This window comes from Prionailurus bengalensis, chromosome A3 (genome assembly GCF_016509475.1).
Source record: "Prionailurus bengalensis isolate Pbe53 chromosome A3, Fcat_Pben_1.1_paternal_pri, whole genome shotgun sequence".
Lineage (NCBI taxonomy): Eukaryota > Metazoa > Chordata > Mammalia > Carnivora > Felidae > Prionailurus > Prionailurus bengalensis.
The window spans coordinates 102,273,210-102,558,403 of NC_057354.1; the positions used below are offsets into that span (position 1 = coordinate 102,273,210).

The 285,194-nt window shown below is 50.3% G+C and overlaps 3 protein-coding genes, 2 pseudogenes and 3 gene segments (V, D, J or C); 2 read left to right on the forward strand and 6 right to left on the reverse strand.

Annotated features, from left to right (window-relative positions):
• Positions 1-840: 840 nt before the first annotated feature.
• On the reverse strand, positions 841-1,484 carry LOC122467091. The segment is given in 2 exon segments: positions 841-1,163; positions 1,386-1,484. Coding segments are annotated over 2 exon segments (372 nt in total).
• Positions 1,485-8,271: 6,787 nt separating this feature from the next.
• Positions 8,272-8,806, reverse strand: LOC122467092. The segment is given in 2 exon segments: positions 8,272-8,594; positions 8,719-8,806. Coding segments are annotated over 2 exon segments (378 nt in total).
• Positions 8,807-16,905: 8,099 nt separating this feature from the next.
• On the reverse strand, positions 16,906-18,829 carry LOC122467093. The segment is given in 4 exon segments: positions 16,906-17,300; positions 17,846-17,973; positions 18,097-18,185; positions 18,824-18,829. Coding segments are annotated over 4 exon segments (618 nt in total).
• Positions 18,830-115,316: 96,487 nt separating this feature from the next.
• On the forward strand, positions 115,317-115,422 carry LOC122467408 (annotated as a pseudogene).
• A 14,533-nt stretch (positions 115,423-129,955) lies between these two features.
• PAX8 (paired box 8) lies at positions 129,956-188,881 on the forward strand. Of its 4 annotated transcripts, none has more exons than XM_043603950.1 (12): positions 129,957-130,052; positions 130,395-130,502; positions 162,728-162,893; positions 165,311-165,511; positions 166,853-166,941; positions 167,247-167,372; positions 167,633-167,808; positions 171,914-172,034; positions 172,501-172,707; positions 179,831-179,932; positions 186,174-186,260; positions 187,688-188,881. In XM_043603950.1, exons 2-12 carry the CDS (start codon positions 130,478-130,480, stop codon positions 187,762-187,764), a joined length of 1,377 nt encoding a protein of 458 aa, XP_043459885.1. In that variant the 5' UTR covers positions 129,957-130,052; positions 130,395-130,477; the 3' UTR covers positions 187,765-188,881. The 4 variants fall into 4 exon arrangements, with proteins under 4 accessions (XP_043459887.1, XP_043459885.1, XP_043459886.1 ...); XM_043603951.1 differs by having other exon boundaries at positions 165,314-165,511; XM_043603952.1 differs by lacking the exon at positions 172,501-172,707 and having other exon boundaries at positions 129,956-130,052.
• Positions 188,882-199,452: 10,571 nt separating this feature from the next.
• On the reverse strand, positions 199,453-234,684 carry PSD4 (pleckstrin and Sec7 domain containing 4). 3 transcript variants are annotated; one of them, XM_043603957.1, is made up of 18 exons: positions 234,548-234,684; positions 233,420-233,564; positions 214,122-215,199; positions 212,902-213,006; positions 212,537-212,615; positions 211,645-212,029; positions 208,302-208,478; positions 207,800-207,880; positions 207,540-207,652; positions 207,245-207,303; positions 206,971-207,060; positions 205,889-205,932; positions 205,384-205,544; positions 204,383-204,453; positions 204,099-204,262; positions 203,419-203,563; positions 203,078-203,221; positions 199,453-201,716 (listed from the first exon to the last, which is right to left on the reverse strand). In XM_043603957.1, exons 3-18 carry the CDS (start codon positions 215,088-215,090, stop codon positions 201,459-201,461), a joined length of 3,045 nt encoding a protein of 1,014 aa, XP_043459892.1. In that variant the 5' UTR covers positions 215,091-215,199; positions 233,420-233,564; positions 234,548-234,684; the 3' UTR covers positions 199,453-201,458. The 3 variants fall into 3 exon arrangements, with proteins under 3 accessions (XP_043459892.1, XP_043459891.1, XP_043459890.1); XM_043603956.1 differs by lacking the exon at positions 233,420-233,564 and having other exon boundaries at positions 234,548-234,683; XM_043603955.1 differs by lacking the exons at positions 233,420-233,564; positions 234,548-234,684 and adding an exon at positions 222,424-222,555.
• Positions 234,685-247,130: 12,446 nt separating this feature from the next.
• On the reverse strand, positions 247,131-262,354 carry LOC122497162 (interleukin-1 receptor antagonist protein). 3 transcript variants are annotated; one of them, XM_043603959.1, is made up of 5 exons: positions 262,209-262,354; positions 252,777-252,828; positions 250,755-250,843; positions 249,515-249,627; positions 247,131-248,449 (listed from the first exon to the last, which is right to left on the reverse strand). In XM_043603959.1, the coding sequence occupies exons 1-5, from the start codon at positions 262,216-262,218 to the stop codon at positions 248,234-248,236; spliced, it is 480 nt and encodes a 159-aa protein (XP_043459894.1). In that variant the 5' UTR covers positions 262,219-262,354; the 3' UTR covers positions 247,131-248,233. The 3 variants fall into 3 exon arrangements, with proteins under 3 accessions (XP_043459894.1, XP_043459895.1, XP_043459893.1); XM_043603960.1 differs by lacking the exon at positions 262,209-262,354 and adding an exon at positions 252,971-253,053; XM_043603958.1 differs by lacking the exon at positions 262,209-262,354 and having other exon boundaries at positions 252,777-252,960.
• On the reverse strand, positions 257,607-260,230 carry LOC122466890 (annotated as a pseudogene).
• Positions 262,355-285,194: the final 22,840 nt, after the last annotated feature.

The window sequence follows — 285,194 nt, forward strand, 5'->3', positions numbered from 1 at the left end:
GAGTGAGACAGAGCAAGCAGGGGAGGGGCAGACAGAGAGGGAGACATAGATCCCAAGCAGGCTCTGTGCTGCCAGCACAGAGCCCGACTCGAGGCTTAAATCCATGAACTGTGAGATCGTGACCTGAGCTGAAGTCAGACGCTTAACTGACGGAGGCAGCCAGATGCCCATAATATTATCTACGTTTTAAATGAATGAATGAATTACTGAGGACTTACGGAGTCTGAAAATTAGAATTTTTTCCCTTTCTTCTTCCCCACAAGCACTGGTATTTTGAGCAACCTGAGCTCCGAGAACCTCTGATTTCTCATCTCTAGAGGATTATTGTGCAACTGATTACTCGAGAAGGGTAAGGCCTTAGTGCATCGTTGAACGCATAGCAGATCTTCAAGCATTCAGCAAATTAGTTACTGTCGCTGTTTACTGTCAGTCGTATTCCTGCTTTATTACTGTTGTTATTGTTAAACGTATTAGGAGTATTGTCCTGGTTATGGGCTCCTTTTTCAGCCTAGTTCTCTGTCTCAAAGTAAAACAAAACAAAACCTCCCGGAGAGTTTCTCAGAGAAGAGATTCAAAGACCATGCTGTAGATAAATTCTTTTGCAAACCTGACCCAGAAGCCTCCTTGATAAAATTCAATGAATTCATTGTTTTATGTTGGTCCAAAGGAAAACTCTGGAAGGACAAAGTCCCTTGCAGGCCATCACCCATGAGCCCCGCAAGCCCTTCCCCAGAGCACGCCCTGCCCCGACCAACAGACCGCAGGGCACAGTGCAGCTGCTGGAACCCCGGCCACCTGACAACCGTCGCCGCAGGAGCAGCCCCAGCCCGGGAGGAGGGTTTATGCTCGGGGCTGCAGCACCGTGGGAGGAAGCGCATAATCCTGCTGGCAGTAATAAACGGCGGCGTCATCAGCCTCGACTGTGCTGATTTTGAGGATGAATTCTGTGTCAGACTGAATCCCAGAGAAGCGGTCTGAGACTCCAGACTCTAGGTTATCGGCATCATAGATGATAAGCTTGGGAGGCTGGCCTGGTTTCTGCTGATACCAGCTTAAGTAATCACTAACGCTCTCATTGGCCCTGCAGATGAGGGACACGCTGTCTCTCAGGGACACAGAGAGATGGGTGGGAGACTGAGTCAACTCAGCGGTCCCGCCGGCAGCTGGCAAGGAAACAAAACACAAAGTCACGGTTGTTTACGAGATCCCACTCCATTCCCTCCCAGAAGGTTCTGGCGTCCTGGTCTCCTAAGCTGAGAGCACCCGGGTCTCTGAGGGGAGGGGAGATCCCGGGTCAGAGATCCACGGAGCCCTGGGGAGACCCCCCAGTCAGGAGGAGAGAACGGCCACCGTCTCGGGGATGTCCCCTGCGCCGTCCTCCTCACCTGGGAGGCAGGCCAGCAGAAGGCAGAGGAGCTGGGTCAGGACCCCCATGTTCGATCCAGGGCCTGCCTCAGGTTCTTTTTTTGCCCCGAATCACTGAGCAGCCTATTTATGGGGATCCTGAAGAGCAGAAATGTGGATTCTCTGGGGGAAACATGCAAATCAGTGAGGGGTTGGGCGGGTCTGGCTGCAGCCGTGAAACCAGGGCCCCTGTAGGGCCCAGTGCCAACTGGGGGTTCTCATCGGACGCAGGATTCACATCCAGTCCCAGAGGGGCTCCTCCAGCATGTTTTGTTTTTTTTTTTTAATTTTTTTTTTCAACGTTTATTTATTTTTGGGACAGAGAGAGACAGAGCATGAACGGGGGAGGGTCAGAGAGAGAGGGAGACACAGAATCGGAAACTGGCTCCAGGCTCTGAGCCATCAGCCCAGAGCCTGACGCAGGGCTCGAACTCCTGGACCGCGAGATCGTGACCTGGCTGAAGTCGGCCGCTTAACCGACTGCGCCACCCAGGCGCCCCACCTCCAGCGTGTTTGTAAGAAGAAAGCATCTCTAATTTTTCTGGCCCCTATTTGTCCTCATGGCTCTAAATTTTGTAGTTAGAATAGAGGCTACACCTTCTAAAATCAAGAAAATAAAAGAATTGGATGACCCTCCAAGTCTTAAATTTTTGTATGAAAATGTACTTTTTTTCCTATAGAATTCATGAGTTCTCATTTTTTAGGGGTGGGTGTGAAATATCAGCTCTATCTTGGTATGCTACTTATAGAACAAATATTGGTGAGATACGGACAACAAGAGAGCATATGTTCGTAGATCAAATCCATGCGATGGCTCTTAAGGTACTATGCAGTAGAGAAGGCTCATACATTATTGGATTCTATTTCCGTGGTTTTATTCTTTATTTTAGAGGTTAATGTCTTTTGGTTACAATTTTTTTCTATTGTCACTGTTTCTCATTCTCATCAGTTTTTGCTCATCAAATTATCATGCCTTAGAGCACCTATGACTTCTCTTTTGCTCTGACGCAGTCCTAATGTGATCTTTAATATTTAATAGCACCCACTTTTTGCCCTTACAAATAAACCAGTTTGTATGAGAAGTTATATGATAGCCTTCTATTCTGATTCTTTTTATTCCTAGTTTACTAAGACATTTCTTAGTTAAAAATTGGTAATGAGGGGCGCCTGGGTGGCTCAGTTGGTTAAGTGTCCGACTTTGGCTCAGGTCATGATCTCGCAGTTTGTGGGTTCGAGCCCCGCGTCGGGCTCTGTGCTGACAGCTCAGAGCCTGGAGCCTGCTTCCGATTCTGTCTCCCTCTCTTTCCTCCCTTCCCCTGCTTGCGCTCTTTCTTTGTCTTTCAAAAATAAATAAAACGTTAAAAAGTTTTTTTTAATAAAAAAACTAAAAATTAGTAATGAATTGTTAAATTTTATCAAACATTTTATAACTATTAGCAGTGTGATTAGACATGCATATTTGTATATTCTTTAAACATATATTTAATTTTCCATTTCATTGATCTCATTATTATTTCCTTTCTTCTTTGTATCTATTATTCATATGGTAGATTTTTTTTCCCTAATGTCAGTCAGCTTTTCTGCCCATAGGCATGTATTGTAAATATGTTTTCTGTGTGGTTTGATACTGAAGCTTGATGATCAATTCTTTGGAGTGTATTTGCTCTGTTTACTAAAAGCTTTTTTTGATGTCTTGAGTGTCCATTATTATATTAGAGAACTCTCTTCTGGGATCATGTCATTTATTTCCTTCCTTCTTTTTTGTGTGTTTTGCTTTGGTTTGATTTTTGGTAATATTTTCCCAATGCCAGACACATAGTGATCCATTGATAAATACTTGAGAATGAACAAATGAATTAATCAATTTTTTAATCTTATTCTGTATGAAAGCAGTGAATGTGTGTGTGTGTGTGTGTGTGTGGTGATGGGAAATTTGCTTTTGTGAGAATTTAGTCAAATTTAGTACATTTTTCATTTGGAAGGCGTTCAATAACCATTAAACACATAATTATATCTGGAAAAAAATAAACATGTATTTATAGTTATATCACCATATATATACATGTATAATAGTCACATAACATAAATACATGTATATTTAATTATGCACTCCCTAGAATATAACTAATATGTATATATACATTTATACGTATATAGATACACATATATGCATATTTGCCATAAATAAGGTTTTTAACTTTCATTAAAAACTTAAGTTTTTAACTTTTATTCAAATATTATTTTGTTTTAATTTCTTCCTAATATCATTATGAATGGATTGCTAAACACTCACATGGAAGGCGCCAATTTTAAAAAATGCATCTACGCATGGGGCACTTGTACCCCAATGTTTATAGCAACACTCTCAACAATAGCCAAATTGTGGAAAAAGCCTAAATGTCCATCAACTGATGAATGGATAAAGAAGTTGTGGTTTATATACACAATGGAGTACTATGTGGCAATGAGAAAGAACGAAATATGGCCCTTTGTAGCAACGTGGATGGAACTGGAGAGTGTGATGCTAAGTGAAATAAGCCATACAGAGAAAGACAGATACCATATGTGTTCACTCTTATGTGGATCCTGAGAAACTTAACAGAAACCCATGGGGGAGGGGAAGGGGGGAAAAAAAAAAGAGGTTAGAGTGGGAGAGAGCCAAAGCATAAGAGACTCTTAAAAACTGAGAACAAACCGAGGGTTGATGGGGGGTGGGAGGGCGGGGAGGGTGGGTGATGGGCATTGAGGAGGGCACCTTTTGGGATGAGCACTGGGTGTTGTATGGAAACCAATTTGACAATAAATTTCATATATTGAAAAAAAATAAAAAATAAAAAATGCATCTACATAAATGTGCAGGTGTATAAACACTGTATTTGTCAGCTTTTGCGCAATAACGATTGTTAACAAACCCCTCACAACCCAATGGCAGACAATACTAAGCATTAATTTTCATATTCACAAATATTCGTATTAACAATGGTGTGGATGATCCAGGCAGGGCTCAGCTGGGTGGTTCTAGTATATGCCACTGAGATGCTTTCCATCCTATGGAGAGCACTTCATCTGGGACCAGGACAGGAAGGTAGTGACTACTCTGGGTAAAACATTCTAATGGCAAGCTTCAGGAGTGAACAAAATCTCCAAATCAAGCTGCACAAAGGAATTTAAGTCGATTTATCTCCAATACTGGTGCATAAAGTTTATATTCTCTTGCCTTTGTAATTCCTCAAGTTTCTAACAACTTTAATCCATTAAGTTTTCAGAGCATTCCTCAAAAAAAGTCAAAAGTAGAACCCTACTATCTAATAATTGCACTACTGGGTATTTACCCCCCAAACCCAAAAAACAGTAATTCAAAAGGATGCATGTACCTGTATGTTTACAGCAGCATTATTTACAATAGCCAACTTATGGAAGCAGCCCAAGTGTCTTTTGGCTGATAAATGGTTAAGGAAGATGTGATATATCTACGCACGAAGGAATATTATTAAGCCATAAAGAAGAACGAAGTGTTGCCATTTGCAATGACATGAATGGAGATAAGAGAGTATAATGCTAAGTGAAAGAAGTCAGTCGGAGGAAGACACATACCATATGATCTCACTCATATGTGGAATTTAACATACAAAATAAATGAGCAAAGAAGAAAAAGAAAGAGAGAGCCAAACCAAGAAACAGACTCTTAACTATAGACAACAGACTGGTGGCCACCAGAGGGAAGGCAGGTAGGGGGATGGGTGAAATAGGTGATGGGGAGTAAGGAGTGCACTTGTGAGGAGCACTGGGTGATGGGTGCAACTGGTGAATCACCTTATGCTAACTATACTGGAAATAAAATTAAGTAAAAGCAAAGTGTTTGATCATGCCATTGATGTGTTTTAGGCTCTACCATCTAAAAAATGTTTTCAAGTCTAGTTTTCTGTTAATTGGAAAACAGAGCTGAGTGTGGCTTCAACATACAGCTGTAAGTAGAAATTGTCTTCAATGACTTCAGTGGAAAAAAAAATTCTTTAAGCTGAACTAAACAGTCTCTAAAACAGCTTCTTACACCTTCTATAGATCACCTAGTAACTTGTTAAAATGCAGGTTTCCATCTCGAGGTCTCAGGGGACCTGCAATTTTGTATTGATAAGAAGCTCTCAGTGATACAGATGATGATGATGATGATGATGATGAAGGCTTCTGGGGAAATGTTGAGGAGCAAGTTATTTTCATAATAAGGACAAAGAATTCTTCATTAATGTTTAGTATTTTGTGTGTGTGTCAAAAACGTTTTCCATTTATTTGCCAAACGTTTGCTATATGTGTAATTTATATACATATATGTATATATATAATGAATGTAATGTCTTCATTTTCTGTTTACCATAGAACTCAATAAAGTTTCACGCTATGATCCCAGATGTACTGCTAATACCTGGGAGAACATTCAAGTGTATTCTGGATCTATCCTCCAGCCGGAAGAGCTCTGACAGCTGGGAATTAGCGACCATCCTGGGCTGCCTGCTGTCAGCCACCCATCACTTCTGGAAACACATCTCCCCCTTTTTTTTTCTCCATAGCTCCATGTAGAGGTAGGTGCTCAACGAGGCACCCTCACTGAGATTTGGAGTTCAGAAGAGGAGGATTTGATGCTATCCGTCAGCACCTGCAGGCAGAGTTGACAAGGTCAGGGCTGGAGAACCACCTGGGGATGTGCTGCAGAGGCTAGAGCATCAGCACATCTACCCCAGGGCTTCCCAGACAGGCTTGAGGACCACACATTGGTTAAGCAGCCTGTACCTTCAGCCTTCAGTGGTGATGTGTTCTGGTTTCTCGGGGGGAGCACCAGGCACTCTCTCGAATCTCGTATTTGCTCTTCTGCCTACCCTACTCCCAGTCCATTAAAAACAACAACAACTGTAGTTAAACTCTAATTCCCTGTATTACAACAATTCCTAACAAGAAACCGCAAGAGAAAATTTTGCAAGGGACCTCTCTGATAAAGAACTATTACCAAAATATACAAAGAGCTCTTTAAATTCAACAATAAGAGGGGTGCCTGGGTGGCTCAGTCGGTTAAACGTCCGACTTCAGCTCAGGTCATGATCTTGTGGTCCGTGAGTTCGAGCCCCGTGTCGGGCTCTGTGCTGAAGCTCAGAGCCTGGAGACTGCTTCAGAGTCTGTGTCTCCTTCTCTCTCTGACCCTCCCCCATCCATGCTCTGTCTTTCTCTGTCTCAAAAATAAATAAACATTAAATAAATAAATAAATAAATTCAACAATAAGAAAACAAACAATGTGATTAAAACATGGGGCAAAGACCTTCATGGGTACCTCCCCAAACAAGGTATACAGATGACAAATAAGCATATGAGAAGATACTTCATATTTATTATGTCTGCAGAGAAATGCAAATTCAGGCAACAATGAGATGCACACCTCTTGGGACGGCCAAAATCAGGGACATCGACAACATCCAATGCTGACACCGATGTGAGCAGCAGGAAGCCTCATTCATGGTGACGGGAATGCACAATGGCACAGCCCCTTTGTTTGTTTGTTTGTTTTTTCAACGTTTATTTATTTTTTTTGGGACAGAGAGAGACAGAGCATGAACGGGGGAGGGGCAGAGAGAGAGGGAGACACAGAATCGGAAACAGGCTCCAGGCTCTGAGCCATCAGCCCAGAGCCTGACGCGGGGCTCGAACTCACGGACCGCGAGATCGTGACCTGGCTGAAGTCGGACGCTTAACCGACTGCGCCACCCAGGCGCCCCAAGCACAGCCCCTTTGGAAGACAGTCTGGCAGTTTCTCACAAAACGAAACCTCCTCTTACCATATCGTCCAGCAGCTGCGCTTCTTAGTATTTACTCAAAAGCATTGAAAATGATGTCCACACAAGACCTGCACAAAGATGTTTATATTCACCTTATTCATAATTGCCAAAAACTGTTGGGGGGGGGGCGGGTGGTGGGAACAAAACAGATGTCTTTCAGTAAGTGAATGAATAAGCAAACCGTGGCACATCCAGACAATAGACTAATATTCAAAACTAAAAAGAAATGAACTCACAAGCCATGAAAAGAGATGGAGGAATCTTAAATGCATATTACAAAGTGAAAGAAGCCCATCTGAAAAGATTACGTGCTATATGATTCCATCTATATGACATTCTGAAAAAGGTGAAGCTGTGAAGACGGTAGAAAGATCTGTGGTTGCCAGGGGCTAGGGTGGGGATGGCGGGATAATGGGTGGAGCATAGAGGAATCTGGGGGGCAAGGATACTATTTCATACGATGCGAAAATGGCGGCTAATGTTATTATGAATTTGTCCAAACTCACAGAGTGCACAACCCCAAGAGTAAATGCCAATGTAAACTATGGACTTTGGGTGATAATGATGTGCCCACGTAGGCTCATCGACGATAACAAATGCACTACTCTGGTGGGGGATGTTGACAGTAGGGGAGGCTGTGCATGTGCATGTGCGTGAGCAGGGAACATTCGGGAGATCTCTTTACTTTCTGCTAAATTTTGCTGTGAACACAGAATTTCTTTGCAACTTAGAGTCAATCAAAAAAAAAATTCCTGCTTGGAAATCTGGAGTGGCTTCTCTTTTGCTGTGTGAACCCTGATGGATGCCATTGCCCACATCTCCGTCTGGATTACATCGGAAGAGACATTGTCGCGTCTGTGCCGCTGGACTGAGGAGGGGGAAGGGCAGTCAGGGGCCCGAGGCGCCTCCCTGCCCTTCTCCCAAGCCTCCCAGTGACCCCCCCCCCCCCCCAGAGCGGGGCTGCGTCTGACAAACTCTCTGAGCAGATGCAGGCACAGGAGGAGCGGCGGGGGCAGCCCGGCCTCTCGCATCTGCGTCCCTGGTGGTTTATGGTCTGGTCTGTGACACTGTGGGAGGGAGATTGCTACTTTGCTGGCAGTAGTAAGTGGCAGCGTCTTCAGGCTCCAGGCTGCTGATGGTGAGGGTGAAATCTGTCCCAGACCCACTGCCGCTGAACCGCGAGGGGACCCCAGTTTGCAACGTGGATGCACGATAGATCAGAAGCTTAGGAACTTTCCCCGGTTTCTGCTGAAACCAGTCTAACCACGTGTTAACGTTCTGACTCGCCCGGCAGGTGATGGTGACTCTGTCTCCTGGAGATGCAGACAGCGAGGATGGAGACTGGGTCATCTGGATTTCGCAGCTGGCTCCTGAGATGGGGCACAGAGAAACAAAGACCCACGCTACGAATCATGTCATAAGAGGACGCGGCTGGAGGGCCAGGCAGTACTGGGTGCACTGGCTGAGTAATTTCCCAGTGTTCTCCTTCCTTACCTGGGAGCCAGAGCAGCAGGAGACCCAGGAGCTGAGCGGGGGCCTTCATGTCCATGCTGTGTCCTGACCGGGACTGGGTCCTGCACAGGGTGTGACCGGCCCATTAATCAGCGTTCAGGGAAGTGGGCTGTGCCCTAGGAACATGCAAATGAGCGGGGGATAGAGCATAACTGGGCACAGCCACAGGGCTGGGTTATCTCAAAAATGGTACAGGTGCAATAAAACCCCCAGTGCCCAGGTTCCACCAGAGCAGCATAAATTTGTCTCCAGAGCAGGTGTTTCTCCCTGGAGGGCCAAAGGGCGGAATCCTGCACAGGAATGCTGTCCTGTGACTATAGAGTCCTCTGTGTCTCTTTAAGACTCGTAACACATGTTTCTTACTGTCTCTCTAAGACTGCATCTGTCAGATATTACACAATCCCAGACACTCTAAGAACTTGTACAGGCCCCTTTTATTTGGTGCCTGCGGATGTTATTTAGGCCACGGAGATTCTTCTTTGCTCTAACGTCCTGATATTCTTGGCACAAGAAACTACCGTCCAGCCACGCGATGTGGGAGAAGACAAATAAAGAAGTGTGGGTGTCATGGTGTGTAAGTGCCCAGCTATTGAGCGTCTGCCGTTGCTAATGTGTCATCTCCAGCTAAGCCGTGGGTCCTCATCCATTCTGAGTGCTCTGTCCCACCAGGCAGCACAAGTGAAAACCTGCCTAAGTGTGAAAAAAAACTTCTATTACCAGGTGGGGCAGCCAGAAGTTGTTGCCTACGTAAGTGTATTTATTCTAGAAATTAAGAATTAATAGGATTCTGAGAAATTATCACGAGATAAATATTGTTGTAATCCTCTTTGCTCTGTCAGGGCTGGGTTTAGCTTCAGGACTGGCTTTTTACAATTGCAGCACCCCGGTGCGGTGTCCCCCAGGAGTCCCAGGCCGGACCAGGGCAGCACAAGTTTGTCTGCAGACGACATGTCTATCCCCGAGGGCCAGGGGACAGAATCAGTCTACTAACCTGTGACGAGAGTATTTGCTTTGCTGTCTTCGGGTTCTGTGACCCGCTTTTCCTGTTACCTCTCCATCTAAGACTTGGTCTGTTGAGTGGGACAAAAGCCCAGAAATCCAAAGAAATTCTACAAGGTCTTTACGTTTGGTGCTTACATATTTTTTAGGACACAGAGTCCTCCTCTTTGCTCTGATTCCCTGATTTCCTTGGAGTGATAAATTATCAGCATAGAGAGAGAACCTAGGATGTCTACAGATTGTTCCGCTCAATATTCAAGAGTGTATTGATCAACACGTGCATGTCAAGAACCTGCTGAGGCTGGAGGAAAAACTGCCTGAAAGTGTTACGGGGCGGTGGGTGGAGCCTGGGTGGCTCGGTAGGTTAAGTGTCTGACTCTTGATTTCAGCTCAGGTCATGGTGTCACAGTTCGTGGCTTGGAGCCCCGCGTCAGGCTCTGTGCTGACAGTGTGGAGACTGCTTGGGATTCTCTCTCCCGTCTCTCTCAACCCTCCACCAATTGTATTTTCTCTCTCACTCTCTCTCTCTCTGTCGACAACAAATAAACATAAAAAGATATTACAGGGAAAATTTGTCAGAACTCACACAGGGCCAGAAAGAGTTATTGTGCGTACCAGTGAGAGGAGGAAACCTCACGATCACAGGGCATCCGGCTGAGTGCTCAGGAAGTACTGTCTTGGTAGTGGGGCAAATTACCCCTGGACAAAATGCTATTCCGGTCCCGCCGAACAAAGCTTAAAAGCGAGACCCAAGTCTGTCAGACAGATGCAAGCCACAAGATTTGATATTCCAGCAAAAAAGATTAGCAACCTTAGCATTAGAAATTGTCTAAGATGTACTATTATGAAAAAAAAATACTTGAAAAAAACATGAACAGAGAGCATCGGCGAACTGTGCGACACCTTCAAGCAGTCTGTTACATGAATAATTCGAGTCTTGAGAAGAGAAGGTGAGGAAGGAAGTGTAAGAACCATTTTGAAAAAGTATTGGCAAATCTTTTTTTTTTCAATTTTAAGAAATCATTATCAGGGCTGGTACAATTAAAAATCCAGAATTAGCTTGAAACCATGTATTTGGTGGTTGAATACAGAAGTGCAAGGCAAATCCACCGAACTTCCTCCACGGTCCTGGTTGCGGAGAAGTTTCTAGAAGTTGAGTGGTCTGGGGAATGTCAAAAAAATTGCCTCCAAGATGAAAGCACATTTTCAGAGGTGCCTGACTGGCTCAGTTGGAAGAGCATGTGACTTGATCTCGGGGTCGTGGGTTTGAGCCCCGTGTTGGGTGTAGAGATTACTTAAAAAAAAATAGACTTAAAAAATAAAACATATTTTCAGTAACTAAGAAACAGATTCCACGGCACGAAGTCCTCTTTAGATTTGAAGCCAACATATACTCATTTATTTAGGAAACTGTAAGGTTGTCTGTTTTGAGTGAACCCCAGAAGATAAGGGCACTCTGCAGGTGAGGGCTTCGGGCAGAGGACTTTATGACCCAGCAGCGCAGTGACGCTTAAAGTGCCTGTGGCAGACCGGGAGAGAGTATTTGGAGGCTTCAGAGAGCCCCAACAGGAGAAGCACAGTATGGACCTCGAGGGTATTAGAATAGTGCTCTGATCTCTTCACAGATAACAATTCCCTTTTTTTTTTTCAACGTTTATTTATTTTTGGGACAGAGAGAGACAGAGCATGAATGGGGGAGGGGCAGAGAGAGAGAGAGAGGGAGACACAGAATCAGAAACAGGCTCCAGGCTCTGAGCCATCAGCCCAGAGCCCGACGCGGGGCTTGAACTCACGGACCGCGAGATCGTGACCTGGCTGAAGTCGGACGCTTAACCGACTGCGCCACCCAGGCGCCCCAACAATTCCCTTTTTGAGATAGGCTCCTGGCTTGCTGTTAAGCCCTGGTAGAGACGACACGTTGTATATAGATCCTGCAGTAGCCATGTGACCTGAGCTGTTCTTATGAATTGAGTGGTAACCTACCAACAAGCCGTAATGTATGCACGCAGTATCCTGTCATCAGGTAGAAGTGGAATATGCAGGCTAGGTAGGCCTTGAGGCTGTCCCCAGGGCTGGTGAGTTATTCAAGCTCCCATGGGACCTACACTTGCAGAATTGCTCCCCTTCTTTCATTCTAATCCTTACGTGGATTCTCTTTAGACAGGTGACCCTAGAAAATAATAATAATTCAGGCCCACTATACACTGAATTTTTATGCAGTCCGGTTTTACGCAAGATGTGCCTAAATTCAGATCAAACGTAGAGTTTTGTAGCCTTGCAGACTACTTTAAGAACAGTTGGGGGAGAGCATGCAGGAAGAGCTTCATCTAATGGGCAGAACTCAAGAGTTGGCTTCTCCAGTCCGCTTTACCTCTCGTAGAGGTGAACTGAAGCAGAGTCTTCGCTCACTCAGAGGCAGTGATTAAAAGTGTGGCCACATGGTCAGAAGATTGGATAAAACAAGCCTGGGAGGTTGGTGACGAGAAGCTCCAAAGTAGAGTTTTACGAATGGATCTCTGGACCAGGCACTTGCTGTAAGAGTATTTGTGTCCTATGCAAGGGCTCGTGACAACACATGCCCTGCACGGGGAGCTCTCAGTTGTCAGGCGGACGAGGTGACCAACTCGGCGGGGGTCGGTTAGCCTGTTATGCAGACACCCCAGCGTTTATTCGTTGAGCTCGGGCATTAAGTGGCCATGGGGGCAAGGATGGAGGTGATGCACGGGCTCAGCTACGTGGAATTCCCCTTACCAAGAATTAAATGGGTTTTTGGCTCCAGGTAATTGCCCAGCAAGACAAAGGAAGAGATCAGTACTGATTCCTGAACTCCCACAATGGCTTCAGGGCCGTGGGGGGGTGGGGGTGGGGGGGTTACTAGCTAGGCACTTGATGGCTCTATCGCCTTCTCTTTCCTTACTTTTTAAAGAAGGTGTATTTGTGGTAAATTCATTCTTCAAATGACTTAGGGTAAAAGTGATTGTGGCTAAACTGGAAAACAAATAAGCATCCCCTTCTGGGGAAGAAGGAGAACATGTCTGGAGTTTGCCTGGGATCGCTGCATCATATTAGGTAGATGCACAATGCCATTGGACTTGAATTGGAAACAGAAACATGGGCAGACAAGTGTTTTGGATGTTGGAGTACAAAGAAGTGGACCAGATGGCTTATATGTCTGCTTAGCATCACTGCTTTGCCCTTTTACATTCTCATGGACACCACTTTCCAGAATCCCTTTCTCCTTGGCCCCAGATTTTGTTTGGTTGATAAAAGGTGCTTGTGTGAGATCTAAAAATTGGAATAGCGCAGGAAACCCTTACCCTCCTACCGGTGTTGTGGGCCAAAGTGTGTGCAGCCCACAGATGAGCTTCCTGTAACTCTTGAGGTTGATCATGGCTTCTGAGATCTCTCGGGACTCGTCTTCTTTGAGCTGCTGCTGAAATTATTCGTAGCAGATTTCCCGTGATTCCGGAATCGCTTGATTCGAGGAACTCTGGAAGCGGCTTCCTTGACCTTTGCTCCTCAGACTCCCCAGTGAGTAACCCTACAACACCCGGGACTAAAACCAACCTACTTGGAAATCCTATGTGTGCATTTGTTTTCCCGGGAAAATCCCAACTCCATCTCTCTTTTGCTGTTCATATCATTAGTACAGATTTTGTATCTTTGAAATAAGTTCTCTTATTTAAAGTCTTATGATGCCCTTTAATTGCATCCTTCATCCTGTCACTTTCCTCCTAATGATGGCAGGCATTCAAGGCACAAAGTGGTTTTTTCTTATTCTTTTTAAAAAATTTTTTTAAATGTTTTTATTTATTTTTGAGACAGAGAGAGGCAGGGCATGAGCAGGGGAGGGGCAGAGAGAGAGGGAGACACAGAATCCGAAGCAGGCTCCAGGCTCTGCGCTGTCAGCACAGAGCCCGACGCGGGGCTTGAACTCGCCGACTGTGAGATCATGACCTGAGCCGAAGCTGGACGCTTAACCGACTGAGCCACCCGGGCGCCCCTTTCTTATTCTAGTCCTACAGGAAAAAAAGGAGTCCTTGACTCCCATGCTTGTCTGCTATCACTTGGAAATCCTTGTGCAAATTTATAACGTATAACATTCCTAATTTAAAAATATAGTCTGTATGTTTAGTAAACGTAACTCGTGCTTTTGGTTTAATAGGAAGGAACTGGTTCAAAATTCACATAAAAATTAATTGATGCATCTAAGGTACAATTTCTAATTACAAACTTAGCAAAATTGTGCGTAAAATTGGATACGTAAATTATAAAATATCACAATTCACGTTGTTCTGAGAGGCTCTAAACATCCAAAATAACGTCATCAGAATAGATGTACAAAGGGGAAAAAAAACACACACAAAAGAAGGAAAGAAATAAGGAAGGAAGGAGACTACACGTCCACTATCTTACACAGTAATTACTCTTAAGGGTGTATATTATTATTTTATCAAGGAGAGAGTGAATCACCTCTACTATGAGCTCAGCCAACTTTTCTGCTCAGCAGCTCTTGACAAACAAAGCAGTCCCCTTGCCTAAGAGGAAATAGCTAGAACCACAAGGCCTCCCTGGGTGACAAGCTTGAGTGCATTAGGTTTATGTTCACAGATGCAAACTTGTGAAAGCAAGTTATACGTTTGACAAAATCTTCTCCAGTATCACAAAGGCTTCTGAGTTGCTGTTTACGCACAGAATCCACAGATTTTACAGAAGTAGCCGAGGGTTCCAGAACATTGATCAATCACTTTGTAAACGAAAAACTTAGGAGCCTCTCCTCGTTTTTGTGGTTTGTTAAGCCAAACTCACTGGTCTGCAGCTGATGGCGAGTTTGTCTCCTGGAGTCATGCACGCAGAGGCTGGAAACTTGGTCAGCGTGGTGTTCCCTCCGGCCCCGGAGAGTCAACATGACCCAAGTGTCTCCAGTGTTCCCCAGATTGAAACCACCACGTTCCCAGCGGAGTGAATCCGGCCCCTCCCGCTGTAGTGTGGGTGCTGTGCTGTCTGCTGTGGCCCCTCCAGGATTCTTCCACCCAGTGATTTCCCTTCCTGTGGCCACGGCCCTGTGCAGCTCTATCCGTCAGGAGACAGAGGCTAGATGCTCAGCCCTTGATTCTGGGCTAGCCCGTGACTTGCTCAGGCCTCAAGGGGTCTTGCATAAATTCCTCCTCCATTTCTTGGCTCCTGCAACTTCCCTGTGAACAGATCCTCTAGAAGATTAGAGACCATGTAGAAAAGAGTCCAGCTGCCAAAGATGAAGCTATCCTCGAGCAGCCTACAGCCAGCCAACCTCCAACGGTCCACGAGCTGAAGGGCACCTGGGTGGCTCAGTCGGTTGGGTATCCGACTTCAGCTCAGGTCATTGACTTGCAGTTCATGGGTTCCAGCCCTGCATCGGCTCTGTGCTGACAGCTCGGAGCCCGGAGCCTGCTTTGTATTCTGTGTCTCCCTCTCTCTCTGCTCTTCTCCCACTCCTGCTCTCTCTCTCTCTCTCTCTCTCAAAACTAAACATGTAAAAAAAAAACTTTTAAAAAATGAATTATGAGCTGAATGATGACTTAACATTTTCCAAAGCAGAGGAAAAATGTCACCCCACAGATCCAAGAAGCTCAACAACCCGCAAACAGGATGAACACAAAGAAAATCGCACTTAGGCACATCCTCGTCGAATTGCTGAAAACTGGTCATAAGGAGAAAACCTTGAAAGAATCCAGGCAGGAAAAACAAAAAAAGTATTGGAGAGCAAGAAAAAGGACCGCACACTTCTTATCAGGAAAAGACGCGTAGCTGACCGTGGGACAGCATCTTCAAGCACTGAAGGAAAAATACGTTAATTTAGAATGCTACTTCTAGTAAATATATCCTTAAAAATAAAAGTAAAATAAAGCCATTTAAAGATGAAAACGAAACAGACAACGTGTCACCATCGGACCTGCGTCACAGAAATGCGAAGGAAAGTTCTGGCAAAAGATAAATTTCACCAGATAGAAACACAAAAGACATGATGGGTAAATATCAAAGACCTGTCTTTTGCTTTGCAGTTTCCTTAAAGACAATTGCCTATTGAAAGCAACACGAAGAGGAATATACTGTGAGTTTCAAAACCTACGTAAAAGTAAAATGCATGACAAAATTAGCACGAAGATTGGCCTGGGGGTAATGACAGTACAGGCTTGTAAGGCTCGCGTATGTCAAATGGGAGAATATTAACTAAAAGTATGTTAGGAAAACTGTCAATGCAAATAGTAACCTGTGAAACAAGGTTTCTCAACGTGGGCACCGTTAACCTTGCAGACCCTGAACTTCTTTACTGTGGGGGGCTGTCCTGTGCATCCAGTGGCATAACAGGGATGCAGGATGTCCGAGGTGTCACAGTTGCTAGTGGATGGTGATAATAAAAAAAATAGCATTATTATTACTTTATAAATTTCTGTAGTCTGTTCAACCCTTTAGAGCCTGCACAGGGGAGCTGGAGGTCCTCTAACCACACCTCCCCTTGTGTGTGACTAAAAGGAGACCTGAGGCTCCCCACCTGACAACAGCACCAGCTGGCAGATATGAGGGGAGAGCAGTTTGGGTCTTTCCGCCCAGCTGACCTGCCAGCTGCCTGCCGCTGCCTGAGTGAGCCCCGGCAAGCCAGCAGAGAAACCACCCAGCCAACCCACAGAATCACAAGAGATACTGAATTGCCATTCTTTTAAGCCGTTAAGCTTTGGGGTGCTCTGTTCTGAAATCGACAACAGAACAGTAATAAGCAAATCCATCGAAAGCTTTGCGCCGAATCACTGCTTGGCTCTGTCCCCTTCCACGTTTCCCTCTAAGAAGATCTGGCTTCAGGGGCACCTGGGTGGCTCAGTCGGTTAAGCGTCCGACTTCAACTCAGGTCACGATCTCGCGGTCTGTGAGTTCAAGCCCCGCGTCAGGCTCTGGGCTGACGGCTCAGAGCCTGGAGCTGCTTCGGATTCTGTGTCTCCCTCTCTCTCTGACCCTCCCCCGTTCATGCTCTGTCTTTCTCTGTCTCAAAAATAAATAAACGTTAAAAAAAAATTAAAAAAAAGAAGATCTGGCTTCAGTGGGAGGCGGTAACTCTTCAACCCGCCCCCGCGTCACCAGGTCAGGAGACAGAGACTCTCAGGGTGTGGAATCTCAAATACAGGCACGTCACACCTCTCACGCCGTGGCCTCCTGCAGGAAGCAGGTGTCTTGGTTCGAGAACCGGCATCCACGACCCAGACAGGGGATTTGGGTGTGGGGACGTGTCGCTGTGGGAGGCCAGCTGAAGTGCTGCTGACAGTAATATATCCCGATGTCCTCAGCCTCCACTCCGTGGATGGTGAGGGAGAAGTCCGAGCCAGAGCCACTTCCCCGGAACCTGGACGGGGTTCCGGCGGCCCGGGCAGACGCCCCAAAGATGAGCAGCCTGGGAGCCTCATTGGCTTTCTGTTGGTACCACGCCATGGAGGTACCTACCTCCGTGCTGCTTCTGCAGGTGATGGAGACGAAGCTGTCCCGAGATGCTGCCAGGGTCTCTGGGGCCTGAGTCAGGATGTGCCACCCTCCGCTGCCTGCAACGACACCCCACCCGGGCACCGCAGTGTATTATTTCGCTCAAAGCCTTCGAGGAAACGTGGATGCTCAGAAGAGCCACGTCATGCTTAAATGTGGCACAAACCGGAAATCAAGTGCCCCTGGGCCTTCCCACCTTTGCCTGTGTCCAAGAATTCATGTTGTTGTCCATGCGTCCTGGGACCCAGGACAAGTTATGAAAGGTGACCAACAGGGCAGAGCCTCACCCTGAGACACTGATGGATGAGTCTCTCCTTTGTAGCCTAAATGGATCCCTGGTGAGCCTCCAATGGCTGGTGGACCTGGGGTGGGAACATGGACAGGGTGCTCCCTGGTTTTCTGGGGTCCAAGGACAGCTTCAAAGCTGTTTGTGCCTCTGCCTCATTGTCAGCCTGGGGCTCTGTGCCTGGATTTCCTACTAAGAGTTAAATAAAAACAATGCTACATATCCCACTATAATTGCCCCAACCCCCTTTTGAGCACATGGTCTCTGTGTCAAAGGCTAAAGGTCCAGCTCATGATCAGCAGTGGGAAACATGCTTACCCTGAAAGCCCATCACCAGGAGACAGAAGAGCTGGGTCTGGAAGCTCATCTTGGAGTATCCCCTGAATCTGCTGTTTCTGGACCAAAAGGCAAGAGGGCTGGACAGGTAGATAATGGTCAGGGCTGCTCTGGAACAGGGGCCCATGTCCCAGGGTTAAATAAGCACAGGTCTCCTTAGAGTTGATTTGCATGTCTGATGGCCTAACAGAGCTCTTATCTAGTGCCTCTCAAGGCGGGCAGAATCACCCCACCTGCTGCTGGAGGAGGTGATGGAGGTGTCACTGATCCCACAGAAGCTAAGGCTATCTTCTAGTGGGTAGAAGACAGCTAAGGCTATCTTCTAGTGGGACCAGTGAGAATGGCCCATTCACAGAGCTCCTCTCCAGAGGCTGAGATGGCGGTCACCCTGGAGATGGCCAAATGCCTGCAGAGTGATCGCTCGAAGATCTCTTGTTACAGAGATGGGGTCTTGCTCTGTTTTCTGCTCTAACTAGATGCCAAGTTAACCATTGACTGAGGCCAAGACCAGGCAGATAACACAAAATAGTGATGCCAAAGTGCTTTATCACAGAGAATATATACAACCACTACCAACAAAGGCTGGTAATTAAAATCGAAGTTAAGCTGGGGTGGAAGAAAATAGTGAATATAAGAAGCCAGCTGCCCACAGAGAGAGTTTGGACACACATTGCTGACCTGACAACGTAGCACTGTGTCCGGCCCATGTCTCAGGAGAAGGGATGGTGTCTCCTGCCCCCTGGAGACCACAGCTGTGGCCTTGGCCTTCTGTCTTGTGTGTTGGAAGCTGGAGAAGCCCCAGGGTCTCAGGACAGATCTTCTGCACTCTTCTGTAGCCTTCCAAGGCAAGGTAGTAACTCCAAGTTCCCATGGATAGGACCCAGAGAGGACAATGGGGATGAAGTTTTGGGAGTACCTTCTGGGATGTCGGGAAGCTCTTTTCAGTGTCCTTCTAGCTACCTCCATGGAGCACGCCTGTGTGGTTCAATCTGGTTCCCTTCTTTTTCTCTGTCTATCTGGTTGTCCGTTTGTCATCAGTGTCTCTAAGGGAGACCCTGTCAACTACTGTAATGGGTCAACAGAACACAGGGAAATGAGGTAGTAGCAGGTCCCCAGGGGCAGGACACAGACCTGTGGTCACCCTGAGTGTTTTGCTTTTAGAACCTACCAGTGTGCAGAGAAACTGAGTTCTGGGAAACCAAGAGGGCTGAACAACCCCACTACTGGCATTTCGATTCCCCCAGGAATTTAAGGAGGCATTTAGGCATCGATTATTGTCTCTTCACTGGAAGTAAAGTTTTTTATTGGCTCTACAAGAGAATCTTTCATGACCAAGGAAGAATCCACATGTCAAGAAGGGTTGAGATGCAAACAAGGAGGCTGATGTGGTCAGAGATGAAAGTGAGGCTATGTATGGTCACCGGATGCCTCCCTGATTTCTAGATGGCAGTCCCGTGTAGGTGCCACAGCCACAGAGTGGAGAGAGCTGCAGACAGAGAGATTGTGCGGCTTCCTCTACTACAGATCTGCTAGTGGGTAGCAGGCAAGCAGCTCCAGACCCAGCGTTGCTGATCTGGGCTGGTGGGACCAGGGTGTGGGTGTTGTATTGTGTGTGATAGAAGCGAGCTCACTGCTCTAAGAGATTCAGTCCTGCCAGCAAGTGGGACAGCCTCTGGGGGAAAAGGGGTGGAGGGTGAGGGCTGGATTTGCACCAAGTGTCCCTGGCCTGATGAAAGCTCTGCAATAATCATCCTCTTCTCCATGGGAGATGTCCTGTCCGCTGGAAACTGATTCGTAGCCATCTAAACTTAGAAGCTCCTCAACATCCCATAGTTGGGCAAAGTCTAAAATACTAGGCATATAGAAAGGAGCTCAGAGTGACCTTTGCAGAGCACCACAGTTCTTGGGGGAGAAAGGTAGGGCTTCCCTCACCCCTGGCCCTGGGGGCAAGGAGAGAAGTGTCCTGTGCTGCCGTAGGGAATGAAGAAGGAACCATCAGCAGTGAGCGCTGCCTCACCCTCTACCTGGAGAAGGTAATACTCTCCCCCACCTCGTGCCCCTAAAAATCCCTTTTCCTCTTTGAAATCGCTCCTCTCTGTGCAGTTTTCCTAGCTCCCCTAGCCAGTGCCCCTCTTCCCTCCATACCCTTATTTTATCTTTGCTATAACCACAGCACATCTCAGTTAAGCTGTAATACGTATGTATTCATGAGTATGTAATTATTTATGTATCTAGGGGTCCACTTTCCCTAATAGGCAATGACTTCCTTGAAGGTAGGAACTAAAGATTTCAATATTTGTATGTCTAGCCCTGTTCTGTGAAAGGAAGTCCCCACATGCAGGCACAGCCCAGAAGCTCCTGTCTTTCTCCAATGTTACTCTTCCCCAGTCATGGGGCAGGAGTAAGGGTGAGGGAGATAGTTGGGTAGAAGGGATTCTTCCAACCCCCAGGGACTTGCCCACAGGCTACACTCTCATGGTGATGTGGTCCCAGGGTGTCAGCTGACTTAGAGATGATGTCTTACCAGGTGCCCTGGGTTCTTGGCTGGGCACTTGAGAGGTTGGGTCACACAGAGCCTCCCTGGGCCAGTGTTGGCCTGATTCATCACTGCAATATGACAGCAAGACATTTTCATGAATCCCTATTACCTGTCCCAGAGGGGAGACATGTATGAATTTGGTAGGAATGTGGATCATCCTAACTAATAAATAGTCTTCAGCAGTAGCTGAGGTCAGGTGAGGGGCAGGTAGGCAAGAACATGATTTTTGTGTCATAAATCAGAGCAACAATAGGGTATTATGTTCCTAATTGAGGGATTTCTCCCATCTCCTGAACCAAGACATGTCCAGAAAAATGATTCTTAACCCAGACTTTGTAAAACATTTCAAAGTGCCTCATGAACTTAAGAAAAATATCACCAAATTATAGTCATTTCCACACTTTGGGAAAGTTAGGTATGCCACTCAGCCAATAAATGAAAAGGATGAAAAAAGGCAGCGAAAGTAGATCATATCTGAGAGTGGCCACCCACATCCTCCATGAGAGCGGAGGACCATCGCCCCTACATAGCATCAGAGATCCAAAGAATAAAAGCCCAGAGATCCAAAGAATAATAGCCCAGGACTTTATACATAGAGACAGCTTCTTCCCAGATGGTTAAGGGCTATCTCTGGCCATGTCTTTTTTCTGCAAGATAATAGATGACAAAACCGGTCATTAAACAAATTCTGAGAAAGACCTTCCTTTGTGTACCCCTCCGAGCCTGGACACAGTTGGCATTGGATACACCTAGAGAAATGCATTATGAACCTGAGAGAGAGAAAGAGAGACAGAAGGAAGGAGAGAGAAAGAGAGAGAGAGGTGTGCATATTCATAGAGAGTTGGTACCACAATAGTCCAGCAGGCTGTCATGGTCCGTAAAGGTATCAGATCCTAATCCTGCCATCCATAAATGTTCCTGACATGAAAAAGGGTCTTTGTGGTTAAATTAAGGATCTTGAGATGGGGAGATTATCTTGAATTAAACTAGATGCAATCACAAGTGTCCTTATGAGAAAGGCAGAGGGGGTTGAACACAGACAGCAGAGAAGGCCAAGTGAAGGAGGTGGGGATTGGAGTACCAGCAGCCAGAAGAACCTGGAAGAGGTAAAGCATGGATTCTCCCCTGTAGCCTCTGTCTTCAGCATGACCTTGCTACACCCTGATCTTGGCCCATATATCTGGCCTCCAGAACTGTGAAAGAATAAATTTCTGGGGGGTGCCTGGGTGGCTCAGTAGATTAAGCGTCCAACTTCAGCGTAGGTCATGATCTCATGGTCCGTAAGTTTCAGCCCTTCGCCGGGCTCTGTGCTGACAACTCAGAGCCTGGAGCCTTCTTCAGATTCTGTCTCTCTCTCTCTCTCTTTCTCTCTCTCTCTGCTCCTCCCCTGTTCATGTTCTGTCTCCTTCAAAAATAAATAGGCATTAAAAAAAATTTTTTTTTAAGAATAAATTTCTGTTATTTTAATCCACCACATTTAGATAACTTGCTACCATAGCCATAAGAAATGAATACAAATGGGGGTCAGCGAAGTTCCACACCATTCTTTGTAGCCTACGTGGCTGACTCGCTAATGCTGTACCTAAATGGATCGGTGAACATTTTTTTGGTGGAGTGTGATGTTAGCAAGATGGTGGACTAGGCGGTCCCACCCTTTGTCCTCCTACCTTGACAATGGTTTAGTGGCTACTCCTGTACAAAAGTAGCTCTGAGAGGGTTCCATGCTGCAATTAAGAAACTGCAGCAAACTAATGGAGCACAAACAGGGAGGATGGCTGCATACAAAGTGTGGGAGGCATCTCACCTATGTCACCCCATCCCCCAGACCGCCACAGTGCAGCACCAAGAAGAATCCCTCTGAATTCCACTTCCCCCCCTGGAGGAAAAGGAGAACAGGATGCTAGCAGCTTTCCCCAGGGGTGGGAGCCACCAGCCTTCAGAGCTGAGGACCCCGCAACCTTCCTCAACATGGATCCCATCTGACGAAGCTGCCCAGAGCCTGCACCACTGTGCGCCCCGCCCCCAACCCAGCCCCGCCCTCAGCCCCAGCCCGCCGGGAGTGAAATGAAACGGAACAAGCAGAAATATGACTCACATGAAAACATAAATCTCACCGGTAAAGGTAAATATACAGGCAAAAACATAACACAACACTGCGATGGTGGTATGTGAAACACTTTTAACCCGCATATAAAAGTTAACCTTGGGGGGCTTGCGTGGCTCCGTCAGTTAAGCGTCCGACTCTGGGTCTCGGCTCAGGTCACGATCTCATAGTTCAGCACCGAGCCTGCTTGGGATACTCTCTTCCCTTCTCTCTCTACCCCTCCCCCACTCAAGCACACACTTGCACACACACTCTCTCTCTCTAAATAAATAAATAAACTTTAAAAAGGCTAACCTTAAAAAGAGTTATGTTAAAAAATAAAAAGTTCTATTAGTTTAACCTTAATATTACAAAAAAAAAAGTAAACTCTGAGTAAAAGAACAAAATATGGGGGTAGTAGAAGTGAACATTTTTATATGTGATTGTAGTTATCATCAATGTAAAGGAGATGGTTATAACTGAAAGTGTGTTATACAAGCCTTGATATTATCACAAAGAGAAAAACATATAATACATACACAAAAGATAAAGAGAAAAGAATCAAAGAGAATCACCATAAAAATTTAAATAACAAAGGAAGACATACAAGGCACAAAGCAGGGGCGCCTGGGTGGCTCAGTCAGTTAAGCGTCCAACTTCAGCTCAGGTCGTGATCTCACAGTTCGTGGGTTCGAGCCCCGCCTCAGGCTCCGTGCTGACAGCTCAGAGCCTAGAACCTACTTCAGATTCTGTGTCTCCCTCTCTCTGCCTCTCCCCTGCTCCCTCTCTCTCAAAAATAAACATTACAATTTTTTTTTTAAAAGGAACAAATCAACTCCAGAACTGACAGAACAATGAACAGCATGGCAATAATAAGTCCTCACCTATCCGTAATTACTATAAATGTAAATAGATTAAATTCTCTGAATCAAAAAGTATAGAGTAGCTGAATAGAATTAAAAAAGTGGATTCAGAGACATGCTGTCTACAAAGACTCACTTCACCTTTAAAGACACACACAGGGGCGCCTGGGTGGCGCAGTCGGTTAAGCGTCCGACTTCAGCCAGGTCACGATCTCGCGGCCCGGGAGTTCGAGCCCCGCGTCGGGCTCTGGGCTGATGGCTCGGAGCCTGGAGCCTGTTTCCGATTCTGTGTCTCCCTCTCTCTCTGCCCCTCCCCCGTTCATGCTCTGTCTCTCTCTGTCCCAAAAATAAAAAGAAAAACGTTGAAAAAAAAATTTTAAAAAGACACACACAGACTGAGAGTGAAGTGATGGGAAAAGATACTCTATACAATGAGTAACTAAAAGAAGATAGGGATGGCTATCCTTACACCAGACAAAATAGATCTTAAGTAAAAAAAAAAAAAAAACAAACAAACCAAAACTGTCTCTAGAGGAAAAAGAAGGTAATTGTAATGATGAAAGGTCAACTCAACAGTAAGATAACAATTGCGCATTTATACGCACCCAACACCAGAGACATAAACATGAAAAGCAAATATTGACAGATCCGAAGGGGAAAACAGGCAGTGATACAATAACAGTAGAAGCATCAACACCCCACTTTCGACAATAGATCAAAACAGCCACAGAGAAAAATCAACAAGCAGTTGATTTGAACACCAGTGTAGACCAAACGGACCTAACAGACACAGACAGAACTTTCTCTGAGATGCTCGGGATTCCTGTGCGGGCAGCACATTACAGAGGTGCAGGCCATGCCGGCAGGGGAGCAGGGGAGTGAGACAGGGAGAAGAAGAGGGATGGCCCATCAGCAGGCCAGCTATGGGTGAGGACGCCTGGATCTCAGCCCCACGTGGAGACAAGGGGATAAGGTCTCCAGGTGATTCCAGCTGAGAGGAGCTAGGGTACTGTATAGACCTCCTCCTGTCAGTCACAACCGAGGGCTGTCCTAGAGGGTGCTCCTTACAGGCGGGTGATGGGCCATGCGTGCGGGCAGAGCTGGTTCCCCAGCTGCAGAGAGAGCCGAGAGGCACAGAGAAGGCCCTTGGAAGTCAGCAGAGGTGCACTGAAGTGCAAGGCTGATGGTATCCACCGAGCGGGGGGGAAACGTCTTTCCAATCAGGAGTTTCACGTGTCGTACATCTCTCTGGCACATGGTCCTGGCCGCTGGCTGCAGGCAGCTTCCCTAGAAACCCAGGCCCAGCAGGCAGTAGGAGGTTTGTGCACAGGCTGCTCCACCCTGGTTGGGCAGAGTCAGTCGTGCAGGCAGGAATACTCCCCGAAGCCCCCAGGCTCCAGGGTGCTGAGGCTGAAGGCTTAGTCACCTCCCTTTCTTGCTGCTGCGCCAGGCGGGGACGGTGGGGGCCAACGTAGGGACGTGAGATATAAGGGGTTCAAGTCTTTGTCCAAGTTTTATCCGGATCCAAAATACTTCTCCGTGCAGATTGGCACTGGCTTGACAGGAAGTGGTGAGCTCTCTCCTGGAGACACAGACAGGGAGGCTGGCTTCTGGGTCAAGACGGTGTCCACACTCACTGCTAAAGAGTAAAAGAGAGAAGTGGCATTTATGGTGCACAGCAGGGGCCACGCACGAAGTAGCAGCCACACTCACTTAGGAGAGAGGATTTCCTAACTGGCCTCCCCCCGGAACCGCCCTCCGGGAAACCAGGCTCCAGAGGAACTGCACCTGAGTCCCTAGAAACGTGCCGGCAGGGAGCATTCAGAGCCCAGGGAGTGGGTGAGGCCTCAGCCTTTACAAGGCCCAGGAGAGGGGTGGAGATGGGGTGGGGATGGGGAGCATGCAAAAACGAAGCTCCAGGGAAATAATTCAGGTAGTCCTATGGGTCTGTAGGTTTTCTGACTAGAGGTGGAGGCAAGAAAGCGTACTAAGACATCAGAAATATTAAGAAGGGAATTTTCTATCCCTTGACAATGAACAAAAGAAAAGAGGACCCTGCCTTAAGGGTCCAGCAGGAAGCAGCTCTCCATGATGTGTTTCTAGCGGGCCTGCATAGACCCACTCCGGATGCTGGACTCCTACAGCGGCAGAGGAGAACGTCTGTGGGTAGGTGGGAGGCCCTCAAGTTTACAGGCAGTCAGTAAATTTAGGAGAAACTTCTTTCTCCTAAACTTCAGGTGCTCATGTGCCCTCTGAGTGGGGACTATGGTGTCTCACCTGCGGGCTGCCTCCTACATGAGCCAGGACGAAGCCTGCTTCATCCGGTCAGGTCCATCCCGCCTCCCCTGGGGAACATGACAGCCCTTGCATTTGGGGACCTTGTGGAGGCATTGCTGAAGATGGGTGCCCACCTACGTGACAGGCTGTGATGGCCATGATAAGATACGTCCTCCTAATGAGAACCCAACTCAGGTGCCTGTGGCTCTTTGATAAGAGGTCCCCACCTGCGGACTCCGAAGGCTGTGGGCCTACATCTGCTTCCCACATGCACAGCCTCTCAGGGCACACTCTGGTCTCTTCCATGGGGGGATTTCAGCACCACTGTCCTCCTTCCCACCCCAGGAATCCCGCATTAACTGCCTGGAAGGTTGTCTTAATCAATGCTCAAAATGCATCTTCTTTTTTTTTTTTTTTTTTCAACGTTTATTTATTTTTGGGACAGAGAGAGACAGAGCATGAACGGGGGAGGGGCAGAGAGAGAGGGAGACACAGAATCAGAAACAGGCTCCAGGCTCTGAGCCATCAGCCCAGAGCCCGACGCGGGGCTCGAACTCACGGACCGCGAGATCGTGACCTGGCTGAAGTCGGACACTTAACCGACTGCGCCACCCGGGCGCCCCTCAAAATGCATCTTCTGATGGCAACCGGCTGGATGCCTCAGCGTCTCCCCTTCGCACAGACCCAAGAAAGAAGGGAAATTGGCAAGCTTGGGCTGGGGTTGAGGAGACCCACATCATCCCCTGACTTGGTCATTTCCAAATTTTCTTGACTGTTTCTTGACCACAATTCTATGTTGATGGCCCCTGGAGGAAGGAGGAATTAGGTAGAATGAAGGCTGTTTCATGCTTAGCATATGAACAGAGACATGGAGACAGAGAGAGGAGACCTGATGACCTCTTCCAAGTGTTTGGGTCTCTCTAGCCATGGGCACGGCGTGACTAAGATGCCATGGAGGGTATCGCTATTTATGGCTTCCTGTCTTTACGCCTCTGACTCCTTCAAACACATACACACAAATGTATGATGATGTCTGTCTTCTGCTAAATGGCAGGTTGAAGGCCTAGCCGGGCCCTTCCCCTTCCCCATCTTTTCAAGTTAGAATAATTTGGGGAGCAAATGAAAGGAACTTTTGAGGTAAGTGAAGCAATAACAACAAGTCTGAGGTTGGGAATTATTAGAATTGACGTGTGCTGAACCTAAGCCAAGAGCCCAGAGGCCGGGGTGACAGTGGAGTGACCAGGACCTCAGAACTGGGCATCTGTGGGGTCTGCTGTTCTCAGAGCTGCTCTTGCTGGTCCTCAGTGGCACTGGCCCCTCTGGAGCCCAAAGAGGGAGGTCAGCAAATGTCCCCACCCTTGAGTCTTTACTCAGCCCGACTCTGTTCTGGTTAGAAAGAAAGGGAACAGGGGCGCCTGGGTGGCTCAGTCAGTTAAGCATCCGACTTCAGCTCAGGTCATGATCTCGCGGTCCGTGAGTTCGAACCCCGTGTCGGGCTCTGTGCTGACCGCTCAGAGCCTGGAGCCTGTTTCGGATTCTGTGTCTCCCTCTCTCGCTGACCCTCCCCCATTCACGCTCTGTCTTTCTCTGTCTCAAAAATAAATAAACGTGAAAAAAAAAAAAAGAAAGAAAGGGAACATCTGTTAAATAAACAATTATATCACTTAAATGTTATGCGCAAACACTATGTATAAACTTTACATGTTAAATTAAATATATGTTCTATGTACATTATATGTAATATTTATCTGTAATGTAAATAAAAATGTGTGTATTTATATACAAACAGAAATGACTTTGACTGCTGGTATAATGCACGATTTTAAACTTTGATAAATAAATGATCATAAACGTTTAAAACCAACTATGAGTTCTCAGCCCTATGGGTCCCATAGGACAGAGCAGGAGCGTCCTGAGCGCAGGACCCCATCTTCCTGACCTGCTGGGCTCAGCAGCGCCTTGCCCATTGCTGAGGACTCTGAATGACCTGAGGGGTGTCTGGGGACCTCGGAAGCCGCAGGTGCTGGGTCAGACTCATGCAGCGTCTCAAGGTCTGGGCCTTGAGAAGAGAGACATTTTCTCTCCAGAGTCCAGCCAGTGGCAGTGGCTCCCCCCGGGGCTCCTGTCAGTAGCAACAGCACAGGTGGCCTCGGGGACATGTGTGCTCACAGACAAAACCTCTCCATGGCCTGGTCACAGCCTCGTGTCTGACTCCCTGCCACGCGTGATCTCCCTGCCCAGCTCTCACTGCCACCCACGGCCTCCAGGACGCGGGTCTCAGTGGGCGGGTCTGTCCCCATGTGCAAGATTCTGAGTGTTTATAGTTTACTTTCTGGTCTCCAAGAACCAGCACTTACCAACAGAGAGTTCTGAGGTGGAGTCAGAACCGCAGGTTAACAAGGGCCCGGATATGTGAGGGAACAAGGCTGTCGTCTGTAGGTGTGAATGGCCTGTGCGGGGAAGTAAGGGGACCTGGGGTGGGTGAATCCAGAACAGGAGCTGCACACACACGCTGCACTTCCACTCGGTGACCAAGAGGAGACACACTGGAGGTGCCCGGATGAGGAGCCTGGGAGTCAGTGGCAGGAAGAGGGGGGGGATGCCATGTCAGAGCTGTCGGCCCTACCCCTGTCATCGACAAGGTCCCAGACCTTCAGCAGCCCCAGGGCAGGAGTGACAGCCGGGTGAGGTTTGTGCCCCCAAGAGGGGACAGGAGGACAGGACCTGTGTTCCTGCAAGCATCTCGGTCATTGATGATGCAAGTGACTTCTGTCCACACCCGCTGCCCCTGACCAGGCAGGCATCGCGTCCAGGGGGCAGCGTGAGTGAGCAGGAGCCCCGGAGCCCTTCCTGGTTTCTGCTGATTTCAGGCTACGGCAGTGTTCCTCCACCGGCTGGCCCTGCGGGGAATGGTGACCCTCTCTCCTGGGACACAGGATAGAGTATCCCCACTGGCATCGAGGGGGAAGCCAGCACGGACATCGCCAAACATTAATAGCAAGCAGGTAGCTCATTCAGTTGGATATATTTCTGATCAGAAAACAAAACAGGCTAACAGCTTCCTCTTCAGGGAAATGTCTGGCTTTAATGCAAACAACTGAGGATGAAACCTGAGTCCTCCTTCCTCACCAGTCAGAACAGCAGGAGGAAAAGGGGCGAAGTTCCCCATGTCCCTGAAGTGTCCCCTGAGGCCTCTCCAGCCCAGACAGGGTAAGAAGGGGATATTAGTCGCTTCAGGCCGTCATGCTAAAATCCCAGAGGCTGGGAGGCTTCTACAACAGAAATTTATTTCCTCCGAATCCAAGAGGTTAGAAAGCCCAAAATCAAGATCCAGTAAGATTCACTTTCTGGTGACGGCCCTCTCCCTGGTTATCAAAATGCCACCTTCTCAACGTGGTCTCACATGGCCTGCCTTGGAGCTTGCGTGTAGGAGGGTCAACTCTACAGTATCCCTTCTTATAAGGACACTGATCCCATCAGCACAGGGACCCACCGTATGACCTCATTTAACCTTAATTATAGGCCTTATCTCTGAAAACAGCCACACTGGGAGCTAACGCTTCAACATATAAATTTGGGGGGCTCACGATTCAGTCCGCAGGAGATGGGCGGGACCCGGCTTCCAGTCACCCGGCAGAACACTGAGTGAGATTTTCCCCACAAGTCAGCACACAGGTGTCTCTTTCCGGGTGTTCCCTGTCATACCCAGAGACTCCGTTCAAGCCCTAGGTGCTTCCCTGTTGATAATGGGCCACTGTCACCTTATCACTGTCCCAGTATTTTTAAGATCCGGGTGCTCTCTCTGGTTTACTGTGGGGCTTGTCTGCCACCTTCTGGCGATTTTGTGATACAGCAACTTACAGGAGTTTGGAGGTCGAGTCCCAGCGAATCTGGACTGTGAGACTTTTCACCCATTTTCATGAAGCTCACATTAGGACATCCATCACTAGGCCTGAGTCTGTAGGGGGCACAAAATGATTCCTCTCCTCTCAATAAACCAGGTACCCAGTAACCAGGTCACCAGCTAACAGGTAACCAGGAACTGAGAAAAGATATTGGTTATAAGACAGTTAAGGGCTGGGTTCTGTGATCCGTACAAGATGCCAAAGATGTGGTTTTGGAGGGCCGCCTGGGTGACCCAGTCGGTTGAGCGTCCGACTTCGGCTCAGGTCATGATCTCACAGTTCGTGAGTTCGAGCCCCACGTCAGGCTCTGTGCTGACAGCTCGGAGCCTGGAGCCTGCTTCCGATTCTGTGTCTCCCTCTCTCTCTGCTCCTCCCCTGCTCACACGCTGTCTCTCTCTCAAAAATAAATAAAGATTAAAAAAAATTAAAAAAAAAAAGAAACACATAGTTTTGGAAAAGAGAGGTGGGCGAAGGGGGACCCTGCAGCCATAATGGCAAGGCGGGGGGGGATGCAGAGGGCTCCTGGTCTGGCTCTGTCACCCCAACCTTGTTCCTCCCATCAGATACTCTGCCTGAGCAGCTCTGAGAACCACAAGACGTGCACCAGCGAGGGAACATCTGGACCAACAGCTGGTGAGGCTTGCGCTCTAGCTGTAACACCATGAGAGACCACATGTCATCTTATTTAGACCATGACTGACCAATAGCACTGTCTGTGATGGTGAAACTGTGTATTTGTGCTGTCCAGTAGGGTAGCCATTGCCACACGTGGCTACTGAGCACTTGAAACGCACCTTGTACCAGTAACTGGGTTTTAATTTTAATTAATTCCAATGTAAGTCTATATAGCCGTATTTAGCTAATGTTTTCCCTACGAACCGTGTCGTTTTCGACCGTAATAACCAGCACTATCATCAGGACAACAGCTGATCATTGTCGATCACGGAGCCTGTCCCGCGGCCACCGCACCAAGATGCGGGGCGGGGTACGGTTGTGATCAAGGTGGACAAAACACGTGGCGGGTCTTTGGAAACTTCCTGCTTCCAGGCAGATGACAGAGCCCCTCTTCTTCGTGGAGACACTAAGAGGGAAGTTGCCCTCAGTGTCACCACTAGAATACGGGATGGACACAATACACAAGTGTATCCTGGTATTGATGATGTCCCACCTCATGGTCTTCCCAGCAGAGTCATGCTCGTGATCAAAGGGGGCTGGGAGGGCCTCACTCACTGAGCAGTGAGCTCAATCTCCAGCCCGTAGAATGTGTGCACCTTCACACCCCCCCCCCCCACCCCATTCCCTTTCTCAGCTTGGGCCAGATCACGGGACCAGAGGGCCAGGGCCTTGTGTCCACAACCTGGGCTGCACCTGCCCGACATGGACCCCGCCCATGGGCTGTGACCAAGCCTGGCTAAGGGCTTGAGTAGCAGAGGATGCACTTTGGGGAACATGCCAGGCAACGAGGGGTGTAGCTCTGGGCATCCACCTTCTGAACAGAGGACACATCCCATCTTGGGGGTGTCACCCGGGCCAAGGGGCTTGGTGAAAAATGTAATAAATTTTACCTTTCCAGTGGGAAAAACCTCAGAAGTCTTCTCATTCTTAGAGGACTGGATGGGTTTATACTAGGGAAGAAAAAAAAAAATGTTCTTTTTAAATAAACGCTTAATGGTTTGTGAGGACTCTCCTGAGGACATAATGATTTTAAACACGATCACCCCCCTCTGATAGCTTCAAGATGCTGAGCAGGCAGAGAGGAAGAGAAAGTCATTGTTGATCCTTGGATATGATTCCGGTGCTCCCTAGGGACTGAGAGGACTTACAAGAGAAAGTTCTTGAAATTTTCCCCATTCCATGACCCCTTTCTTGCTTCCACTCCCCAAATATCTTCTTTCCCTGATGTGTGTCTAAACTTCACATCAGATTTAAAAGGTTTTGAATACAAAGGCTCATTGACCCCTGTCAAGAAAACATTTTCAAAATAAAACTGGTGGCTTGGACCCCAAAACCTCCTGTGCCTCTCTAGTTCGGGTAACAGGACCAGCTAAAAGCCCCCAAACTCTGCACACTGCGACCCCTGGAATGAGAAGGCTTCTGTCTCTGACCCGGCTTCCAGAAGTTTCCACGGCAGTCATGGAGATGCATTTTGTGAGTCTTCCTGTGTGACATTGCTGTCGAATGTCATAAGTGGGCTGAGACTGTCAAATAAGACATTCTCTTAACATTCTCATAAGAAGTCACTGGGGTTCTCCCTATCTACCTCTGCTTCCTCCTCCTGTATCTTTTACAGGTATTACCTTCTAATGAACCTCTTCTGCTCTCAACTCCATCCTACCACCTGTCTCCTAGGGGATCCAAATGGATATGGTTGACACCAGGAAGGATCTGAGAAGGCAGGCAGTAAAGACAGGGTTTGGGGACAGGATCACTCAGTACCCAGAAGGATCAGGATCCCCACCCATGGCCCTGGAATCTCAATTGCCAAAATTGCTGAAGGTCACTTGACAGAATGTAAATGTGGAGGAAATATGCTTGTGGATGCAATAGTTCAGGGACCTGGGAAGGAAGAGTAAGGCACTCGAGGGCAGTGACGCCAGCAGCTGTCTGTTCGGTGGCATTGGCCCCAACAGGGCCTGAGGACAGTTAAACAGTTGAAAGAGCAGGTGTGAAGGCCAGAGGACATCCTTAGCAGTGGAGAAGCGGGCCTTTTTTCCCATTGTGGGGAAGCAGAAAAGGCTGAAGACCAAACTGAGGACTTAAAAACCTGAAAAAGAGGGGCGCCTGGGTGGCGCAGTCGGTTAAGCGTCCGACTTCAGCCAGGTCACTATCTCGCGGTCCGGGAGTTCGAGCCCCGCGTCGGGCTCTGGGCTGATGGCTCGGAGCCTGGAGCCTGTTTCCGATTCTGTGTCTCCCTCTCTCTCTGCCCCTCCCCCGTTCATGCTCTGTCTCTCTCTGTCCCAAAAATAAATAAACGTTGAAAAAAAAATTTTTTTAAAAAACAAAACAAAACAAAACAAAAACCTGAAAAAGATCGAATGCTCAGCTGAGACAAGGCTGTCATGTCATGGTCAGAGCCCCGCTGGGAAAACTGGGGACCTTGGCACATGGATGGGGAAGACTGGTAGAGGACACACAATGTTGTACAGTGGAAACTAATAAAATATTGTACGTCAATTACACTTCAATTAAAAACAAGAGAGAAAGTGGTCTACGCAACTCACTATTCCTTGGAAACACACCATGTTTTTTCAGTTTCCACTTCATGTGCGACCCCTGGATAATGGAATGAGAGCCCAGATATGTGCTGTCCTTGCACTGAATTCTCTACAGGTCAAACAATATTAGTTTTAAAAGTTTGTCTGTTTGTTTAGAGAACGAGGCGGGGAGGGGCCGAGAGGGGGGTAAAGATAGAGAATCCCAAGCAGGCTCAACGCTATCAGCGCAGAGCCCCATGAGGGGCTCAAACTCACGAACCATGAGATCGTGACCCTAGCTGAGGTCGGACACTTCACCGACTGAGCCACCCAGGCACCCCGAAACAATATTAATTTTATACTGTCTCTTCTAACGACTTTTATTACAGTATTAAAAATCCTCGTATCAGCATATTACCTCTTAAAGATTTTGAGAAAATGGCACTTTTAGAAATATATCATGGAGAGTTACTGTGCCAGTTGGCATCACAACAGTCTCCTGACTGTGCATCTGCCTGAAATCCCAATTGTTTATATTTTCTCTTAAATTCTACACATTTTTAATGATATCCTAAAAACCGTCTAAGACCCAGCTCAATTGCTACCTCCTTCATTAGTCCTCCTTTGATTCCTCTGGTCATGTCTTCCTCCGAGGCCCCAAGGAACTGTGGTCTGACTACTGCCTTTGAGCCATATTTGCACAGTTGTTGTTTGCATACATGTTTTACCTTCTCTTCAGCACTGTGAACTTCTAGAAAGCAGGGATCAGAGATTCCACAGCTACAGTCCCCACTGTGCACAGGGACTTCGGTTTTTACTGCTGTTCTTATATCTGATCAAAGAAGAAAATGGAGTCATCCCACCCCCCCTGGGGGAAATGAATCACTATCCATGAAAGGATCCGTAAACAAAGGGTCAGTGAACAAATCACTGGTGTCTTCAGACTCTGAGACGATAAACTTTGCATGGAAGGGTCAGTGGAATCAAGGGGCCGATGGGTGAGCCCCCCTTCAAGTCTAAGGAGCCACCCTTTGGGGACAGCATGGAAACTTCAGGGCTGTGGTTGGGAGTGGCATACCTGAGGCGAATAGGAACAAGAAAATGGCCGGAGGTTCCCGAACGGTTAGAATAAGAAGACCGTTTCCTTACAGCATTTGGGCAGGTGGAGGCACTGAGGGTGGACGTCGGGGAGGACTGTGCATGAGGAGCTGAGGCCTTAGGAACCCAGAGAGGAGCACAGATGGAAAATAGCAATGTGGGAATGAAGTCACCTCTGACCTACCCTCCTTCAGGGATGTCCCCTGGCCACTACTACTAGGACATAAGAGGACATAGCCCAGCAGCCCTCGGACATGAGGAATCGTGATCCACAGCGCCCTCTGCGGCGGGCGAGGGGATGGCAGCGATGTTGATGGTGATTCCCCGCCCCGTCACACACACACACACACACACACCCACCCCGTCACACCCCCCGCCCACCCCGCCACTCCCCACTGGCCCCGGTCACACCTGCTCTTGGGGCATCTGAGTTGGGACCTCGTATGACCCGACGGCTGGACTTGCTGACAGTTTAAATTATCAGGCAGAGTAATTCCATTTGCATAGTAGTTCCCAGCAGTTAACAGTTATGTGAACTGATATATAACAGTGGAGAAAAACACGATTTTTCTAGGATGATAATTGCCTTTTTAAATGATGATAATTGCCTTTTTAAAACAAGTTAATATTCGCATAATATCCCTTCTCTTTCCTGTTGGTTGGTCAAGCCAGACTATTCTAGTCATACTTTTAAATAAAGAATCAAATCCTGGGTTCCATTCTTGGGTTAATAGAACTTCCGGCTTCAATTTCTTTTTTTCCGATTCTATTTTCACTGTTACAATTAGATTTTTTTTGCAAGGGCTGACTGATTTGTTGATTTCCTAACTCTTTTAATTACTTTGTTAGGTGTTCCAAGGAGGACTTTTTTTTTAAAGATCTGGATTAATGCTACATATTTTACACTCGTCACTGCTTCCCCTGCATCCTGTATGGTCACTGGTTTTATCTCTGGTATATTCATCATCTCCAGATGGTTATTTAATGTCCCATTCTTTTTATTTGTGACTATGGAGTTACTGAGTATGCCTTTTCCTTGTTTGTCTGCAAGTTTCTTGTCCTGGAACTTGATGTTGCACCATATTCACATCCCAAACAAGCAAACCAGCATAACAAGCTGTCCCCGCCCCGCACCCCCCCCCCCCACCACCTTAGGGAAATTTCAGCGGGGACTCTCAGCAGGAGGCAAGGGACTGTTCCTTGGCCCACCAGGATGAGATCTTTGAACTTAATACAAGAAAGTGCTTTGTTATCCATCTTCTGCAGACAAAGCCCTCAGAAAACTCCATCAAAGTTCCTGAATTGTCTGCAGTTGTGAATTAAAAAGACTAGATCTCCTCTGGGGGCCTGTAAAGCACTCAGCCCTCAATACATATTAGAATCATGTTGCAGCCTTCTTCAAAAAGATCAGTGTCTTGGGGCGCCTGGGTGGCGCAGTCGGTTAAGCGTCCGACTTCAGCCAGGTCACGATCTCGCTGTCCGGGAGTTCGAGCCCCGCGTCGGGCTCTGGGCTGACAGCTCAGAGCCTGGAGCCTGTTTTGGATTCTGTGTCTCCCTCTCTCTCTGCCCCTCCCCCATTCATGCTCTGTCTCTCTCTGTCCCAAAAATAAATAAACGTTGAAAAAAAAAAAAAAAAGAAAAAGATCAGTGTCTTGATCCCACCAGAGACCCCAAGAATCAGATCTCTGGAGCACCCCCCCCTCCCCGCTCTCAGGATTGCTGTCACTTGCAACCAACGTGGCTTGGGAGCCACTGAGCCAGGCTATCCGAAGTTAGCTCAGGAGCTCTAACTGCTGGAGAACTGCCCCCCCCCACCAACCCCCCTCCCCCCCCCCACACCTGGAACTGAGGGGGCAGGCGGAGCTGGCACCAGTGGCAGATTAGACTGGGAAAAGACAACCCCAGGGGACCCACTGGATGATGAGGAAGAGCGGTGCAAGGAGATTTTAGCCAAGCGTCAGCATCCATCCGTCCTGCTGCTGGGTCTCTGCTTTATCGGACTACATGCTACATGTGACAAATTGACCAGGACAAATGGTTTTACCCATCTGATTCTTTTGAAAAAGTTTCTCCGCCAAAGACAAAATAATTTTGTTGTCCTTTTCCTGTTTCTTTTCTCCAGGAGTTCTCACAACCTGAGGGTTATTTCTCCTTGACAAACTTTCGAGGCTGTCAATACGGTCGTTAAATTGCACTGCCGTCTGAATTATGGAAATGAAGTTATCTGCTTTCTGCCTGGTGTCTTTCCCTAATTCTGTAAGTCTGTTCCCTGTTCCCTTTATTCAGCTGTTAATGACTTCTAGTTTGTGTCTGAGGTTCTAATTGGATCACGTATGCGAGTACTGAGAAACTATTCTTTAGAGCTTTTAGGTAGGAGAGGTGAGAGTGTAAATGCCCCTAGCTAGTTCTAGTTCGGGGGACAAAATGCCCCTCTCCCTGTGATCTCTTCCTTCCCCAGGCAAGTGGGTAGGTGGGAGCCGACTGGGGCAGTGAGGATATAGGAAGGAGGGTCCTGTAAGCCTCCGGTTGTGCGCCCCCACCTTTTCCCCCTATAAATCACACTACTTCTGCATCTGAAGAGCTGTTGTGACAACTCTCTTCCTTTCTTGCTTGCTTGATTTCCCCCACCAACCTTTCATCCTTTCTTTTCCTCCCTCCCTGGTTTTTGTTGTTATTGTTGTTTGTTTTTTTTTTTCTTGCTCTATTCTACTTAGCTGGAAAACCCAAGCTATGCAATCCAGCTGCTGGTTTGGACCAAGTTGAAATCTCTCAGGTTAATATTTCTTTCTTTTCTTTTCTTTTCTTTTCTTTTCTTCTTTCTTTCTTTCTTTCTTTTTTTTTTTTATCTCTGATCACAGCTCTGGATTCACAGATAACAGCAGGAGAAATTTAGGCATTTGCTTCCCAATTTGGCCAGTCCGAGAGCATTTCAGAGGGATTTCCAGGAATAAGGAATTTATCAGGAACGAAGGCTTGAGCACTTACTGCGTGATTGCCCCTACGTTGATGTTCTTGCCTTATCTCAGACCCTGCCCAGCCAGGCCCCGGTGCTCCCACCTCCATCAATCTGATGATTCTAGTTGCTGCAATTGAATGGACCTTGCTTCCTCTTCTCACAAACTCTGTATAATATGCCAGTATTACCCAGTCCAACCCCTGGGCTCTCAGTCCGGTTTTAGCATCCACATCGGCAGCATATCCCAATTACTACTTACAATGAGACATTAATTCTACTTACATAACAAGTGCCTATAGATGACCTGATCACATTGGGGGAGGGCAGTCCTTCCTCTTCTCCTTGTCACTGTGGATGGGTGTATCTTTCCGCAAGGAGTTACTCTATTTGGGCGTGGGGTTCAGATGGGGAAAAACAAAAAAGACAGCCAGTCATTCTCCTCCAGTATACATCCGGTCCGTTACCGGAGAGTAATCAAATCATCTATTATGTTCAATAACAAGTATCATTTACCATCCCTCAACCACATGAGGTTATATCCTCGGGTCTTCTCAAAATCTTCAAGCTCAGCCCATAGTTACCCAAACCTACCAACAGGACAAGGCAGATTCTAAAACTCCACATTTTTCTGCCATCGTATGGGGCCACTGTAGGGAACATGAGCTGGTTTGGGTCACACAAGCACCTTTTGCCCCCACTTTTGCCATAGCCGCACCTGATGGTTTTCTTCTAGTCAACTGTTCTCTCCCGACTCCCGGCCCTTTTCTTCGCATGATGGTACTGAGTTCGTCCTCTGCTCCCAGGGTGGGACTGTGACCCACACCGGATCCAGGAGAGCCTTTCACTCCCCTGGCCTTTGATTGGTTCTGGCATCCAGCCGCATTTGAAGTCATACCCTTGAACTCTCTGCCACCTGAACCTATAGATTCCCTCTTTGCTTTAGCAGCTCTGGGTGGGTCTGCTGTCACTTGCCACTGAAAGAGCACTGACGATTCATCAGAGCCTGGTGCCTGAGAGAACGTGTCCTACGAGGCCAGCTGCCAGGAGTGCCGGCCTCAGCTCTGGGAGCAGCTGCTCTGACTGGAAGCCTCCAGGGAGAGAAGAGGGATCCAGGAGACTGGGCGGGGTGGGATGTGTGAAGGCAAGTTGGGTCTACAAGTGGCCACCGGAGCGTGCCTCCAGACCCACCAAGGGCCCCCAATCCCCAGGCCTCTGCTCTGACTGCCTTCCAATCCGGCCCTGCTCGTGTTTCTTCTTCCTCCCTTGTAACAAATTCAGTCGTGAAGCCCTGTGTGCCATGTTCCAAGTCTAGTCCAGACTCACCCGAGCTCGTCCTCATCAATCCCCAAGGCTCTGCCATCTGTTGTCTTCCCCCCTTTCCTTCTCTTTTCATAGCCCATGAGAGTGATGGTCAGCCAATGGCCAAGTCAAAGGTCCTAGGACCCCATAGACCTCCCTTAAGCCCTTACCTTAACACCGAGGGCCCAGGTTCCTCAACACATCCCAGTTTTCAACTCCAGTGATGCATAAAATCACTAAAAAGGATTGGATGAAAAACCATCCTGGACCCATCCACAGCTCCTCCAATTGAATTGCTCCTGGGCTGTACCCAGGCATCAGCGGCTTGTAAAAATCCCCAGACGGCTCAAAGGTGCAGCTATACAACGTGGGTCTGTTTCCATGGGGAGGCTCTGAGCGTGGCCCTTTTTGTACCTGTTTGTTCAATTTAATGGCAAGATCAGACACAAACACAAAGAATCTCACAAGGCATTGCAGATTATGTCACCCTTTTTCTAAAAACCTAGTGGTCCCAGAGCACATGGAATAGTCTAGAAGGCTTTGGGACATTTGACCCCTGCCTGCCTCTCAACCATCATTTGGGGACACTACTCTCTCACACACTTGCCAGCCAGCCCCAATGGCTTCATCCTGCTCTGTGTGGGAACCTCCCTTCACATGTCTGACTCAGGCTCATCATTCAGTTCTTGGAATAAACGTCCCTTCTTCAGAGGGTCCGTCCCTGGCCTCCCCAGCTGAAGTAGGTCCCCTCTCCCGTCACTCCATCGCATTGTCTTGTTTCATCCTACGGCACTTAGCGCATCAAAGTTAATTTGTTTTTCTCTGTATTTGTTTATTGCCCATCTCCCCCCTAGACACAACACACAACCCAGAATATAAGCCCCAAGAAGACAATAGTTGTTTCTTTTCTTTTGCCTCGCTATCCCCAGCAGTTAGTGCCTGAGAGCACAAGGCAAGCTCAACGAATACAAACGCAGTGGAAGGAAGCATTTCCCCCAGCGGGAGGCCCAGAGGAAGGAAGAGCAGCAGACATCAATTTCCACCACGCGGTGGCAGCACCCGCCCAGGCACCAGAAGGATCTACCCCCCACCCCCACCCCCCCACTGAGACATCGCAGTCTGGAGAAATTGTCAGCCATCAGGCACTTCTGGCTTTCCATCCTTCCATATCTGTCTAAAGATCCTACAGGCAGTGAAGACCAGCTGTCAAATCATTGGAAAAGGAGTTTAGGGCTTTAAACTGGCCTCACTTAGCCTCAATTGTTCTATCTGTATAATGGACACATTAATATTCTTCCAAAATATGTGACATCATTTAAAACCTGGCTGCGAAATAATTTAAAAGGAGGGATTCCAAATGTTTCCGAAACAAAGTGCTGGGAAGACTTTTAGAGGTGAGGATAGAGACCAGTGTTTGGGGAGGAAGGGAGCTAAGTTTGGAGATTTAGGACTTTCTAGTTTACTCCTATTTACGGAGCAACTCCTATATGCCTAACTGTGTTGCTAAGCATAATGGAGGATATAAAACAATCTTACACTTTCCTTGCCACAAATAGGTTCCTTGCCACAAATAATTATTATCATTCGCTATTTTAAGTTCCTTTGTTTTTTAATAAAATGTTCCCATGTGTTTGAAGAGACAAAAATGAATATGTGAAACATGAAGAGATAAAGTGTAAGTTGGTCATTCACACAATTAGAACTGAAGATAGTAGCATGGAAGGAGAAAAGAGGACATAGCTTGGACAAAGATGACCCGAGTTTGAATCCTGCCTGGGTCTGTGCCAGTCACTTAATCTCAGAGTATCTGATTTCAGTGCCCGGCACGGGGCCCCACACAGGACTGGTGCTCCATACATGCTTGTCGAACCAATGAGGGTACTTGTAAAGGGGGAGCGATAAAATGTTAGTCTCTGGGGTTGCAAGGACTAAACGAGATCATGCATTCAAACAGGCTTTGTAGTTCATAAAATGCCATGATATACTGTGAATTATTATTAAGCGCCAATTGTATGGCCAAGCAATAAGAGAGGCTAAGGTAGGGTTGGAAGGTCACTGAACACCATGGGTCCGGGGGAAGGCTTGTCAGGGGGACGGAGCTCCAAAGCATGGAAGTTCTCTTGTCACTGCCAGCAAATCTGCACCCAGGAGGTGCCCACCGGACAGCAGGGGCATATTTCGCCCTTGCTGTGAGGGATGATGTGGTCTTATTTGGGAACAGAGGCCAGAAACCCTTCCCTCGTGGCTAGGGCTTTCCGTACTGCTGACAGTTGTTGTCTACCAAATTGGATCTAATCATATTTCTGGCAGGACCCCTTCCACCCCCACCTTACACATATTAGCATCCTCAGAAGAAAGGCTCTCCATCCATTCGGAATCTTATTATTGCCTCTATAATTATTATAGTTATGACTATGACAATCATTATAAAGAAAATCATCCAAATGCAGTACAGCAGAGGAAGGAGGGGACCCTATGGCTCTGAGTACAGTCACAAGACCACAAACATAGAGAAGCAGCAAAGGCTGTCCTCCCAGGCTCCCTCCGGGCTCCCCGGGAAGTGGGATGTGAGCAGCAGGGGGGAGGGTAATTATACTATGATCAGAGAAAGCCCTTTCTTCCTCCTCCCTGCCCAAGCTTTGTGCATCCTTATTTCCTCTCCGTCTCCTCTATGACTGCCTCCACTCAGGCCCTCACCGGCTCTTGCCTGGATTATCACAACACCCCCATCCCCTGCCTCCCAGACCCCAGGATCACCCAGTCTCTCTAGAACAACCCCAAAAGGGTCTTCCCAGAGAGGGCCACCGTGTCACTCCCCTGTTCAAAATCAGCAGGAGCTGCTCGCTGCATGAAGAGTTTATGGGGACATCTTCATCACAACTGGAAAACCTCCGGAGATTGGCCACCACCTTACCCTATACAGCCCACAGACAGAAAGACAGACTCACTGGGGCTGCGCGCGTGCCCCTAGGTCGCGCCTCATGCCCCCACTTCTGTCTGCGCTCAGGTTAGTCTCTCAGCCTGACTGTCTGGAATTACTTACCGTCTTTCCATCTGACTCAAAGGCCAGCAAGGCCCTGGCTCTAACTCCCTCCTCCAAATATTCCCCAATGTCGGAACTCTTTGTTCTTCCTCCTTTCCAAAGTATTTCATTTGCATTCATGCTCTCCTGCCTCGGGTTTGAGCTACTAAGTTCACACTGTTAGCTCCCTCAACTCTACAATCCTTGAAGATCAGGGTCTGTACCTGAGTCCCTCCCACGTGAGTATTTAGCACCAGGAAACAGTCGGAGCTGCATAAATGCCTAGTGAATTGAAGGCGTATTCATCACTTCCCTCTGATTTGTCCTCGCCTCTGCCCTGTGAGATGAACGTATCAGTAAGATGACCTTGGTACCGCCTATGGGTACAGGGAGGCCAAACACCTTAGCCTGCACCAGACCCCCAGGTGGCAGATCCACACGGAAGGCCAAGTTCAGTACAAAAGAAGCAAGGGTGGGCCCATCTAGGGTGGCCCACTCTGTGGTGGGGAAATGCCTGCGGTGACTCTGACTCAGAATAACGTTACACGGTGATGAAGAAATCCAGACCCTGTGTTCGAGTCCTGGTTTCATGATTTCTACCTGTACGACCCTGGGGAAGGTTCTTGACCTCTCTGAATCGGTTTCCTCGCTTAATAACCTCACGGAATTGCAGAGGATGAATTCGCACCAAGTATCTCTCGTCGAATCGAGCACATCCTGATACATAGATAGAGCTTTGCTGTTAGGAAATTTGCACTAAGAGCATTGCAAAACAACAGACTCAGATTTCTCTTTTGTGCCTGGGAATAGTAGTGGGGAGTCCAAAGTACCATCCCAGGAATGGGGAGGAGAGGGAGAGGCTGAAAAAACATCCCCTGATCATCTGAGCACATTCCCAAGATACCAGGCCACCCATCTGCACTTGTCCCAAGCAACAGGTCACTGTCACTTCCTCCCCCACGCCCTGGGAAAGTGCACAGGTTGAGTTCATTCCATGAGCCACCGTCTCCTGTTCTCAGGCCCAGTCATGACCCTCACTAGCTATTTGATACGCCAAACATCAGGTATCAGCCATGTTGCACGTGGGTCCAGGGTCGTCTGGAGGTGCCCAGGAGACAAGAACAGTTTGCTAAGAAAGCGTTAGAGTCAGTGCCTGGAGGAGATGCCTCCCCACTCCTCTGCAACCATGAAAGTATTAACTGAAGGTGAATGCAGTCATCCAAACAGAAGGCAGAAGACAGCGAGAATAAAAGAGAACCTTCTGGGGCAACTGGGAGTCCACAGAGACCTGTTTCGAGGCAGAGCTGCAGAGACTTAGGAGTTCAGGGTGGAAAGTTGGCCTGGCATATGTTTGATTTGCCGCCCCCTCACTCCCAGCTGTATGGCTTTGGGAACTCGATCTAAGCCTTCTGCAGTTCCTTTCCATGTACTTGTAACGTGAAAGTAATGCCAGCGAGCTCCTGGGTGAGAATCGTGGCGACGATTAAATGAGATGATGCTCAGAAAGTGCTTCCCGTGCTGCATCGCACGTGGCAGGGGCTCACTTGGTTGGGAGGGTCGGTGAGGATGGCAATTTGATCCCGACACGGACTCCGTGAATGTGTTTATTCCCGTTTCACAGTTGAATAAACTCGGGCTCCAGAAGTTAAGTGTCTTGCTCAAGGTCACCTGGTCGGTACTGGGCAGATCCTTCGATTCAAGTTTCACTTCTTTTGTGACGAGGATCCCAGCGAGTGATCCACACGTCCTGAGGAGGAGAAGCTGGGACCAGAACAGACATTCTTCTTGGGAAATCAGAGGGTAAGGGAGAGCCAAACCAAGAACCGGCTGAGCCTAACAGCTAGGTAAACATTAAAATGCTCCAAACCATTACGCAGAACTAGGTAGGGGCATGTCTGCCAAGATCTCGCTCCTCTGTTTGCCTGAAAGTGCCAACTTATGCAAGATTTAACTACTTTCCCCTGCTGGATTTGTACTCCTGGGGCCATTTAATTGATGGGAAGTCTCATTACATGGGAGCAGATGTGAGGTTTCTTCTAGAAGGAGCCCAAAGTCTGTGGGCTTCGGCAGCAAAGGCAGGGAGTCCCCAGTCTTGCCCCCAGGACTATTTCAGGAGGGCTTGAGTTTCAGAAAAAGACCACCTCTCTGGGACCTCCATCTACAGGCCTTTGTTCTGCCCCCAGTGAAGTCTGCTCATCAAGGCAGTATTTATTGACCCACTTACCCAAGGGCCAAAGGTCAGAAACTGCAGCTATGAGTTAGGACTAAGAGGAGGGGGTGACCCCTAAAGTAACAAATGCCCTTAAGCCCTGAACTGTGGCACTCGCCACAGTTATTGGTTATTGCAATGTCACTGGGAGCTTGCCTCTGGCTTGTCTTTGCTCTGACCCCAGCACCTATATGATGGCATGCCAGGTGCTTCATAGAGAGATACCTGTCAAATGAACAAATAGAGGTCACCATCACTAGAATTGAGCTTGGTCACACCCTCTGGCAGCCACCGTCTCCTTTGGTCCCCGTGGCAGCTTGAGAGTTCCCCTCGGCACACGGCGTTCCCTATAGATACACACAAGGCTCATCTGGGGACATCTAGCTCATAAGCAGCAGCACAGTGGCTTCTGAGCACAAATCCTGGGAGCCTTCCACGGTGCCAGGGGGTGAAGGGGTGCGGGAGGATGGGGAGGAGAGCTGCCCGGTGCATTCTGGGGCCAACGCCAGCCCTTTACTGCCTTCTCCCCCTGCAACGGCTTCGGGGGAACCAGAAGTTTGGTCCCGTGTGGCATCCTAGCCTCGGTTGCTCTGTCGCTCTCACTAGCTTCTCTGAGCGGAAGGACCAGGTGAGACACTGTCAAAGAGCTGTGGCTTTTTAGTGGGAAGACCCACAGTCTAAGAACAGCTCAGTTCCCTGCCAGCTGCGGGTCCCCGGCAACGTCATGAGATACTTCCGTTCCTTGGTCTCCACGTCTGTCTCCTCGGGTATGGTGAGATGGGCAAAAAGCCAATGGGAAAGTGAAAGGACCTCAGAGCAGGGGGGTACCTGGCCCATGACAGGTGGCGGAAAAATTGTTGTGATGGAGAAATGAGAAAACACACGCCAAGGCCTTATCACCAGCCCTGGGTTCAGCGAAACTTGCTTCTTACTCCTGACCAGCTTTAGTGCCGGGGATGACATCTGTCCAGCGTCCTCACCCCGGGAGTTCTCCCTCTCTGGCCACCACGCGTCCTCATCCCCTGCTCACCGACAACCACCCACTGCTTCCCCACCAGCCCCCTGGCTGCTCTGGGCCCCCCCGTCGCCCAGTCCTGTGGGCTCGAGTCATGTCCGGCCTGACCCCACCGCCGTCCTCACTGACCTGTGGGAGCCTCTGCCTCGCAGAGACATGCCAAGTCTGTCTGGCAAAACTCTGGATCATGCCAAAGGCCGCATTACGGCTTTTATGTCTCTCCTCAGCTGGGCAAAGTTTTAACCATCTCATGGCCATTTTGAGCACATTCCCCACCCGAGCTACCTAAAAACTCTTCCACCTTCTGGAGTGCCCTGGCCTTCGTTTTCGGCAGGTGACTTTGCCTCCCTTGTTCTGGCAAGTCAGGTGCCCTGGGATGAGCGCCTCTCTATGTGCCATCAGAGAGCCGTCATGGGCCACACGGCACAGCTTCAGGGCAATGGAAAGAGGGGACAAGAAAAAGGAAGGGTGAGGCGAGGAGGGGTGCAGGGGACTCTGGTCTGGTTCAGTGGCAAAGATTGATCCTGAAAGAAAAAAAAGAGATCAAAGGAGGCACAGGGCAGGTGAGAGTGAGAGGGCATATTCTGACTGTCAGAAATCAGGCATCCTCAGAGGTTGGGACCTCCAGAGTCCCGTGCTGTCCAGGACAGCTGGGTTGCGGGCGGAGAGCCTGGCCGGAAGCACGAATGTCTGCTGTCCCGGGGGCTGCTGACCACTGGCCTGGCTCATCTTCTGTGCACACTGAGGTAGAGTGAGAAGCAGGCTCGCGGAACTGCTCACGGAGGGGGTGACCCGGAGGTCAGCAGAGGGAGTGGGGACCAGGAGAAGGCGTGGAGCACCCTGTCTGGGAAGTGGCTTCTCGTTGGGGCTCCCCAGTCGACTGCCTTTGAGACGAGGAAACAAGACCTTCTGCCCACAGGGCCTCAGTTTGAAATTTAGAAGCTGGCCCGGATCAGCAGGCTTCCAACTTGGAAGTGTCACTTAGAGAGCTTGTCAAAACGGAGACGGCGAGTGCCCCCTATACACACACACACACACACACACACACACACAGGCACACACACGGAGTCTGGGATTCAGCAGGTCAAGACTGGGGCCTGAGTCTGCATTTCTAACAGGTGCCCCCGGGGGGCTGATGCTGCTGAGCTGGGGGCCACCCTTTGGGAACCACTGGCGTGCATCACGTCCACTAGCTCTTCCAGTTCTGAGATTTTAGGATTTGGTTTCCAAGAAGGACATAAATGGTAAAAAAAATAAATAAATAAAAATAAATAAATAAATAAATAAATAAATAACGGAGCCGCTCAGAAGAACAAGGAGGAGAAGCTGCCAAACCCTCGGCCTAGCCTTGACCAGGGGCCAGTGTCACGTTCTCGCCCGGGCCTCACAGGGATGGGGCAGTGGCCCAAGGGAGCTGCGCTCTCCTTCCGTCTGCTCTCAGGGTGTCTTTTCATTTGGTTTTCATTGGATTCTACAGCTGACACCGTATTTCATGACACCAGCTGCTTGAGTCGGTAATGAAATACTTTATGTGAAAGCATTTTGAAAATAGGAAGTGGAAGGCGGGGGGTGGGGGTATTTTTAACGTATGTTCATATTTTCTGCTTTATCTCCTTCAAAACAGCACATGATGATTGCGATAAAAGAGCATAGTCGATGGGAGAGAGTTGAATGGGGCGGAATTGAACGGATCTGAATTAAATAAGAGTTGCATTATCCCTCCTTGTAGTAACCAAACTCTGAGTGAATGCCGGAGGGAAGCCTGGCTGGCTCCAGAGATGAGAGATTTGCTCTCCCCGAGGACGGCGAAGTAGACAGGTGACAGGAGTGCACAGTGCAGGTGCAACGGCCGCGGAGAGAGAATATTTGTCTTCAGGGGAGCTGGAGCCACGCGGACACATGATCTTCCACACTGGGGTTGGGGTGGGCGGGAGGGGGCTGAACTCCAGCTGGCCAAATGGAGCCTGTGGTCAGAACATTCAGAGTGAGAGCCCAGGTTCCCTGACCCCAGGCCAAGGTCTCCCCCATCATCTCTACGTGCCCCCATGTTCTCGGGGTTTCTTCCCTAAGAGTGGAGCAGAGCCCCTTAGGTGTGGACGCCACCTGTCTTCATTTCGGTTTTCTGTCTCTACAGGTTCGGCTGCTCCGTCCAGCCATCCACCCCAGCGCCCCTCCACGCACAGAAGCATAGCGATCACGGGGACTGAAAGGCTGACTGAACACGGTTTGCCCGTGAGCAATACCGTCTCGGACCCTGGGACAACCAAGGAACCTGCCCGAGGCCCTGTGATGGCCAAGGCCTTGCTCTGGGCCCCTGAGCTACGCCTCTTCCCATGAGAGGAGGGGTCCGAGGGGCCGTGCTGGCAGGCTGACCGTGCTCCGATGCACACGCCCAAGCCTGCAGGGTGGCCCGGGTGCCTATTGTGGGAGGACAGTAATGGAGCCAAGAGGCCCTCACACCTGTGCGCCAAGTCCCTCGGGGTTCAGTCAGAGCTGGGGCTGGAAGGCGGGGCTGGCCTCGGACTCGCCTCTAAGACAGTGTCAAGTGCCAGCTTCACAAAGAAATTATAACCTATGTGTGTTGGGAAAGAGCCTGAAAAGAGCAAAGCAACCCAGAGTCCTGGCAAAGTCTCAGGGCCAACCTCCGGCCAGAGGCGCCCAGCCAGGCGGGTCCATGGCCTGCAGAGCCCCGTGGCCGCTGAGGAGGCCCCTGCTCGGCTGGTGGAATTGTCCAGCAGCACTCAAGAGCCCTTCTCAGAGGGGCCAGCCGCGCTCTCCGCCACAGTTGTTTCAAGCCAAGATCCCAGGTACTCCTGAGAACACTCTTAAGTGGACTGCTGGCCAGGAAGGCGCCAGGCAGCCCAAGCCTCAGCAGCCCCACGACCTTCTCCTGACCTCTGCCTAAGGACAAGTCAGACTGAAGCCCCAGGTTGAGCCCACTGGGCAGTGCAGTGTGAAAACACACCCGAGGCACCAAGGACCTATTTTCTGTGGGCGCCACTAGAACTTAAAGAAGCTGGGGCACTGAACTACTATTGATCAGATATAAGTATTAGATTTGAGCTAAAAAAAAAAAAAAAATCAGCCGAGGGGAGTCTGGGTGGCTCAGCTGGTCGAGCATCTGACTTCAGCCCAGGGTCATGATCTCACAGTTCATGAGTTCGAGCCTTGCGTCAGGCTCTGTGCTGACAGCTCGGAGCCTGGAGCCCGCTTTGGATTCTGTGTCTCTTTCTCTCTGCTCCTCCCCCACTCGTGCTCTGTGTCTGTCTCTCAAAACTGAATGAACATTAAAAAAAAAAATTTTTTTTTTAAATCAGCCAAACAAGTGTCAATTGGGAGAGATCCCAACTAACCAAATCATTGAGACCTCAGAGCGGCAGCCTGCCATAAACTTACGTGAGCCGATGGCTAAAACACAAACAAAAACAGAAAACTACTGCAATCTTAGATTGCGTTAACAGGAGCATAGTATCCAAAATAAAAGAAGCAGGAATGGGTCAGGCCATATTTGGTGTATTGTGTTCTGTTTTAGGTAGCGCATTTTTTTTAAATTTTTTTTTCAACGTTTATTTATTTTTGGGACAGAGAGAGACAGAGCATGAACGGGGGAGGGGCAGAGAGAGAGGGAGACACAGAATCGGAAACAGGCTCCAGGCTCTGAGCCATCAGCCCAGAGCCCGACGCGGGGCTCGAACTCCCGGACAGCGAGATCGTGACCTGGCTGAAGTCGGACGCTTAACCGACTGCGCCACCCAGGCGCCCCAGGTAGCACATTTTTAAGACCATAATTACAAATCAGAATATTCTCGAATCGGTACAATGGTAAGGCAAAGGAGCTTGGAAAGTAGCCTTGGAAGAAGTTTTAAGGAAATGCCTGTTTGGCCAGAAGGAGGCAGGAATCCAGATGTAAGAGCTACCTTCCAATACTTGAGGGGTCGTATGTGAGAATTCTCCATCCAACCCGGGGAGTCCACGGGCGTGCTGAGAAACGCTCCATACCTGTAGAGATGGACTGAACCTGTCTGCGAAACTGCGTGTTCCTCCACATCAAGGCCTTTAAAAATCCTCACTCTGTGGACTTGGTCCAAGACTTCTATGGTTGGGAATTTATCCCAAAGAAGGCGTCGGAAGGCGGCAAGGACTTTCCTCCAGTGATTTTTACTGCTGTGTTATTTACAATATCGAAAAGTTAGAGACAACCTAAGCGTTCAATAGGAAGGACATGGGTACACACGTTGTGGTACCTCCATGCTACAGAAAATCCGGCAACCATGAAAAATATGTCTTCGAAGACTATTTAGTGATCTGAGATATGTTCACAATGTCAGCGAAAGGATGCATCCGGGGGCGATACCTATAGTCAACAGGATTGTAACTTTGTAAAATACTTGCATGCCCCCACGTGCACAAATAGGAAGAAATGCAGCCAAAATGCTGAGTGTTTGTCACTGCATGTTATATTTATCAGTGATTCATTTTGTGTTCACTTTTGCATGTTTTTCAGATTTTCTGCAATGCTTAAGCATCATCTTTATGATCAGAAAACAAATACTAAAAATATTCGAAGAGCAGTCGTATGAGGAATAGGGGACAGGCTCCGGGACGAACCTGCTCGGTGACAGCTTCCCAGTGACGCGGGGGTCCTCGGCTGCTGAGTGTCTGGCTTGCCTCGGGTGGGAGGTTGAACAAGCGGGCGGCTCCATGCGAGAGTCGATAGCGCGAAGGGGAAGTAACATTTCCCGAAGACCTGGGCTAGGTCAGTCGGTGTGCTCCAAATCTGAGACTTGGAGTTGAGATGACTCCTGTAATGACCGAAGATTGGTAAGAGTTGGAGCCGGGATCTGACTCCAGGATTCTCTGCCCCTTCACCCCATGTTTGAAAGAGCCTTCTCCCTCTGCAGGAGTCAGGTCCGATTTGGGCACCTGTTCAACTGTCCTGCCTGCATCACTTCTTGGGATGAGAAACAAGTAGGAAACCTTGCAATCTGTTATGGATCCTTGACTCCTGACAGATTTCTGAAGACTTAGGGTGGAGACCTCTCCAGGATGGGAAGTGCTCAGGGAATGGCAAGAACACAGCTGTGTTTCTCAGATTCCAGTGTTCTCCTCATCACCAAACATCTCAGGGGGGCCACTTATCACATGGATCGAAAATCCTACTGATAGACTCCTTTTCTAAGTCTGTGGAACAGAGTCCCTTTCTCTCCCAGAAGCATGATGTTACCCTCAGGGGCGAATCAGCCATCTAAGTATAAAATATCCTATGTTCTCCCCTCACCTCTGCTGCCTTGCTCATCTGCTAGGGTGTCAAAGAATGTCTAACCCAGCTCCCTTTCACAGAGGGCAATTCTGAGTCTGCCAAGAGGCTGACAGGCCCGCAGCAAACTGCAGGACAGGTGCCCAAGAGGTCCAGACACCAAACCCAGAACGGTCATACGCCCGCCTCCCACCAATAAGACTCTGGACTTAGAGAAAGTTATTTAAGTGAATGAGTTGTTATTTTCCAGAGGGTCTTCAGTGGGTCCCAGAAAAAAAAAAGCCACAAATGTAATTGTTCTTTAGAACTTTCTGAGCACTGATGCATTCCTGATTTATCAGACATTACCTTCCCTGCACCGGCTACACACACACACACACACACACACACACACACACATCTTCCCCATAAGGGCTCTGCATGTCAACTAATTTAAGCAGTTCCTGACTCTAGCCAACAGCACATGGAAAACAGTCTTGCCCGAATGTGATAGATGAATGCTCTCAGGGCCCAGGCCCCACTGGGAGCACCCCTAAGAGAGGTAGAAGTACAATCTCCCTTTGCAGACACCAGTCCACCAAGAGCTTCAGCTCTGAGGGTCAATGTCATTGCATAGACTAACAAGAAATAAGATAGTTTTTCTATCTCGGAACTGGGGGTGGGGGGTGGGCACGCAAGGTGGACAGAACAGCACATTTCTTGTTTTCTGATTTCTGGGAATTTAAAAGTAGTCTTTAGTTTTCTTTCTTTCTTTTTTAATTTTTAAAAGTTTATTTATTTATTTTGAGAGAGACAGAGACAGCACGAGTGGGGGAGGGGCAGAGAGAGAGGAGGAGAGAGAATGAAACCCAAGGAGGCTCCGCACTGTCAGCACAGAGCCCGATGCGACAATCAGACCCACGAAACCATGAGATCATGTCCTGAGCCGAAACCAAGAGTCAGACGCTTAACCGACGGAGCCACCCAGGTGCCCCATAGTTTTCTCAAAGTAAGTTGCATTTCCAAATCCTCCTACTGCTGAAACATTTTCTAAGAAAAGGCAGTCTTTGACCATCAATACATATTTAGGAGAGTCAGAAATGCTAAGTTGGACCATTTCCTCTGGCAGGAGAATATGTTATTACCAACCTCCAGCACGTCATCTCCAGAAGATGGTGGCATTCCCCCAGAACAGCCACACAGCCCACTTTGGGGCTCCAACTGGATGGCCTTGGGCAGTTCACCTGACACCTCTGGAGGTCTCCCAAGATACCTCCCAGTTTTAAATTGTGCAATTCAGGGGCGCCTGGGTGGCTCAGTTAGTTAAGCGTCCGACTTTGGCTCAGGTCATGATCTCTCGGTCCGTGAGTTCGAGCCCTGCGTCGGGCTCTGTGCCGACAGCTCAGAGCCTGGAGCCTGTTTCGGATTCTGTGTCTCCCTCTCTCTGACCCTCCCCTGTTCATGCTCTGTCTCTCCCTATCTCAAAAATAAATTAAAAAAAAACATTAAAAAAATTTAAAAAAAAAATAAATTGTGCAATTCAACTCGACTATGAATTGATCTAGACCAGGGGTTGGCAAACTACAGTTTTCCTGGTCAAATTCAGCTTCCTGCCTGTCTTTGCAAATAAAGTTTTATTAGAACACAACCATGCCCATTTGTATGTTTAATCCATGACTACTTTCGAACGACAATGGCAAAGTTGAGTAACTGCAACAGAGTTTCCCGCAAAACCAAAAAATATTTGTTGCCTGCTTTTTTACAGAAAGAGTTTGCCAACTCCTGGACTTGAGCATTAGAAACTGAGATAGGTTGAGCGAGACAATGAGCAACCAGGTATTCTGTAGGGAGCTCACGGCAAACCATCCATAGGCCGGGAATCTATTTATATTTTCAGTCTTTGCCACCTACTGGGATCACCCAGCAGGCGGCAAACTTATGGAACGTGTTAAATAGAACTTTCTTGTCGTTGTCCTCATGCTGCTGCCTCTAAGTTTCGGTGAGTGGCCCTTGGCAGGCAGGCACACCTGGCCCCTCCCTTTCCGTCCCTCCGCCATCCCATAGACTTCCACCACATCTCTCTGCTCACCCTTCCTCTTTCCAGACTTGACTCTTGGGTTTACTTTTTAAAGTCTGTCCTTAAACAGAAGCCTCTCCCTCCCCTTGAGTGTTTTAATTGCTCTTCTCTGGCCCATGTCCAGGTTCATTATGTTTCATGGGAAGCCTATGGCCAGAACTACCCACTTTCAGGAGCAAACTGTGGTTTCAAACAAAGAGGGAAGTTTTGGCTCTAAGGCTTGGGGTTAGAAGGCCAAGCTTTGTGGACCACATGGGCTGGAACCCTGCCTTTTGAATTTTCTCGTTATGAGGCCTTAGTCAGTAACAGCCAGTCCACCTCCAAAACCTCTAAGGTGGTCATGTGAGCTGGTGACACATGGGGCTCGGTGCAGAGGCTCACAAAAGCACACTCAGGATCTGCAGTTGGCTGTTGATGCTCTTTGTGGGGGCTTCTGTCTTTAGAGAAGTCACTTGCATATTTGGGTGTGTGGATAGATAAACAGGTAGGTAGGCAGGTAGATAGATAGATAGATAGACACATAGATACAGTTGACATTGCAACTGACTTCTCTGAAGATAAGTCTCTCTCTCTCTCTCTCTCTCTCTCTCTCTACATATATATGGATACATATATATGTATATAGAAGCATACATATACATATATATATATAAATACACAAAATCTTAAATATATACACATGTATGTAATATTTATGTAGTTGTGTTAGGTGTGTATATACCCACACACAGTGTGTGTGCGTGTGTGTGTGTATACACACACACATATACATAGTGTATAAATATATACTATATACTGCCTTATATATACACATGTATTTATTTATAAATATTTGCACTAGACTTAAGACTAACAAAAGATATCTTGTTTCCCAGCTGAGCACTAGGCTCCTTGTAGGGACTCAGCCTCACCCATCTTTCCGCACACGCAGGAGCTAGTGTGGCATGTGACATACAGACTGCCTGGGTGAAGAAACCCGGAAGGCCACCATGCGGCTCAGAAATATGAATTCCAGGAGAACCTAAATCTCTAGATGAAGAGCTCCAACTGCTCGAGAAACACTTGTGAATTCACGTTCTAGGCTGAACGGCTTTCAGAGCCCTTGTTTGAAAAGTTATTTAGCAAACATTTATTGAACATTTCAAATGAGCCAGCTCCCTTCAAACAGGGCATGTCCTTCGCACCCCTAAGTATTGGTTTACAACTCATTAGCCATTTGACAGGGCAGCTGGGAGGGCAGGGGTCGAAGAGCAATGTAACCCTGGAGTGTCCCACGCCACTGTCCCCTGGAGGTCCCGCATCCCTGCGACATTAAGGAAAGCCCGTGAGAACACGTTTCCATTCACAAGCACCTACGGCAGGCTCCAATGTTTAGCAGATACAGAATATCCAATTCCTTCCGGGCTCCTACCTGGGTGCCCAGCATCCCGTGAGTGTCGCTGAACCGCTCTCCCCCCCGAGAGGTACCTGGGATGGCCTTGCAGGCAGCTCGACCGTCCCTCCGCTGCTAGGGCCACGACGACAGGTATTGGCCAGCAGAGGCTCTTGTCCCACATGTCACAGTCCAGCACGTCAAGTACAGACAGCCCAAAGGCCATCATCTGGAGGCTGAGGGGAGCCCGGGGTGCCCCCCACCCCCCCCACCTGGATTGGCCCCGGGTAACTCCTGAGTGTTTCAAAAAGCAAAAAAGTTTCCAGAGGCCTCCGCTTGCGGCTCCCATTACCCCGAGCAGACCCCTATCTCTAATAGAGATCACGCATTAATGACAGAGACAAGTCCTCAGGAAGATTAAAGGCCTTGTATAATTAAAAAGATAAGAGCAGGCCTGGGAGAAGGAAATTGGGATTCAATTAACACGAGCGCCCTCCCCCCGCCGCTCCCCCGCTATCAAATGTTCCTCTCACAAGTGGCCTCTCGACTCACCGACTCACCGAGAGCCAGAGGCTGAAGGGCTCTTATTTATGGCCTGCTCGAGTTGGGCCCGGGGCCTTCCTCAGCCGGGGAGTCTGTTTACTTAGAGCTCAAGAGGGGAGGGGAAGAGCAACACAAATCCTGCAGGAGGAGGCAACAAGGTGCTTTTGACTCCTTTTCTTTTCTCGTCTCAGCTCCTCTGATCTTCTTGACAGGGGAAGAAAAATACTCAATAGAAGGTCTATTTCCTTCCTCCTTCAGCCTGAGGCTGACACAACAGGCTAAGGGTCACTGCTGAGAAAGCTCTGTTGGGGTTATTTGTGTTGGGAAACCAAAGCCACTTCCCCCTTTCCGTCTTTCTCAGGTTTCCATGGAGGCAGAGGGAAGATAAGGTTGGAGGAGCAGCTGCTCCAAGGGCCTGTGGGACGGGACATGTGGGGTGCGCCCGCCTCAGGGAGCCTCACTCCCGATGATCTTCTGAAGGACCCGGAAGGGGGCGCAGAGTTCACTCGGGTCCGGGGTCCGAGCTGGAGCTGGTAGGGTGGGGACAGTCTGTGGGCGTCAACAAAGGGCAGAGGGGACCCCAGGCCTGTGGGAGTTAGTCCCAAGGGACCTCTACTCATCATTCCTACTTCACGGCTCACTAGCGGCAAAGGCAGATCTGGGCCCCAGCACCTTCTGGAAATGGAACATGGCGGTCTATTTGGATGGATGGACTACGCTTTTGAAAGACTCTGTTTCCGTTGAAGGATGGTGAAGCCCACGCTGTTGCAGCTTCTGTCTCTCTCTTTTCCCAGGGGTACCTGGAACCCTAGTCAGAACTCTCCCCACTAGAAATCAGCTCCCGGTCAACTTTTGGGACTTCGAGGTGTGCAACCAGGCCAATGGAGTCCATGAGGCTAAGGACGATGGTCTTCAGGAAATTAACGCAGGACACCTGGGACCAGGAACCCACAAAACAGCACAACAGCGGGAAGGAGTGGAGAAATTTGCAGATAAAGCATAATGATCAAGGTATTAGATCATGTCCCATGCCCAGTTAATCATCTTGGAAGCTCTTTTCAAAGTTGTACATTAACTTCACTTAATATGCCCCAGACGCCCGAGGCTCAAGATGTTTAAACCCAAACTCCACATTTTAACCTCCCAGTATCTTATCCTCCTGTGTTGCTTATTCTAGCAAATGCTTCTGTTAGGACTTTCTGAGCCTTAGTTTTTCAATCGACAAAACCGAAGGAACCCTGCCAGCTCCGTCTCCCTCAGAGTTGACAGAATCGAATAGAGAGCTCAGAAACAGACACATTTTGCAAAATATAAAATACGAGGCAGTTCGTCAAAGCCGCAGACCTCGGCCCTCCTCTCGCTCACTGCCCGTGTCAGTCACGTCCTCGCCGGCTCTCAAAGCAAGGGCTCCATCTCGCACAAAATGAGGTTGCAGTGACACTAAGTGAACTGCGATGGCCGGCCCCCGTAAGTGACAGACCCCTGCAACCCCTCATGAAGAGCCCCAGAAACGCCCCTCGGATGCAACACACAGCCATTTTCATAGAACCCCAGGGAGACTGAAACTGAACTGTTAGTATGGAACAAGGAGTTGACAACAATGGCAGGGATTTTAAGCCAGACGGGAAAGGAGAGGAGCTGCCTAGTAGGCTTGCCGAAGAGCTATTTGGAGCAAGCAGTGATGTGGTTATAGAGCAAAGACCTTAAAGGTAATCAGCTACATCCCTCATTTCCCAGAGGAACCATTTCAACTGAGAGAGGGTGTGGTCGTCAGCCTTCAAGATGGTCTCCTAGAATTCCTGCCCTTGTGTTGTCTCTCTCCCAGACAGACTAGGGCTGACCTGTGCAACCAACAGAGTGTTGAGGAAATCACAATTGGTGACTGCTGAGCCTAGCTCATAAAGCACATTGTGACTGCTATCTTGGATCACTCGCTCTGCGGAAAGCTAGCTTCCGTGTCACAAGGACACTCAAGTGGTCCTATGGAGAGGCCCTCATGGTGAAAAACTGCAGCCTCCTGCCAACAGCCAACAAGGAACTGAGGTCTCCTGCCCATAGCCATGTGGATGAACCATCTTGGAAGAGGACACTCCAGCCCCGGTAAACCCTTCAGATGATGCAGCCCCAGCCAATGTGTTGAGAGACTGTGACTCAGAACCTCCCAGCTACACCACTCCCACATTCCTGACCTGCAAAAACAGTGAGATAATAAATGTTTGCTATTTGAATTCACCGAGCGTGGGGTTTATTTGCTATACAGCAAGAGACAACTCACGCAGAGGGTGTATATCACCAAGTTATGTTCTGTATTCTCACAATGTGCCCACAATCATTATCTCATTTCATTCTGATACTTACTTGACTTCTCTGGCTCAAAGGTAGAGAAGCTGCAGGTGGGAGAGGTTAAGTAGCCTTTCCAAGTTCACACGATGCATGATGGCAGAAACAGATGAAGAAGCCAAGGATTCTAACTTCTAATATTTTCTCTGTGCACGCAGTCCAGCTGCTGAACTCACATTATGTGGATATCTGCACCATTAGCCATTTTTCTAGGACCTGCTTTGTTTTGCAAGGATTCCCTATTGAATGTTCTAGGACACAGATGGAGGCAGCATCACCGGTGGATGAAGAGGTTACCTCAACTTTAGCACGACCTGCGAAGCTAGACGGAGTATTCCTGGCCACCATTCAACAAGCCTCAACTGAGCGCCTGCCATATGACAAGTGTCAAAAAAGCCACATCTACAGGATGCATTTCCTAGAGGCACAGTTCAATAGAGAGCCAGGGGGTGAAAAAAAAAAGAGAAAAGAAAAATAAGAAAGCTATAACATTTGAGCTTGAAATGTCACAGGGAGCCAAGGAAGTTGTCTGATGGATTGCCCTGTCATCTCCAAGCCAAAAGAAAAAAAAATTTTCAGATCCATCAATTTGTCCCTGCCCTTTTAATCCAAACAATATTTTACAGCATCAGAACGCAAAGAAATTATTTTCTTAGACATTCAACAATGCGCGTGGATTGCTGAGCACTTCACCAGAAAGCAGCAAGTGAGAACTGCAAGATGTTCAAATGTCTACACATCGTATTGATCCACATTACACGTAAAAATACACTACAATATACATGGTAGCCTATTTTGTGCCACATGTTCATTTATTTGTTCATTCACTCATTCGTGGGGACCCCACGTTCTACGTGCCCTAGACAACGAGTATGAAAGGACACCTGTATACATGTGTTCCAGCTGCCCAGGTCTAGGACCACCCCTACCCACGCTGGGCATGCTCCTTCCTCTGGACCACCCCTGCCCACGCTGGGCATGTCCCTTCCTCTGGACCACCCCTACCCACGCTGGGCATGCCCCTTCCTCTGGCTTGCTTCCTGGTCAGTAGACCTATTCTCGAGCATCCTTTCTTTGGTCCATAATCTAGGATTCCACCACCTGCTCCTTGGATCAAATGTTTGGCTCTTGCACTCAGATCCTGTTGGGATATGTCTTTATTTGCAAAGTAGGCTGAAAAATTCCCTCTCCTACCACAAAAAGATGATTGGCAGCATGCAATATATGTGCAGAAGTTTAGAGAAGGACAAACCCCACAGGTTGGCTTCATAGCAAAGGCTTACAAGAGAGGCACAATTTGATGGGGCCATTTGCCAATTCTCAAACAAGGCCTTCCTCCTCTCACCCTCAGGCCTTTACTCACATTTCTGCCTCATCCAAGCAATCTTTCCTGGTCCCCCCAGCCACATTTCTCTTTCTCTGCCCCGTCATACTTGGTTCCTCTACCTCAGCGATCTGCTTCATGTTTGAATTACCCGTGTGTGCATTTACGTCTCCCTCTACATTGTGAGTCATCATTAGGCATGATTGTGTCTATAACCCTATACAATATCTAGCACAGGGAAAAATGAATCTTTATTACAATGACTACCATTATCTACTCTCATTTAACAGATGATGGAATGAAGGCACAGAAAAATGAAGTGGCTTGCTCAGGGTCATACAACTAAAAAGAGGCAGAACTGGGATTTGAACCCATGTCATCTGACTGCAGAGCCTGTGTTCTTAATGCCTTCACAAGACTGGAAGGTATTTCTTTCTAATGTTCCATACCTGCTGATCTATAATTTCTATCTAATTCTGTTTTCTAGAGGGATCTAAGTCAATAGACGGAAGCTCTATTTTTACATCCCTTAAAATACATTAAGACAGAGCTGATTATGTTTCCTCTGACTATTCTCGTCCTGCAGGTTAAATATCTCTATTCTCTCAAGATTTCTGTAAGATTGGCTGTTTCTAACTCCCTCACCATTGTGGTCAACCTCTGCTGAATATCCTTGAGTTTGTGATAATTCTCATAGAAGATGAAACAAACTGAGGGTTGGTTGGGGGGTGGGAGGGAGGGGAGGGTGGGTGATGGGTATTGAGGAAGGCACCTTTTGGGATGAGCACTGGGTGTTGTATGGAAACCAATGTGACAATAAATTTCATTTAAAAAAAAAAAAAGAAGGTGAAACCTGAAAGTAAACACAAGACTTCAGTTCAACCAGTCTGCAGTAAAGGGAAGTGATGGGTCCCTGGTGGAGGTGGGGCAGATGGCAGACTAGGCCTGGAGAAAAGCGTCTCAGAGGGAGACGAGAGTGATACTGCGTCAGAGAAGGAGACAGAAAACAGGGAGTTGGTAAAGGGTTAGGAAGGCACGTTCCGGGACAAGTCCGACGTGCCATGAAAACTAAGGGAAGAGGAAGATGAAAGAAGCAAGAGGGTGGCTCACGATGTGAGACTGTGAGTTAAGGAGAATGGGAACTGAGAAGATCGACAGACCTGGGGATGTGCATGTGAGAGCAGGTGGGAAGAAACACAGGAGCCATGGAGGAGCAGGCAGTGAGCCAGCAGGGTGATCGTTTTGCTGTCCCTTCCGTGTTGCAAAAGGAAAGGGAGGGGGACGGTGGCTATCAGAAGGTGGAGCAGGCAGCAGGGTCAAGTAAAAGGTTGTTGCTACGCCAAGAGCATCGGGACAGGGGAGTGTTTCCATAGAGAGGAAAGGGTGAATGGGAAGAGCAAGATTGAAGTTGCTGGAGACAGTGTAAGGGGGAGAGAACCGCCACGATGGAAGGTACAGAAGCAGCTCGGCGGTAGAGACAGAAGCATCGAAGGTCTGAAGGTCCAGAGGAGGGAGCTGATTATAACCTTCACTTTAGTGCTTTATGGCAGGCCAGTGTCTTCCTCGTTCATTATTTCATTACATTGTCTACCAATCCTGGGAGGGAGGTGTTACTACTATTTCTAGTTTACATGTAGGACGACGGAGGTTCAGGTAAGGTAAATGGCTTTCCCAAGGCTGAAAAAGGCATACGATTTTCTGACTTCTAGACTCTTTTTCCTGACCTTTTGCCTGCAGCCTCTTGTGCTGTGCACCAAGGAATTCAGCAAGGTGTGAACCAAGGCCGTGCCCTAAAAGGGAAGCAAGAGAAGTGGGTTGTTGGGGGGCGTTAGAGGTTAAGGAGGCTGAGAAGGCTGAACATGTAATTGTGGAAAAAGAATCAGTGCAGAATGAAGAGACAGTTTTTTCTGGCAGCATCAGACATCAAGAGAAACAGCCTAAGCTTACACTGGTCTAAAGGAGCCCAGCTCCAACAATCTCTTGTATTCTGAGAAATAATAATCCGTGCATTATTTTCAGTAAGCTTAGTTGAGTGCCACTGTGTTAAAGAACCAGGAGGTGAGTTAGGACTGGAGTTTTGTGTGGCCAGAGAAAGAGTAGAAGGTACAAGATGTACAAGATGAACCAGGACAGTGGCCATGCGTGGCAGAATGAACAACCAAAGAGTGAAATGCCTGCACAGAAACCCATAGCGATAAAAGGGGATCGATCCATGGAAGCAGATAGCCTGAGAAGGTCCCCAGAGTGCTGAACCCAGAATTATACACATGTGCAAGCCTGATGGCGAAAGTAGCTACAGAAACTGAGAGACCCTAGGGTTAAATGAATGTTTTGGGTGAAGTCAAAACATTGACTTTAGGTCTGGGACCGCCCCCTCCCCCCGCAAGAAGGCTGCAAGAGAAAGCATTTTGACTTGGAGAAAGGACGTGGTCAGCCAACGGAGCAATGAAACTGTCCATGAGAAATCAAGTTGGGAGGCGACTGGAACATGATTCTGGAAGCCAAGACCAGAATCCTGGCAATAAAGATGGGAAAAGATGTTATGAAAGGAAACATGGATAAGATGTGATTATTGAGTAAAAGAGAATGAAGAAGAAAGGGGAGGTCAAGGATGACTCTTGATCATCATTAAAATGGCAGCAACATTGTTGGATAAAGAAAAATGTGAAGGGTCACAATTTATGAGGAGAAGGGAGCATAAAAGAGCACAGGGGTATAAAATCCTTTGATAGGTATCTGGAGATGCAGACTAAAACTCCTGACAATGGTCGAGCCTAAGCGATGAAGATTTGGACGTCATCAACAAGGAAGAGGCATGTGACTCCTTGAGAATGGGTTATAAGGGAAAGAAGAAGAGAGGTGTTATGGTCTGAGTTTTACGTCACACCGAGGAGAGGGTGACAAGCCAGAGGACTATTTCCTAGAGTGTCAGGAAGAAGCATTTCAATTAAAAACAGGACAATAATAAGAGATACCAGAGAAAAGGGCTGAAGGCATTAAAACTTAGAGGTGATACAGAGGCCCTAGGTGTCCTTGGGACCAGTGCCTGGGACTGGGGACAGGGAGAGTCATATTTTTGTGTGCAAAGAGTGGTCTAGATGTGGAACAGAGGTCCAGAAAAGGAAAGACTGTGAATTTTCCTAGAGGGAAATACTTTTCCTTAGGAAGGAGAATTATAAAGGTTTAGAAATTCCTTAAATTTGATACTAAAGATTCATTAACAGCAACTAACAAAAGCCTCAGGAACTTGGAATTCTTTAAGGCAATGGCCAAACTCTCTTTGCTCCCAGAATGCTGCTCTCAAGGTGTTGCCAGGGTAAAACCAAATGCCTGGAGGCCCAGGCTACATCTTTGAGGTTGCTAAAAACTGGCCTCCATCTCATGGTGCCACCTTGGCCTCTGAGCAGGTATGTAAATAGCTTCACCATTGTCCCCAAATCAATATACCCCTGGAGGACCTTGGCTGTAGCTAGAACTTTATAGCCAATGCATGACAGGAAACCCATGAGAGCATATTTCCATCTGTGTACAAAGAATCCTTAAAGCTGCTTGCATTTTTGTGAGCTGAGAGAGCTTTGGCAGAAGAATGTCCACCCCTAGTTCTGCTAGACATCTGAGCCCAGTCAGTGACAACGTTCTCTGAACCCCAACTGAACTGTGTGATCTGACCTACAAGTGTATATATGAGGACGATGGGACAAGATATTTGAAACTTTCCCAGCACATACAGGTAGAGTCCCATTTGTGTGTTAATAAGAGAGTTCCAGTTAGCCAACACGGGTTTGAGTCTTAGCAACCTCACTTACTCACTGTGTGAACTTGAGCCTGTTTCAGACGCTCAGAGCCAACTTCCAATCTCAGACCACCTCATGGTGTTACAGCTGTAAGATGAGCCAATCTACTAAAATGGACCATATGATATAGAAACACTTATCAATTATAAGATGCTATATTTTATTATGATGATGATTATTATTATAGTGCCAAGAAATGGCAAGGAAGCCTTTCTTTAAGTTAGACTTGAGAGCCCGGAGTTTAAACAGTTGGCAATGATTTTCCCTGCCTGAAATTTTTCCTCATCTGCCATTCTGAACTCAGTAATACATAGCAAGTCTCCATTTACCAGTTATCCTCAATCATTTTTCACAGAGAAACTTCACAGCCCCGTGCCCTCTAAAATAAATTTGGAACTAAGTCAGTAGGTTTGGAGAAGAGAGTTTGGTGAGCTGAAACTAATAATTCATTCTGGGGCCTGTGTCTCATGTTCTCGTGAAGTAATTCCAAACCTTGACTCCCTTTTGGACTGGAGCTATCAGAAAACATCCATGTGGCCTTAGTCTGGGAGTGCTACAAAACACATCCTCTGGGCTCACTTCAAATGCCAGGCACTTTCCCATCCTTTCAAATACAAAATGTAATCCAACCCTCAACGCAGCGTCTGGGTTGAAACGACTCGTCCCACTTAATAGATGAAGACACTGAGGACAGAAAAAAATTCAGAATGTGCCCAAAGTCATACAAATAAGTGTCAGAGACGACATTTTAACCCCTTTCTTCAACTCCTACATTCTTTTCATTATACAACTACTATAAATTAAAAACAACAACAACAACAACAGTCTCTGTGAACTAAGTGAATTATTTGGGCCTCCTTCTCATGGTATTTTGACTCAAGAGTTTCACTGAATCCTCTGGTCCATCAGCCTGAATATGACAAATTATCCCATGGAATGGACTGTGGAATTCAGAGGCAGATCCACATGTGTATGGACACCACTTAATATAGAACACAGCCAGCATTACAGATCAACCAGGGAATAATAGAGTATTCAACAAATCTTGCTGGGACAACTGGTCAACCATAAAGGAAAACTAAATTGAAATTCTACTTCACCGCATACACAAAATCAATAGAAAATGGCTTAATAATTTAAATGTGAAGAGCAAACTGTAAAACTTTAGAAGAAAGTGTGGGGGGAATATCTTTATGACCTCAGGATAAAAAATACTTTTATTTTAAAGCACAACATAAAAAATAAAGCTCATAAAGACAAGATTGTTAATTTTGACTGTGTTGAAATTGAGAACAAGGGTTCATCGAAATACACTATAAAGAAAATGAAAAAGACAAGTCACAAACTGGGAGGAAATATTTGCAACACATAATCAACAATAGATTTTCAGAACAGAATTTCTGAAAATCAGTACAAAAAAGACAATTTAACAGAAACAGTCCAAAGAAATCATGAGTAGTCACTCACCGGAAAGGAAAGCACAACCTGCCAATAAACATACAAAATTCATTCACCACCACAGGCAATCAGGAATATTAAAATTAAAACCACAATGAGAAACAATTTCACACCCCAATATTTGAAAGTCTGATAATACCAAGTATTGGTGAAGAAGTGGATATTCTCATTGCTGGTGGGAGTGTAAGTAACACAGGACATTGAAGACCGTTCAGCATCATCTAGTACATTTGAAGATATGCATACCCTATGACCCTGAATTTATACTCCTAAGTCTGTAACACACACGCGCGCGTGCGCGCGCACACACACACACACACACAGCACTTTACCTGTGCAGCAAGAGACATCGAAAAGAATGTCCATAGCAGAATAGCTACCATAGAAAAATATACTGTAAACAAATCAACAAAGCAAATGTTCATTAACAGGAAAATGGATAAATAACTTTTGGTATATTCCTACACTAAAATAGCATATAGCCACGGAAAGAAAATATAGATGCAAACGTCAACACACAGGGCAAACATATTCTTGAACACAACGAGAAAAAGGTAAACTGTTCTAGAATATACATATTTTGTGACACCATTTACTATAAAATTCAAACATATGAAATAATGAACAATCTATTGTTTGGAACATATAGCTTTGAGGCCAACTGTAAAGAAAAGTGGAAAATATAATGAATCTAGAACTTGGGATTGTGGCTGCTTGTGGTCTTTATACTACTCTTCATTCTATCAGTCTTTACACCTTACATATGTCATCTAGGCTGTGTTGTGAGTATGAATTTGGTAGAGGACCCAGACAAGGAAAATTAATATTTGTAACTTAGAGTATGCAGTCTTCTAGCACGGTGGGTACACCCCAACCCAGTACTAGCTCTAAGCTCCTCTTCTTGAAGTCCGTGTAGCCAGCGCTTGGCACAACAGCTAGAGCCCTAAGGACGCATAAGAATAATTTAATGAGGGAATTAATATGGGAGGGCTGATTGAAGGGACGGGTGGCTGGACAGATGGATGCGGAATGAGGTGGACAGCTCAAAGCCTAAATAAGATGAAGGTATTTCATAGAGACTCTGGGGCAACTTAGGGAGAGAAGCAGGAGGCTAAGACGAGATCTGCAACCGGAATCTTATTTCTCTTATCCCCTGAGTGCCCTTAATCAGATAAAATCAGGATCCCCTAATTTAACATAAGCCCAATTGAACCTCTGCTTTATTAAAAGAAAAGAGGACTATGAGTCTACTACTGCTCAACCCTCCTGCCACTGGTCAGCTTGGAGAATCACCTCTTCTTTCTCGACCCTCCTATGCCTTGCCCTGACCCTTGCTCCCCAATCCAAGCTGATTCAATCTCCCAATGCATTTTGATTGTGGACACTGTTTTCTGATTTGCAAGCTTGATGCCCTCTGGGCCCTCAGGGTGATAAGTTTGATGAAGGGAAATGTGTTTTATTCATCTGTTAATCCTGCACCTATTACAGCAGTTGGTAGATCACACATGCTGGACAGAACTTCTTTTGAGATCGACACTGGGACGCAGGCTATTAAAAGCAGTGAATCTACAGTCAAGAACTTCAAAACTCAAGTATTAATAGACTGACAGAGTAGGCATCTCAAAATCAGAAAAAAGGGCCAAAATACAAAGTAGACTCTAGGCTGATTGTGGCTAAGATGCAAAAAAGCAATTTAAACCAAGCCCTGAAGTCTTGCTGAGTCCCCTGCTAAGCCAAGCAAGTCTGATGCATATAAGATACCTTGCAGACCACATACAGCCCAGGGGAGAAATTGGCTCCATAAAGTTTAGACTGGGATATCTTTGGAAGATTAAATAAAAGTTAGGTTTGTGGAAAAAGGACGTTCGAGAGGAAATTTTTTTTTTTTTTTTTTGGTCTTTATCCCCGGGAAACACGTCAGTGTTTGGAAGAGATGGGCAGCTGACAAGGCCAGGAAGAGGTGCAGAAATGCAAGCAGGTGAATGAGGAGGGTAGAGAGGTCATCCACAGAGACGTGTGAGCCTTGGATGGAATGAATCGTGCCTCTAATCACTCAGGGCCCTGTCTGAATTGATCCTATATTAATTGTGGTGCAGTTACCAAACTCAGTGGAAATTCTTCTAGCACATACTGCGGGAAACTCCCCTTCTAAAGATCTATTCAAGTTGCTTTACTTTGCTTATACATCAAATACTCCTTTGCAGACAAATGTAAAAGGAGAACTTGAGGAAGAGACCAGGTTAGGACTCACAGCAGGTTCTGATGATGTCTTTCCTTCTTCCTTTTTGGAACAGCCCCAGATCTTGGCTAGGTTAGCCTAATTTGTGAAAGCTCCTGTTTTTCAACTCCTGGATGAAATGCCTCACAAAAGCAGCAACAGTCAAGCACTTATGACCTATTGACCACTCACTGCAGGCTGACACTATCTTCATCCGCGAACCTCTGTTATCCTTGTAATAATCATGATAGTACCCTCATATGAGGATTATCACCCCATTTGCTATATGAGAAAACTGAATTTTGAGAGATAAAGTAGGTTATACTGAGTGATAGAGAAGAGGTTAATCTCCAGGGCCATCTGATTTAATCTCCTACTAGATGCTATTCATAAAGACATTTCTAAGGAACACCGTGTTCTTTACAAGGATCTCTACCTACTTTGAGGGCAAAGAACAACTGCCATTAGACCATGGGAAGCATGTGAGCCAAACTTAGCACAAAGATGGGCATCGTGCCACTCAATATGTCTGCTGATTGAGTTTTACTTGGAGTCCACGTAGAGCATCATGGCTTTGAGAATGTCAACCAGTGAAGACATCCGACTTCTTCTTCACTTTTCCTCTTCTTTCTCTTCCACTTTTCCTTTCATTCCTTCCCACCTGCCTTCCACTAAATGAACATTTACAAGCACTACTAGCTACAAGCTATGTGCTAAGAGCTGAGACACAGAGATAAAGGAGACATAGACCCAAACTCAGGGACCTTGGTGTCTAGACATGGGAACACCATGGCAGCACAGTGCAAGAAAGGCCACTCAAACCCAAGTTAGAGGAGACAGTCGAATCCAGTCCTTTCTCTGTGTTCACCATTAGACCACAGGGCAGTGTTTCCAAATGGGACAGAATTCTCAGGTGCGTCTGTCTGGCCGGTGAGGACAGTTCTGCAGAGGAAGCAAACCACACATTACACAGAGGAAGGACAGTGAGACCACACAAAGGAAGGACCATCTCACCAGGGGTGGAAACAGAGGGGTAGGGAGAGAGGCAGACAAGTTCCAGGAAAAGGGGAGGGGGTTGGAGGCCCCAGGAAGCAACTTAGTGATCAACAAAATGCCTCCCTGACCAGCCACCACCCACTCCCACACTCGGCCCCTTGCCTTTCAAGGAACACTTTGACTTCTCTCTGTCCTTAATCTTGTAAATAAGAATGGAAAATGTAAATTGCATCTGTGCTGGAGAGCAGGACAGAGACAGAGCCTGCCTGTCGAGTGGAGGGGAAGATCCATTCCAATATTTATTTATTATTATTATTTCGAGGAGAGGGGGAAAAAAAAGCCAGAAATATTTCCAAAATGTCAACACTATTAAGGAAATCTGAACACCTTAATCCATTTAAATGTCAGCTAGAACCAAGCGCGGGTTTTCGGGAGGGGAGAATGAGGAAGTAAGGAGGGGCAGAGGGAATGAATGCCAGATTCCACATAATCTATCAAAGTTTCTTTCTTTTCTTAATATATTAAATATTAAATGCTTCTTTGCATCTGAGTGAGAGAGGAGAGAGAGAGGGACCAGGGTGGAACTCATAAATGCCTAGATAATTGGTTTTGAGGGTTTTTTTTTCTTCTTTCTTTCTTTCTTCTTGGCGGATTCTCAATTTCCCTATAAAAGAGAAAATTCATTTCCAGCCGCTAATGTAATGTCAGCGTGCTGTTTACTAAGCATGGATGATGTATAGGGGGACACTACTTTCAGAGGACTACTTAATGATGCATAGAATTAAATCCTGAGCTCCTCAGCTGAGCCTCCTCCCTCCCTCCTGGTTCCCAGGCTCCCAGTGCATCTTGGGAGGAGCCGGGTTGGCATAACCTGTCTCCGTGGTTGCTACAATTCTGGGGTCTCTGCTGAGGCAGCTTGAAAAGAGCCCCTTACCCTCGGCGGACACATTTGCCCCTGGTGGAGCCTGGGGTGAGCTCCTGGGCAGTAAGAAGCTGACGGAGGAGGGGGGAGATGGCTGCCCAGTGCTGAGGGGACAGACGTAGGGTGTTCATGAGGGAGCACGAGGTGGGGGGTGGGGGGGATACAGGGGTGCGAGGGGGCAGGGCCAAGTTGGAGAGCCCTGGTAAGGAAAGGGCCGTCCAGGAAGAGGTGGAGGTGGAGCTTCTCTGAGCTAGCCCTCTGGCCTCTGGAAACCACAGCATTCAGATGTCAAGGAAAATAGATGGGGGCAACTCAGCTGCGTCCCCGGGACTTGTGAGGCTGCCATTGCCAGGGCAGCACCTTAGTCCTTCCCCTGCACCAGCCCGGCATTTGTGTCCGCTCCCGCTGCTCTCCCAGGAGGTCTGAGCCGGCCTGGTGTCCCCTGAGGGACAGCACCCTGCAGTGAGACTGCCTGGCTCCCTGCCCTGGGGAAGCGACCCAGCCAGGCCACCTGAAGAGACCGCTAGCTTTGGCTGGCTGGCTTGGTCACCAGGGATGGGGAGAGAAGGTAGGAAGGTAGACATTGGGGTCAGTAGTGGGCTGAGGGGAAAGGGGGCAATTCAGCATTTCCAGGGTGGGTGTGTGGAGGGGTAACCAGACACACGGTCCCTTCTGAATCTCCTCCGGGGCTGCTTTGGCCTCCGTCATCCTACTGAAGCTGCTCGCCCTTCTCCCCCTGGGTAAACTGGGCGGCCTCGTTTTCTTTGTTCTCCTGAGCATTTGATATCACTGACCACTCCCTCCTTCTGGCAACCCTCTACTCCTTTGGCACCCTCGACACTGCTCTACTTCTGACAGCTCATTGCTCTGTATCCCTCGTGGGTGCCTTTTGTTCCTCCAGTCTGCACACTGTAGACTTTCGGCGGGCATCTTTCCTGATGGCTCATTCCTTCTGTATTTTCACGCCCTATGTAGGTTCCTGCGTCTCAAGGCTCCTGGGCTCTCTCTAATCTAACCACTCTCCTGGGCTCTGAGGGCACCGTTGCAGCCATTTCTGAGGCACCTTGACATAGGCGTCCTGCTCTCGTGGCCCATTCAGTATCGCCTCCTTTTGTCAGCTACCCTTCCCAGTGCCCATTCTGCCCACGCAATTGCCATTTGTCTAGGCTCTTGGATCGGGAAACATGAGTCATCGTTGTCTCTCTTCCCATTTATCAAAGTTTTCGAGTGTCCCCTGGAGTCTCTCTTTTCTACTCATCCCCTGACCCAACATCACCCTGATTCGGCTCTTATGCCTGGACTCCTGCCAAGGACTCAGGTTTAACCTGCCCCTGGTCTAACCATCCCCATCCATCCTGAACTCCGAGGCCTGGCTCATCTTCACAAAACACCGTTTCCACTAAGTCATTTCACAGGGGCTGGTCACCAGCCACTCACTTGTTTTCCAGACTGCACTGCACTGAGCAGACCCCACTTCAAAGGAGAATCAAGGCCCAGGGGAGTACCATTAAGCACGAGTCAGGAGTGGCAGGAATCCCCAGGCAAAGCCCCCTGTTGGAGAAACTGAGAGTTTCCAACCTGGAAGAAGAGAAGCTAAAAATTTACCCTTAAACTGAAAATCTGAAGAGCTATCCTTTGCAGCCGAGGGAGAGACGGAGAGATGTTGATGGACGTAGAGGGATGGTTCTGGAACCAGTGGACGCAAGAAATAATCAGGTGGATTCGGCAAAACTTTCCATAGTCAGAGATATCTGAAGATGAAGTTAGCTGCTCCTGTTCTGTGTGTATTCCTACAAAGATTGACGGTCACGTGCGAAGATATGTTAAGAGAAATCCACACTAGGGGCACTGAGGAAGAGCTTTCTTAGGAGGGCTTTACAGTTCCTCTCCCCCCCACCCCCCCACCCCTGCCCTCAGAGGTCCTGTGCTATTCTACCTGACTTCAAGGCCCTCTTTCAACTGACCCCACCTCTGTATCCGTCTTCTTTCCCAGCAACCCAGCCTCTATCCGGGCAGGCCAGAATCTTCACTGTCCCCACAAGGCTCAGGGCAAATCTCTGCTCTCGTGGCTTCCCTGCAAACGGTCTCTCGCTGATCCTTCAGGCCCACCTCCCGCAGGAAGCCCGCCAGGTTTCTCTGCTCTCTCCCCTCTTTGACTCACAGCCACTCAACCACATGATCTTATACTGTACTCCCTGTCTCCACCCTCAAAGTTTTCTAAGCGTGAATCACGCTGACCTGTAACACATGAATTGCAATGTTTCTTCCGCAGTCTGTCAGCATCTAACACAGATCCTGGCACACACTGGCCATCAACAAGTCCTTGTTCAGTTGATTGATTAAACACAAATTCCACAGAGGCGCCTGGGTGGCTCAGTTGGTTAAGTCTCCAACGCTTGATTTCAGCTCAGGTCATCAACTCACGGTTTGTGGGATTGAGCCCACGTAGGGCTCTGCACGATCGTGCGGAACCTGCTTGGGATTCTCTCTCTCTGTCCTTCCCCCGCCCCCCGCCAAAAATAAATAAATAAACTTAAAAAAAAAAACATTTAAACCCTATTCCATAGACATTTTTTCTGCCTATCTCGAGCCTTGCTTTGTTAGCCTTGCCAGTCAAAAAAAAAAATCATCCAAAGACAGAGTCTGTGCATGGCTCTTCATCACATATGGAATATAATGCCAGCCCCTGAGTTTGACACCCAGATCACCTTGCATCCTGATCATAAGCTACTTTCAAAACCCTCCTGGATCCCTCACGATCAACCCACACTTTCGCTCTGAGCATATCATACTCCCCGTATTCCCTGCCTGGAATATGCCCTTCCCATCTTTGTTCATCTGGAAAATTCCTATTCGCTCTCCAAAAGGCAACTCAGAAATCACCTTCTCGGCGAAGCTTTTACTGATGACCTCTAAGGCGGCTCCTTTGCTCTCTCCTCTGTGCTCCCATGACACTTTGGGCAGATCTCCATTATATTGCTCACCATATTTTATTATAGTTAATTGTGTACACATCTGCCTTCCCCACTGTATGATGTGCTTGCCCTTCAAGGGCAAGGACAATGTCTTACCCATCTCTCATCCCTCTGGAACCCAGCAGAGTGTGAGGCATATAGTAAGTATTTAATTAATAAGGAAAGAGAGAGGGAAGGGACAGAAGGAGAGGGAGGGATGGAGTAAGGGATAGAGGGGAAGAAAGAAAAGAGAGAAAAATCATGGGCATTAGGGACGTGGTGACAAGGATCTGATGAGGCACGTAGGCCTGACCCACAGGTTATATGTGACCAAGGAAGAAAACACTTTGTGAGACTGAAAAAAAGATCTTTGCGGGGCGCCTGGGTGGCGCAGTCGGTTAAGCGTCCGACTTCAGCCAGGTCACGATCTCGCGGTCCGGGAGTTCGAGCCCCGCGTCGGGCTCTGGGCTGACGGTTCGGAGCCTGGAGCCTGTTTCCGATTCTGTGTCTCCCTCTCTCTCTGCCCCTCCCCCGTTCGTGCTCTGTCTCTCTCTGTCCCCAAAATAAATAAAAACATGGAAAAAATTTAAAAAAAAATAGTTTAAAAAAAAAAAGATCTTTGCCTTCTCTCTGAAACACCCACTCTCGTATATGGTTACAGCTTTCTCACGGTATAGTCCATGACAATTAAAGCAAATCTGCCTCCCTTCCAGGACGCGGATATCTCCCTGTGCAAAAGTGGGGAGACAGAGTTTCCATGAAGGCTAGAGATCCTGAGTGACGGGATAGGGTAGTGTGGTGCAGGGACTCAGGAGCATGGGCTGTCCCAGAGCTGTGTAGGTGACGTCAGAGATACCTGCCTCCCAATTCCCTATCTGATCCTCGCTTCTAGCCGAGTGATAGACTTCCCAGAAACATTTTGAACGGAGTCTGTAAGAGTTCGTACCTAAACAAGCATGTCCAGTGAGCTATTCGGTGGTTCCTCATGGAAGCCCATTTGTGAGAAAGAATGACAGGACCGTCATGAGATAATTTACCATTAGGAAGAAAGTCCCTTAAGGGGAGCCAGACTTGGGGCGCCTGGGTGGCTCAGTAGGTTAAGTGGCCAACTTTGGCTCAGGCCATGATCTCACAGTCAGTGAGTTCAAGCCCCACGTCGGGCTGTGTGCTGACAGCTCAGAGCCTGGAGCCTGTCTCAGATTCTGTGTCTCCCTCTCTCTGATCCTCCCCTGTTCATGCTCTGTCTTTTTCTGTCTCAAAAATAAATAAAGGTTAAAAAAAAAATTTAAAAAAAAAAAAAAGGGAGCCAGATTCAGCAGCCGAACCAAGGGTTAATGAGTCACGGTGGTATCGTTTGTGGCATTTGTATTACTTCAGGGACTTGTCCCGACTCAGCTGTCCTGAGGATACAAGGAGAAAAAGTTCTGTGTTTGTAAATTGAGAGAAGCGTTCCAGTAAATTCTGATCCTTTGGAAGTGCAGACAACCTCGCTTTGAGATGTCCCTCAGCTGAGCCCGGAGGGCACAGTGTTCTCACTTCCTAAGAGCATCAGTGGTTGAGCTGGTCTGCAGTCGCTTTGGATAACCAAGCCCCCAGATGTGCATTTCTGGGAAGAGCAAAGACTTCTGCTCCCACTAGTGGAGGTGACAGCCCCAAATCGCAAGCCACCGTCATAGTAGCCCAACCAAAATGCCTGCAAAAGCTACCTCTTGGGTAGTTCAAAACTGTTTAAGAGGAGGGGCGCCTGGGTGGCTCAGTGGGTTAAGCGTCCGATTTCAGCTCAGGTCATGAACTTGCGGTCCGTGAGTTCAAGCCCTGCGTCAGGCTCTGGGCTGATGGCTCAGAGCCTGGAGCCTGCTTCTGATTCTGTGTCTCCCTCTCTCTCTGCCCCTCCCCTGTTCATGCTCTGTCTCTCTCTGTCTCAAAAATAAATAAAACGATAAAAAAAAATTAAAAAAAAAACTGTTTAAGAGGAGGAAGAGATCGCGCGAGCAGGAGGGAGCCCAAAGGCTGCAAGGTCAAAATTATCATTAAGCTGTCATCATCTGGACCCACGCATTAGTGGGACTCAAGCGATTGAGGTTAGTTTAGTTGTTGTCATTGTTGTTTTACCTTTTTTTTTTTTTTAAATACGGAGGGTGATCATTCAAGGCCAGAGAAGAGAAAATAACATAACCCTGGCAGATTCAAGTCAGGACGCCTGCAGCCAGGTTGTTCTTCAAGTTCAGGCTCTGCGTGTGGGACATGCAACCCCCCCCCCCCCGCACCCCGAGGATGAGAGGTCCCACCTGGGAGCCCTGGCGTGAGTCCTGAGAGTCAAGTGTACTGGGGATGAGATGGTAAGAGTGGGAGGCAGAGCCCGAGGCCTGCCTCAAGTGTGTCTGAACAGTTCTTCCCGCCCCTAGGGGCTCCTCGGCCTCAGCAGAGACAGATATCTCAAGGCATCTTTAGGAAACAGACACCTTGTCATCAGCTGGTCCAGCCAAGAGCTCTGGTCCGTGCCTGGTCCTGAGGCTTCAGCACAGCCAGTATTTGTCTTCATGCTATTTTCTGAAACCCTGGGTCTTCTCATCGAATATGAATTCCTTTAGATGATGTCTTGTTGATTTTTCCCTCTAGCATGCTGTCCTTGACAAAATATCCTAATTTCTCTCCCTTCCCATCTCTTCCACAGTCCAACCCACCTCCATTTCTATGCCCTCTGCCTTGAAAACACTACTCTGGCCCAAGGAGAAAGTGAACACCACACACAATCTGCCCTTCCGATGGTTTGGGTGCCCGTCCGTTTGGTGCTTCTTTCTCCCAAGTTGTTGGGTGGTGCCAATGCCTCCAAACCTGGCCTGCCAGGCTCAGGCCCGTCTCTTCCCTCGGCCTCACTACCTCCTGCCCATCCCAGAATCGAACACCACGTATCCAAGGGTCCTATAAACTCCTCTGGGTCTAAATGTTAATGGCTAATGTGAGTAAATGAGTTACATCTCCCTGGAGCCTTTTGAAGTCACATGGCAAGAGATTTTTCACTCATATCCTTACTATTAGGAAGGCTCCAGAGACACCCACATTTTAGTTCTGGGGAAAGTACCACAATCACACTGCTGGGAGAGCTGTGCGTCCTGAGTGACACGGCCACACCTACCCCACACCTCCTCTCACACCCTATCCTGCTCAGTCTCTCCCTCTCTCACATTTACGCTTTTGCGCTTACCTGCGTTCGAAAATAATCCCATGGATTTGTTTTTTTCAAGGGTAAAAGATAAAAAGACTTCGAAAGATCCTATATTGGGGCTGTGACAAAACAAATGAAACTTCATCCCTGTGGATTAACTTTGAGACAGTTATAAGTAATTAAAAGGAGAAATTTGGGATGGGAAGAGTTTCTCAGCTGCTAGAATCACAGCTAAGAGTGGAAGCCAGGCCCTTCACAAAGGGAGGATGGCAGGCAAGGAAAGTGAGGAGTGAATAAGCCTTGTCAGACTGGGAAATGAGACAGGAGACTCTACTCCAAACCTTCCTCTGGCCGTTAAGGCTCACTTTCAGACCCTCCCACCGTGATGCTTCCCACACATCATGTGAAACAACACAAGGGGCCCCAGGGAGCGGGGCAGAGAGGAGCAGGCCACCCGGACTCCAAAGATCTCAGTCCAAAGTCTGCCGAGGCGTTTTTCTCCCAGGTTGGGATTTGGGGGAAAAGTGCTTCAGTTGCCTTATTTGTAAACCATAATAATCAAAGCTGACAGCCACTGGGCCTTCTCTATATGACAGATATTGTAAAGTTCTTTGCACACATTCACTTGCTCCTCATGACAACGCCATGGGCTGGGTCCTAGTAGAGATCCCATTATACAGATGAGCAAACTCAGGCCTGGAGAGAATAAGTAACCAACCAGCCAGAGGTCCTAAACCCAAGTCTGCTTATTTTTCTACACTGCTTTCCTGGAGGCTTGCTTAGCGGGCCCACGCACCTCATCACTCCCTTGGAAGGCAGACAAGGCGCTGGGCCTTCTCCCCCTCTATGGTTTATTCTCCTCAGCAGGCTTGGGGGCAGAAAGAGAGTAAGCGAGCTTCCTTGGGCCCAGGTTGGTCAAGTGAGGCCAGCCAGTGACCACAGTCCGTGCCCCAGGACAACATCTTCTGGTTTGTAAGTTACCTTACATGTATGTGCTTGCTTTGGGGTTCTCAGCAGTCTTAATAGGTAAGTAAACAGAGCAAGATTTCTGCATCTACGAAACGAGATAAAGTTTCCTGCGTCGCAGGGTCAGCGTGAAGATTGAGATTAGGAGAGCCCCTGGAGCAACATCGGGCGCAGAAATGACTCTTTTAACAAAGGTGACTTCCCATCCCCACTCTCTCCCAAGTGACAGCACTAATGAGCAGCTGGGGCTGCAGTCTTACTAGTGGAGTCCTCCCTACCCCCCCCTTCCCACACTCCCCCCAGCCTTCCTCCCTGGAAGCAAGCATGTCTTGGCATCCCGAGCCTCTTCTCTGGGCTACCAGTCCTAAATGAGCTTTCAACAAATACTGTGTTTCCAGACAAGAATCGAAAAGAAGATCCCAGGTTTGGAATGGGTAAGGGATCCTTTGGGTGGACAGGACACAGAGCTTCTAGAGCGGGAAGGGCTCAGGGCGCTGAGGGGGACAAAGGTACACGGCTCTGAGAGACAGGCAGGTGAGTGCACGTACACAGTCACGTCACGTGTACGCACACGCGCACACACACCAGCTAGGGGCCTGGGCAGAGCGTGTGCGTCTGACAATAGCGGTCTCTGCAGATGAGTCCCTGCTCATGCTCAAAGCTGTCCAGGCAGGCTGTGTTCCAGAAAACACTCATTCTTTTTCAGGGGATGTTTAGAACATATATCATCATAGACGTGCGGTATCTATGAACACCAATGCCTCGGTTGAAAACGTCATCCCGTGTGCTGAGGACCAGCCCCCTTGGCCTGCCCTGTAGCCTCCTCAGCTGCCACTGAGGTACCTCCACAGTTCCTTAGGGTCCTTGGAATGTACTTTGGAAAACAGCTTAAACTAGAGAAGAAAGAAATGCAGGGTTTAGGATTGGGAGGCAGGGGACTGTGGTTGACCCTTGGCTCACATGATGCCACCAGTTGCCAATGTGGCTCTGAAGGGGCAGGTTGGCTGGGTCTCTAGCGACTTGGCAGAGTCCCTACACCAGTGCTGGGCTGTCACATCCATGTTCCTTGCTTTGTGTGAGACTAACAGCCCCCTGCTTTATTTGGGCCACTGCCAGTTGGATTTCCTGTTCCGTGCAGGTCGACTCAGGCTCTAACTGATCGATCACGCCATCCATTCCCTTCTTGCCTCCTGCATCCTAGGCTGACGACCCAATCGGAGGTCCACTCTTTCCCCTGGTCCAGTTCCTAACTTGACATTTATTCTCTCCCTCACACATCATTCAGGTTCCCTCCCTGCCAGATTCATCACAGTAAGTATCCTCAGGTCTCAGCTCCTTGCCTGGTACACAGGAGGCCCTCGGTGAATACTTCTGAAGCAGACAAAGGAATGATCTCACTAGCCCTGCTTTGTTCCCACTATCCTGTGGCTGCCCAACCTACAACTCAAACCCTGACCCCTTGCCCCGCTCCGATCTCATATTTCTTATTGTCTATGGAAGATCTCTATTTGGTTGACCTTCCAACCCCTGCCACAAAACTTGTCTAAAGCAGAGCTCGTTAACTTTCCTTCCCAACCAGGGCCCCTTCCCACCTTCCTGATTATTGCTAGCAGCGCAATTAGCCTTAGGACCGCATGGTCATTGCTCATTTTTCTCCTTTCTTGGCATCTCCTCCTTCTTTGGATCCCGCCCGTTTTTTCTCAGCGTGGACTCCCAGACTCCAGTTCTCTGATCTCACAGCCCACTCCTGATCCAGGCACATCACTCTGTGCCGGGAGCAACGGAGACTTTCCTTCATGCTTTGCACTGACCCCTGGCACCTTCCAGGCACAGCCATTGCCTGTTCCTTGACGCAGATGTATGGCAAGCGAGTGTTGGATGCGTGCATGATGAAGGGATGAGGGAATGAATGGATGGCCCTACACTGGCTTCCTCTTGAGGAGAAGGGTCATCTGTGTTCTCTCTTCCCAAGGTTAACACGGTAATTCTGAAGACTGCCTGGAGGCTCTTCTTAATTCTTCGTTTGTTTCATCCTCAAAACCAATATGGAAACTGTTCCCCTCTCCTCACCCTCATCATGCACTCTCCCCTTCTCCTGATTCTAGACCACTGCCCTTCACTGAGTGGCATCCACAGGACAGCTGGGGAAGGGGCCGTGATGGGGATCGTTGGGGACCTCACACCCTGCCTGCGGGGACAGAAGGTCCCGGCCCATCCACTCGGCAAAGGGAGCTTCTGCTTCTGTGTTCCCCAGATTCTTTCTTCACCTCTGTCCAGGGAACACTTCAAAGCTTCTTGCTCTCTTCAATGTTTACCCTGTGATGCTATCTTCCAAACAAATAAATAACAAAAAAAGAAGGAAAGAAGAAATAATTCCTTCATAAAAGCAAGGCCAGCTCAAGTTTCTCACCACCCACCCCCATTGTGGACCCCAAAACCGAAGCCACCTGAAAGCACTTGTCACATGAAGAATGGGGCAGAGGATCTTGCCCCGTTAGCATATTATATGTCTGGGATGAGTCTTTGGGTTCCCGTAACCGCTGATGCTCAAAGCCTAACTATGTTGACTGGTTTATGCAGGGCTATGAAGCTTCCTGAGGAAGTAGTTTGGGATTTGGACATATACAGGCATGTCTGGTGACACTGATGGGGCCTTCACGAAGGCCAAATTGCAGTGAGAATAGAAAGGATATAGATCCGGGAGAGGGGTGGAATGCACCACCATTCTGGGTCAGTCTGGACACAGGACCTGGGCAGCAGATGGAAATGGCTCTGCACAGAACACGGCCAACACCGAGCTCGCTCAGTCCAGCCATCTTAGTGGCCTAGATGCTCTTTTGCAAAGAAAAGGCCAAATGCATGAACACTTAAAAGAGATTTAACACCTTGGGGTTCAAGGAACTCCGTAAAGGAGTCGCAGAAGAAGGGGCGGTTTTCCTCTCCCAATTTTGCAGACACTTGCCATCCAGAGCAAGCAATGATGGCCACCTTTCAAGAGGTAGCCTGAGCAGAGTGACCATGGGGGCACAGCCAAGAGGCAAGCAGCATCAGCAGACGAGAAAAGCAAAGCGATTCATGAGAGCACTGTGACACCCAGGCAGAGCCTGAGATGGATGGGAGGAGCCCCGAGGGGGCGGGTGAGGGGTGGGAGGAGGGGAGATGATGGCCTCAAGTTCCCAGGAGCAAGGTCTCCAGGACCAGGAGCCAGGCACACAGATCCCTGTGACCTTTTCGTACCCGCAGGAAGTGAGGTGAAGGAGCATCCAGCTTATATAAGGAACCCTCCAGGTCAAGGTACATCAAGTAAGTCCAAAGGATGAACCAGGGAGAAAAGAAAAACAAGATGACTGGCTTCCAAAGCACTGAGCACATTCGAGAAGGCTGAGTACAGACAGTGCCCATTCGGAGGCTCAGTTTGGTCAGGGTTGGGTGCGAGAGGGAGCACGTGGCAGGAAGCCAGGCCCTGGTGTCCGTTCAGCCCACCCCGAGCCAGCACTGTCCTCACGGCGGTGGGGAGTTGTGTCCAAAACTGGGGAAGCCTCAGAGATGAGCGACTCCACTTCCTCCTTTTCTTGGATAGGGCAACTGGGCTTTTCACAAAAGCAAATAATTAAAAGTAGCATTTGGATGGCATGTCACACAAGCCCCCCCCCCCCACTACCCTGCATAATTCCTACAACGCTCTCATGTAATACGGCCATCCTCACTTCAAAGGCAAAGAAATAAAGGTTCTGCAGCATGAAATCACACCCAAGCTATCTCAGCTGCCCTGCACTCCTTGCTCTGTTAAAGGGGCAGGGAGCCAGGGGGAGCTTAGTGACATCTTGGCCAAACTCTGCCAACCAGCCGTTCAATACTATAACGCGTACAAAAACACGTAACATTAGATATCATCACGTACAAATTGAGCAGGTTTTTAGGAACTGGGAAATCTCACAAAATAATGGGAGAATGTGAGATTCAGGAAAATTCAGGAAATATATGGGCCAGTGTTTCGCGTGCCTCAGACGTGGTTAAAAATATGTGTGTGTCAACCCAGCCCATAAACTACTACATAGGAATTTCTGGGAACCTCCCTATATTCAATAAACTGTCCTAACGATTCCACTGTATGTGGAAGTCTGAGAACTAACGATGTACGTTATTTTTTACCTTAACTTACAACTATCAAGACAAATAATTAACTAGTTTGTAAAAACCCACATTTATTGAATGCCATATGTTTTTCTCTGATAATAGTGAAACTTCATGAGCACTTACTCTCTGCCATATATGCATATTCTGATTTCATTTCCATAAGAACTCTGCAGGGTTCTTGTACTTTATACAAAGAGGACCTAAGGTTCAGAGAGATGGAATGATCTGGTTGAAGCAGCCTTGTTAATATGTGGCAAAGCTGGGCTCTGACCCAGATGTGGCTGTCGCCAAGCCCAAGTTCCTTCCATCGTACCCACAACATCACTCTTTCTTTGTGGGAGGTTGGCTCCAGGGCTGGGCTGAGAGGGTCTGGAAGAGCCTTGTGTGCCTTGGAAAACAACAAGCACAATTCTGGGCGCAAATGCAGGCATGTTTCATTATAGTGGCAAATACAGGTTTTTTTTTTTTTTAATTTTTTTTTCAACCTTTTTAATTTATTTTTGGGACAGAGAGAGACAGAGCATGAACGGGGGAGGGGCAGAGAGAGAGGGAGACACAGAATCGGAAACAGGCTCCAGGCTCCGAGCCATCAGCCCAGAGCCTGACGCGGGGCTCGAACTCACGGACCGCGAGATCGTGACCTGGCTGAAGTCGGACGCCTAACCGACTGCGCCACCCAGGCACCCCAAATACAGGTTTTTAAAAAATGTTTATTTATTTATTTTGAAAGAGAGAGGAAGGGGCAGAGAAAGAGGGAGACAGAGAATCCCGAGCAGGCTTCACGCCATCAGCACAGAGCTGGACACGGGCCTCTAACCCACAGATCGTGAGATCATGACCTGAGCTGAAATCGACAGTCGGACTCTCAACTTACTGACCCACCCAGGCGCCCCTCCAATAAAGAGTTTTTTAGTAGAAACTCGTGAGCAAAGATGAGGAGCCTGCATGGCCTCTGTAAGTGCTGGAAGAAACAGGGAGCTTGTTCATGAAAGAATTATGGGAGATTAGAGAGGGAGTTTGAGGTGCAGAAGATAAGAGAAGATGGAGAAAGGGAGGCCATCTGGAGGAATGTAAGTGGCTTGAATCCGGAATCTACAGAAGGTGAGGGAGTAAGGTGCAAGGGTTGAAGGTGCTGTGAATGGGAAGTTAGGTAGTAGGGAGAGGAAGGAAGCTTCCAGATGGAGGGCAGGGGTTCAAGGATAAGGTTGCTGTAAATGGGGGCGGGAGCTGCATGAGAGCAAGAGAGACAGAGAGGCAGAGACAGAGACAAAGACAGAGAGAGGCAGAAAGTCAGGGACAGAGTGGGGGTAGAGGCAAAGAGTGAGCCCATTATTTCTGAGCCAAACTCAATGAAACATACAACTAATAAGCTTTTAGAGACACTCTCTGGTCCCCCATTCTCAGGATTTTGGTCTCAGGACCTTTCCACACTCCAAACAATTTCTGAGCAGCCCAAGAGCATTTCTTTATGTGCGTTATAGGTATCAATATTTATTGTGTCATACATCAAAAGTGAGACCTCTTAAAAACGTGTATTTATTAATTCACTTCAACGTAACAATAATAAAATCACTCGTGTTCATATAGACCGGGTATTTTTATGGAAAGCAGCTCTATTTTCTAAAATAGCGAGCTGAGTGTCGCTATTATATATGCTCGCACATCTCCTTAACGTCTGGCTTAATAGGTGACAGCTGCATTCCGAACCTGCTTTTGCATTCAAAGTGTTGTGATGTGTTGCGCTGGTTGAGGTTTAGGGGACAAACTTTGGCCTCAATCGAATATGTAGCTGGAAGAGGGAGGCGTCTATTAATCACCTTTGCAGATCATTGTGGGTATTCTTCTTTCACTCTACTTCACAGTTCAACAAATGGTAGTTTCTTAAAGGTTAGTTGCGCTGTTGAATGGAAATTACAGCAGGGAGGTTTGCGTACCCTCTTGCTTTAAAGGCACTGATCTACCTTGCACCTTGAGCGGATGCTTTGCCCCCGCCTGATTGGTAACACCACGCGTTGGCTATTGGGAAAATGCTGGCTCGCATTTGAGGTACGCGGAGCTTCCAAATGTACCATGGAAAACCCCACTGTATTCTTGTGAGCAAATGAGAGAAACAAAGACAAATGACCTCACAGATCCCCTGCACCGAAAGAGCCTCGGGGGGTCCAGGGGTCCCGGATGACACTTTGAGAATCCCAGCTGTGGTGTCATGAAAAGCGTCCTGAAGTGGGAAATCAGACAAGCCAGGCACTAGCTTGGACTCCACAGTTCAGGAGCTTGGGTATATCACTGAACTTCTGTGGGCCTCTTCAGCCAAACTGGACGACTCAACATTTCTCAAAAAGTTCCCCATGAATCCCTCCCACCAAGCTCTTCTCCTCCCAGGGCTCCAATTGCCACCTGTCAACTGTATCCCTTCTTGGAAGCCACCCCTTCTGTGATAGATTTGGGATTGCCCCTCAGACAAACGCCTCACCCCTCCTTGTGCGCTCACTACTTTTGTTTGAACGTCTCCTCAGGATCTTAAGTCACTCCACCCTGAGTGAGGACGACCAGAGAGCTTGTCTCCCACCCCCGACCGACCGCTTGCACCCTCCCCTCCCCCTCCCAACGCCATGGTGAGTCCCCGGAGGACAGAACCCCCCAGGCTAGTTCATGTTTGTGTCTCCCTCGGCTACCACCCCCATGCCTGACACGGAGTAGACGCCCTGTGGAAGTGAAATTAATTGGTTAGCATATTTCAGGAAGATCTATCTGTAAGGCTGAATGGATATTTATGGGAGAAGAGTCTGGGAAGAGGTGACTGGGAGGTGAAGGAAGAGGAATGATGGAAATAATGAGAATACTGATAGAAGAGATGGGGAGCAGAGGTCAGAGTATGTACCTATAGGTCATGGAGTAAGAGAAAGGGATGGGGTGGGATCAGGGTGTGGTAAGAAGATAAGGAGGGCATTTTAGGATGGATTGGGGGGAGGGGGACTAGATGCTTGGGAAATGGCATTCCATTGGATCAAGGAACACTTGCAATGAAAACCCAGAGACACTGCTGGCAGAGGGGGCTGAGTCCCGGGCAGCACTGGGCTGGCTGTATGTGCGAGTGAGTGAGGGGCATGAGAAGGGGGTGATGGGAAGCCAGTCCACGCCAGGGATGCTACTGGCTCCCAGACACCCAGAAACCGCCGCCAGCTCCCACACGCTGGGGGGAGGTACGAGGCCGAAGTGGCAAGGAGCAAGACGTTCAAAACCTCTATTTTTTTCTCTTCAAATATTTGCAGAGAGGGAGTGTGGCATGGGCATGGGGAATGTGGTGCTTACTGCTCACACTACATTAAAATTCAGATTGGCTTGTGCAATATCCCCGGCATAACCGCTCTGTGCTGATATTTTTATAACTCTTAATATCAAACAAATTGCCTCTTCACTGAGACAGTTTAATGTGACGGGGGCCGTGCCCGCCAGCTTCCTCACGCCGGCCCCATAAAGATCACCGTTCTGTTACTGGGGACAGAGGAGCCATGAATTTCTTATCAAAAATATGGCTGGATTATGCAGAGTAAATCTTGGACCGTGTTAAAGGGATCATGGTGTTTTAATTTCTTTTCTCTCCCCCCCCCCGGCCCCCCACTGAATCTTTTCTTACTAATAAAATGAAATCGGGAAGGGGGGCCTCCAGACTGAGTCAGCTATGAATCATCTTTTTTGGCCAAGGTCCCTGTTTTTGTCATATTCATGCCTCTTCCCCAGTCATCAGTGATGCCTTCCACCCACCCCACCCTCAATATGTTACCTCTCCATGATCTGAGGGAAAAAGAGATTTGGATGGACTTTCCTCGAAAATCCCCACCATAATGTCAACTTCCGGACCAAATGAGCTCTCTTGTTTGGGCAGGGTTTCCCTCAATGGCATCATGAACTACGATACATGATATACTGTTTCCCAAGCTTGTTCCTGATATCAAAGACCCTCTTTCCTACCCATCCAGCCAGGAACTCCTATGTGATTAGAAAAAAACAGACTATTGGGGCACCGGGGTGGCTCAGTCGGTTAAGCGTCTGACTCTTGGTGTTGGCTCAGGTCATGATCTCACAGCTTCATGGGTTTGAGCCCCACATTGGGCTCTGTGCTGGCAATGCGGAGCCTGCTTTGGATTCTCTCTCTCTCCTTTCTCTCTCTCTCTCTCTCTCTCTCTCTCTCTCTCTGCCTCTCCCTCACTCATGCTGTCTCCATCTCTCTCAAAACAAATAAACTTTTTAAAAACTTAAAAAATAATTAGAAAAAACCAGACTATTTGTTATTAAACAATTGGCTCTCCTTTTCAGTTATGAGGACTCAGGAAAATATCCCTCGGACCAATCCATTTGAGGTAAGTATGAGTTGGTACAAATTAACTCAAAGCAAAAAAACACTTGACATCTTATTAGCCTGAGACACTCTATAGTAGGCAATCTGAATATTTTCCAAATATTGGAAATAGTTCACGGGCTCCTCACTCCTTCTGTTGCCGCCTCAGAGAGCAAGCATGAAGTTTATAACAAGTGACGTAAGGTGTCCTCAAAGGCCCCAAGACGTAGATTGATTGGAAGGGTCATATGCATAGAGATCTCGGTACCTCACCCATTTCATTTGTTTACGGTAACAGTGGCGATGGCAACACGAACCCGGAGAGCAAGTAATCAAATTGCTTTGCACCATCTCACAGCCTTCCTGAGACCCACACACTCCAGACCGACAGACAGACACACAGACGGGCCAAGCCCGGTTTTTCAAGGGCGGGAGGTAAACTTCCACCTCGAGAGTGTCCTGTCACTTGGATTACCTGTGTGGGGTCCTTAAATATTGAATTTTTTTTCTTCAACACCCTTATATCTCAAATCCTTTTTTCAAATCCCACCGTTTATTTTCAAGTTTTACGTTTTCATACACCTCGAAATTAGTACAAGCATATAACACACTGAACATCCATCAGAGGTAACTTGGCCTGTTGTTATAGTTATTGTCACTTGGCTCACAATTTATTTGAAAAAGTCTTACAGACATTGAAGCTGAATTATCTTTTTCTTCAAATACCACAACTTTTTGGGTCCTTAGAACAGCTGAAGCCTTATCTACCTCTGTTGCTTCTGGAATATTCTCAAGTCTTCTTGGTTTGTAGAGTCAGATGGTCTTTGAAAATCTCTACAATTTCTAGAAGGGCTGATGCAGGCTGGGCTCTCACACCGGGCCCCTTGGAGTTGTCAACTTCTAAAATTTGTCACATCTTATTTTTAATAAGCCAGGAAGGAGGAGAAATCACTGCTTTTATCACTGACTATGATTTTTTTTAAATGGCATGATTAGGATAATATAAAGTTCACAGATCTTTATAATAGCAAAAATTTAGAAATACTCACAGTAAACAAAAATAGGTGCCTTGCTAAAAAAAAAAACCAATCATACGCAGAATATACAAACATTCAATAAAACACAGTCTCCATTAAAATTTTTTTGTTGTTTTTTTATTCTTGAGAGACAGAGAGAGACAGAGCATGAGCAGAGGAGGGGCAGAGAGAGAGGGAGACACAGAATCCGAAGCAGGCTCCAGGCTCTGAGCTGTCAGCACAGAGCCCGACATGGGGCTCAAACTCACCGAGTGCGAGATCATGACCTGAGCCAAAGTCGGGCGCCCAACCGACTGAGCCACCCAGGTGCCCCAGAGACTCCATTTAAAATTATACTGTGGAAGGGGCGCCTGGGTGGCTCAGTTAAAGGTCAGACTTCAGCTCAAGTCATGATCTCACAGCTCATGGGTTCGAGCCCCACCTTGGGCTCTGTGCTGACAGCTCAGAGCCTGGAACCTGTGGCAGATTCTGTGTCTCCCTCTCTCTCTCGGCCCTCCCCCACTCATGCTCTCTCTCTCTCTCTCAAAATAAATAAACATCAAAAAAAATTTTAATTATATCGTAGAAGAATACTTGATATCATAAAAAAGTATGCGCAATATGATGTTGAATGGATAAAACAGGTCAGAAAAATGTGTACCCTGATTTTTAATATGTATATAAAATTAGGATAAATACCAAACTATAAAGTAACAGATGATTTTAGTTTCTCGTTTGAAAAGGGAGGTAAAAAAAATACACTGAAAACCCGGTTCCAACACACATCCCATTGGAGTTCTAAATGGAGCCTCGAGCTTGCAAGACATTTCTGTGTTCAGGCCATCATCACTTCCTGCACAAACAACACCGAGGGCCCACGGTGAGCCAGCCCTGACACGTGGCAGGAAAAGCAGCAGACCCTCGGGGCACTTATAGCCCGCTACCCAGACTACCTGAGGGGTCAAACCCCTGCCAAGAGCTTCCACTGCCTACTGTCCCCTCCTGAGTGGTGCCCGTGACCGGTCCCAGGACGCGGGGATACGGCCAAGCGGTCTGGGCGTCCGAGGGAGGGGGGGGAGGGGGCTGGGGCTGCTTCCCCACGTGCACGCACCGCAGCCGGTCCCACTGCCCCGGGCCACCCACCTACTCACGCTCTTCCGTCCTCTCCCCTTCCCGGCCACCTCCAGAGGGACCTGCTGCCCCACCCCCAATCTGTTGCGTGTGCCTCGCTAGAAAGGTCCCTGCCCTTCGCCGCGCCGCGTCCTGGGGCCGAAAGAAAGGCGCCCCGGGGCTGGTAGTTCCTCTCCCCGGGGACGGAGTTCCTTGCAGTCGGCGGCAGATGGGGGAGGCCCCAGTGGGGCGCACGTGGATGAATTTCTGGGAGGAAACCATGTACCATCCGCTGTCGCTCGCTGCCATCCAGCGTGTTCTCCCCCCAGTGAGTCTCTTAATTTTGCTCATTTATCTTAAAGAGCTCCGTAAGCGCCGTGGGCTCCGGTGGGGGGGCCGCACGGGGGCTCCGACACCCGACCCCCACGCCCGCCTCCCAGAGGAGCCATCCAGCGCGGACCAAATCTCATTTTCCTACAAATAGTTTGTCAGAAGCAGCAGGGCAAGTAATAAATCACCGAGAGCGAGAGCGGAGCGGGAAGGGGGAGAGGCTGGGAGCGGGCAGGGCGGAGCGCGCGGGGAGGCTGGCGGCGCAGATGGAGGCACCGGCGGGAGGGGGAGGCCGGGGAGGGCGCCGGGGAAGGAAACCAGCCGAAAAGGAGGGAAGGAGATCGCAGAGACAAAGAAGAAAGGAGGGAGGACGAGAAAGGGAGGAGTAAGGAAGGGGAGAGCGGGGAGGGGCGGGGGAAGGGGGAGAGAGGGAGGAACGCGAAAGGGATAGCCAGGGATGAATGGGACGCAGAGACACCTGAAGGGAACGGAGAGAAGAAAAGGAATCCAAAGGTGCTAAGAGAAGAGGAGACAGAGATGTCTGGTCAAGAGGCAGAGCAGCGAGAGGATGGTGGGCAGAGAGCACCATGCCCCCCCCCCCCCCCCCGGGCCAAGTTTCTGAGCCCTGACATGTTGGGGAGCCTGCGTTCTGCCACCTTGTCCTCCTCGTCCTCACCTCTGTCCCTGCTGCCTACTCCAGGTGAGCAGATGCGGGATGGAGGTCAAGTGGGGTCCTCTTGGTCCAGTGGAGAAGGTCTCCAGTCGCTGCCTTTCATGTGTGTGCTGTAGACACAGAGAGGGGGAGCCTGCATCCCAACTTTTGGGATGAAGCTGTGTGGCCTTAAAGAAGCCGGGCCTTGGTTTCCTAATCTAGAAAACGGGAATGATAATCCCTGTTTCCCGGCCTGGAAAGATTGTAAACGGTAATCCAATGGCATCTAGCACGCGGTGCAGGCAGTTGATCAGGAAAAGGAGCCTCCCTGGGGTGTCTGTGGTCATCGAACTTGGCCCTGGGGCCCAGGGCAGGGGCCTTCAGAATCTGTGCACTGCCTGGCCACCCCCACAGCCTGTGATCCCCGGCCAGGCACTCGGATCCTTCAGCTGTCAACACAGGCACACGCCAGTGCTTTCTGCTCTGCCCAGAAGTTCTCCCCCAGGAAGTTTGGAGCCCAAGTGAGATCATCGTTGTCAAGCTCTCTGGGCTTGTGGTGCAAGGCCAGCCTGATAAGGGGGACTAGCGAGGTGCCGCCCTCGACTTCATCCCCAGCCCCAGCTCCACTTTCCAGACTTCTGGCTCCTGCGTGGCTCAGGAGCTATGGGCTCAGAAGGAGCCTGAGTCTCTGCTTTCCTTCCCACTCTCTCTCCCTCCTCCTCCTCCCTGGATGCTGGGATGGAGCCCTCACTGTAAGGAAGAACTCGATCCCTTACAGTTTGGAGGAAGTAGTGCCTGTGGGGCCCCCGGATTGTGCGGGGCACACTGTAAACTGCTCTCGTTTATGTGGGCCGCAGAATTATCCCCAACACCTAGTGCAGCACTGGCACAGAGTAGACTCCTAAAATGAATGAAATTCATTTAATGTCATGAATATGGATTCACTTATTCGTGCTTCACAACTGTAAAGAAGCTGGTGTTATTCTGTTTTAGAAGAAAGAGCAACTGAGACACAAAATCACCAAGCCAGGAAGGGGCAAGACTGGAACAAAACCCAGAGCAATCCCAAACCCAAAGCTCTCGTTCCTCCCACCGCGGCCCGGGGCTGGGCATCCTATCAGCATTACGCTGCAGCAGTCCGTGTTGATCTGGGGCCTCCTGAAGCCCAAGGCATGGAGTGCCTGCCCTGCCTTCTTCTTTCCCTCTGGATTTGGGGTAGCTCATCCATTTCTGGGCTCTATGCCACTGGCATAGTTAAGCGATGCCACTCCCAGGCAGACCTCCAGCCCCCAGGCCTCTGCCCTGCTTTGGGGCTTTGAGGATGTGATCACGTGTCTCAGAACCTGTCTCCTCTCAGCTCTCAGGACCCTCCACCTGCTCTGCCCCTTTGCCCTCTGACCCTCTAGCAAGGTGAGCATCCTGTAGGAACCCCACATGTGACCCTGATGAGGAGCGGAGCCCAGGGAGAGAGAACCAGGTTTTGCCCTCCTGACATTTACCAGCTAGGTGACCTTGGGCAATTATTTTCACCTCTCCAGGCCTCAGGTTCTTCAGCTGGAAAATGGGGATTGAAAAAAATCCATGCCTAACTCCCAGGGCTGTCACGAGCATCAATTAAGGTGAAAGCCAGAAAGCACTTTAAAAGTTCTTCACTTCCTCTTATTCTCCACCTTTTCCTTTAAAAAAAAAAAAAAAAAGTTTATTTTTGAGGTAGAGGAAGTTGAGGGAGGAGCAGAGAGAGAGGGGGACAGAGGAGCCGAAGACGGCTCTGTGCTGACAGCAGACAGCCTGATTTGGGGCTCGAACTCACGAACCATGAGATCATGACTTGGGCCGAAGTCGGACCCTTAACAGACTGAACCACTGCCATAACAAGGGTCACTGATCCAGGGTCTGACCCCCGAGGACTGCAGAGGCCTCCCAGCTTTCCCTTCATGAAGAACCCACAGCATGACACCATTTAAAAACCCAGAAAAGGCTTTGTGGGTGAATCACCTCAAGGGAGGCAAAACAAAGCAGGGCTAAGAGCTCTGGTAAATTTAAAAACCAAATTTTCAAATTCTAGCTTTACCGTATATTAACGCTATTAACCTTGAATGATCACTTGGCCTCTCTAAGCCTCGGCTTCCCCATCTATAAAATGACATAGTATTAATAATAATACCCATCTTACGAGGTAGATAATGTATATGTAGCAGTAGGCACATATTAAGCTCCCAATAAATTGCTACTATCATTATGTCCCCCTTCTTTTTGTCTAGACTCCTTGAGAAGAAATCAGTCGCCAGACTTAGTAGCCTGTTTCTCAATTGTCAGGGCCAGTACCTTATTCACACCCTTACCCTCTCCTCCTTCAGCGATGGCCACAGGCTCTCCTCCCAGCCTCCAAACTGCCCACTCAGCTCTGGTCTGATCTCATGATCAAGGTGAAAAGCCACCTTGGGCTTCCAGGGTGCCAAACAACAAAAGGAGGACGTGAACACAGGAGCCCTTTAAAATCATGGGATGACGGGGCTCCTGGGTGGCTCAGTGGGTTAAGTGTCTGACTCTTGATTTCAGCCCAGGTCATATCTCACGGTCGTGGGATCAAGCCCCACATCAGGCTCTGTGCTGAGTGTGGAGGCTGCTTTGGATTCTCTCTCTCTCTCTCTCTCTCTCTCTCTCTCTTTCTCTTTCCCTCTCTCAACCCACTGGCAGCACCCTCCACCTCAAAGCCCTTGGCAAGGTGCCCACGAGGCTCAGTCCCAGCCCACCTTCTCAACCCCTGTCACTCACCCCAGCTCTTAGCTTGCCCTGCTGTCTCCCACATAATTTGTTCATGGCTCAGTCATGCCTGTGATGGGCTTCATGCTGGTGGCCTAGGACTTAGGAGCATCTGTCACATAGTCTCTGCCTCGAGGAGCCCAGTGCAGTGACTGCCATGACCCCAGTCAACCTCCCACCCCAGCTTTCCTGCCCAAGCTGCAGCCCACCCTCCTCCACGAAGCTCTCTAAGATTGGCGAACTGATGGAAGGCTGCTTCCTAAATCCTCCCAAGTGGCACTGTTCCTCTCTGGAAACTCTATATGCATGAGGGATTTTTATCCCCTTTTTAAAATTGGGCTTTTCTCTCTGTTGATAGAATATATATGGCTAACATTTTTAAATCCGTGTTTTAAAATATACTATCTTGTCTGTTTCCTGAATATAGAGGTCCACACCGCTGAGTGCACTTGAAATCCCTGTACGCAGACAATCCAGTTCTCTGTGACTCTTAGGGCATCAGGGCCCACCCAGAAAGCCACCAGAGGTGGGGGGCAGGGCAGCCAGGCCAGCCTTGTCAATGAGAGGAAAGGCACCCACGAAGCTGTTTCTGGAGCTTCATAGGGACCATAAGAGAGAGGAGATAAAGCACTGTGGACATCAGACAAGGAAAAGATCATTTCCGGACGTGGAGAACCCAGGGAGAAACCCTCTCGGATCCTGCTCACCTTCAACGCACCCACTTTGAGGATCAGCTTAAATGCCATGCCCCGCCACGAAGCTGCTCTGATCCCCAGCTGTGTTTGAACTCCTTCCCCTAGGGAGACGTCCCACTGTGCATGGACCCCCCCCACCCCATCCTTGGGACACTTCGTGGATTCTGTGTGGGAGTTCTGGACCCTTATATCTGTGCATGGCTTTGTTTCCCGTCTGCAATTTGGCTGTGTAAGTTCTTCCCGAAGAGAGGCCAGGGTCTACCAACTTTTGTATTCCTCCCTCCACAACATCCCCCGTGGCTTAATGTCTGGTACTTAGTAGGTGCTCAGTAGAGGCTTGTGGAAGGAAAGAAGGGAGGAGGGAACAAGAGATCAGAAGAAAGAAGAGGGAAGGGAGAGGGGAGGTGGGGGAGAGAGGAAAGGAGGGGGGAAGGGACCGATACAGGGACCAGTACAGAAATGCTCTCTTGTGGAAACAATACTCTATAAACAAGGCACAGAGACTCTTCTGCTCCTCTCCATGTGCCTCCTGTCCTTCCCAAGTGCCAACAAAGGGGCCTGGGGAGTAGATTGAATTTCCTATTGTCACCCTGGGGATAGGGCCCCTGTCTCCTCAGCACCCTGAGTGGAAGCCAACACTTTATGGATAGCACTGAGCATGCGTTTCTGGTGAGAAGTAAGAGCTGCAAACTCGTTTGGATGATTAACATTGCTCAGATCAACAACCTTGAGCTGGATCCAGCGAGATCCAAGAGATCCTCCAGCACCTCCTCTCCCTTTAGGAACAGGAGGCCGCTGAGCAGAGGAGGAGCGCCCGTCCTCTGGCGGAGATGCAAACGGAGCTTCCCGGGTGAGAACACAGCCTCCGGATGGCTGGCGGGCATTCGTTGATGGCTGGAACATCCGGGGCTTTGAGCCTGGAGCAGGGGGGAGTAAAAGTGGCGTCCACTGGAGGACCGTGAACCAAACTGACGTGTGTTCCCATATCTCTCTCCCTTTTTCTGAGAAGTGGGGGGCCTCGGATTCCCATATCGGTTCTCCCTAGCAGAGTAGGAATTTGCCACAAAATGCAGAGGTTAGCCAGACCCGGGAAAGGCCAGCAGGCTGAGCCCGAAGCCTTGGATTCTAGCGCCAGCACTGCCTCCAGCTGCCAACATGGCCTTGGACCATTTGTTCCTCTGACCTTCCCCTCCTCTCTGAAACATTTCCCCTGTCAAGGTGGCCGTGTGTTCCATTTTCAGTCTTCACAGACTCTCTGCTTGAGCCAAGAAGCTTCCGTGGGACTTGAAAAGACTCTACCTTTTTTCAGAAAAATTGTAGGCTACAGCTCTTATTATTTCAATTCAAGAGTGAGTCCCCCTCTCCCCCTCCATATGCTTATGGTCTTTCCTCAAGGGTCGCCAACCACAAGAGAGTCTATTCTGCTCTAAAATTCACTCTGCCCTCTGTGTCAAGAGCTTATTCTTTGTCACACACTTTGAAGACGTTTCCACCCATTCATTCGCTCGGCAGATCTTTTACTGAGCACATACTATACGCAAAGACACAAAGATAAGGATCACAGCCCTGTGTTTCCCATCCAAGTACTAACCAGGCCCCACCCTGCCACAGCCCTGTGTTTAAGAAGCTCCTTTATGGGAGAAAGAATGTAAGCAAACAAGTAAATTATTGCATGTACGGGGCCATACGTTCCATACAAAATAATGACCTGGAATGCCAGAGGCCATCAAAATCTGAGAGGTCCTCTAGCTGTTAAAATATCCAGTTCTTCATATATTGGCCTTACAAATTTGATGCCAGCATCACCATGCACCTAGCATTTGGAAAGCCTAAATTTCATGGTTATAAGAAAGAGATCAGAGCCACCTTGTCAAATCATCTAGAAGAAATGCCTGCCCTTCCTGGTGCTTCCATGGCTCTGTCCTATTGGCCTTTTTAATCCAGAGTTTAACCTCTCCAGGTCTCTCTGTTAATGAGAGGGCTGGACTACACGACTTCCGAGACCCTTCTAGCTCTAACATTTTATGATCTATGATTAAGACTCAGATGACATTGCTCAACCCGCTGTCCAGAGGGTGACCCGCCAACTTGCATAAAAACAATCATCATTAACCTATGTTAATTGGTCAATAAAACCATCACGGTTTTATAGCATGAAACTTGGGACCTGCGGAAGCCAATGCTACTGTGCCACGAGGAAGTTCTGCCTTCGATACGTAAAGAGCTGACTGGTGACCGCCAGAGTCGTATTAGTCAAAGTGACATAGACTCAAAGTTATTTTGGCCGAAGTAAGAACCCCTAATGGAGAAACAGAGTGACATATAAGACAATCTCAGGGCTGGAAGAACACAGGCCAACCAGACGGTGGGGAGGGGGCTTTCTGGGACGGAGATTGGTACCAGAAGAGGAAGCCAGAGGCTTGCTCAATCAGAAGAGCGTGTTTCTGTCTCTCTCTTCCTGCACCCTTAAAAGACCACAGTCATGACCACCAGGGGCCAGACAGCCTGTAGTCAGTGAATAAGGTGTGGGTCTGCCTTCTAGCCTCATCTGACAACTGCCTCCCACTCTTCCTCAAGCAGCTTAATCTGATCAATATCTGCTTATTTCATACAGTTGGGGACTGACTGTCTCCTCACTTGCCCATTAGATTTGACAGGAATCTTCTGATCTCCTAGACTCACCCTCAAGATTTTCCTACTATGTGCCACCATGTTCATAATAAAATGAGAGTTAGTGTTACCACCTCCTATATGACAGATGATTGTGTGGTAAACCCTCACTACAACCCTATGAGATCAGAATTTTCCTTGCCACTCTTTAGTTCAGGTTTTATTGGTCAATAAAACCATCATGGTTTTATAGCATGAAACTTGGGACCTGCGGAAGCCAATGCTACTGTGCCACGAGGAAGTTCTGCCTTTGATACATAAAGAGAGGCTCAGAGAGTTGAAATTAACTTGCCAAGGTCATATACAGGTAATTGGTGGAGCCAGGAATCAAACCTAGGTCTGCTAATTCCCAAAACTCTTTCTCCATCGTGGAGACCTCCACCCCATTTAGCACCCTCGACAGGTCTACCTGACACCCCCTCAAGAAAGAACGAGAGAGTGACATTGTAAATTATTGGTGACTTCACCTTTGTCTGAGACAAAACGGTAATGAGAGGAAAGTGGAGGTTGAAAGTCATAAGAAGCATTTGAGGGAGAAGCCAAAGGGCCCAGACAAAAACCACAGGGAACAGACAAGGGGTCTGGAAGTCATGGAGGTAAGGGTCCAGAAGCAGCGCCCGTGAGAGCAGGCAGCTCAAGAAACCAAATGCAGGACACTGGAGCCCGTGGTAAGAGGTGGCTTTTAGCATAAGGCACATCCTGCCAGGGAGAGGGAAGGAAGTTCATTATAGACGCTCTACGTGGCTGGACAGGAAGACATCTTGAAGGTCAGCCATCCAGCTTCTATCATCCTGTGTCACCTCTGCCAAGAAGCCTCCCAGCCTACTACCCCCTCAAGAAAGCCAAAGTCACTCCATTTACATATAAAGTTAGAGGTAGACCCTATATGGTAACCACCAGGTGAAGGAAAGAAAATGGATACATGTAGATCCACAATGTATACAACGCATGTATAATCCCTACGCCTACCATCGTCTCACAGGAAGGCCGCAAAAGCCTTGTTACAATGTTCAAAAGCCAGCCCTCAAATATGGCAGGTAGGGCCTGCTTTAAGAAAACTTGTGAGACAAATGTGTCAGTGGATCGATCCAGCTGGGTTCTGGAAGAAGGGACTCTTGAAGTTACTTGTCGGTTGGAGTTGCCCAACTTCAACTTAGAGATGCATTTCCTAGAACATGTCTGTCGTGGAGAACAACGAGGACCTGGACATATACGGCCCCGCAAAGCCTTACACCGTCACATAATCTGCCCAAGCTGCTGTAGGTGTACTTCCGGATTAAGGCAGGACTTCTTATTCTTGCCTTGGGGCGTCATTTGCCAGAAAGATTCCAGAAACATAGGTCTGGGAGTTAAGCAAGGTCATGACTGGTCATGACATACCTATGTAATTAGCCCCCATATTAGTGTAAGACATTATATGTCTATTTTACATGCTTGATTAGCAATACATAATATTGTTAATGGCTTCATGAGTGATAATAATATGGTCTTCCCCAGGTACCCACATTGAACAAAGTACCTAATATGTGAAAAACATGAATGGGCCACGGGCTTTCCATGCTGTGGAAAAGCTACTTGTTCTTTTGAGTTGTGTGATACCGTCCAAACCACTTACCCTCTCTGAGCCTCAGTTTACTCGTCTATAAGTCCTGCACGGGGCCCACCTCCCAAGCCTCTCCACCACGCCCCCCCCCCCCTGTTCTCCCTCCGCCTCATTCCAGCAGCACTGACCTTCTGGGGACCCCCATCCCCATCAGGCTTCCTCCTGCCTCTGGGCCTCTGCACCTGCTACCCACCCGGCCTCGGTCACTTTTTCTCAATTCTCAGCCCACGTGGCTCCTGTCGTCCTTCAGATCTTGGTTCAAGCATCATTTCCTTAAGAAGTCTCGCTGTAGAAACCACTGGGTCAGATCCTTCCATTACAGACCATGTTTCACCGCATTTATCACTGATGCAGATTTGCTCGCATTTGTGCCGTAATTTCACTCACGTTTATTTCCTCCACGGGACTAGAAGCTCCGGAGAGGAGAGACTGTTTGTTTATACTCACCCCTGGACCCCAGGAACTAGAACATAGAGCTCAATTAATATGTGTTGGCTCAAGAAATAAAATTATCCCATCAAGTGATATAAAACGAGGCGATACGCACCCACTACTAATATCAGTCATCTTAAAAGAAGAATCGTTTACTCCCTCCATCACTGTGACTTCCCGCAGCACATGACTTTTACCTTTAGGAACATATAATCTCAAATTATAAAAACCGGGCCTTACAAATATTTCCTTCCTTCTGCCCGCTGCCCGCCATCCACTACTGATCTACCCAGCCAGGGTGTCCCTGAATGTCCAGCTCAGATAACTGTGTTATTTATTGAATCAGCTGTTGTTCAGTCTTTAAAGAAATCTGTGTGCTTCTCTTCCTCCGTCTCTCGTCTGCCTTTTTCCCTTCTCATACCTCCCTCTCTTACCCCCTTCTCCCTCTAGCCATTTTATTTGTGAGCCAAAAATTGACCTTAATCATGACTGATAAATGCAAGAGCAGTGCTCAAGCGATTCGTCTGAATCAATGAGAAGGAGAGTGGAATTAGATGTCATAAAGAAACGGTGCCTCCAACCTCAAAAGTCCTTGAACATTCCTACATCCTTCTCCTGAGTCCCCACAAAAGTCTACACCGTCAACTTCCCCCACCTGATTTCTTCAAGAGGTCAACGTTTCAGGGAAAATGCAAACGCGGTCTATTCAACTTTTAGATGCGTTGTTTAATGACGAACACAGCAACAATGTGATATGACGGTTTGTTTCATTGTAGCTGTGCAGGATCTTAGCTGCACTGTGAGCAGCTGATGCGGGAATTCTAAGCATTTATATAGATTATTTCTTTGCAAAAGTTTCGGACTCCAGGGCTCCTTTGCAACTTTCATCCTCCCTTCTGAGAAGTTGGAAGCAAAGTGGCAATCATGGAGATCTGTTGGAGGTAAGACCACTCAAACTATGAAGGGACGCTGGTAATGTCAGGTCTTTGGCCTGGGGTCTACACAGGGCTCCCAAACATCTGACCCGGAACGAGCTCCCAGCAGCAAGGCCCCGGGGTTCCCTGACAAGTGAGGTTCATGCAAAGCCTGCAACAGTAGTAATATGTCCCAGAACTTGTCTCTACCCCTGTGCCTGGGTCCCATGTCTCCCTGTCTCTGGTAGAGATGGCTTCCTCTGTCTCACCATCCCACCCCTCCTTACCACCCAGCCCTTAAGGGAGCCTGCAGTCGTAGCTTAATCAAAATCGTGATGCAATGTGACCACGGCAGCCATCTTTCACTGAGCATCTCCAAAGCGCGTGCGATGCCCTTGGCAAACACTGCCATAACAAGGTACAAATGACTGTCGCCACTTTGCAAATGAGGAGAGTCAAGCTGAATGACAGAGGCTGGGTAAGGGTTCTGAGGTTCAAGCATGGCTGGCAGCCTTCTTCCTTCTAAGCCTCTGGACCTCCCGTCCATTCCAGTCCCGGGGGCTCACGTGTGCATGTCTGGGGATACTTTACACAGAGTCCGGAGGGGACAAACCCCAAATGACAAGTATGGCATGCATGCGGAGGGAAAACCAGGGTGAGCCCTACATATCCAGGGTCCAGTTGGAGGGGCCATAACCAGGGAAGCAGTGCACCCCTGTTCAGCCATGTCACAGATTTCAGAGCAACTGGGGCGCCAAAGGAGACAGACCCCACAGTCCCTACCAGAAAAGGAACAGGCACTTTCTGATCATGCAGGCACATGCACGCCTGCATGTCGTAAATGGGGCTCTGAGATGTTCTATAAATGACCCGAATCCAGTTTTAAAAGCACTGGGAAAATTCCCTTGTTAAAGTTCTCTGAAAGGAATAAAGGAGTTTCCGATGACTATAACCAGCCCCCACCCCCCAGCCCCCACCCCCCAGTCATCCTGGACTGCAAGCTTGTGTTCTGGCAGAGCAGGCCTTCCAGAAGTGGGGCAGCTGGGCTGACCCCGGCCGATATTTTCTTAGCCCACCCTGGTTTCTGATGAGCAGCGAACCACTGATTATTGCCACTGATGGCTGCTGTGGCCTATTTGTAAGGGTCTCCGGGGAAGAAGATCCACAACCTTCTTCACAAACTCATTTCAGCTCCTAAACTTATCTGCGACTGAAGACTGAGTCTGAGGCTTCTCGTCTGCCCCCAATCCCACACCCCCAACTCGAGGAGAGGGCACCATCCCCTAGAGTGCCTCTGTGGGCTGGCAGGCCATTTTTCCTTTTGCAATCCTGCTTTGCCCCTTCCCACAGGATGCCCAGATCCCCCTTCTCCTCCCCTCCCCCCAAGAGAAGAACCTCTGGCTTGAGGAGCAAGGCATTGGAGTAAATGCTAGCCTGAGGCAGATTCTGGGGCGGGGGGGCGGGGGGGGGGGCGGGCTGCGCAGCTCTGCAGCTTAAGAAGCCGGGTCAGCTGAGTCCGTGGCTTGCCCACTCTGAGCCGCGGGTTCCTAATCTGTACCGAGTAGATAGGAACAGCACCCACCAGTAGGGATCTCAGGGTTAAAGAAGATCAAGCATATCAGGACTGGCACAGGGTGGCTGACTATTACGGTGTCAGCCTCAGTCGCCCGCCGCCCGCTCTAATGATCTCTTCCACGTGCCCCATGCTTCACAACTGTCTGAGGGCTTTCTGCAGCCTGTCTATGGGGACCCCAGTCAGCTCCCCAGTTTGCACGGTTCTTACGTATGTGTGGTCCCGCTGAAGCTTATAGTAACTGTGGTTGATTATTATACCATATATATTAATTTCATCATCTTAAACGTCTATGCTCTGTGGTCTGTTTTGAAGTCAATGAATGACGAGGATCGTTGTGATCTGCAACACTAAGCAAGGGAACTAACTGGGAAGTGAGAATGAAATATTAGCCCTGGTTCCTGTCCCGGGGGGCTCACAGGTGATTTGGCAGAGACATCCGGGCACCCACACGCACACCCTCCCACATCCCCGGCAGCAAGTCGGCCAGGCCAGGTTGTTGAGTGGAAGCAGGTTCTCCAGGGAGATCCCTGCGTTCCGGTCCTCAGAGCTCTCTGTGAGGTCTGTGGATTCTGCCCCCTGCACATTCACCTGGAAGGTTCCTTAAACAAGGGCAAGAAGTGGGGAGAGGATGGGGAGGAGGAAGGACCTGATTCAGCTGGGCACTGTCTCTGTTCTAGTCCCTGCACTGTCTGTACGTCCCAATCATTTCATTTAGTCCTAGAACAACACTGCAAAGGACTGGGGTGGGTACCATCCCGTGCTGACCTGGTGCCCCCTTCAAGACTGAAAGACTCAGTCTTGGACCTCTCTGGGACTGTGCTTGGCTGAGAAGATCCGACTCACGCAAGGTCAAGCCCCACATCCAGTGAGTGGTCAATCCGGGGTTTTAAAGGACTGGCCTTCTCATCCCAGCCCAGGACAACTCTGCAGGACAACCCCAATTTCAGAGCTCTGCAGGCAATACTCACAGTTCAGCTTCTCCTCTGCCCAATCCTGCTTCTTTCCCTTCCCCCACAGGCCCTGAGTCCAGAAGCACGCCATGATACACTTCCTTCCCACGAATATCTATATGAAGAAATAGAGGCTTGGGGCATCTGGGATGAGGGTCCAAGTCTTGATTTCAGCTCAGGTCATGATCCCAGGGTTGTGGGATCAAGCTCCGTGCTGAGTGTGGAGCCTGCTTAAGATTCTCTCTCTCTCTTTCTCTCTGTCCCTCAAAAGAAAGAAAGAAAGAAAGAAATAGAGACTTAGAGGCTAAGTAATTTCTCTCAGGTCACACAGCTTTTAGGTGCCAGGACTGGCCTCAAACTCAAATTAGTATAATAAAACTGTTGTCTTCAACACATAATATGAACCCCCCCGCCATCAGTTCTTGAACTCTAAAATTCCCAGCAAGAAGCAGAATGTCCACTTCAGGCCTTGAAAATCCAAATGAGATCATGTCTTAAGGTTTAAAATGGATTCTAGCCCTATTCCCTTCCCCCACTGAGAATTGTCCCTGACTGTCTGTAAGGAGGTCTCATGTAACTGACAAGTGCAAGGGGACCTAGCTGGATGGCCTGAAAGAGAAGAGCAGGACCCCCCCTTCTGGGACCCGCCTGGCCACTTACTATTTGTGTGACTTTGAACAAGTTACCCACCATCTTGGGGCCTCAGTTTTCTCATCTATACATTGGAAATAATAGCTCTGCCCCAAAATTGGTCTTTAGGATGAAATGGCATGATAAATACATTTAAAATTTTCCACTTCCAGGGGAGCAGAGTCTCAAAAAACGAGATGATGAAAAGGCATTTGCCCCAAAACCCAAGGCCAGTTTTTCAGCTTTATAGCTTGTTCAGCTCATCTCAAAACCCCGGGGGTTCAAAAGAGACAGTGATCCTCTTAGGAGACCCCTAACTGGCATATGCTGTCCATTCTAGAGCAGCATGGGACACAGGAACAAGCATGGCAGTGGGTGTCAGGAGACCTGGGCTGCAGTCCTGATTTTCTCCAAAATGAGCTCTGTTAACGTCACATGCCACTTCTCCTCTACGGGTCCATTTTTCTCTTTTTTGAAGTGAGAATGTTGGACCAGATGCTCCGTAGTACCCCTTCCCTCCCAGGCATGTAGGATTCTATGACATCTAGTGCCTTCTAGAGTAAGTGTTCTTCCTGCTCCACCCCACCCTCCAGACTACCAGCCTGCCTCCTCTACCCTTCCACTTGGGGGGGACATGATGTCCCTGCAGCTCAGGTCCGGAGCCAGGAATGGCAGGAGAGGGAGGGAGAAGACTGCCAGCCAACCCAGCGTCACCCAGAGCCCCTGGAAGCCATGAGCAACAAGGAACCAACGCTGGTGGCTGTCTTTGGGTGGACGTATGAATGCTGCTTACCTAATGCCAAACCCTCACCAGGTGGTCTGAGTATGCACCTAGGCAGGTGGCTCCCATGTGCCAACTGGTGATTCATTTTCCTCAAGCCTCACGGCACACCCAATTGTTTTGCCCTGCAGAACATCTCAGGAGCTGCACCCTGATCTTACAATAAGTCAAAGCAAACACAAAGGAAAGAAATGTACCAGAAAAGAGTTGGGTGAATGGATGCCAAAACTAAATAGACCACAGTTGTTCGGAAAGTCAGTTTACAAAGTTAATAACCAACACATTCTGCCCAGGGTACGTGGGACAACCGGAAGGTGGGACAGCTGTACTCTCACCTCGTGGGGGTATGGTGCGCCCTTCTTGCAAAACCTCGCTCTGAGAGACATGTGCTTCCCAGAAAAAGAGGGTGGGTGAGTTGCAGGAATGGAAAATGTTTCTCCGGCAAAAAAAAAAAAATCATCACCAGCATGCTGCAGCTTCTAGAGAGATGGCTTTCCCTTGACAAAGGTTTTCAAAGGGATACTAAAGTTTTCAGGAAAAAAAATACAGGATACTGATGTTAAGAGAAACCAGAAGAGCTTTAATTTCATTCGTTCGTCATCCATTCACGCATTCATTCACCCAGAAGTGCTTGAGGAGTACCTGCTACATGCAATTTACTCGACTGTCAACCGAAATTGTAGGAATGCGTGTATGGTTTCGAATTGCTCTTCTAGGAAATTAAGCAGAAACGTGATAACGAGCAGCGTTTTTGTAATCAGTTTCTAAAGAGCAATTTGTGGAACCATCAGAAGCTGTCTTCCTCCCGTCCACCAGCAGAGGTGATATTTATAGACGATCTTGTGCCGTTGCCAGAGGAAATATGCCCTATACGTAGACCAAAGTCATTTACTAGTGTTGGAATTAAGCTTTCAGTCTAGAGAAGGTCAAGGTTTCATCAAATGTGGCAACCCCAGTGACGGGGGTTCTGTGTTAAGATCTATTCGGAGGCCAGTGTGGGTCAGTGGGAAAGTCCGCCTTGGGATCCGGGAGAGAAAGGGGTATTTGGCATCCTGGCTTTTCCATCCTGGAGACTCCATCCCAGCATCCTTCAGGCCTACTGATCAGCAGGGTTCTCCCGCTGTTCATGATCTCCTAAGATGGCATTCATGCTGAGATCTGGGCTCTTTTTTCCGGAGTGAAGATGTAAGCTGGAGAGCGAAACCGCACAGTGTGAGCAGAGTACGGAAGCCCTGTACTTCCCTTCTGGTTCAATGGAGCCAGCCAAGGGAGCAAGCGCTTCCCTCCCAGCAGAGAGCAGGGGTCAGGCGTGGTGTGGGATGGACAAACACTGTGGAGCCATTCCACAAGGACTCGAGAAACCCGTCCCCTGCGTCTGGCCAGGAGCTGATTGCCGCAGTGATAGCTTCTTATGAGTGCTCTCCAAAGACAGCTGTGCTCCTCACCTCCCATCTGCGTGTCTAACCAGCAGTTGTCCCTGCTTTGTGGAACACGGACCAGGCGACCCCTGTGAGGTCCCGTGGGGATATTCCAAGTCTGACTGGCAGGCAGTTGGCAGGCACGTGAGCGTCTGCAATGCGTGACCGAAGAGTCTGAGGACCTCCAATTTTTTTCTTCCTCATCTCAAGTCACTCTTGTCATCCACCTCTGCGCCTCTCCCTCCAGACCCTCCCAGTGTAATGAATCGTGGCCGGGCCTACTGGACACGGACCCCACCATTCCCTTGAGGCAGTCCAGCTTGGCCCTGATTTCTACCGCTGGATGGGAAGTTGAATGGAATCCTAAAACTACCGAACTCTATTGCATCTAAGCTGGAAGAAAGCTTAAATCGTTTGATGACGATCTCAGCCTCATGCAAAAGGAGAAACTTACCCACAGTATGCCCAAGGACACCCAGCTGGCCGGGGCAGGGCTGAGCGCAGTCCCAGGGCTCGTCACATCCCACTCACATTTGATCCCCCCCCCAGAAGCCCACAAGACATCCAATCCACAGCAATCTGGAGCTTGACGGTATTCCTAGACAAGCCTTGCCTCATTATCTTAATGCTCTTTTCTACATGTGCAGCACTAACCTTTTATTTAAATTTCAAGTCTATTTTTTGCAGATGCCTAAAGATTCCTCTGATGCAACCTGATAGAATCCCACCGCATCCGTCTTTCCTAAACCTATGCTGCCATCCGTGTTCTTGCCTGTAAATATTGAATTCTGGGTGTGGATATATACGAGAAGGCAAATGGCTGCCCCTCTTCTAGAAAGAGGGAAATCTGTCCCAGTCAGGTAGCCACAGGAGAATTGTTATGGGGGGCTCGCCTGAGGCACAAAAATGGACTCGAGGCCCCCAGGACGATTGGCTTCCCCTGGTGGACTCTCGGGGAGGGGACAGGGAAGTTTAGAGGTCTGGCACCTCTGTCCCCGTCCATTCTCAGCTGTCCACACTCAGGGACTGCAAATCCCTTCCTCTTCAGGTGGCTCAGTCTATCCTGGGGGACCGGTGTTAGAACCTAGCTTTTCCCAAGGGTGAACTGAATCCATCCTCTCTCTAAATTCCGCAGTTTTAATATCATCAGTGTAATAGCTTTGCTGATGTTTAAACATGGCCCCCAGGTCTCCCAGACCGAACATCTCCAGGTCCCAGCGGTTACAGCACGTAATCCTCTGACCACCCCAGGCACACACCTTGCTTGTGCTGGGGGAGGTGACACCATACACCCAGTGCCCAGAAGGCTCCTGGGTGGACACTTCCTGTGCCCCAGCAGTGATGACTATCCTGGCAGGCTTGTCTGGGTGACCAGATCCATAGGACCTCTTCCCAAGCCTTTGAGAACTGGGGCCCAGTTTCCATGAGAGAGTCTCCTTCCTGCCATGAGCCAGGATGCCCTGCCTTGACTTCTCACAGCCTCTCCTATGCTATGTCCAGAGGCCTTCTCAAACCCTTCCTCCCCTGCCAAGTCTACTCTACCTACCCCTCTGTCCTGGGTAGAGGGCTTCCCCTAAACACTATCAGTGAAATAGGGGGGGATCACCTAGGTCTCTCCCAGTACATATATTCTGTTATTTAATTGCCTTCTCGGTTAACTTAATCATAGTTTCTGGTTTATCCTCCTCCTCAAGGGCATGATCAGGCCTGGCCCGGTGCGAATGCTTAATAAACACTTGCTCATTAAGTTGGACTGATGCACAGCAAGGAATAGAATGGGCCGGGGAAGGTGGGTGTTGCTAGGGGATGGGTAGGTCATTCAGGAACAGGCAGCAAAGGAGATCTTTCCCAGGAGAGGGACGTAAGGGGGTCCAAGGCAGGTGGGAGTAGGCGGGAAGCTACAGACAACACCCAGAAGGAAGGAGAAGGGAGAAGCCATCACAGCCAGGCCTCTTGTCTGGGACTCAGGGTTTGAGCTGTGCTAAAAAAGAGAACGATTGGAAGGCAAGGGTAGGACTGTCACTAGGCCAGGAGCTTCAAAAGCAGGGTTTCCAGGTCGCTCACATGCGTGTTCTGATGCTCAGCTCCCTCATCTGCAGAGTGAGGGATGTGGAACCCAGGTCTCAAAGTGTGGGCGGAGCGTGTTAGGAATGCAGAGTCCCAGGCCCAGCCCTGGGACGGAATCAGCTTTTCACCAATCCCCGGGTGAGGCCGTGTGTGCCAAAGTGCAAGAAGTGACTAGCACGGCTAGTCAGTAGGTGAGTGTCCAGCCTTCACAATTCTCAGACTCCACTGTGCCACAAAATCACCTGGGAAGTTTTTGACATCTCAGGTCTGCGAGGACCCTTTCAGGGACCACAGATGATTCTGTATCTTGATTAGGGCAGGGGTTACACAGAGGTACATATTTGTCAAAACTCATGAACTGTGGGTACATTTTAGCATATTCAAATTATAGCTCAATAAAGTTGATTTAAAAAGAAAACTATCCCTACCTCTAAACCATTTGCTTCCAGTCAAGCCATGGTAAAGTAGACTGCCTTCCAGAATGTCTTCCAACAAAGACCATTTCTCCCCCTAGAGAAGGGCTGTGCTCAAGCTAAATGTGAGAAGGCACGTTCTCTGAGGACACAAATCAGTGTTTCTGTACCTGGATGTTAAAATACTCCCACCTGTCTCTCTCTCTTTCTCTCTCTCTCTCTCTCTCTCTCTCACACACACACACACACACATACATACACGCACACACTCAATGCCATCGACCACACTAATTAGGTCAAAATTCCTGGGTGTTTTTTAAACCTGTCCAGGTAAGTCTAGTGGTCAGCAGAGCTGAGAATCGCTTGAAAACCTTTTGCAAGTATCAGCAATCAATTCTTGTGGCTTCACTGGGACCCAGAGTGCCCAGCACTGTGCAGAGGGCAGAAGGGGGGAGAGACAGAGGAACGGCATGGGACACATTATGTCCCCGAGTAATTTACAGTCTGGTTTGGGACACAAGACAGGGGCCTGCCTAAAAAGAAGTCAGATGTTAACTGAGGCAGGGCTACTCCCACACAGGAGGAGACAAGGGGAGGGACGCTGCCTAAGTCCCCACAAGAGTGGCAAGGGTGTGGCAACTGCCAGAGGTCACAGATACTCACCTCTGAGGTGACCTTTGAGGCCCCTCCTCTTGGCTCCCCTCCCACCCTTTTATAAATGAATAAGCAGAGACTCAGAGAGGTTAAACAGCTTCCCAAAGGTCACACAGCCAGGAAGGGAGGAGGGAAGCCTTGAACCCACACCTGCCGGCTCCAGAGCCTACACTCTCTTCAGAGTGCCACAGGCTTCCCATCAGGCAGCAGGCCGAGCTCTCCCCTCCCTGATCCATTTGCCAAAGCCAATCAATTGCCAAAGCATGCGGTGCTCTGCCTCTGGGCTTGGGAGTGGGAAAATGAGCCGAGTCGGAGCAGTGGTGGTGTATATTGGTGGGGAGGGGTGTCTCTGGGTGACATCTACCCAGTCTGCAGTCCCAGGAAAATGCGGCGGATTGGGGGGTACAGGTGCCTGGTGTCCCCTCAGAAAGAGGAGCCACCATGCGCGAGGGGAATAATTCAACTCCAGGAGGTGAGGGCATGGCAAACCCCACTGCCCCTCCTCCTTTGCCAGGGCAACGTAGGATGTCAGACAACACTGTGGCCGCCTCATTATTGGGCTGCTCGGCCATTGTCCCCCGGACAATGGTTTCCGGCCCTGGCTTTGTGTGGGGTTGCCAGCCGAAGTTATTAACCACAGGAGCTGCCTTTGAGGGACATCCAAGGGAGGGGTGAAAGGTCACCCGGAGCAGCGAGGGGAGCGGAAGTGGGAGGGAAAGGCAGCACAAAAGAGAGGGATGAGCCCCTGTCCCCCTCCCCCTCCTCCTGAAGGAACCCCAAACAGAGCTGGGCCCAGAGGGAGGCATTGGGGGTGGGGGTTCAAGAGGAAGTTCCTGCTGTTGCTGCAGAACAGAGAGGAGCCTGGGATGGCTGACCATCCTTATGAACCTCAGAGGTATGAGCATAGATGTCAACAGGGACACCGGCTGCATGTGGAAAGGACCAAATCGGGACAGGAAGCCATCAGAAGTAGTACAGGCTGGGCATGGGGCTTCCCCACTCACTCCGAAAACAGGTAGCTGCTACCCAAGACCTCCGATGTCCGTGCCACCTGCCTGCTCCCCAACCCTCAGGGAAGCGATTCAGATGGCCCAGGATGTGCTGGCCCTGGCAGGGAGGGCTGCCCCTTCCCCAGCCCTGTGTGGGTCAGCCCGTGGGGCCGGGCGGTGAAGGCGAGGACACCATGGTGTAGGGCTGCCTGGGCAGGTAGCTGTGGAATTGGACTATCAGTAGAGCTGGAAAGCTTTTCTTGGTCATCTGATGACATCTGTGGACGGGGAAACAGGCACACGGACGGGGTGAGGACTCTGTATAGGGCACAGAGCCAGAGATCGGCAGAACCAGAACTTACTTGATGCCTTACTTACCCCCTGCCCTCAGGGAAATGGTTTTTGGCATTTGGCTGGGTCTTCCATCCTCTCCCCAAGTTCCGTGGCTCCCGTGCTGGTCCCAGCCCCCTGGGCGATGCCCAAAGTCATGAGACCCCATAAGATGCCAGACTTCAGGGAAGACAGCCTTGCCGCCTCTCAAATGAGAAAGAAGCAGAAAATACTCTCCCAGAGCTGCCCCAGGCCATGCCAGACCCTCTTGTTCTGCTGGTCCAGCAGAAGGTGATGCCCAGACTAGAATCGGTCACCCGGAGTAGGACCAGAAGGCCCAGAGCTTCAGGTCATGAGGCTCAAAGGGGCCCGTGGCTCGTCCAAGGTCACAGGGGTCAGGGCCAGAACGCCGGTCTCCTTCATTACAGCCTCTCCTCCAGCCAATGCACAGGGAGGGGACAGGGGGCCATTGGCTGAACTCTAAGAGAAGTGTCTACAGCTATCGGTAAGTTTCCACGTGTAGGGGGTCTGGACAGGAAAGTATAAATTATTCCACGTGACTTTTATATTCAAAGTTATATACAGTTTTTCAAATTAAAAATGATGCTTCAGTTCCATGGTAAGAATCGTTGCTTGGAAGAGAGAAGGAAAACCCTACAAGGGAAAGAGGCACGTTGGACAGCGTGCAGGTTCCATGCGGGGCTGGGGGAGGATGAACAGCAGCCACTGGTCGGGACTGGCGGGGGACGGGGTCCCGGGCAGGCCTGTACCCATCTCCTCTCCCACTTCCTCATCGCAGATCCTGTTTCTGTCCCCCTGGAGCAGACTCCTGTCCCTCCCCCTGCCCCTGTGCACCTGCCCCAGCCCCTCCCAGTCCTGTCCCCTGGGCAGCATGCCTCTGCCTTCCTCCTCCCGGGCTCCAGCTCTCTGCAACCCCACCCTGATTCCAGACTTTTCCATGGTGTCCTCCCTCCTCTTGACTCCCTGTCGACCGGGCCACCCAGGCCTGGCGGCTTGCCACCCCACTCCTTTCTCTCCCTGCCAAGGAAGCCCAGCACAGCACAGCTCTCCCTACCCTCGGCCCTCTGCCAGAATGCATTTGTGAGCGTCCTCCTGAGCTCTGCTGATCTCTGTCACCTCTCCTGCCCTGCTCCTGGCACACTCCCTGGCCCGGTGCAGCCTGTTGGCCTGGCATGCCCCATAACCACCCTGCAGCAGCCAGCACCGTCCCCCTCAGGGCCATCAACAGTCAGGGGAAGGCATTCACCTTAACACATCCATGGTGAGCAGCTCAAACCAAGGTAAAAGCCGAGTCTCTCCCTCTCCCTCTCTCTTACTCACACAGGTTCATGCATATACACACACATTCACACACACTCACACCTTTTACACATACACACACTCACACACATGCTCATACACACACATTCACACACAGCTGCACCGCAGCCCCGCAGGTGTTGCCTCTACTCTTCTGCTCATTCTAGCCATCCTCCTTGTCTCTCTAAAGCTTAGGGCGCTGTCCCCTGCTCTCTGCCCTAAATTCCCCGTCCTGAAGCTTCACGACACTGCCAACTCTGACTCAGAGCCTGCAGCCCCCCAAAGTGCAGCAGGCTTCTGTCTCCCCTCAGCATGCCCCGGCATTCAGCACCCCGACTCCTTGAGCATGGACGTTATGGGGTGAACTGCGTGGGGGGAACGGGGCTCCCTGCAACCACAGACCCACGCCCACTTTGCTCGTCTCCTCGCTGACATCCAAGAAGCCCAAACTTTCCAGAGTTTGGCCACAGCTTAAAATCCGAACCAACAACAACAGGAGGAGGTGGAGGTGGGGGCGGGGGGGGTAGTGAGAGTGGAAAGCAAATGAAATGTTAAAAAAAAAAAATTAAGCAATACTTGCATTCTCATTAGTAGAAACATGTGAGACGAAGCACGCTATGTTATTAGGCATTCTCTCGATTCAGTAAACACAAGCTGAATAAATTTATAAATATCAGCATTAAGTGAGATTTAACGGGGAGCTGTTTATCTTCTGCCTGTCAGGCAGGAGGCGACGCTTGCCATGTATCACTCGCCAGCCGTGCAATCTCCACTCGCCTGCCCAGGTGAGCTGGTCGGGGTGGGGGGCTTGGCACAGAGAGCTTAGCCCGAGGTGGGCTGCGGAGGGCAGGGGCAGGCGTGCAGTGCCTGGGGCGGCCCTCCTTGGGCTCCTCCAGAAGCCAGCAAGTATCTGGGTGCCTTGAGGACACTCTCCGACCCTCTGAGTTAAGGCTCCTTAACTGCAACATTAAGAAACCAGTGCCTCTCGGGGCGCCTGGGTGGCTCAGTCCATTGAGCGTTTGACTTCAGCTCAGGTCATGACCTCAAAGTTCAGGTCATGACCTCGCAGCTGGTGAGTTCGAGCCCCACATCCGGCTCTGTGATGACTGCTCAGAGCGTGGAGCCTGCTTTGGATGGCTCTCTCTCTTTCTCTGTCTCTCTGTCTCTCTCTCAAAAATAAATAAACATTTAAAAAGATTTTAAGAAGAAGAAAAGAAGAAGAAGCCAGTGCTCATCTCCTAGGGTGATTGAGAGGACAGATTAATCAGTGCCCAGCAAGGGCCTGGCATGGAGCAGGCTCACTGCTCACTGCATCTTCAGCCCAGAGCTGGAGGAAATGGAGAGCCCAAGCCACCGCAGGGCACTGCTCTCCAAGGTGCGGAGACAGCCAGCAGGCTAAGGGGGGTGACAAGGCAGCCCTGGGGAGGAGCTGGGCTCGGGGAGCCTGGTGCCCATCCTGGCTCTGCCGCAACCACAATCCTACCGGGACCTTGTGTGGGTGACTCCTCATTGACCTTCTATTTCTTCCAGCTGTATGCTTAAGGTCCCTCTGAGCCTGGAGCCACGTGACAATTGCCCAATGAGCCCATAGGCTCAAAGTGTCAAAGAACAGGACACCGAGGCCAAGAAGACTTCATGTAACAGGGGACACCTGAGTGTTAGGGAGATGGGGGTCCCCAGCCCTCTGTGACACCTGCAGCCTGCCTCCCACTTGCCCGGACCCCACCTGGGGCCTGGAGCCTGGAGCCTCTTCATGGGCGCTGTGAACAAACGGCCCGGATTCCAAAGACCTTCCCTGACTGTGCAACACCTCCTGGAGCAGCCAGCTCCCTGTACCCAGCCTGGACCTCAGGCCGTGTCTGGGCACCCATCACATGCTCACCCCACCCCAACACACTTACGAATACAATAAGTTAAGTTAAATGTAAGATAAAATAAACCTGCATTCCCCAGTCTGTCTGGGGCACAGTCTGGTACAAGGCACAGTATCAGACCCCCCGTGAAGAGGTGTTAAATATGCGACTGATCCCAGTCTTCAGCTGTCCAGCAAGGCCTCCTTTATTAAAAGAGGCTATAAGGTCCCAAGAGTTTTTGAGACCAGAACATGCACTTGGGCTGCATATGAACACAGAGGTACCCTTTATGTTCCCTGGTACATGACAGCCTCTGAACCGTCCTTCTCTTCCCTGCTCCCTCTGCTGAGACTTCGGGACCCCCAAGGATCCACCGCAGGACAATATCTCTAAGTTATCCCAAGATGCTTTGCTGCCAAGCAGACTTCCCACGGTGCTGTGGGTGGATGTCACCCACAGGATGAAAATGTGCAATGGGACCGCACCCCCACCGACGACACCGCAGGCAGGTGAAGGGGTAGAAAGACCCCTCTGCCCGATGCTGTCCATTCTATGGAGAAAGCAAATAATGCAGGTAGCATGGAAGGGGACCACACAGGGCCCTGGGGGAAGTTCCTCGGTGTCTCAGAGTGTCAGTGGAATGAAGGCATTGGGGCAGGTTCATCTCTACAGTCCACTCCAGCCCTGAATCTTAAACGTGGTCATTATTATGCTCTCTGGCTGTGCTGGGAAGGAAGGTTCTGGGGAGTTGGGTTACAGAGAAGCAGTATGCACTGCTTATTTACAGATCCTTGAGTGCAAGTGTATTGGGTTTTATGGCTGAGATAAGCACCCAGGCAAATTCCATCATTCAACCACATTTATGGGAAGCTAGCTACATGTGAGATTCTCCACCAGAGGCTCTGAAAAAAAATGTAAAATTAACGTGGAAGTCATATGTCCCCAAACCAACAGCATGTGAGTGAGAGGGTGCCCCTGGGCCTCATGGGGTTTGAAACCAGGCCCAGGGTTACCTTATTCCCAAATGGGCTGCTACATATCCTTTTGCTAGTATTGCCATGGGAGTCTTAGCCCACAGAATCAGGTGTAGACCAGACTTCCCCAGGCCTCAACAGCCTGTGTCTAAAGCTGGGTTCACAATAATGGCAATAAGGCACATCTCGCTGGTCTGGTCTCAGAACAGTTTCACAAAGACAGACATGGACGCCGGGAAAACAAAGAATGGGAGGGTGTTGTGGTTGTTACCAGCGATAGGAAAGCCAAGAAGGGAAACAAGTTGTTTCTTTGATCAGGGTGTGTGTGTGTGTGTGTGCCTGTGTGTGTGTGTGTATGTGTGTGTAAAGATAATCTGTTGTGCTTGGGATATATTACCTTTGAGGCCCTTCAGTGATTTCCAAGCGGTAATGCTCGCCCTGAGCTTGGGAGACAGTCGGACCAGAGAGATATATTTGTTATCTACTTAGAAGAGACCACTGAAGCGTGAAGGTTGGGAGTAGGCCAGAGGAGAGAGTGTGTTGAAAGAGAAGAATACGACCAAGGCCCCAACGTTAAAACACATCTTGAATTGGAGATGGGGCAAGAAGGAAAAGTCATAAAAGGCAAATGTGGAACAGTACGGAAGACAGAACAGGCCATACATGGGCACAATGACCTGGATATCAGGTGGGCAGAGGGCTTCAGGAAGGAGGGAAAAAGGTAACCGTGACAAATACTGCAGGGCGGTCACAAGGAGAGGGACTGAGAAAAGCCACTGAATTTGGCATTGGTGACCTTTATGGGAACTATGTGAGTAGCAAGGTATGGAAAGAAACCTAGTTACAAGAAGCCAAGGACTGTGTTGGCAGTAACAACCTTTAGGCAGTGTTATGGGCTAAATTGTGTCCCCCTGAAAGAGATATTGAAGTCCTAATCCCTGGCACCTTATTTGGAAATAGGGTATTTGCAGATGTAATTAAGTCGAGGTCATGAGGATGGGCCTTTAATCCAGTATGATTGATGTTCTCATAAGAGAGAGGAGAATGCCCTATGAAGACACAGACATACAGAGGGAAGACAGCCCTGCGAAGATAAAGGTAGACATTGGAGTTACCCTGCTATAAGCCAAGGATCGCCCAGAGCAACCAGAAGCTGAAAGAGGCAAAGGAAGATGTTCCTTCAGAGGAAGCATAGCCCTGCCGACACTTTGCTTTCAGGCTTCTAGCCTCCGGGACCATTGGAAAGTGAATTTCTGTTGCCTTAAGCCATCCAATTTGTGCTACATTGTTATGGCAGCCCTAGAAAACTAATAAAGGCAGTAAGTATAACTTTATAAGAAATCTGTTTGTGAAGAGATGAAATTAAACACTTTGAGTAAAGGGAATGTTTATTTTTCATGGAAATACTTGAATATGTCCATAGATTACGAGCAAGGAATCCCTAGGTGCGCCTGGGGTGCCCATAGGGTGGCTCAGTCAGTTAAGTGTCTGACTCTTCGTTTTGGCTCAGGTCATGATCTCCCCTTTCGTGAGTTTGAGTCCCACATTGGACTATATGCTGACAGCATGTGGAGCCTGCTTGGGATTCTCTCTCTCCCTCTCTCTCTCTCTCTCTCTCTCTCTCTCAATAAAGAAATAAACATTAAAAAATTTTTTTAAAAGAGAGAAAGGAATCCATAAAGAGGGAGGAGTTAAAAACTGAAAACAATGGAAAAATTTATATGTTGATTATATCACAAAAAAGAAACTGAAGAAAGGTTAATGAAGCACAGAGGAGGCAGAAAGAGATTGAAATGAGAACCCAAGTGAGAAAATTGTCCTTAAAAGGAAGGGGACACTGTCTTCTGAGGCCAAGTATCTCAGCCTTTAGCCTATGGAAAGCAGAGCCTGAGGCAAGGATTGAAGTGCTGACACTTTGCCTGGGGGAAAGGTGCAAGCCCTCAGGACAGTGAAGGTTAGGGAAAAGATGGAAGCAAGGCAGGAGAAGGTGTGAAGCACGGTGCTGAAATGCATTACTGTGCTGCTGGAAACTTCACAACAAGCTGGGAAGACACACAGCAGCTCACTCACAAGACATGTTCTCTCTCTTCTCTGCAAGAAGAAAACCATACCTTAGGTGAGGTACCCACTGAAAGGAGATGGGGAATTTATGTGACCATCCTCCTCTAGTGTCTCATTTCCTACCAGTCAAGATTTACCCAACAGTGAGCCCATGCCCCTGAACTTCCAGATTGCCTCATTCAGTCTTTGTCCACCCACGTGCCAAATCTCACAGAGTGATCAAGTCTTGGAGTAGAAGATGCGATGGGCTCCAAACAAGAGAGAGAAAGAAGGTAGTTGCAGGAATCCAAGAAAGTACACGCCGTTTGTGTCTAGCACACCAGAGAAGAAGGGAGAATGGATGAGTGGAGAGAGAGAGACGTCTTTTAAACAGAGAGGAAAGAAGTTGAGGAAGTTGACGGGGAATGGTTATTGATGTCAAAAGAGACAGAGCTCAAGTAAACCATAAGAAAGGAACAGATGGGGAATGCAGTTGAGACCCCAAAGCTGTAAAGAGCTAGGAAAAATGAAGTACAATAAGTCTTGTTGTAAATGTTATGTTATGGACTCCTAGAATTTCAGGGCTGGACTTAGAAATCACTGCAAGAAAAAGCAACAAAGTTCTGGAGAGGATTAGTGATAAATAACTTCCATGAATTTATAATACTAGTGGAGGAGCCCTTTCTCAATAATTGGTATTGTGTGTGTGTGTGTGTGTGTGTGTAGGAACAGTTTTAAGCATGATGATTAAAACCCTGTATCTTCTCAGTTTCCCACACTCATGGGAAATAATGTGAGTCATGAGGCTGTAATCCAGACACTTCTCCACCTGGTGGCACCTACCCGATTTACAGGCAGCCTAGCCAATGGAAAGAAACCACCAAGAACACTGTCTGGGAATCCCAGAAGGGCATTTTAAGTGCTCAGACTTTCTTCACAGACCCAGATCAGCTTCTCGTGGACTTGTTTCTTCCTTTGCCTTAGTCCTCAGGGACTCATCATGTTTGCTGCCCCTTCTCTCCCCCAGCCCCACTCTGCATCCCCACCCCACCCCCTCGTTGCTCCCTTTCCTGCAAAAGGAAATAAGAACTAGGAGAGAAACAAACAAAACTTATGAACTTTGGCCAGTGCTGGTCCTAACCTCTAATTCTTTGAAGACCTCCAAGATGGTGATTGGAAGGAACACCCTTATACATGCACACACAGATATGAAACACAAGGACCAAGACTGCCTGATGGGCCTTCTCTCTCTCTCTTTGACTCTGAAAAGTGAGTCTCACCAACTTCAACCGCTGCCCCCCACCTCCACCACTTTTCCTGACTTGTCTATTGGAGAGGCCATGTGACTTTTCTCGAGGATGACCCCTTGTTCCAGCCGAATGTCCAACCAAAACAGAATAAAGCATCTACTGGAATCAGAGAAGCATCCCAGATGTCTCCAGACTAGCTTCTGGAAGGATCCCCTCTGGAGATCCCACAGTTGCATCTATAATGCCAAGAATGGGGGCACCTGGGTGTCTCAGTCAGTTGCATGTCCGACTATTGATTTCTGCTCAGGTCATGATCCCAGGGTCGTGGGATCGAGCCCCACATCACTCAGTGCAGAGTCTGCACAAGATTCTCTCTCTCTCTCTCCCCCTGTCCCAGCCTCTGCTTGTTCGATTTCTCTCTCTCTCTCTCAACTAAAAGGAAACAAAAGAAAAGAAAATGCCAAGAACGAATTCATGTGTTCATTTACCAAATGCCCATGTTAGGACAAGAGGCAGGTTTAAAACCCAAAGAAGTCAATTTAGAAGGAAGGAGGAGGAGGAGGAGGAGGAGGAGGAGGAGGAGTGGGGGAGGGGGGAAGAGAGGAGGAGAAGGGGGAGGAGGAGGCCAGGGAAAGGAAGGGCAAGAGGGGGAAGAGAAGAAATTCTACTTTTTTGATTTAGCAATGAAAATATTCTCTCTAACTGATCCACATTGGATGCCTTTACTTGCACCTAAAGAGTTTCAATGACTCTACTATCCAGGAAGACCTTTGGCACTACTGATGCTATTATGTCTGTGCCAGGTGGAGACAAGCCTCCCTCCCGCGGGATGAACATTCCTTGAGCCCCTAGACCTACCTAGACCTTTCCTTTCACCTCATCAGTGAGGTGTCTACATACTACTAAGCCAGCCCCCTAACCTCCTCCCAGGACAAGCCTAATTGGCTATTCACCAGTAAACTCAATTAAACTTACTTACCCTTTTAGGAAATGTCTCTCTTTTCATGAGGCCAAGGAGGCACTAGGAGAAAACGAGGGCTTCAGTTCATGTTGACATGTGTGCCCTCCACCCCACTCCCTCTCTCACGAAGGTGCAATCTGAATATAGAATTCATCTGCACAAGACCTGCCTTCCAGGCTCCTCTCCTGCTCCCATATCTTCTCCCTCGAGGACTTCTACTTGGTACAGTCAGTTAATACCGACTACTGTCAATATTTATTGAGAACCTACATCCAAAGGTTGTGCAAGGCAGTGAGGACCCAGAGGGAACAAGGCAGTCTCAGGATCCTGCCTCGGAGCCTGCGTGGATGCCTTTTTTCTAGCCCTCATTACCTCCTCTCTTAACACTTCCGCTCACGTGGCTCACTGCTCACACCCTTGTCTTCCTCCCTCCTCATCTCCAGTCCTCCAGCACCTCTTTCAAGCTGTGCCTGTCCCCAAAGATCCATCCTCTGGGGGTCATACTCTGCCTTCTACGTGACAGCAAGCTAATCGAATGGCCCAGTGTTTACTACTGTCTGTTGGGCCTTAGGACGCATATTGTCACACTCTTCTCAACAAAAATGTTTGTGTTTTAATATATCTTTATAGTCAGTGTCCAAATTAGAGGAGAGACCTGTTGGAGGCCATTTTGAGGAAGGTGTTCTTTCCTAGTCCCAGGAAATGAAAATGGAAAAAGGGACTTGTAGAAAGGAAGATTTAAACTAGTTCCTAAGATTTGGGGGATGGGAGGTCTTCAGAATCAATCTGGGAAAAGGAGTAAAAACATAATAAGCAAAGATAAAGCAACCCTCACTGTATCTCCTCTTCCTTATCTCTAAGAATTTGGGCCTGCCACATAAAAAAAAAAAAAAAAGGTTGACCACTCTTGTCTCCCTGGCCTTGAGACATTGGGGCTGCTGGTGATGGAGGGACTGACTCCAGTAACACTGAACAGATTGGGGGAGGTTACACAGAAAACTTTAGGTCTGCTGAGGAAACTAAAACCATGAGGTTAGAGCCCAATGTGGCGTCAGAAGCAAAGACCTTGACCTAGAGTTTCCCAGGTCTGTGTCTATCTTCTCCACTACAGCATGAGCATCTGGGAAAGAAGGAGTCTGGTCACTCCAGGGTAGATGCTTCCTTTTCTTCTGAGTGGGAAAAGACCGGTCTAGGAGGCCAGCTGAACTGGGCATCTATATGACCCTGGTGAATGTGCCTGATTTTTCTAAGCATCAGAATCTCCTCTTATCTCTCCTTCCTCCTCCTCCTCCTCCTCCTCCTCCTTCTCCTCCTCCTCCTCAGCGAGGCACTGGCCTTGACTGGCAGTTCACTTCCTGCCTTCCTCTGAACTCCAGTGCCCCTTGAGGTGAAACCCTCCTGCAGTTTTTAACCACTTCCTGCCTTGATAGCACAGTGCTTTGCGTAATCTCCAATACCAATTTCTCCTGATCAGCTCTTGGTTCGTTGGGGAGGGAGTCATGACTTGCCCTGCAAAACCCCTGGAACTCAGTCCAGGGACCGGCAAACACAGATGATTGGAAAACACCCGCCTTCCTCCTGGATTCCCAGGCGTCCAGATCAGCTCCGAAGGCTGCAGAGACGCAGAGGACCTCGCCCAGGCTTCAAGGACCGCGGGCCACTCGGGCTGCAAACGCGGGGAGGCGGGAGGCTAGGGCACGCCGGCGCTGGAGCGAAGCCGGGACGCCTCTGCTCCGGCCAGGTTCGAGCCAGGCCAGCCAGGCGGGGCGGCAGAGCGGCTGCAAACCTGGCAGGTCCCCGCCCCGCGGCATGCGGAGTCCCCGGGGGCCCTGGCGGGGACTAGGCGCTGGGCTCAGCCGGCTGTCCCGGGACAAGGCGCGACGACGCTCCGTTAACCTCCTGGCTCTCTCTGATACCGAGGCTGCATAAAGGGAGGGATCCCATGCAAATGAGGGCCCGTGTCGCGGAAGGCTAAAGACTTTTAATTAAAGGAAGGCACCTGGAGACCCAGCCGGTGGGAGGAGGTAACTAGAGCAAGTCGGCCACCGCTGGGCGGGTTGGGAGAGAGCCAGCCCGGCCCACGCGGGGCTCAGTCTCATCGCGCCCCCCGCCCCCTCCGCTTCTCCCCATGCAGAGGAGGGCACCTGGAGGAGGCAAGGGGCCTTTCTGTCCTTTGGAACAGCTCTGACATTGCACCGCTGGCCCAGCGCCCTGGGACCCAACTCTCAGACCCCAGAATGGAAATATTCTGGAGGAAATAAATGACACCGAGTGACCAGGCAAGTGAGAAATAGAGTTGTACTCCCAGAACTGCCAGAGTCAAGACCTCTCTGCTGCACAGCTGGAAATTCCAGGTAGCACTAAGACCAAGGATCACATCTGGGGAAGGTTTTCGGATCCAACTCTATTTTATCATCATCATCATCATCCCTAAAAACTTCAGAGCATTTAGCAAGCCCTGTGCCATGTGCTTTGCGTATCTCATCTCATTTAATCATCAACAACACTCAAAATGTGGGCGTTCTAATTACCCCCATCTCACAGGGGAGGCAACTGAGGTCGAAAGAGGCTAAGTCACATCTTAAGGTCCTCCAGTAAGTGGCAGACCAAAGCCTCCAAGACTTTCCAGCTCCAAAATTCAAGGTCTCAGGGCCCTTTTCTTTAGGAATAAGAGCACCCAGAACGGTGGGAATGGCAGCAGACAGCACCTTGGACAGCATCCACCACGTAGTTGATGCTTACTAAGTAGGTGCTCAATAATTGTAATGGTCCTCCCAGGCTAATCATTCACTATATTAAGACCAGGGACATGTCCCCAGACCTAGTCCTTTGTCTAGGTCTGGTTTGATAAGTGCTGGTGATCAACCAACTCTGACTCATCTTATGAGGGGGCATGTCTGATCCTAGGTTATCTGATCAAGCCTAAGAAATGACAACACAGCGAGTGTAGTAACTTTAGGATAACCGTTGCCAGTTTGCTAATTAGCACTTGCCATTAAATGAATTTGAAAACTAAAAGTAAAAGAATTTATATGGAAAGGCCAGGAAAAGAAAACTTGAATAGTCAAAATAAATTGTGGATAAAGAAAAAAGTTGTAGGATTCACAGCACTCAATTTTAAGAATTACTGTAAAGCTACTGTAATGAAGATAATCTATAGTATTGGCAGATGGAGAGACACATAGATTCATGGATCATAGGAGTCCAGAAATGCAGTCATACAAATATGTCCAGTGGATTTTTGACAAAAGTGCAAAAGCAGTTCAATGGGGGAATAAAGTCCATTCAACAAATGATGTGGGAGAATGGACACACATATGCCAAAAAAAATTAACCTCTAATAATTGTAATGCTCCTCTTCCCTTGCCCAGACCTTCCTTCATATGTCGGGGGGTGGGGGGACAGGGAGGGTGGATGTTGCCCTGGAGGATGACTATGGAGAGATAAAATATAGAACACAAAAATCATCTACTAGCCCCCAAGAGCCAGGTTTATGGACAAGCGCATCTCAGGTACCTAGGTCCCAGCCTCTAGACCAATCTCTTTCCTGCAAGGTAACATGGAGAAGGGCGAGTGCTGTTTACTGCCTCTCCCTCTCTCTTGTGGAAAGGTGTGCTGAGAACTGGGATCTCTGAACCCATGAGTAACTAGGACCCAAGGTGGTCCTGGTTGACTGCAAGCTCCCTGACTCAGATTCCCCTCTTATAACTTCTCAGTTTTCTGGCTCAGATCAAGTGCAGATTCACTTCTGTTTTACTCACTACACACCAGGTGCTCAAGAATCTTGCAGTGTAAGAAGCAAATTCCTTATTCTCCTGTCTGTTAAAATCAAGGTTGCTGTGTCCACCCAGCTGAGGGCTACCGCATCATGCCAGCTTCCTTAGGGTCACCTATGATGAAAAAAGTAAACAACCCACGCAGGGTGGGACTCTCTTAAAGTCACTGAATGGTCCGTGGAGTGAAACCTACCAGTAAGCTTTGCCTGAGCATCTACAGAGTGCAAAGTCTCCTCTGACCCCTCACTCCTCCAGGGACAGTAACAAATGCATTCTTGTTGTGCAGGTCAATATTTTACAGACCTCATTTCATTTAAGATCATCTACAATCATATATGACAAGCATCATCATCCCCCATTTTATAAATGAGGAAACTAAGTCTCAGAGAGGTTAGGTAGTTTGCCCAAGGCCATTCAGCTTAAAAGTGGAAAAGGGGGGATGTACTCTCTGACAGCTTGATCTGGTTCTCCAGAGGCCCACCCCACAATGCTCTTAGTCTGGCAGATTCACCCAGAGTTCAGTAGCCCCAAATCCTTGCCCAGTGGCCTGCTGGTTCTGTGAAGGAAGATCTCCTTTCAAGAGTGGACTTCCTGCGAATCCTTGGACCCAGTCATAACAGAAGGAAAATCTTTGGATTTCTAAAGTATCAAAGTTAGTGATCAGCAGTCTTCACCACCCAAAGCAAATGTTGGAAGACAATGGTTAAAGCCAAAGTGCACCAAGAGTCAAAGAGTAACGATCTTGCCAGCGTCTGCCACTCCTCGTGAGGCACAGAGCCAGGCTGGGCTTAGTGCTTCTTTCTCCCTTACCCACTTCTTCCTGGCTCTCAGAACAGACCAGGGACAATGGGTCTCCCAGAAGAGATCCCTCCTCCCCTTAAGACCTTTGAGGCAACACCCTCCCCAGTTAAGGGTCCCTGTAGATCAGGGCCCCAGAAAATCCTGGCATTGATGGAATGGGGTGCGTCTTGGCAAGGGGACCTGCGCGTTTAACACAATGACCTGATTGTGTGGCTTGTTCCAACTCAGCAGCACTCTGGTCACATGTCCTCTGGGCATCAGGTGCTGTGACCTTTGCCCAGAGATTTGGAGCCCTTGGTGGCAGGGCTGAATGCCAAAGAGGAGGAGGCTGATCTAGCTGTCTCCCACTGCCCTTGGGGTCTGGGGGAGGCTGCTCCCTCTACACCTCTCATTGACCCTGACCAGGGCCTGAGCCCGACTTCCACCCGGATTGTACTCAGAGCATCCTCAGCTGCCTGTAACAAAAAAGCAGCAGGCAGGCGGCATTCCCAGGTAAAAAGTTAAGGGCTACTGAGTTTCTGCTTCTACCGCCAGCTGCCAAGAACCAATGGGGGGCACACATGGCTGAGACTTTGGCCCAGTGTTTGTCTTGTTAGCTGCTGTGTGTCCAGCGCCCAGCACCACTTGGTCACAATAAAGTCATTGTGTTATCCTTGCTGCTGCCATTCATTCCACCGAACACGCACGCAAGCACCAATGTTTACTGAGCCCCTCCTATGTACCAGGCACTATAACAGGCATGGGGGAACAAAAGTGGTGAGCACTCATGCCACTTATCTGTTACAGGGGGCGGGGGAGGGAGAGACCAGGTGACAAACAAATAAATAAGTGATAAATATAGTATGTCAGTGGTGGAGAGAAATAAAGCAGAGGAACAGGGATAAAGAGTCAGGGAGAGGGTTGCAATAAGGGGAACTGGAGAGGGATTCACTGAGAAGGTGATTTGGGCCGAGACTTGGAGGTGAGGGACAAGCATCAGGCTAATGGGATGGGAGCAAGCCTGGCATATGTGAGGAAGGCCAAGAGGCCAGTGTGGCTGGAACGGAATAAAAGAGGGAGCGAGGAGAGGAGATGTATGAGGGAAGTGACAGGTGACATGCCCTGAGGGAGGAGGACTTGGGAGGCCACTGTCAGAGCTTTGTCATTTTCTCTGAGTGAGAGACCCACTGAATGTGCCTTGGAACATATTAGAAATCATGCCAGCATAGATAGAGATAGGAATAGAGAGAGATAGAGATGGAGATAGAGATAGAGATAGAGATAGAGACAGAGGTACATAGTATAATTATATATAGTGACATATTATACATATATTTGATGTATATTATATGTAGCATTACACGTTATTATATAGTAGATACACATAGCAATAGTAATACATGTATGTACTGACAAATGTATTAAACGAAATCATGGGTATGACAGCATTTGTTCACCATAAAGAGAGATATCAGGCTATAGTATTATTACAACTTAAGAGTTTTCAAGGTGCTTTCACACACAGTGGCTCCCAAGAACCAACCCAATGAGATTAAACAAGAAGCTATCCTTAAGCACTTTGTATTGAAAACGAGAAAACTTGGGTTTAGAGATAGTGTGTAGAGTGGTTTTTGCTCGAGGAATCACTCTAGGAAATACTCCTCTATGTTATTACTTGGGAGCCAGTACATGTGCCAGCTCCCACATTCTCCTTCTTTATGAAGATGGGGACACCAAGGTCCAAGAAGCTGAGTGACGTCCCCAAGGTCTGTAACTCAGTCCCAAGCCTGGGACCCTAACTTCCTGTCAGCCAATTCTCTTTTTTCACTGCCCTGTGTAGAAGCAAACACCCTTTGCACACCTTTTCACCCCCTCCTTCCCGTTCAGCATTTGTCTGTTGTTCAGCCCCAAGGGTGTTATTGGTGTCAAGGTTGGGGCAGGGTTTGAAATCCAAAACCTCGGGCAACTTGAGGCACATGCCTCCTCCCTATCCCATCAGCTGGTCTATGACAGTCTGGGTCCTGGACCAAGATCTCTATCCTCTCTTGTCGGATCTGTCATCAGACAGAAACTTCCCCTTGGCCATTGAGGTTTTGAGGTGAGAAGAACCAGATTGACCTGCAGTGGCTACAATTTGGGGGAGACCCAAGGTCTGAGCCCTCCAGGGGATATAGGAAGATAGGACAGGACTATCACTTACATTCAATCTGGTCTTCACGGGGCTGCAGCCTGTCACCACCAGAACAAGGATGAAATCAAGAGTCAACAGCCAAGTAGGGCAATATTTCCACTACCCCATCCCCAACATTGCTTCTCTCCAGCCCCACTGCTTCTGTCACCACCCAGCGAACCATGGTCACACAGCCTCTTCCAGCCTGTCACGTGGCTTCCTCCAACCCATTGTCCACATTGCAGCAAGGAAGAACTTTCTAAAACATAAAGTCTAGGGGCACCTGGGTGGCTCAGTCAGTTAAGCATCTGACTTCTGCCCAGGTCATGATCTCATGGTTCGTGAGTTTGAGCCCCACGCCAGGCTCCGTGCTGACAGTGCAGACACTGCTTAGGATTCTGTCTCTCCCCCTCTCTCTGCCCCTCTCCTGCTCTCTCTCTCAGAATAAATAAACTTTAGGGGCGCCTGGGTGGCGCAGTCGGTTAAGCGTCCGACTTCGGCCAGGTCACGATCTCGCGGTCCGTGAGTTTGAGCCCCGCGTCGGGCTCTGGGCTGATGGCTCGGAGCCTGGAGCCTGTTTCTGATTCTGTGTCTCCCTCTCTCTCTGCCCCTCCCCCGTTCGTGCTCTGTCTCTCTCTGTCCCAAAAATAAATAAACGTTGGAAAAATAAATAAATAAATAAATAAACTTTAAACTTTAAATATAATAATAATAATAATAAAACATAAGTCTGGCCGTTCCTTTTCCCCTGCTAAAATCCTTTCAGACATTTGCTTTGCATTTAGAATAAAGTCTAATTCCATTAACAAGTCTATAAGGACATTAGTGATCTAACCCTGTACCCTGTCCCAGTCCCATCTTTCAGCCCTTCCATACCTGCATACACACACACACACACACACACACACACACACACTATAATTGTACTTGATTTCTCACTACAGTGAGAAATGTCCCTAAATGTGCCTGGTGCCTCCTGGCCTCTGGACCTTCTTCACATGAACTTTTTTTTGGCCTATACCAGAATATTTGATCTTCACTTTCTCCCATTCCTCTGTTTGCCTGGCTGGTTGCATTTCTTTCTTCCAATATCTGCTTAGAGGTCCCTTCTGAATAGCTAAGACTCTGTGAGGTGCCCTGCTCCATGCTCCCCACACCTCCCCTGTCCACTCCTGCTCTGTCATGGCACGTAGCACACCTCCCTGCGAGAACCTGCCTATTTATTCCACGAGGATGTGATTCTTGTTTTGCACAGTTTCCACTGTGTTCCCAGGTCCTAGCAGGGTGCCCAGGACTTGGTAGATGCTCAATAAATATCTTTGCAACTAAATTCATGGAAAGAGAGGGAAGGAAAGAGAGAGGGAAGGAAGGAGAAAGGCTCTCCTGGTGAGGTAACCCTGGTGTTATATTCATCACCATAATTGCTTCAAGTTCATTATCCTTCACATTTCTCCATTTCTTAACAGTTTACAAACCACTTTCACAGCACCCTATTGATAGGATGTGAATATATATGCTCTTTTTTTTTTTTTTTTTACTAAGCATGACAGACCTGAGAATCAGAGTGAGTGAGTGGCTTTTCCAAGCTCACATAGCTCAGAGTAGGGCTGTGTCACAGACCCAGGTCTCTCTGATTCTGAGCTCACAACTCCTGAGGCTCTGGAATGGAGACACTGGGTCTCAAGCATGAGGGGCCAGCTGTCTCTTGAATTCTGAAGGAGGGAACGTAACACAGTCACCCAGTTTGATCTATGGAAGTCGCCTTGGGATCCCAGGGGGCTGGGGTGCACCCTCTTTCCATTCCCCGATTAGTTGTGAGCAGTCGGGAATGTTCTCAGGATGAAGAGCATCCCCCAGTCACGACACCCACCCTGACTTCTGTACACCTTGGTCACTGTCTAGAGGATGACAATGACCCTGGATTAGGAAACCTCACAGGTACTTCACTTCTTCCTCTGCCCAACCTGCTTACCTTCAATCTTTAAAGGCATATTCAAGAGTAATGAAAAAAGAAGCCAGACTAGACTACTGGACAGCCAATGAATCCCGCCTATTTTAAAGGAGCCCCACAATTCCGTTTCTCATTTTCCGTCTCACCAGGAAAATATTCACACATGTGCACAAAGAGTTCATTGCAGAACATTTTAATGAGAAAAAAAGTGAGAGAGAAAAATACATGGAAAGGGGGAGACTTATATGCATTATATATGCATATATTATATATGCCTTATATCCACATTTTGGACTGTGATTGAGAAGTTCAAAAGAACAAGGCAGAGCTATGTCCTAAGATGTAAAGATGTTCAAGACATTGCTAAGCAAAAAAAAAAAAAAAAAAAAAAAAAAAAAAGCAACTTGCCCAGTGAGATTTACATCCAGTATGCTACTATGTATGCTGAAACACACACTCCTAAAACAAAGGTCAGACTTTCTACAGGCCACAAACATAGGTAGGACAAACATCAAATAGATAACGCGGTTACCTCAGGCTAAAGGCTGGAGGAAGGGAGACATTTATCATGACTGTTTGAATTATTTATGATATGTTATGCGTATAATCTATAAATAAATAAACAAACAAACAAACAAAACATCCATGTTCCATCCTCTTTCTCCCCAGCCCCCTCACTCCATTACTACCTTCAGAACCTCCAGAGTCTGCCGGCGTTGAGTATGGAGACAGTGACATTCCCCAAGGTCTACGAATCGTGGTCTCTACCTTCTTTACCGTGGCTAGTTTTACTGTCAGTCACTCATACTTACTGAGCACCCGTTGTGTTCCAAGCACTTCGTCTGACTTAATCACCACAATATAATAAAAGAGAAGTACCCTTAGTCGTCTCACTTCTCAGACTCAGAAACCGCAGCTCAGAGAAATGTGATCGGGCAATTGGGAGAAAGTCACACAGCCAGTGCAAGAATGTGCCAGGATCCCGGCTTTGGCTGCCGGACAGCCAGCTCTGTGGTCCTGACTCTTACCTACACTGTCCCTGCATCGTGGAGGGCAGTGTCATGGTGCAAGCGGGAAAAAGATCCTTCCTCGGGGCTCCGGGCTCTCTCTCCTCTGCAGTGAGCACAGCATACTCTATGAGGTTCAGAGGAGAAGAGCTTAGGACGAGCAAAAGGAAAATGCTACCTTAGATGACGCGCCTAAAAATGAGGGGAAACAATTTAAACAAAGCTTACCAAAGTGTATAGGTTTAAGGTCTGAGGATCTAACGTAAAACACCGTGACTGTCATGATTAACACTTGCTGAGAAAACACATTGTGAACATTTGCTAGGAAAACGTTCTCACCAAAGAGAGAGAGAGAGAGAGAGAGAGCTGTGAGGTGATGGATGTGTTCATTAACTAGATAGTGGGGATCCTTTCACGATGTATACAGATATTCACCATGATGTACACCTGAAATATCTTACAATTCAATTTGTGAGTTATATCTCAATAAAGCTGAAGACAAAAGAAAAAGAAAAATGTATCTGACTCACTCATTCTTGCCACAAATGAGTTCTGTGCCTGGGCTTTGCCAAGTGCATGGGAATTTCGCGACGGCGAGGTGGAATGCACTGTGACCCCAACCTTTGCCTTGTTTTTTATTCTTTCCTTTACCTGGCCTCTTGGAGGGCCGAGGAAGCCTCGGTCTCATTACTAAGGGTCAAGCTTCTTCCCAGTCGGCCGCGGGTGGCCCCTGAAACTGACAAACGAGACTCATTTTCTAGTTTGTCTTCTAATTTGTTCCCCTGGGGCTCCCTGGCCCTCCGTGCCCTGGAAACACCTCATGGGGCAGTGGAGAGAATGCGGGCTCAGGTCTTAGATGAGCCTCGGTTCGGATCCTGGCTCTACTGCTCGGCAGTGAGGTGACCCAGAGCAACCTCTATGTCCCAGTTGCCTCAAAACTTGGCTTCACTGGGTGTGTGTAAGGTACTCAACAGTCCCTAGTATTTAATAATACTTAGTAAATAATAGCTGTTATCGGAAAGAAATGCCATGCTTAGCATTCCCTCAAGGAGATGCTGTGTCCACCCTCACGTGGGGGCCATAGAACAGCCAGGGTGGACATATTGCTGGGGCACTGAGGCACAGATACAAAAATCGGGCTCCAAAGTGGTAAACCCTCAAGGCTGCTCCTCCAAATGCAGGGAAGGCAGGGGCTCTCCAGAAGAATGCAAGAGGTCCTGAGTTTGGAGGAGGCCCAAAGTCTGGCAAAGTGTCCAGGATCACTCTGCTCAGCATGCGGGAAGCCTTCCGGGAGCGAGGCAGTAGTGAAGGGTAGAGGCAAAAGACAGATTAGATCTCCTGAATCCTCTCTATCCCTCAACCTCTCCCCCAACCCTGCTCCCCAACCACCAGGGTCTCCTGGTCCTTTCATCAGGGCTCCGGGCACTGCTGAGGGGTAGGGGAGGCCATGCTCTGTTCTGTGGTTTGTGTGAACCACAGGAACCTCTGGCATTCCAAGGCCACAGAGAACAAAGCCAGCCTGGAGTCTGATGAAGAGCCCTGAGCCTGGGTTTTTTCCTTGGTGCCTCCCCAAAAACAGCTGTCAGGAAGACAGACCACTCCAGGGCCCTGGCATAGGCCTGAGAAGATTCTTGTGCCCTGACGCTTGCTGTTCTGGGCTGGACCAGGGGCCTAGCCAAGAGGAGGGCATTCCTGCTGAGTGAGCAGCTCTCCTCTCCTGGGACAGGAAAGTTTTCTGGCCATGAGGGTCTGACCTCACTCTGGCCACTCCTTGGGTTCCAGAACCTTCCTTCCTGACTGGTGGGTGAATAGGCACTCGGGAGAGGGAGCCACTAGGATGGGGTAAGCAGAATTTCCAACACTGAAGGCAGAGCCTGGATCACAGTGCTTATTCGGTCATCGAGTCAGCCACCTACCAGCCGGGTAAACTTGGACATGCTACCTACCTTCTCAGGGGCTCAGTTTTCTCATCTGCAAAATGGGTTGCCAAAGGGCCTGGTTTATTATTTGTAACTTTTTTTTTTTTTTCAACGTTTATTTATTTTTGGGACAGAGAGAGACAGAGCATGAACGGGGGAGGGGCAGAGAGAGAGGGAGACACAGAATCAGAAACAGGCTCCAGGCTCTGAGCCATCAGCCCAGAGCCTGACGCGGGGCTCGAACTCACAGACCGTGAGATCGTGACCTGGCTGAAGTCGGACGCTTAACCGACTGTGCCACCCAGGCGCCCCTATTTGTAACTTTTAAAAAGCTCTTAAAACTAGAAAAAAGTTGGGGCGCCTGGGTGGCGCAGTCGGTTAAGCGTCCGACTTCAGCCAGGTCACGATCTCGCGGTCCGTGAGTTCAAGCCCCGTGTAGGGCTCTGGGCCTTTGGCTCAGAGCCTGGAGCCTGTTTCCGATTCTGTGTCTCCCTCTCTCTCTGCCCCTCCCCCGTTCATGCTCTGTCTCTCTCTGTCCCAAAAATAAACGTTGAAAAAAAAAATTAAAATTAAAAAATTAAAAAAAAAAAACTAGAAAAAAGTTGACAGCTGGTATCCCCGCCGTCTATTGTTCCCATCTTCTCCTGTCACCCTCCTCTCTGCTTCCCCAACGAGGCTCTTTCCTACTCAGGTGGCTTACAGATACCCCAGACACAGCCCCCGAAGGGCTGCAGGGTAGGCAAAGAGCTTGAGAGATGCGTGCCCAGGATGCATCTCCAGCCCAAAACAAACTGGACAAATGCCACTGGTGGCTTTTTCCAAACTGCCTTCCACAAGCGGGGCCTTTCCTTTCACCTGCCAGGACCTGTATTTCTATTTCTGTGTTTGGAAAGCTTGAGGGGGAGGGGTGGCACACGGGCTAATTAATGATTGATTCTCTGGCTGGGCAACGAGGAGGCCTCCGGGCAGGCTGTCAGCCATTTCCTGAAGTATGGGGACGGGGTAGAAATCCCAGGTGGCTGCGGCTCCACTGGGCAAGTCTGTGAGGGGAGAGGGTGGGGCAAAGGTGGCAGGTGCCCTTAAGACTTCTGCCCTCTGTGAAATGGTGAAGTTAGCAAGGCTGGGAGCTCTGCCCTGACACCCCTATGCCCAGCTCCCCTCAGAGACACCCTCCCTCGTCCCCTCCTCCCCCTTCTCCCCTTCTTCCTTCCCCCTCCCCCCTTCCACAGCCCACCCTGCACCCCCAGTGCAGGCTCACTGACCCTTTCCTCCCCCTCTCACCTGCCCATCACCCAGTGGTTCACATGGCTGCTTGATAAACTCCCCAGTACTTTGGGGAGGGGATTAAAGGGACTGACTTCTACAGCAATGTTTTAGAGAAGTTTTCATTCTACCCTTGGAAGTATTGCCCAGCCTTTGTGGCCGAATAATAATTAACTTTTGTACAGAGCTGTAACTTGCAAAGGGTTTCCACATTCATAATTCTGTTCATCCTCGCAACAAATCTGGCAGGCGGGTCTTAACCTCCTCACTCCCCACCTGCACATCCTATGGAAGGAGCAAGTGAGGCTCAGAGAAAAGAAACGGTCCTATTTCACACAGCCAGGGCTAAACTGCTTACCTTCTAACTCTTAGCACAGAGCTGCTGTTTTCTTCCCAAAGAACGAACTTTCATCCCCGGGATTGTTTCCCTTGTAGGGAAAGGGGGTGTGACAGGTAAGCACTCAGGGTTTGGGGGACGAGGGTTTCCTTCAAGGCTGGCCTCTGGGTGGTCTGCACAGAGAAACTTCTGAGATTGCATGTCAAAGTGGGACAGGGGGAGGAGAGAGGGAGGTTCTCTCCCTTTCCTAGGATTAAGAGGTAAGGCCCATGGCCCATGCTGGAGTTCAAGGGGCCAAGAAGGTGATAGGATGCCACCTGTGCGATTAAACAGCCACACCAGTAGTCAGTGCAAACTGTGAGCTGCTTATGAAAACCCTAAACCACCCTTCTTCCCAATTCTGTCAGCTATAATGGCCAACTCATCCTGGTTTGCTTAGGGCAGTTTGGTTTTAGTACCAGAAATCCCACATCTAGGGAATATCCTCAGTTTCATCCCTGGCAAACCCTACCACCAGCTCTGCCAATGTCAGCTGAATCCTGGAAAGAAAGGCCATCTTTGGAAGGCTCCGCAGATCAACTTAGAATATTTTAAAAATCACAGAATACTCCTTGGAGTTAGGCAGCTATACCTGGTATGGATATTAAACTCTTTGAACGTTAAACCTGAAAGAACATTCATTCCCACAAAGAAACACTCAGATCTATGGCCAGATCTGTCCAATGTTTAAAGGCAAGCCAGAGCTATTCTTTCGATCTTCATGTTGGTAGTTAATTACATTTTCTTGGAAAAACACTGAGTTAAAAAAAAATTGTAACTGGGTTTGAATCACAGGTTGCCAGTTGATAATCTCAGCATGAAAACCTAATGGGTATCAAATCTAAGAGAAGCTGGAGAAGAAAGTGTTGGTTTTAAAAAGGGTGCACTAGTGTCTGACTCTTGATGTCAGCTCAGGTCATGATCACATGGTTCGTTAGTTCGTGCCCCACATCAGGCTCCATACTGACAGCGTGGAGCCTGCTTGGGGTCTTCTCTCTTCCGCTCTCTCTGCCCTTCTCCCGTGCATGCACTCTTTCTCTCTTTCAAAATAAACAAATAAACAAACAAACAAACTCGAGGCAGATATACTTTTAAAAAAATTAAAAGTGGGGGACACCTGGGTGGCTCAGTCAGTTAAGCATCCAACTTTGGCTCAGAACATGATCTCACGGCTCATGCATTTGAGCCCCTCATCAGGCTTTGTGCTGACAGCACGGAGCCTGGAGCCTGCTTCTGTGTCTTCCTCTCTGCCTGCCCCTCCCCTGCTCGTGCTCTGTCTCACTCTCTCTCAAAAACAAATAAACATTGGAAAAAAAATGTTTTTAATAAAAAGCGTGTTCTAGGGGTACCTGGTGGCTCAGACTCTTGATTTCAGTTCAGGTCATGATCTCATGGTTTGTGGGGTCGAGCCCTGCTTCAGGCTCTGCATGGACATCAGGGAGCCTGCTTGGGATTCTCTCTCTCTCCCTCTCTCTCTGCCCCTCCCCTGCTCATGCTCTCTCTCTCTCTCTCTCAAGATAAATAAATAAACTTAAAAAAAAATAATAAAAAGTGTGTTCTAAATGTACCATTGATCTGAGTCTCTCGGTCATGATGCTAAATTTTTTTTTTGAAATGTCAAGTCACATCAGAGGAAGGCTTAAGTTTTTATGCATAACTAAAATCATGGATATGGATTTTAAAAATACATATTTTAACTTAAATAGACATAATATAATTAATATATCTTAATCTATCCAACTTAAATATTGAAATATATATCTATTTCAACCTCTTCATTTTGCAGAGGAGGAGACTGCCGTCAAAGAGATTGAATTGGGGTGCTGATTAATAACCATTTTCTTGACCTCGGTGGTAGGGAAATTCGAAAGTAGTAAGGAACCCGGAACTGATTTATGACTAATTAAAAATTTTTTTTCAACGTTTTTTATTTATTTTTGGGACAGAGAGAGACAGAGCATGAACAGGGGAGGGGCAGAGAGAGAGGGAGACACAGAATCGGAAACAGGCTCCAGGCTCCGGGCCATCAGCCCAGAGCCCGACACGGGGCTCGAACTCACGGACCGCGAGATCGTGACCTGGCTGAAGTCGGATGCTTAACCGACTGCGCCACCCAGGCGCCCCGATTTCTGACTAATTAGATAGCACCATGACGCCTGTGTTTATCTCTTCAGCAGGGCTCACTGCATTCTTATAGCTTGCTGGATCTAGAACTTCTCTGCTGAGTCTCCTCCTGGCCATCTGGTCACCTACAGTCTGGGAAGCACGCTCTCCAGGCATGTGAATGGCTTTTTTGCACCTTTAGTTGTCATATTTAAATGAATTTTTTAAATGAGCTCACAAAGGAGACAGGAATGTCTTGATAAGTTGCTGTTTTTGTCCTTTGAGAGCCTTTGCCAAAAAAAGTGGGCGGCAGGGGGGAGGGAGGATTTGTTTTGCCCACCAGGAGCAAAGCACTGGCAAGAATGGATGAAGGAGTTTCCCTGATCAGTACCTATCAGCCCCTTGGCTTGGGAAGACCTTCTGAGGTCTGTGGAACTTTTTTAGGTTCACCCGGAGCACTTCCCTTGGTGGGAAGAAGCTTGAGCAGACAGTCTCTGCCTTTGCCTCTGCTGCCCTGCCCCACAGCTCCCTACAGAAGCAGGGCGGGCACTAGAGTAGCCCACTGGCCCACAGTGTCATCAGTGGGACCCGTGCTGAGTTCCACGTCCATCCCAACACCCTTCCTTGGTCTTTTCTCTCCAGGGGATCTGACCAGAGAAGCGCTGCATCTGGACATTTGGAAACCACGGAGCAATTTTAAATAACAATTTTGGAGAAAGCTTGAAGACAATAAAGCACCTGTTGTTTTTGTTTACAGCTTGACTTACAGATGTGGAGGATTCATTTAGGGACATGCGTGTTCTTCCTCTTTTCACAAAATGATTAAATTCTACTAAATCGAGCAAGTCTGGGTGGGAGGAGGAAGCGGATTAACATGAAAGATTTTTTTTTTCATTAACAAAAATCATGTGGTTTTTTACACACAGGCACACATACACTTGTGCGTGCACACACACACGTCTCCGTGAATAACTCCCTTCCTCTGCCCCTTCCTTCCTCTCTCACTCTGGCATCTCTGCCTCTGTGTCCCAGAGCAGTCCCTCCAGGCCAGGGAGTTGTGCTCCTGAGTCTGGCCATCTGGTCTGAAACTGGGGAGCATCCAGGCCCTGCCCTCCCAGCCTACAGATGTGCCAAGACATTTGTCTGCCCACACAATCTTCCCTGGACCCAGCCTCTTGGACAGAAAAGAAAATCTGTGAAGAAAGAGAGGGCCGCTCATTCCCCCCCCAAAACATCCCTTCCTATCCACACCCAGGCCCCCAACTCCCAAGGCTACTGATCCCCACAGACAAGGCCAGAGGTCAGCTCAGTCCTGTCCCTTTCTGACACCCATGTTGAAGTGAGACCTAGACCCTCACTGCCCACCCTCTGAACTCTTCTACCAAATTCAAACTCCTCAAGGAGCAAGAAGGAAGGCTGGCTGGTGGCTATGTGTGTTTGGCAGGAGGGGAATCCCTGTTGAATAGGCTATGGGACCATTTTCATTAGCCTCATAATGTGAGGGTGTGGTTCCCGGCTGGGTGATATGGAGGGAATGGGTTCAGGGGCTCTTCAGGGAAGGAGTCCACACCAGTGGTGACAAGGTGGGACCCTCATATCTCCAGCCCTATTTGCAGGCTTCTACCTTAAGAAACAGGCTTAAAAACAACAGTTCCCCATCTACGAAAGAAAAGGCTGCTTCCCTAGAGCGGAGCAGGGGTGAGAGGAAGGTTGCAGGGGATCACAGAGAAACTGTTTCTCCCACTCTGACGGTCAGTGACCCCAGGAGGACCCAGAGCTCCTCATCGTCAGGCTCTGAGGCCTCCATGTCCCCACTCCTCTAATATTTCCAGGCCCGCTGAGTTCGGGCTCAGCTGCCTCCCTCTCCCCTCTCCGCTGGAAACAGAAGCTCCGGCGAATGTTTCTAACTCCTGAGTCCACTCAGCCATGTCCCCCTTGCAAAATCCTCCCCTTCCCGCACCCCCCTGCACCCAGCCAGCCAATCCGAGGCCTGCGAGCCTCTCCAGACCCATCTCTCAGGGCCCTGGCGGGATAAAACCGGGCGGCGATGCCGGGTGGATGGGAACAAACTTCAGAAGGAGGAGAGACGCAGGGCCCAGGGCACCCTCGCGAGCGGACCCAGGCGTTGAGGGCCTGCGGCCGGCTGGCCAGGTATGCTGTCCAGGGGTTGGCTGAAAGCTGACGGGGAGAGCGGTGAGAAGGGAGAGGGTCCCAGGAAGGCTGGCAGCCTTTCCTCTCCTAAGTTAAACTGGATAAGGCCGAGGCCACAGAGGAGGAGGGCACCCAGGCTGGAGTTTGGGGCTTCCCCAGCGGACACCTAATCCCTGATCCTCCGGGCAAACGTGTGTTAGGTAGCCGGGCTGAGGTGGGCCACCCTTCGCCTAAAAATCCTCCGACTCCTGCCACATGATGAGAGCCTAAGGGACAGGGCCTGGGGAGGAGGCATAAGCAGGGCACAGCGAATCTTACGCCCCTTCCCCTGGGTCTGTACAGGGCAGCTGCGTGGCGGCGGGCGCGGCGGGGACCGGCGTGAGGAAGCCCTGAGCCCTCGGCGGGCTGCGAGCGACTCCCCGGCGATGCCTCACAACTCCATCAGATCCGGTAAGGACGCGGCGTTGCCGGGACCCCGGAGCCCCCGCGTCGCCGTGCGTCCGTGCGTGCGCTCGGGTCGGTGGGGCTGGGGAGCTTACGCTCCGGGCTCGTGGGACCCACCTGCGTGGGGACGCAGCTGGGGGCGCCGCCGGCCTAGCTCTCCGCTGCGGCCATCGCGCCGTTCTCAGGCCCCGAGGTCCCCCTCGGCCCGGCGAGCCGCCCTCCCCAGGCCTTGGTTTCTGCGGACCACACGGAGCGGTGAGGAGCTCTCCGTGCGGGTCAGAGGGGTGTCTGTCCCTCGCGCCCCACCCCCGTCTTGCACGGCCCATTAGAATGGACACCCTGTGCGCTCTCAGGCCCCGCGCCGCCCCCGACCTCTAAGCCCTTGTTCCGGGTGTGCGCAGCTCTTGCCGGTGGCTGCCCCGGCGGGACCGTGAGCCCCGCGCACCCCTCAAGCCAGCGGGAAAGGAGCCCGCGGTCAGGGGCCTGGGGGCCTCTGAGTGCCCTCGGCTGCTCTCGGACTCCTCCTGGCCGACCCTGGGGCAGGCGGGGAGCCGCGCGCGGGGCGTCCGGCCTGCGAGCACTGGGCTGCCCGCGGGGCCGAACCCCCTCCCCGGCGGCGTCCCGGCCCAGGGCCTTCCAAAGCGCTCGGGGTCCTCGGCCGTGGCGCCTGCTCTCCCCTGCCTCCTGACCCAGGCCCCGGGTTGGAGGGTGCGGGGGAGGGGGGGAGGTGTGTACGGAGACGGAGGCCCGGGGTCGGGGCGGGCGGGCGGACGCGGTGGGCACCGCCGCCCCGGCGCGCAGCAAGTGTGGACGGCGGGCAGAGGCGCGGCCCGGCCCGCGGTGATGGATGGAGCCGGGCCGGCCGCGGGGAAGGCGATTTATGGGGCCAGGGCGCAGCGCTATCGATTTGGGCCGGCGAAGTGAGAGGAAATCAATATTTCAGATGAATTCTCGGCGAATATGAAGTCCCGCTCGGCAAACGGGACATTTGTTATAATAAGCAGGGTCGGATCGGGCGCGGCGCGCGGCTGAGATCTCTATTTAGCCGAGAGCGCGAGCTTCGCCGCGCAGCCTCGGGTCCCGGGGCCGAGGCTGCACGACACGGGGTGCGGGGAACCCCGCAGGGCGCCGGAAGGTTGCTCGTCCTGGTTTGCTCCGGGTTGGGAGACGGAGTCGGCGGTACCCTGCCTCCCCACCCTGGTCCCCCTGGGAGAGCGGGGCCACAGCCATCCCGGCCGCCCTCTGCGAGCGCGGGGCCGCTTTCGGGGCACCGAGCCGAGACCTCGCGGCCCTTTCCGGGAGCGGCGGGGTCAGCAAGCCAGGGAACCGAGCGGAGATGCCTGGCACCCCTTGCCCAGCCGCGCCCGGGCGCCGCGCGCTTCTTGACCACTTTCTGAAGCTGGAACCAGGCTTTAGCCCCTCAGTCATTAACCAAACCGGGGTACAATACCGGACGTCGCCCCTGCCTCGGGATCAGGACAGTCTCCGAGGCCGAGCGCTCAGCGCCTAGTGCCCCAACCTGTACCAGCCTGGTCCCGGCCCCTTCCGCTCGGTTCCCGATTCCATCTCCCCCCGCCCGCAGCCCGACCTTCCCCTGACCTTTCAGGCTCCGGTAGGAGTGGGTGCTCTTGGACCTCGAATTTACCTTGCTGCGCCAGACCCCTTTCCCTCTGTCGCTGCTAGAAATAAGACGATGTCACGGTCCCTTATGTTGGCTTGATTTTGTTCTCGCTACTTATTTTCATTCTAGAAGCACTCATTAGAATAAATGGGGCTAAAAGAAGGAAAGAAATAAAAGGACACCATTTATTTTTACTTTGTTTTTAATCAGCAACAGGCCCAGAAGATGAGAGAGGCCCCTTCTCCACTAGCTCAGATGCAAATTGTCCTTGGGTTTGGGGAGAGAGCCATCCACTCCCTGGCAGGGCCAGGGCAGAGGTATTTTTCCGTTTGAGGAAGGCAGAGGCACTTCTTCTAAACCTTCCCCCAAACAAATAAAGAGGTAAAGCTGCAAGCAAGGAAAATGAGCCTTTCTCCTTTAGTTTAATTTAATGCTAATTGAACAGAAGAAAACTGCCTAAAACATAGCTCAAACGTTTCGAGGCTATCCCATTTCTTTTCTAAATCCTCTCTGGAAAACCTGAGCCAGAGACCTGCGTCTCTCTAATCAGTTCACTTAACACTGTTGCTTATATTTAAAGATAAATTCATAAGCTGACGCCTCCTGTTTTTATAAGCCCATTTCTCTCAGGCTTTAGCAGCTTCCCTCTTTGCCCGGGACACTTCCTTTCTGAGTTCGGCTTTGCCTGGAAAGCTTCCATTTAAGTTTTTCCGTAGAACAGAATCCCGTGGTGCAGGCGGCCACGGGGCTTTTCGCGGGAGCGAGGCCCAGCGCACCGTTTCCAAAAACCGGAGACGCCCCAGGAAAGTTTTCTGCGCGGCCTCTGCCCACCTGGCCGCTGCAGCTCACCCTCGGCTCGCTCTCCTCACTCTTGGCCGATCTTGCTGTGGAGAGAGGTCTTAATTTTTTTTCTACAGCTTTATTCTGAAAGGATGTGGAGAGCGCATAGGGAGTTATTCTGATGCGCGCTGGACAGCAATGGGCTGAACGTTTTGTAAAATCGACTGGGAATTTTGTCGCATCAGGGAACAAAGATCCTGTAAAGCAAAACCGTTTTTTAAAACTGTTTTAAGATAAGGGCCACATAAATATTAAAATGAAAATAATACTATATCGGCGAGGAAAAGAGTTCAGTAAAAGCAAGCAAGTTTGATTAAAAGTTATGTGCAATTAATTTGCAGCAACCCTCTACCCCAGCTGCTGAAAATAGGTTATTCAAGTGGTAAAATGAGACTTAAGATCCAGGAGGAACGTGCCTCTGACTTCCTAGATCTGAGATGCAAAGCCCTGTTCCTCTAGGTTTTCGAAAGGAGGAAAGGGGACCAAATGCATTTGGGAAGGATCTGTTTTCTTCCCAGGTTTCTTGCCTGGGTTGAAAACAAGGTCTCCGGATGGAAAACAGTCTCTAGGAACATAAAGAGGTATTGGGGTTCCTCAATTCATCTTTGTTTCGAGATGTTCCATCCTCCCGCCCTCCTCAATGCAAGTTAATTAGGAGATAATTTAGCTACCTTGTGAATTAGTTTTAAGATAAGTATCTTTTCAAGCTTTTGTCACTTTAATTGCTCCGCTGATTGATAAGAAGTAATTATTTCTAATTGACATTTTTTGATGTCTATTGGAAGCATTTATTTGGGACCTTTTTGGGGTGGAAGAAAAGTTAATTAATTTTATCAGTCGATACCCGAAAGACTGTGCCTAATTTTGCTGAAGAGGACAAAGGAAGTGAAAGAAACCACAACAAAAAAGTCAGTCTCACGAAATATTAATGATTGCACAATTTTTATTCCAAGGAGAGCATCTCCCAATATAATAATATGTCAAAACTTTCTATTTATGGCTTCCAGCCTTGGATTTTAACAGGGCACATGTTTAATGGGTATATATTTTCCCATGGGTATCCTCACAATCCTTGTATATGCTGACTTCATTTTGGAGGTTACTGTGCTTTGTAATTAATTTTTGTGAACGGGAAAATCAGTAGAACTCAGTATGCTCAGATTACACGGCATCGTTTTCGTAAGAGATAATTGTAAGAAAGATTTACTAATCGTCATCCCTGTTTTGTAATTATTGATAGAGTTGGGTATGAAGGTGAAACTTTGCTTTGGTGACCTGCCTTTTCATACTTGAACCTCGGAGTAAACAGTTTAATCATTCACATCATCCAGAATACTTACTCTGAAAGAGAAAGAAGGGAAAGAAAGGAAAGAATCAAGAGAAAAAGGCACTGGAAGGAGGCAAGGGGGGAGGGGGAGGAGAGAGAGAGGGAGAAGGTAGCTGGGGAGAATAAACATGAAAGAAGTTATTTCAGGAGTGAAGATAGCTAGGTGCACAGGACCTTGGTCATTCAATATAAGAAAATGGAAATTCTACTTCAAAACACATCCTTTTGAACAGGGATCTCTACCATATTCCCTAAGTTACCCCTAAACACCACTGGAAGCTCCCCACTTGTCTATGCATAAAACGAAGCAGGATTTTCAGGAGCCAGCTGGTCTGGCTCTTGGGTGTCTAGATACAAAAGTCTTGATGTGATGTCCATAAAAAGGAAGCCAGAAAATACGCACTGTGCTAGGGAACGGTGGAGGGGGGGTGGTGCTTATAAAGAGATTTGAGTGTTGTTTATTTTTATTATTAAAGCCCCTGTGATCTTCACTCCTAGCTGTATACCCATAAGCTCTCCATAGATAGACTTGTGACTCACTGACATAGGAAAACGTTTCCACACAAACCCAAACTGGAGACACACACTTGCCCACACTCACGCACAGCTGAAATGAAAGAAACTCAATCAGACAAGATGCGCTCCTGTCAGGTTAATTTCAGCCAGTGCCTTTTTCAATCATTTATGTATAAAATCTTGTCTGCTTTTAACGATGTTTCTCCCAGATTACGTGGAGCTGCAAGAATGAGGAAACATTTTAAATGAAAAAAGAAATTTAAGACGTACAAACATTAGATAATATCACATACCAATCTCACTATTAGTGAAACTGAAAAAATATATAAATAATGCAGAAAAAAAATCAGCAAGGGAGAGTTTAGTAATGGAAAATTCCCCTGCAATTAAATGAAACAGTAATTTAGTAGAGATATGCCTGAATGAATTAGCATTTATTAATTGGTTCTCATAAAAACAATTTGTGTGCGTGTTTCGGGGGGGGGGGTAGATATTTAAAGTATTTCTTTTTCATAGGAAAAGTTCCTCAACTATTCCTATCAAATTATGTAGTGATCACATTCCCTTTTGTGAAAAATCCCAATTCTATCACTGGTGAATTTCACCTGCACACAAAGAGTGTGGGGTGAGGGAGATGAGCCCCTTTAAATCAAAAGAATGAAGCCGGTCCCCTCTTCTCTTGGGACATTTCCAAGTGTGAAACCAATGGGAAAACACATTGGCAGGGGCTGTTATGCTTAGACACATCCAAACCTGGTCCTGAGCAGACTCCCAGGTGACCCATCTCCCCTGGGGCAGGACTAACCCAGGCAGGCAGAGGAGGCTGCTTTGTGGCTGTGCCCCCCACCCTCCCCAGCCTGCTCCAGCATCCTCGCCAGCTCAGGCAGGAACTGCAGTTTGTAATCTCAGCGAGGAGCTTGCTAGGGTTGACTGGTGCACGGATGTGTTTACTTTCTCTCGCCACAGTTGGTCTGTCTTCAGTTCTAAGCATTTTAAAGCTGCTCTGTTTATCAGTCCAAGAGGTGCCGAGTTCTCAGTTGCGCTGAGAAAGCTTTGAGCTCTGTGGTTCTGAGTACACAAGGAGCCAAAAGATAAAAGAAACGATTTCATTTAAGAAAAAAAAAAAGATGATTGTAAAAGGAGAGGGCAAGAGAATGCACCCCTATTCAAGACCGCAGCTTGCTTTTGTTTTAGTTGAAACTCGGGGAACAGCTGAGTCACTGGCCCCCACCAGCCCCCACTCCCTTCAGAGATAGAACCTGGGGATGTAAAACACCCTGTAAAAGCGGGGAGAATGCACCGCCATACTCAGAGTTCTTTGAGGGAGTGATTCTTTCTGGGTTCAGATGAGAATACTTCAGCCTGGGGTTCTTTTGAGAAGGGGCTAGAAGATATTCTGCCTAGGAAATCTGTGTGGTGACTGCTTTCTGCAGGGGTGCTAGATATTTCTCCTTGGGGGAAGAAATAGAGAGCAACAATCCAGGGGTCTCCTGGTTCCCCAAAGCTTCACTATCCCAGGCCAATCCCAGTTCTTTCAGTCCATCTCAGTGATTCAGATGGAATCTCTGGGTCAGGGTTGGGTAGGCAAAGGCATCCACTCTTCCTTATTTATCTGTGGTCATGGCGCTCTCTTAAGTGGATCTTTGAGGGTCTTAACTATTTCCTCAAGTCCAGAGTTAGGGCTGACAAGCCTCTTTCGGTTTTTTGAAAGCCCTTCTCGATCTCACCCTTGGCCAGGTGGGGACACGATGAGCAAATGTCTCTTACATGGGCCACAGGCCAGAAAAATCTTCACAGGAATCTTTCTATTAAACCCACAATTCATGTCACTGAGTCTGGGCTTTACCTTGACCGGGGCTCCTTCCCCAGGAATGGGCCTGGGCAGAAATCAGCATCTCCTTACTGAGGCATATCCAAGATCAAGGGGCCAGAAGCTCAGCAGAGTTGCCCCCAGTTGCATGTGGGTCCTGTTTCTGTGTTCATTCCCAGGATCCACCCCTAGTCCTGAATGCCGCAGAAGATGCCCTGTCTTGCTAAGCCTCAGCACAGCCAGCCAGCCCATAGCTGCTTCAGCTCTGCAAGTGCCACTCTCATATTCAAAGAAAGAGAAGTAATACGCAAAGAGCTCAGCACACCCTGGCACTTAGTGAGCCCTCAGTAAATGAGAGCTGTGTTAGTATCTTAGAAGGCTGTCATTGGTATGGTGTTCCACTGGAGAGGGCATTCATCCTCCAGTTTAATTCCCAGGACTCTGCCAGGTAGTTATTGTTATTGACATTTTTCAGAAGAGAAGGGACCTGAGAGAGGCTGATCTGACTCCATGTCCCCCTTTTCCCCCGCACCCCTTTCCCAAAGTCCAGCTCATCCAAACTCCCTGTGGCATTGGATGGTTCGTGCCCGCAGCTCCGCCTGGATCTTCGGCCAGGTCCCCTGGTGAGAAAATACAGGGCCTATGCAATAGCAACGGTGATGGTGACAGGCAGGGCCTTCAGTCTACCAGCTTGTTCTCCTCATCAGAGTCCCTAATTCTCCAGCTCAGTTAGGATAGATCCTTTTTCAGTGCAGTTCTCGATCTTCCCATCTGCACAATGGGAGAAGTGGCGTCGAACTGGATGTCCCTCCTGGAGGTCGCTGTGAGGAGGAAGGAAATGATCAGCCACTAGGAAAGGCAGAAAGAGGGGGCTTTCTTTTAACGCATGCCCCCAAGGCTCCCACATTTCCACCTGCACCAAAAAAAGGGACAGCTATACTCCGGCATCTCAATAAATCGTAGGCCAACAAGGAACTTAGTCCCTTGGCATCCCAAACCACACTTGGCCTCCCGACGTGGGTCCACTGTAGAGACTAATGAGTTAGTGGGTGTGATGGGAGTTTTAGAGTCAGGGGATACCGCTGGTGCCCCATCCACAGGCAGCCAGTGCTGAGCACTTGAGGTGCCCCGTCTCATTTTTCCCAAGTTTAGGTTCATTCCCTCTTCTGGGTCCCTCTCACTCAGGGGTTCAAAACCATATCGTCTGCTCCTTCAGAGCCACCTCCGTGGTTCAACTTGTAACATTAGCCGGTACCGGGTTTAATTTTAACGTTTTCACTCTTCGCTGTGAGAACAGCTGCCCAGCCCCTGAGCTGGTTGCCTTTCTCGGATAAAAACCGATCTGTAGTTTAAGCAGAGAGATTGAGAAAGAAAAAAAAGCATTGTTTTCTCTCCTTTCTTTTAACTCTTTTCTTTCTCCTCCCGTCTTCAGCCACGATGCCCATCAGTTTTTCTCTTGCACTTGTTCTCCTAAGTGGCCTTCGAGTGACCTGAGTAGTTAGTGCTAATTAGTCCACTGGGACATATTGTCGCTGTCAGACCAGCACAGCGGAGAGGTCGGGAGCTGGTTGGGTGACACATCTAAGAAATAGCTTAATCTGCTGTCATCATGTGAACTGCATGTTTGCACACCCAGGGCCCTCTGTGTGTGTTGCTTTTTTGATCCCTCAGCTGCCCCAGGAGGACAGCAGAACTATTATTCTTAGAATAAACTCCAGGGCCAGGAGGTGTCAAGAGGGCGAGGGAGTTTGAAATCACTGTGAAGCCAGGGCCCTGTGGCAGCCTCCCCGTCTCTACAGGCAGCAGAAGGGGCTATGCCTTGGAGGCTTTGCCTGTCCTCACCTTGCTGTTTTCTTGCTGTGTGATCTTAGGCAAGTCAGTTGTCTCTCTGGGCTTGAGTTTCCTCCTGTGTATAAAGTAAAAAGATGTTGTGGGGCTTCTAGAAAGTTCTGAAAATAAAACCAGTATCCCCACCTGGCACATAGCAACTACTGAAGAATTTTTTTTAATATTTTTAACGTTTATTTATTTTTGAGACAGAGAGAGACAGAGCATGAACGGGGGAGGGTCAGAGAAAGAGGGAGACACAGAATCTGAAACAGGCTCCAGGCTCTGAACTGTCAGCACGGAGCCCGACGTGGGGCTCGAACTCACGGACCGCAAGATGATGACCTGAGCCAAAGTTGGACCCTTAACCGACTGAGCCACCCAGGCGCCCCTTTTTTTAATTAAAAAAATTTTTTTTAATGTTTATTTATTTTTGACAGAGAGAGAGAGAGACAGAGCATGAGCGGGGAAGGGGCAGAGAGAGAGAGGGAAACACAGAATCCGAAGCAGGCTCTGAGCTGTCAGCACAGAGCCCGATGCAGGGCTCGAACTCACAGACCGCGAGATCATAACCCGAGTTGAAGTCAGACGCTCAACCCACTGAGCCACCCAGACACCCCCAATTTTTTTTTCCTGCTTCATACAGTGGTCACCAGGGAGGAGAGTCTCCAAAAATTCTCCAGGGCAGGTGCCCAAACATGACATTGTGTTAGTATTTCCTGTGAAACTCTCCGTGAGTAACTTGATACCCAGCCTTTAAACTTTGTTCCTGTTAAAATTTAGGACAGATCTTTCACGAATTCCAGGTGGGCAAAATAAGAGGCCTACGACCCAGCGGTGTTGGATTAAATGAAAAGACACATGGGAAGCACTGACTCAGGCCCCCGTGGCCATTATCAACGGGGACCGCCACTCACTCTGGAAAACGATTTCTTAATCCATTTTACCAGAAAACCCAGTCATGGGGGAAACGCTAGAATGGGCTATCCGTGGACTTTATGTCCGAATCCAGAACGTTCTAGAGTTTTCGTAGAATTTAGAGTCTTAGAGGGAAGATGAGCCGAAGTGGTGTGCAGGTATCCACGGGAGGACATGTCTTGGTACTTGTTCTTGACGGACACAAAGCCGTACATTTATCTTCAAAAAGTTAAAATTCACTAATCTCTCTTTCTCTCTCCCTCCCTCCACCCCACCCCCATCTTATATTTTCCTGCTTTGTATAATAATCATCCAGCTTTGTCACAACAGCAAACCCTGATTGACATTGATTGATTGATTGATTGATTTTTAATTTTAGGATGATGAGACAAGCATGTTTGTAAGCAAGGAACTTAGAAACAGCTTTTTTTAAAAAAAAGATTTTTTAACGCTTATGTATTTTTGAGAGACACACAGAGAGAGACAGAGCACAAGTGGGGGAGGGGCAGAGAGAGAAGGAGAGACAGAATCCGAAGCAGGCTCCAGGCTCTCAGCTGTCAGCACAGAGCCCGACCCCGGGGCTCGAACTGAGGCGGGGCTCGAACTCGTGGACTGTGAGATCATGACCTGAGCCGAAGTCGGATGAACAACCTACTGAGCCACCCAGGCGCCCGACCCTGGTTGACATTTGAAATTAGCTGAGCACCGAAATCACTGACGCCAGCTCTGTTTGGTCGTCTCCTCTGACACTGAGATCATGTCAGAGCGCTGTCAAAATGGAGGTGGCCAGAATGGGGCAACCTCTGGACAGGTCCTTGGGCATCTGGCTGTGACTCTGAGGTGGAAACAAGGGGGGGGGGGCGGAGATGAGGATGGGAGGGAGAATGTCAGGGCAGGAAAGGTACTAGAGTCAAGCTAGGAGCCAACGGGAACCCAAAGGTCGGCCTTTTAATTCAATTTAAGAAGCCCTGGTGGAGGGCCACCTGCCACGTGCAGGGCACCAGGCCAGCAATGGTGGCATTCACTGCCTCAGTAGTGAAGGTAAATACAGGGGTGATTCTCACTCCAGTGGGCAGCTGGAGTCTTGTGATTCCCTGTCCACGTCACTGCCGACAACAGATAAACCTCATCTGGCCTTCTTGAGTCTAGTTGGTCCCCGGAGCACATGTTCCAGAGAGGCAGCACGTGAGCCTGTGGCGGCTCAAGCAGCTCCATGGGGGTCTGCCCTAGGACTCTGGAGTGGGGTGACTGGCTGGCTCATGGCAAAACGTCGCCCTTCTGCAGGTGCAAATGCCATGGAGATGTGCCCACTTCTGCTAAATCAAAATGCTTGCCAGACACTTCTGACGCGTATCCCCCGCACCTTCAGAGATGTGCAGACTTCAAAGGATTTCCCTTCTAGGCCTCCCATCTCGTTGACAGTGTGACAGTGCGACAGGACAAGTAGGGACAGTGTCCCTGTATTCTGTGACCTTGTGACAGTGCCCCACACCAGGGACATCCCTGTGCCCCCCAAGCGTCCCCTCTCCTGCTGGCCACAGAGCTGTCCGGACAGGTGTCCCTAACTGTGACAAGCCCGTCCGGACCTCAGGGCTCACCCTCTGGCAGGTGAGACCTGCTCTCGAGAGTCCTGATGGCAGTGACACGGGTGCTGTCCTGATTGCTTTCTCACAGTTGCATTCTTGGCTGGCTGGATCCTGTTGGTTGGAAGGTCTCCATCTCCCCGAGAGGTCTGAGGCCAGGAGCGCATCGTGCCCCTGCCCACTCTGCTCTCTGTCCCCACCTCCCTGGAAGTCACTGTCTGTACCGCAGCACGCACACAATTGCGCACAGCCTTCTATTGTTTGCAGACGGTTTTGTGTGAGTTCGCCAATCTGCTCCACGTAGACGGCGCCCATCTTGAGGCCAGGGAGCCCATGTCTCTCTTTGCTGGAAGGCAGAAGGGCGCCCCAAAGGAACTGGCCTTGGGGATTTTGAGTCCCCCTTTCAACCTCTTACACCTGCAGAAAAGTAGGCTCAAGGTTCCTGTCTCGGCAGGCTGCTGTGGGGACTGGCTGACCTCGGGCTGGCAAAGCGCTTAGTCGGGGGTTCCCCACCCCAGCCATCCTCCACCAGCCCAGCTCCAACGCCACCCGCCCCTAAAGCCTTCCCTCCTCTCCACCCCTTTCCCAGGGCCCCCTAGACCTTTACTTTTATGGTATGTTTTACAGTCTGCTTTGTAAAGAAATATTTCTCTCTGTGACTCATGCCCCCTAGATTTGACCTACCTGAACAACTGTGAGTGGGTAGGCCTCCCATATCACAGGAACGTCATAGGATTTTGTTACGTCGAATAATCTACCTAGACCCCAGAGAAGGGGTTCTCCGGCGAGGCCCTGTGGCCACATTTTATGGACGAGGAAATGGAGACTCATAGGGCCGTGCCTTGCCCCAGACCCCAGTTGCTGAGTGACACGGCAGAAGCTCCAGCGCTCTCTCTGTGACACCCGACTGCCTTCAGAGTGTGCTGGGGAGGAGTGAGGGCTGACTCAGGTCCAGGGAGTACTGGCTATGGCCTGTTCTAAGTGAGCACTGACCCAGGGGACTGGGAAGAGGGGCTCCCACGCCTGCTGGCAGGGACCACTGAAGCCAGAGACACTAACACACACAGACACACAAATGCACACACATACACCCCACCAGGGTTGCCACTAGGGGTGAGGCACAAAGCCATCCAGAGGGCAAAATTTAAGGAAGCGCTCACTCTCAGGTGCACGAAAGGGCAAGGCTGGCCCTGAGAGTGAATACCTCCTTAAATTTTATCTCCTGGTTGAGCGTCCCACTTAGGCTCAGGTCATCATCTCCGGTTTGTGGGTTTGTGAGTTTGAGCCCCGAGTCGGGCTCTGTGCTGACAGCTTGGAGCCTGGAGCCTGCTTTGGATTCTGTGTCTCCCCTCTCTCTGCCTCTCCAACGCTCATGCTGTGTCTCTCTCTGTCTCTCAATAATAAATAAAAAGTTAAAAAAAAATTGAAAAAAAATTTTTATCCCCTGGGTGCCTGGCTGTCCTGCCCTAGTCCCCTATATATGATTCACACACCCACATACACCCGTACGCATGTGGGCGACATATGCTCCCACACATACACATAAGGAAGCCCTTGCTCTCAGACACCCCAAGGAAATACAGGCGCCATTGCTGAGTCCCGACTGAGTCCACAATTGCTGAGAAGCACCGATAATAGATATGGTAGGGAAAGTGAGGTCCAAGATATCCAGAGAATCTGCTCTGTGTGGTGGGTCAGCTCTGGACAATTTAGACATGAGGTCATGGACCTGTGACCTCCCCGTTCTTGTAACCTATGGTTTGAGATCTGAGCAGAGGAACTCCACCGTCCAGCCACACCCTCCTGCCTGGGCCCCCACTTAAGTGATGGGACATAGGTGGTCATGGGGACCCCGCAGAGACCTTATTTTCAAATGAGACCAAAAGACAGTCATTCGCATGGGCCACTCGTTGGGCCAATGTCAGAGCCACTAGCAGTGCTCTGTCCCTGGGATTCATGGTGGCTTTTCCCAGATGAGGACAGAGTTACTGAGCAGGTGGGCAACAGCAGCAGGACTTGCTTATTCTAGAGATCTGGCCTCTTGGTCCCCTGGTGGCTGAGCACTGTCACTGGAGGGCTCCGACCTCTGCTCAGACCATGAGAATATCCTGTCGAATTTTCTGCCCCGATCAGAACTCCCTGGCAGTTCGGTGCCCTGAGCTGCTAGGTCCTGGCCCTGCAGCCCTATGAACACACATGCCCCTGTTCACTAAAATGTGCAGGGGCCACGTGAGCGTGCACCTCAATCTCACGGACGCACAACGCCTGCTGCAGCACCTGCATGAGCTGATTATCACAAACAATATGGCGTCATCATGAATGCTTTGTACATTTGATCCACAAATATTTGTATAACCTTCATAAATCAGTGATTCTCAAACAATGTTTCCCTGCAGAGCAGGCAGATGCGCTCACTGATATAATGCAACTGAGCAAGGGTGGCAGGAGAAAGTGCATTGGTGGACAAACCACCTTCGAGTTCAAGGTGTAATTTTTTTTCCGTTTAGTGGCACAACGTCGTACGTTCCTTAGGATCTGGGATTGAGTTCGCAGCACACTATACTTTTTGCTACGTGGAGCTTGCTGTGTGGTCACGCTCTCGGTGGACGTGTGTGTGACCTTCCAGGTGCCCTGTCTCCTGACAAGTATCAGAACAGCTAGTGTTGATGTGAGGCTGGAGTTGCCTGATGTCCGCGTGGTGGGTGCAGCACCCCAATTCCGTGAAATCGAAAGATGCACATTCCTGTGTGGGAAGGCATTTCCATCACAGAGGATTTGCACTGCCACCATCAAGGAAGGAGCCCTGTGGGAGCACCTGGGTGGCTCAGTCAGTTGAGTGTCTGACTTTGGCTTGGGTCATGATCTCGTGGTTCATGAGTTCGAGCCCTGCATCCTTCTCACTGTCAGTGCATCCTCTGTCCCCCTGTCTGCCCCACCCCCCCCAACACTGTCTCAAAAACAAAACAAAACAAAACAAAACAAAAACATTAAAAGGAAGGAAGGGAGGAAGGAAGGAAGGAAGAAGCCATGTCCCTGGGCCCCCACCTCTCCCTTTTACTTTCTCAACAAGCCCCCTGCTCTCCAAGAATATGATATTTGGCACACATGTGCCGGTCATTTAAGGGACCCAGTGGCTTTGTGCCAGAGTAAGGACACTTGCCCACACAGCTTTTTCGAGTTGCCCCTCTGTCTCGCTCTCTGCTGCCCTGGATGCCCTGGAGCATCCCTAGGGCTGTGACACCTGTCCTTGAGATTTCTTCAGAAGCTCCCATCACCCCTACACCTTCCATCCCAGCCACTTGTCTTCGTCAGCTCAGGCTGTTACAATACAGTGCCATGAACTGGGTGCTGAAACAACAGATATTTATTTCTCACAGTTCTGGAGGCTGAGAGTATGAGATCAGAATACCAACATGGTGGAGTCTGGTGAGGATGCTCTTTCTGGCTTGTAGACTGGGACGTCACACTGTATCCTCACATGGCCTTTACTTGGTTCCTGTGCTTGGAGAGAGAAGGATCTGGTGTCTTTTCTGGTAAGAATAAGCGTTATTATAAGCTCTAATTATAAGCACTGATCCCATCATAAGGGTCCACCCGTGGGGTGCCTGGGTGGCTCCGTTGGTTGGGCGACTGAGGTCATGATCTCGCCATTCAGAGCTTGAGTCCCATGTCAGGCTCCATGCTGACAGCTCAGGGCCTGGAGCCTGCTTCAGATTCTGTGTCTCCCTCTCTCTCTCTGTCCCTCCCCCGCTCATGCTCTGTCTCTATCAAAAATAAACATTGAAAAATGAAAAAAAAAAATAAGGGTCCACCCGCATGACCTCATCTAACCCTAATTACCTCCCGAAGGCCCCACCTCCAAATACCATCACACTGGGGATTAGGGCTTCAACGTATGAATTTGAGCGGGGGGGTGGGGGGGTGGGAGGGTAGGGTGGGGGGTGGGGGGGGTGGTAGGGACACAACATTTAACCCATGACACCAGCCATAGAAATCATCATCTACTTTTTCCTCTTTCTCAGATTCACAAACCACATGGCCCACCACTCTCTAGAGATGCTTCTCTTCCCAACCTCTAATGCCCTGAGACTGTCCCCTCTCCTCCTGACCTATTTCTCTCCTAAGTGGGTGCCCAGTCTGGCCCCTGGGCCTGGATCACCTGAGGGTATACTCTAGCTCCTAAAGAAGCATCCAGGGTCCCTCTACTCTCTGCCTCTGACTCCCCGCATGCCTGCACTTGCCTGGCAGTGCCCTGCACAGGTCTCTGACCAACACCCTCCCCCCGCCCCCGTAGCCCACGCTTAGCTACTCCGGGGTCCTGTGACACACCCTCGCCCTCTCACCCAATCATTCATCCCCTGGCCACATAAGCCTTGAGCTCTAACTCCAAATTGTCTCAAAGGACATTTGTACTCTATCTTTAAGTTTAAGGAGTGAACATGCATGGAACCCTTCAGTAGGTCCTGGGCTTTGGGGTTGCAGAACTCAAGACACCCGGCCTCCACCTTCTTGCTGACATTCTAGAGAGAATGGAAACAAATTAGACTTTCAGCCACAAGCCAGGAGAGAAAGGAAAAACCTCAGTCCAGATAGACACAAAATGCTGAGCCCGTGGGAGAGGAGGATATACGGGGCAATGATCGGGGCAGGGGTGGGTGCCTGCGCCGAGGCAGGGGCAGGATTCCATCAGAGGACTCTGGGAGGGACCAGCAGGAGCAGAGATGTGGAGTCTTAGGTGTGTGTGCAGCCGGCAGGGACCAGAGTCAGCTCTGGGCAAAGGATACACAGCAACAGAACGTCAGCTGGGATTTATAGGGGGCTTTGACCAGAGAGGCCAGGCTAAGGTGTTGTTGATACAACCCTGCTGTCAGGGTCAGGAAGCCTGGGCCAAGTGCACTCCATGTACATGTTTGGGAGGGTTTTACTCACCGTGCATGAAAACTTGCATCCTCTCCTGGCTTGACTTCACACTTCCCTTGTTGATTTTCAGAGTCCCTTTAGCTCTCTTGCTGGAGCCACGTACCTATTTTATCCTCTTTGGGCTTTGTGGTATTTTTATTAAGGGGAACAGCTTGGCAATAATCTGTGATAGCTAGATGATTGGCATTACCAAAATGTTCTGATTTCTCTCCTCTCCCATCCCTGTTCCAGAGTATCTTAGCCTGGTGATTTTCCAAAATAATCTTAGAGTCCTGTTTGTGCTTCCTTTTCATCCAATCATTAACAGGCGTTTGTGGGCAAACCGCTGGTATACAGTTTGAGAACATTCTATCCCACTTCCCTGACACTGTTTCCCACAACTTCCATATGCAAACCCATGTTCCAGCCAACTAGTCTTTGTTTCCAAAACACATCGTGTGCAGTCCCACCTCTGTGCATTTGCCCATGCGATGGCAGCTGCCTGGAACATCATCCCTACTCCTACCCTTTAGACAAGGTCCCACCCACATTCCACTTCCCTAACCTGACCCTTTCTGCTCCCCTCAGCTTTAGTGACCCTCTGGTCTGTCTCCCCACTGCACTGGCCTCCGAGCTAGGCAAGAGCGAGAACTCTTTGTTCTCTCTACATCCCTAGCACTTGGACATAAAATCCTGTATCAAACGAGGGCTCTGAAAATGCCTATGATGGTAGTTTTTTTTTAAGCTTATTTATGTATTTTGAGAGAGAGAGAGAGAGAGAGAGAGAGAGAGAATGAGTGGGGGAGGGACAGAGACAGAGGGAGAGAGAGAATCCCAAGCAGGCTCCAAGAAGTCATCACAGAGCCTGACATGACTCTATCTCACAAACCACGAGATCATGACCTGAGCTGAAATCAAGAGTCAGATGCTTAACCAGCTGAGCCACCCAGGCACCCCGATGATGGTAATTTTGACATAATCCTCCAACAGCATGTTTTTGTCTTGGAGTTGACCTACCTCGTACATTTGAGCTTAGCGAATAAAGCTTTCCCAACGTGAAGCGCACTTGGCCCTTTCACACGATATTGCCGCAGGCCCCCGATGGGGGCTGTTGAGGTTGGGCCGCAGTGACCCCTGGAAATAGCAAGTATTGGCAGGCCTGGGCAAGACCGGCCCTTATAGGGGTCCTTCCTCATGGATGTTGGGCACCAGCTTGGCAGGGCGGATGGCCAGATTTAGGGCCATCTGTAAGGACCAAAGCTTAGAAGATTCTCTAGGCTATGAATTAAGTGCCCCAAACCCCTCTGGCACATAGGAGACATATGCTAGGTGCTTAGTAAATATTCACTAAATGAAATGACCGTTTTAAAAATCTGCTTTATACAAGTGTTTCTCAAGTGTGGTCTTCACTCCAGCATCAGAAGCTCCCGGGGCTCTATTAACAGATGTAGGGCCCTGGAGTCTGCACCCATCACAGGTGCCCAGTGATTCTGCTGTGGATCAGCTTTTGAGAACCACAGATCCATAGTCAGCCCACCAAGGCCCAGCCAGAGGTCTTTCACAGGTAGAGACTGTCAAGCCAGCCTGCCGGGGAGACAGCCCTTCTTCCTGCACAGCAGCCCTGCCTCACCGAGATTTCCCATCTGGCTGTGGGCAAGAGTAGATCAGACTGACATACAGTCTCAAGTCTGCTCTTAGCTGGCTGTGCACAAGCCAGCGCACACGCTAGCCCCACCTCTCTCACAGAGTTATGAAAACCCATCTCCGATAAAAACCAAGGCCCGATTGCTATTTATTAAATTTAATTAAATTTAAGAATCACTCATTTGCCAACACTTTGAAAGGGCGCTGCAAATGTTAGGTGAGTCCATAACCAACCCTTAAAGTCAATCTGGAAGGTTCTTGAAAGCGGGAGAGGCCTGGAGGTCCTGATTGACTGGGGGTTGGGGGCGGGTACCCAGCCTGGCTGGGCAAGAGTGATGGACACCTACACGGAGGCTTTGTTATGCTGATGTTGACAGTAAAGAAGAATTTGCCGCATGATAGAAGGATCTGGAATGGAGACCACAATGGTGGCTCTGTAGGAACCATAGTGAAGGCAAGAGGAGAGGGGCACATAGAGAGGATCAGATGTTAGAAAGTGCCCTCTGCCTGAGCCTGCCTTATACTGTGAAGTCACTTGGAGAGGCAGCCAAATATCCCAGGAGAGTAGCCCAAGGACACCTCCCTGAACCTGCTGGATCCAGTTCAGAGCTAGAACCCTGTTGATCTGTGCATTCGTTTGCTGGCGCTGCCGTAACAAAGTACCACAAACTGGGGGGCTGAAATAACAGAAAGTTGTTGTCTCATGGCTCTGGAGGCTGGAAGTCTGAGATCAAGATGCTGGCAGGATTGGTTCCTTCTGTGGGCTGCGAGGGGGAGTCTGTTTTTCATGCCCCTCCCCCAGCTTCCCGTGGCTTGCTGGCCATCTTTGGTGTTCTTTGGCTTGTGGCAACATAACTTCAGTCTTCGCATGGCATTCTCCCTGCGTCATCACTGTGTGCCCAAATTTCCCTTTTCTTAAGGACGCAGTCGTGTTGGATTAGGACCCACCCTAATGACCTCATGCTGATCATTTGCAAAGACCTTATTTCCAAATAAGGTCACATTCTGAGGTACTGGGGGTTAGGACTTCAACATATGAGTTTTGAGGGGACACAGTTCAACACGTAACAATCTGAGTGTTGCAGGTTGGTGATCTGGGTCAGCCCTCCACCCAGCCCTGAATGGACCCTTGGCTGCTTTAGGTCCAAATGACACCAGCTGTAGAAGCATCTGTTGGGACTGACAGAAGAGGAGGAGAAACCAATATGGGTTCTCTAGAACTTTTCTTGTGGTGTCCACCCCAGTGCTCCCACAGAGGAGAGGACTCTGCTTCGTAAACCCGGAACCTGCAGACAAGACCCTTGAGTCTGGGTTCACCACATAAGCAAACAAAAATGACAAATGAATAAGCTGGTAAGAGGAGCAGAAATGTTTTTCAGGGTATGCTGAGATTCAGAACACATTCTGCCCAATCCCCACACTGTTCTTCCTCCTCTGTCTGCCAAGCTGGCCCCAGCCAAGGTGGTGCCCAGGTCCAAAAGGGCCTCCTGGAGGGTGGAACCAACAGGGATTTGGGTCAGAAAACCTGAGTCTTGACTGTGCCATGAAGTGAGTCTGTGACATTAGACGGGTCACCTCCCCTTCCTGGCCAAGAATGCTCTGGAAGGGCCCACAACTCTGGCATTAAGATACTGCCCATGGCCACCTCCATAGTCAGTCAGCCAGAGCGTCTCTCTCTGTCATCATGCAGGTCACGTGGCAGCCCGGGGGGCCCACTGTGTGCCACTTTCCCTCATCTTCCTACAGGTGGCCTCAGGGTCACCCACTGGTAGCTTCCTGTGTGGAAAAGTTGCCCAACGTCCCGCCACAGAGCTCTCTGTGCACACCCTCCCGGGGGTGTCTGACCTCCGCTCCCAGGCCTGAGGGCATTCCTGGAGTGGCAGCTGTTGGATCTGGAGGACAATAAAGATCATTTTCTGCCTTCAGACCAGATGAGGAAACTGAGGCAAAGCCAGGTAGGGTCACAGAGTGGGTGGAACCCAGGTCTCAGCACCCCTGTTCCCTCCCCTGAAACCATAACCTGCAGGCTGAGTCTACCTCTGCCTGTCCCCTCCTGGTTCCTTATGCAGCCGTGAGTGTGGCTTCTAGAGTGTGTAATCCACTTCGCTATGGTGCCAGGGGGGCTGGCTATGGTTCTGGGGGCCCAGCTGCCATCAGGTGTGGAAAACACAGATACGCGGTTTTGTCACACATTTTGCTCGGTGTGTCGGGCTCAAAAACGCGGTTCCTCTTCATTTGTTCCTACCTGTTTTGCTCCACAGGACGGCCAGGCTCCCCTTCTTCCCCCTCCCACCCCAGCCCTGAGGGCTCTGCACCTGCACGCGCGCACACACACACACACACACCCCTTCCAACTGCCTCAAGTTCAGACCAAAGCTCACCCTTTCCAGCCACCTCCTTGCTGAGCTTGTCAGCCACCTCTTATCTTAATTAAGACCTTAGAAGCATAGAATCCCCATTAGAGAGAATCTCCAAGGTCATTTAGTTCAACCCTCTAGGTGAGGCAAAATTTCCCACTTCTCTTCTTCATGTGATTTCACTTCTATTCAAGATGTCCTTCGAACCTCTGGCCTCTCACTCACTGCAGTTACCCCACCTGCCGGCCGCTGCTTCCTTCCCCCCTCCTTCTGCCTCTCCCTCTGCCACCAAGTCCTCCCTTGTTCACCAGGGGTCCTTCAAGCTACCTGGCCTCTTCCTCCCCTCCCCACCTCTGGGTGATTTTTAAGTCAATGTCTACAACACCCACATTTATAACATTATAACTTTAAGCTATAGAACCTGGCCTAACGTTACATAACATATGTCCTCAGGATGTGAATTATTGATGATTCATCCTCATACACACACACACACACACACACACACACACATGTGCACACCCCCCACCATAGATATTCCACAGGCTTGTCGAAAGAATTGAAGGAGATGTGCATGTGAACGGATTTTAAAATTTTAAGGTTCTATAACGTGTCAGGGATTATTAACTTGTAAGTTTCTCAAGGGCAAGAACTGTGTCTTCTATGCAGAAACCATCTCCCCACACACATCCAGCCTGGAATATTATTAGACTTAGAGGGGGTACTCATTGAATTGAAATCTAACGAACTGAAAATCGCTTTAACATAGACCCATATTTTAAAAAACAACATTAATATCCCCAGGCCTCTGACCCCAGGGAGGGTGATAGAAAGGTGGGGCACAGTGATTTGTGTGGCTGCTGGGCTTCTAAGTACGTGTCCAGGGCGTGCTGGCATTGTCACCTCTCAGGTCTCCCTACTCCCCCCCCAGATGCAGAGGCCCGAGACCTTTCTCCTATAGCCCCTGGTGTGTCACTTCCGGAGAGTCTGGAGACATCTAAACTCAGTGAGAAGGGCCGAGAAGAATGACCTCTAATCAACCTCCAGCCAGCACTGGAGGTCCACTGAAGCCTCTGACCAGAACTTTATGTTCAATCAATTAATTAATGCTTTCAATAAGCATGTATTGAGCATCTAATGAGTGGATATAAACTCTGGGCAATCACCAGAGGAACTTTTTAAAATACAGATTTAGGGACACCATGGCAAGAGAGTCTGGTTGAACTGACCAGAAGTAGAAAGTTTGCAAATGCCCTAGGTGATTCCAACATGCAAACAGGTGGGAGCATGGCTGTCCCCCTACAAGGCAAGCTTATATGGCCAGATAGGACACTGCACCTGCCTTCAAGGGGCTAGGCATCTAGCTATGCAGACAAAGCATCGACCCCGAGAGAGGCCTAATGAGATTCAGATAGGGGGCCATGGACAGGGGCAGTCGGGGATGGGGGAAGGTAGGGGATAGTGGAGGTCCCTGACAGCTGTCCCTGACAGCTGGTCCAGGAAGGCTTCTATCTGGGGGAACGTGAGTGCAAAGTGAAGATTAGCCACCCCAAATTCACATCCTCAGAGAGGAGGCTTCACCTCTTCTGGGAGAGGAGGCAGCGTGCCTCTAGTTGGAGAACCAAGGAAGGAGGAGAAATGGTACCCAACCTTAATCACAGGGACAAAGTGGCCCATCCACTGTGTGGCTTACCGATGTAATGCGTGGATCTGAGAAAGCTTGCAGAGGCTTCCAGAAATCTCTGAGACAGCCCCAGCGGGGAACCTAGCCAGGGAAGCCTCGGGTTTGGCGACCCTTCAGAACAGCCCGTGTTTTCCCACGTGCCTCCAGCTCCCCAGCCCCTGAGTTCCAGGCATCCTGACTGCCTTCAGGACAGGGCAGGGCCTCACGTCAAGTGGGACTTTTCTTAGGAAGCTTAAGGGTCTATTGACATTTACAGCAGCTCCATCCTCGGAAATCCATGCACTGGGGCCCTTCCCGGGAGGGAGGTGACAGGGTTAATCTAAGGGCTGGGGGAGGCGGAGAAAGGCCTTGAAACACACGGTGAAGCCAACCAGATTAATAGAGGAAGAGAGAGGGGGGTAGACCATTAGGAAGACAAAGAGAAAATCATGCTGGAGCAATAGAAAGGGAAATCTAATATCAACTAGGGAAAAATAAATGGAGATTAGGGCAAACAAATTAGCTTTAATGGGTTCAATGCTAATACAAGAATAACAGCCGAGCTGCGAATGCCTTTGAGGGGAAGATGGGATAAAGAACCTGAGCAGTCATGCAGGCAATAAAGATGATGCAGGGAGGGGGTCGGCCAAAGGAGCGCAGAGGCAGAAAGAAGGGAACGCTCAGGGTGAATGGGCAGGGGAGAGGTGGTGGGAGGGCTCTGTCGTCTTTGACGGGACCAAGGGACTGGGGCAGGGAAAGGGCTGGGAGGAAACGAGAATGGGAGGCGCAGGGGCAGTCAGCAAGGGCTGGAAATAAAGGAAAGGAAGGCAATCAAAAGAGAGGGCAGAAGGATCAAACCCAGAGCAGGAAAGACTGGGCACAAAGGCAGTGGCGAAGCATGGAAATAGAGTGCAGGATTAACATGAAGAGTACGGGGAAATAGAACGGAATTCGGTTAGGGGCGCCTGGGTGGCTCAGTCGGTTAAACATCCGACTCTTGGTTTTGGCTCAGGTCACGATCTCATGGTTTCATGGGTTCAAGCCCCGCGTGGGGCTCCGTACTGGCAGTGTGGAACCTGCTTGGGATTCTCCCCCTCTCTCTCTCTCTCTCCTCTCTCTCTTCACCTCCCCCACTCATGCTGTCCCTGTCTCTCTCAAAATAAATAAATAAACTTAAAAACATTTTTTTTAAAAAAAGAACCAAATTTATGACTAAAGAAAATTATAAAAAAGGAAAGATTAGGGCCTCAACGAAATGAAAACCTGAGGGGGATCCTGAAGTGGGTTTTGGAACGTACCCCTGTTTGGTAGGTGATGTGAAGACACTGTGGCTCTTAGAGGAGGGGCTGACTGTGCTGCCAGGGGCGGGGCCGGGGGTGGATGGGCCGAGCGGCACCTGGAGGCCCTATGCCCGAGTCTCAGTTCTGCCCCTTTGTAACGATGCAGCCTTGGGCAAGTTCCACAGGGCCTCTGCTCCCCATCTCCTCATCTGTAGAATGGGGACAATGTGCTACCTACCTCAAAGGGTTGTCATGGGAACTAATGAAAAGATGCACTTGGAGTTAAGTACCTCCTGCAGATGGGCTCTTAGTATTATTCCTAAGCACTGACTAATGGGGGAAGGAGGTTGAATCCTGAAAATAACCCTTGCTTCCTTCCTCCTTCCCCTCTTTCCTCTTCTTTAAGTCCAACACTGGCAAGACACCAAATTTGTCTCTTTCCCAGCTGGACACTAATCCAGGGGAGACCTCTTTCCCCACCCTTTGTCTCCCTCCCTCTGCCCCTCCCAGCCCTCTCTCCCTGTTGAGGAGGAAAGAATAGTCCTAAACCCTCCCACCCTCTGGGCTGATCTAAGGCAGAGCTTCTAAGGGAGCCAAACTTCTTATCCTATTGTTCCTAAGGGCCTGCAGGGACCCTCAAATTTACCGGGATGACGGGATGAGAGAAGCTGGGAGCTGGAGCTTGTCCTCATGGCCTCCCAACCTGGAGACCTCTTGGGCTTCGTTAAAGTGCACAGAGGCACAAGAGGGACAGAGCCCAATGGACCAGGAGAATAAATCAACATGGACAAGCCCAAGAATCTATGAATAACCATCTCAGCAGGGGCTCCAGGAGCGGGGAAGCCAGAGCTGGGATTATTGCCTGTCCCTTAGGGCATTCCAGAAACTTCCAAGAGCAAGATAATGACCAGGCCAGAATAGGCCTCTTCCCTTTCTTTCCCCTAGGAGCAGTGACTCCTTTCTGCAGTTACCACCTCAGGGTTACCTCAGTGTTTCTTTGTGCTCTGTTTACAGCCCTCCAGCAGCCAGATAAGCAAGCTCCTACATTGAAGCATCTCTGCGGAAATACCTAAGGACAGGTCTTCTGACTAGACACTGACTGATAATGCTACTTAATGTCAGAGAGGTCTGAGGAAACAGGATTCCAGGACTGGCTTGGTCGTGTCCTTGGCCTTGAACACAGAGCACAGTGCTGAGCTTCTTGGCACTGAGACCTGGGACAGCAGTTTCTTCTTTTTTTTATTTTTATTTTTTTAACGTTTATTTATTTTTGAGACAGAGAGAGACAGAGCATGAACGGGGGAGGGGCAGAGAGAGAGGGAGACACAGAATCGGAAGCAGGCTCCAGGCTCTGAGCCATCAGCCCAGAGCCCGACATGGGGCTCGAACTCATGGACCGCGAGATCGTGACCTGAGCTGAAGTCGGACGCTCAACCGACTGAGCCACCCAGGCGCCCCACCAGTTTCTTTTTTAACAACTGGATCCTGTTAGATGAAAAAGGGCGTCACTGCCCAGCAGCGCTGAGCCAGAAACTTCTCCTCAAGTGTGCCTCTGACTCTGGGGTGTCCAGGTCCCAGGAGGGGTAGCTGTTGACAAGACACAGCGGTCATCCCTAGCCCGAGCTCTCTCTTGTGGCTCCTTCCCTCGGTGCGCACTTTAGTCTCCCCACCAGAGCCATAAACTCCGTGAGGGTCACTCTGTGTAGGTGTCCCCGCATCTTTCTCCATAGGCCCTCCAAGGCCGGGGTTAGAAGGAAAAGGCTTCTCACCTTGGAGCCTGCAGGCCCGCCTTGGTGACAGTCTCCCATGGGAGTGACAGGGAGCCCCTGCAGACCAAATAGGCTGTAAGTGAGCCATGACAAGTGCCCACACATTTCATGCTGACGTCAAAGGCTTGATGTAAAGGAAGGCCTCTGTGTTCATCCCGTGGCTCCTATAGGAGGGCAAATTTCTCGTTTCCTGGACTGTGATATCTGGACCCCTTTTAAAATAGCTCGTGTCTAAGAGAATATGACTTTGCAAGACAGAATTCTGCTTAGCGCGAAGAATGTGTGGGCTTCACTAAGCTTGTTTGGGGCCTGTTTACTTTCCTTCCTGTCCCTCTGTCCCTCTGTCCTTCCCTCCCTTCCTTCCTTCCTTCCCTTCCTCCCTTCCACCCTCCTTCCTTTCATCTCTCTCTCCCCTCCTTCTTTCTTTCCTTCCTTCCTTCTTCCCTCTCTTTCCTTTGTTTCTTCTTTCCTTCCCTCTTTCCTTCCTTTCTTCCAATAATTAGCCAGCATCTATTGAGTGCCCACTGTGCATCAAGGATTATACTAGATATTAGTGCTTCGGAGATATAAAAAAATCATCCCTCATGGGGCACAGTCTATGTAGCAGGACACAGCCAGTATAAATAGATGCATATTCTGCCACGTGTAGTGGTAGAGACTATGTCCCGACATGTTTAAAAGGAAGGACCAGAGACAACAGGCAGGAAAGGCAGGGAGACTTCCTGGAGGAGGTAGCTTCCTGAAGTGACTCAAGGTATGCGTACAAATCAATCAGGAGACGGTTAGGAAAGGCCACTCCAGGCATGGAGGACGGCACAAACAAGGACACAGGGGAGGATTTGGATGCTATGAAAGAACTGCACGCAATTCCGCACTGCTGGGCCATCAGAAATAAGGCTCAGTCAGGTAGGAATCGAGGCTGGAGAGGAGAGGTGAGCCAGAGTCAGCTCACATGGACCTTGTCCTCCAGATTTAGTAGCTTAGACGTCACCCATAGGAGATGGGACCACACCCCAGCGGGTTTCTTCAATACCGGGGGGCACACGGTCAGACTCGGGTTTTAGATGGGTTGCTCCCCACAAAAGGCCATGTGTGCATACTGAGAGCAAAGACCAGTGAGTCCAGGGGACTAGTTAACCCCCACCCTTGTCTCAGATTATACATCACTTAGAGAGATTGTCTTTGGTCACCTGGAACTAATTCTATGTCTCACCCTCCACCCCCTTATTCTTTAATAAGTATTCTTTAATACTGCACCCTATTGTGTCCTTCTTAGCACTATCCTAGCAAGAATTATCCATTTGTTTATGCGTTTACTTTTTAAATATCTACCTATTTCTAGACTAGGGGCTCCATGAGATCAAGCATCAATTCTATATGATCAGTCCCAGTAAAGTGCCTGGCATGTGGTAGGTACTCAATGAATACACGTTGAATGGATAAATGAATATTTGGATGTGTGAACACTGGAGATGGCTAGGAAGGTACTGGTTAGGTAAATATTTAAGAGGTAAAAATGTCGTGGCTGAGTGAGTCCTCCCTATGAGCAGAAGGGAAGACACTAAAGACCATTAGTTCTTTCATGTGGCACATATTAATTGAACACCTAATACCATTTAATAATGAACAGAACAGACCCGGTCCCGCCCTCATGGAGCTTTCGATCTGGTGGGAGAAGACAGTCACTACTCCTGTATATAATCATGCAAATGAATGTGAGATTAAAATTTGAATGACTGCATTGCAAGAAAGATAAACGATGTCATGGACGGTGTCTAACCACGGGCCCTAACCTACTCTGCAGGGTAAAGCAAAGCCACCTGGATGAAGTGACTTTGTGCTAACCTATACAGGATGGGCAGGAGTTAACCAGATAAGAGGGGAAGAGGTTCCCTCGGGCAGAGGGAACCGTGTGTGCAAAAGCCCCAAGGCAGAAGGACGCACTGGTAGCTCTAAGGTCACGCCGAAGCCAACGAGGGAGGGCACGGTGCACATTGTGGTTGAGGGTGGTGGGAGATGAAGCCAAAGGCAGGCTCTGTGCTTGCGTGGCAGCTGGTGCTTTTACTGACCAAGACAACACTAGAGAGGAGGCTCTTTATCACCCAACAGGAGATTTCCAGTAGGAAACTGGATATAAAAGGAAGGGGAAAGTTCTGGGCTGGAGATCCCAGGGATGCCCATGGGGCCATCAGTACATGGGTACAATGAGAGTGGGTGTGTGATCACCAAGGATGATGGTATAAAGTGGGTGAAGCACTGGGGTTTGAGAAAAGCCTGAAAAAAAAAAATATATATATATGTATATATACATATATAACAGAACAAATGAGAGAAGAGAGCCCAGTAAAGAGAAACAAAAGCAGGTCTGAAGGTATAAGAAACCAGGAGACAGCATTGTCACAGAAACTTCTTTAAGGGGGCGAACCTAGCACGGAACCACTCGCCGTCCATCCGGTACCGAGTTTGAGCACACGCTAAGCTGGAGGCACACAGTGAGTTGACCACCGAATAGCAAGGAAGGAAATGAAAGAAATAGGAACAGCAAGTATGACTACTTCTCGAGAAGTCTGGTTGAAAACAATCATCAGAAAACATTTCATAGTCAACGAGGGGAATATTGGGGGGACGGGGAGGGGTTGGGGAAGCGGCATAGAAGAACGTAATTGAGTTTGTAGGTACAGGGAAAGACCTAGTAGAAAGGGAGAGGTAAGTAACACAAAAGAAAAGTGAGGAGGGGCGCCTGGGTGGCTCAGTCGGTTAACCATCCAACTCGATTTCGGCTCAGGTCATGATCTCGTGGTTTGCGAGTTCGAGTCCCACATCGGGCTCTGCGCTGACAGTGCGGAGCCTGCTTGGGATTCTCTCTCTCCCTCTCTCTCTGCCCCCTCCCCCCCGTCTCTCAAAATAAATAAACTTAAACCAAAAAAAAAAAAAAAAAAAGAAATGTGAGGCTAATTTATGGAGTAGGGTTCCAGAACGGGTAGAAGGGCGAGGCATCAATGCAAAATGAATGAGAAGTAGAAGCAATAGCTTTACCTAGCTACTGTCTCTGCCCCAGTCAGTTAGCCTTGGGGAGAGAAGTGCAAGGCACAGACACGAAGGCCACGCAGCAAGACGGGGCTAAAGCCGGATGCGGAAGGCTGTCTCTCAGCATGCCCACCCCTTTTGTGCTAGTCTAAGTCCTAATGTGCCCAGGGAACCCATAACCATGGATGCCAGTGCAATCCGACGTGCAGACTTGGGGTGCAAGATGGAACAAGAGGTTGGAACACTAGGTTTCTGTGGTCCTGGAACACTTCCTTTAGGAATGGTTTGAGGCCCTGGCCTTTATTCCAGAAAGGCACCAGGCCAAGGGGAGCAGCTGGGAGGTTGCAGTGGGTGACCACAGGCCCGGCGAGCGTGCTGGGGAGGGACACCACCACCGGGCTAAGTATGGCAGAGCCCAGTTAGCATCGGCAAGGCTCTTCCTCCGTGGAAGGGGAGTAGGCATGCTTGATCTAAAGGACATCCCAAGGCAGCCACAAGCCCCTCCCGCTATAGTCCTACCAAGGGTCAAACTTCCACCTTGACACCCTTTGGAGATAAAGCAAAAATCCCTAGGGAGTTACATGGAAATTCTCCCAGAACAACACATTGCACCAGTGTCACTCTGGGACCGGGCAGAGGCGTGAGGAATGAGACAGAAAGAAAGAGGAGAGTATTGGAGTCTGCCACTTAGAGATCCCACAGTGGAGAGTCAGTGCGATGTGACCATCACAACAGCCCCACACATTTGAAAAGGATTTTTCTGTCTCATGTGTATACTGAAGCATTAACTCGACTTTTATGACAGGTGCCAGGTAGACAAAGACAGCAAAGGTCCTGGCCTTGAGGAGGGCCCTTTGGAATATAAATAAAGAGACTTATCAGTGCCCTCAGTGACATGACAGAGACTTGTATAAAGGACTATGGGCCCAGGAAAATTCTCCATGTGTCTTAAAGGTCTGGGATTGGTACACGTAACAAGAATTTTAAGCGATGAGCGTCTTTCTCTTCCTCCTACCATTCCTGTTCCTTAGAGCTCTATACCGAGTGAAGAAATTACCAAAGAAAATCCTAATGCCTTCCTGAATGGCACTTTTCCATAGTATACACTTCCGGACAGCAGGTTTCATCTGGGGTTTTGCAAGGATCAAAACCCCTCAGTGTCGAAACCCCTCAGTTTCCTTCTGTGGCCCTGGGAAAGTCGGCATCCCCTTGTCTGAGGGCCTCCGCACTCAGAACCTGCTCGTGTCCGGCCAAGCAGTCTTGTCTTCCTCTACCATACCCACCCATGACGCTCCAGACCATGCAAAGGGCCTTTGCTTAGGAAGCTTCCAACCTCTTTCGGGTTCACACCTTCCCACTAGTCCAACCAGGAGCTCCCACTCATTCCCGGCTTCCGGCCTCAAAGCCCACCTCATCCACAGCTGCATGGAAAGGTGGTCAGCACGGTGGGCGGCCCAGCCCATCCCGGTGCAGGAAGGAAGGCTGCACCCACCTCTGGGCATTTGGTGGTGACTCACGCAAAGGACTCCACTCCCCCACACCGGACATAGGAAGGACAAAAGTCCTTCCATTACGGGGACTCAGCTCAACGCCTCAAACCATACGGGCCATCTCCATCTTCTGTTAGGTAGCCTGCTACCTGTCTGTCCTACACCACAGTAAATGTCTTCCAGTGCCTTGAGAGCGCCAGGACCTTGTGCATGGATTTATTTTCCTGTGGATACTTCTTCACCTGGTAACCTCCTGGTCATTCCTCCCTGCAACTTCCACCTGACCACTTATGGGCTCCCCTAACACCTGAACTTACCTTTTTCAAGAAACTTCTCCCTCACCATGGTGATTCCCAATTTATGTGACTGCATCCCCCAAAGATTGTAAGTTCCTTGAGGGCCCGGTTTCCTGTCCTATTCAAGATGGCATCCTCAGTGCTCTGTACCTGAGCCGTGGTAGGCCCTTCATACGTACGCGTTGACATAAAAAGAAATGAAAATTTTAACATACAAATAATATGAATTATTATTCTTAGAAGGTAGGGCTGAGGTGGTAGATGTACAAATATTTAGTTCCTCTCAGTTTTCTTTCCCTGCCATTGTCCAACCTAAACCGGTGGTTTGCAACGTGTGGTCCCAGACAAGCAGTATCGGCAGCATCTGGGAACTTCGTAGAAACAAATTCATGGTTCCACCCTCGACCCGCTGCTTCAGAAACTCAGGGCACTGGACTCATCAGCCTGTGTTTTTAAAAGTTCCCAAAGTGATTCTGATGCAAGCTCAAGTGTGTGAACCACTGCCCCAGTCCTAGGTCCAAGCTTGGGACATAACATTCAACCATGTGAATGTTACAAATTAGAAAAACGTTACACTTCTATCAAGGATTTCCATCAAACCAAATACTCCTACACCCTCATTTCCACATCTTCTTACAGCACTTGTTACGGGTCAGCATGAGACACAGGAAAAAGTTTCATTCAATGGATGAGAACAGTAGGGCTGAAAAAAAAAAAACCCTACCAACTTTCTCAAATGATAAAAGTAAAAACAGACAGAGTCGATGCAAGACTCTGGCCCAAAGCTCCTTGTACAGCAACACAAAGTCACTCAGAAGCCACTAAAATAAAATAAAGCACCAGAGCATTTATAGTTTAGGGGCCAGAGGTATGAGAACACCTTCCATTTCACACTGATGCTGGATGATCCAATAAATAAGCCTTCAGGAGGGTTCCTGAGGGCTTAGGTCTCTAAGAATCCTGATCAGTCCTTCAGGAAGATTTAGGACAATAGCCCATACAGCTTCAACAGAGAAACAGATAGGGCTGATATATATATATTTTTTTAAGGCACCATATCCAATTCAGGTCACCCCCAAAATGGTGCTTGGTTTTTTTCAACTTCTACCTTTCTAGGGGTGAAGAACTCCACCTGCAGGAAAACTTGCTTCCAGATATAGAGGCTCTAGCCCCCACCCCCAAACACCTGAACCTTAGTAGATGACGTGGCAGGTCGAAGTTCTGGAAAATGGGGACAAAGCTGGACAGTTCACGGTCTTGTCTGCGTTTGGGTGGCTGTCTGGCGCCCCCTTGTGTTCAGTGTCTGGACCCAAACGAGCCAAAAGACCATAAGGACGGACGAATGAGGATCAAGTGGCTAAGCCATTCTCCAAGGATGGCCTGTAGCCATGAGAAGCTAGCCGCATGGGCTCAGGAGAGGGTCATCTGGGATGTCCTCCCAGCCCTGGTGGGAAAGCACTCGCTGGGACAAGCTGCCTAGCAGAGCACAGGTGGAAATTGTGCTCCAGCTCACCCAGTTGCCTCCACCAGGGAGATGGATCACTGTGTCCCTCCTGCTGGGTATTTGGCCAGCAGGCTTTTTCCTCCTGACTTATTGCCCAGGCCAGAGGCTTATAGCCTCTTTTTTTTTTCTTTTAAGAGAAATTGACTATTTTGCTGAAGCCAGCTTGGGCCCCTGAGGGGACATTGCAAGGCAGTTCTGAATGTGCTAAGTCAGTGGGCGATAATGGGCACTGTGTGCTCTGAGAGGCGCTTCCCACCCTTGGCTGTAAATAGTCCTTAACGGGCTCACACAGAAGGCTTGGCACTGGCTCTTCCTCCTTGCCTGCTCGCTCCCCCTGACGCCCACCCCTCAAGCTCCACCATCCCAGCCAGATCACCAAATCATGCCCCGGTGTGGAAAGATCTCCTTCATGCCCAGACCATGGCACCTTCAGTGCAGGCCCGCAGGGGCAATGCCAAGCTTCCAGGGGCGGTTCTGGACTCAACGCAAGTGTAGGACTCAACCCAAGAAGCACTGATGGGAGCCTTAATCTTTAGCTAGAGCCTGGTTGCTCCTCAAACGGGCTGAGTCACCTAAGTCATAAATCAGGTAGGTCACTGAAACTCTCCAAGCCCCAGTCTCTTCATCAGCAAAAGGGATATTTCAGCCCTGGAATTAGTCCAAGCTGGTCTAGGGATTCTAGAGAGTTGAGAAGGTTGGTAAGTCTAATAGACAAGCACTTTCTTACCTCTAAGCCTTTGCACATGCTGTTCCCACTGCCTGGAACAGTTTTCTCCCTTCACTCCTTCACTTGGCTAACACCTCTTTATGTTCAAAGTTCAGACTTCTCCAGGAACCCTTCTCTGGTCCCCTAAGCCTGGGCTTGGTCCCCTTCAGTGGTTCCCATAACTCCCTACTTGGGCCCCATCCCAGCAGTGGTCACGTGGTCTGGTAATTGGCTATTTGTTGGTCTGGGCCCTCACTTTAGTAAACCCCGTGAGACAAGAACAGAGATCACATCTGTCTTATTCACCTGGGCATCTGCAGGGCCTGGCACATAGTAGGCACTCAATAAATACATTGGAACAGGTAGAAGAGCTCAGAATGAAACACAGGCTGGGGCCAGAGGGCAGAAGGCAAGTCGGGAAGGCAGCTAAGGAACATGCACACGCGTCCACGGCTTGTCCACGTTCTGCACAACTGCCTGCAGCCTGACATAGTCCTGGGCCCCCGGGAATGGATGGCAAGGAGTTCTCTGCCAGTCCTGTTAGTCCTCTGGCCCATAAAGAAGAAACCACGGGGTCACTCACTCGGGCCAGGAGCCCACACACAGGGCCTGGGCCCGCTCTGCCCTGGCTCAAGCAGAGAAGCTCTGCTTCGGTTCATTTGTGTTTGTGTTTCTCAGTGCAATTGTGCTTACAAAATCTGGCTCTGACAAATGTAAAGACCACTGAATGCCCTCATCTGATAGATAAGGAACGGGGAGCCAGAGAGGAGAGGGGACTTGCTCCAACATCACACAGCTCGGTGTCAGAGTAGGAAGACTCTGCATCTCCAACCCCTTTCAGAGGGAGGGAAGAAGGTGATGGGGTTGGCATTCAGAGAGGAGGGCTGAGGGTCTCAGAGGAGCCTGCGCAGGTCCAAGAGGTGCCCAGACTGCAGCGCGCCCCTCTGTGGCATCATACACCGCCCCCCAATGGGAGCTGGCCTCCCTCTGCAATGGGAAACAGGGGGCATTGCATCAGGAGAACCCGAGGGCACGATGGTTAGAGTTCACGTGCACGGTCTCTCGTGCACACAAACACCCACACCCGGGCTAATTCCCACCCACCCGCCCTGCCTGGCCCCTGACAGCTGTTCCTGGGACTACTGTCTTCTTAGGCCACGGAGGGCTGAATCAGCTAGGAGGGGCCTTTGTGAACGGCAGACCCCTGCCTGAAGTGGTGCGTCAGCGCATCGTGGACCTGGCCCACCAGGGCGTGAGGCCCTGCGACATCTCCCGCCAGCTCCGAGTCAGCCATGGCTGTGTCAGCAAGATCCTTGGCAGGTAAGCACAAAATTCACCACATGCCACCGTCCCTGCAGGGCTTGCCTTCTGCGGCCCACCTCGCAGCCACCCTCCCTTCCCCCAGGGGACTCGGGTCCATTCCCGATGTCCAGCCTTGGTCCCCGGGACCTGAACAGTGTGATGGCACTTCTGGGCCTCCCCCTTATGCACTGCTCTTCTTCTGTTATTTTCCTGCCCTTTCTTCTTCTTTGTCCACTTCTCCTTCCTTTCGTTTCTCCCTCCCACTTTTCTCCTTTGTCTCATGTCTTATTTTTATAGGCTTCTCTACTCCTAAAACAGGAGCATCTTCCCCAAAGCACCCCACCCCCACCCCCGCCAACCGCTGAGACCAAAGGAAATGGAGCCACCAGGGAGGGGCACACGATCAGCGGTGGCTCCTGCGGCCTAAGCCCCCCATGAGGGATGTCTGAGTGTGCTTCTCAAACTGGTAACTCCCAGAGCAACGGCGGCAGAAGCATCAGGGGGTCCTGATGAGAGGCAGCTCCTAAGGCCTGGTCCAGACCTACATATAAATCACAGCATCCACTCTGGAAGCCAGGCCTGGGTGCTGTGATTTTTATGAGATGACCAGGTAACACGTATGAACACTAACCACAGAGCAGTGGCTCACAGCCCCGGCTGATGTTAGAGTCACCTGGGGTAAAGTAATTTAAATATATATATATATGTCTCGGCCCCAGCCCACACCAATTAAAGCAGAACTTTAGGAGAATGAGCCCAAGTTTTCGTACAGTGCTAAGGCTCCATCAAGTGATTCCAACTTTCTGCAGCCGGAGTTGAGGACCGCTGACCCAAAGGTTCAGGTGGAACCAGGAGCAGCAAAGCCCTGCTTCTGGATTGACATAGCACGGTCTGGAGAGCCACTCCCAAAATGCCCCTGCACTGGGGGACTTGGGGCTTTGCATCAGTTCGATGTACCTGTCTCCCTCACCCAACTGATAAGTGGATTCAAGAAGAAGGGCACCTGAGTGACTCAGTCAGTTAAGTGTCTGACTTCGGCTCAGGTCATGATCTCGTAGTTCATGAGTTCCAGCCCCGCGTCGGGCTCCGTGCTGACAGCTCAGAGCCTGGAGCCTGCTTCAGGTTCTGTGTCCCCCTCTCTCTCCACCCCATCCCTGCTTGTGCTCTGTCTCTCTCTGTCTTCCAAAAATGAAGAAACATTAAAAAAAAAAAAATTTTTTTTAACGGATTCAAGTGGAGTTCTGGTTTAAAGAGGCAAAGAGCCCTGAACTGTAACTGAACTGTGGAGAGCCCTGGCTTCCTACCGAAGCTGTCAGGGTAGCATGTGCTCTGTGGCTAGGGTCAGGAGAGGGCTTCCCAGGGTGGGCTGGGGTGCCCCAGAGAGATGAGCCCTGGAAGGCTGTGACAGGCAAGCGGGGTTTTAAAGAACCAGATTTTATTTCATTGTAGAAGAGACCACAGAGTTTCCACAACAAGGAGGGCAAAGCTATCCTGACCTAAGTCTCTGATCCGCCAAAGCAGCTGGTTGGGTGCTCAGAGGAGAGGAGAAGTGGAGAGCCTGGGAGAGTGAGCTTGGCTTATGGGGCTGGACGTGGCCAGGGATCCAGGACAGGCTGGTATTCCAGAGTCCATGAGAAGCAGCTTCAACCTGAACCATGTGACCTGGTAGAAAATCAGTGGCCAGCCAGGGGGGGGAAGGGAGGGGAGCAAAGGTGAACCAGCCAGATCGAGGCAGAGGGCCCAAAGATCCAAGCTGGCTTCCTGGGGAGGGTAAAGCCCGGATGGCCAAGAACAGTGAGTCATGCTTTAACTAAGAAAAGCTGGATAGAAGGGCACCTGGGTGGGTCAGTCTGTTGAGCGTCTGACTTCGGCTCAGGTCATGATCTCCAGGCTCGTGAGTTCGAGCCCCGCATCGGGCTCTGTGCTGACAGCTCACAGCGCCCTGCTCTGTGTCTCCCTCTCTCTCTGCCCCCACCCCCACTTGTGCTCTGTCTCTCTTTCTCTCTCTCAAAAATAAACAAAAACATTAAAAAGAAAGAAAGAAAAGCCGGATAGAGAAACCCACCACTGTGAACTTGTATGTACGCACGCAGCATGGGCATCACAATTTCCTTTCTAAGAAGGGAAATCTTTTGTTCTCCACAGGTGGCTCTTGCAGGAGCTCAGACACAAGACACTGGCCTGAGGGAAAAAGAGAGAAGCCAGGTGTCCAGGGTGAGGTCTTTAGCAGAGTTCGGCAGCAGCATAAACCTACCCATGCAAGGGAAACAGATAGTGCCAGGAACATCAAGTGTTTGAGGCCAGCCCTGGGGGGTGCGTTTTAGCCCCCAAGCCCCTCCCCAGAAGCTTTGGAGAGGAATGAGAGTCTCTGGCTAAGTCCCGGCCCGAAGACCCCACCTGCTTATTGGGTAATTCTTTGGGGTTCTCTATTGGAGTAGGTACTACGAGACTGGCAGCATCCGGCCTGGAGTGATAGGGGGCTCCAAGCCCAAGGTGGCCACCCCCAAGGTGGTGGAGAAGATTGGAGACTACAAGCGTCAGAACCCTACCATGTTTGCCTGGGAGATCCGAGACCGGCTCCTGGCTGAGGGGGTCTGCGACAATGACACCGTGCCCAGTGTCAGCTCCATCAATAGGTAAGAGGGACACAGCAGCCGGGGGCCAAGGCACCTGGGCTTTGGGGGAATCATGACAGAGACCTGAAGAAGGGCCTGGCTTGGGTAGAAGGGAGCCTGAGGAGGGGCCTACTGCTGAAGAATTAAGCAGGAAGCCCCCCAGCCTCCGGGCAGATATCACACCTCCCCACTGCTAGGAGACATTTCTGCCCCCACCCCACCCCACCCTGGGTTGTACTTTCCACAGTTTCCTTCCTCACACGCTACTACCCTTTTTTATTCAATGAAAGAATCTTGAATTGATCCTTTCTTGGGCCACGTGACCCCTAACCCGGCCCTCATTCAAACATTCACCCCCTTGTTTAGTCATTCAATTATTCACTCACCACCTCAGTCAATCATTTCCTCACTCACTCATTCATGTATGTGTGATTCACTCGATTTATGTGCTCGGCCCTGGACACACACAGTCCTTGTCCTTGTGGATCTTACAGTCTAGGGGGAGGACAGACACTAATCAAGTACTAATCAAGTGCCCACACAAACAATTGTGTAAGTGCAACTGTAAGTCCTCCTGAGGAGAGAAACATGCGGGTATGTGAGCTAGCATAAAGCGACTTGGTTTAGGAAGGTATGAAAAGATGTCCCTGAGTAAGAACGATGAGTAAGAGTTAAATAAGTGAAAAGGGGAGCCAAAGGAGCCTTGAGGCAGCACATGCAAAGGACCTGTGGCTCATAGATCTTAGACAAGAAGCCGGAAGAAAGCCAGCAGATAAGACGGGGAACATGGGGTAGGCTGAGGTGGAAAGGTCAGCAAAGACTGCCCTTTAGAGGCGGGTGGCCATGTCACATATTCTTACCTGTGCCCTACAAGAAACTTGGCAGACTCTAAGCAGGCGGCCGACTGGCATCTCAAAAAGTCCACTCTAGCTACAATCGGGAGAATCGAGTAGAAAGCGTCAAGAGCAGATAGGGGCAGGCCAGGGAGCGATCCCGGAGGGAGAGACTTGGTAGTGGCATGCACTAAGTTGCTGACAGTGAGATGCAGAGAGGGGTCAACAGCAGGGAGGTTTACAAGGTCAAACCCACTGAACCTCATGATGGGCTTGAGAGAAGAGGGAGGGAGGCAGACGTGAACTCCGCCTGTATCTCTGCCTTGAGTGACCAATGGAACTGATCACGAAACGGGAAAACTGGGAAGGACCAGGTGTGAGGAATAAGGCCATGCATTTGATTGTAGCAGGTTGTAATCGAGGTGCCTTTAAGATACCCAGGTGGGCTCTCAAAAAGGCACAGATCCAGGGCAGCATGAGTCCTGTTTCCTCCTCTTCTCTCTAATAGCCTTTCTTGTCTTCCTTACAGGATCATCCGGACCAAAGTGCAGCAACCATTCAACCTCCCCATGGACAGCTGCGTGGCCACCAAGTCCCTGAGCCCGGGACACACGCTGAGTGAGTGCTGACCTGCAGGCACACTCAGCCTCGCACACCCATACCCATCAGCAAAAACAGTCACACACACACACACACACACACACACACACACCCGCCTGTGCGGACTGAGCCCTTCCACCGACAAAGCCTTGCTGGGTCCCGGGGAAGATGCACTGACATACTTAGGGGTGGAAACATTTCCGGCAGCCTTGATCCAAGAACCCCCACTCCAGTGGGCCCCCTGTCTCCACCATGGTGGCAGCAGGGGCTCCCAGGGGTGTCACCCGCATGTGCTGACCCTCTCCCTCTCCCCCCCACTGCAGTCCCCAGCTCAGCTGTAACGCCCCCAGAGTCACCCCAGTCAGACTCTCTGGGCTCCACCTACTCCATCAACGGGCTCCTGGGGATTGCTCAGCCTGGCAGCGATAGCAAAAGGAAAATGGACGACAGTGAGTGTTGGGGAGCCGGAGGGCAGGTTGGGGTGGGGGAGTGCAGGAGGGCAGTCTGCTCAGGCTCCACAGGGACCGGTGGCCCCAGACTTTGCAACTCCCGCCTACAGCACGTGGCCCACCCCCCAAGCTGGCCACAGTCCCGCAGCCCGGAGCCAGGTCCTTCCCATCCCTCTGCAGCCCGAGTCTGCCCTTCCACTCTGGCCTGGGGTGTGGTAGATGGGTCCCCTGAAAGCTCTCTCCCTGCCTGGGGATGCCAGGTGACCAGGACAGCTGCCGGCTGAGCATCGACTCCCAGAGCAGCAGCAGCGGGCCCCGCAAGCACCTTCGCACGGACGCCTTCAGCCAGCACCACCTCGAGCCGCTTGAGTGCCCATTCGAGCGGCAGCACTACCCGGAGGCCTATGCCTCCCCCAGCCACACCAAAGGCGAGCAGGTGAGCAGCCGGGTGAGCAGGTGAGCGGCGGCGGGCAGGGGCCGCAGCAAAGCGCCGTCTCTCAAAGACTCCCAGTCAGCCTGCAGTCTCCAGCCGCCAGAGCAACTAGAACTTGCTCCGACGGGCTCAGGGCGCATGCTTCATGCAGCTCCAAGCCTCACAGACTTTATTTTCCCAGATGCTGGCATCTCCTCCCCTCCCCCCGCCCCTGCCCCAGCACTCTTGCCTCTCCTCACCTATAGCCTCTGAGCTCTGCCTTTTCGGGAAGAGCAACACAACCATCCCTCTGTTGCCCCGTGGCTTTCCCAGACCGCAGGGGTCGGGTCCTACAGCTCCAAAGCAGTGCCTCCAAGCCCTACGCCATGACCTCAGCCAGCACCTGCAGCCTATCTCTGGCCAGTCACACCCGCACACCCTACGACCCTGCATGACTCACGCTCCCGAGCACACCGCTCTCGTTCACACCTCTCTGCACTGGCACAGTGCACGCCCTCCCCGCACAGCGCCTCGCCTCCCGCCTTTCTGCCTGGAAAAGTACCGCTTGGCCATTATGACTCAGCTCAAGCATCACTTGTCCATGAAGCATGCCCTGCCCCTCAGACATGCTCCGTCTCTCCCTCGTCTGTGCTTCTGCATACCCAACGTGCCCCTCGGGTAACTTCTCACATTGTGCTGGAACCGTCTAGTGGACAGAGGTGTGGACAGTGGATTTCATAAGGCAGGGCGGCGTCTTGAAGCATCTTTTTTTTTTTTTTTTTTTAATCTCCAGCACCTAACGTTGTGCCCCTTTTAGAATAGATACCCAGTGAAGACGTTTGGGTGAGTGAGCTGAGAAATCCAGAACGCTAAATTTCAAGTTACAGGGGAGTTTTTTGTTTTTTTTTTGTTTTTGTTTGTTTTTTTTATTTCTCGTGCTCAGGACAGGTGAGATGGTTTATAGTGGGTCAGCTTCCGGGAAAAGGTAGCAGAGATGTCACGGGTCTCCCACGAGCCCAAAAGAGACTCCACAAGTCTGACAGAAACTCCAGGGCCGCTGGCCCCTCAGTTCATCTGTATCTGTCCGCAGTAGCCGTGACCTCCACCCCCTCCCCCACGGGATCAACCAGCTGAGGAATTCCCTTAGGGTGGGTCCACGCGTCCCACTTTGCTCCTGCTAGCGTTTGACCCAGGAATGAGGCAAGCCTTACGCCTTTAAAGTCTGAGCAGGACAACGTCGCCGATGCCAATAACCGGCTGAACCACTGCCAGTGACCGTCTGGGCTGCTGGGTCCATGCCAGCACCGCAGCTGGGCCGGCAATCTGCGTCAGCGATTTTATCAGGCCGGGCTCTGCACCCCACGAGGGGGTGCAGAGAAAGCTGGCTGTCAGCAGACCTGGGGAGAGGGTCCAGGTGCTCATCGGAGAGTCAGCACATGGCTCCCTGAGGGAAATGGGGCCGCAGCCCTGGGCCCACGGGGACCCCGCTCTGTGGGAAGGAGGCCTGCGTAACCCCAGTGTGCAAACAGCAGCCATCCTGGTAAAGAAACCCTGCTGCTGAGACCCCAGGCGCCCTCTGGGTCACAGAGCCATCTCCTGGCTCCATTAACCTGACTGATTCCTTGATTACAAGGAAGCCCCGAGACCCCCACACCAAGCCGGCCTATGTTGTACATGGGGAATTATGGTTATCAGAGAGTCTCAGAGCCGCAGGGACCTCGGGGACCACTGAGTCCAGTCTTTCCATTTGCGTGGAGATAACCCAGGGCCAGGGAGGGTCGACGGAGCCCGGGGGAGCAAACAGCTGTGGAGCTCAGACCTGCCGGCCCTGGTTTCATTCAGACTTGCCCACTGATACCTGTTTTAGATATGGTGCTTCTATGTCCATTATTATGTGAACACCGGAAAAACAGAGTTCGAAAACCATGGAACTCCTCCAACCTCTCATCCTGTACAGGAGGAAACTGAGGCTCAGCCATGTCCACCCGTGATTCATTCCCTCCCTCAGCCAGTCTTCTGCTCGCTCATTCATTCACCTGGGTTGGTGGTGGGGGCAGGGAGAATCCAGCCTGTCCCGAGGGCTCTTTGCATCTGAGCCCCTGCCTTTCCCACCCTTGGTGACTCTGTGCCATCAAAGGACACTCCGTGTTCTCTCATCTGGGCACGGGAAGGCCCTCTGGCCTGGGGAGCCGAGAAAGAGAGAGAGAGAGAGAGAGAGGGAGAGAGAGAGGCTTACAGGTCCTCACACCTGACCTCAGGTTCTGTAAAATCAACGAGGGGAAAGTAAGATGGCGGCCTTACTTCTGGTTACTCTTTCACGATCAGGCACAGTTAGACGTCACGCTTAGGAACAGGTATTTTTCCCCTATTTTATAAGTGCAATAAGAAGCAGATCAACAGAATGTGACTATTAGGACAGACCGCAAGAATTTGGCAGCTTATGACTCTTCACATAATTCTGAAATAATAATACCTATGATAGCAATTTATTGGGCATTCTGTGCTAAGCATTTAGTATATGTATATAGAATCTCATTCAATCCGTACATCAGATTCTATTATCCTTGTTATGTAGGAGAAAAAAAAAAAAAATCAAGGCTCAGAGAGGTCAAGGAGATTAAAGCTCCTTGGCTGGTCATTGCAGAGCCAGGGCTCAAACTGGCCCAGGAGACGAAAGCACTGTGCCCCTCTGCACGCCAATTCAGGCTCCATCCCAGTTTATCCCATCACTGGGATATCGCCTCCATTCAGTGCAACATCACCAAGATGTCTGACTCTAGAGATTTGGGGATTTTTTTTTTTCCCCTTCACTGACTTGCCTGGATTTTGGAAAGCTATAGGATTTTGAGTAGATATTTGTTATCAAATCAACACATCCATAAGGCATTTTAAACTTTTCTTACACTCTCTAGAAATTGGGTATTTTGTTCAATTTCATTAAGCCAGGCTCCAGGCAACTCTACCCTACCCTGCAGCAGTCTCCCCTCGGAAGGCATGGAACCAGAGCACCATTCAGTCAGTAATTGCTGCTACATGGTAATGGTGCCCTGGTGGCCTTCAGAATTGACTGCAGTTTCCAAAAGTGCCCAGCATGCAACCAGAAAGTGCTGTGGCCCCTTGGAGAACACGGCTCCATGGAAGTGACTGCCTTTAGTGGAGCTGTTATGTAACCACAAAACGTTCCTCGATTTTAATATGCACACGGCTCCACCTAGTGTGTTTGTGATGTGTGTGACCTGCCTGGGGGATCGGGTGTGTGCCTGTTTGCGCTGTCTTGTCCCCTCAAGGGAGGGAGTCCCGGTGAGGGGTAATGCATGCTTGCCCTAATCGTACATAACCCCACTCGTGTCCAGGGAGGCCGGAGGGCATCTAAAATGAGGCCTTAACAAAGAAAACTCCCCCAGGTACTTGATAAAGAGATTTTTAAACAAAACTGACCCCAAGTATCATCGCCCAGCTGAACCTGCGAGTTAATGTTTACTTGGACGTAGAAAAGAGAAAGACACCCACCTGTTCTGGTGGGTGTCCTGTCTGCCACTTTATTGAAGGAAAGAGCACACGAGGCAGGATCCGTGACCCTCTGTTTGGTACCAGTTTCATACTTACCGGGGACACTTGCCTCTCTGGGCTTCGGGCTCTCCACGTACAAAACATACAAAATACTGCTTGGCCACATCACAGGGCCATGGGGCTCAGTGGGTCGGGATGGCATGGCAAAGCTCTGACGTGCCCTCTTTGCAAACAGAAGCGGTCATCGTGTCTTCCAGTTTAGGGCAGCGTTTGAGAGCATGCACACGAGAGCCAGGCCCCTTGGGTTTCGGTCCTGGCTCTGCCCCACATGGGAGTATGACGAGCTTCTTGGCTGCCCTGTGCCTGCATTTCCTATCCGGAGAGGAATAAACTAATGAATGGAGCGAAGCACTCTGAGCCAGGCCAGAGGCAGACCGCTCCAGCCCTGCATCCTGCTCTCTGTGCGTCCAGACCAGACCCTGTGGGGAGACAGGGAGGGAGACCAGCCGGCTTTGAATTCCAGGGCCGCAGGAGAGGAAGCCCGGAGATCAGGCTTCAGGGTCTCTAGGTAGGCCGCCTGCCAGGGGCCTCTGTGCGCTGACTTCTCTTTGTTCCCCAGGGCCTCTACCCGCTGCCCTTGCTCAACAGCGCCCTGGACGACGGCAAGGCCACCCTGACCCCTTCCAATACACCCTTGGGGCGCAACCTCTCGACTCATCAGACCTACCCAGTGGTGGCAGGTACGACGCCCGGAATGTCCTGGGCCACGTGGCCCCAGCTGCACAGATGGGCTGGAAGGCAGAGGGCGGCCGGCCCTGAGGAGGAGGGTGCTAGGACCTTGGGCCTGCAGAGGAGAGGTGGGCTGTGCTGGCTGGGCCTCCAGGTGGGTCCAGAGGGTCTAGCCTCGTATCCCAGGCCCCCCTCCGTGCCTCCTCGCTCCCCCACCGCTGCGGGGGAGGGGAGGGGAGGCGGCACACACAACACTCCTATGCTAGCAGAGGCGCAGCAGGGAGGCAGAGCTTCTCTCCAGCCCTCACTCACCCTGAGGAACACGTGCAGCCCTTCCGCCACCCCCAGACTCAGAGAGGAGCCGCCTGCCCCCGCGCCCCGCCCGCACCCCTCCCGCATCTCATGGCTGGGTCTGTGCATGTGCCCACCCCATCATCTCACACCCCTCTCTCCTTGTTGTCTCCCTCCCTCCGGCAGATCCTCATTCACCCTTCGCCATAAAGCAGGAAACCCCCGAGGTGTCCAGTTCTAGCTCCACCCCTTCCTCTTTATCTAGCTCCGCCTTTTTGGATCTGCAGCAAGTCGGCTCCGGGGTCCCAGCCGGTGCCTCGGTCCCGCCCTTCAATGCCTTTCCCCATGCTGCCTCCGTGTACGGGCAGTTCACGGGCCAGGCCCTCCTCTCAGGTACGACAGGGAGGTCCCGGGGCCGTGCAGCTATCGCGGGTGGGGGAGGGGGAGGTCCTCAGGGCCGGCCACCAGTCCCCTGCTTTGGGTCCAGCCCCGTCTCTGGCCCTCAGTCCTGTCCACCGTCACCCTATTCCCTAAATCTACCCGCAGCTTTTGGACGTGCCAAGATGTGGTGCTCCGTGCTGGCCAAGTCAGGCCGTGGGAGGGGCAGGCACTCTGGGGATGCCAGGAAGTGGGGTGCGCGGCACATTTCCAGAACCTCCCCCCAAAGACCCATGGAAGAGCGGGGGGGGGGGGGGCCTTAAGGCCAGGAGCCAGGCAGTATAAAGCAGTGAACCCTTGGTCTGGGTGAAAAGTAAAAAAGAAGGAAAAGAAGAAAACTTTGGAGGGAAGAAGTCATTGGCTTTTGGAGACGATTTCCGGATCAAAGTGCTAAAGAAGACAGAGGGTCTGTCCCAGTTGGGTCTCCACAGTGTAGCACTCCTTGTATCCAGCTTAACAGGGTCACCCTCGGAGAAACTTGAGAGATGAGGGAGCAGGGGACCTCCCATCAGGAACCTCTCTGGCCTCAAAACACGTAAAGCTGGAAGTGCCTTAGGGGCATCTAGAGCAAATCGCTCCTTATATCGGTGGGGAAGAGGCCCAGGAAGGAGTTGGGCCTGGCCAGGGCCCCTGCGTAGGCGTGTGGTTGTCTGGCAGAGTGACCTGAGATGGAGCGAGAATGGGGAGCAGGGAGGGACCCATGAGAGCCTTCAGCTCTCCGAAGGGCTTCCACGGAGATGGGACTGTGTTAGATGTGGGCCCAAGGCACTGAACCGGAACCCATGGAGGAAGCCAGAGGTGGACTAGCCCTTCTGGACCAGTGTTTTTCACCTTGCTGGGCCTCAAAACACGCTGTTAAAATGACAGCTTTTACAGAAGCCAGGTATCCGAATCAGACAAATGAAGAGCTACTCTGTTTTGAAGTAGGGACTCTGCCCCCCTGAAAGCCCCTGGACTTGAAAACCACCACACCAGAAGAACAAGGCCTCTACCTGCCCAGAGGGACCACAGGGTCATCTTACTCAAGTGCACAGGCTGGCTGGACCTGGGATGTTTTTCTCTGTGCATCCCCACGTCTAGTGTGGGAGGACCTCTTGAAAGAGGTGGGCACAGAGGTAAAGGGTTAATGAAAGAAGCCCAGTGTGTGGGCAGAGAGGCAGTGTTTCAGGGTATGGGGCACGGGAGCACATGCTGACTCAGAGTTCAAAATTTCAAAAGCGGGTGAAGTCAGCGGAGATGGGTCATTTGTTTTGACCAAAGTGATTAAAGGAGAAAAATCTGTGAGCTGAGTGGAGTGATGTCAGCCAGAGAAAATGGGACGGGAGGGTGGGAGGGGAGCCAGGGAGTAAAGGGGCTCACATCCGCCGCAGGATGGAGAGGCCCAAGCACTGGGTGAGACCGCCTGCTTCGTGTGAATGGTGGGCCCCAACCAGGAGGGCTGCAATAAGCCAGGCAGGGGATGAGGTGTGGATGGAGCACGTGACGATGGGGCGCAGTTCTTTAGTTACTGCGTGAGTTGCCCAGGTACCTGGCAGGACCATTCGAGAGGTCAAGGCAGTGGACGCATGGCATTGGGAAGCGGTCTTGGACAGTGGTCCGTGGCAAACTCCCTTCCCCCAACTTTCTCCCTTCCCTGTCACCCTGTTAGGGCTTCACGCACCCCCTGTCGATATGCAGTCAAAGCAGTGGGCCACTTCCGACCTCTGTCAGCTCTCAGTTTAGTGGACATGCCCACATTCCAGACCAGCAGCAGAAATGGAAGGTCATGCACCCCATGGAGCAAAGAAGCTGTCAGCAGACACCAGGGTATAGAGTGCGGCCCCTGTGGAAGCCAATGGCTGGCTGTAGGGCCCAGCCCGAGGGCTGAAGATGCAGCACCAGAGTCAGGGACTCTTCCTCTGTCAAGGAACGCCCAGGCTTGGAGGCACCGGGTCCAGGCAGGTTGCCAAGAGCAGGAAGCAAGTCAGGGATGCAGTTCACAGAGCCGGGCCAGCCCTGTGGCTTGGGCACAAGGTACAGGATGGCTGGTGTCCATGTGGAGCCCAGGGTGTTGACCTGTGGCTCCTCGAAGACTGTCCACCTGCAGACTATGGTCAAGAATGGACCTAAAATACCTACCACGGGTCCGAGCCACGGTGAGCGGGCTGGGAGGACATGCAGGGAGAAGGAAGGCCGGAAGGAAGGAAGGATCTCAAGAGTCGGGGGGGCTAGAAAGCCATCCAAGAGAGGAAGAGGTGAACTTGAAAGAAAGAAGGGAGCCAAGACTCAGTTATGCCGAGGTAGTGCTGCAGACAAGAGGAAAGAGGCAGGACCAGATGAGTTTTCATTCCAGAATCAGCTTGGCCCTCACCTACCAGAGCCTTCCCAGCTCACCTCCTCTGAGTGGCTTCCTCCCTGCTGCTTCACAGTCTCCCCCTGGGGTCACTTCCTCTCCTCACCCAGTGTCTCTGATAGTGCGGTCTCCAGGGTGACTGTCCCTCTGGGTCTCAGCTTCTCCCTAATCAGCTTTTTAAAAAAGAAGGATCAGAGTTTGGGGAACAATAGGATTGTCCCTAATATTCCTGCCATTTCCCTTCAGATGCCCCAGTCTGGGTCCCAGCACATTTGCAAGAGTGATAGCAAAGGCATCCTTGTCCTGGGTGTTCCAGGGCTGATTCCAGCTCAGCTGATCAGAGAGCCCTGAGTTTGGTTTTATCATCAAAGAGTCCACTACCCACCTCCATTCTTTTGTGCAAAATTATATTTAGTCCTGCCAAAGAGATTTCTGGATCGCTATAAATTTTCTTTGCTATCAGAACAAGATAAGGAATTGAAAAGGGGTCAAGTAGAGGGCAGACATCAAAGTGGGCAAATAAAATTGTCTGAAATCACCTCTACCCTCTAAATTCCTCCTGGACTCTACCAATATTTAGAACACTTGCCAATATTTCTGGGGTGTTAGTGTTTTTTTTTTATAGAATCCCACTTTGCAGCCAGCGAATATCAACCTGTGTCTACATCACCTTCTGAAAAATAGGGCCATGTAGAAAGTATATTTGAGTGCAGAGGAATTGCAAATCAAAGAACCTAAGGGCACCTGGGTGGCTCAGTTGGTAAAGCGTCCCTCTTGATTTCAGCTCAGATCATGATCCCAGGGTCATGGGATTGAGCCCTGAGTTAGGCTTTGAACTGAGCATGGAGCCTGCTTACGATCCTCTCTCTCTCCCTCTCCTTCTGCCCCTCCCTCACTCATGCATGCACACATGTGCACACACTCTCTCTCAAAAAATAAATATAAATAGATAAATAATAACAAATCAAAGAAACTAATGATGAAGACCCTTCAAAAATAAGTAATTCAGCAAAAGGTCATGGTTAGGCCGTGTTGGAGTGCATCTACCTCATGGCTTCTGTGGTTACATTTCTGAGAAGGTTGCAAGGTTCTTGGCTTTTTGGAAGAAACCACATATACAAGGAACTGAAGCAGAGTTTTGAGGGATTGACAGGGGAGTTTAAGGTACCATAGGCTGGATGAGGGCCATCCTGTAGAAAGTCTTACTAGGCTTTCCAGGAGGGCCAAGTTTCATGGAAGACTTTGGGGTCTGCTCCAGCACTTGATCCAGAAACATCTGCTCCCCTGGGAGAAAATTCGGTGGTCAAGGAGAGATGAAGATTAAAATCTCAGAATATAAGGGAGTGAGGTTAATGAATTTATTTCTAAGAGCAGTCTAGGGGCTAGCTCTCATGGGATGGGGTCCTACAGGGCAATTGTGACTAAATTGCAGCTTCGGGGGAGCATGTGTCCTGGTGCTCTGCCCACTGTGCTGCAGAGCTCAAGAAACAGTAGGGCCAGGTGATGGAAAGGGATGGGTCGAGGGCAGTAGAAAGGGGAGTGTGGAACCACAGGGCTCCAGGGTCAAAGGAGACCTGGAGAATACCTAGACCAGCACCAGCAAAGAGGAGGCCTAAAAGCCAAGAGTTACCTCCTCACCTCCAGCCCCAGTCATGGGAGACACAGATGCAGCCTCAGAATCCTTCTCAAAACAGGGTATCAGGAAACCCCTACCGATGAAGTAAGTGACAAGGTGAACCTAATTTACTATCTCTAATCTAACCTAGCTCATGAGACAGATGGGAAGATGTGATTCAGAGAAATTAGTCTGTCCCTCATCCACAGCTTGGCTTGGATCTAGAGCTCTCTCTCTTTCTCTCTCTTTCTCTCTCTCAGGGAAGAGGAAGCAGGAAAAGGAAAGAAAAGGCATTGGGCCTGAATTAGCCACCAACCCTCTTCCATCACTCTCCTGCTCATGCATCTGTCCACCCCCTGTACGCCTGCTGCCCTCACAGACTTCATGGCCGCCCCTTCCTCTCATAGGCTCCAGTCTTTGGCTAAATGTTCATCTGAGAGCCGAGGGGGCTGAGTCCGATAGCTGATTGTATTGTAGTCCTTCTTCAAAGAAGGATCAGATTTTACCTTGGAGTATTTTCTGCATAGTCCTTCCTCTACTTCTAAATGCACTAAAATTTCCTTGCCTCACCTGAGTTTCCAATCCCTCCTTTATTCAGACCTTGGGTCAAGTGAACTGAACCCACCTATAGAATTCCAGTGGCTTCCACCCTGTTTGCTCCGGCACCGATGGTGTTCGTTTTTATGAAAACATTCACATAGTTTTAAATAATGAACCCTGATGGCTCCTTTCAAATAGGGTTTATTCTATAAGGGTTCCCATGATGTAACAACTTATAGAATGTGTCCACTGCACTAGTCGATGTCCACCTATAACATGAAACCCTGGCTGTGAGTTCTACTGATAACATCATAGTAATAGTAATAAGGTATATAAGGTACTCTTATTCCCCCCCCCCCACCCATTTTGCACCTGAAGAAACAAGCTTGGGCACATAGGTGGCTGGTCTAAGGACACTTGGAAAATTAGTTGCAGAAGCAGGATAAGGACCAAGGTCCTCTGGTTCCTAAATCCTTCCTTCAGAGGAAAGACAGAAGTCCAGAAGGCCTGGTGTCTCGTTTGTTGACCCCCTAAACTTGGCTCACACGCTTATCCCAGCTCATGCCCAATCTTGCTTTACTGGCTGGCCTTGCTAATTTAGCATTCTTATTCACTGCTGTATCCCCAGTATTCGGAAAAGTGCCTGGGACCTCATACTTTCTCAATAAATCTTTATTGAATGCACACCTTGTCTTCAGGAAATCTCTTAAAATAGAGGTAAGATTTAGTCGCCGCAGGACTGACGACTCATAAGGTTCCATGGGACGTGCCTTCCCTTTCATCATTACTAGCCACCCCCTGAAGAGTTCAAAGCATGTTGGACCTCGGGGGGATGTCAGGCAGAAAAGTTGGACGGGCAGTGGTGCAGAGGGGACGGCCTTGGTAAGTTGGTTGACAGACTCACAGGGGGTCCCTGTGAGTCCCGGGAGAAAAGGCAGCCCCGATGTGAAGGAGGCAGAGGCGCTTGGGTAAAATGGTCATAACCGAACACAGCGTTTCTCACCCCAGGGTGATTTTGCCCCCTGGGGACGTATGACAGTATCTGGAGACATTTTTGGTTGTCCTGTGGGGTGGGAAGTGCTTCCAGTACCTAGCGAGTAGACGCCAGGGATGCTATGGAACATCCTGCGATGCTGAGGATGACCCCCACACAAAAATTATCTGGCCCCTGGGGCGCCTGGGTGGCTCAGTTGGTTAAGCGTCTGACTTCGGCTCAGGTCACGATCTCGCGGTCCGTGAGTTCGAGCCCCGTGTCGGGCTCTGTGCTGACTGCTCAGAGCCTGGAGCCTGTTTCAGATTCTGTGTCTCCCTCTCTCTCTGACCCTCCCCTGTTCATGCCCTGTCTCTCTCTGCCTCAAAAATAAAATAAACATTAAAAAAAAATTTAAAAAAAAATTATCTGGCCCCAAATGTCAATAGTGCTGAAGTTGAGAAACCCTGTAAACATCACTAAGAAATGGAATGACCAAATAACTCATCATTCCAAATGGGGCATTTGAGAGTAAAATAGATGTTATTAATAAATACGCTGAGTGGTAATGACAGCGGTCATTACCTGGACAGATGTGGCCAAAGCAGGATGAATTGCCAAGAATCTTTGGGTGAGGGAGAGTCTGATCTGGGCCTGTGGGACACGAGAGAAGTGGAAGAAACTCACCGAGTCAGACGGGGCCTCCAGAATGGGAAGGTTCAAACTTTCTGATGTAGAGGAGAGGTAGAGCCAGGGAAATCAGGTCACTAGGGCTGTCTCCACATGCCACCAAGACAAGGGCATTACCCGTAGATTATAAAGAGAGAGCTGGATGTCCGTTTTGCTGAAAGTGGGTTGTTTTTTGGGTTTTGTTTGTGTTTTTTTTTTCCAGGAATGGAATCGACAGATGTGTGGTTCATGTTCAGGTGTTAACACCAAATATCTCTCAGCCTGTGTCTCCTTTCTAGGTCAGGGATAGCCTATAGGTTTTGTGTCCTTTACAATTCTGATAGGTTGTACCCACCTGGAAGACCACGTTGAGGAATAGGAACCACCGTCCCTGGCCCATTGGAAGCCAGTTCAGTGATTGATTAGCGATGTCTGCCACGGGTCCAAAAAAGTATAGTGAAAGGTAGTGGCCCAAAGGCCTTTGCCATCCCTTGTAGGACGTCGTTCTTGATCCTCAAAGCGGAGCTGAAAGAACGTGAGCTCTGAGTCCAGTGGCCCCTCATGTATTACTTAGGCCAGCTACACACACTGGTACGCTGGACGCTGGGGGTGGGTAACAAAGACCCAGAAGAGAGAGCCCCCGCCCTGCCTTCAAAACCATGACATTGTTATGGGTAAATAAGATGCACACCAATAAAATCGCTGGAGGATGGGCCACAATACAGGACTGCAACAGCAAGTGCTCCCTGCACGGCGGAGCCTGTGTCCTGTCGGCCAGACGGAGGGAGAAGCTTGAGCTCAGAGAAGGGAGGAGGGGGAGTGGGTTTGGAGACTGGCTTTGAGGAGAGTGGTGGTGGCACGAGGGAAGACTCGCTGAGCCTCAGGGAAGCAAGACAGACAGCGCAGAAGCCCACAGTGGCCTAACTAATGACTCCTTGCTGTATTTTTCCAGGGAGAGAGATGGTGGGGCCCACGCTGCCCGGATACCCACCCCACATCCCCACCAGCGGACAGGGCAGCTATGCCTCTTCTGCCATCGCAGGCATGGTGGCAGGTAAGGGGAGGGGCTGGGCAGGAGGGGAGTACTGCAAACGGGAAGTGTTGGCCAAAGGTAGAGCAAGAGGGGCCAAGAGGCAGGGTACGTCCCATGCACAGATTTCCCAAAAGGCATTGAAAGACCCACCAAAGGGTGCATCTTCTTGGAAACGCTTGGAGCAAAGATTTCACTGCAGTCCTGGCGCCTTAACTCTGCCCGGCTCAGCTTCCTTCTGCCCACCTGCTCCCAGATTCCCTGTGATGAAACGGGCAGGGCTGAGACTGGCCAGTGTTCAAACCCAAACTCTGCCACTTCTTCTGTTGACTCAGTGAGGCTTGATGGAGGGTGCCTTAGGGGTCCGCAGGACAGTGTGAGCTAAACCCAAGCCTGGCCCTTGAGCAACCCATTGTCTCCCAGTTTTTTCACTCTGATGCATTTGTACACCCTTTCTGTAAAACTTGAATATGAATGGGGTCGGTGATGATGATGATGATGATGATGAAATGGTTGAAATATACCTTCCTTCACACCCCACACGCACTCAACCCTGCATGGGCAGGACCCGTGTTCCAGGTACTCCAAAGGTACTGCAGGGACATGAGCTGGAAAGATTTCTCCATCATCACTGGCATTGCCCTGGAATACTGCCTGCCAGTCATGTGGATTTCTTTCTCCACCGGCGTGATCATCACCCAATAGTGACCCAGGGTGTCAAGGTCTAGACAAGTGAGGACAAGGAGTTTTTCTGGGCGAATCTCACTCACTCTTTTAGGAACCGTATAGGAAGGACCCAAGGGAGGACAGGGCAGAATCGAGTCATATCTACTGCTCCAAGAGGCCCCAGGATGTGGAGCTTTTGGAATGAGCTCTGAATCAGAGCTGTGACCCCCATGCAGATGCCCCTGACCCCAGAGACTTAACACATTACATTCACCCAGGCTGCTTCCCTCCCTCCCTCCCTGGCAGGGGCTGTTCTCCGCCAGCCACCCACTCTGGGTGCCCTGTGCTGAAGCAGGTGGGCTGGGCTCTCCAGGGCAGAGGGAGGGGAGGGAGAAGAGAGGAGGCAAGGAGGCTCTGCGCTCCCTGGGAACCTGCTGAGCTGGCACTTGTTGCTGCCTGGTTACCGTGGCGATGTGCTTAATGCAGCGTTGAAAATACAGAATACTGACTCCTCTCTCCCTCCTGGCCCTGGACTCCCTCCCTCCCTCCCTTCCTCTTCTGGAGCGTGAAATGAGATTGGTCAAGATAAAAAAGGAAAAGATTCGGTTATTTTTTTAAGAGTGTGGATAATGGGGCCTCTCAATCAAAATCCCAGGCTCCAGTCGGCTCCCCCCACCCCCCTTCCAACCTCTCCACCTTTCCCTGCCGCCTGCTTAGAGGAGGAGGAGGAAACAGAAAGCACAGGGCTTTTCTCTTAATTATGAATCATTCCCCAAGGCCAGGCCCAGGGCAAGGGGGTCCTGGGGCCCAGAGTATGACCCGTGAGGTAGCTGGAAGGTTTGGGCCTCTCATCAAAGGCCCGCAGGTGTTTCCAGAAGGATCTCATCCTGAGTGAGTGTTGTGGAAAAAAAAAAAAAAATAGCACAACTACAACATCAACTTCAAGTGAATTACAAAAGGGGTGGGCCTTGCCTTGCGCAGTGCACGGACTTTCCAGTAAGTCGTATGTAAATCAGGTTTCAGAAAATGCAATACTATTTAAGTGTATCATCTGGCTCCTAGGAGCTCCGTGGTACAAATTAATCCTTAAAGAATCTTTTTGCACAAAAATTATTTGTCCATCTCTATAGTAGCCGCAATCTCCCAGTTGACTAAACGGAGATTCCTTCTATTAAAATTAATAAAAACTTCACTGAGTGCCGACTGTGTGTTAGATGCATAATACATGCTTAAAGCAAGGCATGCCGGTGGGCATTCTTCAATCGTTTGTGGAAGGAAGGAAAAGATCATTAATTCCTGTGTGCCTGGCCATTCATAGATATAACTTTTCCTCTTGAATCCTCACCAGAAAATTAGGAAGCTGGTATCATTCTAGTTTAATATAGATGAGGAAACAAGCTTAGAAAAGCAAAGGAGTGTGCTCAGGGCCTTAATGAACTATACCATGTGACTGAGTTGTTCAAACCCAGGTCTTTTGATTTCAAATCTAGGGGTCTTTCTACTACACCATACTGCCTCCCCCAATACTAGAAATAACAACGCAAGCTATAGCAAAGTGACACAAGAACAGGACCAGGACACAGACTTCTCCTGTCCGCTCATCATCTGTTTTGCCTTCTCATGGTTGTTGTTGTTTGCCCTGCCCCATTAACAGAGTTGATGACCCTCACACCAGTTCTAGAGCTGAACTGACAACTCCAGATAGATGGATCCGTCCATCCATCTACTCACTTTTCCATCCATGCATCTTTATACACATTTTTCCATCCATCCATCATCCATCTTTCCATTTTTTCCTTCCATTGATAGTTCCTTCTATCTGTTCATCTATCCATCCTTTCTTCTTACATCCGTCCTTTCATTGATCCATCTATCCTTCTATCCACCCATCCATCCACCCATCCATCCATCCATCCATTCATCCATCCATCCATATATCCCTCTATACATCCATCATTTCATCTGTCTACCTTTCCATCATCCATCATCCAGTTTCCAGCCTTCAAGCCATTCTTGCGTCCTTTCATCCATTCATCTCTTTTTCACTTGACAAATACTGGTTGAATATCTATGGTATAGGATGCTGAGGATCTGGCAGTGAAGAAGGCAGGAGGCCCCTCTATTCATGGAGCTTACAACCTAATCATGAAGAAAAAAGTACAGTAAACAAGTCAACACATGAGTAAACAAGATCATTTCAGATAGTGGCAAGTGCTGTGAAGACAGCAAAGTTGGATGATGTATTAAAGAGCCACGGGGAGAGGAGATAACTACTTTAGATTGGGTGGACAGGGGAGACCTCTTTGAGACGGTTTTCAAAGTGATCAGCCAAGTGATAAACTAGAGCAAACCATCCCCAGCCCGAAAGAACAGCAAGTGCAAAGGCCCCAAGGCAGGAACTAGTTTAGCGCGATCACACTTAAAAAGGAGTTGGTGAGTATATCCAAGAACAACGAGTAAATGGGGAAGGCACTACAAAAGGAGGGAATGTTGGTAGTGGCTGGGTCAAGTTTTAAGACAACTGCCGGGGAAACAGACTGCTGTTTCATTCTTGGGAGGAGCTTAGTGGGACTGGAAGGTAGACAGTCAAAAGAAGAAGCACAGAGACCAGTTAGGGGACGGACAACCGTAATAGTTCCTGCAAGACCTTGGTGGCTTGGGCTGGGCGGGGGGTAAGCAGTGAGGGAGGAGAAAAGAGACACTGAAGGTATTTTAGCGGCACAGCCAACAACACTTGGTGAATTGGCTGTGGGGGTTCCAAAACAGAGGAAGCAGGAATGACTCCTAGGCTTGAAGCTTGGGAAAATGCGTGGATGGTGGTGCTGGCGAGTATATATATGGGAGACCAGGAGAGGGAGGGATAGAATGTGTGGCAGGTGGAAATCAAGAGTTCTACTGGGCCATAATAGGATTGAGACACCTCCAAATACCCGGTTTAATAAGTCAGTAGGCACTTGATATATGTCTGAAGGAACGAATTCTGGCTAGGACATAAATTTCAGCCATTGTTCCAAGCTGTTATTTAATGCCAAGTGATTTGACAAGATCACTAGAAAGAGACTGTGGATGGAAAATCACAGAAGGCTCACAGACCAAGCCTTCAGCACTTAGAGCTGGAGCAGAGAAGACACCACCAAGGAGAGTGAGTGGGAGGGAACAGTGGATCTAATGGCAAAGGCATCGTGAAACCCAAAGGCATAGAGGGAGCAATGACCTGAATCAAGGTTGGCTAGGAGGTTGAGGGGGTGGGGTGGGCATCGAAGTGACCACTGGAATGATCAGGATGGAGGTTGTGGGGATGTCAGGGCATCAGCACTGGCCTGTTTGGAGGGGAATGAGGAGGTGAGGGCAGAGACCAGGGAGCACAGAAAGGGGCTGGTAGCTGGATACGCGGCAGGAAGAGAATTTTTTAAAAGAGAAGCTGGCAGAGCATGTTTGCTGCCTGGAAGAAGTGGTGAATTAGAAAGGGAGGGATGGTTGAAGCAGGAAAAAGGGGGATAGATTGTAGGGGGAAAGTCCTTGGAAAGGTGAGAGGGGTGAGATGCGGAGCAAAGACGACGGGTTGGCCTTTCACGGATGCAGAAACATTTCATCCACTGGGGTTGCATGCAGGTTGACGGGTCTGGTGGTGGGAAGACGCGGCACCCAGGTGTGTGCCGCCGCCTGTGCCCCAACCCTTCTGCCAGCTTCCGTGTGATCGAAGCACATAGGTATTTGGTGAATGTGTGTTCAGTATATGAGTGTGTGAGTGAGTGAGTGAATGCATGAATAAGTGACAAAATGAGAGAGGAAACACATTGTATTTTCCACCTCTCTTCCTTGTCCTTCGAAGCCAGTAGTGTTTGGCCCTGGGCAGGGGGGTGGGGTGAGTGGGGGTTGTGGTTAGAGGCCCCGGCTGTGTAGCCCACGTAGAATCAGCTTCCTTCTAGGGTGTTCTGAAACCAGGCAAATCGAGGATACAACAGCGGTTAATGGGGAACAGTTTCCATTGTGGGAGACAAGAAAGAGCCCTGGGGTAGGAGCTAGGGCGCATGATTCTAGTGCAGGCTCTAACTGAACAGGGGATCTGGGGTAAATGTCTTTCCCTCTCTGGGGAGCAGTTTCTTCACTCGTGATCCTCGGTTGAGCTTTATTCTAGCGCCTGCTTGATTGGAAAATAGTAAAAGCTAGCATTTCTTGGGTGCTTTTTATATACCAAGAGTGGGGCTAAACGTTTGACGTATATTATCCGATTTAATCCTCTCTAAAACACCATGAGATAGAGACACTAATTCGTCCCATTTTACGGATGAGGACAGCAAGGCTCAGAGAGGTTAAGTGATTTGCCCAAGGTTATACAGCGAGGAAGTGGGAGATTTGGGAGCAGAGATTTGATTCCAGGCAGGCCGGCTCCAGAGTCAGGCAGTTTCAAGCTTCCCTTCCAGTGTCGGTGAAGGAGACCAGAAGCCACCGAAGGCTCTTAGCTCCCAATAGCAGATGAGGTTCTGAAAGGCGGTGCAGATATTCATGGTTTGGCAGGATTGGCAGGAACCTGGCTTTCAGAGGAAACTGTCTCAGAAGCACATAAAGGGATTATCCGAAATTCTGAGTTAAGAGCCCTGAGGCCAAGTTCTGCTCTGCCATTTGATTTGAGGCAAACTGCTTAATCCTGGGGCACTCCAATTTCCTCTTCTATCAATTGGCCATATTAATGGGTGCTGCACAGGATGCTGATGAGGACAAAGGAGCATAGTGTATGGGAACATGTTTTGCAGACTTTAAGCTCCCCACCAAGTACCCACGGTGATGGTGCGGTCTGCTTGGGTTTGTTGTTACTTAAGGGAAGCCTTATGTCATTTCTTTGGTAAGTCATTCCTTTTTGGTAAAGCCAAGAATCCACTCACAGAAAGAGGTGATCTGATTTGCTGTGTTGGAAGTCATGCACTGAGTTTGCTTCAAGTGGCCGACTTAGGATGGGACCCCCACGTCCTCAGAGCAAGTCCCCAAGAGGTTGGTGCTTTGCAGGGCTCCTCCCTGGGCTCCTTCCTTTAATCCTCAGCAGCCCCCTTCCCCCACCGCCACGGCCTCACACACACCCCACACCCGTCCCTAACAAACTCAGAGCTAGGGAGGCTAAAAAGTTCGTACGTGCTAATTCTTTCTAGGGCTGCTTCTGTGACCCCGCTCACTCCCTTCTGCCCCTCCTGGAAAGGTCTTCTGCTGAAGGTCCAGGCCCAGAAAAAGTGGTAGGACCTGGGCGCCGGAGACACAGTTCAGCTTCCAAACATCACCAAACCCTTCAGCTGTGTGAGCTTCTAGAGGTCTCCAAGCCTTAGCTTCTTTACCTGAAAAATGGGCACGATAATATCACGTCCCTCCTGGGCTACCTGGGAGGACTGAGCTTGTCAGGGCGGCGCCTCTGGTACCTGTCCAAATCGATGCAGGCTGAGGGGCCCCCAAAGGGTGGATTGAGGGACATCTGAGCTCACATGGTCTCTGCCCTGGCTGTCCATGCCCCCAGGGCTGGCCCAGTGCCAGCCCTGCAGACCCTTCTCCCCCACCCCCAAGCCTACATTGGTATGTCCACCTCACAGGCCTCTCACCTGTGTGCCTCCAACAGGAAGTGAATACTCTGGCAATGCCTACGGCCACACCCCCTACTCCTCCTACGGCGAGGCCTGGCGCTTCCCCAACTCCAGCTTGCTGAGTAAGTCCCCTCGGGGCCGCCCAGGCCCTCTGCTGTGTGGGGCAGGGTTGGGGTACAAGACTGGGCCAAAAGTCTGCCTGAAAGGCAGCCCGGAGGCCCAGGTTAGATGGAGGGCTTCTGGGAGACAGGTGTTCTTGGCAGTCCAAGCAGCTAGAGGGAAGGCCAAGTACCTAGGTGTTTGGAGGGAGAGCACACAAGCAAGAGACTTCTCGGCACCATTCTCCCTCCTACTGCCTGAGGCCATGTCTTGGTTCTGTGTGAGATTCAGGGCTCAGGCCTTGGAAGGGCAAAGGTGGACTCCAGCAAAGTCAAAGAGTGGACTTCCTGCCTTCAGGGGCTCACAGCGCAGCAGCAGGGACACTGAGGCAAGGACGCCCTACAGGAGTGCAAATAAGGCTGTCCTGTCACACACATTAACCATCTAAGTGGCGCACTGGTACTCATTATCCAGCACCAGAACCCTCATACGGGGACCCTTTGTTCAGTACCTTCCTGATATTTGGCTTGAGATGTGGACACCCTTCAGGATGGAGGTCCAGAGATGAGCTATGGGCTCCTGTTCACCCCTCTCTTGCCCTGGGGCCATGGGCTGGGTAAGGAAGCTTTTTAGGAAACCAAGCCCCATAAGTGGCTTGAAGAATCCCACTAGAGTTTCCCTGAGTGATGACCTTGAGGGTCTCAGAGCAAACCTGAGCCCAAGAGGAGCAGTGGAGCAAGTGTGGCCCACGCCAAGGGCCTGGCAGGACCAGCCATCCCCCAAGAACCCCCTTTCTTCCCATTACCTTCTGGCATTCCAAAAATGACTGGGAGGGTGGTTAACCTGGGCTCTGTTTGCCACCTGGGGTCAACTCCAACTCACCTTTCCGTTCAACTTAGCCAGAAAGGATGAGGGTGCTGAGATGGGCCAGGGGCAGGGCACCTCCCCGCCAAGCCTTCCTGGGCTGCGCATCCTGCAGGTGTAGGGAGCCTCCCTGTGGGGATCCTCAAACGCACATCCCCCATGGCCAGTCAGGATTCTAGTCCTTCTGGGCCCTAAGGAGAAGATTCTCTGACCTCGCACTGTGTATGCAAGGTTGGGGAAGGCCCCAGTGATCCCCAGGTGCGCTTGGTTCTTCAAGGTTCCAGATGTAACTGCTCTCAGTTGCCCTCTCCCTGAAAAGGAGGGTGTTGAAGGTCAAAGCCATCGTGGGGGGAGGGGCAAGAAGCCAACAGTTCTCATTCTGGCCAGAAACCCAAAGGTGAGGCCAGGGAAGGAGGAAATAGGCCCAGAGAGGAGTTAATCTTTGATGATCAGATAGGCCGGAGGGGTAGATGATTAACTTGTGTTGTCTTAAAGGTTAGCAGATGCAGGGGAAGGCTGTGGTGCAATTTCCCCTTCTGACCGGCAGTGTTGTTGTTGTTGTTGTTTTTTTTTTAAACACGTCCAGGTTCCCCATATTATTACAGTTCCACATCAAGGCCAAGCGCACCGCCCACCACTGCCACGGCCTTTGACCACCTGTAGTTGCCATGGGGACAGTGGGAGCAACTGAGCAACAGGAGGACTTGGCCTGGGACAGGCCCCAGAGAGTCACACAAAGGAATCTTTATTTATTACATGAAAAATAACCACAAGTCCAGCATTGCGGCTCACTCCCTGTGTGGTTGATTTAATGAACCATGAAAGACAGGATGACTTTGGAGAAGGCCAAACTGTCCTCTAAAGACTCCGCAATGAGGGGCAGGAGTTCCAGGGAGAGAGCCTGCCCCATTCCAAAAGAGACAGAATTGGAGGAGAAATGTGGAGAGAGGAGGAAACCGCCGAGGAGCTTGAGAGGGACGGCTCGCGGCCCGCGAGGGGCTTAGGGCCGCAAAGGCGTCTGTGGCTCCATCAACGCGCTCTGGCGGTCCTGGGCTGTAAGCACTTCTGTCCAGCCTGTACACCACAGCCGGGCGCGGAGGCTGTCCCCCCACAGCCTCGCTGACCGTCACCTGCAGCCTGCCCCACAGCCGAGGCTCTGGTCGTCCACCTCCTCCACTCGGCTTGCTTGGCTCTTTCCGCGCCTCCCTCCCGGCCACAGGCTGAGGGCCGGGTGGAGTCAGCCAGAAGCTCCACCTGGCGGTCAAGGGCCTGCCTTTCGCCTGCTGCTGAGAATGTGTGAGCACGCCCCAGGTTCTCCTCCGGTGGATCATTCCTTGCCAGCCCGTCGGCCTATTACAGCTTGAGACAGACATTCCCCAGGGCCCCGGCTCCTGGGGAGTGAGCTGCAGCCCTTCCCCGGGGGCAGAATGAGGCAGAATTGCCGGGGACCGCTTCCCTCTCCCCACAGCCCCTGCCAAGCCAGGTATGCAGCCTACAGCCCAAGCCCACAGCAACGGAAAAGACCCTGAGGCGACCCCCTGAAGCCAGCAATGGAGGTTCCCCCTCTGGCCCCCTCGCAGCCCTTGCCCCAGAAGCCTGACTGTAAATACTGTAAATGAAGCTCTGTTTGGGTCAAGCTTCCCTCTGTCCACCCCTAGACTTTGGCCTCTCAGTGAATTGTCTCCCTGCCATGTTGGGCTTTCTCTCCTTGACGCTTCTTTCTTTTTTTTTAAAGACAACCCACCATTACCACATAACTCAATAAACCATTACTCTTGGTCTCAGGCTTTGGGGTCAGCTGGGGAAGGAAGCACCCTGGGTCTGGGCTTTCTCCAGAGAACCCCAGAGCCCTGTGGACAATGAACTCGTGTTGGGTGGGGGGTGGGGGGTTGAAAGACCGTCTGATGCCCAGGAGCCCTGACTTGGCATTCTCCCTCTCCCTCTGTTAATAGATGTTTAACTCCGGGCAGCCACTTATCCTAAGCTTTGATTTCCACTGTGAGTGAATGTGAGATTAAAATGAGCACATGGCACGATGCCGGGCCAGTCGTAGACTCCCCACAAGTAGCTGCTCCTGTTATTCACAGGAAGCCAGAGAATCAGCGGGAGGGTTGGTGAAGGTTCTGGGAACACTGTAAACCGGAGCCCAGGTAACCGCTCCCATGCGCCCTGCGGTGTGACAGGAGGGAGAAGACATTTCCCGGGCTCTACTGTGTGCAAGGCTCCGTGTGGAGGGCCTCCCATAAATTAAGCCGGGATTAGCCCCATTCGAGATTTGAGGAAACTGAGGCTCTGGCAAAATGAAATAACTTGCCCCAGGTGGGAAGTGGGGGTGGGGGGTGGGGTTCAATCAAGTCCTCTTGGAAAGACCGAGCAATGGGTGGCCCTGGGCGTGCAGGGCCAGGAGGGGGTGAGGGAGGCCGCAGGGCAGACAATCCCTTTCTAAGAAGTTTTGGAGAACAAGGGTCACATAAAATGGTGACTGCAAGGGCTGTGCCCCCACGAGGGTGCTTGGCCTGTGGGGACCCTCTCCACCGGGGACACAGCAGGAACTAGGGGCAGGGCTCTGTGTAGCACGGTGCCCAGGTGAATGCTGACGACAGGGCAGCACACGGAGGTTGTCAGATGGAGAGGAAACTCCTCACCCACCAGGGACTCCAAGACTAGGAGGGCTGAGGCAGAGAGATAGGCCTCTTGCCCCACCATCCTCCCTAAAGAGAGGCCAGGGATGCTCGCCAAGGATGGCACGAGAGTAGAGCCACGGGACCCTCCCGCAGAGAAAACCCGTCTCCTCTTCTGAGGGGATCTGAGATGAGGCTCATTTTCCAAGAATAGCACTTGCCTCTAGCTAGGAGCATGGAAGCAGGACTGAATCCCGTCGTATCTGAGGCTCCTCATCATCTCGAACCTCTGGCTCCCTGAGTGCCCTAAGACAGTGCCCCCCGACCTGGTTCCAAGATCACTTTGAGATGCATGGTGCCCCAAGGAGCCTGCAGACCGATTTTGCATTTGCAGACAGAACCCTCTCTGGGAACACTTGGTGCTCCTGGCAGGCCCTCTCCAACCCCCAAATGACAATGGGACTTGGGCTGTGCTTTTTTGCTGCAGGTAACCGTGGTTCTGAACTCCCCTCCCTTTCTCGGAGGTGAGCTGAGCGTCTCAGGGCACTGTGCTCAAAGCGGGTGTTGGCTAGTGTGTGGTGTGGGCCAATGGCCATGTGTCCTACTAGACGGTGCCTGTCCAGACGTTCGATCCACGGTCAAACCATGGTCCCCCTTTGGGTCTCAGAAAATAGAGTCGTTTCTGTATTGGGGGAAAGCGACGACTTGAGGTGCCCCAGCACTGGGGGCAGCGTTGGGAGAAGTTGGGGTGGCCCCAGCGGGGGTAAAGGATTGTGAGGAGGGAGGACACGCGGGAATGTGGGAAGCACCCGTGAGTAGCTGCGTGTGAGGGGGTCGGTTTGCCGGGGAGCAAGGTCAGGCCCTGGTTTCTGCGAAGACTTGTGGGAGTAGAGCGTGTGCGGAGGAGGATTTGAGGTGAGGCTTGGGCCTGAGCCGGCGAGAGAGGCACCCACCTGCCTCGCAACCAGAGCAATCCCAGTCACAGCCGGTGTGGGGAGGCCTCCTCAGCTTTCCAGGCAGCTCTCCCAGCTCCTGCTCCATCATTTCATCTTCACTCCATCCCCTTCAGTGACCCCCACCGCCCACCACACCTCCCCACACCCCCTCTGCCCCTCCTAGCGCAGCGGGGCCAGCCCAGGGTACCAGAAGCTCCGAGAGGTCTGAGTGGGCCAGGCAGCCCCCGCAGGCAGCTGAACAGCTTCCGGCTGAGACACAGAGCGGCTCAAACCCCCCACCCCCGGGGGCCACCAGGTGGAGCAGACAGAACCCCCCGCTTTCCAAGGTGGGTTGGAGCTGTGTGGACGCTCCAGTCTGACCCCACAGCCTGCAGGGGTGAGGACAGGGGCGGCTGCGAGTCTTGCCTCCAAGGCCAGCCCCAGACGGGTTCCAACCCCTCTCTCCCTTCTCCAATATCCTTGCCACGAGTTGTTAGCAAAGAAAGTGAATTTTCCGTCCCTCGCGTGCGGGCACGCGCTTCACCCCTGGCAACAAGCTCAGGCAAGAGCAGTCAGTGGCCACAGTTTTCAGACAGGAAATAGGAGACCGGGGAAGTCGAGGCACTTGCTAGGGCTGCTGCTTTCCTGCCAGCCCGCATCATTCTCCTGCTTCCCTCCCCCAATGCACACGTGTACCCACCTAGGTCCTCTTTAGGAGACTCCTGATGCCCTTGTCCTTTGGGGTGGGTGCAGGAGGAGGGGCCTAGAGACCACGATGCCCCTGGTCGGTGGGACTGAGCTTCAGGAGCAGAGGGAGGCCAAGGGGGATTGGGGGCCCCTGCCCGGCCCCCCTTCACTCCCTACTTAACTGTCCCCCCACCCCCACCCCCACCTTCCCTCATCCTCAGAAGACGGCCTAATCCTCCACATAGGCTTAGTCTTTGTTTATAAAGCTCATTCATATCAATTTTTGTCTCTGATTCTGAACATCGGCCCCATTTTGCACGTGGAGAAACTGAGAGCAAACGATTACTTGACTTTTTCAAGGTCATTCAGAGGAGCAGGGACCACAGCCCAACCCCTAATCTAAGGCCAACTCTGCATCCTAATCTAGGGCCTTGATACCTGGATGGATGTGGCCAGGCTTCTGCAGAGACCTCAGGCGGCTTTTACTTTGTGGGGAGGGATGGCAGGCACGTGAGCACCCAGGGCACTTCCATGCTCTCCTGACAGGGCAAACAGTGCTGGATGGAAGGTCCAGAGGTCAGGCTACAGGCGGAGGTGGGTAGGACTGGGCCCAGGAGCACCGGGTTGACCCCGTTTCCGCTGTCCTTGGCCGTGAGTTTCTCTTCCGGCCATCCCTTGGCAGCTGCCGTCCTACCTTTAGGGTCACAAAGCACTTCCATCTGTAGGGGATCTAACTGTCCCTCTGCCCGCAGTCCATGCGTCACCCTCCACAGGGAGTGACCAAGCTGAGTGACCGTAGCTGTGATTCTTGTGGAGAACCCCGTCCCTCAACCTCTCTCACCTCTTGGTCCTGACATTTTTCATCTCTTAGTTTCTTATTCCAGTTCCTCCTCCGCTGGGTCCGGAGCAAAGGATTCCTTCCGCCCCCATTTGCGTCCCGCAGGGGTGTGGACACGTGAGAGAGGAAGTGACCGCTCGGGAAGGGCTTAGAGGTCCTGCGTCCTGCTCCACAAATGCCAGGACGCGCGTCTCTTCTCTCCATCTGCTTATCTTTTGGCTTCTTGTTCTTCTCATTACCTTCTTCTGTTCCTCTGGCTGTTTGGGGGGACCGTGGGACACAGGCAGGGAGGCCTTGTCTCCTGAAGGCAGACCCACCACATTCAACCCCGCCTCCACGTGCCCCAGCCCCTGGACGGAACCAGCCGCCTGGCCTAAGAAGCCGGAGGAAGCGGGCAAGGCCGGTCCCCTCCGGGCCAGCATCCTCCCCTGGACGGCACCCTCTCTCCTGGTCTTGCAAAGCAGCAGAGGCCGCTGAGAGGCTGCCCGGAGATTTGGGGGTAGGGGCTCGGGGCCCGCGGGCGGCGGGAAGCGGGGCTCTGGGCGAGGGGAGAGGGGAAGCGGGGCCCTGCTCCCCCGCATCTGTGCCTGGTGGCAGCTGGCCAGGCTGTGGAGTGACTGCCTGCGGCTCTCCCAGGGAAATGTGATTTCCCCTTGAGTGAAGCGGACTGTGCAGTGTGGAAATTGGCTCTTTTCTGAGCGAGCGGCGGCTGTTCTGGAGTCGGGGCGGGCTGGGGCCCGCGGGAGGCCGCGCTGGCCCCCGGAGTGTGCCGGGAGCAGCCATGTGCTGAGAACTCATTAGGGATAAATCAAACTAGTACCAGCGTGAAGCCAACACCCTCCCCCCGCCGCGCCTCCGGCCCCCACCCGCTCCGAGACCCCCCACTTCCACGTCCTCCCCCCCACAGCCAAGGCACCCTCCCCCTCGTGAGGGAGCCGGGCCCACCGGGCGCTCACAGTCACGCACACGGGCCCACAGCCCGCCGCCCAGGCCTCCTACGGGAGCCGCTGTTCATTTGCAAATAAATCTTTTTTTGTTTGGTTTTCGTTTGTTTGCCTTAGGGAGGGGGGCATTGTTAGCAAGCTTAACTTACGGCCCCAGGCCTTGCCCGGAGCTTGGACCGGGAAGTCACGTTCAGGTCTCCTATCTTCCCACCACCTCCAAGCCTGTGCCCCCCCACCCCTCCACCCTTCCATCCCCCGCCCCCCACCCCATCTCCTGGGAGGCCTCGGCTCCCCCACATTTGCCCCCCTGGGGAGAGGAGAGCACCCCGCGGCCCCAGCCCAGGGAGTGTGGCCAGAACGTTCCTTGGGCCCCATCTATCGATCGGCCTCCAGGGGTTCTGCTGCCCCCGCGGGGAAAGAAATTGTCCCTGAAGGGGTGAGCTTGGTCTGAATGGAAACTTATTTCCCCACCAACGGAAAGAAGGGAAGAGAAAGAGAAAAGCTTAAGAAAGAAAGAAGGGCTGGTGAAACTAGCTGCCGATGCCAAGGAAAAGGGCTGCTCCGCCTGCCAGTGTAGACTGACTCTGGGGGGTACTGGAACCTGCTAGTTCTTGTCATCATAACGGGGCCCCTGGCCATCACCTCTGTTTCTCCCACCCCTCCCCCAGAGCGAGTGGCCAGTGATGGAGCTAAGGAGCCCAGAGCTGGGGTGCGGGGCTCTGGCCCCTCCCCATCTCCTCCCCATTGGAGACCCCAGGGGAGGCCAGTTTCCTCAGCTGTAATATGTGTGGCTTGGGCCGAGATGATGTCCGGCCCTAACATTGTGATTCAGTGGTTGCCTGGGTCAGTGAAAGGCATTACCGGCCTCATCTGACTGGTTCAGGTATGAAGCCCTCTTTCTTCCAAATTCCCCAGGTAATTTTCCACTGAACCCCATAGGAAGCACCATATTGCCGTATTTGGAATCGCGTCTCTGTTGGGTGGGGACGGGGTGGCTTCTGGTGCCCTGCTCACCCAGGGCCCCCGTCTCAGCTGGAGGAACTAAGCCAGGCTTCAAAAGGATTCCAGGGCTGGGGCAGAAACCAGAGTGAGACTAATAAGCCACAGTTAACAGAGGCAGGGGCAGGAAGTCTGCTGAGCCCTCCCATCCATTGATTCATTCATTCATTTGGGAGAGTTTGCCGACCCACCTACTATGTGCCAGACTGTGACAGGCATCTGCTGGAAAACAAGATGAATCCGATTGGATTACACCGTCCCCCACCCCACCGCACCCCACCTCCCTCCGAATTTAGAACTGAGATTTTACTGAAAGCCACTACGACAGAACAAGGCGGGAAGGTGATGAAGGCCTTGAGAGAGGTGATGTGAAGTGCCTTCAGGTTTCAGATATTTGCGAAATCCTCCCTGCCCCTGCCAGGCCTTTCCCTGGCATCCCTGTCTTCTCCAGGAAGCAGCCACTAGGAACACCAACTGCAAACCCTGAACCCCCAGGGCCTAAAAGTCAAACCTCTCTTTCCAGAAAAGGGCTGTTCTCCTGTGTTTGTGTGTCCCCAGGAGGGATAAGGAGGGTGCTAGGTGAGGGGAGTGCAAAATGTAGGCGATCTTTCCCTAACACCCTCTCCCCGCACTCCAGCCTGGCCTGCCGCTAGCAGGGAGCCGGGGACCTGAAGACCTGGGTCTTTCTCAGAGCGGCTTCTTTGTTCCTGCAGGACAAGGGGGCTCAGGTCCTAAACAGCTGGGCAGCTGTCCCGCCCAGTGCAGGCTTGGCTGGCCCCCCTTCTTCCCATCTCAATACGCCCCTGCTCAGCAGGCCGCCCCCCACCCAGCTCTCTGACCACAGCCTGGAAGAGCAGAAGGAAGAGGCCTTGAGGGTGGGAAATGAGGCACAGGAGAGGAGGGCGGGGAGAGGGTACATAGGGATGGAGACCCCCTGGCTGTGGGTTCCAGGGCCTTGGGTTCTTCTTTCCCATAAGCTCCTGCTAAGTGGTGGTGGCAGTGTCAGCCCTCTTGGGGGACAGGCCTCACATCCCTGATCCCTTCCCCCCATCACACTGCAGCCAAGCTCCCCTTGGAGGGTGGAGGGAGGGGCCTGTAGGGGCCGCAGCACAAGGATGGGGGGGGCGTCATAGGAGGGGGGAGCAGGTGCCTTCTCCCAGCGGCCGGCCCAGGGTGGGGGTTGGGTGGGGGTGGGCTGAGACCCAGGCCAAGGCTCAGGGCCCATCTGAGCATGTCGCCTGCTAAGGAGGAGCGGAGGCGGGGGAGGGGAGGGCGGGGAGGTGAATAAATAATAGGAAATAAAACTTCATGAAGCAGAAAATAAAAGGCAGATTATACAGATGTGGCAATTTGAAGGATCATTGCCTCTGTCCTCTTTTTAACTGCTGCATCTGGAGTTTTGAAGCGGCTTATCCTCTCCCTCCCTCTGCCAGGTCCCCGCCTGGCTGGAGGCCCCCACGGGGCCAAGGCACGAGTAGGGACAGCACCTCCAACGGCTCCGCCGGTGGCATTTCCTAGCACCACACGCTGCTGCCCAGCCTTGGCTGAGCCTGCGGGGCTGGGGCAGCGGGTGAAAGGGTGGGCGGGGTGTTTTGGGGGGAAGCCCCGAGCGAGGTGTGTCTGGAGCTGTGTTTGTGTGGGGAAGGGGCACGTCTGTAAGAGAGCAGGTGTGGATGAGGACAGGGTTGGTCATGAGGAGTGGGGACAGGGCAGGGATGACAGGAGGGAACCTGGATGGCCAGGTACAGAGAGTATGAAGGGCACCCCTTGCGAAAAAGGGGCTTTGGCGGAAGGGTAGCTGGAGGGTGCAGTCTAAATCTCCCTATCTTCCTGCAGACAGCTTCTTTCTCCCTCTTCATCAAAATGCATTTGTTAAGCTTCAATTTGACACTGTGCCAGGTGCTGTATAAACAGACATGGTCCCTGCCCTTAAGGAATTTCCAACCTAAGACACACACACACACACACACACACACACTGACATTTTGTTTATTTTATTTTAAATATTAATGTATTCCTCACCTTGTTCCAGAGAGGATTCGAGACAGCTCACAGGAAATGCATGTAGTAAATTAGGAAAATACAAATAAGAAATAAAGCATCAGGCCCACGGGAAATATACAAAGAGTGGTCCTGGGCCACCGCGGTTGATCTGTAAATGAGCCTCGAGCCCCTTGGTGGCCAGGTGGAAGGACTTTCACTCTCACCCGTCCTCGTTCGCTGAATGAGAGAGTCATCGCTTTTCTGTCCACGTACTTCCTCCAGACCCTGTCCGTGTCTCACCAGACGGAGACAAAGACATCAGGAAACCAGAAACTTCCACCTGACACTGCCGGTGAGGCAGAAGCCCATTTGGCTCAAATATCCTCATAATCCTGGTACGTTGCCTCTCAAATCAGCTGTCACAGAACTGTCACAGAATCATCACTAGAAACAGGGGAGTACATCTGTATGGAAACTTACCATCTCCAGGAAGATTGAGGGCCGCGTCCTGCACAGTTAGACCCCCGGGTCTGAAAAGCAGAACAGAGATCAGAGCTGAAGGCCGACATCACGAGGCTTTCCCAGAAGCTATCCTGAAGGCCTCCGCAAGGTTGCATGCACCTTGGGGGAAGGCTGACTTCGGGGGTGGGAGAAGCAAGTGGAAGAAAGACAGTAAAAGACCATGTAAGAAAGTAGGGGAGCCAGGAGAACACGGAGGCTGGAAGCCCAGGGAGGATACAGTTTCGAGGTTTACACTTCTTGACTGTACGAGTTGGGCTCAGAGCAATGGAAACCAACATCCCCTGCTTCTACCCTTGGGAAGCCTATGTTCTACTGGGAGCGGAGACAGAAAGGAGAGGGCAAGGGATGAGAGGAGGACAGGGGAAGGGAGACAGACTTAACTGGGGGAGCAGGGCTCAAGGAAGGTCCTGGAGGAGAAGGCCTCCGGATCGTTGGTTTCCTCCCCTTCCTGGGACTAGCAGTACTCAGAATTTCTCAGCCGCTGGCCCCAGTCCCCATCCTTTGGGGTGACACCACCTCACCACCACCCCCATCTCAGAAGGTGGACTCTGATGACCCTAGGCCCCTGACCCTAGTGATTGGCTCAGAGATGGGCACATGGCTCAAAGTGGGCAGCTCAGAGGGACTCTGTTCCTGGACTTGAGTTTGAACTTTGCAAGGAGCAGATAGTTTCTATGTGCTGGACTTGCACCAAGAAGGTGGTGGCTACGAGGGCCATCTTGCTATCGTGAGTGCTGCTCCTGCCTCCTAGCCTGGGAGCTGGAGCTCAGAAGAACAGAGGGCAGTGGGGGGCCTGCTCCGCGTGGAGCCCTAGCTCGAGCGCCATCTGACCTGGATAGAGACTGTCCCTTTATGGGAGCCATTAAATGTCCTTTTTTTGCTACGGCCTATTGGAGTTAAGATTTGTTGTTTGCAACTTCCAGGCAGAGGGAAAGTCAAGGCCTCGAATTGTAAGAGCAGAACCTAAGCAGGGCCCCAAGGAGGGGAGGGCACATGTGGTAAGACTGGCAAGGCCGCGTGCTAATAGCTAACTTGCTAAGCTTTCCTTCTGTGCCAGGCATTGTTCTGAGATGTTTATGTGCATAATTATACTTATTCCTCACAAGGACCCTGTGAGGTACATGGTGTCATTATCCGCATTTGATAGAGAAGCAAACCGAAGCATATGAGGCCAAGTAACTGGCATGTGGTCAGAGAGCCACAAAAGGGACAGCTGGGACTCAACCCCGGGCAGTCTGACTCCAGGTCCCGGTTGCTGAGACCAGATCGCGCTGGGCCTCGTGCAGGGTCAGACAGGTCTGTGGGTCAGAGGTCGCTGCGAGGTGAGGGGCATGAAGGCTGAGAAGACATTGGACTTGACGATTGGGTGTCATCAGTGGTCCTTCTGGCGTGTCCCCATTTCACGGAAGGGTACAGAGGATGTTGGAAGTTGTTCACAAGGCAAACAGATAAAGGTGTGAGCAAGCGGGCAGAGGCATCCAGAAAAGTTGGCGGAGGAGTGGTTATGGAGAGTGTGGCATTGAGGAGACCCAGAAGTACGTGCAAGTACGTGCCAGCGTGCATGTGGGGGTGGGGGACAAGGGAGGGAGAAGGACCAGATGTGGGACTGCCAGGCTGTCCTAAGTTTCCAGGCCTTTCCTTTTTCTTTTTTAAACTCACAGAAAAGTTGCATAGTTACAGAGAATGTCCCCAGGCCATATGCTGACCCTACTTATCAGCCTTATTCACTCATTTCATTTTCTTAAAGCCTTTTCCCAGGCTGGCTGCCCCCCAAACCACGAGGCTTTGCCTCTTCTGCTGGTAAAGCACACTCCTCGGCCGCATGCAAGGTCCCGTATGACCCGGCCTGGGCCCACCCTTACGGCCATGTTTCCCTCACCCTGGCTAATCCCAGTCCTCCAGCCCAGCTCCTTCCAACATAGCCCACCTGTCGTCTCCATCTGACTCTGGCCGCCAAAGGAAAGGACCCAAGCCTTGGGCCTCAGTGGCCTTTCATTCTCTCCCGGTGCCCGGCAAACAACCAACAAATGAAGGTTATCAGTAGAAAGCCACACAGAACAGAGATGCTGGGACACCAGGAAGAGATCACATCTGGGGTATCACCTGGGGCGCGGCGGGCCCCGGAGGCTGAGCCCCCCCTAGAAGGGAGAGGAACCAAACTTCAGCCAGCCTCACGGAGCCTGAGCTCATCACCACGAACCTGTCTTTTCTGCAGAGACCCACCAAACCCACTTCCCAGGTGGGAAAGGAAGTGAGGGTGGACACAAGATCAGACAGAGGCCCGTGCGTTGGATCTGCCCCACACCTCAGGATTGGGACTTGGAGATCACTCAGTTTTCACTTTTGTAGGGACAGCTGTGTAGGGAACTCCAGGCCGCGCCCACACAGCTCCAGAAACCCTTTCCCTCTCCATCTGCAGGAAGATGTCAGAGTCCCAACCCTTGCTTGGCCAACTTCTCCACAAGGTGGGAGGCCCGGCCTGGACCACTGTGCGTGTCGGGAAGCGGGAGGTCCTGGTTCTGGTGATGGCCCCCGGGGACATACAGACTAACTTCCTCTTCTTCAAGGAGCAGTGCTCCGCAGCTGGGCCCCTGGGCTCCAGAAGCTTGAAAGACGCAAGCCCGCCCTCTCGTGGCCACATGTCAGAACTGCAGCCTAACCACCCAGTCTCCACCTCCCCAGGCCTCCAGGCCAAGCCAAGCCTACACAGCATTGACCAGGCAGGGCCCTGCAGTCCCCATCTCTCTGAAGGCTTCATGTTCCCCGGGGCGAAAGAGAGGCACCGGTTCTACATGAGCGAAGGTGCATCGAAGGGCCACACCTATGCACAAACGCAGGCACGCCTCTGCCTTTTATTCTGGTTTTAGAAATAAGGATACATGTTCAGTGAGGTCAAATAATCCACTCAAGGCCAAGCTTGTAAGCATCAGTCCCAGGGCAAGTCACATCCACCTGATGCTAGGTTTTCACCCATTAACTGCACATCAGTGACCCAGGCTGCTTTAAAAATACATATCCGTGACCCTGACCCAGACCTACTGAATCCGAATCCCTGAGCAAAGGGTGGGAATGGGTCTTTACCAGCAAGATAAAGTGTGGTTCTGTATGGACAGCAAGGAACCAGACCACAGGACTGTTACCTCCTGAGGCCAGAGACGTGTTCAAGTGATTCTGGAATCTGCTAGCACTGGCTCATAAGAAATGGTCAATAGTATTTGTGAAATGAATGCATGAATGAGTGGAAGGAACAGATGATTCTGAGGTCCCCCCAGCGCTGACAGCCTATAAATGTGTGACTCCGTCCCACACACATGCACGCAGACCTACGCATTCACACGCAGACACGCTTAGGCACAGGTGTGTCCTAGGATGGCCCTCCCCTTCCTCACATATGCACGCACACCTGCTTCTTTACTGGCCTGCGTTTAGTGTGTGCCCACTGGGTACCTGGCCCAGCCCTGGGCCCTGGCCAGACACCCCTCACAGTCCCCAGGGGCCAGCCCCACTTGGTAGAGTTCAGGTCCCGGGGCTGGTGACAAGCGAGGACGGGAGGAGGGGGGCCCCCCCCGTCGGGAAGGCTGGAGAGGCAGCGCGTCAGCCAGCAGGCGGCAGACAGGCAGCAGAGGCCCCTCTTGGCCGGCGGCCTGCTCGCACACTTGGCTGAACAGAGACAATGGTGGCCCGCTCCTCCAGCCCAGCCTCCTTCCCGCAGGCAGAGCCCGAGGTCCCTGAGTGTCCGGAACCTCCCCCAGAGCCCAGCTGGGAGGCAGCCAGAGGGCAGCACAAGGGGACTTCCCAGGGAGGGCAGCAAAGCCCCCTGTGAGCTGGCAGGGGGGCAGAGGGTGCAGGAGGGGGAGGGGCCCAGAAGGGACCCTGGGGCCCCTCCTCGGGAATGAAATGCAAGGAATGGGGTGTGTGGGAGGGAGCCAGGCTTCCACTGGCCCTCACAGCCCTCAGACAAGCTCCTTCCGAGAGAGCCCCCAAGGGGTACAACACCACCTCTTGCCCCTCAGCGTCTCTCAGGTCCCAACCTGGAGAACCTCCTTCCCTACTCTGGGGAAACAAAGGCCCCTTGTTCCCAGGCCTCTCCACAGAGCTCTGGAGGCCCCAACCCCTTCTGGCCCTCACTGCCCACCATTGGCTCTGCTCCGATGATTAGCAATGGGGTGTGTGACGTGGGCCTGTCTCATTTGCCCCTGGTGCACGGATGCTTACCGGGGGGGTAGGAGACAAAGGCCCAGGGTCCCAGAGTCAGCCTCACTGAGCTGAGTCCCTGCCCGAAAAGCCTACCTGTCAGGGGGTGGCACTGAGCAACCCTACCCTCTGTCACCGGGGGCTGGCTGGGTTCTCCCAGGACCTCTCACAGCAGGTCACCTGATCCCCAGAGCAAGATCTTCCTCAGGACTATGGCTCCCCTAACTTGACTGCCCAGAGGCTTCCTCTGCCCCAGCTTCTCTCTGGAAGCCCAGGGGTACTCCGATGCTCAAATGAGTGCTAAGCTGCCCCCAGGCCCAAGAAATGTGGCCACTCTGGATTGTGGAAGGGTAGAGAGTGACACGGGAGTGCAGCCAAACCCCGGACCTCCCTCCTCCCTCGGAAGTGACTGGGGACCAGGGCAGCTGGGGGCTGCCGTGGGGGTGGGCACAGCAGTTTGGGAAAGCTCCAGTGAACGCAGGAGGGAGCGAGGACCACAGGGGAACGGGGGTTGTCCTTCCGTGGGAAAGGGGTAGGCCTCGTCCCCCACCACGGACCCACTGAAACAAGCCTCCTCCGTGGGGTCTCAGGTCCACCCTGAGCAGGGGCCAGAGTCTGGGAGGTGGCGTCGGCTTCACAGCTGATTGCGGTTCCTCTTGGGGATGATCTTCCGGTAAGTTCTGCGCTCTGAGATGTTGCGCTTCACCTTGGCCGTGGTGGGGGCCTCGTCCTGGTGCAGGGACGGGCTCGAGTGGGATTTCTTCAGGCTGGGCTTGGGCTCCTGAGTGCCTCCGGCTTCCCTCCCCAGCTGCTCTTCCCACAGGTCCAGGTCATCCGAGGGGTAGTGAAGACGGGCCACCAGCAGCTGCACGTACGTCTCGTAGCGGGTTTTCTGCAACACACGGGCCCCGCCACCTTAGCGCTTCCCTGGCTGCATGCAGGGTAGGAGGAAGCTGGAATCTCGAGGGGCAGACAGCTCACACGTGTGAGGAAGAGGGCCAGACGAACAGCCAATGTCTGTCCCACGCTCCAGCAACCAGACTGCAGAACACAGCAGCCTTGCATCCGAGCCCTGGGGTTACCTGGATAGTATCATCCGGACCCCTGCCAGCCCAGCCCCATTCTAACCGCCACCGCCTTGTAGGGCTGTAACTAACGTCTCCAGAACGTGCTACATCTCTGAGACACTAAAAGACCCATAACCCGCTAGGCCTGATCTGTGCAGCACGGCGCACAAACAGCTCACATCTGTACTGAAGCCTAATTGAGTCTGAATAGCATTTTAACAATTGGCATCTGGAGAGGGAGATGCTAACTACCCTTCATCTGTTTAACACTCCCGAGGCCTCCGTAACTAGCAGCCTTGGGATACAGGTCCCAGCGTACTAAGCGCGTTCCCGTCTTCCACCCCGCTGGACCCTCAGCCCAGCCCTGGGTGGCTGGGGGGCCCACGCATCATTGTCTCTGCTCTCTACAGAGGGGAGTGAGGTCTGGGGAGGGCCGGGGGCTTGGCCACGGGTTGCAGCTGGTCACAGGCAGGGACAGGGCAGGGTGAGGCCCAGTGTGCACAGCAGTGCCCCTCACCTACTCCTCGGGCATAGGGTCCCAGAAGGTGCACGGATGAGAGACCGTAGCAGAATCTGGGTGTAAGGTGGGGCGGGGGCGGGGGGGGAGTCAGGGATAAGCCATTTTGGCATCGATCATTGGGCTAATATAAATGAGGCTCGGCCCTGACTGGAGCAGCATGTGAATTCATCATTTTCGGTCAAGTTGTTTGCCTCAGTTTCCTCATCTGTAAAGTCAGGACAACAGTCCCTACCTCAGAGTTGTCAGACAACTAAACAAGATAATAGAGGCAAGTAATACAAGCTCCATAAATATTGCCTATTAGTATTAGGTAGGTGTTAGGGGAGATCATTCAACTGAAATCGTTTTTCCTTCAATTTAGGGAAAGCCAAATACAGTATACTCTTGGGTGAAAGAAAGTTATAAAAAGAACGTCCCCTGTGAGTGTTTGCGGACAGACAAGCAGCTGCTGGGTGCCCCCACGACAAGAAGTGAAGAGGTCTGAGGGCACAAGGACACGCACACTTCGCGCAAGCCCCTGCCCGCGCGGGTGCCTACAGGGCCTCCCTCCGCCAGGGCAGCCAGGGAAACTAAGGCTGCAAGGACGGATGCGGCCACGAGAGGGCGGCAGAGGGCCCAACCGAGGGAGCGGGAGCGAGCCCGGCGGGCGGAGACTCGGCGCCTGACCTCATACTCCAGGTACTCCTTCCGCAAGCGGTACTCTTCCAACTCTCGGCTGCGGCCGCGCCGCTCCGGTAAGTTCCTCTGCAGATCCAGCAGGTCATCGGAGGCAGCGTCCAGGCAGTTCTCGTGGGATCGATGCTGCTCCTCCTGGGAGCGGGAGGGGAGGCAGAGGGGGAAGCTGTTTCTCCGCTCCCCTCCGTTCCCGAGCCCAGGTGCACAGCCCATCGCAAACCCCACTTCGTTCCCGGGCCCAGGTACGCAGCCCCTCCCTCCCACCTCCCCTCCCGTCCCGCATCCCGTGCAGCGCCCTTCCCCGCCGCACCCGGCCCTTCCGGGGGCTGTACCAGGGAGCTCTGCGCGGGGCCCACAGGCAGGATGGGCCTGACGAATCTGCGCTGGGAGCCCACCGCTGCGGGGAAGGGCGGCGCCGAGTGCGTGGCGGCGGCCAGGTTGATGCGCGCGATCCAGGAACTCATCTCCTTAGCAGTGCTGCGGGCAGAGGAGGCCGTGGGTCCCCAAGGTCACAGGGTCGGTCCCGCCCCTCCCCCCACCCCCCCAGCTTCCTGCGGTCTGCACAGTCTTCCAGGACTGCTTCAGGACCCAGCGCCTCAAAAAGCCAGAAGCGCTGCCACTGATCGAGGTGGCTGACCTCTGCTGGTGGTGTTAGTCATCCATCAAAGAGGAAAATTTGGGAAGGCAATAGATTTTAGACCAAATGTCCAAGCCAGTGCTCAGTTGCCAGAGGCTTCCTGGAATCCTCCGCTCGGAATTGGGAGGCTTGACCAGGACTTAACACACGCGGGAGGCAGATGCACTGGGGAAGCAGCCCGGGTCAGAAGAGGCCAGCAGGCAGCACCAGCCTCTGGGGCAGCCCTAGGACCCCTTCCAAAGGCTGCAGCATTCTCAGGCTTCCTGGTGAAGAAGGCCGCGCCCACTGGGTCCCGGCCAGCAGCCATCAGAGGGTGAGCAAGGGATGGGGAGAGGAGAGCGGGGGCTTTGCTGCTGTCACCCCGGGAGGACTTACGGTGCCTGGAAGAGGTAGAGCCTCCAGTCGGCAGTCCGCAGCTGGAAGACGTGTGGCTTCTTGGTGTAATGGATGGCCGGGGTGGCCAGCGAGTGGTGCACCCCCACGGGCTCGTCCACCATCTGCCCCACCAAACTCTCCTCTGCAGGGCAGTGGTCCTCTCCCTGCCACGGGGCCCAGGGGCCCAGAAAAGAGGTTATCATCTGTTGTCCACCCTCCGAACCATCCTGGGCCTTTCCCTGTTCCCCCACCCTGCCCATCAGGGGTGTGCACCCCGTTCCTACCTTCAGGAAGTAGAGAACCATCCCCCGAAGCAAGGTGTGGAACATCTTCCAGCCGCGCTTGCCCCACGGTGCTGCCCCAGGAGTACACAAAGGTGGGCGCCCCATCCAGACACGTAGACACACACGGCCCCCTCCCCCACCAACTCAGTCCCTGCCCAGGGTCCACGGAAACACGCAGCACAGCAACACAACAAAACACAGTCACAAGCAAGCACGCGCCATGCCTCACACCCAGGCAATCAACAAACAACAAAAGCGATGTCCACGCCGGCCGCCCCCTCTCCGAACACTCCCACCCACGAGCACAGACCCACTAGACATCTTTCTGGTCCCATCCAGAGAGGCACAGGGACTCAGTCCTCAAGCAGAAGAAGGCCTGCTTCCCTAGAGTCCCCTCCCAGCCTGGCTCCGGTCCTGTCGCTGGCCTGCTCTAAAGCCTTCACCTGTCTGAGGGATGAGGCCAAATGCACCTCCTTCTGTGCTCTGTCACACACACCCCCATTCGGAGCAAACTGCGTCTACTCCTTTGTCTACGGGGAATGCCCTCTTGCCCTCCGTTCCTCCAAGGTTCAGCTCAGATACCATCGTGTCCCAGAAGCCTGACCCGTCCCTGTCCCCCACATCTCATCCCCCAAACAAAACCAAAACCTAGCCCTTCTCCACAGCCCCCCGTATTTGATCTTACCCTCCCTACACCACTTACCAATCTCTGCCTTTTATCCCAGACACCGATGTGTCTGTCTGACTTCCCCTCACCACAGGGACCCTGGAGGGCAGGGTCTGTCTTGTCCCCGCACCCCCACCCCCTGGCATCTTACATAGCGCCCAGCACACGGTCACCAGCGAGGAAAGAACACAGGCGCCGGTCCCTGACCTGTGCGATCTCTCCGCACACCCGCATGCGTCAGCCGTGTCCCCAAGCAGAGCCACTGTAGTACACACGCACACACTCTAGTTCAAGGGCAGACGTAAGCCCCGCACAGCGACAGGGCAGCACTCACTCTTCTTGCCATCTGCATCATGATGCATCTTCCGGGCCAGGATGCCCTGCTTGTAGGTGGGTGCCATGGGGTTCTGGGCCAACTGCAGGAAGGGCTTGTTCATCTTGCCCGCAGCGGGAGACAGCTGGGCCTTCTCTGGTCCGGCTGCGTCTTCTTCGTCCCTGGACATCAGAGAATCAGGCTGGGGGTACTGGCCGGGCAAAGGCCACCAGGAGGCACCCATAGCCTCAGCACCCCCCACCCTCTCTCTCCCTGGGGAGCCAGATCACCCAGGACCTCCCAAGAGGAGTCCTTCCAAGCCAGCTCATCCGTTCCTGTCATCCCCAGCCCCACCTCCAGGTGTGACCTGGGCTCCTCCACCTGCTTTGAAACTGGCCCTCACTCAGTGGGGGAGCACTGTCCGGGGCCTTGGGGCTCCTCCAACTCTCAGGTGGCCAGGTGGAGGGAGGACAGGCCCAGAGACGGGGAAGGGGTGGGGAGTGGGGGGAAGGGGGCTGTCACTTACACAGCCCATTCAAGCTTCTCACTTCGGATAGACCAGTAGAAGGCCTAGAAGAGAAGGCACACAGTGGGCAGGGAGCCTCGGCCTGTGGGGCCCAAACTCTACCTGGCATCGGTAGGACAAGGGCAGGCCGCAGTCGGCCTCATCCACCCCCAACACGGCTGCCCTTCCTTGAGCGGGAAGCTCATTCGTGCATCCACGTACCCATGCAGGCGTGCAACCATTTACGGAGCCTTCACCGTGTGCCAGGCACCATGCCAGATGCTGGAGACAAGGTGAGCAAAGCAATCCTAGTCCCTACCTGAGCTTAGTGAGGCCTGAGCTAGTTCTCCTGAGAAGATGAATCATCCACATACCATCCCGCCCATGGGACACAGCAGGAACGGCTGACTGACGGGGGCAATAAATATACGGTGAACGAATGAATAAACGAGGTGCCGGGACATTGAAATGATATAACAAAGAGTATTCATGTCAATGCATCCTGCTTGCATGCCTCTGGAGCCCTGGCAATGCCTGGCACACAGCAAGGGTGCAAGAAATGTTCACCCCACAGACAAAAGAACCAGGGCCAACACTGCTTATGAAAAGCATGCTGTGTGCCTCGCCCCGCTCTGAGCACCTGACAACCTTTATTTCACTGTGATAACCACACCAGAAAGTGGTTGCTACCCCAGGAGGAGCCCAAGTGGGCCAAGGGACAAGAATTCAAACCCTAGAACCTGTGGCTCCTAAGTCTTAGACTTCAAACTGCCCTTTGTTCGTTCAGAGGACCAAGAAACCAGTGCTCCTCACATTCCCCAAGCCTCAGAATCGCCGGGAAGCCTAAGAGAACATTTTAGGGGCCCCGGCCCCAGAGATTCTAATTCAGTAGGTCCGAGGCAGGGAGCCTGTGAATTTCCACAAGCCGACAAATACCAAGGTGGTGCTGATGCGGCTGGCTAGGACCCACGCTTTGGGACCTTCCATACACAAGCCTGTCCTCCCAAAGATAATGCAGCAGAGGCAGGCCCAGGCTGGGAGCCCCTGGCACCGTGAGCCCAGGGAGCACCCCCCCACCCCGGCACCCTCCCTCCCCACCATACCTTCAGCAGCTCCTTGGGGAAGTTCCCGCCGTCACACAGGCCGTTCAGGTTGGTTATGAATTCTTGGCAAGTCATGCTCTTCCCAATGTTCTGTGGCCCATGCAGAGGAGGGGGACTGCTGGCACACACACCCCACCCCAACAGAATAACCCCCCAGGCGGACACTCTGGAACCTTCTCCAGTTCTCCAGACCTACCTCCCCCGGGGCCCTTCTATGACTCCACCCCGGGCCTCTGGCCTCAACCCCCCTCTTCCGGCACCCCCGCCCTCTCACCTGTCCATGCAGGTCCGTGTTAAGGAGCATGATGGCACAGGTCAAGGTGTGTACAGAATCTGCTCCAGAGGGAGGTGAGTGCAGAGAAAGCTCATTGGAACCGGGACTCCCGCGTTTCCACCTGCCCGTGCTGGGTGGGGTGACCCCCAAATGCTTCTCTGGTTCTCCACAGTCCCCCAGACACTCCCACCAGCAGCTACCCAGTGAACTCCTGAGTGGGGGACACTTCCATGCAACCCCCTCCCAGGCACCCCAGGACCCCCCTGCCCTGCCTTCAGGGCCAGCCCCTTCCTACCTGCAGAGGAGAAGACCCCAGGATTGCAGTAATGGAAGCGTTTGGAGAACTGGTAGAGGATTCGCTCCCGCTCCTGAGTCTCCCCACTGAGCACCAGGGCCTGCAGGAAGACCCTGGAAGGAGGGCCAGAGTCCAGGATGGAGCCCGGGCTGGGGCAGCCAGCAGGCGCCAGAGCCGGGGGGCAATCGAGATTCCAGCCCTCGCCAGTACCGCCACCTCCCAGCCATCCCTCCGCCCCAGAGAGGGCCCGGGGGTCTTACCGGAGGGCGCGGTCCAGGCTCTGGCCTCCAAACTGGAAGAAGGACAAGTACTCCTCAGCCACAGCCCTGCTGAAGTCATTGCTGTGGACAGGAAATGGGCATGAAGCCTGCACTGGGGGTCGGGGCCCCAGGGCCCGCACACGTCCCAAGAGGACGAGGGGGCAAGGGGGCAGCAGGGCTCTGGTCTGCCCCTGGCACCATCCAACATCGAGTGGGGAGCACACGAGGAGTTGGGTAGGGGAGACAAGGGGGCCGGTCCGCTGGCTCTAAGCAGGGCTCAAGAGTATGGACAAGCGGTGACACGCGTGATGAAGAGGAAGAGGCAGGCGGGGCAAGGGGATGGGGGGGAGGCATGGATTGGGACAGGAATGACGGGGTGAAGGTCAGCAGTGGGGCAGCAGGGACACAGGGACAGGAGGGGCGACCGGCGGATGGAGTCCACCAACCACTCCTCCCTCCCCTGACTTGACCTCCAGCCTTGCTCAGGCTCAAAGCCCCTTACTTCTTCTGTAGGTAGGCAGCCACTTCAGACTTCCGGAAGCCTTCCAGGTGATAGAGGCGAGAGGCCAAGTTCCAGGCCACCTTGTCGGTCCTGACACCATTCGCCAGCTTGTCTCCAGCCTGTGGCCTTTGGCCTTCCTCTGGGGACTGTGCTTGGGGCATGGGGCTCTCAGGAAGCCTGCAAAAGTCCAACAGAGTGCTCAGACTACCGCGGGGGCTGGACAGGAAGGCGTATGGGGCAAGTGTCCCTACAGGTCAGTCCTGGAAGGGATGCTCAGAGTCCCTGCCCAGAGCTCAGCGGGCGAGCTAGAGCTCCAGGGCCTTGAGCGGTGGGGGCCGAGGGAAGCTGGACCAGGGCCTCACCGGGGAAAGAGGCAGCGTCACAGCCTGCTTGGCCTGGCCTGGCCTGGGCACCAGGAGAATCCAGCCTGCAAGGGCTGGAGCCAAGCTTAGCACCTGGCACTTTCTCGGGCAAACCACCAGGATGTTCTGAGCCTAGTTCATCTGAGGTGGCAGGTGTCCCCTTTGAAGACACCGGTGGTATTTAATCCATCCCCAGGAGGGATGGCATTTGTCTCTCCAAACCCCACCAGCCACTCATCTCCCTCACCTGTCCTGCCCTGCCCGTGTCGCCTCCGTGCCCTCTTCCCCCTGCCAGCCCCAGCCCCAGGCTTCACTCCTAGAGCTGGAGCCACGGAAGGTGCAAGGAGGAGGGAAGCACAGGAAGCCAGCCCGGCTTCAGGCACAGCTACAGCTCGGGAGTCAAAGAGGCGGCTTCCGACCTCTCCCTTCTCACACCGGCAGTCCTGCGATAAAGGAAGCCGTCGCCACAGGAGCCCAGATGGTGAGCTGTCATTATCGCGAGCTTACAGGGGCCCAGGCAACCCCGACAGACTCAGGGAACACTCAGAGCCTGGCAGCTAGAACCCTGGAAGTCACCGAGCCCAGCCTCTCCCTGACTCCTCCGGTTCCCTGCAGTATGACAACCGGGGGGCGGGGAGGGGGAATCTTCGTGATGTGCCCACTCATTATCCACGTGACCACGGTTAGGGGGCTGTACGGGTAAGCAAAACTCATCAGAACGTGAAAATGTTCACTGATCAGCCGGCCACTTATAAAATTAGGCTGCACTCGACAGCACTCTCTCCTTAACACAAACGTCCATCTCTGGCTGCCCACCCCCCTTCCCGGGGCATGTCTTTGCTGCTCATTCCTCACTGCTTCCTGAGGCTTCTAACGCACCCAGCAAGGCGGGGCCAGCATAACAGAGACCCACTGAAAAGTGAAATTACAAATTTCGCTAAAAAAACGTTTAATTTCATGAAGTCCGTGTAAGTGATGCCAGAAGGTTCCAGGAATCACATGGAAAGCCACGGACAGGGGCGCCTGGGTGGCGCAGTCGGTTAAGCGTCCGACTTCAGCCAGGTCACGATCTCGCGGTCCGTGAGTTCGAGCCCCGCGTCGGGCTCTGGGCTGATGGCTCAGAGCCTGGAGCCTGTTTCTGATTCTGTGTCTCCCTCTCTCTCTGCCCCTCCCCCGTTCATGCTCTGTCTCTCTCTGTCCCAAAAATAAATAAACGTTGAAAAAAAAAAATTAAAAAAAAAAAAAAAAAAAAAGAAAGCCACGGACAAACAAGGAATTGGAGGATTTAGTCCACTGGACAACTGAAGAGAAGAAAAATAATGACACATTTGTCACATCTAAACGGAACTATGTGAATACCCAGCTGAGCAAGCCCTAAAATACGTTTATAGGAACGACCTAGTCGATTAGCGTTGTTACAATGGGGAGTTACTTTGGGGGTAGAAAAAATAAGGCAAATATGAACTGTCACAGGATTGACATGGGGCAATGCATCTTGCTTGCACTTAAATTGGACACTTTAAATGGGTGAATTGTATGGTATGTGAATTCTTTCTCAAAAAAGCTGTTATTAAAATAAATTAATTGAGGGGCGTGCCAGGCGGCTCAGTCGGTTAAGTGTCTGACTTCGGCTCAGGTCATGATCTCACAGTTCTTGAGTTCGAGCCCCGCCTCCAGCTCTGGGCTGACAGCTCAGAGCCTGGAGCCTGCTTCAGATTCTGTGTCTCCCTCTCTCTCTGCTCCTCCCCTACTCACACTCTGTCTCTCTCTCTCTCAAAAATAAACACTAAAACAAATGAATTGAAATGAAATGAAAAGGAAAATAAAATATAATAAAAATAACCTCTGTGACCTCACTGTGACAGGCCCAAAGGAGACATCTCGTGGGGCCAGCAGACTCAGGCCAGGAACATTAATCCTATATTGTGCTAAAAATAAGATTCAACTTTTTTATTTATGTAATACTTAACATCATAGCAAGCAAAGCCCCGATCAAGCCTTTGTTTCATTATTTACTATGAAAGTATGCTTCTCATTTTAAGCAGATTTACTTACTTTTATTTTGGGTTGAATTGACTGGAGTTTTGGTATGACAAGCCCTGTCTTCTCAGATTCTGAGAGACTCCCCTGATTACCTAGCCTCCAAACACCTCCAGAGACTCCAGAGTGGAGTTTTCCAGATGCATGAGGAAGATGCTTTGGTTTCTGGCCCTGCCTGAGGCTCTGTCCCCATCATCCAGTAACACTGATCTAGGAGTGGGGCCAACCTTCCAGTTGGTGCGACCAGAACTGTCACCGGTGCCTCCTGGTCTCTTCAGTATGTCCCTACTCAGCCAGCCAGAGAACAAAACCTCTTTCCCGGGTGGAGACCCCAGGTGCCTCCCGGGGCAGGCAGACATCTAGGCTGGCTTCCCAGGTGTCCTGTTCCTGCCTCCGGCCACAGTTTTGGGGCTATTCAATCCTGCCATGGGCCCCAACATCCACCCCCTTGATTCCAGTCAAACTTCCCCTTGGTGTTCCGGCTTCCCCTGAGATCTTAGCCAGCACCCTGGACCTAGGCTCACGGATGGATTTCTCCTAGACATCTCAAATTCAAAGCAGTGTGTAATCCCCACATCACAAGCTCTGACCTTCACATTCCCCAGCCCTGCCTAGCACGACTCCTATTTTTCTGGGCACCTGGCCCCGGTCAGGTTCCCCGAACACTTCCCCTTCCTCCTCTCCCGGTGCCCAGACTCTCAGGGCGTTGCCTCAGCACACACAAATCCCACCCCACGTGTGTAACTGTCTGCTTCTTGGTTTCTCGTGCTTTCAAACCCAAAACTTTCAGTATTTCCCAAAACTTCTGGCACCCAGTCCTATACTCCTGGCTTAATAGATATTAGTGTGTTAAATCCCACTGTGCATTTCTCACACTCTGTCCAGACCAGGGCATTCCTAAACGTACCCACAATTAGAGAGCCGGTTAGTCTAACACTTACCCTTCTGTAGAAGTCAAGTGAGGACCAGGCTGGACGACAGCTCCAGCCTCTGGAGTCCTGGCTGGGCCTTCACTCTTTACTTCCTTCCCTGGGTTTGGAGCGTCTCTGGCCTCCTCTTTCTCCAGGAAACTTGGCTTTGCCCCATCTGTCTCCAGGAGTGAAGGGCGTGAAGCATCTAGTGTCCACTCGGGAAAACTGCTGCCCTGGAGGGGGCCCCAGAGCCGCGGGCTGCCTTCCTGGGAGGACACAGGGCTGGGCCTGGGGCCAGGGCCTCTGCTCTCAGACTCAGGGCTGCTAGGTTCCGGTGAAGACGCTGGGCTCCCTGGGGAGCCAGGAGCCAAGGTGCAGGGAGCAGATTCCTGGGGACACTCAGCATCACTGTCACCTGAGGAAGAGCATGGAGTGAAGCTGACACGGGGCGAGAGGCAGACTGAGGGCAAAGGGGTGCGGCAGAGCCAGGAAAACAGCCTGGGAAGCCACCTCCACGAGCTCCCTCCCCGGGGCTCCTCCCCTGGAGCTGGGCAGCACGTTCTGTCCCTCCTTCGGGCAGTGACCTCCCACATGCCGAGGCAGTGGCCAGAGAGCTCCCAGGAGACTCCAGTCCCGAGGCAACCTGGGGTTCAGGACTTCCTAAACGACTAGGACCCAGGCATCAGAAACGCTGGGTCTTTTGTCCATTTCTTCATTTATTCTATGAAATGAGCATTTTCAAACCCATGGTCCTGATGAAGTCACAGAGGCAGAAGCAGGATTAAACCCCAAGTCTGTCTGGCTCCAAGAAAATATAATGAGACTTCTCAATGACACCTGTGAATCCAAGGATGATCTCTGTCCCCACCTGGATCCAAAGCCTCCCATCACCCAATTTCCCAGAGCCCATAATAGGTCTCACCTCTGTCCTGGGAGAGAAGAGGCCCCCGGGGCCAGGAAGGACCCTCTTCTGTCTGCCAGCCTTCAGGGCTGGGCAGGGCCTGTTGAGAGAGGCACAGGATCTCCATGAGCCCTGGAGGCACTGAGAGGGGAAGGTGGGGAAGGGAGAATGACTTGAGTAAACAGGGCCCCTCCCTCCCTGCTGTCTTCCCACCCGGACAACATGGCCCCAGTCCAGTCTAGTCTGGGTCCTCAGTTCAGAAGAGGAATCCTGGATGGGAAAAGACCCACATCCCAGAAGTGCTGGTGCCGGGCCCTAGTATCACCGGGCTCATGTTCCTCCATACGGATGGGGCAGGGGAGGCCAAGAGAGGGGAAATGACTTGCCCAAGGTAACGCAGGATGTATGGCGGGGCTAGGTCCTGCGTCCCAGGCTTTATCCACACAGGATGCTGCAGACGCGGTGGGGTCACAGCTGTTTCCCAGAGAAGTCTTAGAAAGAGAGGCAAGAGGTTTGACCTGAGGGAAACTGTTCTTAGGGCCTTTAACACGCCCTACAAGGCCTCCGGGGCCTCCCATCCAGGCTCACTGACTTCTTGCCTTCTCTGCCCCCAGCCTCCTCCCTCCATGGGCTGCAGCACCGGCCCCAGGACGGGCTGGATTCTAGGGAGAGTGGCAGCACCCAGGCACTGGGATGGGAGCAAGTGCCACTTGCTGTGAGGATGGGGCTCCCAGGCTTCCCTCTGAGGACCCCAAGGGCGCCAGAGCAACAAGGGTCACGTACAGAGCCACAACGGCCCACACTGGGCACCACCAGCCTTCGGGTGAGGGGACTCCAACAGTCCCCAGCAGCATCGCTGATCTTGGGGTCAGGTGAGAGAGCCGTTCGGGTTAATGGCTCTTCTGCATTGTTCTTTGCAAACAGAGATTAGAAAGTTACAGCCCTGCTCTGCCATCTTGACTTTCCTTATCTCTTAAGCAGAGGTCTCCCTGGGAAAACTGCTCCCTGCTGTCTCACATCACTTGTCCCCGTAACTTGTCCTAGTTGATCTCAAGGACCTCTGCCATTGTCGCAGGGGCCTGATCTATCAACACGGGGGTGGGGGGGGTGGGGGTGTTGAAAGATGGTGAACTAAAAGTAACTAAATGCTAAAATCTCTCAAGAAAAGAGAGGACAAGACTCCTAAAACAGACATCTCCCGGCCAGGGGCAGAGGTCATCTTGCAGGCTGAGCCCTGCCCTGTTACAGCTGGGAAGGTCTTGGAGGTGGGAGGGGTGGAGACTAAGAATGGCCTGGAACACGCTGCAATTGGAGGAGCTGTTTGTTCTCCAAATGTGTCCAGACACAGCCCCCTGAAACTGGTGAGATGGAGACATTTGTGCACTTAATTGCCATCGTGTTCTGTTGACATCATGGCGTTCATGAAACAAACGAAGGACTCATAATTCTGAAGGCCACCCCGGACCTGCTTTTCAGCTATATTACTTCAGCATTCCAAAAGGCCCTAGCATCTGAAGAGTGTTCTGGGCCCCGTGACCACAGGGAAAGGCCTTTCCTTCCGTGTCCCCATGCAAAGCCTTGGATCAGTCCCCAGGGCTCGGCTTACCTCACTCTCCCCGCAGCCAGAAGGTGCTTCAGGGGTCCCCTCGGTGGTGTCAGCCACGGCCCACGAGAAGAAGTGAGGTTTGTAGGTGGGCACAGGGAATGGAGGTGTGGTGTGTCCGCTGCGATCAGCCGTGCCAACCCCCAGATCCGGCTCACTGCCCAGCTCCCATAGCACTCCGCCTTCTGGGAGCGGGGGCTCCAGGGTCTGGGGATACTGGGGCCCGGGTCTCCCATCTGTGCGAGAGTCTGAGAACCCCCAGGAAAAGCCAGCTCCAGAAGCACTGGTGTCCGAGCAAGGGCTCTCCAAAAAGAGGGGGTTGTCGAAGAAGACGCTCTCCTCCTCGGCACCCCACTCCGGGGAAGAGTCCGGCCTTTCCTCCCTCGGCCACACGGGCTTCGGATTCTCCCCCTCAGGCCCACTGCTGTCTCTCCCAGAGGCCTCCTCGGTGGGCAAGCTGGGGTGGAGGCCCGAGCCCCGGGGGCCTGCGGGGCTGGAGGGGAAGGCGGGGAGCTCCACAGGGGCCGTGGGGATGCAGCACCTCAGCTCAGCCCTGAGCCCTTCTGTCTTCTCCAGCTCCTCCTCCAGGTCCAGGACGCACATCTGGGCCTGCAGGATGCCCGCCCAGAACATCACCTGGGTGGACGTGCTCTGGCTCTGCCTGGGGCTCCCCAGAGGATGGCTGCTCCTGGGTGACCCGGGGGGTGCGGCCTTGTGCCTAGGCCCCCCCGGGGAAGAGCCGCTCCCCAGGTGCACAGGCTCTGCGCCGGAGGCCCCGGGAGGAGCATCTGGCTTCGTGGAATCTGGAGGCTCAGAGGACCAGGTCTGTTCCGCACAAGGTTCGGGAGGGTCAGGATGGCCGCACATCTCCCTCAGGTCTGCTCCTGGGCACGGCCGCAGGTCGTCTCCCAAGGAGAGGCTGAGAAACTCCATGGGTTTGGGGTGTTCAGAGAGGCTGTCGTCACCCATCATCCGGAGCGCAAGCTGCTCAGGAGGCCCCAGAAATGTCCGCCTTCACAATCCCATCGTGTGGATGAGGGGGAGCGCTGGCCTGGGGTGCCGCTGGGAACCCACATCTACCCTGCAAGCCCCCAGAGCAAATGCAGGTTAGCAAAGGCTGTGAGCCCCTGGAGACACACGTCTAGTGTATTAGATGCGTCTGGGGTGCCTGCCGCATCCATGCTCCCGGCTAAGGGATGCTGCCAGCCACAGCCCCGCCGGCGGGGTGAGGAGGGCACCATCGACCACCCCCCGCCCCAGTCTCAACTGCTCGCTCCAAGACCCCCGTCTGTAGGCTGAAGGTGGCCCAGGGGCTTAGCTGGAAAAGATAAACTGGACAAACCAGATGATTTACTAGGGAATTGGGATTGGAGAACCGAGGGACTGAAGTGGTTGGCAGGAACCAAAGGTGGACGTGCCTCAAAACGGCACGCAAGCCACGAAGCCAAAAACACACGTAAACCAAAGCGTGTGGGAGCCAAACAGACAACACTAGAGGCGAGGAGACCTGGGGGAGAAGCAGGCACCCAGGAGAGAAAGGTGCAGGCTGCCTTATTTCTGCCTCCCTGGGCTCCCGTCTTTGGGGCCTCATCCTTCGCTAGGCCAGGAGGCTGCTTCTCACTTCCACCATGCAGGTGGAGGCCAGAGGGGGCGCTGGGCTAGAGCCAGCCTGGGCTCCTGACGGGAGGACCCGCAGCCCACGGGCCTACCTAGCTGCGTGGGGAGGAGAGAGGTACAGGGCCGTGCCCACCAAGGGCTGCACCACATCCGCTCAGACCTGCCCGGTGCATCGGCCACACTCGCACCAGTTGGGTGCAGCTGAGGGATCCCCCAGGGTACTTTCCAGAAGCGTGCGTCTCCATGCTCTGCATGTGGACAAGCTACGTGGCTCTCTGGGTGGCCCTGCTCCTTCAGAACAAGTGGCTGGTTTTGATCCTGTGGACGCCATGAAACTCATAACCTGTTCCGCTCTTGGTACTGGCTCTCAGGAAGTACGGGGTCAAGTGCACAGGCCCTTCGAGCACAGATTTCCAGTACTGAACCCATCCCCGGCTTCATCCCACCTTTTCTTGTTCTCTCTTTGGCTCACTTTCCTCACTCGCGTGTTTCTACCGTGAAGTCTTGTGTGTGCTTGTGTGCTGTATTAAACTATTTTGGGGAACAAAGGTACAAATAAACACACACCTGCCCCTGACTTGTAACCACCTGTTGCCTACGTTATAGCCTGCCATCAGACGCTCAATAAATGGGAACCCCCAGAGCTGGAAAACCAGGGTCAGGTGGGGGTCCTCTTGTTTAAACCTATTGCTTCAAGGTCACCTAGAAACACAGCTTGGCACTGTGCCCTCTTTTGGGAGGGTACCTAACAGAAATGACACAGGACCACCATGAATTTCAGTTTCTTGTTCCTCTTAAGAGCATTCCCCTAAAAGTCCCTCAAAACCAGAATCCTTTTCTGGACTTTTACCTCTCTGCCCCAACCGCCACATCCCTCACTCAGAGCAAGAATCTGTCATTGCTGAACTAGGGCCTCATGATCCTGAAGTTGTGGCCCCTGGGGAAGGCCCCCAGTCCCGCCTTCGAGGCCACCAAGTTCTGGCGGTGACTGTGTAGACTACCTTTCCCCCAAAATGGGGCTGTTTCTTATTTTTAATCTTATATTCAATGCTCTGAATCAAACTGATGTGCACTGGTCTCCCCCTTGGTCTTCTATGGGTCTCCTAGCTCGGCCTTGGGTCCTTCTTGGTTCTTTGTCTCCACCCCACACCCCTCCCCGCAACCAGCCCCAGTTATAGGCTGAAGATTCAGATGCTTTGCTCCCTAAATCCTCGGCCGGCCCCAAAGGAGATATCTGACTACCTTGCTCCTCCTAGGTGGCTGTCCATTGTCTATACTTGGACAACCTGCCAGATCCAAACCTCCCTCCCCAGGCCTGTGTGAAGAATGATCAAGTATGAGTGAGGAGGTGAGATCCCACCACTGCAGCCCACAGGCCACAGGGAACATCGGGCAGAAAGTTCCATTTAGGGCAGAGGTGGAAAGAAGCACCCAGCCTACAGCTCACTTCCCCGACCCCGAGGCCGACCTCCCCTGACCTTCCCTCCCTACCAGGACCTGGTCTATTTGTGCTTAGCTGGCTCCCCTCCCCACACCTCTGCTCCAGTCCTCATTCCTCCACACACTGTATGTGAACACGTGCCAGCCTCAAGAGCATGGCCCTGTGGGCATGAGAGTATTTTGCCTGGATGACATCAACTCTCCTACTCCCATTAGCGAACCACTTGATAAGAAACGTTCAAATGTCAATAACTGGACTGGGAAATGCTGGCAGCAGCCAGTGGAAAGGCTCCTCCATGGGGGAGCATCCCCCATGCTCCTCTGGGCAAATATGTACAGAATTCTCTATAAATATGTATATGAATTAAGGAGCCATACAGGTAAACGTTCATGACTCTGCTAGATGTAAATGATCATTGGATTTGCCTTCCCAGAAGAAACCAGACATTCTTCAATGGGTTTGAGGGGGGAAAAAAATCAGAAAAGCTGTAGCAGCTTTCCAGAGACCAAAGAGAGAAGAGAGCAGATTTTTGGGGCCTGAGGGAGGTGGGGTGGAGACTGGGAAATGGAGGGAGGAAACAGACAGACTGAGAGATCAAGCATTTGATGGGGGAAGAGGTATGCACTTTGACTAGGCCGTGACTCTGAATCAATTAAATTCACCCTGGTTACACCCCACCCCTCACTCTCTATTTCAGAACATTTACCCCACTGTGTGATGGCGGGTGGTTTACTCACATGGTTCTCATCTGCCTCCCGTTCCCAGAATGTAAGCACCTAGAAGGCAGGTTCTTTGTGATTCTGTTCACCTGTCTCAGTATGGAAATGCTGAAGGACAGAATCCTGCTAGTGTGTGTGTTATGCCCAACTACAAAGTTCAGGGCGGAGGGCATGTCCTTACACTTTGGTTCAAGTGGATTAGTTAAAGGTTAGTGTTGACTCAAGAAGTTCAGGACCACCTGTGGGACACCTGGGGTGACAGAGTCCAGTGGGAGGTGTTCCCAGTTCTAGGCTGGCAGTTCCAAATGGGCGGCATGCAACTTCATGGTAGAGTTGCCACATTTAGCAAATAAGCATACAGGATGCTCGATATTTGGGACATACTTATACTAAAAATTTACTCTCTAAAAATTCAAATTAACTGGGCATTCTGTATTTTATCTGGCAACCCAACCTCATGGGGGAGGCAAAAAGAACGTGCCAAGCCCTTGCAACGTGCCAGTTATCCAGTTTGGTGCTTTACAGGCTCATCTGTCTTGCCAGCCACCCCAAGAATAAGACAAATGGTAACATTCCCCCCCCCTACTTATAAGGCTGAGTGAAGGCTCAGACAGTGTCAGAAATGTGCCCAGGTAACTCAGCTGGTAAGTGGGGGAACTGGGGTCCGATCCCAGGTCTGTGGCTGTCTTAAGTATCATTCTCTCTTCCCACCCATAAATCTTTTTTTTTTAAGTTTTTAAATTTTTATTTTATTTAGAGAGAGAAAGAGAGAGAGCAAGCAGGGGAGGGGCCGAGAGAGAGGGAGACAGAATCCCTAGCAGGCTCCACATTGCCAGCACAGAGCCTGATGTGGGGCTTGAACTCACAAACCGAAGTCAAGAGTCAAATGCTTAACCGACTGAGCCACCCAGGCGCCCTATCTACCCACCCATAAATCTATTTCCCTTGGGTCTTCATGCATTGAATGAAGTATGAATTACTTGTGAAGCAGAGTCTCTTGAATTCATCTGTTTTCCCACTGTTTGGTGCAGTACCTGCTTGACTCAGAAGTGGTACTCCAGAAATGTTTGTGGAAATGAGAGGAAAGATGGATGGATGGATGGGACAGATGGATGATGGATGGATAAATGAAAGATGGATGGATGGATGGATGGATGGATGGATGATGGATGGATGGATGGAAGGGAGGAACAGATGGATGATGGATGATAGATGATGGATAGATGGATGGATGGATGGATGGATGGATGGCCAGATGGGATGGATGGATGGATGGATGGATGATGGATGAATGGATGAGTGGGTGGGAGGGACAGATCCTCAGGAAGCCCCTCCTCAACAACCTTACCAAAGGACTGGAGACACTGAGGTTTGGAGGATATGTAGCATCATTTTGACCTCACAACTTCCTTCTGCCCATGAACCAATCATATCTTCCCTTCTCCCAGGAAGCCCAGTGCCTTGGGGCAGAGCTTTCCCAGAGGTAGGGTCCTGGCTTGCAGGCAGCAAGTCAACAGAGAGGACCTGAGGAAGACATGTTTAAGCACCTTGTTGGTACTCCACCTGTGCAAGCCATGTCACTGAGAGTTTAAGAAGGTCCTTCTTCCCCTGACCCCTTTCTTCCTTTCTCTTTCTCTTTCTCTTCCCCTTCTCCTCCCTCTCTTTCTCTCCTCCTTTTTTTGAACTGCTCCTCCCTGAATGAAGGGGTAGGATGACCTCAGGGGTGAGGTCACTTCCCATGGCCATCAAGGAGTCCTGCCAATCACCTGGGTGAGGGCAGCCTGACATGGCAAGGGTCAAGAATGGAGCAAGGGCCTGTTTCCCGGGGGTAGGATAGAACCTCTTAGGCAGAGGTGGGCCAGGAACTGGGGAGCAGAGTCCAGGGCTCCTGCACCTAGAAATTTCTTATTTTACTTTTTATTTCATTTTATTTTTCAGCTCTGGTGTTTAGTGAAATCTCTTCTGAGATCACTCGTCTCAGGTATGCTAACCAGAACCAAGAGGGTGAAAGCCTCTGGTGCTTCCTAAGATGGGTTTTGTTACCTCCAAAATGAAGTGGCCCTTCGATGGCTTGGGACATTTAAAGCTCAGTTCTGGTGGAATGGCTCTATGGAATCCAACAAAATGCTTTGAGCTCCAGGAGACAGTGAGAGGAAGGAATAGGAGGGGGCTGGGGCTGGGGCAGAGGGAAGAGGGGTGGTGCCCCCTCTCTCTTGTATGGAGAGCCCTGCAGAGGCTAAGCTGGGTCTGGCTGATGGGCGTGTGGGACACAGACACTGATCGCTAGGAAATCAAGGGGGCATGAGTCCCTCCACCCCTGCCTGACCTCGCCCTGGGCTTCAGTGCAACTTTGCCTTGATCTTGGGGGCAAGAAGGAGACCAGTCGGTACCTGGATTGTACTTTTTGAGAGCTGGGTTTGCTTTTCACCCCCTGCTTGGGCACTCAGCCTATACCCTGAAGTGCAGGGTGGCCGCAGGGGGCTGGGGGAGAGCCTGCTCTGAGGGGACAGGTGGAAGCCTTAAAGGTCTGCACCCCTCCCCGGCTGCGTCCAGAGGCTCACAGACTAGACTCAAGCCCTAACTATGACCGAAGAGCTGCATGACTCTGGTCAAGAAGCTTCACCCGGTTCCTTAGCTATTAAATAAGGAAATAAGATGGAGTAAAGTTACTCTATAGATTTGTGATAAAGCCGGACGGGTCTGAAAGTTGCTGCTGGCCTGGCCCCCGGTAGGTGCTCGGAAATAGCATGTCTCGCTCAGTTGACCTTTGCTGCTTTGCCGGCCTTTTAGAGAAGCCAAAACAAACGAGCACACAGACAACCCTCCCAGTGGGCTCCCTCAGCTCTCAGCTCCTCCGGAGCAGGCCCTGAACCTTCTATCTGGGTTATATGTCTCCATCTCTCATTCCCTTTAAGCTTCCAGACTCAGCACACATTCCTTCCTTTTGCCCTGGAAATTTTTCCTTCTTGTGGAAAAAGCAAAGGCTCCTGGCCTCTCCAGGGATTTAGGAGGTAGCCTGTCCCCATGAAGCCCTGGGCGGGAGCCAGGTTAGGGATACCACCCCGGAGAACAGAGGAGTAAAGGAGTTCCTCATCTGGAGGTGCAGGATAGACGCTCCTGCCTGAACCTGGGGCCAGAGCACTGAGAGACATGACGAGGGGCAGCCCCACATCCTGCCCACACGGAAGAAGCCTTCATGCAAATGTGCAGAGAGAGAGAGAGAGAGAGAGAGAGAGAGGCTCCAGTGGTACTGTGGACTCTGTGGTGGGGTCAGCGGGGGCTCAGGCAGAGAGGGAGAACAGAGAAGAAAGACGGAATGGGTGTGCAGGGAGGGTGGGGGAGGGGCAGACAGGATGGGGTACAGAGAAGATGGGGGGGCAAAAATGGGTGGGGGAAGAGAGAATGGGGGTATGGAGAAGATAGGGGGCAGAGGGGTTGGGGGACAGAGAGAATGAGAGCAGAACACCAATGTGTCTCCAGAGCAGCTGCTCCCTGAGAAGGACAAGGACCAGGAGGAGGGCTCAGGGCCAGGCCGGAGCACCCTCACCCCTTCTCGGGTCTCCCAGCAGCCCAGGTTCTAATCCCTGTGCTCGGTGCTTCCTTATCTATAGAAAGAAGCAGCTCCGTGACGTTCTAAAGCCCCAGGAGGCTGGGGAGTCAGGCCCCTTTGAGGCACATTGCTTCAAACCTGGCTAAGGCCCAACAGTCCTGAGGGGTATTCATTACCTGCTGCTGACAGGTCACCCTCCCCTGCTTTTTAGCAGAGGAGTGACACCAGCCATAGGATCTGAGGCCCTGGAAGGACCTTCCCTCCTGGAGACTCCATTCACCGCGAGGATCACAACTATGAGCGGAAGGCCTTAGAGTGTCCCCAACAGGGACGCTTCTCAGAGTAAAATGGTGGCGGCTGCACGTCAGGTCAACAGGCCTGAACCAAGGCTGCCCAGGCAAGCCAGCAACCAGGGTCCCGGGCACTAACCCAGCCTCTCTCAGGGTGGGGCCCGAAAGGCGAGGTACAGCTGGGAGCCCCCTAATGGCTGATTCTGAGCGACTGCACCCAAAGCTGTCCCAAAGCCCAGGCCCGCCTGGCTTCCTTCTCTCCAGCCTCTTCCTGGCTCACTTGGGACCTCTGGCCACACAAGTCCTCCCTGGGCGCCGAGCCATGGTGGTCACCAGAGGCCTGGGAAGGCCCGCAAGAGGTTCAGGAAGGAGTTTCGCTCTGCCCCTTAACTCTTCACAACTGCAGACCCCCAGCCAGGGTGAGTGGGAGCCAGAGCCGGGATCGGAGGCAGGGCCGGATTGGGAGGGGAAGGTTGAGGGAGGAGGGGGACAGGGAGAAAGGAGAGAGAAGCTGAGGGTTGACGCCCTGCCAGGCTCACAGCAGGTGCACACGCAGTGGGCCCACGGAGCCCTCCTTCCTGCCCACCTGCCCCAGCAGCTACCACAAGGGCCCGCACGGGACTGTCCACCTCCTCTGCCGCCCCGGCTCCGTCCCAGCCGCCACCCCAAGCAGGTCTGCCTTGCTCACCTCCAGAGGACCCAGGAAAGGATAAGCGGGCCCTCCCGATGCAAGGTCCGGACACCCGTCTGTCCGTGAGTGGAGAATGTGGCTGCCGGTGCTTCCGACTTCCGCTCTCCTCACCGACACTCTCACCCTCCCACCCCGCAGCCTCCCCAGGGCTCCCTAGCTGCTCTGCACCTCGCACTTCCTGCCCACAAGACAGGGGCCTCCATTCCCAGGCCCACTGCCTCTGGCCCCCCTCCCCATGCCCCTGCTGGCTGGAGGCCCCCGGGCCCTCCACCAGGCCCAGAGAGAACTGTCAGTCAAGGGCCTCGGGAGAGAAAGGGGAAGGTGCTGTGCCCTGGACTGTGGACAGGCCCCACCCCCTTCCTCCCTGTGGTTCTATCACCAGGTTCTCATCTCTACCCCAGCTGTGAGCGGTCCCTCGCAGGGCACCCCGTGGGACATAGAGGGCCCTGGGCCCTGCAGCTTTTCTTTGCCTGTTTTTCACAAATGATACCGCAAACTGTGTGCCGTTACTTCTCACGTAGGTAACCGGGGTGCCTGATACAAAGGCCTTGCGGTCACGAAGCGCCCCCCCTCCCCCCATAGCACCCCAGCCAACTCTTCTCACCTGCTTGAGGAAGCATCCCTATACCTGTTACAGATTGGAGGCAGGCTCAGAGAGGTTATGCCTCTGCCTAGGGTGGCACAGCTGGGAAGTCGCAGAGCTAAGATTAGAACTCAGAGCGTCTGACCACGAGAACTGTCATCCGTTCCCCACTGCTGGATTCCCCACATGTATCTGCCGGACACAGGTCCCAGGTGTCCACAAGCGTGAGACAAAGGCTGGTGGGGAGCCATGGTCCCTGTACCATTCTCTTCTCCCCCTGCACAAGCTACTCCTCCCGCCTCAACAACCACCACCTCCCCTGCTGAGGCTCCAAAGTCCCCGCCCCACCCGAGCTCCTCATAATTCCAAGGGCCCAGGAGATTCCGCCGCATACAAGTCCCATGAAGAGAGCACCTTCTGACCGAGGCCACCCTGGCCCACAGTTTAGAGGGCCTCACTCCAGCTCTACCCCTCTGCCATCTGTGTCCCTCCTCCACAAGGACAGGCCTACCAGGCCCTCCTCCACCATACTCAGAGCACCCAAGGAGCCTGGAATTCTTGGCTTCGGGGGCCCCCATGGCCTGTTCCTCCCATGAGGCATTGCATCACTACTCTGTGCAGCCCTAGACTGCGGAGGACGGGGAGGGATGGGGGCGGGTGGACAGGGCTTGGACCTGTAGCAGGCTGCTCCCCCCGTGCGCCTGTGGTGCAGGGTGGGAAGAGGGAGGGGAGGCGGTCCAGGGCAGGGGTCGGAGGCTGGACGTGAGCTCTGCCGCAACAGCCACATTCGAAGGAGGCCGAGGATCCCCATTCAAACCTGGACCTCCAGGCCAGTATTAAGCTGGGAGGGAAGAGGAGAGGACACACTTCACAGAACACTTTGGCAGGCGCAGTTATAATTTTTATATATCTGAAGACCTCAGACGGGGCCCTCCACTGTTCACTTCCTGGGGTTGGCAAATGTTAGGGGCAGGCTTATCTCATGAGTGCCACGGACTCCCCGCAGTACAAACCTGGCTCATCACCTCCCCCAAGCCGCCCCTCCTTCTGTATTTGGGATTTTACAGCGCTGTGCCCAGCTGTGTCTGCCACAAACCCAGTCACCTCAGCCTGAATGCAAACCTTCTCCCTGGGCCTCCAGCCTCACAGGGCCTCTCTGGAATGTGGCCCCGGCCAGCCAGCGCCCCTTCCTCCAGTGGTCCCAATGCGACAAGCTGCTGACCCCTCAGGAATAATACACAGACTCTGTCCTCAGGGAGCTTCCAATCTAGTGACAGAAACAGAAAATAAACAAGTGGCCTAAGTAATCAACACATGATTGTAAGTGGTGATGGATGCCGAGGAAGGAAGGAGTGGGGAGCAAGGGGGGGACGACAGCAGGGACAGCGGCAGGAGACCAGAAATGCTCATGGGGGCCATTATCCCCTGGTGAAGAAAAACCAGCCCGTCTAATTCCTTGCCTGAGACTGGAAAGTTCTCCGTGAGTTAAGGGGACGGAAAGCAAGGCAGCCAGCTGGTCACCTGGCTGAGGGGATGGTGGGAGAAGATGAGGCTGGTGTGGCAGGACCAGGTCCCACAGGGTCCCCAGTGGTCAGCCAGTGTGCATGCTAAGTGGAGAAATGACAGGCCAGGGGGCACTGCCAGACTGGTTTTTAAGATCATCTGCTGTTGCATGGGCACTAGACAGTCAAGGGCTCACCGACAACAGGGAGACCACCGGGGGCTCCCACGGTCCAGGGGAGGCAGGTCAGTGGCTTGGAGGGCACTGCCAAGTCAGGGGAAAGTTCTAGATTGCTGGCTAGAGCACCTGGACGGGTACAAATGACACTTTTGAAAATGGTACAATCAGGGAGATGAAGCTTTGGGGAGAAAAATCCAGAGTTTGCTTTTTAAAATATCAGGTGTAAGACACCTGTGAAACTCAAGCAAGCAACTGAAACCATGCCTGGAGGGGACGGGAAGGGAGGACGGGGCTGCAGAAGTGAGCCACGTGTGAGCAGCAGGAAGGGGCCCCTCTGGGGGCTGACCGAGCTTTAACAGGGACAAGTAGGCAAAGGACAGTGAGAGGGGGCACCAAGGAGGGGACAGAAACATGAGAGTGTGTCATCACAGAAGATAAGGAAGGAGGTAACTTTAGAAGGAGGAAGTGGTCAGCTATGTCAAATGCCACTGGAAGGTCTAGGACGGTAAGGCAGGAGCAAAATGACCATGAAACGTGGCCACACGGAGGTTATAGACAAGCAGGGGTTGGGGGAGCAGGGGGCTCGATGGGGGTCGAAGCCAGGTGGCCGTAAAGTGAGGACTGATTAGGAGGTGAAGACCTGGGGTGGACCTCCTGCACCCCAACTCTGGGCCTGCCCCCTGCAGTCCAGCCCCTCCGCCACCCCAGTGATCCTGGCACACACACACGGTTCCCCGTGGCTGCAATGCCGCTGGTCAGGTGGGGCGCCAGCGATCTGCCTCCTCTATGTGTTTAGGAGTCCACACGTTCCCTGTGATGTGACCTTGTCAAGGGCAAGGACCACCCACTCACCTCCAGAGCACCCCAGGGCTACCTGTCATCTCCTCCTTAATCACTTCAGGACAATGCTGTCACAGGGGACGGAATCTGCCCCTCCCTTTCCTCCCAGGGGGCTGGTGTGTGCAAGGGGCGTGCCTCTGGGGGTGTGGGATGTTCCTGCTCACAGCTATCTCCAAGAACAGACTCCCTGACTGTAGCAGCCACCAGCTCTGCTCCATCTCCTTCCCAAGGCTGCCAGGCGCAAAACTCCAGATGGGGGATCCCTGGGTACAGCCCAGGAGGGCACTGGCTCTGTGGCCGTGTGGCTCCGATGAGGGCAGGCGGGGGGAAACGGGTGCCTGGCCCCAAGCTCCTGCCAGCGGGAGCTTCGATCTGCAACCCCTCCCCGTGCCTGGGGATCCCTACCCAGCCCACCGCCCCCATCCCCAGGGCCCAGAGGACGCCGGCCTCCTGACCTGACCACAGCCCTTGGGCAGGCAGCCTTGCCAGGCAGCCCCTTCCTGCCTCCTTCGAGGTGAGTGACTTCCTGTTTGCCGGCAGAGGAAGCTGCTCGGCACAGGTAGGGAGGTGGCAGCTTACAAGCTGAGCACAGATGAGGGAATGGGGCCCACCTTCCAGGACAGGGGCTCTGGGGATTCCGGCACACAGCCTGCCCTCCTGAGAGGCTGTGAGAGGAGGGGGGCAGCAGGGAAGGGAATGGGCACCTGACTTATGACCGCCCCTCACCAAGGGCCCCCCTGTGCTGACATTCACCAGGCCCTTTACAAGCAGCACCTCCAATCCCCACGAGGCTGGGGTGGGGAACATGCTGGAGAACACATGAGGACGCTGAGGGTCTGAGCGGTTACTCTGGCTGGATCTGAACCCCGGACTGCCAAACCCAAGCCAATCCGCTTTCTGCTACACCCCGTTACCATCTGCATACTGCAGGTGTCAAGGCGCTGGGCTTCTCTCCAAGCGAGCAGCGCTACCGAACTCTCTCTCCCAATTCAAAGCTTTTAGAAACTCCCGAGCTGCTACAGCTCACTCCCATCCTTCCGGGGGGTTGGGGGGGGGGGGCTGCACCAGCTACTGGGCAGGGTGAGAGCAGAAACCAGGAGCACCTCAGTGGGCTCCTGCGTGCCTGCCTGCGTTACAAACTTCTGTCCTTTAGGGAGGCCTGGGAGTAAGCCACACGCTCCTTCCTCCCATAAAGGCCCTATTCCCTCGGCTCTCCAGCCTCCACAAGCCTGGGGCCTCAGTGAGTGTAGACAGGACACCTGCCTCCCTCGACATTCCTCCGGCAGGTTAGATGGTTATAGTTGCACTGGCCCACATGACTATGGGTCCCCTGGGGATCTGAGCGGAGAGCTGGGGGGCAGAGTGGGGTGAGGGCTTCCCTCCCTAATGCCTGTAGTTCTCATGCGAGGGAGACGTCTCTTAGAGGCAGGGCAATGAGGAAAGGGAGTCTGGTCCAGCGGTGAACGCTACCACCAACCTCCCAACACAGATGTGGGCACCAGTGCTGCCCCTGGTTTCCTGACAAAGGGCAGGAAGTGATGATGACAAGCTTCTACCTCTTGGACTTGGTTGCCCAATCCTGTGGTAAGCACAGGAGCCTTGGGAGGCTGACCCTATGTGCATGGACAGCCGCCCAGGCCACAGCTCCCTGGCTCTCTTCTTCCTTGGAACCAAAGTCTGGCCCCGGACTCTGTCTTCCAAGGCTCCTCTCCTCGGCTCCCTCCCAGCTCTGGGCTCGTAGACTGGCACCTTCCTTGCAGCCACTTGTCACGGGTCTGCCCTCCTTAGGTAAGCAGTGAGTGGGATTCTAGCTAGTCACCTCCGTCTCCAAGCCCCCTTGGCAACCAGCAGATACTCACAAACATCTGCTCCGGTACAGGGATAGGCAGTTCTTTCTAACGGCAAAAATGCTCCCAAACTCAACACCCACGATTGGGAATTGGATAATTGATTATGGTAGAGCCCAGAGCCATATGGTGAACCTCGGCCACCCTTAACCATCTTATGTTTAGAGAGTATTTAATGCAGGGGAAAGATGCCCATGGCATGTTATTAAGAAAACCAGTTATATATTCCTGATGATCTCAAGGTTTGAGAGCGTGTGTATTTAGGCCACAGAATACCAAAACATGGGTTGGCAGCGGCTTTCTGTGCGTGGCAACAGTACACAGGATTTTAAGCTCTTCACGCTCTTTCTGGCACGTATCTAATTTTTAAAAAATAGGTGTTGTGTTTACCATCAGCAAAAATAACGAAGGTACCAGACAATTAAATACACTGAATTAAATAATGATTGAATATTTCTGCACACTTTAAAGACTGGGAGGTTCTTTGCCAACCTCATCCCTCCTTTCCAGGGGAGGCGGGAACTAGGGTACAATGTGGAGGCCCACGATGGTGTCTACTGTATTTGACCCCGCACTGTCACCACACCCTGAGTGGCTGCCAGTGGGACCTCCCTGCTGTCGGTGTGGGAATTCCAGAGTTGCTATGAGGATTGTTTAAAGGTGAAGACATCTGAGGTCTGACAGGTGCTAAAAGAAGTCTTCTCAGAGCTCCCTTACCTGACTGGAAGCAACAACTTCTGGAAAATAAGGGTGCCATAAATTCCTTCTTTTGGGAAAATAAAAACTTTCCCCAATCCCCTTCTCTAGGAAAGATTACGGCCCCGAAGGAGACTGAAAGACCAGCCATACCCTAGAGACGGACATTATCACAAACTTTCTCATCCCTCATTTGTTCTAAAAACCCATTTGTCTTTCTAAAGAAACCTATCTGTTCTTCCCACAGAATGCCTTTTTCTCCTTGCCTCCCTCTCCCTAAGTTAGGTGTGCAAGCTTTTAACCACTTAACAAGCCCCCTACTTCTTTGGTTGGCTTTCCTGGGCATGGCAATAAGCCTCTGTAGACTGTTTTGTTTTAGAAAGTATTTCTAGAGAGAGAGGATCCCAAGCAGGCTCCATGCTGTCAGCACAGAGCCCAACATGGGGCTCAGTCCATGAACCGTGAGATCATGACCTGAGCCAAAATCAAGAGTCTGAGGCTTAACTGACTGAGCCACCCAGGCGCCCAACCTCTTTCTACTGTTAATGTGTCTTTTGTCAGTTTAATTTGCCTGTCTCAGTGGCCTGAATCTAAGCTGCTAGAGGAAAAGTTGTTTTCCCCTCTCCTACAGGGCAAAGATTACCTACCTCCTCCATGACTCCATGAATCTAAGGCTGGGCTCGCTTAAGTAGGAGTGTGGTACACATAATGAACATTTTTAATAAATTTTATTTGAATACGCATTAAAAAAAATATAACTGATGCAACAGACATATGATTGCATAAGATATTATTTCTTAGGACCACATGGAAGCAAATAATGCCTACTTTATTTTCAAACTGTGTGTAGTCAAGGAAAAATATTAAAACAGTGAAGGTGGAAAACCCTTCTGTCAAAAATCATGACAAGATACGCAAAAGAGTAGACGCTGTGTGCCGCTGACTCTAACTTCTCAAGCATTTCTGTTGGAGAAAGAACTGGGAGTCTTCCTGATAACGCTAATTAGCCTTGATCAGTCATTAACTGCTGAATAGAAATTTAGGCTTACAATTAGCAGGAGCGCAAGGCTCTGGTGTTACACAAAACAGAGAACAGGCATGCTCTGACATCGTGAAGGAGGGTGAGAAAACTTAGAGCAAGGCATTCCCCGGGGCCACTGAAAGGTCCCGGATTTCCCTGGGGGTGCCCAGATTTAGCCCTGCCCAGAGCAGCAAAGCCCTGGGCTTCTTGGTGCTCTTTCGATGCTAGGAGGGACCTTTCCATGCTCTATGCACACTTGCCTGCAGGGACAGAGGGGCAGCCTGGCATGGCAGCTTCACGTGGGAACAGCACCGGGGCCTCAGGGCTCATCCCTGGGAAGAGAGAGCCCACAGACCTGCGCCGCCTGAGGCCGTCTCCCTCCTGTCTGCCTCTGTGCGTCTATGCCTCCTCCAAGGCTGCACTGGGAGACATCGGGGAGGCAGGGCCTCCTACCTCACCCAGGTTCCCATGCTGAGAGAAGGCCTTCCTAAAGTCGTGGAGTCAGCAAAGGGAGAGTTCGAGAGTGCACCCAGCCTCCTAGTCTGGCTCAGCCTGTCCATCCACTTCTCCCAGAGTGCCTGCCCCAGGCTCTGCTCTGCCCGGGCCTCTCTTGCCCGGGGTGACCTCACTCACTGAAGCCCAGAGTCCTAACTGCCAGCAGGAATCCTCTACTGGATGAGCAGGGCTTCGATTTAGTGGCAGGCCCAACAGTGCGTCCATGTGCCCATGAATATGCCTTCCCATCTCTGTGCCCAGGCCTGCCCCTCCTGGGTCCTGTCTGTGGCATCACATCCACCTGGTTTCTCAGGTTCACGGCCCTGACACCAGCCCAGACCCTTCCTGACCCCGGTACCCAGTTCTGCTGCTTCTCCCTCTCCGGCAGGTGCCACTGCTCCCCACTTGGCCACCAGGAGAACCGCAGGGACCCCCTGCCCCTCAGGTTCTTGTGTACAAAAGGCCCCCGTCCTCCACATCACTCCTGCCCTTGAAAATACTTCCTGCTGACCTCCACCCATGGTGCCATCGGGGAAGGTCCAACACTGGCGTTTGAGACCCCCAGCCTCTCCCTGGGCCACACATCCACAGCCTGAAGTGCCACCTGAATGTTCTGCCTGAATGTTCCTGGTACTTCTGTGCACCACAGTGCCCTCACGCTGTGTTCTTGGTCATCTCTGTTCCCTTCCCCACTCTCCTTTCCATCTCTCAAATCTTCCTCCTCCCCTGAGGCTATCCCCATAATAGCATTTCTCCAATCTCTGTGGACCAAGCCACTAAGAATTAACTGTTAGGGGGTGCCTAGGTGGCCCAGTCAGTTGAGTGTCCGACTCCATCTTGGCTGGGGTCATGAACCCAGGGTCGTGAGATCAAGACCCAAGTCGGGCTCCACGCTCAGCTTGGGATTTTCTCTGTCCCTCTGACCTTCTCCCCTGCTCAAGCTTGCTCTCTCTCTCTCTCTCTCTCTCTCTCTCTCTAAAATAAACAAAAATAAACAAATAAATTAATTAATAAAATATGAAAGAATCATCTATTAGGAAAATTCAATAATCCCAGCCAGGGAACACAGCCCAGTAATCAGGGCAACGAACCGAGGTTCACACAGCAGTCAGATCAATCTTTTTTTTTTTTTTAATTTTTTTTTTTAGTGTTTATTTATTTTTGAGACAGAGAGAGACAGAGCATGAAGGGGGGAAGGTCAGAGAGAGAGGGAGACACAGAATCGGAAGCAGGCTCCAGGCTCTGAGCTGTCAGCACAGAGCCCGACGCGGGGCTCGAACTCACGGACCGCGAGATCATGACCTGAGCCACCCAGGCGCCCCCAGATCAATCTTTTTAAAAAACAGCGTCAGGTTTCAAAAGTAAGATCATGATTTGTAGCACAATACCATTTATGTGGTTTAAAATACATGCATATATAAACCAACGTCATATATTTCTCTAGAATACACCCAGATCCCGGGATAAACGTACCATACATCTATCAGAATGGCCGCTGTTGACAGGCAGGGTAGGTAGGGGAAGACAGTGAGGGGCAGTCGGTGGGACTAGACAGGAGCCATGAGGAAGAAATCCTAAGACCCCTTCTAATGCAATCAAAACAACAACAGAAGGACGAAAATCCAATTTAAACCATAGGCCAAGGACGGGAACAGTTCACAGAGACAAACAGCGAAAACCAGATGAGACTCCTACCACCACTCGCTATGCATACTTATTAAAACTACAACGTGATGCCAGTTTCGTTGTTTTTTTTTAATCTGTCACATTGGCAAGAACAGCGAGACGATAACACACCAAGCTGGCAGAGCGGCGGGAAAACCAAGCTGTCTCGGAAGCCCTCGGTCATACTGTGTGTGTCTGCAAAGCAGGCTGGCACCATCAACAGAAATCTAAACTACGCATGGCTTTCAAATCAGTCATTCTGTGCTCATGACCCTCTGTCGTCACAGAAGTGAGCGGGTATGTAGGAACACGTACGCTTCACCCATTATTGTCTGGCGTGGCAAGCAAAGAAACAAAAATGAGAACAACCTAGAAGCCATAGAGGACTGGCTAGATGAATATGGCACATCCATTCAGTGAGACATTACACATTTATTTAAAAAGCATGAAGTACATCCCTACGTCCTGAATCAGAACAAGTATCTTAAAAGAGAGAAAGGACAGAACCGAGTATTAGTACTATTTGCGTAAAAAAAGAGAAGTTACACATACTTGTATGCTCCTTTACAAACAGAATGTATCTCTCTGGAAGTAGTCTCAAGAAACTGCCTCTGAAGAGGAAAATAGAGGATCAGAACACAGGAGGGGGAGGGAGATTTTTCACTGTGCGCCTTAAGCGCGGTTTGAATTAACATTTATAAAAAGTTTTAACACATGCAAGTCGTGCCTTTAAAAATACTTTCTAAAAGAATTGTAACCCTTGTAAATATTATCTTAAAAATAACAAAAGATGGGGCACCTGGGTGGCTCAGTCGGTTAAGCGCCCGACTTCCACTCAGGTCATGATCTCGAAGTTCCTGAGTTGGGGCCCCGCGTGGGGCTCTGTGCTGACAGCTCAGAGCCTGGAGCCTGCTTCAGATTCTGTGTCTCCTCTCTCTGCCCCTCCCATGTTGATGCTCATGCTCTGTCTCTGTCTCTCAATAATAAATAAACATTAAAAAATATTATAAATAAATAAATGTCACTGATTATATACTGTTTTCCTTTTAAACCTATTGAGATCACCTAATTAAAGAATGAAAGATTACTGGAATCTTCCTAGAAGGCAAGTTTTTTCTCCCTATATCCAGTTTCCAGAGTCTACTGATTTGAAAAACTTGGGATCTGCCTCCCACTGTAGTTCTCTTAGTGGGGGCCCGTGATGATTTTTTTTTTAGGCAGATATTGGGCGTAAGAACAGCAAGCAATGCCTCTCCCGCCAAAAGACACACTCTCCATGTCTGGGGATCACCTGTTCTGCTCAGTGTAAACCACCAGCCTTGGCCCTGGGTTTGCTGGGGAGCCTATGAATCTTCCTGCCACAGCAGCCAGGAGGCATCATCTCCTTCCCGGATGCCTCTGCTCCTCAGGCTGAGCCCCCATTTCAGAGAGCCTCTGGAATGCCTGCCGGCCTTCCAGAGCCACAATGGCCTCCTACCCGCTCCTCCAGCATGGTCAGTATGCCCAGCATGTTCAAGCCTTACTTATGCCTCAGGGCCTTTGCACCCGCTCTTCCCTCTGCCTGCAATGTTCTTCCCTCAGATAGTCCCATAACTATGTCTTATCTACATGCAGGTCTCCACTCCAATTTCATCTTCTCTGTACAGCTTGTCCTGACCACTCTGTTGAACACAACAGCCCCATCATCTTCTTCAACCCCTTAAGTTGCTCTGCTTCTCTTCGTAGCGTTTCTCTGACAAGACACTCAGATCGCTGTTATTGTTGTTTACTGTCCATTTCTCCCCACCAGAAAATAAGCTCTGTGATAAGAAAGACTGTATTGTTCACTGATGTAGCCTTAACACCTGGAATAGTGCCTGGAACATATTGTAAGGAATTGTTGAATGAACAAATGAGCGAGCCAGCCAACAGAGCACGTGTTCTAGGGAAGCTTAGATATAAGCCATCCCCTCCCCAAGTATACTCTGAGGGCTCCAGAGAAGAGCTACTCACTACCCATCCGCCGCTCACTGACCCCCTCATAGGCAGCTCACAAGTCCCTGCTCATGGAAACGGAGGACATCCTATCCTGAGCCCCCAGAGTTTGAGGGCCTGAAAATGGTACCACCCTCCCACGACATTTAGAAAGCTAGTTCCTTGTCTAGCTAGCAGCCAATTGCTCTTACCTGTCTCATCACCATGCTCATCAACCAGCCAGGTTCTTTCATTTTACGGTATTTATCAGTCTCTGAAATAACGTGATTCACCTGCTCCTCTCTCCTACAACTCCTATTTCCAATGCCTGATTGGTAGTGGGCACTCACTAAATATCTGTGGAATGAATGAATGAATCTGTTGAATGAATGAATGACTCTTCTTCATAGGCCCCACATAGAGAATATACAAGGCCTGAAAGAAAAGAATGAATCACTCAGCCCTAGCCGCCCCGTCTAACCTTGACCTTGGTGTATTTCTTATGCAGAGGAACTCATAGACATTCAATTAGTTGCTAATTACATTCAATCAGCTCTGGGCTGGGGAAAGGGCTGGGCTAATGAGGTTCAAGGGCAGGTGGAGCCCCAAGTTGCCCAGGTCCTCACTTTGATGCCGGCCTCCTGACCTAGACATGCAGGCCACAGACACAGGGGTCTGGGTGAGCACATTGACCAGAGCAGCAAAATCCATCTTGCAGCATGGAAAAAACCAGCAAAGAACACCCAATCCTGGCTCCATCATCCTGACAAAAGGACAAGCTAGACTAAATTCTAGACCAGAAAGGAACCGAGCGGGGATATGAGTTTGTCAGCTGAGCAGACACTGTTTACCTTTCCAGAAATCTCTGATGTTTTCTGGCCAGACACCCAGAAGGGTTAGGAGAGGGGCCGGCATCCAAGGGGGCAGGGAGGAGGTCTGAGGTCACTGGAGGCACAGGGCAATAGAGATTAGCAGTAAAGCCCTCCTGTCACCCAGTTTTAATAGTGGAGCTAGATCCACGCAGCCCCTCTGGAGGAGCCTGTGGAGCCACCGCATGGCAGGCCCGGGCAGACTGTCCCAGTGGGGCACAGTCGCCACTGTGTGCCATCCCTGTCACCAGATCAGGTTGGATTCTGAGAGCCCGCCCCGCCACCCCGCGCTCACTGTCCACCCTCCTGCGGCCTGTTCCCGCTCTTCCGGTCCGCAGGCCCCCGGTGACCTCAGCGCAAGTCCCCACAGCCCCGCGCAGGTGCTCCCCGGCTCGGCGCCCCGTGTCCCGCACACTGTCGCTGTCGAGGGCGGCGGGGCCGCCCCCGCCCGGCCTCCCCACGTGCCCTTACCCACTTCCCGCCGGGCTCCTGCTCCGGCCTCTCCCGCCGGCCCGGCTGCCCCATGGCCCGGCGCCCAGGCGCGGGCCGGGACCGCGAGGGCTGCGGGCGGTGACTGCGCGGGGCCGGGCGCGTCCAGCTCGGGCGCTCGCGGGAGGGACTGGGTTTCCGGGAGGGAGGGCGGCGGCGCGGGCAGGGAGGGGCGGGCTGGGGGCGAAGCCGTCCGACTGGTCTGACGGCGGCGGCGCGGGCTACGCCGCCCGCCTGCGCTCTCCGGGGCTGAGCTGCCCGCGGCGGAGCCCTCCGCTCCGTCTCTGGGCCCAGAAACCGGAAACTGAGGCCAGACCCAGATGTGCGCACGCCTCGAGCTGGGCGCTGCTCTGAAATTCCTGCAAACTCACTGCTTGTGTGTATTTCACAGGGGCAGGAAAAAACGGTCTGAGTGGAGTCCAGAATTTCAGCTGTGACTGTCCACTTACAGAGAACTTCTGCTCGCTGGTTTGGGAATTGGTGGCATGATGGCAAATAGTTGTGTTTTGAAACGAGCATATTTTAGCAAACACATCCTCAGACTAAGTTGACATTGGCAAGAAGCTTCTATTTTCCAGGATCCCAGTTCATGGCACGATCTAGTTTCTATTTCTGTAGCCATTAAGGCGCCATATGTGAAAGTCTGAGTTAAGTGATTCTATTCTTCCAACATAGCCTGTGATATTTTAACTCTCGTAGAGACTGGCGACCTGGAGAAACTGCCTCTTTATCTGATGCTGCCTAAAACGGAGCTGACCAGGCTCTCCACGAGGAACAACAGCTAATGTATACTGTGTTAACTAGAGAGCAGTAGCTCTCTACCTGTCTTAACACATGTAATCCTTGCAACTCCCCTATGAGGTAGGAAACTTTTCACTTAATGAGGAAACTGAGGTTAAGTAACCTGCCCAAGTCAGAAGGACCCAGGGTCCATGCTCTACATTATCATGCAATGCTGATGCTTTGGTGCTTTTTAGAGGGGGCCTGATGCCAGGTCAGCAATCCTACAACTTATTCATTCTTTTGTTCTCTCTACAAACTTTCACCGCATACCTGCTGCGTGTATGTCAGGCATTGACAAGGCACTCTGGGCTAGAAGGATGAAGACTGACCATATAGACTGAGTATAAAACAATCACTAAATTTCATTAGGTCAACCCATATAGATGGTATCTTCTCGATCGCAATGGAATTAATTTACAAATCGACAGCAGTATTTTATCTAGAAAATGCCACGTCAAGCAAGACACCTCCAAACAACTCATGGGTCAAAGAAGACATCACAGGGAAAATTAGGAAACACTTCAAACCAAAATGGCATAAAGACAGACAAACAGATTAATGTAGCAGAATTAGACTGTCTAAATATAGATCCACACATATATGATCAATTGGCACCTCCGGACAAAGGCATCCAGGTAATTCAATGGAGAAAGAAAAGTCTTTCCACAAATTGTTCTGGGACATCTAGAAATCCCTATGATAAAAAATGAACCTTGGGACTTGTATCTAGAGTAAACAATAACAAAAAGACAACCCAACTAAAAAATGGGCAAAGGGTCTGAATAAACATTTTTCCAAAGAAAGATACACAAATGGCTAATCAGCATACCAAAAAAAAGATGTTCAACATCATTAGCCATCAGAGAAATGCAAATCAAAACCACCACGAGAGACTACTTCACACATTAGGTTGACTATAATAAAAAAGACAGGTATGGGGCGCCTGGGTGGCTCAGTCGGTTAAGCGGCCGACTCCAGCTCAGGTCATGATCTCGCGGTCTGTGAGTTCGAGCCCTGTGTCGGGCTCTGTGCTGACAGCTCGGAGCCTGGAGCCTGTTTCAGATTCTGTGTCTCCCTCTCTCTGACCCTCCCCCATTCATGCTCTGTCTCTCTCTGTCTCAAAAATAAATAAACATTAAAAAAAAATTAAAATAAAAAAGACAGGTATGGAAACCAATTTGACAATAAATTTCATATATTGGGAAAAAAAAAGGTAATCTCTCTGTTGGTGAGACTGTAGAGAAACTAGAACCCTTATATACTGCTTGTGGGATTATAAAATGATCTAGCAGCTTTGGAAAACAGTTGGGCAGTCCCTCAAAGGTTAGAACTAGAAGGGGCGCCTGGGTGGCGCAGTCGGTTAAGCGTCCCACTTCGGCCAGGTCACGATCTCGCGGTCCGTGAGTTCGAGCCCCGCGTCGGGCTCTGGGCTGATGGCTCAGAGCCTGGAGCCTGTTTCCGATTCTGTGTCTCCCTCTCTCTCTGCCCCTCCCCCGTTCATGCTCTGTCTCTCTCTGTCCCAAAAATAAGTAAACGTTGAAAAATAAATTAAAAAAAAAAAATTTAAAGAAAAAAAAAAAGGTTAGAACTAGAAGTACCATATTACCTAGCAATTATGCTTTTTGGTTTATACCCAAGAAAAGTGAAAATATATCCCCATTCAAAAATCTGTACAGGAATGTTTATAGCAACATTATTCATAGTCGCCAAAAGTAGAGCGACTTGTCACATGTCAATCAACTGATGAACGAATAAACCAAATGCAGTATATACATACAGTGGAATATCAGTCAGCCCATCAGATATGTGATACGACAATATGGATTAATTTCAGAAGCATTTTGCTAAGTGAAAGAACTCCGTCACGAAAGACCACACATTGCATGATGCCATTCATATAAAACGTTCAGAATAGGCAAATCCATAGATTCTTGGTTGCCTAGGACTAGGGAAAAGGGGAAATGGTAAGTCACTGGTAAAAATATGGGGTTTGTGTCTGGGGTACAGAAAAGGATGAAAATCATTGTGGCGATAGTTGCACAGTGCTACACAAATGCTTATGTTAGAGTTCTCCGGAGAAGTAGAGCCAACAGGGTATAGAGAGAGACTTACATGAAAGAGGAGGTTTATTATAGGAATTGGCTCCTGATCCTCCATCTATAGGCTGGAGAACCAGGAACACGGTTGGTGTAAGTCCCAGTCTGAGTCCAAAGGCCAGGGGAGCTGATATGTAAGGGCAGGAGAAGAAGACGGATATCCCAGGCCAAGCAAAGAGAGCAAATTCACCCCTCCTCTGCCATTATGGTTTTTCTCAATGGATTGGATGATGTCCACCAGCATTGGTGAGGGCGATCTTTTTTACTTAGTCTACTAAGTAAAATTTAATGCTAACATCTTCCAGAAACTCCCTGACAGACACACCCCAAAATAATGTTTTACCAGCTACCTGGGCATCTCTTAGCTCTGCCAACACATAAAGTTAACCATCCCAGTACTAAAAAACCATTGGATTGTACGCTTTAAAGGTTGAATTGTCTGCCATGTGAATGATGATATCTCAAAGCTATCACAAAAGAAAAAAAAAAAAAAGAACCTTGTGCCTCAGTTCTCGTCACACATAAAAATTAACTCAAAATAGATCATAGACCTAACTATAAAAGCTGGAACTATAAAATATCTAGAAGAAAATAAGGAGATAATTCTTGCAACTTTGTAAGAGGATTGCCAAGATTTCTTATAATAATAATTGGACTTCAATCTTTTTTTTTTTTATAAATTTTTTTTTCAACGTTTATTTATTTTTGGGACAGAGAGAGACAGAGCATGAACGGGGGAGGGGCAGAGAGAGAGGGAGACACAGAATCAGAAACAGGCTCCAGGCTCTGAGCCATCAGCCCAGAGCCCGACGAGGGGCTCGAACTCCCGGACCGCGAGATCGTGACCTGGCTGAAGTCGGACGCTTAACCGACTGCGCCACCCAGGCGCCCCTGGACTTAAATCTTTTTAAATTCTGTTCACCAAAATACCCTGTTAGGAAAATGAACAAGCAAGTTCCAGATGGGGAGAAAATATCTGACGAAAGAATTGTATCCAGGTTAAATCAAGTGCCACAAATCAGCAATAAAAAGACACATCACTCAATTAAAATAAAGGCCAATAGATTTGAACAGACACTTTACACTGAAAGATAAACAAATGGCCAAAAAAGCACATGAAATGATGCTCCATATCATTCGTGCTGAATAAAGCTACAATGAGATACCACATCACCCACCCCCAAAAAGAATGGCTAAAATTTGAATACTGATAATACCAATTATTGGCAAGGAAGTTAAACAACTGTCACTTTGCTGATGTAGAAAAAAGGCGCAACTTTTTCGGAAAGCAGTTTGGCCACTTCTTATAAAACGAAACACACATCTGCCATTGACCTCAGACATGCCACTCCTAGCAGTTTACTAAGAGAATGAAAAATAAATGTCAGTGAGAAGACTTATCCAAAAGGATATTCACAACTGCTTCATTTATCAAATACAAAAACTGGAAACAACCCCAAAGTCCATGACTGAACAGTTGCGAACTATTCCTAAGTTGGAATAGGGCTCAGCAAATAGAAAGAAGTGATCTGATTGCCCACAACACGTGGATGAATCTCAAAAGCATTGCGTTGAATGAGAAACTGTGGTTGCAAAGCAGCGAGCGATTTTGGCATGAGAAAAAAAAATGAATGCTTGGAAAGGCATTGGGGCCAGATGGATCCTTCGCTCTGGGTGAAGAATGGCATCATTGGATTTTGCATTTGCAAAGCAGAAACCATCCTCCGAAGAGGAGGCTCTGTGGGCAGTGTGAGGAGGAGAGTCAGGACGGCATCTCTGCACATGGCTTCCGTAGGTTTCCTTCCCAAATCAGGATCCGACTTTGGGAAACTGGCTGCTGCTTCTTGGGAATGTGTGTCTCATCGGATCAAATGATCACAGACCAGGTTTTTCACTGGGAACGGAAGGGCCACTGAGCGCTTTTTGGAGAGACAAGTGCCATCTAGTGGTACAAGAGCTGGAGAAATAGATGTCCTATCTCTGTCGCAAAACCCACTTGGGCACCATGGGAGCTGGAGGCTCTGGGATTATCTAGACAGATGGCCGTTGGTGTAGACATTGATGAATAGGGTGAGGAGGGAAGTAAGTGGTGACCAAATGAGTGAGGGCCCCTTACTGGGTCACTCCAGAAGTCCTGGGGTGGGGGTGGGGTGGCTTCACGTCACGGGGCAGTGAGGGGCTCAAGGGAAAGCTGGAACAGGATCCAGACCCGCAGATGGTGGGATTTGCTTCGTTTCTGTAGCCTAGAGACATCTGGAGACACTTGGGTTATAACATTATTAAAATGGTTTTCTACAGAGAGCTTTTATATGGAGTACGCTTACATATGTTATTTAATCGTCAAAACGGCTCTGGGAAGTATGATCTTGCTTTTCCAAATGAATAAAATGATCTTCAAGAAGTGTAAGTAGCTTGTTCAGAATCCTGCGGCTATTCGATGGTGGAGCTGGACCTTATCCCCGAGCCTTCTGGCTTCAGATCAGGGATTTCTATCAATACACCACCTTCTCTACCAGCAAAGGGCCCACCTGGACACCAGCCCTCTGTGCCGCTGGCTCCCCTCCCCTCTGCTGACGGCGGTACACGTCCTCCTGACCACCTCAGAGAGGGCTAAACACAAGGACTTTCACCAGGTGGTTCGTTCTGGTCTGAAAGTTTGGAAGCCCTGGCTCAAGAATTTGATGTGAAACACAGCCATCAATCGAAAGTTCTGGCCCTCCTGGAGCACACGGGCCCTGTGCTTAGCAGAGCTCTTTGGGATGTGTTTGGAAATGCATAGGTGAGCTCTGGACCTACTCGGGGTGGAGGGAGGTCAGGAGATATAAGCTCCTTTACAGAGACAACAACAGCAAGGTGTGCACTGGGAGCCAGCAGCTAGAGTGGTGGGGAATGGTCTTTAGGGAAAGAGAAGGGCCGAGAACAAGGCGCTAGACTGGACCTTGGGATCCTGCACTATGGGGTGGGGAAGCCAGCGGATGTTTAGGACGATGGCGTCTCCTAGTCAGTTCTCATTGTGGCTCACGCTGTCTCTGCTGGGACCCTTCTTTCACGATTCAAGCCTTTCTTTTTCTTCCCAGATGATTCCGTCACACCCCTGAGATTTTCGTGGCTCTCACAATAAGGACATAGAGATGCCCAAGTGGTATCCATGGGCCCCCATCTCTACCCCAGGAAAAAGCGTTGTTGTTTCACAACACTGCCCACAAGAAAGGAGACAAGGACTGGAATACAAATTTTAACCATGTAAAAATACTACCAATTATGCGTGTATATTTGAACTGGTTTTTAGTCCTGGCCAAGCTTGTGAGGGAGCACTCCGGGTATTGTCTCCAGCACCAGGAACTGACATAGAGCAGATGCTTGCTGAAGACTATTGAATTAATAATCGCGCACTGATGTGGGGAAATGTCCCTGCCTTAACGAAACTTAAAACGTAGTAGGGCAATAGATTAAATAAGCAAACAAGCAAAATATGGATCATGTCAGAGGCAATCATTGCCAGAAAGAAAAATAAAACAAGGTACAGAGATAGCAAGTAAGGGAGATACATGTGGCTTGGGGGGGTAGAATTCTACTTGAGATGGGCGGGGGGCGGGCAGAAAAGACCTGATAAAGTGCAGTTTGTGCAGAGGCCTCAGGGAAGAAGAGGAAACAAGCCGGGTAGAGTAGTCTAAGAAGAGGAAAGATAAATGGGAAGTGTCTATGAAATTAACACACTTCGGAATATGTTTGCAACGCATTTTCATCAGTTTCAGGTAAGTGGCTTAAGTGTTCTGGAGGTCACAAAATGCTGAGTCCCCACCTTCAGGCGTTCAGGGGTGGGTTAAAACACGCACACTTGGAAAGGCCTCATCGGTCCTATGCAGACCAGGGGTCTAAGCCCCAGTCTCTTGCGGAGGTTTCAAGAGAGTGGGTTACTGAGGGTTACACATAGGTTACACGTGGTCCTCCGTGGCTTCACGGAAAATGTTGCCCAGGAACCTGGGTATGAAGGTTGACTAGGAATTCGGTGGTGTTGAGGAAGAGAGTGTGTGCCCCAAAATGGGACATAGGGTGCTGACAGGGTAAGCTTCTGAGTTTCTAAGGTCTGTTCGTGCCTTAGGACAGAGACTGTGGTCCTTTCCGTGACCGGCCAGGCCTGGCAGGATCTAGCCTCTGCCTACCTCCCCCCGTCCCTGGGCTTTCAGCCACAGGCCTTCGGTGAAAGGAAAGAAAACTTCCATGACTAATAAAGAATGGTGCCAAGGAGAAAAAAGAAGATGCCAGAGTGACTCCATCAAGACCCAAGGAAGAGGGTGCCTTGACTCTGAGAACAAGACATTCTCATCCCTTGGCAGGGAGACCCTCCGAGTGAAGGTGGAAGAACAGGTGCCACAGTTTAAGGTCACTGACCACTAAGATCAGTGACCTCTGCTGCTACCCCGGGTCATCTGACTCTGGGTCAGCCTTCCCTGGGGAGAGGATGAAGGCAGGGCTGTTCCCTCTATGGATCTGGATCCGTTCCTCACCGGCTTTTTTTGCTTATCTGTCTTTTGTTAGCTCCATTAGCCCCTTTCCGGCACAAAAAGAGTGTCAACGGGGGTCCTGTGTTGAGTTCTGGTGGGCTAGGTGGGTATCCTCCCCCCAGTGGGGCAGGGGCATGGTGGTTAATTCTACATGTCAATCGATCATCCGATCATCCGGCCACCAGGCCCTCAGCTGGAAACAGAACCACAGGATGTGGATTTTCTTTTTTTTTTTTTTTTTTTTAATTTTTTTTTCAATGTTTATTTATTTTTGGGACAGAGAGAGACAGAGCATGAACAGGGGAGGGGCAGAGAGAGAGGCAGACACAGAATCGGAAACAGGCTCCAGGCTCTGAGCCATCAGCCCAGAGCCCGACGCGGGGCTCGAACTCACGGACCGCGAGATCGTGACCTGGCTGAAGTCGGACGCTTAACCGACTGCGCCACCCAGGCGCCCCAGGATGTGGATTTTCAAGCAGATACAAGAAGACCTTTAGAATTTCCTGAGTCTCACCCTTTGGAAAAACAGACATTTGTTGGATACTTATCAGGGTTCAGGCCCTCCATGTACTCTATGCAGCAAATAGTTCAAATTAGGACTGAACTACGGCTTGTTTGATAGGTTGAATGAGAATATACTTCCCTTGGCATGAAAACCCAGCTATTTCTTAGAGAGTTTTTGAGGAGTGGACCTTCACCAGTCTGAGCACATGAACTGAACTAATTTATCATCTCGAGGTTCTTTCCAGAGTGGAGATGGCAGACAGGCATGTAGGATTATCTTCAGTAAAATGCTGACCTCTGGTGGACATTTTTTTTTAACTCTTCCTTGGGTTTTTTTATTTGGGTTTTTTGTTTTTGATGTTGTTTTAACCCCCCACATACTTTATTGAACAGAAGACCCAGAGGCAAAACATTCTTTTGCAAGTTGAACGTCCCTCTATTTAGGCTCCCTCAGGTTTGCAGATAACACCCATATTTCACCATCTCCGAGCTTTTTTGAGAGTTGGGTTCAATATCAAGCATGTTAAGATTTGCCACTATGATTAGGGATTTCACGTGTATGAAGAGAAAACACAAAATTATTTGGTTTCCCCAAGATTTCAAGAATTTTACCTCAATTTAACATCTCCTATTATGCCATAATTTATGCAAAAAAAAAAATGAAGTTTGAAGACGATCATAACCGGACTGAGAAGATAGAAAACCTACCTTCAACTCAAAATATAGTCAAAATAGGGGCACTTGGGTGGTTCAGTCGGTTGAGCGTCCCAACTCTTGATTTCGACTCAGGTCGTGATCCCAGGATTGTGGGATCAAGCCCCACGTCAGGCTCTGTGCTGTGCATGGAAACTGCTTAGGATTCTCTCGCTCTCTCCCTCTGCCTGACTCCCTGGTTCTCTCTCTCTCTGAAACAAAACAAAACAAAACAAACAAAATTATATATATATATATATAGTCAAAATACAGTGCTGACTTGGTACAGAGCCTTTCTCTGAAGTTAAGGACCATTTCTCCTTTGCATTTATAGATGCCACTAGGCAGGGTTCCTTCTGAGCCGCTGGGAAGACTTGAACTCAGGAGCCTTCTGGTCCAGGGGGTCTTGACCTGGGCGTGCCCCGACCACCCCCAAACCAGTCGCTGGAGGTGGGGTTGGGCATTGCCATCATTTTTTTGGTAAGGCTCCACAGGTGAGCCTAATGAGAACCACAGACCTAGTCTAATCCCCTCCACTTATAAGTGAGAACACTGAGGCCCAGAGAGGAGACGGCGCATGGCCAAGGTCACCCAGCCGGTTAGTAGGGAGATTCTGGCTAGACTCTGAAGGCCTTAAAGACTGGAGCCCTGTATATTCAGTTTCGAATTTTCGAATTAGCTGTTCTGCTCTGCTGCGGCCCTACAGGGCAGTCAGGCCTCAACGTGAAAAGGTCCCCTTCCTCTCAGATGCTTGTTCATCTTTCCTCCCTGTGCTCTGTACTCCACCCCCCCCCCCGAACCCCCCACCTCGCAGCCACCGGGACTGCCTCCTACTTGCACAAGACTGTCACTTAACAGGCTGCCCAGGCCGGCCTTTCCTGAGCCACGTCCCAGACCCTGTGTCACGTAAATGAGCCAACGGTGGCCTCTGCTCACTGGCCCCCAGGTAGTTGATTTCTTCACAGTAGCTGAGACCTATTAGCCTAAAAGCCCACCTGAGGCCTAACCGAAGTGTTTCCACAACTAAGTGTTTTAAACATCACCCAAATAAGCACGTTTTTAGCCAGTGAGAGCCTGCCTGCTTTGCATATCCCACAAAACTGTTCCCAACATCTGCTAACCATGGATAAGCCCCAGGCCGTAAAGACCCCAAGCTGCTGATGTGCTTTGGAGCTCTCTGACCCAGAAGTTCCCCGCTGTGCTGCCGAGTGACATCGCCCAGACACATGCGTCCCCTCTCCCCCAAGTCCCCATGCCTGCCTCTCTTCCTAAGTAGCAACTTACTACTGACTAGTCTCTGGACAGACTTCTCTGGAAGCACATCCGTCATAGAGTGGCTCAGTAAAAGCCCGTGTGTGCTGCCACCTTGTGGTCATTTCTTTCTCCGTGATGAACTCCCAAATCCCTGGAACCCACAACACCCTGGTCTTTTCCCTTTCTCTAGGCCTCTTTCAAAACTTCCCTGGCCTAAGTTCCCTGTCTTCCCAAATTTTCGGACCCGTGTAATACATTAATTCCAATGGATATATCAATGGCCAACTCGTTTATTCATCCACTATTTACTGGGCACCCACTACATTCCAAGTGTTGATCTGGGTACTTAGGATACATCATTGAACAAAACAGATGAATATCCCTGCATGGATGGATGTTCTAACAGGATGGAAAGGGCTTAAGGCTTTTTCTCCCTTAAAGAACACTTGAAGCCGGAGTAAGGAGATCTTAAGAGGGGAGTTTTTGGTGTCGTCAGTGAGCGAGTGGGAGAGATGTTGAGGGCATGGGTTGGGTTTATAATTATGAGAGTCAGTTTAACAGATATGCCTGAGTTTATATACCGCATAACTGCTGTGCTTTGAGGCTGATTTTTTTTAAGTTTATTTATTTTGAGAGAGTATGTGGGAAGGAGGGACAGAGAGAGAGGGAGAGAGAGAGTCCAAAGCAGCCTCTTCTGCTGTCAGCACAGAGCCCAACTCGAGGCTCGATCTCATGAACCGTGAGACCATGACCTGAGCCGAAACCAAGAGTCGGACGCTTAACTGACTGAGCCACCCAGGCGCCCTGAAGCAGAACTTCTTAAACTTTAACCTGCATTGACTTACGTGGAGACCTGCTGAAGAAGAAGATCTTACGTCAGTAAGTCTGGCACGAGGCCTGGGACTCTGCATTTTAACTCCCAAATGCTACTGCTGCCGATCTCTGTACCACACTTAGAGCAACGAGGCTTTAAAGAAGATTCCCTTGAGCACTGACTCTTGGCGGAACTAATAATGGTAAGCACACCACCATGGTAACAGTGCAAAGACTGAACGCGAGAAGCCAGCCCTGCGCATTAGCAGTTACCTGCATTTAGAGATGAGGAAACTGAGGCTTCAAGACACTAACAAACCTGCGCATGAGCACCTGTTGCCGACGGGAGAGCCAGGAAATACCAGAGCTCAGGGCCTGACCCCCCGCTGCCTCACCTGCTACTTACCCGCGACAGCTGCGTGACCTAATCATGTGAAGGGTCTGAGCCTCAGGTTTCCCCTTCTGTAATAGGAGGGCAGGGTGGCTGCAGGGCCTCACAAGTGTCGCTGCTATTGTCACCATCAACCCGGGAAGGGTTTTCCGCCCTGAACTTCTCCCTTTACCAGGACTGCAAATCTATCAGTCACGTGCGCCCTTTTCTGACACACAGCACGGCACCCAGACCATCTCATTTCATCGCTATGTTGTCCCCGGGGAGCAGATGTGGCTACTTGCACCTTACACACGAGGAAGAGAGAGGTGACTGGAGGGTGACCTCCTCCGAGGAGCCAGAGCCGAGATCTAGACGGTTGCCCGTTAACCTGTTTGATTCCGTTTGTTTTTTTAGCAACGAAATCTCCCCTTCCAGCAAGGCTGCGCGTGAAGTCCGGTTTGTGAAGCAGAGAGCAGAGGGCTGGGCCAGAGCTGGGTTCCAGGAGTGGAACCCCGCCTTGTGGTCTTGCTTTGTGGATTCTGTTTCTCGAGCCTTGGAGAGGAGTGCAGGGGGCGCTGTTTGCAAACCCTCGGTCCAAGTCAACGGTCTCTGGGAACAAGTGAGCAGCAGGCCCCAAGGAGGGAGGAGACCTGGCCAAAGTCACACAGCGGGCTCATGGCCCAGCTGGGCTCCCCTCAAGACTCCCGAGACCAAGTCCAGAAGTCAGCAGAACCCGGGCAGGATTAGGGACAGCACTGCCCACCCACCCGCCTGGTAGCCGAGCTGTGTTTAATGATGGTCTTGCGTGCCCACCGCACGCGGCCAAATTCAAAATTCCACCTGTTGATCTCCTCATTTCCCAGTGCCCCCTTTTCTCACACCCCAGAGGGGCAAGGCTTTTTATTTTTCAGACTTCAGAACTGTGAAATGTCACATACACACAGAAAACATATCCATACCAAGAAATAGACTGTCATCTGGGTCCTAAAAGCGGCTGGGTGCCCCTGCCGGCCCTTCTGTCTCCCAGGAGTCACCCACCAAATCTGCTTTCAGACACAGCCTGTCCCTGCTTCTTTGTTTGCACCACCTGTCTACACATCCCTCCACACAACTGCTCATTGCCTATTTTAGCTTTATGTAAGTGGAATCATGCTCTGTGCATGCTTTTGTGATTCTTGTGCCCCACATCATGCTGGTAAGATGCATCTGTTTTGTTAAGGGCAGCGGCTGCAATTCATCCACTTTCTTTGCTGTCGAGCATTGTGTCGTATGAGCATACGTGATTTGTGTCTTCGTTCTTCTGTGATGGGCGTTTGCATTGTTTTCTGTTGGGGGCTATTGGGGACACTGGTACCACACCGCTTCCTGGCCAGGTGATTTGCGCTCCTGTATCCAGAAAGAGTGAGGCCCAAGGAGGAAAGGTCTCTTAGAAAAGAGTCAGCCAGGGCTAGTCCCCAGAGTGACAGAGGTCCAAGGACTCCCCATTTCCTAAGCTCTCCATGTCCCAAGCCTGGCAAGGCCATAGACACAGCCAGCAAAGTAGATGAATTTTCAACATTTTATTGTAAAACAGAGCATAAGTCACAGGGAGTAGAAAACTTTCCACTTAACATATACACACACATTCACTGAGCACCTGCTAAGGGCCAGGTCATGTGGTCAGCCCCCGCGGGGACCTGAAACACACAAGCCATGCTCCCTGCTCTCAGGAGCTCACAGTCTGGTGCAGGAGACAGACAGAGGCTCAACCATCTTTCAAACAAGTCTCAGAATGTCAGAAGTGCTAACATGGTCCAAGAGCAATTCCTCCCTCCCAGGAGACGTGGAAAGAACACCAGGGGGGCTGCTCCTGTGCTGTGCCCTGGGGGTTGGGAGCTTTTGATGGGTCGGATGGGGGAGGAAAGCACTGCCCGCAGCTGTAAAAGGTCTGGAGTAGAGATGGTACTGGGGCCTGGTCAGTGGAGTCCAGACTTCAGGAATGTTACAGAAAGAAAAATTGCGGGGACCAACAAAATACGCTGACTTTTCATTTTTTTAGGTTGAGTTGTTACAAAAATAAGACAGGTAAATGAAAAAGGAGAGTTGCTTTCACCCTCCCCTGCTCCTTTCCAGAAAGGACAGTCTCCAAATAAAGGACTCTCCTTCAAATTGGATGCAATTGGTTTTGAAAAAAAAAAAAAAGATGAAATCCTTATCTTCCGTCTTGCCACAGACTCTAAAAGCTTTCCCCACGAGACAGCTTGCAAAACAAGGTTGGGCAGGCCAGCGAGTGACAGGAGGGATCCGGGACATGGACACTGGGGCAAGGCAGGAGGGTGAGGAGTCGGCGAGAGGAGAGCAGAGGACCAGGCTGGCCAAGGCGCCTGGCTTTTGTCCGGAAGCCACAGGCAGCACTGAAAGGCTTGGAGCAGTGCTGTGGCTCAAGCTGCACTTTAGAAAGACCGCTGTGGAGGCAGCATGGAGGTTGGTTAGCTGAGGAGGCTGCTGCTGGAGTCCTGTTAGCAGGGCTCTTGCATATCCTTCTGAGGGTCCACCCCACCAAGGCTGCTCCTCAGAGCCCCACAACAGCCAGGAGACATCGGGCAGGGTGGAGACGTGTCTCTGGAGTCGTCGATGTTGGGAGTGGGGGAAGTGAGGTACAGACACACTAACGTTCCATCTGGAAGTAGAACTTGGTGACCAACATGGCCTCCTCGGGCGTGTTGGTGAGGCTGACGGGCCGGTCGGCCTCCAGGGCTGTGCAGAGGAACCAGCCTGGGCAGGCAGCAGACTCGAAGCTGGTGGTGGGGCCGCTGTCTGAGCGGATGAACGTGAAGCGCTTATCTTGCTCCTTGTTCTTGCTCAGGTCAGTGATGTTAACTGCCTGGAAGCCAAGACATGAGCAGTGAGAACGGGGAGGCATGGAGGTCCTGTGCTGCCCCCTTCTCCCCACCGTGACATGGCCTCTGGCTGGCCCAGAGCAAGTGCTGGAGAAACACTGACCTGGGACCACTGCAGGAAGTCACGTGTCCTACATCTCCTAGGACAGCAGAGTCTGTCCCACTGTCACACCTTGACTTTGAAAAATCTGGCCACTCTAGCCATGGGCCAATAAGTTTGGTAAGCACATGGTACCATCAGTAGAGACCAAGACTGTGGAGGCTGGTGCTCTGTCAAGGTCTATGCCTCTGGAAAGAGGGCATGGTAGAGAAGGATAGGTGCCCCTATCCACTGGTGGGGGCAAGTGACAGTGCCATGCTCACAGCTACTCACGTTGGGTTAAGATCTTGTCCAACAAGCACCTAAGACAAAGCCATCTGTTCCCAGGGCTGGCAGCTCATTAATATTGCAGGGATCAAGGAATACAGGGCCCTGAATAGGATGCCAACTCATGGGTTTGAGTAGATAAGGATTAGAAGAGAAGGGTCCTGAAGCTTGGCTTCACTGGAAGGTGGCAAGCCTAAGTGGGTTGGGGCCCCTCAGGCAAGAGAGTGACCCACAGAGAATGAGATCCCAAATGCACCATCCTTCTTCGCCCCCTCCCTTACTGAGACTAGACTTAGCCACACAATGGGCTTCAGCCAATGGGACATTAATGGTATGGTGCAAGCAGGGGTTTGATAAGCATTTGCACAGTGAGGCTTGTCATTTTGGAAAAATCCCTCTTAGGAAGCCAGCCGCCATGCTGTAAGGAAACCCAAGCCGACAACAGAGCTCTGAGAGAGCACCTGAAACAAGGGCCTGGAGGGTGAGAAACCATCTTAGATGCCCCAGCGCCAGCAGAGCTCTCTCCCGGGTGCAGCTGCAGGAGGGGCGTGAGCTGCACTGAGTGGGTCAGAACTACCCAGCTGAGTCCCCCTAATTGGCCCACGGAGTCCCGAGAAAGAGCACATTACGGTGGTTCCAGCCACCAGGTTTGGGGTGCTTGTTATCTGAGACAGGTCCTTACCTCCAGCTGGAGCCTAGTCTCATCACCAGACTTGACACAGGCCAGGCAGAGCTTCCCCCCATGGATCCCCAGGAACATGGCATGAGACTCAATGGGCACCACGTTTAACTTTTCTGGGGAAGAGCACAGGGGAGGGTCAGGTTGTAGAGAGAATGGGAGGCAGCCTGGACTCTCCCAGGAGAGTTTTCTGTCTCCCCCTGACCAACTAAAACCCTAAGATCAGAAGGACACCGAGGCGCCATCTTCCTGGTCCGCATTCAAATAGCAGATCAAACCAAACTCCCTATCCAGTTACTCCTCAAGGACCAAGTGGCCTAGATTCCACTCCACATGGTTTCTATCCTTCCTTCTTCCCAGGATACGGGTGCTCCAGGTCACCAAGTCTGCTGCCCATGCGGACAGAAAATAGCACATAATGGGCTCCAGGGCTTGGTCTACAGGGACCTGAGTGACTTTGAACCTGCCTCTTACCCTCGGTGGTCTCTGAGCCCTCACATAGCAGTGAAAATCTCAGCCTTTCTGCCCTTCAGTGTGTTCGTTAGGAGAATTAACAGATGGACAGGAAAGGTATGTCTCACACTCTTTCAGAAGGAGGCAGGGGGCCAAAAACAAGGGGATGGGGCAGGGTGGAAAGATGGAGATCAGAGGGTACCGTTCTATAGCATCAAGTCAGCCGATAGGGATGTGAAAGCATCCCGGAAGGCTAGTGCTGAAAGAATCTCCCATCATGCCCTCACAGTGGCCTCATTTTACTAAAGGGAAAAACTGAGGTGGGGGAGGGGGCAAAGCTTGCCCATGTTCATGCAGCTCGTTTAGTGCACAGACCAGAACATGGCTGAGAGTGATGTCTGTGAATAAGGGACATAACCCAGCCTTAGATATGGTGTATTCATTTTGGATGGTAGTTAGGGTCTGGACAACATAGCAACATGGAAGGCTTAACAGTCACAGAGGGAAAGGGCCCATCTTACCTTCTGTGCCCTATCCCTGCCAGCTGTGGCCTGGGAACCCTTTGCCAGTTGGTGGGGGCTCCAGACCTAAGCTTTAAGGCTCCCACCCTCTTGAGGCTGCCCTCAAGTATGCCCTCTAGTGGCCAGGCTTCCCCCAGCTTCCCACTCAGCCACAAAGACCCAATGGGGATTAGGGCTTTGAAACTAAGGTTTTGGGGGAACAGGATAAGGACTCCAGGGCAAAGTGACCCGGTTCCCACGCAGCAGCCACTTTCCTGGCAACCACTCACCTTCTAATTTAGTACTTGGTCCTTGCAAGTATCCGGCAACCAGTTGGTTATTCCTTAGGTAGAAGGTCTTCTGGTTAACATCCCAGATTCTGAAATGCAAAAGGACCCGGCTATGGGAAACAACCTCTGTGTGCCCAACCCTGTGCTCCACCCCTTCCTGTGTGCTCCAGAGCTCACTGGGTCCACATTCAACTTTCTGCCAGGGGTGTGGGATTTCTGTACACCCGTGGCATGGAGGAGAGATTGAGGTCAACACTGATTAAGGAGCGGACCCAACTCCCACAGCTGGAAAGCAGTGTACCCACATCACATTCTTTTTTTTTTTTTTTAATGTTTATTTATTTTTAAGAGAGAGACAGAGCATGAGCGGGGGAAGGGCAGAAAGAGACAGAGACAGAGACAGAATCCAAAGCATGTTCCAGGCTCTGAGCTGTCAGCACAGAGCCCAATGTGGGGCTCGACCTCATGAGTCATGAGATCATGACCTGATCTGAAGTTGGATACTTAACCGACTGAGCCACCCAAGTGCCCCAGTGCGCACCCACATTCTATCCCTCTCCTCACTTGTTATTCATCCTCTGATTCCCCGAGCAGACACTTTCTACTTCAGCAAAACATGCTCTAGAGTAGCACCATCCAATAAAAGTTTCTGGGTGCAGAAATATTCTAGATCTACCCTGTCCAATATGGCAGCCACCAGCCACATATGGCTATTGAGCTCTTGAAATGTGGTGGGACTGAGGATCTGAATTTTAAATTCAATTTAATTTTTATTAATTTCAGTGTAAATTTAAAGAGTTGTCTGAGACTAGTGGCCATCACAGCAGTTTCAAGAGACACAGCAGCTTGTAGCTAACTCACTCTGAGCCTTAGACCATGAGGGTCTGTTCCCATCAGCCAGTGGCTGCTCTGGATCTGGCAGGGGCAGCACTCCCTGGGAACAAGCTTCCTTTCCAGCTCACCCAGGGACTTCCAGTCTTTTCTTCTTGGTCAAGGGCTGACAGCGGGACTAACAGAGACTCCATTCCCTGCTGCCCCCCACGTGACCTTGGACCTGTACCTCATCTCCTCACACGTGAAGTGTAGCTAAAACCACCCATCTCATCAGGTGACCTTGGGGAGCTCATGAGCTCAGTGAGGGATAGTGGGACAAACTGTAAAGGTCTTTGCACATGTGAGGATTTGACCTTTCGAGATTTTTCTTAGTTCCTGGATGAGTCTTCTCCTAAAGACCTCTAGGGGCATCTCCTGGAGCTCCCAGCCAGTAGGTGGAGGCAGAGGCAAATCTCGTGAAGCAGTTTCCATGTCTGGAAAGGGGAAGGACTTGTCCCGGATGCACACGCACATGCATGCACACACTTACACAGGCATGCACAGAACCCCAAACTGCAGCCTCAAGCACAGAAACTCAGTCTGAGGGTGAAGTCACCCTGACAAGGCTCAGTCCTAGGATGTCACAGGACAGAGGGCGCACGTGGACAGCATCAGAGCCTGCCAATGTTCCCACGGTGTTGGTGACATCTCACAAAACTCCTGGCTCAATTTTTAAAAATCACAGTAGTTTTCAGGCCCTACTTGACATTCACAACAACTCAGTAAGGCAGGCAGGGGGTTATCATTAACCCCATGTCACAGATGGGGAAACTGAGGCCCCAGAGGAGCAGGATCCTCCGCCATGTTAACACAGAGCCGCAGTGCTAGCCGGCAGTCTGGGACTCTGGGCCATGCTCTGCCCACAGCCACCCTGTGTGCTTCTTTGCCCAGCAAAGAGCCTCAGCATGGTTCCTTGGCACCTGTCGGTCACCCACCGAGTCACCAGTCTCCGGGAAATAAGTCCCTGGCCAAGTTACTCTGAAATGCAAGCCCTGAAGACCACGCATGTGGCTCCCCTTTCCTGAATAACGGGCATCCCTTTCCAGTCCAAACCCGGTTTTCAGGTGCTGTGGAGGCCAACGTCCCCCAACGGCTGCGATGGCTCCATTTTCCTGTCCGTCCACCCCACCTCTGCAGGGGCGGCCTTACCTGAAGGCTTGCATCCTGCAAGGTCTCTTCCCCAAGGGATGGCAGGCTGTCTCTGAATAGAACAAGAAAAGGAGGAAAGAGATCAGGTAACTGGGGGGGCATCTGCAGATTTCCATTCTGTGGCCACGGCGAGGCAATGGGACACTGCCATTTCAGGCCCGGAGTAGCTGCTTATAAAGAAAATAGTCACTCACCCAAAGCAGGCCGTTGCCGCCCTGTCCCACTCTGAGAAACGGAAATGCCCTCACATTTCCAAAATGAGAAACCCTTGTTGTTGTCACTTTCAACCGTGCTGAGTGTCGCAACGGGGTGTTGTAACTGACTCCCTCCCCTTTCCCCCTGTGTAATTTCCCCAAAATTGAGCTTTCTATTTCCCCCTCACCAAGTTCCTGGGAAGAAGAGCACAATGAAAACTGAACGCTCCCTCATCTTCCTGACAGGTATCCTGAGACTGTTTGTTGACTTTGCAAAAATAGATTTAAGTAGAAAAGTCCTCCTCTCCTAAAGCTAAGTGGTGGGGTTCCTCAGCACCCAGGACGGTCTCATGTCACTTTGTATTCTTTGAAGGATGCGTGCCCTTGCTGGACTCTGGACCAGGGACTAGCAAACATTCTGTAAAGGACCAGATAGTAAATATTTTAGGGTCTGTCTCCGTCACGATTACTCAATTCAGCTACCGTAGCTTAAACAGTAGAAGAGGCGATCTGTAAATGAGCGGGCTGATTGTGTTCCGATACAACTTTATTTACAAAAACGGGTGGTGGCCAGGGTTGGCTTGGTTTGCGGACCTCCTGCTGTAGTGCAAACTTCCTGAGAGGTGCTTTGAAGCCAGCTCTATTCCTGCTATCCGCGTCTTTAAAGTAATCGTCTTGGGAAAATGGGGCCAATTCAGCACCTAGAGAAAAATGGATCCAAATTTCACCTCTGCCATTTGCCATTTGCTACCCGCGTGACCTGGAACAAGTCACTTCACTTATTTGGGCCTCTGTCTCCGTCTCCTCATGCCCAGAATGGGATTGATCACGTCTTCCTCATGGGTGAAAAGGAGGAGGGAGGGAGGGAGAGAAGGAGGAAGGAAGGAAGGAAGGAAAGAAGGAAGGAAGGAAGGAAGGAAAGAAGGAAGGGAAAGGAAGGGAAGGAGGAAGGGAAAGGAAGGGAAGAAGGAGAGGAAAGTTCTAGCCTGCAGTGAGCACTAATACGCATTAACTTCTTTCCTTACTACATTCTAGAAGTTAGGAAAAAGGTATGCGTACTCCCATTTACGGATAAGGAAAATATGTACAGGGCTTCTGCATGATCAGAGCACACAACGCTAATGCAGAAACGTAGGCTGAAGCATTGGAGAACTGGATGGGAGCTCGGCAGCCCTCCTATCCCACCCTACCATTGTTTTGAAGAACACTAAGACTCAGAGAGGGAAAGGGACCCGCCCAAGGCCACACAGCACGTTAATGGCAACGATATGCCCAGGAATCCAGGTCTCCAGACTCCTAGCCAGTGATCATCCTGTTCACAGCGGCTGATCTTGATGAGCTCAGCCAACAAATATGTTCAACCAACAAATCAGCATCTGTGTCCAAATGAGAGTAAAATCGTTCAAGGAGGAAGGCTACACTGCATATTTGAAAGTTGCTAAGAGAGTAGATCACAAAAGGTATAAAAGATAAGATATAAAAGATATTTTTATGACTATGTATATAAAACAGCTGCTGGGTAAATCACTATGTTGTACACCTGCGACTAATACAATGTTCTATGTCAATTATACCTCAATTAAAAAAAGTTTTTTAAAAAGGCAGGCTTCTCAAATCTTTCAGAGCAAGTGGAACATTTCTGCAAAAATTGTATCATCTCCCCGAGTGATTCCTTTGAGGAGCAAAGTGGCGTGTACGTGTCCCCTCTGTTCTCACAAGGTGAGTGACCTTGAGGGAGACATTCACCTTTGAAACACATGCGAGAAACAGTATCTACCCTTGAGGGCCAAAGGGGAGTTTTGTTTGGGGGAGGGCTGGCTGAAGGAGGTGATGTGTAAGAACCTGCTTGATTATTTGCCTCTTGCAGCATTTGCTGAATTGCGGGATACGATTTCTGGAGCGCTTAGAAATCATCAGGTGCCTAAACTTGGTCAGCACCTCTCTGAGATGAAAGGCAGCTAAACTGTGATAAACCCTCTCCTACTTGCCTCAATGTTACATCCACATCTCTTGAAAAACGTCCCTGAAGACTGAAGAGAAGTGACTTGCCCAGGGGAGGCCGAGCGGCCCGGAGCCTGCCCTCAGACAGCACTCCAAGCCAAACCTGGGGCTGCTGGGTAAATTCTCCCCTGTCCCTAGCCCAAATTCAAAGAGACAGGTTTCTCCTGGAGAAGAGAGCCCTGAGTTCTCCACCTTTCCAGGTCTGTGCCCTTTTCCCACTGTGCCCAAGAAGTGTCCTGGCAGGCCTTTCTGAGTATACAGGAAGGAGTTCCTAGGGCCGGGCCGACAAGTCAGGCCGACCTGGGGCTGTGTCCTCCCATCACTTATGAACTGGGCCACCCAGGCCCAGGTCTCTTGGCCTCGGTTTCATTATCCATTAGACAGGCCTAATAATTGAAGCCTTGTCACGGGGTTCTGTGAGGATTGAGATGGTGCACATGGTGTATTTAACCCTGACCCTGGCACGTAGGAAATACACAAACAATAGAAAGCTACTGCGTCTGCTTTGTGGCCCCACGTAAAGTGAGAAAGGTCAGTCACAAGGCCCCTGAGCCAGTCAGCCCTGCCCTGCACGCCCAGTTGGACTCCCGAGGGGGAGGCCCTCATCCCTCTGGGCTGGGGGAGGAAAGGAGTGGGGGGGTGAGAGGCTCTTTCCCTCCCCTCACGCTTCTGGCCACAATTCCTCTCTTGGTTCCGTCTTATCAAAATAGTTGGTGTCCCGATGATCTCTGCCCACAGGAAATCTCTGACTAAACTTGTTCTCAGTTCTGGCTCCTCAACCGCTCGCTCCAGTTCCTGAATTCGGTTTAACGACCACACCACATAGCGGACCCTGGGAGCTCCAGGCATCACAATTGTATCTAGTGCCTTCCTCGGCATGCCGAGCCCTGCCCTGCTAGACCCTGGTGACTGCAGAAATGACCAAGGCCCACTCCAAGGGAAACAGGAAAACCAGGCTCTGTCTGTGTCCTTGGAGCGATACCACACAGGCTCTACGGGCCCCTGTTGATGCTTCTAGAGCTCCATCCACATAGGAAGTGCTCAATAAATGCTAACTATTTCTCAATTTCAGTTAATTACATCTTTCGGTTCTAAGATTTCCATTTGCTTCCTTTTTTTTTTTTTGTATAGTTTCTACTTCTCTGCCAAAAGTTTCCATCTTGTCGTTTAAATCCTTGAACACAGTATTCATGGTTCTTGTAAAGGCTGCACCTGATAACTTCATTATTTGTATCCCTGCTGTGTCTCCTTCTGCCGTCCGTTTTTTCTCTGGTGCACAGGTTGCCTTCCATATGCCTGACTACTTTTTACTGACTGCTGGGCACTGTAGCATATCAAAAACTGCAGAGATCATTTGAGGCTCCGGACAAGTCATCTAGAGGTGTATATATCTAGAGATGATTCACTTTTGCTTCTTCCGGGCAGTGAGGCTGTAGGCACTGAAGCCCCACATGACCTTAACCCCAAGAGGCTTGACACGATCGGAGCAGAGCTTTAATAACCATGCAGACTGTTCCATTTCTGTTCACTCCCAATCCTCTCGGGTCCCAGCCCAGACCTGGGGGGTTTATTGAGGCCCCTCCTCCTCAGTGAGAGCTAAAGTACACATTTTATCCTCTCCCTGCCCCCACACCCCCAGCCCTGTAAGTCTGTCCAAAACTCAGCTGGGGCTTCTAAAACCAGCCAATGCTTCCCAGGGCAAAGGGGCCCGGTGCTGACCTCCACCTGTCTGGGCTTTTGTAGTTCTTCAAAGCCTTGGTCATTCTTTGACACCTTCTGATTATCTAGAAATACATTTTGCTAGCTTTGCCAGTTATCACAGCAGGAAGGTTGATCCTAGGCCAGGCGTGGACACTGATGTCTATATTTTAAGTCTTATTACTCAGGATGGTGGAGTTGGAACAGCATTTGGGGGGGGGGGTAGGGGCAGAAGTGACTGAAAATTTGGGCAGGAATCAGAGGATGAAGGGCCTTTAATGTAACACCAAGGGGCAGGGAATTTATCTTAGAGAAAATGGAATCAGAGGGTGAGACAGTCAGATTTGTCTTATTAAGATAATCGTGGGGCCAGTGGACAGATGGATTAGACTTGGTGTGAGGTTTGGGGTCACTGAGCCTGAAGGCAGAGGGGTGATGTGCTGGTAAGTGTTGACAGCTGGCTCACCAAAAGGGTTCTCATTAGTAGCATTTGCCTGTTTCTCTGGTGTAAATACTCCCACCGTGGATGATCTCAAGCCACTAGCATGACAATGCTGAATGCAAAGCTGACGAGAGACGCACACAAGCACGTCTCGCTGATGCCAGCATCCTGCAGAGGAGGCCGATTTGGCAGCTCGCCTATCTTTCTTGAGAGAAAGCGTCCTATTTCTTTTCTTTTTCTTCTCCTTCTTCTTCTTGTTTTTTGTTTTTGTTTTTTGTTTTTTGTTTTTTTTTTAGAGAGAAGGTGCAAGTAAGCAAGGGGCAGAGAGAGAGAGAAAGAGAGAGAGAGAAAAGCAGGGCTCGCCCAATGCAAGGCTCGAACTCACGAACCGTGAGATCATGACCTGGACCAAAGTCAGATGCTTAACCGACTGAGCCACCCAAGCACCCAAAGGCATCCCATTTCTTTCTTTTTTTTTTTTTCTTTTTTTTCCCCCCACAGTATCTGTTAGTTTATTTATCAAGAGAAACTATTCCATAACCCAATATTCATGTTTCATACTTCAGGAACACAGATCAGCGACAAACTTTCATGGAACTCAACCCAAGGAAATTCTTTACATTCCAAAATCACTTTGCACTCTGAAAGATACCAGCCTTCTTCATCTCCTCAAAATCTTTCGTGGAATCATAATTTCCGTAGAAATCTGCGTATGTCTTCTTTCTTGGTTCTGCCACAGCAAACTTATAGAAAGCTGCAACCCCCAGGGATACAGGGAATGCTCCAACAGTATGAAATCGCAGACACTTGGCCAGAAGACCTCACATCTGAGGTTTCGCCAAAACACCGGAAGTCTTGGTAGCTATTCTGCTCAACACCAACCTTAAACCCAACGTCCTTCCTAACTGATACAGAAATGGATGGCCAAAAGCATCCCATTTCTTAACTCTAGTCCCTCCCCATCTCAGCCTGGGGGCCTATCGCACTGGTCACGTCCCCCTCGCAGAAAATGATCCCTCCTGACAAATCCAGTTTATCAGGAAACTTCAGTGAATCTTGGTGCAAACATTTTCAGCTATGCCTGCTGGCACTGCATTTATGTCATGCGAGCACCACTTGTAAAAATTTAAGCCTTTGGGTGGACAGGTGTGCACCTTAAGTTGTAATGTCTCAGTCTCATGTTCAGCCAGCTCTTGAGTACGTGAGTGTCACAGCACACAGCACACAATAGACGCAGTGCTGTTGTCCAAACTTTGGAAATTTTTACTAAGGTAACGGTACAAAGTCTCTGGTTACTCTTTCCAAGAGATGGGTAAATATATTCGTACAAACAGGAGGAGGAACAAGTATATCTCATGCCTTCTCTTTGTCAGTTTCCACCTACCAAGCCCTGCCAGGTAACCAAGTCAATTTTAACAACATCCAGAAGCTTATTAGAAGCTCCCTACAGCAGAAAGACAGCTTTGGAGACAGATTCTGTCCTGGGCATCTCTGCCCACCAAACTGCAGCCATCCAGGTGACCCGTATGCCCTCCTGGGCCATGTAAGGGTGGTCAGGAGATTATATATAACGTCAACTGTTATCAATCATTGCTTCACAAGAAGCTTGCTCTCCTCCTAGGTCTAAATGGTAAACTTACCGAGAATCTTTTGTAAGTTTCAAAGTCTTCCAAGATGTTTTTTGCTTCAACAATTTCTGGGTTTGATATGAATCTGCACTGAAACCATTATTTATCTAGTTATGTTGTGCGTCTAGAGGGACATGTTTGCTCTTGCCTTCTTGGCTATGGTGACTAGCTTTATAAGGCAGCTAGCTTCTCCACTGGCAGACAGGGAGGGACAGGAACCAGGGAATGGGGGAGGGCACAGCTGTGTTTCTTACATGCATGCTTCAGGCTGTGTGTTCTATTCTTTCATATGGATCTCACTTAGTCCTCATAACAGCTGTGCAAGGTGGATAAATGTAGACCCACTTTCAAGATGGGTATATACATTTATACTCACTTTGTAGCATAAAAAAAAAAAAATCAAGGTACAGGAAGATTAAATCACTTGCCCCAGATGGTGGTGGAGGCAGCCTTTGAACACAGTTCTTGTATTCTTTCTTACAGTCAGTCCTGCCAGAAAGGCAGCTGACCTCTTTCCTCTCTGCCTCATCGCACAGTTAACAGAAGCCAAGGATTGTATTTGTTCCTATGGTGTTCCTTTTGGTTTGAACTCACATCTTATAGAGCAACAATTTATTCCACAATTGCTTGGACATTTTAGGAGTTTGGTTTTTGGTAGTAAGGAAAGGATGATTCTAAGGCCTTACAGAAGTTAAAGAGAAAAAACTCTTTATCTGGTTTTGAACTAGACTGGCCAACTGTCCTCGTTTTTCTAGGACTTTCCAAGTGTTAGTACTAAAAGACTGGCATCCTGGGAAGTCCCTCAGTCCCTGGAAAACTGAGATGATTGGTCACCCTATAATATGAGTCCTTAAGAGGTGCTTATATCGGCGGGTGGCTGGGATTGCAAATTGCAGGCACAGTTAACTGCTAATCATGTGTCTTGCATAGCAGAGAGGTAGTCCATTAAAAAAAATTTTTTTTTAACATTTATTCATTTTTGAGAGACAGAGAGACACAGACCATGAGTGCGGGAGGGGCAGAGAGAGAAGGAGACAGAGAATCCCAAGCAGGCTCCAGGCTCTGAGCAAGTTGTCAGCACAGAAGCCAATGCAAGGCTGGAACCCACGAACCATGAGATCATGACCTGAGCTGAAGTCAGACGCTCAACCAACTGAGCCACCCAGGCGCCCCAAAGATGTGGTCCATTTTATTAGGTACGTAGATACGTAGATGAAGCACACAAGAACCAAAAAAACTTAGTGAGTCTTCCACTTAGGAAAAGAGACCATAGCGGATACGGTATTGATCAATCACTCCCCTTCTGATCAAGTTAATTTTTAATTTAGCCATTCACATTTTGTTTCCTCCAACTATGTAAATCAAGATATGTCCACGTCAAGTGGCTTAAGATTGTTTTCAAATGTAAGTTGTGCAAAGGATTTACCCTTTCACTATCACTATTTTCACCTTCACCTCCTCATCCTCCTGCCCTGCCTTCTTCACACACATTAGCGGTATGGTCAGGGGTGTTAGAGAGGAAGCAGAGGTCCAGTGAGGTAAGAGACGTGTCCCAAGCACATACCCACCTTCACCCTGGCTCCTCTGCCCTCGAGTTCCCAGCTCTTTAGGCAAACTACGAATCTCTCCATGATCTCTCTCCTCAGAGCCCTGTTCTCTGCTCAGCAAGGATAGCACCACCCACGTCCCTGGCCTTCCAGAAAACATGGTGTCTTCACTGGGCTCACACACACTCATCTCCTGAAATTGAACTTACTCAGCACCTACCACGTGCCACTTTAAAATATTTTGGGGGTGCCTGGGTGGCTCAGTCGGTTGAACATCCTACTCTTGATTTAGGCTCAGGTCATGATCTCACGATTCATGAGATTGAGCCCCACGTCCGGCTCTGCGCTGACAGCGGGAAGCCTGTTTGGGATTCTCTCTCTCCCCCTCTCTCTCTGCCCCTCCCCTGCTCTCTCTCGCTCTCTCTCTCTCGCAAAATAAATAAATAAACATTTTAAAAAATAATAGGGTCACCTGGGTGGCTCAGTCGGTTAAGCATCCAGCTCTTGGTTTAGGCTCACATTTTAATCTCATGGTTCATGAGTTCGAGCCCCACATCAGGATCTCTGGATGTCAGCACAGAGCCCACTTCAGATCTTCTGTTCCCCTCTCTACCCTTCCCCTACTTGCGTGCATGCTCTCTCTCTCTCTCTCAAAATTAATAAACTTAAAAAATAATAAAATATTTTGGAATGAACCGTTTTTAAGTATAGTGGTTTCCTCACATTATATCATTATCTAGTTCTGGGAGTGGCGCCCCCTTTACACATTCGAAAGATACCCAAGACCACGGGCTAACATTTTCATACAAGCCACTGGAGACTGCCTCACCTCCTCCAAAGGGGAGGCCTTGCTGCCCTTGGAAAAACTGCTTGTGGTTTCCAAAGCACTTCTCCCTCTATGACCTCATTCAGTCTCTGCACCCCTAGAACACAACACAGTGATTTAAGAGACAGACCGTCTGCAGTGGAGCCCAGCTCCTCCCCTTGTAGTGGCTGTCTGGCCTTGGGCAAATTACTTAACTTTTCTGTGTCCAAGTTCCCCCTTCTGAAACTGAACAATAATAGTGCTTCCCCATATGGTTTTTGTGAGCATTAGAAGAGACAGGCCACCTAAACAGCTTGGCAGAGCACCTGGCTCATAGTAAGCCCACGGAAGGATTGACTATTACTGTACCCGTGAAACCCTGAGAGTTTGCCTGCCTCCTCTTGACCTGAGAAGACCGAGACCCAGAAAGGAGTAATAGAGGCCGTTTGAGGCCAAACACAGGAACTAGGTCTCCAGAACCCCAGTTTTAAGATCTTTTTTCTGCCCTACACAGATCTTAAACAGACTGCAAAGCAGTAGCCCGTAGGCTGCGTATTTCCATTGCTCACGTTATTGTTTTATTTAATCAAACTACTACACAAGGAAATCAGAATATCTGACTGCTCCTGAGAAATGAGAAGTTCTGGCCACCTGGGCCCGCATTCTCATGAGACAACCAGCTGCTGGAACCAGTCAGTCCCCACTAATTCCCAGTCCCCACCCTTTGGTATTATCCTTCAGCTCTTGTAAGCCAGTGCCCGCTTCTTTTAGTATTTCTCATTGAGTTCACACTGTTCTCGCCCTCATTTGACAGAAATATTTCTCCAATTTCTATGTCTCTGTCAACAGTGGAAAAGGACCAGTAGAGTCTAACAGCTCCATGATTTTTCTCACAGCAGACATGCTTCCTCTGGCGCCCGCTGGAGGGACAGGCATTGGGCTCACCTCAGTGTATGTGTGTGGCCCGCTGTAGCCTCCACCTCAGTCAGGTCTCCAACGTGGGCCTGGAGCTATATGCCCTTGACATTTCTCTGGAAGCCTGCCTTCAGTAAACACGAGTGGTCGATAGTTTCCTCCCCATTTTTCAGATGGAAAAATAGGAGTGGAAGGCGCTTACCTGATGCCATGGGGAGGGCCCGGTAGCATCCGAGGTCTTCTGAGACCTTCTACACTCTGGCTCCAGACTGAGCTGCTGCACAGAAAGGAGAAGCACCGGGCAGTACCTGTGCCACCAGCACCTCCCGGGATGAAGTTGCTCCTTCCTTCCGGATTACCTGAGGAGAGGAAGAGGAAGAGCCACTGCCTGCCTTCTACACACCCAGGCAGGGCTCGCCAGGCCCAGCTTCCAAAAGGGTGACTCAGGCTAACAGGAACCAAACAGGTTCTTATCTCTGTAAAACCAGAGACCTCACGTGAGGAACCGACCGGGATTAGTAAGGCTGGACCTTTGTGCGCACCCAACTTTTGTGCTCAACCCGATCATGCATGCATGCGTTTATTCACCTAGTCAATATGGGTTGACCTAATCCTGTGTTCCAGGTAATCTTCCAGGCACTGGGGGAAAGCCAGATAAGGTCCCTGATAGTCTAACAGAGGAGGGCAAGACAGCAAATTAGGAAACAAATGGACTACCTTCATATGAAAGGAAGTGCGGTAGGGGAAATCAAAAACATGAAAGGTTTTTGAGGGACCTAGGGGTGGGTGCATGTTTTCTGCAAAGTGGTCAGAGAAGGCCAATCTGAGAAGCTGACTTGCAACCTGAGACCTGAGACCTGAGTAATATCAAAGACGTGGAAGAGTGTCCTGGGGGAGGGAAAAGCAAGCACAAAGGCCCTTGGGTGGGGACCTTCTTGGTCTATTTGGGGACCTTGTGGAGGCTCATATGGTTGGGGTGTGGCTTATGGAGCAGCAGGGTGTCCATCCTTTCTTCCAGCTACCCTCAGGCTCCCCACCCCAGCTGCTGGCATGATAACTGCCCACAAGGCCAGATACTCTCTCCCCACCTTCTCTAGAAGACTCTATGTTCTAAACCTTCTCCTCTTTGCCATTCCGAACTTGCTCTCTAGCTTTATGCCCTTGGGTCCTGCCATCAGGGAGCAGACAACTCAGGAATCTTTAAAACCATCTGGGTTGATGCATGGGGAGCAGTGGCAAGGGATCCCTTGGCAAGCTAGAGGTCTTGAATCTTGTCCTCTGGCCTACCACTAACCAGCTGTATGACTCTGGAAGTGTCCCTTAGATTAGGGGCAGGCTGGAGCAAGAAATGGCATGCAAACTGTAAAATGCTTTATAGGCTGTGTGCATTGAAATAGGGCTTTGCTCTAGACAGGGCCTTAGGGCACAGGGGAAGGGGAGAGTGAAGGGGCGAGCCAGCCTACTGGCCACCTTCAAGCCTGTGTTTTCTGTTGGAGAAGGAAAGGCCATGCTTACTTGCAGAAGGGCTCATCGTTCATAAACGTTTCAATAGGGGTCTGTTGGAGTTCTTCACTTTTCCTCTAACCCTGCGTCTGGGGCCTGGGCTCATTCCCAGGGCCCCTTCACTCAGCCCACAGGGCCTAAAGTCAGCAGAGAGATGCAGAGAGCCAGAGGCGGCCAGGGTGCCCATTCCTGGGTACTTCTGACCACAGGGACTTCCCACAAGGCTTTCACTTCCTGTTCTATTCAGCCTTGGCTCATCAGCTAGAATGCCAAGGCTTCCGAGTTTGGGCTGGGAATTTCTGAAGCAGGTTTTGTAGAGAAATTCCTGTTTGCTAACGAATCAGGAACTAAATTTTGTAAACCTGGAAAGTTGGGCCCTTGGGGCAGCTTGGGAACCTGCCTGTGGATGCCATCTTGTCATCATGGTGTGCATGTCTGTTATTACACCAGGAGGACCACTCTGTGAGGCAGGTTCTGGCACTCAGAGTTTCAGATCCCAGTCTCACAAATTACATCTGTGTGATCTTAGAAACATGTGTAGAAGGAAGGTAAGACTGTTAGTCACCTTTTGGGGTGGTTGTGAGGACTGAGCAAACAAACATAAGGTGTTTAGAACACAGGAAGCATTATCTAAGTATGAGCTATAATTCTGGCAGAGCATGGGTCTGATGTCTCCATGGGGAGCTAAGGGCCTGGCCTAGTCTGCAGTCGGTAAGATGGTAAACTAGGCTGCCAGTCTGGGTCGGGGATGGCATGCTGATCAGTGCGCAAGGCTGGCATTTCCCATCCAGGCCTGACACGGGGCACTTCCAGGATGGAGGAACCATTTGTAGGCATCTCTAGCCCTCTAGAGCCTAGCCCACTCCAGAACTTTCCTCTCTAGGTTTACCACCTCTCCTCCAAAGCTGCAAAGATCTAAGGGATCAGTGGCCTGGCCTGGAGCACTCAGAGCACCTGAGAAGCCCAGAGTCAAAAACGTCCCAGAGATGGGGAAGTCTACACTTGTGGGAAGGGCTGGCAATGGGGAACTTGGGAATTCCTGGTGTCTGGGGACCCTGGGTGGTGGAGGGGGGCTGCTTTGGAAGAACACTGAGGCACTCTGTCTCCAACAACAATGACTGACCACTCACTCCGGCACTGACCTCCCTTGGGCCAGGCCATTGCACAAAGAAGAAGGGGGTGGGGGACAGATAGAAGACAAGGGAAAAGCAAGAGGTAATGAGGAGAGCAGGCATCAGGAATGGAGGAATGAGATATTGAGGTTCAATGTTATTAGAATCCATGTCTCAGATTAAGACAGCTGCAGGTGAGGTAGGAGAGATGCCAAGGCCCCAAAGGGAAGTCATATGCTAGGCTCAATGGCAGGGTTCCTGTGCACTGTGGGAAGACTAAGAGCATTAGAGAATCCCTCCACTTCAGCCAGGGGAGACAGGCACCAAAGGGGCATCCTGCTTCCTGCTGGTTTCGGTCCATGAGGCCAGAGCAATGGATCTGAGTTGTGACAAGAGATACCATTGAGCTGTTTCACATGGTCTTAGATCAATACTAGTCCTCACAGGTTCCAGGAGAGTCTATACAACCTGGCTCAGCCTGCAGAACAATCCCCTTATTCCCTGAACTCTAGCTACACAGTCCTTTTGATTTCTCAAGTTCACCTCTTCCTCCCACCTCAGGGCTTTGACATAGGCTCGTCCTCTGCATGGAACACCCTCCCCTGCCCCATTCCACTGACTAGCGGACCATCCTCACCCTTAAAACCTTCATTTGTGTGATCCTCTGTGCGACCTCTGCCTCCCCGGCAGGTCACGGCAAGGACTGTGTCTGTTGTGTTCACCATTATATCCCCAACTCACATGGCGCAGAACCTGCCACATGGAGAAATGAATAAAGGAATGGCTGGGAAGCTACCACTCAGGTACAGTCTCTCTCTCTCTCTCTCTCTCTCTCTCTCTCTCTCACACACACACACACACCCCACTCACACATCTGTATGAATGAATAAGTCTGCCACCATGACATTCATAAGTGGTCACGCATTGAAACACGCATGTTCACACCAACCAACGTCAAGATGTGCAGATTCTGCTTAACCCCACGATCCACTCTTCTGGGAACTTCCCCATTGCCACCGCCACAGTTCACAGGGCCAGTCACGTATAAATGTCCCTGACTTTGTCCCCAGGCCATGGCTGATTGGACAGTAGCTGGGGGGATAGCTCCTCCAAACTAATGCACCACTGGGAAGGAGGAACTAGAATGCAGAGGCCAGGCCACATGTAATTGCTCTCAAACTGAGGACCTCAAAATCCATAAGTCATTGCCCACATGTGTGGGGTACATTGCAGTTGACAAAGCTCCTAGACGTGAGTCCACGGCGCGGCAGAGACTGTCTGAGGTTTTGTCTGCCAGGCTCCCTGCCTCACGTGGGTGAGCCACCCCAGCTTTTCTCAGCCCAGCCGTCTTACCACATCCTCAGCCACAGTGCATGGGACTCAGGACCCGAGTTAGAACAATCTAAATCCTCCTGATATCGTTCACGCTAAATCTAAGAAAGAGAAGCCATTCTACTGGCTTTCACAGCAGCCAAATAGTAAAAGCTGTCAGCTAGTTCTAAGTGCGATTTGGTCCCTTGTGACAACAACCAACAATCACAACAAAATCTAATGTACATTCGCTCCATGAAGACTTAGCCCCCGACCACTGCCTTGTGCTATGTCAGATCCTGAGGGGTCAGAGGTAAGTGTGGTGGGCGTGTCCTTGTCTTCACAGGATACAGTCTTCATACCTCCAGAAAACTGCATCACAGGGTGATATGTGCATGGACAAGGGAAGCACAGGGTTTTGTGGGAGTGCAGAGCAGGGACACTGTAGTTGGGCTTGGGGGAGCAGCCAGGGGAGGAAGATGGGGCAGGTAGGGGAGGAAAAGGGAAGAGAAGCTCCAAAGTGAAAGAAAGCCTGGCTAGGGGGTTTAGGCAAAGCAGAGCTAAAGTGTAGTGTTCCAAGGGAAAAGCCGTGGGAGCATACACTCTATGCTTATCTGGGGGAAGAGAAGTTGGGGAGCTGATAGTGGTCATGGGGTCTTATCCGCAACCCCCCCCCATCCCCCACCTAAAATAACTTGAGCTAAAGTAGATCTCTATTGGTTGTTTCATGCAACAGGGTGGCTGGGTCCTGGGAAGCCCTGCCTCAAATGTTAGTCACCTGAGAAAGCTTCCTTTTCTGAGGCCAGGGGCTTTTATTAGGAAAGAAGTATTCTAACCACAGGGTCTTGCGGTGCGTCAGAATTCCTGGAGAGACTGAGCTACAAAGCCTCTCTGTGCTCGGTAACAGGAATGTGCAATTGACCTGTGGTTTGTTACAGAGGGTTGCATCATTGGGGAAAGAAGGCTGTGCCCAGGAACAGAATAGCCAAGGGTCTGGAGTTGTCCAGACCTAGAGGCTTCCCCAGTTGGCTGGATCCCAGTGCTGGGGGCCAGGGTCATGGACTTAGACCTCAGGAGAATCTCCCCATCCTAGTCTGTTGCAAGGACATGGGGTGCACACCTAATCCGGGCCAAACTCCCTGCTGCTCTGGGAAGAGGACTTTGTGTGGATGGCTCCATGCAAACCTACTCCCCTTTGCGGTTCATGCTTACATGACCGAGGATGGTTTTAACGCGTGCACACAGAGACTGGCATGCAATGGAGACTAGCGTGCAGGGAGCTTATTGGGGACTTGGCTCAGGAGCCACTCCTGTGTGGTGTGAAGAAAGGAAGACTGAACAGAAGGACCTGAACTGCAATGCAGTCACGGCACAGGCCTCAGCCCGGCCCTTAGAACATCTGGAGCTAGGGTGGGCCTGAAAAGAGAGCTGGGTCTCTGCATCCCCACACTGACTGCTCACTGGATGCAGGCTTCCCTTGGAGAGCAGACGTGACTTCTTCAGGGACAGGTCATCCTTATGGGGCAGGGGTAGGTCTGGGCAGTGCCCCCCAGCATCTACAGTGGCAACGATCAATGACAACTGTGATGCTACCATAGTGGCTATCTCACTGAATTTTCACAACAGTCTTCAGAGGGTATTAACTATTATCTTCACTTTACAGATGAGGAAACTGAGGCACAGAGTTGTTTGACTCAGAGCCTACTTCACCATAACATCTCCTTTGTGAGTAAATCATCGGATGTGTAATCGGGACACCTCAGTGCCGAACGCCTTAACTTCTCACCTACCCACTGACTGTTTCCCAAAAACGTCTTTATTGATCTCTGGGATTCAATTTTCCCAGCTCTCGAATGGGAAATACACACTTGGCCTACCTTTTACTGGGTGAGCTTTGTGAACTGCTAACCCCTATACGAATAGAAGACGGGATTCTTATTACACATGAAGAACAATAGGGGATCTAAGAAATGGCAGTATAAGACCACCCCTAAGTCTCTGAGGATGGCCAGAAGCCTAAACCTTTTGGGTACTCCAGCTGGCAGAAGGGCAAATACAAATACCTCCATTTGGCAAATAGATAGATGGAGGTAAATGACAGGAAAGTCTGTAGACAGAACTGAGGCCAAAAATTAATTCCCAGAACCCATGTCCAACATGGCCTTAGTATGGATCTGATGACACAATGGAAACAAGAGCCAGCCCATCCAAGAGGAAATGGACTTCCTGAAAGGGGTAGGAGGGAAATGTGAAATGTGCCGGGCACCATGCCAGATGCTTTATATAGGTTATGTTTTCATGCCTTCAATAACCGGAGGCTTTTGACCACTGTCAATCAGAAGTTCAAAGGTGAGGGGTAACCTGTTAAGGACATAGGGCCCAGACGGGGCAGGACCTTGGCTTTCTCCAGCACATCTCACAGCGTCCTACCGGGCAAGGAGCTTGCTCCAATGCCACAGGAATACTGGCAGCATTATAGGCTGGCCAGCGTCTGAACCTGTTCCTGCCCAGAAGTGCAAACTGTAGAAGAGAGTGAAAGCCTTTGCGTCTTGCAGCAACACCTGTTTCTTTAATTTGGGTGTTGGGGGCGCCTGGGTGGTGCAGTCGGTTAAGCTTCCGATTTCAGCCAGGTCACGATCTCCCAGTCCGTGAGTTCGAGCCCCGCGTCAGGCTCTGGGCTGATGGCTCAGAGCCTGGAGCCTGTTTCCGATTCTGTGTCTCCCTCTCTCTCTGCCCCTCCCCCGTTCATGCTCTGTCTCTCTCTGTCCCAAAATAAATAAACGTTGAAAAAAAAAATTTAATTTGGGTGTTGGTCTGAGGCCTTCTCTGGGATTAATATGCTAGGGGCCTGGTGTGGTTGATTAAAGAAAGTTTGAGACAAGATTTGCAAGCCCCAGGCCCAGAAAAAAAAAAAAAACAAAAACAAAAACAAAAAACAAAAACAAAAAAAAACAACCCTGGGGTGAGGACAAGGGGGAAGACAGAAGAGGCCTTCCTGTAAGCCCCAGAGTGATGGTGGTTTCCTCAAAGAGATCCCCAGCAGGACTCGAGATCTGCGTGTGGGCATCACTGCTAGGCCAGGAGAGGGCTGTGGGTGCACATGTGTATGCAGTGATTGACGTGGAGTCAGACATGCCACAGAGCCTGTTGATTCATGTGCACCAGAGAAGCTTCCATCCAGATCTATCTAAACACATTTGACGGTGACTGTTGTCCTTCAGTAAAGACATATCCCCGCCTCATCCTGGGTGATGGGCAATGTGAAAGGGTTCTCCAGATGAGGTGTGGGCTCAATGAGGAGAGGGAAGAGCCTAGAAGACACTAAGGCATGGCCCAAGCATAACCTCTTGATGTATGGGGAGGGTTTCCCCATCCACGACACGGGGATGATGATCGCGCTTTGATAACACCGGCAAAGCTTTCGGTAGAGTGACATGGACATAGCATCTCAGCAGATAGCTGTGGTTCGTCCAAAATTTCATGTGTGTTGAAGTTATTTGTTACTATAAATAATACTAATTTATTTAGTAGCAGCAGTACACGTTTAGAAGTGTCCTATATTTGTGGCGACTAAATACCTGGTCACTCTGCTGTGGCCAGCCCCTTCCTGTTGGTGTTCTCTCCATGAAATTCGGCTCCAATATTAGTAGAGCGGCTGTCTTCTAGTTAGAGCTTGACTGTATTCTTTCATCCTTTTACCTGGAACTTTTCTGTTTAGTATTTAAGACATGTGTCTTGTAAATGTCAGCAAGCCCGATTTATTTTATATTTTATTTTATTTTGTGAATATAATTTATTGTCAAGTTAGCTTAACATAGAGTGCATATACAGTGTGCTTTTGGTTTCGGGGGTAGATTCCCGTGATTCATCACTTACATACAACACCCAGTGCTCAAACCCAACAAGTGCCCTCCTCAATGCCCATCACCCATTTCCCCCTCTCCCCCGCCCCCTTATCAGCCCTCAGTTTGTTCTCTATATTTAAGTGTCTTATAGTTTGCCTCCCTCCCTCTCTGTTTGAAACTTTTTTTCCCCTCCCCCTCCCCCGTGGTCTTCTGTTTAGTTTCTCAAGTTCTACATAGAAGTGAAAACATACGATATCTGTCTTTCTCTGACCTGTCTTTCAACTAGGAAGCTTAGTTCACATTCATTTTTTGGTAGTCCTTAATATATTTGGACTTGCTTTACTACCTTAATTTTTCATTTCTGTTTTAGCTCTTTTTTAATGCTTCTTATTCCTCTTTTCTTGCTCTACTGGCCCGGGGGGGGGGGGGTGGTATTTTTTTTTATTCCATTTCCCCACCCTCCCTTAATGGCTCAGAAATCACATACTTTGTTTCTGTTCTTTTTGTGGTTGCTATCGAAATTTTACCATGGCTCTTTTACTTTTCGGGGTCTAAAGGTAATAAATATCTACACATCCTTCCCCCCAAATACATGGGTCTAGGAGCATTTTAAACCCAACCACTATGTTACTGCTGAATGGCATTTTAGTTCTATTATTTTGCTAACAGCACATTTAGATTTGCTTTTAACAGATAAGACAGGCTTTGTTTAGGTTTTCCTACACGTTTGCTGGTTTCTTGGCTCACCATTCTTACTGACATCCCAGATGTCGTGGGCCACCCAAACATGTCTACCTCCTACTCCCTGTGACCTGTGAATGTGTTATGTTACATGGCAAAGAGGGAATTGAAGTTACAGATGGAAAGCAAGTTGCTAATCAGCTGACCCTTAAAATAGGGAAATTATTCTGGATTATCTGGGTGGGCTCAGTATAACCACAAGAGTCCTTAACAGTGGGAGAGGGAGACAGAAGAGGAGTCAGAGTCATATGATGTGAGAAGGACCCAACCACCATTATTGGCTTTGAAGGCGGAGAAAGGGACCACCAGCCAAGGAATGCAGGAAGCTTCTAGAAGGTAGTAAAAGCAAGGAGACAGTTTGTGTCCTAGAACCCCCAGCAGCCCTGTTGACTAACACCTTGATTTGAGCCCAATGAGACTCAGATCAGAATTCTAACCTCCAGGGGCACCTGGGTGGCTCAGTCAGTTAAGCATGCGACTTCAGCTTAGGTCATAGTCTCACAGTTTGTGAGCTGGAGCCCCGCATCAGGCTCTGTGCTGACAGCTCAGAGCCTCTCTCTCTGTCCCTTCCCCCATTCGTGCTCTGTCTCTCCCTCAAAAATAAATAAGGCATTAAAAAAATTTTTTTAAAAAGAATTCTAACCTCCAGAAATGGAAGATAATTTTGCATTGTTCTGAGCCACTACATTAGTGGCAATTTGTTATAGCAGCTAATAAAAAAATAATATGCCTTCTTTCTGGAATAACCTTCCTTCTTTTTAACACACCCTTTATTCTTTTAATGAGGGCCTGTTGGTGGTAAACTCATTTATAATTTGTCTGGAAATTTCCTTATTGTGTCCTTTTTCTGGAGAAATAGTTTTAATATGTACATGATTCTGTATTAACAGTTCATTTTCTGTCAGCACTTTGAAGATAATTATGATTTCTAAAAACTCAGTTTAATTCTCCAAACTGCCAGGTCATTTGTTAGTTTTCTCTCTTGCTCACACGTTGATTCTTTTTTTTTGCTTTAAATATTTCAAACAAAGTTATTTAAAATTCTGAATCCAATTGACCTGAAGTATTTGGGGACCTCAATCTGTTATTTTTGTTTCAGACTCTGAGGTTCCCACATTACTGGGATGATGTCGTACCTGAAGTTGGAGGTCTGAGTCATGAGGTCAAATTCTCTCTGGGACTTTGAAATCCACCCAGCAAGAGCCTTAAAACTCTGAAAAAAAAAGGGGGGGGGGGGGAGGAAAAGAAATAAAGACAACATCGAATTATTTATAACATTAACCTTCTAACACAAAACATAACAATGTAACCCTTTGTTAAGACAGGTAAAATTGAGCAATAATCAAATGAACATTTTAGTTAAAGCAGTGATTGTAGAACAAAGGATCTTAACCTGAGAGGTATCTGCAGATAGGCCTGAGTGGGTCCGTGAACTCATGTAAATTTTATGTGATAGGTCAGGTTCATCTTTGGGGGGTAAGGACTCATATATTGAAAAGATGTACCATCTAAAAAAAGTTAAGAATCACTACTCTGGGGGGCGCCTGGGTGGCTCAGGTGGTTAAGCGCCTGACTTCGGCTCAGGTCATGATCTCGCCATTAGTGGGGTCAAGCCCCGCATCCGGCTCTGCACTGACAGCTCAGAGCTTGGAGACTGCTTCGGATTCTGTGTCTTCCTCTCTCTCTGCCCCTCCCCCACTCGTGCTCGCGCGCGCGCGCTCTCTCTCTCTCTCTCTCTCTCAAAAATAAACACTAAAAACTTTTTAAAAAAAAGAATCACTACGCTGGAGGAACTTCAAAAATGAAAATAAACTCACATTTATTATTTTGTATCTTCATTATCCCTTTGCTGTTCTGGTTCTTAGTCCATCCCTTCATTTCTGTAGATTCCCAAAGAGACCTTAGCTTATTTTTCCATGTGTGATTTTGGGTTTGATTTCCAATCCAAGTTGAGAAGAAAAACATCAAAATTCTAGTAGACCAATGAGCAAAGGAGGTTTTGCCAGAAGCTGAAATCAGATGGAAAACAGAAACGTAGAAAAATGTGTCATTGCCATCATTAATGAAGAAGCCATAGTTAAGAGACTCATAAATATGGAGAACAAACTGAGGGTTGCTGGAGGGGTTGTGGGAGGGGGGATGGGCTAAATGGGGAAGGGGCACTAAGGAATCTACTCCTGAAATCATTGTTGCACTATTGCTAACTAATTTGGATGTAAATTTTTAAAAATAAAAAAATAAAATTAAAAAAAAAATGAAGAAGCCATAGTTAAAATAAGGCATTTACACCTCGTGAATTAGCAAAAAGTAGGAAAACCACACTTCCCAACGCTGATGAGGTTGCAGTGAAATTTGATGTCAGCAACTAGGGCTATTGTTTTAAACTTTTCAGAAGGTGATTGTGTAATGTGTAGCAAAAGCAGTAAAAATATTATCCATCTTTGATCCATTAATCCTATTTCAGGGAATTTGTCGACAGAAAATAATCTGAGGGGTAAAAATCACACAGTTATTGCAGCATAGATGAAAACAAAAACATTAGAAGAAAACTCAATGTGCAAAAAAGGTAAATGAACTAATAATACCATATTTATGGAAAATGATGCAGCTCTTTGAAATGTTTAATTCTGAAGACCAAGTGGTGAGCACAAAAAGTGCTTATTACACACAGGTGGTGTCATCTCACCCAACTGAGACTCTGAAAAGGGATGGAGATTTTTGAGTTCTCAGAGACTATGCAACTAGACGCCAATTTCCCTCTATTTTCAAGAAGTCTGAGCAGCTGGCCATGCCTTGTGATCAGATGACCATAGTGGATGAGTAACAAACTGAGAAACCTGTGATTACATGCTTAGAGTTTACACTCTGATCAAACAAACCTCACCAAAAAATGTTACCCTGAACAACGTAATGATTTACTGAACAGAATGATAAGGCCCAAATATTGCCTACTCGGTTCTCATGAGGGACGATGAATAATCAACACAGCTTTAGGACTTAGCTGGAAGTGTTGAGGGTTTTCTTTTTACAAAATCTCACAGTCTTCATCTGTGCCAACAGTAGCCTCTGATGTCATAAACTCTTGACTCATCATCTTGGTTGCCAGCCTACTCATTCTTCCCAAACATGGCCACCATCTTCACATCTTTGTCTGTTTCTTGCTCTACCCACAATGCCCTTCTTCTGGCCAGAAACTCATTCACCCCTGAGCTTTAAGGCTGCCTCCTCTGAGAAGCCTCCCCCCCATGCATTTCCCCATCATCAAGGGCTTCTTCCCAGGCCTTCCATGCCCTTCTTTTTATTTCCACATTACCGCACTGTGTTACCACAAATTGCGATTACATCTGTTTCCCCACTGTGACTAGGAGTTTAATTCATAGCAAAGTGGATCCAGTATGGGATTGGGAGTTGAATAAACCTGGTTTTAAGTTTTAGCCACACCTTTTACTAGCTCTGTGACCTTGGACAAGTTACTGAGTCTCTGAACTTTTGTTCCTTTATCAGAACAATAAGGGTCAAAGAAAACCTGCTTCATGAGGCTATTGACACATGCTAAGTGCCCAATAATTATTATCTGTACGCAGGCTTATGAATCCCTGGAGTAGAATAAGACCAAAATCTTTTGGCTCCTAGCCCAGTGCCATACCATAATGGCTGGAAAAGGTATATGAATCCCAGAAGGCCACAGCTCCTTAAGCCAACAAGAATCCAACTGTAGGTCCAGAAATTAGCAGTTGCTTCTCCTGTCCCCTTGGAGCCCTCAGACATTGGGGAAATCCCTTCATGTACCTCCTTCCGCCCCCACAGTGAGAAGGTCCAAGAATAGATCACTGTAGGGGCAGGAGGAATCAGATCTCCTGGCCACTGCCCAACCTCTGGCCCCTTCCCTCTGCTGGGCCAACAGACAGTGAATCACTGCTGACATCATCCATGACACCCACTGGTCTTGGAGTTGGTGACTCCATGATGTGAAGAAACCTTCCTTCTGAGAAGCATCTCCTCCAGGTTACCAAAGATTTGTCTCCTCTCCTACAACCATTGCTCTAAACCTTGTTTACCTCTAACTTCTCAAAGTGACCCCTTAACCCTGGCATTACCTCTTGGTGACCTCCTGTTCTGTATTACTGAGAAGAATCAGGATGTGGGTCAGGAATTCCCTTAACTTCCTTCTTCAGAATTATAGTGGAACCATAATGACAAAAATCACCTGTGACTGGACCCAGATGTGAGTCTGGTCTATGTTATTAGCTTAGTAATATTTAGCACATCTCCTAATCCTTGGCCACTTACCTGGGCCACTTATAAAAAGAAGTTAAAAGAAAAAAACCATACCTTCAAGATGTCATAAGGATTAAATAAAATAACTTGGTGAGAGGACCAGAAACCTCATAGGTACCCAACAAAAATTGGCTATTATCCATTTCTCTTCCTTTTAAAATATTGTTGTTCCTTCCTTTCTGTCCCCGAAGTTCCAGCTGTTGGATGGACATGTCCCTAGTAACATGTACCTTACATATAACATCCATAATGCCCCAAGCAGAATCCACTGACTTCTCAGTCCACCCTTCCAACTACTCTGTTTCTGTGGATAACGCAAACTTCTTGAATTAGTTTCCTATTGCTGCTGTAACAAATTACCATAAACTTAATGATTTAAAACACAAATTTATTGTTTTACAGTTCTGTAAGTTAGATGTCTGACACAGGGGCTACCGGGAGAAAATCAAGGTGGCAGCATGGCTGTGTTCCTTCTGGATGCCCTTTGGGAGAGTCCTTTTCCTTGCCTTTTCCTGCTTCTAGAGGCTGCCCACATTCCTTGGCTTGTAGCTTCATCTCCTTGACCTCTCTTTCTGTTCCCACATCTCTGATTCATATTCCTGCTTTCCTATTCTAAGTATCATTGAGATTACATTGAGCCTGCCAGGATGATCCGGGATCACTTCTCTTACCATTTTGAGATCTTTAATTCCATCTAGAAAATCTCTTTTTCCATGTAAGGTAACATGTGACAGGCTCTGAGCATCCTATGTCCATTGACATGGACATCTTTGGGGGCCACAAATCTGCCTAACACAAGTCCTTTCAGAACCCCTGGCCTAAAGTATCGAGAACATCTGTGACTCCTCTCCATCCCCATCCCCACCTCCCTTCATAGGAAATCACCTAGTATAGTGATAGCAAAGAAGTTTGGGATCACGTGCCCCCTCCGACCCACTGGCACAAGCTGCCTAGACTATGGTGCTGTGGACTGCGAGGCTGTATCTTGGATCCCTCAAGAAAAAGTGATCCGATCAACTAGCCATGTCTGTGGTGGTCATGGAAGGGCAGTACATAGCATGTGCTCGTGGGAGATGCATCTCCCATATCTGACCTCTGCTACCCATGCCCACAGGCACCACCACCCCCATTCCCAATTAGAACTGTTTGCCCAAAGTATTACAATAGCCCCTTAAGAACAGAAATTTTTCCTCTGCCTGTGGTCTCTCTCAGCATCAGTCTGCCTCCTATATGTGGCCAGATATTTCAGAAGAGTGGTTTCTACATATTGGTCCTTAGATCAGCACCAGTGTAAAAACGGGCCAAATAAAATGAGAAACAAGACAGCCCTTGATATTTAAGTGTATTGGGGTGTTGACAACTCTCCTGTTTTTGAGGACTGTCCTTTCCTCTGAGATCATATCTTTTGGGGGGGGCACAGAATAAAAATGGCTTTTCCTTTTTGAAATTTGTTATTTGTTTTTTTTTTTTAATTTTTTTTTAACGTTTATTTATTTTTGAGACAGAGAGAGACAGAGCATGAACGGGGGAGGGTCAGAGAGAGAGGGAGACACAGATCCTGAAACAGGCTCCAGGCTCTGAGCAGTCAGCACAGAGCCCGACGTGGGGCTCGAACTCACGGACCGTGAGATCATGACCTGAGCCTAAGTCGGACGCTTAACCAACTGAGCCACCCAGGTGCCCTTATTTGTTATTTTTTAAGTATATTTTTATTTATTTTGAGAGTGAGAGCAAGAGTATGAGCAGGGTAGGGGCAGAGAGAGTGGAGAGAGAATCCCAGGTAGGCCCCACACTGACAGAGCAGTGCCAGATGCAGGGCTCGATCTCACAGACTGTGAGATCACAACCTGAGCCCAAACCAACTGGGCCACCCAGGTGCCCCTGTAATTTGTTGTTTTCATTAAGGCCCTTGTCAAAGTTAAAAGTTAATTCCGGAAAACTCCTGAATTAAAAAACATACGTTGTCAAAAGACAAATTATTGGCATCAGTTATTCAAAAGTCTGCAAATAGCTCTTAAATCACAGTTCTGATCACAGAGCATATCAGGCCTCCTCCCCCCAACCCGATCTAAAAAAGCCTCCCTTGCTTGTGGAAGGAAACCATCTCACTCTTTATGTCTATCCAGGTCATAACAAGTTCCCCATAGTATGTCTCCACCTGCTCCTTCACCCTCCGTGCATTCCCTCACACTGTCACATGGATCCTTCACTATTTCTAGAACTATCCCCCTCGCCCTTCTCACTTACTTGGCTCGTTTCACTCCCTCAAACTGCCATATCCATCTTCCTACACATATGCACCTGCTGAAACCCTGGTGAACCCTCAGAGCCCATATAGAATGCTGCTTCCTCCATGAAGCCTTCGGGACCTCTCAACCGCATGCTGTCTCTAACTCTGCACAGGTTGTTTGGATCTTCCCCGTGGCATCTACGTCTTGGCTTGTTTGAGCTCCTCAGGCACGCTCTCCAAAGAAAGAGGAGGAAACGGGGAGTGTTCACAAACAAGACTGTCAGTCAGGAGGCTCTGAATTGGAATCTCATTTGCACCGCTTATTAACTGAGGCAGGCGACTTAGTTCTCTGAGCCTCAGTTGCTCCGATTTGATGATGGAGTATGAGGTTCCCCTAGGTATGGGCTCAGCACGGTGCTTCAAGGCTTACCAGTAGGCCGCCTTCATCAGTTTAGTAATGACCAAGACTCAGTCCTTCTGTGTCTCCCAGTGTCCAGCACTTGGCCCAAAATACTCCGGTCCTGGCACCACGCCTTGTTGTTCCCTGCTTCTCCAGGGAGACACACAACTAGTGCATGTTGTGTGAACGTGAATGTGTCTAACCGCAAAAATAATCTCCAGTTTGCCAGCATTTAAGAACAGAAAGCTACTGCAGAATCCCCCTTCCCCTGTGAGCAGCCTTTCTCTCTATCCTTTCTTTCTTTCTTTTCTTTTTTTAATTTACATCCAAGTTAGTTAGCATATAGTGCAATAATGACTTCAGGAGTAGAATCCAGTGATTCATCCCCTATGTATACCACCCAAGGCTCATCCCAACAAATGTCCTCCTACCCATTTAGCCCATCCCTTCACCCACCACCCCTCCAGCAATACTCAGTGTGTTCTCTATATTTAAGTCTCTTATGTTTTGTCCTCCTCCCGGTTTTTATATTATTTTTGTTTCCCTTCCCTTATGTTCATCTGTTTTGTATCTTAAATTCCACATATGAGTGAAGTCATGGGTCTTTCTCTGACTTACTTCACTTAGCATAATACACTCTGGTTCCATCCACGTTGTTGCAAATGGCAAGATTTCATTCTTCTTGATTGTCAAGTACTACTCCATTGTATATGTATACCACATCTTCTTTACCCATTCATCTGTTGATGGATATTTGGGCTCTTTCCATAATTTGGCCATTGTCGATAACACTGCTTTAAACACGGGGGTGCATGTGGCCCTTTGAAACAGCACACCTGTATCCTTTGGACAAATACCTAGTAGTGCAATTGCTGGGTTGTAGGGTAGTTCTATTTTTAATTTTTTGAGGACCCTCCATGCTGTTTTCCAGAGTGGCTTCACCAGTTTGTATGCCCACCAGCAATGCAAAAGGGTTCTTCTTTCTCTGCATCTTCACCAGTATCTGTCATTGCCTAAGTTGTTAATTTTAGCCATTCTGACAGGTGTGAGGTGGTATCTCATTGTGGTTTTGATTTGTATTTCTCTGATGATGAGTGATGTTGAGCATCTTTTCATGTGTCTGTTAGTCATCTGAATGTCTTTTTTAGAAAAGTGTCTATTCACAGTCTCTTTAGCAAATGGTGCTGGGATAACTGGACAGCAACATGTAGAAGAATGAAACTAGACCATTTTCTTACACTGTACACAAATATAAACTCAAAATGGATGAAAGACCAAAATGTGAGACAGGAAACCATCAAAACCCTAGAGGAGAAAGCAGGCAACCTCTCTGACCTCAGCCACAGCAATTTCTTACTTGACACATCTCCAAAGTCAAGAAAATTAAAAGCAAAACTGAGCTATTGGGACCTCATCAAGATAAAAAGCTTCTGCACTGCAAAGGAAACCATCAACAAAACTAAAAGGCAACTGACAGAATGGGAAAAGATATTTGCAAATGACATATCGGATAAAAGGCTAGTATCCAAAATCTATAAAGACCTCACCAAACTCCACACCTGAAAAACAAATAACCCAGGGATGAAATGGGCAGAAGACATAAATAGACACTTTTCCAAGGAAGACATCCAGATGGGCAACAGACACATGAAATGATGCTCGACGTCACTCATCATCAGGGAAGTACAAGTCAAAGTCACACTGAGACACTACCTCACACCTCTCAGAGTGGCTAAAACGAACAAATCAGGAGACTATAGATGCTGGCAAGGGTGTGGAGAAATGGGAACCCTCTTGCACTGTTGGGGGGAACACAAACGGGTGCAGCCGCTCTGGAAAACAGTGTGGAGGTTCCTCAAAAAATTAAAAATAGAACTACCCTATGACCCAGCAATAGCACTGCTAGGAATTTACCCATGGGATACAGGAGTTCTGATGCATAGGGGCATATGTACCCCTATGTTTATAGCAGTGCTTTCAACAATGGCCAAATCATGGAAAGAGCCTAAGTGTCCATCAACTGAGGAATGGACAAAGAAGATGTGGTTTATATATACAATGGAATACTACTTGGCAATTAGAAAGAATGAAATCCTGCCATTTACAGCAACATGGATGGAACTAGAGGGTATTATGCTAAGTGAAATAAGTCAGAGAAGGACAGATATCATATGTTTTCACTCATATGTGGATCTCGAGAAATTTAACAGAAGACCGTGGGGGAAGAAAAGGAGCAAAAATTGTTACAGAGAGGGAGGGAGGCAAATCATAAGAGACTCTTAAATACAGAGAACAAACTGAGGGTGGATGAGGGGTGAGGGAGAGGGAAAATGGATAATGGCCACTGAGGAGGGCATTGTTGGGATGAGCACTGGGTGTTGTATGGAAGCCAATTTGACAATAAATTATATTTAAAAAAAAAAAGAAAAGTGTCTATTCATGTCTTTTGCCCATTTCTTCACTGGATTATTTGCTTTTTGAATGTGGAGTTTGATAAGTTCTTTATAGATTTTGGATACTAGCCCCTTATCTGATATGTCATTTGCAAATATCTTCTCCCATTCCATTGGTTGCCTTTTAGTTTTGCTGATTGTTTTCTCTCTGCCCTTTCTTGGTTCTTTTCCCTTCAATCTGCCCACCCCACTCCCCCAACCCCCCCTGATTTCTGCCTGTTTTCTGAGCTGGCCCTGTAGCCTTCCCACGGATTCTGGGAACCACCTGATAACACTTTTCAATAAATTATTTTTCTATTTAAAAAAGTATGAGTCCATTTCCATTCCTTGTCCCATAGCCCCCAGCTGATAAGCATGGATCTGTCAACCATGACTGGCTTGTGACACTAATATATCACTTCGTGTGCCCCGTATACATCTGTGTTTGCCAATCATGTGATGGCTCTCACTGGTGGTAGTGAGACAATTTCAGGTCTCAGAACATATTTCTATATTTCAATAGTGGAATTGTGTTCCAGAATACAAACATAGCTAGCACGTGAAACTTGTGATGTCAACAATATCAGTATTCGGGAGGAGGCTAAAATGGATAATTCCTATTTTTAAAATGTGTCTGCAGTGTAGTGGCTTTTTAGTTTTCTATTCTCCAACTAAGCATGCTTCCCATGGGGATAAATCCCCCACTGGTCATGTCTTGGTAGGAAGTAGGGCTCTGCTTTCCATTTCAGAACTTGAAAGAGCCAACTACTTCTCTCTTATTCCCTAGATAGTGAGGACGGTATGGGCACATGATCAACGACAGGCCAGTGGATGCTTCTCCTGAGGACTTTGAATTTGAGGGAGTGACTCAAAGACACAGAATGCACTAAGTTGTTCATGACAGTGGTGACAGTGGTTATTCTAATCCTTCCCTTTATGACTGAGCACATTGAGGTCACAAAGCACTGAACGTGATCCAGAACATTGAAGTTACTTGTCCAAGGCCACAGAGCTATCGGGGAGTAAAGCTCATTACGGGACAAGACCTTCAGCCCACACGTTTCCCTTCAGCCCAGTGCTTGGCCCACCACACTCGCCCATAGGGGAATATCACATTTGTCATTGTCAGTCGGCCACTACATGCGCACGAGTCCCACAGACGCTGGTTCGAAGTTGGGCGGTAAGCTGCAAGATGGAAACCCAGAGAAGGGGCATAGGCTTCGGCAGAGAAGAACGTGATGACATTGACCATGAAGCCCAACAGACCCAGCATCCTCAGGCAGGGTGGCAGGGGAGCAGGGAGAGCAATGCTGCACAGAGCCATGGCTCATCTCTACTGCATGACATGGGCCATTTCTGATGACTATGGCTCCACAGAGGTGGGAAGGGGGCAGTGCATGCAGTAGCCTGGCTCCTTAGACTCTCTTATACTGGCCTTCCAGCTTGTCCTTGTACTACCTGCAAAGTTAAGAACCACATTTTGCAGACTCCCTTGCAGTGAAAGTTCCAGAGGTGACTTCAGTTCTGCCAATCGGACACATCTGTGGGAGACTTGAATCCGGAATCCATTATTTGGGGAAAGCCATCCCTTCCTTTCCTGCAGATTGAGCAAGCACAGCATGCTTCAGGTTCCCAGAGCTGGTGAGGCCATGTGTTCCTGGAGCCAACAGCCAATGCAGCTGCTTCCTGATTCTGCACTGGGCTCCCGGGGTGTGAAGCTGGGGCCAGTGGTGACAGCATCTCCCCGACTGTGGCAGAGGTGATGGCTCCCCCAGCAAGCCAGTTCTGGAGTGTTCCTCCAAAGATTATTTCTGAATTCCCAGCCTACAGCTCATTCCTCTGATCCTCCAGCTGATTCTGTATGCACCTAATTCTTGATAGGAAAGCATTCCTGATGAAATCAGAGCATTCCTGTCACTTGCAACTGAATCCTGAAAACCAAACCAACATTTCACCATTTCTTCCTCACTTCTGTGCCTTAGCAGGTACTCTTGGCTATGTGTAAAACTCCTCTTGCCCTGACTCTGCCTGGCTAACTCCTACTTTTATCTCAACATTGGCTCAAACATCACCTCTTCCATGAAGGCTTTACTGCTTACTTCCAGAATGGTTTAGTTATTGTTCTCCATTCTCATGCACTTTCCATCTCTCTCCTTCCATCTCTCTCCACCTCTCTCCATCTTTCTCTCTCTACCTCTCTCTCTCTCCACCTCTCTCTATCTCTCCCCATCTCTCTCCCTCCATCTCTGTCTCTCCATCTCTCTATATCTCCCTCTATCATCTCTCTCTCTCTCCGTCTTTTCCTTATTCTTCCCTTTCATTCATTTTTTTCATTTCTTTCACTTACTCATTTATCACACATTTACTAAACACTTACTAGAAGACAATCACTGAAATACAAAAATGTAAAGGGCACAGTCTCTGCCCAGAGGCTGCTTACAGATTAACCAGAGTCCCATAATTAAAATGTAGTGTGGCAAGTGCTGTGATGGAGTTGATCCGGGGTCTCATAGGAGCATGGAGAAGGGATACTCAATTGGGCCACAGGGCGACAAATTGTTTCCCTGAGGGCCTGAGCTCCAAAGTAGGAGTAAAATTAGCCAAGGAAGTAAGAGAGGAATGATTTTCCAAACAGAAAGAGCAGCATGTTCAAGGGCAGACCTTGTGTGAGAGAGAGCATCCTGGGGACCTACCTGCAAGAGGTTTGCGACAGCTATAATGTGCTGCATGTGCAGGGAGCCATGAGGGCAACTGGGAGATGGGCTGGGGACTGGCAGTGCCCAGAATATGGGGCATCTTGTTTTTGCTAAAACTGTATGGGAACCTTGTAAGAAAAGGCGTAGGGCCATCCGGATGTAGCAGTGTGGACTAGGGTATAGGACAAAGCAGAACTGCAACAAGGAGTTTGGTGGGGAGATCACGTCAGCACCCACAGATGAGGAGGCAGGGTCTGAACTATGGTGATGACCATTGGGATGGACAGAAGGCCCTAGAGATACCTTGGAGATAGATTCAATAGGACTTGTGAGTGCTGAATGTGGATGCAACATTGAACGCGCAGAGATGACAGAGAGCAAGAATATTCTTATTTGGGAGTGTCAATAACTGGGAAGACAGCAGAATCATCCATTGAGAATGGAGATACACTGGAAGGGGAAGCAGATTGTTTCAAAGGCAGTGGAGGGAGACAGTTAATTGAGCTTAGTTGCATTGTGTCTGAGATGTAGAGGGGACATCCAAGGGGGTGTCCAGTTGGCAGGCAGACTCACACACCTGGAAGTTAGAAGAAGAGACTGCTCTAAAGATAGAGACCTGGAAGTGATGGCTGAAGCCTGAGAGAGGCCTGAAAGAGAGAGTGTAAAGGGTAAACCAACACTTCAGCACGGAGTAGTTTATGATATCATTTTTTTTTAAGTTTTTTTTTTTTTATTTTTCTAATGTTTATTTATTCTTGAGACAGAGACAGAGCGCGAACAGGGGAGGGGCAGAGAGAGAGGGAGACGCAGAATCTGAAACAGGCTCCAGGCTCTGAGCTGTCAGCACAGAGCCCGATGCGGGGCTCGAACCCACGAACTGTGAGATCATGACCTGAGCCGAAGTCGGACGCTCAACCGACTGAGCCACCCAGGCGCCCCTATGATATCATTTTTAAAGATTAATTTGTTCTCCCTGCTGCATTATGAACTGTAACATTTTTATCTTTGAGTCTGTATTTTCTACTACAGTATCTTGAATATAGTAAGAGCTCAAAAGACAGTAATAAGCACATCAATAATGAATTAATTTACTCGTTTTTAAGGGGAAGGGCTTTAACTGTAGCTAGGAAAGTAGATCTTTCTCATGATCTCAGGACGAGGACGTACAGGACTATAGGATTCCTATAAAGCAGAATCCCAGGCAAGGGGGGCACCAATCTGGATCCAAACGGCATTCCCAATGCCCTGGCCAATCAGGGCACCCGAGATAGCCCAGGCTGCTCTTAGGGCCCCCTGGAATGAGGCTACCTCCTCCAAATGCCCAGTTCTCATGAGCAGTCAGTTACTGCTCTATCCTCCAGGTATTGTTCCTGGTCTTCCTCTAACCTTACTTAGAGATTTACTAAGAAAACAAATCTCCTGGCTAAAATTTACAACTCAGAAGACAACAGATGTTGGCAAGGATGCAGAGAAAGGGGAACACTTTTGCACTGTTGGTGGGAATGCAAACTGGTACAGCCCCTCTGGAAAACAGTATGGAGGTTCCTCAAAATTTTAAAAATAGAACTGCCCTATGACCCAACAGTTGCACTACTAGGTACTTATCCATAGTATGCAAAAATATTGATTCAAAGGGATGCACCCCAATGTTTATAGCAGCACTATCAATAATAGCCAGTTAAGGAAAGAGCCCAAAGGTCCATCAACTGGCAAATGGATAGAAAAGATGTGGTATATATATATAATGGTATACTATTTGTCAATCAAAAAGAATGAAATCTTGCCATTTGCAACGACGTGGATGAAACTAGAAGCTATGCTAAGTGAAATACGTCAGTCAGAGACAGGTAAATATCATACGATTTCACTCATATGTGGAAGTTAAGAAATAAAACAGATGAACATGGGGAAGAGAAGGAAAAAAAGATAAAAACAGAGAGGGGGACAAACCATAAGGGTCTCAGAGAACAGAGGATGGCTGGAGGGGTGTTGGGTGGGGGGATGGGCTAAATGGGTGATGGGCATTAAAGAGGGCACTTTTGGGGATGAGCACTGGGCGTCATATGTAAGTGATGAATCACTAAATTCTACTCCTGAAACCATTGTTACACTATATGTTAACTAACTTGAATTTAAATAAAACTTAAAAAAAGAAAGAAAGAAAGCAAATTTCCTATGCTTACTAACCTCAGTAAAGTAAAACTTCCTTTTCTTTGCCCTAAAAAAGTCTCTTCTAAGCCTCAATGAATGTCACGTCTGAAATGCTAGCCACTTCCCTTTGCTCAACTTCAAGAACGCCATTGCTTCCTGAGCTGCATGCAAACTGTCTTACCCTAGATGCTGCCTCCAACTCCCACAGGGCAAGGGCTTGGTCTGCTTTCCAGTAGTTCAGTGACCTGTGGGACCCTGTGGGGGCCTGTGGGCAGGAATTGCAAGTGTCTGTCCTTGGCCTTGAGGTCAAAAAGGTAAGAAAAGTTATGCAGTGGCCATAGCTTTCCCAGGGGGCCCACAATGGGAAGTAATTGCTGTAAAAACCCTGGCCGTTATTTTGCAAAATCACATGTCCCACAGTGATGGTTTGCGAACCCTAATGTGCTTTCCTCCATCTGCCATTCGGCAAAACTATTTATTCTAGCAAGC

Excerpts from the sequence above, each read along its gene's own strand:
- PAX8 (XM_043603950.1), top strand. The coding sequence starts at position 130,478 with ATGCCTCACAACTCCATCAGATCCG. Across the intron at positions 162,894-165,310 it reads GTCAGCAAGATCCTTGGCAG|TAGGTACTACGAGACTGGCA; the intron begins GTAAGCACAAAA and ends TCTCTATTGGAG. Across the intron at positions 166,942-167,246 it reads GAGCCCGGGACACACGCTGA|TCCCCAGCTCAGCTGTAACG; the intron begins GTGAGTGCTGAC and ends CCCCCACTGCAG.
- LOC122497162 (XM_043603958.1), bottom strand. The coding sequence starts at position 252,892 with ATGGAAATCTGCAGATGCCCCCCCAGTTACCTGATCTCTTTCCTCCTT. Across the intron at positions 250,844-252,776 it reads TGCAGGATGCAAGCCTTCAG|AATCTGGGATGTTAACCAGA; the intron begins GTAAGGCCGCCC and ends TTTGCATTTCAG. Across the intron at positions 249,628-250,754 it reads ACCAAGTACTAAATTAGAAG|AAAAGTTAAACGTGGTGCCC; the intron begins GTGAGTGGTTGC and ends GCTCTTCCCCAG.
- PSD4 (XM_043603957.1), bottom strand. The coding sequence starts at position 215,090 with ATGATGGGTGACGACAGCCTCTCTGAACACCCCAAACCCATGGAGTTT. Across the intron at positions 213,007-214,121 it reads CTGGCTGCGGGGAGAGTGAG|ACTTCTCTGGGAAACAGCTG; the intron begins GTAAGCCGAGCC and ends TCTCTTTCTAAG. Across the intron at positions 207,304-207,539 it reads TGGGGTCTTCTCCTCTGCAG|ATTCTGTACACACCTTGACC; the intron begins GTAGGAAGGGGC and ends CCTCTGGAGCAG.